Source organism: Taudactylus pleione, unplaced genomic scaffold, assembly GCF_031769625.1.
Source record: "Taudactylus pleione unplaced genomic scaffold, aTauple2 ptg000244l, whole genome shotgun sequence".
Lineage (NCBI taxonomy): Eukaryota > Metazoa > Chordata > Amphibia > Anura > Myobatrachidae > Taudactylus > Taudactylus pleione.
This window is the reverse complement of record NW_028284646.1, coordinates 8,624,175-8,902,626: the sequence shown is the minus strand read 5'-3', so window position 1 is coordinate 8,902,626 and position 278,452 is coordinate 8,624,175. Positions and strand designations below refer to the sequence as shown.

The window sequence follows — 278,452 nt, the reverse complement described above, 5'->3', positions numbered from 1 at the left end:
CCACACGTTGGATGGCAGGTGACGCATTTACTGACGGGTAAACACATGTACATCCCACATACACCGTCAATGCATTTCTCATGGATGATTCACATCACAATGGATTCATGAAACTGAAGATTATCTGGTATTTAATGTGTTTGCAAACAGTTTGTTTATATGCTCTGAAATGTCACTTTTTGTCCAGACACGGGCTGATTCTGAGTTGGACAGATCTGAGTACGGGCGCAGATGGCGAGCATTTACATACAGCTCATGCACAGATCTCTTTGCATATGTCCAAGTCAGATGCAACTTGGCCGGGTTCTGTCTTTCTGTGAAGTGTCTTTCATTGCTGGAACTGGGTGGTGACAATGCAATCGCATGAAACTGCCCTGACTTGTGACAGTGTCGTGGGCATGTGTCTAAAGCTCAATGCGATTTTGAGTCATACATACGAGGAAGGTAAGCCTGTTTATGGCAGATCTCTTGCACCTGGAATGGGGCAAGTGTAGAGACTATTGATGGTTGTGGCGGTTGTCGTAGAATCAGTGGGCAGCACAGGCTTCCTGCTTCCTGGTGCACAACCCCTCACATTAGCATAAAGCAGTAAATCTGGCTTCCGTGCCTGCCCGCAAATACAGCCACTTATTCAGTCCCACAATGAACAAAGTCCCACCAACTTTTTGAAGTGTAGGGGTCTGGTTCTTCCATGCAGCCATCCATATGTTGCACTATTATAATAACCACATGCAAGAGGATTTTGGCAGTCATATTTTAACAACTTCTTAATTTCCAGTGATCATATACTGGAATATCAATTAAGTAAAGGAGAATATAAAGAAAAGTGTAGAGCTTAATATTTCGTAATAGACCAATTGATTGTCAAACAAATAATCTGAAACGTAATTGAAAATGTTTCCTACTTACACATTTGCAAAGACTATGTGCACACGGGCACTTTTCAGGTGGCTATCATCCTTTGTGGGTTACATAACTTATTTAGCGTGTTTGGAAATAAAATGGTAGGGAGGTTTGATGGTGGGTAAGAGAACTGGGCCAGTGGGAAAGATGTCATTAAAAATACTTTTGTGTTTCAATAGGCTATGTAATGGGTCTGGTAAATCAGGGCAATGGGAGTCCAGATAAAGTGGTGATTGTAATTAAACTACACGGTGCTGGTGCTGAGTTGAATGTATGCTGGTTTGTGGAGCATATCTTGCATGATTCTGCACTGCGTCTGCTCCAGAACTGAGCGCACACTTATACATGTGATACAGAGACATACCATTTTCAAAAGCATCTCCGCTTACAGATTCATATGGGTATGGTAGTTGGCTCTCCTTGAATATTTTTTATACATAGGTGTAAATATGCCTGTTTTAAGGCCTATCTCTTGCACCTAGTATATAGCAAGTGCACACTGATGATGACAACGACTAGTAGCAAACCAGGGAGTAAATGTAATGGGCTGCGGCTCTGAGACATTGGCGTGTCCTGTGTAAGACTGTCCAATGTTTTAAAGTAGCAGTCCTTTAATAGGCAAAATCAACATGGTTTTGCTTATTAAAAGGCTGCTACTTTAAAACATCGGGCAGTTTTACACAGGACTCTCCAATGTCTCAGAGCCGCAGATATTACATTTACCCTCAGGTGTACACAAAAGGGGCAGTCACACTTAACACAGCAAATACTGTATACTCATTTTGTCTGTGCAAACATTTTGGGACCAGCATACGCCCAATAGGGGTGTAGATATATTTCATGGGTTACAAGCAGAGAAATTAGTATGCATTTGTTGGTAAGTTTTTTTAAATTTTTTTTTTTTTTAGATGGAAAATACTTCATTTGCAAATATTCATCAAACATATGATGAAAAATACATTAAAATATCCATTTAACATGAGGGTTATGATGAACCTAAAGTAGTGGGATTGGGTGAATTTGATCACGTTGTGGTCCTATGTTGTGGAAGCATTATACTAAATGTACATAAACAATATATACAAGTATTACTGTACTGAACTACTTATAACAAATATTTTGCACGTTTACTGTAACTCAGTTGACTCATAAGCTATCGTTTAGCTACATTCTATACTCAATGAGCCACTCACATAAACCTAGCCTCCCTGCGCTCCTGGACTTACTGTGTATAATATATAAATATATCAATGTCTACAAATTTAAACTGCATTCCTGTCCTCGGGCTGGCTGGCAACTTTTAGCCTGGGGGGCAAATGCATGCAGGCGGCCCTGGCAGAGGGGTAGCGTGTAGCCAGGGTGCCCGAAGAACATGCGTGCTATGGCGCCCCTCCCCTCAAGTGTTCCAGGAAGTAGGCGGGTCCATATGGGATTAATGTAAAGTTAAAATAAAGATTAGGAACAGTCCTGTCGTGCCCATATGCAGTGCCCCCCTGTGCCCCAGGAGAGGATCCCCTTATGCAGGCCTCCAGTAGTGATCCCCCTATGCAGTGCCCCTTATACAGTGCCCCCAGTAGTGGTCCCCCCTGTGCAGTGCCCCTTGTGCCCCCAGTAGTAAGTACTTATATAATGCCCCTATTAGTGGTACCCCCTATGCAGTGCTCCTTATATAGTGCCCCCAGTAGCAGTCCGCACCCCATGCAGTGCCCCCAATAGTGGTAACCCTTATGCAGTGCCCCTTAAATAGTGGCCCCAGTTGTAGTCTCCCCCCTAATCAGTACCCCCAGTATTACCCTTTTTATAGAGCCCCCAGCAGTGGTCCCTCCCCCCTATGTAGTGCCCCTAGTAGTAGTCCCCTCCCCCCTATGCAGTGCCCCTAGTAGTTGTCCTCTCCCCTTGTAGTGCCCCTAGTAGTAGTAGTCCCCACTTGTAATAGTAGTGCCCCCAGTAGTAGTCCCCCCAGTTGTCCTCCCCTTGAAGTGCCCCCAGTTATAATCCCCAGTAGTGGTCCCCCCTTGTAGTGCCCCCAGTAGTGATCTCCCCCTTGTAGTACTCCCAGTAGTGGTCTCCCTCTTGTAGTGCCCCCAGTAGTAGTAGTCCCTCCCTCTTGTAGTGCCCCCAGTCCAGTAGTGGTTCCCCCTTTGTACTGCCACCAGTAGTCCCCCCCCCCTTGTAGTGCCCCAAGTAGTAGCAGTCCCCCCCCCCTTGTATTGCCCCCATTAGTAATAGTCCCCCCTTGCAGTGCCTCCAGTAGTGGTGCCCCCAGTAGTGGTCTCCCCCTTGTAGTGCCAGCCTCCCCCCCAGTAGACACGTAGTAAAAAAAAAAAAAAAACACCTGAATCCCCGCTCCTCCGTCTGTCCTTCCCGGGCATTATGGGAGAGACGTCATATGATGTCATGACGTCTCTCCCATTGCCCACTGCGGGAGCCGGAAGATGGAGCGGCTCCTGCAGTGGGCGCAGCAGCAGCTAATGAGAGTCTGACAGACTCTCATTGGCTGCTGCTTACAACAAACACACAGCTGCCGGAGCCAGTGGCTGTGTGTTTGTCACTTGTGTAGCGCTGGCCGAACTCCGTACGGTCAGCACTACACACGTGGTGCAGTATGTGTCACAGTGACACAGACTGCCCGCGGCCCGCATGGCGCTGCGGCCCGGGGGGCACATGGCACCCTGCCCCCCGGCCCAGCCCGCCACTGGCTGCCCTCCAATTTTTTTCATGGGTGCTTTTTCTGCCCATGTGTGACAATAGAATTTAGACATTTGCTGGAGATTCTGGCCCTGATTCAGCAGAAGACAGAATTGCAAAGCCGCACACAAGTGGCTTTTCAACTCCGTCCTACTAAAAAAGCAAATGCAGCAGGAGGTGTCTGACACCTACTTGCTGCATCTGCGATCTCAGGGCCTGATGCATTAAGCATCGGTATTGCAGCTCCGTAATCGCATACACGTCTGCTGCAAAAATTTGTTAATGAATGCAATCACAATGGCATCGCACTGCCAGCATAGAGATGCCCCCTGTCTCCCACTACCGCTGTCTGACATCCGTAAAACCTTGCAAACCTCCACAAACATCGGTAACATCTAGTACCATTGGCCCCTCACGCAGAATTACAGCAGCCCAGAAATTGTTAACCTCGTTGTACGCAGTGAGTACTCAAGCTACGTTTGCAATCGTCATGACTAATTTATGCACTCCCGCAACAACGTTCAAACGAACAGACACCACTGCGTTTCTCCAACCACCCCCCCATCACCACCCCCAAAGCTCACTACCGCTACCATCAGTCGCAATGGCTGCACCTTTGGTCAGGCTGCGGTAGCTGAAGCTTTGGACGCAGATTCCGACCTTGCCACTCCCAGAAAACGTGGGGGTGACACCTATAGATTCTGCCAATAGATTATGGACCCAGGCTCCTAGGCCACCAGCATGTGAAGAATAACAATACCAAGAATTTTACTGTAGCGACATGGAAAAGGATTTGAGTGCATACAGATAAGTTGTTTATTCATACTAAAGGTGAAAATGTACAGTGCCAGTGAAGAATTACAATACCAAAAACTTGGCTGCAGCGACACGGAATAAGCATTTTTGAGTGAGTACTGAAATGTCCTTTATTCATAGGGTGAAAATATACAGTGCCAGGTCTAGTATGGGCTTTGCAAAGTTAACAGGTTCAGAGAACTATGCTACATTGAAGTTTGCCATGCAGATGTAGGTTACAGTGGGAAAATGTGTAAGGTCACTAGCAATCCTGGGGATAACCCCAACCCAGATAATGTGGATACGGCCTTGCCATGGGGATCAAAGATCTACTGTAGCTGTAGAGCATCACGTGTATTCCATCATTCATGGAAAGGTGATGGCGCACAAAATGTGAAGAGTGTTGTAGACATCTTACAAAGACAAAGGCTTAATGAAAAGAATCAACCTGAGGTGCAGTCTCTAAGGCACTAGGTTGATTCAGCTTAGGACAATTGCAAAGCCGTACGCAGGCAGCTTAGTAATTCCGCCCTTGCAATTACATTAATGCAGCAGGAGACGTCAAACCTCCTGCATGTATTACTTATCAGATAATTGCGATTCCATAGGCGGCTGAGTGACCCATGGGGTCACGCAAGCCAACCTCCGCAGATACAATAAAGAGGCCAGGAAATCCCTGTCAGCTGACAGAGATCCTGGCCTTTTCCGCCCCCCCAACGGCGGCGACACAAACTGAAGCCATCACCGCCCCCTCCCCACCCACATGCGCAGTATGGTCGTGGCACCTGCGCAGATTCCCGACCATTGGGAATCTGCTTTCAGCAGTGCACTGCTGAATAAGGCCCTTAGTGCGTCCAAGTAGACGAGTTTGCAATGGTGATGTTGTAAAACCTTATGCCAGAGTATGATTTCCTAGTAATAGTGTAGTCATGTACTATCAAGCTATCAACAGTGATTGTACGGGATAAGCTACTGCAGTTTCAAGAGCGCAAACCTGTTGAGACCAATGCTGAGAATTCTATTTTACTGTCATGGGGCACAAAATACAAAAAACCCAAGTACAAGAGCTTAAAATGTAAATGGGACATAAGACCTCAGAATGCAGAGCACATGATCCAAGTGGTATTTCATCCTGCAAGTGTGATAGAAAGAATGAGTCAGCGTTAAATGTAACTGACAGTCACTGAAAAGATTGCTGGTACTTAGACTCAGGCACTTTAGCTGTAATGAGAAATGCTTCAAGTCACTAAAGTCAAGCGATCCTATAAATGTCAGGGGAATAGGTGATAAAGTCGTAAATGCCATGAAACACGGGACAATTACTATGCAATTGAGAATTAAAGGAGAAATAGTTGTCAGACATAGGAGATGTACTATTTGTGCCAGATCTAGGAACCAATCTGATTGCCATTAGTGTACTTGAGAAGAAGGTCCAATTTGTGGAGGGACAGTGTATTGTGTACAATAAAAGAGAAACTGTAATTGCAACAGCAACCCAATGCCAACAACTGTACATTCTAGACACTGAGGAGTGTGAGATGATGTCTTCTGATTCCAACCAGTCTATAAAACTATGGCATAGGAGGTGCTTGGTAGTTTTTTTTATTATTATTCTGTTACTGTTCTGTGAAATAATGAGTGGAGGGAAGCAGAAAGGGTTGAAGTTTGATAAATAGGATGTGGGGAACAGTTGCTTAGTATTACAGGAGAGGACGATTATCACCTGTTGCGCTACATGTAATGTCATATCAAACCTGTAGGAGAATTAAAAGTACAGGTTGAGTCTCCCATATCCAAAATGCTTGGGACCAGGGGTATTTTGGATATCGGAATATTCCGTATTTTGGAATATTTGCATACCTTAATAAAATATCTTGGGAATGGGACCCAAATCTAAACACAGAATGCATTTATGTTCTATATACACCTTATACACACCTGCAGGTCATTTTATACAATATTTTTAATAATTTTGTGCATCAAAAAAAGTTTGTGTACATACATGAAATTCATTTATGTTTCATATACACTCTGTACACACAGCCTGAAGGTTTTTTTTATACTGTATTTTAATAATTTTGTGCTTTAAACAAAGTTTGTGTACATTGAACCATCAGAAAGCAAAGTTTTCACTTTCTCAGTCATGCTAAAAATATTCCGTATTTCGGAATATTTGGATATGGGAGACTCAACCTGTAATACTATTGTGTCTGGAGGCCTCTTTTGTGAATGTGGCATCCTTGAATCAAATAATTTAATTATGTAATTGACATAGGGCCTGATCCATGTTTGTATGCAATGCTGATGTTCACGCAACTGCGATTATCGGCCAACTGCACATATGCCGCGATCGAACTGCGCACGCATCAAGGTACCTATGCAATTTCACTCACAGTGAGGATGTAAATGCAAAGTGATTGACAGAAAGAAGCATTTGGAGGTGTCAACGGGGAGCGGTTGGCAAAACACAGGTGCGTCATGGCCATTTTCAAGGTGTCTATCTGCCGTCAGCTGTGATCGTGTATGTAGTTTAAACATGGCGTTAAACATTCTTCGTTCTTGTGTATTGCCTGCGTATGTGTTGCGAATTAGCTTGTAATGGCTCTGGTGGACGTCTATTTTCTTTTCTGGACAGCAACTTCACTTGCTAAGATTACCTGTTCCAATGCGTAAAAAAAACGCAATTGCATACAAACATGAATTAGGCCCATAGTACAGTGCACTGCTGGGTTAATGCTGATAATTAACAATGTTAGGATACCTCCAGTTTTCAGCAGGATAGCACAAATTTGCAGGCCATGTAAGGGCCACAGAGTTTATACAGAAGTGCATAATCCAAAATAACCTTTTTGTTTTGGTTATTCATTTCACTAATGTCAATGAGGTTGTTGGATGTGTTTGTACTATGATGGTGATATAAGCAGGGGCGCCGAGAGCTGCCACGGGTCCGGGTACTGAGAAAACATGACCAAATCCAGAGTGACCGTCAGCCACCCTTAGGGACATTGTTCCCCTTAAGCAGCTGACCCGTTCCCAAGCCGGGTCCCTCCAACAAGACCAGACCCGGGGGGAAATTAGTACCCACCCCTGGATATGAGGAATGTTAAGCTGATTAAGACAAGGAAGGTAATGCATTAAAAATGAAAGGCAACAGTAAGCACATCCCCTGAGCACCAGTGAATGCCCACTCTAGTGGTGCTCTGGGGCAAAAGATGTTTGTCTAGATAGAACTGGGGCCCCTTCAAAATGTTTCTATAAGGCCCATAAAGTACTAGTTACGCGCCTCTGTGGTTTCTAACAAATCCATCCTGAAAACATGAAATTATTTTTCTAAAAACCCTATGATTGGTAGAGACTTTCAGTAGGTCCACAAGTGCAAAATCAGTTTTTGTGCTGCAGCGCCAATGAATAAAAGTAGCATTTTCCATCTTCTAGTTATAGAACATAGTTAAATGTATAAATGTGACCTGATTTTGCATCATTTGAATTAAGAATGAGCGAATTTGTGCTATTTGCATGTAAAAGCATTACATATTTTTGAGATATATTTAGTGAACCAACTTTTAAAGTCTACTCTTTTACTTTAAATTGACTGCTAATATATATGTGCATACTTATTGATGGGAGGCACTACGGTGGTCCTAAAAACTGTCTCTTTAATTGGTATTTCTGCATATATTGAAGACTATAAATATAATATGCAGCAGTGGTTCCCAAACTGTGTGCCGTGGCACCCTGGGGTGCCTCAGGATGGCGGTCCAGCACCAAATCAAATTATTGATGGTCAATGTAATGTAAATCTGTGGACAAACAGAAGCGCAAACCTGTCCACCACCACATAACTGACCCTAAGGATGACAGGTAGCACAATTTACTTCACTATACTACTTCACTACATTTTTTTTCTGAATTTCTCAATAACAAGCGTTTGGCTTAGGGTTGCCATGAAAACAATGCTGATTCTCTAGGGCACCGTGATTCAAAAAAGTTTGGGAACCACTGGTATACAGTAAATATTCTATTTGCCCACAGGGTGGCAGTATACTATAAAGAAAATAAATCAGTGATGTTTACAGAAAAGTTTTAATGGACATATGTGATTATTTTTATTTTTTTACATTTATTTTTGAATGAACAAAAGCAAATGCGAAAAACAAAAACATAATCTACTGCCATCTATTTAATTATATTATTGAAGTAGGAGTGAATACAGAAATTCTTGCCTTTTAAGGAAAAAATTCTTGAAAGAATCTGAACTTCCTTTAACCTGCTTGAATAAGAAATGTGACATTGCTGTTATAGTAGGGAACATGACACTTTATTACAAAATACACATACCACTACATCTTACGCTGAATTTAAACACAGTGCCAAGTTTAAGTTTTACTACTGAAGAATAATTCAGACCATCCTTTTATCCTGGCAGGCCGTAACTAGACATTTTGGTGCCCTGTGCCAGAGAGAGCATTGGCGCCCCCCCCCATTTTTTAAATAGGGACAGAAGATGGTGCACCTGAAAAAGGGCCATGGCTTCATGGGGAGGGGCCAGGGAAGGTCACACTACCCTTGTTACAGCCCTGTATCCTGGTGCTGCAATGTTATTATTATGATTTATTTATATGGCGCCACAAGTGTTCCGCAGCGCCTTGCAAAGTACATAAACAAATTTGTTGACCAGTGACTTACAGAACAATACAATACAGGACTAGGACATGGATAATATACATTGCTACATTAGCGACCATAACACCCAGATAAGCAACAGAGCATAAGCAACCAAGTGTTAGGTGCCCTAGTGGTGAGTAAGAAGTAGATGAAACTAAAGTAGGGAGAACCACAAGAGGGTAGAGGACCCTGCTCGTAAGAGCTTACATTCTAAAGGGGAGCAGCAGACAAACAGGTTTGACACAGATAGGGTAGACTGGGAGGAAGGAGCATGTAGCAGGGAGTTAGAATGATAGCTGGAAGGCTTTGATGAAGTAGTGGGTCTTGAGAGCCCGTTTGAAGGATTGAAGAGGTGGAGAGTCTGATGGGGAGTGGGAGAGAGTTCCAAAGGTGGGGAGCAGTGCAGGCAAAATCTTGGAGGCGGGAGTGGGAGGAACTAATTAGTTGGCATGAATGGCAGCGTGCATTAGTTGAATGAAGAGAGCGGACAGGAGAGTGAGGGGAGATGAGATCAGAGATGTAAATGGGAGAAGATTGGGTGAGGGCTTTGTAAGCGAGCATGAGAACCTTAAATTGGGTTCTGAAAGGGCAGGGGAGCCAGGGAAAGGTAGATTTGAGTATCATCAGCATACAGATGATAATGGAGGTTAAAAGAGCTGATGGAGGAAAGGTAGATTTGAGTATGATCAGCATACAGATGATAATGGAGGTCAAAAGAGCTGGTGAGTTCACCTAGAGAGGAAATATAGAGTGAGAATAGGAGAGGTCCAAGAACAGAACCTTGGGGAACACCTACTGTAAGAGGCTGAAGGGGGGGGAAGAGGAGTCATGAGAGGAAACCGAGCAAGATCGGTCAGAGAGATAGGAGGATGACAGCCAGGAGGGAGTGGTGTCGTGTTGACCAAGGGTGAGAAGGATATACAGCAGGAGAGGATGGTCCACAGTGTCGAAAGCAGCAGAGAGATCAAGGAGAATGAGCAGAGAGTAGTTTGGATTTGGCAGCAAGGAGGTTGTTGCTGACTTTCATGAGGGCAGTTTCAATGGAGTGGAAAGAACGGAAGCCAGACTGAAAAGGGTCAAGGAGGGAGTGGGTGGAAAGAAAAGCGGTAAGGCAGTTGTAGACAATCCGCTCAAGGAGTTTAGAGGCAAAAGGGAGGAGAGATGGGTCTGTAGTTAGAGAGAAGGTTAGGATCAAGGGTAGGTTTTTTTTAGAATGGGGAGGCATGCTTGAATGCAGAAGGAACAGTGCCTGATGAGAGGGAGAGGTTAATGAGGTGAGCAAGATAGCTGACGTATGGAATCAATTTTAGATGTAAATAGGTAGCAAAATCAAGAGCAGAGAGCAAGGAGGGGAGACGAGGAGAGGGTGGGCGAAGGAGAGAGTTGAAAGTGGTGAAGAGACGCTGGGGATTAGAAGACTGAGAGGAGATGAGGTTCTTGAAATATGACTGTTTAGAGAGGGAAAGAGCAGCACTATAGGATGAGAGCATACATTTGAAATGGAGAAAATCTACCTTAGAGCGTGATCTTCTCCACTGTCACTCGGCGGTTCGTGAACATTTTTGCAGGTATCTGGTGCATTTGGAATGCCACGGTTGAGGAGTAGATCTGCGAGTGTGAGTAGTGATCGCTGGAGCAACAGAGTCCAGAGCAGAAGTAAGGGAGGCATTGTATAGGGAAGTGGCTTGTTCAGGGCAGGAGAGAGAGTGAATAGGGGAGAGAAGCGAGTCAAGCAGGGAAGAAAAGGAAACTGTGTCGATAGCCTCAATGTTATGCTTCGTGATGGTGGCTTTTGGAGGTAGAGGAGTGGAAGAAGAGAGAGACAGGTTAAAAGAGAAGGTGATGGTCAGAAAGGGGGAATGGGGAATTAGAGTAGGCAGAAATATCACAACTGTGAGTGAAAACCAGATCAAGAAAATGTCCACTCACATGGGAGGGTGAGGAGGTCCATTGGGAGAGGCCAAATAAAGATGTGAGGGTGAGGAGTTTGGAGGCAGAGGATTCTGTGGGAATATCAATTGGAATATTGAAGTCACCTAGGATAATGGAGGGATGGTCTGAGGAGAGAAAATCAGGGAGCCAGGAAGCAAATTTGTCAAGGAACTTGGAGAGAGGGCCAGGGGGACGGTAAATGACAGCTACTCAGAGGTGTACTGGGTGGAAGAAGCGTATGGACTTCAAATGTAGAGAATGTAATGGATGGTTCAGGGGGTATGGGTTGGTTTGAGTAACCGGGGGATAGAAGGACCCCAATACCACCACCATGGCGACCCCCAGGTCGTGGTGTTGGAAAAGATGAGACCCCCAGAGGAGAGAGCTGCAGGAGAAGTGGTGTCAGAGGGTAAAATCCAGGTTTCAGTAATGGCTAGGAGATTCAGGGAGTTGGAAATGAAAAGGTAATGAGTGGGGACCAGTTTATTAAAGACTGACCTGGCATTCCAGAAGGCACAGGATAGAGGGACAAAGTTTGTTGGAGAGATTTGAATGAGATTATCAGGGTTGCTGTAGCGTGGAGGTGAGAATAATTTGGGGGACCGAGATGAATAGAGTGTAGCGATGGTGCGGACTCCAGTGTTAGAAGGGAAGCCAGTAGAAGATGGGCAGGTAGGGAGATTAATGATATGTGGATGGAGGTGGTGTGAAGTGATAGGGAGAGGGGGGTGGGAGGAGGGATTAGCAGTGAGGTAGTAGGGCCCCGGTGGAGTATAAGAATAAAAGTGGAGTAATGGGAGAAGATGGGGAGGAAAGTAAACAGAGGAGATGAGATAAGGGGAGGAGGAAGTGGAGGAGACAAGGGGGAAAGGATAAAGGTGGAAGCAAGGGGCAGAGCAAAAGATTAGGTAGACACTGAGTGAAGGGGGAAGTTGAAGAAAACATGGTCATGGTAAGGTTGAGGTAAATAGGGGAAGAAAAAGTTGAAAGTAAGAAAGAAGAAAGAATGTAAGAGAGAGTGTAGATTTCCAGAAATGCAAGTAAGAGTACAGTGTGGGAAAAGTCTGTACAACAAAAGTTTATTATTGAGTATAATAAAGTGGAGATTTGGTATGAGCAGAAATTTGAATAAAAAAATAGACAGTGGTAGGAACTAGATCAGGCCTGGCCTACCTGTGGCTCTCCAGCTATTGTGAACTAAAAGTCCCAGCATGCCCAGCACTTTTTTTTTACCATTCCCTAGGTTTTAAACCTGTGTCAGGGCATGCTGGGACTTGTAGTTTCATAACATCTGGAGAGCCACAGGTTGGCCATTCCTGAGCTAGATGATATAAGATTTAGAAAAAGAGCTAAGGTAAAAGCACATTATTATAGAGGTAAACTGACATTAACACAGATACAGTATGCATTAAGATTATATGTGAAGCACAGAGCCAGCACAAATAGTAGCAAGGGAGGCACCAGGTTTATGTAGCCACCAAACAGGGAGTTCAGTAATGAAAGTCCTGGTTATGTAGTCCACATCTTGTAGTTGTTACAAGTCACAGTCACGACTTGTCCCCATCCGGAAAATTACCTGTGCATGACGCGGTTCTTCCAGTCTCCTCAGGTGCTAGATGCTCGGCACGCCTCCGGAGGTCACGTACTGTCCATAGTACAATCTGATTGGATGATCCTCCTATATGTACATGCCGGACCTTTGCCGCCTCGCCGACTATAGCATTCCCGTGGGTTCTCTTGGCTTAGCGGCATGAGCAATATCCTGGCGAATCTGCTGGAAGGATCTCCCTCTCCTCGGTTTTGTCTCCCAGCTGCCTCCGGTTCTTGTGGCCTCTCCTATGGCTCTCTAGCCGCACCATCAACTCCCGTGCTATGCTCCGGCTTCCTTATCCCACCTACGGCTTCCTAGCTGCACTGGCAGTAACGGCCCTCCGAGCTGAGTCAGCATTCTCGGCAGGTCAGTGGACGTTAATTTGTACACAAACCTTTACACAAACTTGTACTCAAACCTATGTATTGTCCGTCAAGACTGGTTGCTAATTTATACACAAACTTATACCCAAACCTACGTATTGTCCGTCAGGACTTCTGACGCTAATTTGTACACAAACTTGTACACTAACTTGTAAGTTAACTTGTACTCTAATCTAGGTTCTATTTATCAGGACATTGTACCTTGTTCAGTGCTCAAGCCACAACATCGGCTCTCCAAGCTAAATCAATTGTCAAACTCTTCAGTACGGACTCCTAACCACAACATCGGCTCTCAAAGCCAAATCAGTTGTCAAACTCTTCTGCATCGGCTCCAAGCCGCACCATCGGCTCTCAAAGCCAACTCAAATATTTTCCTCTCCTCAGCACGGGCTCCAAGCCACAACAATGGCCCTCAAAGCCAAATCAATTATTAAACTCTTCAGTACGGGCCTCAAGCCGGTTTTTCTACTCTTATAACCGTACCACATTTACTACCAGCAGAATCTTGTCGCATCGATAGTGTGCCACCTCCTGTTCTGGATCTATACTCATATCTACTATCCATGATTTAGTCTCCATTCCTACTGTTGCTCTCACCATTGTATCCTTTTGCTCCTCCAGGTGAATTGCTACTACCTCGAGCTGTAAGTCCAGGCGACGGCCTAAGTACCGGGGAACGTATCCCAGTTCTAAGGGAACAACGGGCGGTTGTTATTGGCGGAAAATCTCATTAGCCTGGTTCTAGACTTTTTACGTGGAGTAGGCATTGGATATCATAACAGTAGTATGGAGAGTGTGAACTCACAATTGTTGATCCCACTTTGTCCAATTAATGTTTGGGTTATTGTTTGATTGGTGGTTTTCCTTCTGTTTCACTTCTATTTAATGCTGATATAACGCCAATCGATTTTAAAATGTAATTGGCACTTTTAAATAAGGCACTTATGAGATGGGGCACTCCATCCAAGGCCTTCAGTCTAATAAGGTTCTAATGTGCTGCTGAGTAAACAGGCTGCACCACAACTACAGGTCACTAGTAAAGTTTTAATCAGGCTGTTATTTTATTTTTTTTCCTTTCAGTGTCTAAAATGTTTGTACTCCGTATTAATCTATTTTGGATTGGTGTAATGTCATACGTGTAGAGAATGTACATTTTATGTTTGCATTGATAACTAATTTCATGTCATAAATATTGTCAGAAACTGGCTATGATAAGTAATGCAAATAATGAGGGTGCTGTGTAGCATCATTCATCGAATGCTATATGCATCATAGGTAACTGTATTGCTGGGATTTTGTTTAGGTGTTAATCTTTTAATCCTGGATGTAGCAGAATATATTTCAATCAGGAAAAGTGCATTCTTTTCAAAACTATACAACTATATCTATACTAATATTACGAGAATGTTGTGTCTGTCTGTTTGTTCTTGTTTTCATGAAAATAATTTTGTAGTGGAAACTCCTAGGAATAACCTGCACTTTGTTTCATCTTGATCAACTTAAAGCTGAGTAATAACAAAAACAAAATGTATTGACCTCATCGATGGAAAAGATAGGTGTGGCACTATGCGCTCAGCCAGTAAGAGGAGGAGGAGAGGTGCTTTGGGCAGGATGCAGTCAGGAAGCCGACGGTCGAAATGCCGACTGCCGGCTTCCTGACTGTTCAATCCCAACAAGGGACTAATGATAGGCTTCGAAATCCCGACGCCTATCATTATCCCTACGCTGGGAGCCTGATGATCGGCATAGTGAACGAAGGTAAGAGGGGGGACGGTTAGCTTGGGGGCTCCCAGGGAGGACTTAGGGCTAGGCACCCCCCAGGAGGGTTAGGCTAGGGGAAGGGGGGGTTAGGCACCCTCGGTGGGAGGTTAGGGTTAGGCACCCCCCCGGGATGGTTAAGTTTAGGTAGTGGGGGGGGGAGGTTAGGCACACCCTAAAGGTTGGTTAGGGGGGGGAAGGTTAAAGACAGAGCCGTAGCTAAACATTTTGGTGCCCTGTGCCAGTAAGCGCATTGGTGCACCCCCTACTTTAAATAGGGAGAGACAAAAAAATGGGGCGTGGCCTCACAGGCAAGTGTTGTGACCACACAATAGTACCCCCAATTCACATTACACCAACCAGGAGTCCCCCTAAAAAATTACGTCACATAGTAATGCTCCTTACACATAATGTCGCACAGTACCCCTTACACATTAAGGCACACAGTAATGCCATTACATGGTGCAGGGAGGGCAGTTACAGGATGTGGGGGTGCAGTTGCAGGCGGGTGCACTTATAGCATGCAAGGGTACAGTTGCATGGGTGTGCAGTGGTGTCACTTGCATAGGTGACAGTTACACAGTGTAAGTGTGGGAGGTACAGCGTGTAGTGGGGTGAATTTACAGGTTGCAGGGGTGTCACTTGCATGAGGGTAATTACAGGGTGCAGAGGTGGCAGTTGCAGGGTTGTGGATACAGTGTGCAGTAGGGATAATTGCAGGGTATGGGGGCTTCAGTTGCAGGGGGGGTCAGTTACACTTCACAGGTGGTGTACTTACAGGGTGCAGAGGTAAAAGGTTCATGTTCAAGGGCTGGAAGGAACCACAGGGGGGCATTTATTTATAACTATTCATTCCTAACTCTCACAGTTACCACCCCCCCCCATTTCCGCTCCTCCTCTACCTCCTGTTTCTCTAAAAGACTGGAGACCAGGAGAGAGGGGGGTTACTTACTGTTGCCGGTATTCTGCTGCTGCAGAGGGAGCTAACAGTATCTGCGCGGCTGCGCGTTCAGTAGGAGGAGAACAGAGTAGAGACGGCCATCTGGGACTGGGAGCACTGTGCAGCGATGTGGTGAGGAACTTTGTCAGTACTAGTGGCCTGCAGCATGGTTGTCAGCTCTGAGCTCCTGAACTCGCGAGAGGAGACTGTTCTCGCGTGAGTTCAGGAGCTCAGAGCTGAACAGACCTCCACGCTGGGAACTGCTGACAAGCGCTGGGCTGGTGGGCTGCCAGTACCTGTAATACACCAATGGTGCAGTGAGTGACATGCGACTGGGGGCGGGGCCACATACATCATTCGGCCCACAGTCCAGCCGGCCAGTCACATGTGAAAGAACCGGCGGCTGGTTCCACCCCCGAAGCATCTGCGCTCTGCCTGCGCACCGGCCGCACCACCCTAGCTACGGCTATGGTTAGGGATAGTTAGTTACTTACCTTGTTGGGATCTTCACTGCTGCCGGTCTTCCGGCGTCGGTATTTGCACCACCGGACATAGCCCTGGTGGTCATTCATACCAATCCTGTTTGGGCCTGCATTGACTTGAATAGGATAGACTACATAGCAGTCTGTGCACAGGGCACGCAGTGACATTGGTGCGAGTGGTGGGAAAAGGCGCTGCTGCCACCAGTCTGCATAACGCTGCTGGTCACATAGGCCACTCCCGTGACAGAGCCCCTATGCAAAGCAATATAAAGAACACCTCAAATAAAAATAAATTGTTGGCAGAAGAGATTTCATCGTGGGTGAAGCCGCGGGCAACAGCTAGTTAATTTATAATTCTTCTCTATTGGTATGAGGCTGCTGGACACTGCCTGTTTCCAGTATATATAGCCACAGCAGGTTATCACATTAATATTATTCCTATTTTCATCTGTTATGCATTTTATGTAGCATTGTACATTAAGGAATACTAAGTTACCTAGTCTCCAGAACGTCCAGTAAATTCCCAAAATTTTGGGAAATTGGATCTCCTTTCTGGCACTGTCCCATAAGGAGGGCCATCACTGTCATAATCATCAATGGTGTTAAACCACCAGGTGAAAAACCATTAATGGTTTAACCATCGATGGCCACTGGATACTTACCCATAATGTGGGATTGGCTGACACCCATAATAGAGGTGCAGTGTCTATCGTGTTGGTGATTTTCACCAGAGACTCCTGGAGTTTGGGCTTCACTGCGCCCAACAAGCAGGTCATGACCCTCTGCCTGGTTTCCAAGTACGGAGCTGGTAGACACTGAATCAGTAATAGATGCCTGAGAGCGTGCGGAGGCATAGTTGAATGTATAATATGACCTGATCTTTGCATAATTTGACTTAAGAATCAGCTGATTTGTGTTATTTACATGTAAAAGCATTACATATTTTTGAGATGTATTTAGTGAACCAGCTTTTTAATGTTGACTCTTTATGAACTGCTAGAGATTATCCACAACTGGCAGGATTACTAGCACATTACTTCCTCCTCTGCCCCCTCTGCTATTGCACATGTGCTGGTGGGGAGAGGGGGCACCTCCATCTATTTCACCTCTGGGCACCTGGTATGAACTTTCACCCCTGACCCTAGCCATCCTGAAATCCTGAAAATGATAAATTGTCTACCCCATGCATGCATGCATCACAGAATGCCTCTGGTGAAGACTATCGCCAGTGGTGACCATTGTTAGCTTCGGTAGCTGCTTAGTGAATATTTAAGAAGAACAGCGGAAGTACCTATACCCTTATCTTCCCTCCAATGCTATGAACATCTCAGGATGTAGAATGAAGAAAAATGCTTTATTCTTCAAATAAAGCTATTTTTCTTATTTCATGAATACTAAAATAAATACTTTTTCTTTCTTTAAGCTTTTTTTTAAGCTTGTATTTTATTTTTTCAATTAATGGCCTTCATTTTTTTTTTATCGATGAGTAGCTAATGAAAATAGGAATGCTATACATTTAAATATACATTTATTATTATTCAACTCTTAATGTAAAGCATGCTCTACACATAACACACGCAAAAACTCTCTCTACACTCACACATACCACTGACCATAGGCCAACATTACTGTGTGACTGGATCCACAAAGAAGCACTGCAATCTGGCAGGACCAATATGTAGCTTGTCCTTGTGTATCAAATGCCTCTTCCCCTATGGCAGGGGTTTGGGGAACCTCCGGCCCGCGGGCCGTATACGGCCCGCAAGGTGATATCATCCGGCCCAGCTGGCTGTCAGCGGCAGCAGCAGAATCAGCATAGTGTCAGCGGCGGCAGGTAGCGCAGCGGGAGAGAGGGGATGTCAGGATTGTCATCGGCGGCAGGTAGCGCAGTGGGGGAGAGGGGATGTCAGGATTGTCATTGGTGGCTGGTAGCCAATGACAGCCCTGACACACCCCTTCCCCCCGCTGCGCTATCAGCGGCGGCAGGTAGTGCAGCGGTGGAGAGGGCATGTCAGGATTGTCATCGGCAGCTGGTAGCCAATGACAGCACTCACACACCCCTTCCCCCCGCTGCGCTATCAGCGGTGGCAGATAGCACAGCGGGGGGAGGGTGTGTGTCAGGGCTGTCATCAGCTGTCAGCGGCGGGAGGTAGCGCAGCGGTGGAGGGTGTCAGGGCTGTCATCGGGCGGATTAGTGCAGGGGCTCTCTCCCTATCAGCGGTGGCAGGTAGCACAGGGGGGGGATCAGGGTGTCAGGGCTGTCATTGAGTGGCATGCAGGGCTCTTTCCCCATCAGCGGCAACAGGCAGGCAGCGCACAAGGGGGGGGGAAATCAGGGCTGTCATATGGCTGCCATTGAGCTGGTTAGCGCAGGGTCTCACCCTAACAGTGCGGGCAAGCAGGCAGTGATGGCACAGCCGGCAGTGGTGGTACAGCAGGGGGTGTGTACAGTCAGTGCTGTCATCAGGCTGGTTACTACTGAGAGGACCCCAGGGCTACCTTATCAATCTGCCTGTCACACATCCATAGGGACTGCCCCTCCAGACTCTGCCTGGCAACATACCAAAGACAAGCAGCTGTAAAGCCATCGCATTAAGGGTGAGTTAATAACATTTTTAACCAAATATAGGAGGCACATTTTTAAGTTAATCATTTTGTATGGCCCCCGAATGATTTTCTAAAAATCCAAATGGCCCTTGGCAGAAAAAAGGTTCCCCACCCCTGCCCTATGGATTATAAGCTTGCAAGCAAGGTCCTCTTACCTCTTTGTCTGTTTGTTATTACCCAGTCTTATTTCATTACTGTTTTGTTCCCAATTTAAAAGCGCAATGGAATATGCTGGTGCTATATAACTAAATGTTAATAAAATGTAAATATTAGTCTGTACCACAATTGCCTACCCTCCCGGAATGGTTGCCAGGCTTTCGAAAAAATCATGTGGCATTCCCAGCTGCCCTTAAGAGTGGGCAAGTCTCTCAGCACCAGCCGCACACTGCCCACAGCCACCCACTTACCGAGTGGACGGTCCGCTGAATCACGCCATTGTGGCTCCGTCCCCCACTTCACAATGCCAGTAATCTCGGCATTGTGTAGCAGGAGGCGTGCCACAATGACTCAATAACATCATCACACTCGCCCACTTTCCCATGATACGTGCCTATGCTGAGAATACCTGGCTGCTCCCTTCCGGTAGGGTCTACTAGTCAGGGCCGTAACTAGGGTAGTGCGGCCGGTGCCATCGCACAGGGCACCACAGGTCAGGGGGCGCTGTTTGGGCCTGTCAAATTTGTTTATTATCATTCTTGCTTGTAGCTTCCTCTTATTTCATCGCCAGCATCTCCTGGCCTCTCCTATCTCTTCCCTGGCCCTTCCCCATGAAGCCATGGCCCTTTTTTGGGTGCATTATGTCCCTTTGAAAAATGAGGGGGGCACCAATGCTCTTTCTGGCACAGGGCACCAAAAAGTCTAGTTACAGCTCTGCTACTAGTAAGTCAGCAAGTATGGTCTGGGAACTGCTGCACACACTGCTAGAATTTCCCTAAATTCACTATAAGACAATCCAAGGGCATAAAATCCATGCCTGAAGTGGACTTCAATAGCCTCTTAGAACTGGATGCTTAGGAGCCTATTGAATCTGGATGGAATGTGCCAGTCAGGAATTGAGGCATTAGCTGCACTCCCCAGTGGCATTTCACAGTGAATCCTCTAGTTTTTAGAATGTAAATACAGCACAAAAATAAGAACTCCAATCTATTTCCTTTTAATTTTTTTCTTATGCTCTTTTTAATGGGCTACATTTGCCCCGTAGGAAAAAAAAAAAATACACCCTAGCCCCCTCACAGACGACTAACCTAACCTGTTAGTAGCAGAAGCCATGGGCAGCACAGGTCTGGTGTTTGGCAGGGTGAGAGAGTCTTTGGACACAGGTCTGGTGGATGACAGGATGAGTATGCAGAATATAGTGTGGTAGTCGACAGGGTGAGTGGGCGGGGACAGGTATGGTAGGCGACAGTGTGAGTGTGCGGGGACAGGTCTGGCAGACGACAGGGTGACTCTGTAGGGACAGGTCTGGTAGGTGACAGGGTGAGTGTACAGGGACAGGACTGGCAGGTGACAGGGTGAGTGTGCTGGGACAGGTCTAGTAGGTGATGGTGAGTGTGTGGGGAAAGGTATGTTAGGCGACAGGGTGAGTGTGCGGGAACATGTATGGTAGGTGACAAGGTGAGTGTGCGGGGACAGGTATGATAGGCGACAGGGTGAGTGTGCAGGGACAGCTTTGGTAGGTGACAGGGTAAGTGTGCGGGGACAGGACTGGTAGGTGACAGGATGAGTGTGCGGGGATAGGACTGGTAGGTGACAAGGTAAGTGTGTGGTAAGTGTCTACAGCCCCAGCAGCCTCCCTTTTGTGTCTGCAGCAAGCCCAAGCAGTCCCCATTCTATGTCCCCAGCCAGCCCCTCTTCTGTGTCCAGAGCAAGCACCCCTTCTGTCCCCAGCTCCAGCAGCCCCCTTCTATGTCCCCAGTTAGCCCCAGCAACTCCATTCTGTGTCCAGAGCCAGCCCCAGCAGCCCCCTTCTATATCATCAGCCAGCCCCCATTTTGTCCCCAGCTCCAGCAACCCCCCTTCTGTGTGTCTCATCCCCAGCAGTCCCCCTTCTGTGGCCCCAGCAGTCCCCCTTCTGTGTCCCCAGCCAGCCTCAGCAGCCCCCATTGAGTCCCCATATTCAGCAGCCCCTTTCTGTGTCCCCAGCAGCTATGTCCCCAGCCAGACCCAGCCCCAGAAACCCCCCTTCTATGTCACCAGCCAGCCCCAGCACACCCTTCTGTGTCTAGAGCCAGCCTGAGCAGCCCCCTTCTATGTCACCAGCCAGTCCCAGAAGCCCCCCTTCTGTGTCCAGAGGCTGCCCCCTTCTATGTCCCCAACCAGCCCCCCTTGTGTCCCCAGCAACCCCCCTCTTCTGAGTCCAGAGTCAGCCCCAGCAGCACCCTTTGTGTCGCCAGCCAGCCCCCCATCTATGTCCCCAGTCAGCCCCAGCAGCCCCCTTCTGTCTCCAGCTTCAGCAGCCCCCCTTCTGTGTCCAGAGCCAGCCCCAGCAGCCCCCTTCTATGTCACCAGCCAGCCCCCCTTCTGTCCCCAGCTCCAGCAGCCCCCCTTCTGTGTCTCTCTTCCCCATCAGCCCCCCTTCTGTGTCCCCAGCCAGCCCCAGCAGTCCCCTTCTGTGTTCCCAACCAGCCCCAGCATCCCCCTTCTGTGTACCCAGCCAGCCCCAGCAGCCCCGATTATGTGTCCCCATATTCAGAAGTCCCCTTCTGTGTCTCCATCCTAAGCAGCCCCTTTCTGTGTCCCCAGCAGCTCTGTTCTATGTCCCCAACCAGATCCAGCAGCCCCCTTCTTTATCCAGAGCCAGCCCCAGAAACCCCCATTCAATGTCACCAGCCAGTCCCAGCAGCCCCCTTCTGTGTCTAGAGCCAGCCCCAGCAGCCCCCTTCTATGTCACACCAGCCAGTCCCAGAAGCCCCCTTCTGTTTCCAGAGGCTGCCCCCTTCTATGTCCCCAACCAGCCCCCCTTGTGTCCCCAGCAACTCCCCCTTCTATGTCCCCAGTCAGCCCCAGCAGTCCCCCTTGTGTCCCCAGCCCCAGCAGCCCCCTTCTGAGTCCAGAGTCAGCCCCAGCAGCCCCCTTCTATGTCCCCAGCCCCCCATCTTCTGTGTCCCCAGTCAGCCCCTGCACTATTACGTGCTGCTCAACAAGAAATTATTAGACCTGCTGCCCCTTCTTGATCCAGTAATATCTGGACCCCCACAGTTTATAATACCAGCGGAAGGCACTTTACCCTTTTCAGACATACAACCCGGGAAATTTCCTGCTCAGACCCGGGATTTTCTCCTGTGCAAAATCCCGGGTATTTGGTCAAAGACCCCCCTTTCACACTACAGCTTCTACCTGGGAAATTCCCGGGTAGACCCCTTTCAGCCATAAGCTGGGTTTTTCAGTTTTAAGGTTTTACACAGCACCTGCCTCTCCTCTGCCCTCTGCCACCCCTCGCCTGTCTCCTCTCCTCCTTATATCGCGGGTATGTCCGGTGTCTATGCAGTCCCCTCTCCGGCTGCCATTGATGATATCGTCATGCAGCAGGCAGCCGGCCAATCACATTAGAGCCGCCATTACCTATTTTCCCTGCTGGTCCAGGGGGAGTGCTGGTGGCCCTGGTCAATTGCAGGGTTGGCTACCCGGGAACGTGTTCCCGGGTAGGTACCTTTCAGACATACCTGAGATCCCTAAAGTTTGGCCAAGGTAGGCCAAAATCCCGGGAATCTCAGTAGGTCTGAAAGGGGTATGAGGAAGTTTATTGCAGTGAGAGAAAAAACTCTTTTCAAACATGGGAGAACATACAAATTCCAGAAAAAAAAGGGCCTCCTTCTGAATTTAACTTATTTTCTAAGTGCTGTGAGGCAGCAAAGATAACCACTTTGCCACCATGTTAGACAAAGACCTACATAAAAGGTAGTTTACAACCTAGTGCTGCCCCTGTCGTTTAGGAGATTTTCTTTTTTTTTTTTTACTTTTATTGCAGCTGCACAGCCGCCACCAGAATGAGGCTGCTGCTGAGTGTCAGCCCTCCCCAGACTGTGCAGCTAACCAGCTACTGATGACGTGCACGTCAACCGGCGCCATGCAGTAAAGTTTCTGGGTTTTTTTCTCTCAAAGACCCGGCACGCATGACATCATGACATCACGCGTGCCGCTGAAGAGAGGAGAGGACCCAGAGGAGCCGCATGAGCAGCAGCCAACAAGGTAAGTTTGAGGCTGGCTGGGGAAACAGGACGTGGGCTGCCGAGGACACAGAAGATGGGCTGCTGGGGCCCAGAAGATGGGCTTCTGGGCATAACCCAAATTTCATGGAAAAAAAAAATGCCTACTCTTTAAAAGTCTCATGACATGATCAGTGCATTACACCACTGCAGTTATCCAGGAAGGCTGATGATTACATTAATGGAGGTGGTCCCACTGGACAAGAATTCTGTTCCTGCAGAAATGTTGTTGCAGGAACTCTGGGCCTGACTCAGATATGTACATTCATCTGATGATGAACGCATTTCTCCGATGGTTAGGTTCCTGAGCAGGGCCCGTTCTACGCATGTGCAGAACAGGTCCTGCAATCTCTCCTGCAGACACTTAGGGGGTGGAGTGGGGGCGTGTCACACCATTTTCCGGGAGGGACAAGGCCAGGGTCTGCGTGATCGGCACCCGGTCAGGCTGCGGGAAGCTTCAGCTCTTGCATCCTAATCAAATGAGTAACCATCGCGACCATTGGTGCTCGCAAATGCAGCAAGGAGGTGTTCGGAATTGCAAAGCAGCTTGTGTGCGGTTCTGCCAATCCGTCTATCTCTGAATCAGGCCCTCTGTTTCCACACAAAAGAGTGCATCTCTATGTGAAAAATGCATTATGTAATTCTGTATTAAAAACATCTCTGCAATATTAACACCTCAAACACAAAGGGCAGGATGCATGACGCATCACACTCGCGATGCATTCCGCCGGTCATCGCATGCATGTCGGTGTTGGTAACACCGGTATGCATAACGATCCCCGCAAAGAACCGCTCTGTCGGTATGAGCGGCCCTTTCTGAAGGAGGGACTTCAGGGTCTATGACCCAGAAGCCCTTCCGGCGTCCTTCTGTGCATGCGCAAAAGGACGCACATGCCGTTGGGGGGTGCTGGGAGGGATCTGATTGGATCCCTCTATCAGCACTCTGCGGAGAGAAGCCCATAGGCTTCGCACTCCTGGGCTTGGTGCATATGAGAAATGCTGTCAAACCCACATTTTTCCCCTTGATGCATCCCACCCAAAAAGTGCTTTGTTAATGACGGGATGTGCAGGCTCGGTTTTACTCGGTTCTTATCGCCACTTTACCGCAAATTCGGATTGATTTTATTGGCTATCCAAAACACATGATAGGTGATAGCCAATAAAAAGATCCGAGTAAATCCGAGTAAAACCGAATCCGCTCACCCCTTATATGTCTTTGTATTATACATTTTGTTTTTATAGCATTAGGACCTAGATTTGTTATAGCAAGGGACAACTACTGACAGAGAAACTAAACATCAAAGTATGAGAAAGGGTAATAAAATGGCCATAACTGAATACCAGGTATTTTGGTTATACCTCAACAAATGAATTGGGAACAACCTATTTTGTCAGTGATTTTTTTTTGTTGAGTTTACATTGTTTTTATTGTACATTAAAACTGAGCAAAAAGGTTCAACAGTTATTTCTTTCTTTCTGCCAACTGCTGTTTCCCTAGGCTACCACGTCCTAGTTTTCCCAGTTCAGTCCATATTTTCTTCATAAAATATTTACTTGATATTTTTTTTCTTCCTTCTCATTCTAACACAGAGGGGCATATTTACTAAAGTGTGGGTTTTTAGAAATGGAGATGTTGCCCATAGCAATCAATCAGATTCTAGCTATTATCTTCTAGAAGGTGCTAGATAAATAAGTACAATCTGATTGGTTGCTATATGCAACACCTCCACTTCTAAAATCCTGCACTTCAGTAAATATAGCTCAGTGAGTTAAATTAAATGCATTTACCCGTTTTACCTTATTTGGGACATAAAAAGAAGTGTTTTGGTATGGGGTGTCCTCCAAAATGGTAGGAACCCTATTTTGCCCTGGATGCAAACACAGGTGATACAATGCATATTTCAGCTACTGGTAAAGATGACTTTCCTTAAATAGCTATTTTTCTCTTCAGTACAGTATACATAACTGGACAAGCAGCTATGTGCAAAGTATACTCGTGTACAGTAGCTCATTTCACAACTGTATCTTCAGCCTGTTCCCACACAGCACAACTGGAGCTGAGCATGTCACAGCAAGAGCGGCGTTAACATAAACTATGACGGAAGCCTGGGGCAGAATACTAATGTTCTAGAGCTGCTATAATACATCTAGACAATAGACAATGGCACATACCGATGGAAAAGTTATGTCATATTTTATAGTTATCTGTATAATGTCACTGCTTCTTTCAGCAATGCAATAACTACATTTAAAATAGAGGCATATTCTGCCTATGCTGTCACTGCAAAGTTAACCCATTTCTACATGAACCCTCAAAGCAAGAACCTAGCAATCTTTGGAAAAGTAATAGAATTCAAATATATAAAATATATGTACACCTCTGAAAAAGCCTTCAATTCACACTGCGCTTCAAAAAGGGGACAAGTTTGGTTTTTGTTATGCTACAACAAGAGGAGACTTCTAGAGGGGTTCCAGGAACCTGTAATGCCCAATTTATTTTATTACATAGCACCTGCCCCTTGAAGCAAGCCATAGGATTTATGCTTAATTCAGGTAATGTCTGTATCTTGTCAACAACTGAACATAGTTAGAGGTAATGTCTGTATCATCCACAGGGGTCAATACATTTTACTGCACAAGATAAGGCCGCCAAAGACAGATACCTATACTACCGTCCTAGAGAAGCATTGTGTCTTCTTGAATAAAAGGATTTGCCCTACACTGTTGTTTTTGCCTTCATTTTCCATAACATTCCCACATACACATTCACCCTACCACATTGACTTACCTCACACACCGCGCTACTTATCCCCTGCAATACACACCACTATACCATTCACCTACAATAACATCTGCAATTAAACACCACTCAACACACAATCCTTACAACACATACCACATCCCCCCCGTATCCATAGCCACCCTCCTCCACCAGCCCAGCACTTATACCTCCAGGAGGACACATACCACCTATCTATTTCTGTCAGAGATGTCACATTGTAAAGACTGAAATATTTGTAGGGTGAGGACAAAACCCATTGCATTACACTGTGCGATAATAGTGCCTACTGCATTTATTTTGTTTTTCTCCAGTGTCTTCGCTTTTAAATGGAGCATGCAGGCTCCACTGTCTCAAGACTCAAAGGTAAGTATCACTGCCTGAACTATTCTACCTGACCCGCAACAGAGCATTGCAGTGAATTTCATACTATACAGGGAGCAACAGTGACCACTATATAATGCAAAGAGCATTGTTGTGACCACCATATAATAGAGAAAGCACCAATAACTGCCGTATAATACAGAGAGCAACAAGGCCCACCATATTATACAGAGAACATCACAGTGACCGCTACATAATGCAGAGAGTATCACAGTGACTCCCATATAATACAGAGAACATCACAGTGCCATATAATACAGAGAGCATCAGGGACAGCAATATAATACAGAAAGCATCAAAGACGCTGTATAATACAGAGAACATCAGGCACTGCCATATAATACAGAAAGCATCAGAGATTGCCATATAATACAGAGAACATCAGGGACAGCCATACAATACAGAGAGCATCAAGGATGCCATATAATAAAAGGAGCGCCATATAATACAAATAGGATCAAGGTCTGCCGTATAATATAGTGTTAATTCTAGGCTGGGCAGGGCAACTCTCAGTCAAAGGCAGGAATGCATGCGCACTGCACCAAAAAAAGGGGTGTGGTCACTAGAAAAGCTTCAAGGACATGCCCCCTTTTCATCACTGTATGGGGGCGCCCAGCACTAACGGAGATGCTGTGCTGCCCCCAAGGTCTCCCTGCAGTCTGAATAGATGCCAGTGATTGTTTCACCAGTACTTTTCTCCCCCACGAGATAATGCGGCCCATGGGTGGGGATGTCTGTTTCAGCAGGGCACCGCCATAAGAGCATAACCACTGCAATTTCAAATCGGGCAGGGCGCGGCACCTCGCTGAAACAGCCTAGCAGAAACACTATAATACATAAAGCATCAGAGACCACCATATAATAAAGACTGTATCATGTACCCCTGTATACTACAGAGAGCAACAGGGACTGGCATATAATACAGAGAGAATCAATGACCACCATACAATACAGAGAGCATTGCAGTGACCGCCATAAAATACAGAGAGCATCAGTGACCACCATATAATAGAGAAAGCACCAAGTACCACAAGCCCTTCCTGCTCCTCAGAAAATACACAGGTAAACATTGCGCAGAACCTTCAATAGGGGTAATTACCAGGGGCGGATTGGGCCACCGGGACAGCGGGAAAGGTCCCGCTGGGCCAGTCCAATGCACCTCTCTGCCGGGCCGGCTGACATGCCCTGCCAGGCCGGCTAACATTGGCTGACGGCACAGGCCAATTCCCATGTATGCCTGGGCCGGCTGCATCGCTTCCTGGATTTACGCTCCTATGAGGCTAGCAGGCATTTCAGAGTGCGGCCCATTAGCCAGGAGCAGCAGTGTCAGTGTATGGAGCTTGTGCTTGTGCTCCTACCAGGGAACCACAGCGGCCGGGGGCAGAGTGCGGCACTGTTAGCAGGGCCAGGTGAAGCCAAGGGGTGGTCCGTTTGTGACAAGAAGACCACCCCTTAGAAGTTCGGGGCCGTGCAGCAGGCAATGCCGATGTCGGGCAGGAGGACACAGGAGCGGGCCACCCACAGTTACCACAGTCATAGCGATGGATATAGCCGGAGGTGTGGTGCCTCCTTATCTTTCTCAGCTCCCCTTCCCAGCGGTCGAGAAACTGTACCACCTGTCTCCACAGTCCACACACTGTGATCCTGGACCCTGCGGGGGCTGCACTAGGACAGAATGGCCTGGCGCTCTTCATTTAAAGGTAAGAAGTCTGGGGATCCTATACGTAACTAGAACATTGATTGCATATCCAGCAGTGATGAGACTACAAGTCCCAGCACACTATCAACTGAATGTGCTGGGACTTGTAGTGCTATCAAACCACGCCTACTTTATGAGCAAGCCACGCTGTGTCCCTACACTCAGCCTCCCTGTAACTCCCCCATCAGTGTCCCTGCTTTCACAATCCCTGCGCCGGGGACTGCAATAGTTTAAAAAAATAAAAAGAAGCCCAGGCAACGTTGGATTATGTATTTGTATGTTTAAATGAACATGTGTTTGTGTGTGTATGTGTGTCTCTCTCTCTCTCCTTCTCCCCCCCCTTCCCTACGCCCAGACTCCAGCCATTAGGGCTGCTTCCATAAATTTCCCGTAGTGGTTCTCCATCCCAATCTGCCCCTGGTAATTACTAATAAATGGTGATATAATTAAAACACCATGAAAGTCACTGTATAAAAGTCCAAAAAATAGATGTTATTGTATCAATATGTTCAAATTAGATAATTCTATGCTTCTGAATCCTCTTCTTAAAAGTACACTGGTCTGCCCAAAATGTCACTTGCTGATTTCTTCATACACACTGTAGTGCCTCTTTGTTCCTCAACAACAAAAAAGGTAGACAAAGGAGGGCCACAATAGTGTAATACAATTTTATTCTCTGACAATATGTTAAAATATATTGAGGCAGCGTACCAGACTCTAAGGTGTATAATAACACCATCAAGCGTATTGGATAACAACAACAGGGTACCTCCTGGGCTCAAGAGGACCCTCTCTGCTTTCTGGTCTGGAACAGCTGCTCCTCAAGACAATCATCTGGGTGATTATCTTGAGGAGCAGCTGTTCCAGACCAGAAATAAAATTGTATTACACTGTTGTGTAAGCATATAATTATCTAATTTGAAGTCATATTGATACAGTAACATCTATTTTTTGGACTTTTATACAGTGACTTTCATGGTGGTTTTAATTATATCACCATTTATTAGTAATTACCCCTATTGAAGGTTCTGCACAAGGTTTACCTGTGTATTTTCTGTCGTAACCTGGGTGTACTGTGGGTGAACAACTTTTTAGCCTGTTGAAGCATCTCCTTCTCATACATGAAGCGCTCGGATTATTAATATCTTTTTTTACCTTCCTGCTCCTCAGTCAGTTTTCACCAATCTTCAGCAGGACTGTTTTTTTCTCTTCTATTAAAGAAACTTACTTTCCTTAGTTATGGTGTTGTTTTAAAACACAATGTAAGCAGTGGCGTAACTAGGGCAGGGTGAGCGGGGTTCGCGCCCAAGGGCGCCGTTGGACCGGCGGCGCGGGGGAGTGCCGCCGGCCACTGTACCGCCCGCCCTAGTTAGCCGGTGTAGCGCCGACCGCAATGAGTGCGGTCAGCGCTACACATTTTTTTTTGCTAGGCTTCCAGCGCCGGTCCTGTGCTGCACGCCTGAGCCCGTTCCCTCCCCCTGAGCGCTTGCCCAATAGCACTAGGAGGCGGGCTCAGGCTGTGCATAACACACGCATCGCCGCCAGCGCTGGCGGCAATGCGTGTGTTAAACAGCAGCCAATGAGAGTCAGATAGACTCTCATTGACTGCTGCAGCACCCATTGCAAGAGCCGGACTTCCGTCCGGCTCCTGCAGTGGGTAATGGGACTGACGTCATGACGTCTGTCCCAAAATGCTGAGCGCGCCAGCCCGGGCGGACTGGCGGGCGGGAGCGGCATCGCGGACAGGAGCAGCGTGGAATCAGGTAAGTATATTTTTATATATATTTATTTATTTTTTTACTTATCTGCACAACGGGGGAGGGGGTGGCTACTACGGGGGGGACCTCTTCTGGGGGAGGTGTGGCTACTACTGGGGGCGCCATTGGGAGGACCTCTACTGGGGGGGGCTACTCTACTGGGGACTACTACTTGGGGGGGGAACTACCACTGGGGGCATTCTAAAAGGGGCCTATTACTAGAGGCACTGCACTCGGGGGACCACTACTGGGGGCAATAATAGGAAGGGCCACTACAGGGACCACTGGATGGGGGGGTCACTACTGGGAGCCTGCATCAGGGGGACCACTACTGGGGGCACTGCATGGGAGGGGGGGGACTACTGCTGGGGGCACTATATAAGGGGCTTACTGCTAGGGGCACTGCGGGGACCACTACAGGGGGCACTAGATAGGGGGGATCGCTACAGGGTGCCTGCATAAGGGGACCACTACTGGGAAAACTGCATGGGGGGACTACTGCTGGGGGCACTATATAAAAGGGCACTGCATGGGGGGACTACTACTGGGGGCACCATATAAAGGGCACCGCATAAGGGGATACCGCTACTGGGCGCACTGCATTGTGGGGACTGCTACTGGGGGCACTGCATAAGGGGGAACACTACGTGGGGCACTGCATTTGTGGGGGGGTACTGAGTAAGGGGAACTAATTGGGGGCTGTATAAGAGGGACCACTACTGGGGATACTGTATAAGGGGCACTACTATGGGCCTGCATGAGAGGGACCACAACTGCATACTGGGGGTACTGTATAAGGGGTACTACTGGGGTTAAGGTGCATATGGATAGGAATGTTCAGTTTGAAAATAAATGGGTGTGTCATGTTGACACACCCCATTTTTAAGTGACCACGCCCGTTTTTTTGCCACATCGGGGGGGGGGCTCCCTTTTCAAATTTGCCCTGGGCTCTAAATACCCTAGTTACACCACTGAATGTAAGTATTGTGGCTGTGGCACCAGGGCTGGTCTGTCCCCCTCCTTGTGGCTTTCATGTTCATCTTGCTGTTCCTCCTGTGTGTGGTGTGCGATGATTCCCCCAACCTAATTCATGCATTTGCATGTCATCCATTGTGTCCTTGCCTACCACTGTCAGTATGCCAGTGCCTACACATTTCACTGGCCGTTCACCACCAGTGTTCGTAGTTCACTTCACATCATGGCTGGACAGCGAGTGGCTGGCTGCCAGCAAGTGCAGCAAGCAGTGGTTATGCCTTCCCCCACACACAGTAGACCATGACAGATCTATAAGTCTGAGAGGCCCATGATGGATCTCCCCAGCTGGCTATTCCAACTCTTCACATCCTACCCAGTTCCGGGAGTTGGATCATGGATCTGGCTCCCCTGCTGGACAGTGCCCTGTCTGCCCCACCATAGCTGCGACCCATCCTGTCATCCCAGTGCATATTTGGTTACGTTGAATATGAGTTGAGAGCTTAAGGTAACCAAAATATCAGGTGGACTCCATTAATGATCATTTTTCCCAGCTCCTGCAAACCAGCTTTGGGATGCTAGTCTGAGTGTATTTACAAAATGTTGGCTCAGAGTGTCTGCAGGATTGGCTAACATTAAATTATTAATCTAATTCAATTATTAGAGCTGGAACTAATGGAATAATCCCAGTCCCTAGTATTCATAGGTCACACAGACACAGCAAAAACAGAAGCTAGAACAGTATCTTTATTACAAAATGATATACAGTTCAATGTTATACAGTAACACAGAACCACATTTCAATAAAGGCCAGGCCAGTACCCAATCTTTGAAACCAATGACGAACACAACTTTTAATAAATCTAGCCTTTAAAATTTAACAAAGAACAAAACTCAGTTGAGCCCACTAAATATATATATATTTTTTATTCATATACTGTTTTTTTTCCAGCTGCACTAACTATGTTGCTAATTGTCATGATTTACTATATGTATGACCCGTTACTCTCATACCCTACCTTGGATATATGCATGCTTTCTTTTTACTAAATTGTTAGTGCACTGTATTGTTCTATAATTTGCCACTTTCCATATGCATATACCGCTGCAAAAAGCTGGAAAATTTATTGGTGAAATCTTGTTGGATTCAGGCTGTAATTTATTTCCTACAAAATATCATGTTCACATCTTTGCTTATTAACCTGGCTTGGTAGTTAGTCACAATGTTTCATATGATTGCATAGATAAGACATTAAGAACCTGCATTTCATCTAGATTTTTAATATTCAATGTCCCTGTTTATCTTGGCTTGTGTATGTTGTGTTGTGCTGTGGGTCTTGATTACACAGATGCCAATGCATCTTAAACAGCCAAGCTCTCAGTCATTTTGTAGCTTGTCATCAGGCCCGCCAAGAGCCGTGGCAGGCCCCGGTAATAGGGGGCGTGGCCTAATAGGGGAGGTGTGGCCACGCCCCCTTGCCGAGAGGAACAAAAAAAAAAGATTTGCAGCGCCGCGAAGCGACGCTGCGCGCTGGGGAGGGGGGACGCTCTGAGCCCCCTCAGCCCAGCGCAAAGCCAGGGGCAGCGCGATCAGTGTGATCGCTCCCCCGCACAGGCATAGGAGACTGCTGTGGCTGCTGCTCAGCAGCCACAAGCAGTCTCCAAATGCAGCTCAGCACACGCTGTGTGCTGGGCTGCTGTGAGGGGGGGGGCGGCGCCGGACCCGGGCCCCCTGCCGGGCCCCTCAGGAAGCCCGGGTAATCTGTACCTGCTCCCCCCCCTCTCGGCGCCCCTGCTTGTCCTTGTTAGGCTTGGTAGCCTTGTTGTATTGGTAGTCCATGACACTGTGGAGAGTCTCAGGAGTTTTCGGTCATTGCTGGCGGTCCGTGAATGGAAAACCAGGGGCAAGGGGTAGGTGGGAGACTGCTTCCTGCGGCCTGACGCAGTGACTTATGTAATATTTTTCATGGGATTGGTGCTTCAAGTTTTATAAAGAGCTCAAATAGGATAGTGATTATTACCCATTACGCATGCTTGTGCACGGTGATCACACTGCAATCATGTATGCACATAGGAATCCATCACAGAGTGAGTGACAGGCTGTCAGAGTTTGGGGGTGGTGACAGGGGAGTGGTCGGAGAACCGGAGGCGTTCCTGTCCATTTGAATGCCATTTCCTGGGCATGGATAAATTAGCCACTGCAATGGCATACGCAGCTTGTGTACTTACTGCGTGTGATGAGACTTGCAGTTTCTGTGTATGCTCAGACCTGCTGTAAGTGTGCATAATGGACCGATGTGTTTCGATGTTACTGATGTTTATGCAGACGTACAAGGGTGGATGGATATCACAAAGCAGCAGTGGGTGCCTTTATACTGGCTGAGCTATGGCCGGTATTAGCATATTTTCACAGCTGAGTCGCATGCAATTACACAGATGTCAGGGCCGGATTAAGGGGGATGGCGACAGGGGCGGTCGTCCCGGGGCCCCCACACACAGAGGTTCCCCCACCACTAGAGCACGGCACTCTGACAGTGACAGAACAATTTCCAATGCTATCGTGGCTGAAGTGGGGGAGGAGCCAATACGGCAAGCCCCGCCCCATATGACCCGCGAATCGCGGGATTTCGGCATGAGGGGGCAGAGCCTACTTAAGGGAACAGCAGATGCATAAAATGTAAGTGTATATGTACTGTTTTATTGTTTATATTATACATGTGTATGTACTGTATGTGTATATATGTGTGTGTTTATGTGTATATATGTGTTTATGTGTATATATGTGTGTGTATATATGTATATGTACAGTATGTGTATATGTGTTATTGTGTATTCTGTATGTGTCAATTTGTATATATGTGTATATATGTTAGTGTGAATGTATGTGTTTATGTATGTGTACACTGTATATGTGTGTGTTAGTGTGTATGTTATATATAATATATACGTATGCTACATATTTATTATATATGTGTGTGTGCGTGTTTAACAGACAAGTGTATGTATGTGTATATATACTATAGTACCTGATATAGTGGTAAATCATTAATAGAATTGCCCCTTTGGCTACTGTTTGTGTATTATATTTATTAAACTTTCCTTTGTTTCTGTTTGATGTGCAGTTCAAAAGAGACCTGTATTTGCGGCTATTTGTTACTGATGGTGAAACCAAATAATGCTGCCCATCCACTAGGCGATTATGTCTAGAGATGGAGCAATAACGACAGCCGTTATCACTCCATTGCTTGGTAATTGCCCACAAATCGGGCAGTAAAAGGTTAAAAACGACCAGCGATGCGTGTGCCCGCTGGTCGTTTTTAACATCAATCATCGCCCGAACATGACGGTCTGAACGTTCAGTGTATGCAGTTCACCCCGTGGGAGATGACGGCGTTGTAATCGTGCCGTCGTCCCCCGCATCGTTAAATGGATGGGCACCTTAACCCTCCCATCCTTCACTGTAATAGATCTCCCTGCACCTTGAGGAAGACAAGTTATTCTTACAATATATTGAATACAGAGAACCATGGGCCTGATCCTGAGTTGCATGCAAGTCCGTCTGTGGAAGGATCTCAAGATTTATACAAACTGCACGTGTCAGAGTCTGAATATGCTACTTAGAGCAATTACCATTGATTCAGAATCGTACTAATCTCACTAATACTAATCGTCCCGGGGCCCCCACACACAGAGGTTCCCCCACCACTAGAGCACGGCACTCTGACAGTGACAGAACAATTTCCAATGCTATCGTGGCTGAAGTGGGGGAGGAGCCAATACGGCAAGCCCCGCCCCCATATGACACGCGAATCGCGGGATTTCGGCATGAGGGGGCAGAGCCTACTTAAGGGAACAGCAGATGCATAAAATGTAAGTGTATATGTACTGTTTTATTGTTTATATTATACATGTGTATGTACTGTATGTGTATATATGTGTGTGTTTATGTGTATATATGTGTACTGTTTTATTGTTTATGTATGTGTATATATGTGTGTGTTTATGTGTATATATGTGTTTATGTGTATATATGTGTGTGTATATATGTATATGTACAGTATGTGTATATGTGTTATTGTGTATTCTGAATGTGTATATATGTGTATGTATGTGTTAATGTGTATATATGTTAGTGTGAATGTATGCATTTATGTATGTGTACACTGTATATGTGTGTGTTAGTGTGTATGTTATATATAATATATACGTATGCTACATATTTATTATATATGTGTGTGTGCGTGTTTAACAGACAAGTGTATGTATGTGTATATATACTATAGTACCTGATATAGTGGTAAATCATTAATAGAATTGCCCCTTTGGCTACTGTTTGTGTATTATATTTATTAAACTTTCCTTTGTTTCTGTTTGATGTGCAGTTCAAAATAGACCTGTATTTGCGGCTATTTGTTACTGATGGTGAAACCAAATAATGCTGCCCATCCACTAGGCGATTATACCTAGAGATGGAGCAATAACGACAGCCGTTATCACTCCATTGCTTGGTAATTGCCCACAAATCGGGCAGTAAAAGGTTAAAAACGACCAGCGATGCGTGTGCCCGCTGGTCGTTTTTAACATCAATCATCGCCCGAACATGACGGTCTGAACGTTCAGTGTATGCAGTTCACCCCGTGGGAGATGACGGCGTTGTAATCGTGCCGTCGTCCCCCGCATCGTTAAATGGATGGGCACCTTAATCCTCCCATCCTTCACTGTAATAGATCTCCCTGCACCTTGAGGAAGACAAGTTATTCTTACAATATATTGAATACAGAGAACCATGGGCCTGATCCTGAGTTGCATGCAAGTCCGTCTGTGGAAGGATCTCAAGATTTATACAAACTGCACGTGTCAGAATCTGAATATGCTACTTAGAGCAATTACCATTGATTCAGAATCGTACTAATCTCACTTGTATCGCAACTTGAGGCTGAGTAGGTGTAACTTGGCGTCAACTGGACATTTGGCAGGTAGAATAAGTTTGCCTTGGGTGTGTATTACCTCTTTCCCACCAAAAACCTGGGTCCAACCTGGGTTTTCAGACATGGTTCCAACTCAGGTCAGACACCATTTTACACAGCACCATCGATCTGGGTTATTCTCAGGTCAGCCCCGTTCACACTGAATCTGGATCTGCCCTGCTAAACTTGTGAGGTCATAAAAAGTGGTAGGTGACTGCTCCACAACCACCAATCAGCTCATTTTAGGCATGACCCAGGATGGATAACCCGTATTATGCCGTTTACACTGCACCATTACCCCGGTCCATCCTGGGTCAGACCCTGGTAGCTACCTGGGTTGGATTGCCGGGTCACATGACCCGGGATATTTTCCAGGGACCCTTTTACACTGAACTGCGACCTGGGTAGACCTAGCAAAAACTCAGGTTTTTGCTCTGGTGTAAAAGGGTATAATTGGAATTGCAAGCTATTCGGAAGGTCAGTGTATGCAGAGAATTGTCTGATTTCAGCCATTTATTTTGCACCAAGCATAGGGCTGCTACTAATGAATGGTGATTGTGTCTACTTTCACACGCGGATGGATGAGGGTGGTGCAGTTGCATAGATACGGACGACACGAAAAGTTGCTTTACGTGTAACTGTGAATTTAGTCCCTACTGTATATGTGAATTATTTGTTTGGATCATGTTGCTCAAGAAAGTGATTTATGCATGCTAACCTGCCACACTGTAAATATACACTGTATGTTACTTGATATTAGACAGAACCTCACCTTCTTTATTATGATTGTTTAAATTAATGGTGAACTTTAACTGGAATTTGTGATCGTTCCAATTTATTAATTGTAGCGGTTATAAGAAAATAAAAAGTATAGTGGTCGCTCACATCAGCTTAAGATATTGCACAGGTGCTTGTAAAGGGCGGGGTATACTCTTAACCACAGAAAAAAAGGATATTCCCTCCAGCACACTGTAACAATATCAGCAGAAATACTTGAATCCTACATGACAATAGAAATTCAGAGGTACAGTATTAGTTGCATACATTTGCAAATATATGATACCGGCATCCCTAACATTCAGGGCTTCACGTCTGAGGCGCAGAGCACCCCAAAAGAATCCAGCCAAGGACCATCCCCAGGGCATCACACGAAAAAGGGGAAAAGGTGATAGTGAAGTGCAAAGTATAGATGTGTAAAGATAATCAATAAGTGTTAATATAATAAGAATTAAAATTACACAAAATAATAAACAAATAGAAAGGTGATGAAAAAGTATCTATGTGAATTAAGTGGTGATGCCCTGAAATAGGCCCAGCCAGAGCAATTCCGGGTGCCCCACGCCCAAACGTTCACCCCAAAATAATTAATGCTACCTAATAGTAGCACCCACTCTGGGTCATATAATTACAAATTAATGTGCTGCATAATAACAGCACATATATAAATATATAAGCCGAGAGCTGACTCACCTAGGAGGTACCCTGGCTGGGCCTTTTTCAGGGCTTCACCACTTAATTTTAATTCTTTCTTATTATATTAACACTTATTGATTATCTTTACACATCTATACTTTACACTTCACTATCACCTTTCTTGCCTTTTTTGTGTGATGCCCTGGGGATGGTCCTTGGCTGGAGTCTTTTGGGGTGCCATGCGCCTCAGACATGAACCCCTGAATGTTAGGGAGGCCGGTATAGAGGAGCCTTGATGCTGGCCCGGCGCTTAAACATATATTTGCAAATTTATGCAACTAATACCTCTGAATTTCTATTATCATGTAGGATTCAAGTATTTCTGCTGATATTGTTGCAGTGTGCTGGAGGGAATATCTTTTTTTTCAGCGGTTAGAAGTAGTCTGTATGAGCAGAGTAAATTTCTTATAAAGGGCCTGATTCACTACAGAACGCAACTGCGAATGCAATAGCGATACGCATGCAGTACAACTGTGATAGTATGCTAATTCATTACGATTGGAATGCCACATGCAGCACTAGGACGCCCACCTTACCTTACACATCCGGAATGTTTAGCAAGACTGCAAAACCATCGGAACAATTGAGTACCATCGCAGCCTCACGCACACTTGCACAAGCTCTGACTTTACTCAGAAATTGCTAACCTACGCGCACACTATCAGGCCTCAGGCTGGGTAGGGCATTGCAGTGGATAATTTATGCACGCCCCTGCAACGGCATTGAAACGCACTGGCATGCCTGCATTCGGCCGACCACCCCCCCGTTTCCACCCACAAACGGCATCTTCCTGTTAATCACTCTGCAAGGGCTCTTCGTAGTCACTGCAATCGCAGTCCCGATCACATTGGCTAGTTCGCGCATGCGCACTGCGATGCATACACATGTGCAGTACTCAACAATCGGCCTATTGCTTGCGTATTAGCAACTGCGTTCCTTGCTGATTCAGGCCCAAAGATCAGAATATATGATGGTTATGTTCTTTGGTATATAAATGATTCTAATAATTGTTTTTAAGCCATTACTTTATTAGATGATTATTTTGTACAAAGACGTCTGCTGAGTTTTCACTTTTATGATTTTAATAATAAATTGTTATTATTGTTAAGTTATGGATATAGTGCACACATATTATGCAGCGCTTTAACAGAGAATATGTAGTCAATCACATTAATCCCTGTCCCAGTGGAATTTACAATTTATTCCCTACCACATGTACACACATACACTAGATTTAATATTTTTTGTCAGAAGACAATTAGCTTACAAGAATTCTTTTGACTGTGAGAAGAAACACACACAAACACCTGGATAATAAGTGGCCATTCACGCCTCAGTCCAACACTGAACCCATACTTCCCTTACTGGGTTTGCTCTAAGGGCTCGATTCAGACCTGCACGCTAGATGCGTATGCAAATTCGGCTATGTGACAGCAAGGCAGGCGATCGCACGGCAAGGCATAAGCACGTACTCTATGTCTTGGCGTGCGATCGCTCTGTGTATGCAGACGCCCAGCAGTCTGTCTTAAGACACCCACTTGCCCACGTCATCTACAGGATGTATTTGGTACCATCAGAAGCGAATGCAGCGGTTGTGGTTGACCATACCCTACCGCAAGCACTGCGAGCACTTCAGTGTAAAATTCAGCCAGGTGATGTATACTATGACGCTGCATATTAATTATGCACGCCTCTAAAATGGCGTTGAGACGCTCAGGCACGCCTGCGTTCGCACCTCCACTCCCCTGTTTTCATAGACCAACCCCTGTCACCACCCACAAATGGCTTCTCCTGTCACTCACTCAGCTGGGCAGTCTATGTGCAGTGAGCGAACGCTTCCCGATTGCTCGGACTGGTACGCGCACTGCGACGCGTACGCATACGCACAAAGCAAAAATGCCGGCAAACGCTTCTTAGCGAGCGGGTCTGAATTGGGCCCTACGATCTCTACATGTTGCTTCGCATTAACAATAACAATAGGTACACACTCGGCCAAACATGGGAAAGCGTCTACCTTGAGTAAAAGAGCCTTCCAGAATGAACCCATTACATGAGCTTACAGCTGATCTACGCTTCCTGTTTGGGAGAAAGAGGGGGATGCAAAAGTTTGATGCAATATCAACTTTATAAGATTAAGTGGTTCTCAAACGCAGTTCTTCGGACCCCAAACAGTTCACGTTTTTCAGATTACCTGTTGATCTTTAAAGTGTTAGTAATACACCTGTGCCGAGCTAGTTGGTTTAGGAAATGTGAACTGTGAGAGGTCCTGAAGATCAGGGCTGAGAAACACTGAGATAGAATATGAGATACAAGCTGTCACGGCACCGTGCCCCAGCCTGCGCTCAGATATGCCAACCTGATGCAGGTGGGCGGTTGTGACGTGGGTTTTATTCGAGCTGCCACCACGAAGAGTATTAGAATAGCGACCTTGCGATCGCCAGACACTTAAATCACACTTAACTGTTCACAATTATTCTGCAAGTGTAGCATGGGCCTCTCCAGGCACGTTAATTCATAGAGCACAAAGGTACGCTAATACATTTTTAGGATTTATTGAGAAAATATCTCCAGAGTAAGTTACAAGGAAAAAACAGATAAATAAACAAGACATACAGATATAAATGCACAGATTCATTTCAAATGAAAGAAAAGGATAAAAAGTCAGAATCCTAAATTCTCTTAAGGGGGGCATCCACTACACGATTTTAGCAGGCGATTGAACGATAACGACGTCGTTATCGTTCGATCGTTTAAAAATTGTTTATAAATCGTGCAGTGTTTGGTCGCTAACGATCAACGATGCGTGCTCCCGCTGGTCGTTTGATCGTCTCGTCAGTCAACTAAACATGCAGATCAATTTCACTTGATCTATTGAAGATAATTTGCAAATCGTTCAGACTGAAAGATAAAATTTCAAGGGAAAAAAATCAAGGGAAAATCGTTTAGAGATTGGACAGGGAGTAGATCGTCTAGTGGATGTGCCCCTTTACTCTGAAGATTTAGGCGATCTGTGTGGAGGGAGACCACAGGACACAGAAGATGGGAAGCACTCCTAGCACAAAGCTACTCCCTTGTAGAGTGAACCCAGAGTAGTGGGGGTTGCTGGTTCTTATAGTTCCACGACTCCTCTCTCCCCTGCAGCCCCCACCCTCTCCGGCTCAAAAGGACTTAAGTGTCATTTATCTCCATGACTTAAAAAGGGGTATTTTTATTGCAGGAATAGCTAATAAACTACAATGATACAACGACACTCTAGCAGCATGTTTGTAGGGCTTGAACAGGGCCCCCCTACGGTAAAAAGCAAACACTCTTTCCATGAAGCTTTTGACTTCAAAGGACTACCTGGCCCTCATGGTTCAATGAGTAGCTGATACAAAGTAGACATCGTTTTGAACTACCAATTTATATCAAACAGAAATACCGGAAATATATACATTTTAGGGGAATTATAATAATACACATTATGATCATAGCCAGATTGTTGCTCATAGTACCATGAGCACTTACCCAGAGTACACAGAATGCATCTAGTTATAGCATGTGACTTTGAGGAATCACCGAAACCCATGGCGAAGGTCACAAAGCTAAATAAACATTGCTGCATATGTAGTCATAATATCCACAAAAATAGTGCCAACTTATGGTGCATACACACGGCCAGATTTTTCATCAGATTTGAACGATAACGATTTAAAAAATCGTTCAATCGTTCAAGTCTGATGAAAAAATCGTTCATGTATACTACATGAACGATTTTCGTTTGAACGGTGCGCATTCACGTTTGTCACAGAACGATATCTGAGATCTGACATGTTTGCAGTCAGATTTGTCAGATATCGTTCTCTTTCTTCAGAAATCGTTCACTGTTTCTGGTTTTGAACGATGTGAACGATTTGGACGATTTTTTTACTGGTGACCACTCCCCAGCCACTCCCCGAGGTTCCATTTTGTGATCAGAGCGAGCAGAGCTAGCAGTGCAAGCCGGTGGTGCAGCTGAAGACGCCCAAGACACTCAAAATAAGGTAAGTGTTTTTTTTTTTAATAGCAGCATTTCAAAGCAGTGGGGGCAGCCAGCATGGGGGTCGCCAGCATGGGGGTTTAAAGGATTCCAGCGGGGCATCAGCAGCAGGGGCAGTGCAGGGGGGGGGGTGGAAGGACGGCCTGGAATGGAGCACACACGCGGGGCCCTTTTTTTTTTATATTATCTGCAGGCCCATCAGCAGTGGGGGCAGTGCAAAGGGGGGGCTGGAATGGAGCACACACGTGGGGACCTTTTTTTTTAGATTATCTGCAGGCCCATCAGCAGTGGGGGCAGTGGGGGGGGGGAGGGGGGCAGGAATGGAGCACACACGCAGGGACCTTTTTTTTTAGATTATCTGCAGGCCCATCAGCAGTGGGGGCAGTGCGGGGGGGGGGAGGGGGGGCTGGAATGGAGCACACACGCGGGGACCTTTTTTTTTAGATTATCTGCAGGCCCATCAGCAGTGGGGGCAGTGCGAAGGGGGGGAGGGGGGGCTGGATGGAGCACACACGCGGGGACCTTTTTTTTTAGATTATCTGCAGGGCATCAGCGTTGCCACTGCTGCAAAACCTGGCATGTTGTTATTTTATCATCTCCGATGTTATGGGAAAACCTGGCATGTCATATAGGAGCTGCCATGCTGCTGCAAAACCTGGCATGTTATTTTATCATCTGCGACGTTATGGGAAAACCTGGCATGTCATATATCACCTACCATGCTGCTGCAAAACCTAGCATGTTGGTTATGTGACAGAAGCCCTCACAGGTATCACGGGTACAGACACAACACGGAGCTAGCGCATAAATGGATCTCAGTGACATAGGATATAGTATTTTTGATGGTCCATTTTTTTTATTTTATTTTAAAGGTTTTTTTTTTTAATGTTATGATAATTAATATACCTGTTTTTTTGAATGTCTCTTTGAATCTTTGTATTTCAGACATGCCTGGTACCAGGGAATACTGGACAGGATTTCTGGAAATCTACCAAGCCAATGAGTGTCTGTGGAATTTGCAAATGAAAGAATACTCAGATCGGGGCTTGAAACACAAGGGCTATGTGAAACTGCAGGAGTATTGCAAGGCCCTGAACAAAAATGTAACCATTGACTGGGTAAAGCAGAAGATCAATAATTTCCGAACAACCTTTATGCGGGAGCACACAAAATATGAGAATGCCAAACGTTCGGGAGCTGGGGCAGATGAGGTGAAGTAACCAACATTATGCTATTACGACATTCTGTCCTTCGTCCTGACGAAAGAGGCGGAGACCCAGTCAGTTAGCTCACTGGAGGCGGCCGTGGAGGTGACTACTCCTATTGAAGTAGCGGAGACTGAGGATTCTGTAAGTTCATGGACTATATAGTTTTTTAAAATATTGTAGAACCTGTTAAATATAGTTTTCCAATGCAATGTAGTGATGTTGGTGTTTTTTTTTTTTTCTTTTACAAATTATCTAGATTTTTTTTTTTTTTTATAATAATTTGAAATTAATTCATATTTTCTTTCCTAGCTTCGTCCTACAGAGGAAGTGGATCCTGAGCCTCCAACCAGTGAGCTAACGGAACTTGAGGCAAGTATTGTGGAGGCGCCAGCCACAACACCGCAGCCACAGCCAGCGGCGAAGAGGCGGAGGTTGGCAGCCAAGGGGGCGCAAGCCTCAAGTTCCAGACCTGATCGGGCTGAAAGATTTTTAACACGTGCTGAGGAGGTTCTTCAGACAAATTCGGATGACTTAGTTTTCAGCATCAACATGGGCAATGAGTTGAGGAACATGAAGCCCCGAACCCAATTTCTTTGCCGGTGGCTTATATATGGGCTTATTCAACGTGGTATGATAGATGAGGTGGATGAAACCACGAGGATAAGCCCATACATACCCCAGCAAAGTATTCCCACGGAAATAAGTACCAGTCACCTCCTTACGCCGATTCCCCCAAATCCTCCTCCACAAATGTCTCCCCGTTCTGCGTCGGGATCCCCTCCGTCACCGTCAAACCTTCCTGGGCCGTCCTCAATTGGCCTTCACTCTGCTGTTGGGAGTGCATTGGCCACTCTTGCCCATGACGATTTTGTTGATGCCTAATTTTTGTAGCCACGTTTTTTTATGGCATGTTTGTTAATTTTTTTTCAGTCCGATTTCTCCTTCTCTTTCGTCTGAATGTTGGACACTTGCTCATAATACCATAATGTTGGACTCTCTTCACCTTATCGTTGCCCTTCCTTTGGAATGTTTGGCATTCCATATTTTGTGTTGACTTCCGCTGACATTGTTCGGAATATTTTTTGATCTTCTGCTTTACCCAGTTTGGGTTGCATTTGTTTTTTGGCCCATGCAATACTTCTGCAGCAGCTGATGAAGCCTTGTAGCCCCGATCTGAGTATTCTTTATTTTCAAGGCACTCATTGGCTTGGCACTACCCAGAATATCCTGTCCAGTATTCATGGGCGATATATTTTTTTTGTATATTAAAAATAAAAAATTATATTTCATTTAAACTTCAAAATTTGTCTGTCTTTATTTAAAAAGTTATGTGAATTAAATATTATTAAGCAAAACAATTTATGTCTTTAGTATTTGCAATGTATAACTATTGATTTAAATCATTGACTAGACAGTGTGCCCGTTTTAGACCCCCTTGCACGCGCAGAAGACCTACAAGTGGGTCGATGTTCCATCATCCTGGACGTTTGCTAAAGCTGTAGGTGGTCACCCACAAGTTAACGAGCCGACAGGAGTATGGTTTTAATAAACAAATTTTCCACCTAGATTCCGACCATTTGTAAATGATTAAAAACAATGTTTTGGGACATATTTTACAAAATACCCAAATTGTCCCTGGGGTGGTGGCTTGGTGAAAAAGGGCGCAAGATATTTTAATAATTGAGTATAATTGCAGTCGGGGGAAAATCCACACTTCTTTAAAATTTTATTTTACAGTGAAATCACAGGTGCCACATAGCTGCTACAATTTGTAGTTCCACAAGAGCATAATGACAGGCATGCTGGCACTTGTAGTTCAACTGTAAGATTGCAAAAAATAAGATCATTTCACCAACACATTACACCCATACACAAGGGAAATGGATAGGGAGACGAGCACCAGGCTTCAGCGTAAGGCGGGGGTGCTGGTGAGGGGGGTAAACTTCTTTGCGGGTTTCCCCACTCCCCCAAAATTCCTGGCTTACCCTAAGTGATTTAGGGTGGTAATGCTTTGGACCTAGAGGCCAGGAGTTTGGGTCTCTGAAGCTTTGGCGGTACTCATGTACAAGAACAAAGTAAGTAAAGATACAACTTAAAAAAGACAACACAGAAAAACATAACAAAGAAGGGTTCCATTTATTTTTCCGTGTAAATACAAATTGTCTGGCAGGTAATGTTTTAAAACATTTTATGCACGGTCTGTCTGCCAGGGAACGGCACCTTCACCATTAAAATAAGAGACGTATCGGTCCCTGATTTGCTTGGCCCCTCCTGTGACACCTTGGGGAAGCAAGGGAGGATTGACTGAGGACCAGTTTGCAAGTGCCGGTTCAGTGGAAACTCCTGTTGTCAAACTGGGTTGTCCTTGTGTTTTACACAGCAAAAGGTTATGTAAGACACATGCTGACATAACCACCCAATTTATCTTATCCACACGCAGATTTATAGCCGTGTGGAAAACTCAAAAACGATTACTCAAAATGCCAAAGGCGTTCTCCACTGTTCTTCTGGCTCTGGATAGACGATAGTTGAAAATGCGCCTTTCTGGTGTCAATGTTCTTTGGGCAAATGGCTTAAGGACATGTTTGTGCAACGCAAATGCCTCATCACCCACAAATACAAATGATAACCCATGTGAACAATCATTAGCAGTAGGAAGTTGTAACATGTTCTTCTCCATCCTTTCATAAAATGTCGTTTTTTTAAATGATCCACCATCGGAGGCTCGACCATTCTTTCCTACATCAATGAACATAAATTCATATTTGGCAGAAACTATTGCCATTAGGACGATACTGAAGTAGCCCTTGTAATTAAAGTACGAGGAGCCAGTATTGCTGGGTTGGGTAATCCGGATGTGCTTGCCATCAATGGCACCACCGCAATTTGGAAAATCCCATCTCCTTTCAAATTCCCCAGCAATGTTCTGCCAATCACCAACTGTAGCAGGGAACTGAAATTAAAAACATAAAATATGTTTCAGCAGATTTAATTAAATTGATGAACAAAAAATACCAGTATTTACAAGGGTCAATTTACTACCCAGAGTTTTCAGAGACAGAATGAAATAACAAAAAAAGGTGACAGGCAATTGGGTTGTTTGTGAAAAGGCAATGTGAAACTGTTGAAAAGGTATCCTTACATAACATCAAATTTGGAGGGGTATTCAATATGAAACGTTAACCTCGCCAGCGAGGTTTTTGACCCCGCACATCGGAGGTTTTGACAGTGAAAAAGTATCGCGGGCGCTCCTGCTTATCCCCATATTCAATTTGAAATAGTCAAAAACGTGACCCGCCAATACTTGCATCTTAGAAAATAAAAATTTTTTTTAAAGCAATTATTTGTAGGACCCCTCTAAAGATGTCCAGACCTCGGGGATCACTATGGGTACCCCCATTTTTGCCTGCAGAAGAAAGTCTGGCTTTTCAATAGCTTTGAAAGGTGTTTTTTCCTGCCGCGGCTATTATAAACACCGTCTTCATTCCTAAGTTAAAAATGGGGGTACCCATAGTGATCCCCCATGTGTACACATAATTAGGGGGTTCCTAGAATATTTCCGGGAACTTATCTTTTTTGTTAACCTGTAAAAAAAAAATCTTAAAAAAATGAAAAAAAAAAAAAACATAAGGTCCCCCCCCAAAAGCCAAACCAGCCCCAGGCTTGCCAGCCAGTGGTGGTTTCTAAAAATACGGTGAACAAAATGTGTAGGGTTCCACCGTATTTTAGAAACCAACACCAGGCTGCAGGGACTAGTGCAGGTTTTAAATATAGGGGGCAAAAACGACGTGGGCTACCCCCTATATTTAAGACCAGCACCAAACCCAACTGACCGGGGTGCAATGCCACAGCCCGGAGACCCAATCACCGGGGCTCCAGGTCCACAGCATTACACCCCAAGTCGGTCAGCGCAAGCCGGTGATCTCGGGGGAGTGGGGGACCCCCCAAAAAAAGGGTCCTCCCTCTCCCGAGCACCACAGGCTTACCCTGAAGCCTGGGGCTCATCCCCATACCCCTGGAGCGGTGGGTATGGGGGTAATAGGGAAGCCAAATAATGTCAGACTATTGTACTTTACAGTGGAACTACAAGTACCAGCATGCCTGCCATTTTGCACTTGTGGAACTACAAGTGCCAGCAGACATGCGGCACCTGTAATTTCACTGTAAAATAAATAGTTAAAAAAAGATAAAACGCACACACCGTGTCCAGTATAAGTTTATTACACACACCTACCCATTCACACATATACTCACCTATATCCTGGCGCTGGTCTCCGCAGTAATCCACGTACTTGGCAAAACAAAAAACGCATACCCGAGGCACAAACGAGCTATGAATATGTGTGTTCCCACGCATACTCATAACTCCCTAATGCCAGCTGACGGCACATCGACGGAGCTTGCAGTCCTGAGAGCCAATCAGCGGCCGCGCTGACTGTAGCGCGGCCGCTGATAGGCTCCGGCTACTGAGAGTTCCCACGTGGGCGACTCACACTACGTGGGAACTGTCAGTTGCCGGAGCCAATCAGCGGGCGCTCTACAGTCAGCGCGGCCGCTGATTGGCTGACGGGACTGCAATGCCCCGTGAAGTGCCGATGGCAGGCATTCGGGAGCTAGCTGTATGTGTGGCAACACACATATAGATAGCTCTGTTGCGTGGATCGCCTAAATGGTTATTTTTTATTTTTTAAATACCATGGATTACTGCGGAGACCAGCGCTGGATGTAGGTGAGTATAACATTTTTCTTGCAGAGCCATGTTTTTGGGAAATCCTACTGGAGAAGAGGACAGAACATCTGGTATAGGTGAGTATATGTGTGAATGGGTAGGTGTGTGTAATAAACTTATACTGGACACGGTGTGTGTGTTTTGTCTTTTTTTAACTATTTATTTTACAGTGAAATTACAGGTGCCGCATGTCTGCTGGCACTTGTAGTTCCACAAGTGCAAAATGGCAGGCATGCTTGCACTTGTAGTTCCACTGTAAAGTACAATAGTTGACATTATTTGGCCCCCCTATTACCCCCATACCCACCGCTCCAGGGGTATGGGGATGAGCCCCAGGCTTCAGCGTAAGCCTGTGGTGCTCGGGAGAGGGGGGACCCTTTTTTAGGGGGGTCCCCCACTCCCCCGAGATCACCGGCTTGCACTGACCGACTTGGGGTGTAATGCTTTGGACCTGGAGCCCCGGTGATTGGGTCTCCGGGCTGTGGCATTGCACCCCGGTCGGTTGGGTCTGGTGCTGGTCTTAAATATAGGGGGTACCCCACGTCGTTTTTGCCCCCTATATTTAAAACCTGCACTAGTCCCTGCAGCCTGGTGTTGGTTTCTAAAATACGGTGGAACCCTACACATTTTGTTCCCCGTATTTTTAGAAACCACCACTGGCTGGCAAGCCTGGGGCTGGTTTGGCTTTTGGGGGGGGACCTTATGTTTTTTTTTTTTACAGGTTAACAAAAAAGAAAAGTTCCCGGAAATATTCTAGGGACCCCCCTAATGATGTGTACACATGGGGGATCACTATGGGTACCCCCATTTTTAAATGCTGAAGTCAGGGTTTCTAATAGCCGCAGCAAGTGAATAAATGCCACTTTGAAGAAAGTGGTGCAGAAGAGCATTTAGATTTTTTTGGGGGGGAAAAATAACTATGCCCAGCAAATTTGGGGTACTTCAAAATGGGGTTCAGCATATTTTAAAGTTGCTAAAGAGACTTGAAAAAAAAACGTGAAAAATCCACTTGCGCGAGGAGATGCAATGAAATAAACACCTGGGGCATACTTGGGGACCCCCCCAGAGTCTAGTTCGCTTGTTTTTAACTTTGTTCCCCAACATTTTTTTTTTGGGCCCCAAAATCAAAGTGTTTTTTTTTGGGGTGTCCCATTTATTTATTTATTTTTATTTACACAGATCGTTTCAAGGGGTCATTCTGAAGGATGCAGGCTATTTTTTTTAAGCCTGCACCCCTAAACCCCAATTCTGCTTTTTTTTTAACTGCTAAAGAAAAAAAAAGTTTCCCCCCATTTTACATTGACTTTTCACTGGCCAAATAAAGTTTAATTAAATGTAATTCAATGATATTGAATACGGGGATAATGAAAATCGGCATACATATAACGTCATTGACCTTATTTTTGAGCCGAATCCGACCTTTTCCCTACAAATTTATTACCCCAGTCAGTTGGTTTTAAATGATAAAAAAAACAGTATGTCATTACATGCAAATAAAAATAATAAATTTCAAATACCTTTAAGTACTGGGGCTGGAGGGCTTGGTATATGGCCTTGCACGTCTACGGTATGATGACGCCCAACGCCTGAGGTGAAATGAGGGAACCAAATTTCAGGTCAGCCAAGAATCTTCCGGTAGCCAAATATCGTAACGTAACCACCAGCCTCTCCTCAGCCGATATGGCCCTCCTCATATTCGTATCCTGACGCTGAATAACAGTAGTTACAAGCTGCAGCAACTCCTGAAAGACGACGTCGTCCATCCGCAAGAAATTCCGGTAGTCATCCGGATTATTCTCACGGATTTCCATGAGCAAAGGCATATGGGACATGGTATCCCTCCGCAAAAGCCACTCCTTTGTCCAGCAAGAGCGAGGCCTCCTCCTCCTCATGGCCCTCTCCCTCTCAGACAAAATTGCGACTCCTGCGTAGGCCACCATCATTCGCTGACGAATGGGATCCATATCACTATAGCACAATAAACACACTTTGTAAAAGGCAAGCCAAAAACAAAGCGGAGCAAATTAGCTATGCAACGACGTTTAGCTGGTATAAACCGAACCAAACTAGCCACAGAGCAAGAAATGCAAAGCTTTAAAATGGCCCCCAGCTTTTTATTCCCTCATGCTAGTCACACCCAACATTTCCCTGTCAATCATTAATTTGGACCAATCTTTCTCATTTGAATTTCCACCCTTTTTTTTCTGTCAGATTTGTCCAATATTGTTTAAATCGTCCATCGTTAATAAAAATCGTTCAAATCGTTGAGTAAATAGTTTCAAAAATCGTTCAAATCTTTGATATCGTTTTAAAAAAAAAATAGTTTAAATCGTTCGAACGATATCGTTCAAAATAAAATCTGATCGTGTGTATGCACCATTAACCAAAAAATACGGAGTCATTGTTCAACAGTAGTAAGGAGATGATATTGTAATAGAAGCTAATGCACAAGAGGGAAGAGGGACTTGCTCGAAAGAGTTTACAATCTAAAGTGCAGACAGACAGGAGTGAGACAGAGGGGAGAGACAGTGAACGAGGAGTATGGAGCAGTGAATTAGGATGAGAGCTGGAAGGCTTTATATAAGGTAATATATGGTGACCGTGCCATCCTGCCTCGTCCCCCAGCATTTAAAGAAGAAAATCTGTTGTGCACAATTGATTTTTCCTCCACCTCTTGAGCTCTGCCAATGATATAGTGATCTCTGACTGCTGACATCCCTGCCGATTTTGCGTCCCAGAATGCTGGAGTACATGTGCAGCTTACAAAAGTGTGGAAAGGGGAACTTCACAGGGGGTAATATGAGATGAGAGATTTATGGACACTGGAAGTTGGTGGGGGTGGGAGGGGGCAACACTACAATGGACACCTATGGACAAGGACGAGAGGGGCAGTGTAATGCTACTGTTAGGCTATATGGACACTGGGGTGGTAAGGGGCAATGCCACTGGGTTGACCTATTGTCACAAGGGGAAGGGGGGCAGAGGAGTAATGCTACATTAGTGCAGGAGTTAAAGTGGACAGGAACAGGGCGGAACTGGGTTCTGTTACATCTAATGGTAGGCTGAACTAGTTCTACTTCTGCCATGTCCCTGCACAGAAGTCCCACAGATAGAGAACCATTCTTTCTGGCAGCGGCCACCTCCCCCTCCTCAGTTTCTGGCTCCATGTTCCTCCTCCTCCGCCCGCGGCCCGCCCCTCCTGTCACTCACTTTGTGGGCCTGTGCACCGGTGGCTCCTTTTGCATATGTGACATCTGCCATCACTGCTGCTGCATAGTGCACTGAGGAGCCACGAAGAGGAGCAGGGGTCAGGGCAGGCACGAACGTGAGCTGCTGCTAGAGGGACACAGGAAGGGGGGGGGGGAATAGGTTAATGGTGGGAAGGAGACACAGGGGCCAGGGAGCTCCTGCTAGAGGAACACGGGGGGGGGGCGGGGATAAGCTGCTGGTGGGAGAGGAGACAAAGGGGCTTGAAGCTTCTGCTAGAGGGATGACGGGTGGGGATAAGCTGCTGGTGGGAGAAGAGACGGGGCAAGGAGCTGCTGCTAGAGGGACTCGGGTGGGGGAGTGTTATAAGCTGCTGGTGGGAGGAGACACAGGGGCAGGGAGCTGCTGGTGGGGACACAGGGGCAGGGAGCTGCTGGTGGGGACACAGGGGCAGGGAGCTGCTGGTGGGGACACAAGGGCAGGGAGCTGATGGTGAGGGACGCAGGGGCAGGGAGCTGCTGGAAGAACACAAGGGGGTAAGTTGGAGAGATACTGGGGGATGGTGTTGGAGTGAAGACACGGGAATGGTGCTAGTGTGATGCAGGGAGGGCTGATGCTTGTGAAACACGCTGAATAGACAGTGGAAGGATGTCATTGGAGAGAAGCAAGGAGGATGAAGATGGTGAGATGCAGGGGGGTTGAAGCTTGTTAGACACAAGGGGGATGAAGCTGGTGAGATGCAGGGGGGATGGCACTGATGAGTAGTAAGGGGGGTGGCACCATAGAGATGCAGAGGGATGATGTTGGAGAGACGTAGAAGGATGTTGTCTCTCAGGATATTTGTTCAGGGAAGTTCACAATTTGCCTTACCCCTGTATATTACTATGTATTATCTTGTATGAAAATTAAATATTATTCCTACCCATACAGGTGGCTACTATACCACGTGTTCCCCTGTATGCATACTGAAAACTGGCTCAAGACATTGTCTAAGGAGGCTCAATTTCTTCAGAGGTTCCTCATTGCAGAGAAACCAGGATATAGATAAGAAAAGACTCAAGCGAAGGCGATACATAGGGGTTGCAAAAAAACATGGGGCACCCAAGTGAATTAGACTTGTTTGTGGGGACCCCATAAAAAACTCAGAGGCACGGCAGAAAAATAATTAAGAGTTACACTGATGATATAAAACATTTTTTTCCTTTTTAAGTGACCTAGCATTGTAGACTCAGCTATTGGCAGGAGTGCTAAAAAAAAAGCATGTAAAATGTTTTTACCACTGTCAACGCCTTCAAAGAATCTGGGGCAGGGGCGGATTGGGATGGAAAACCAGCCCGGGAAATTTATGGAAGCAGCCCTAATTGGGGCGTGGTCTGATTCTGAGTTGGACGCAGTTGCGGTCTTCCTTGTGTCTTTTGCTGCAGTTCCATCTGTGACTTAATGCTAATGCAACTACAGTGCCCCGCCCTGGTGTACGTCCTTTGCGGTACTGATCGCATTTGTTAGTGCATATGCGATCAGTACCAATGCGGTGTCTGGCAGGATGTACTCTGCAAGGTTAGTATAGCCCGCCCATTGGGGAAATTCAATTCTTATGTGCGGAATCAAAGCTAATGGGCACCTATTAGCTGTGGGAGACATATTTCTTCTCACAGCCTCCTGAGGTAACGAGAAAAATACGTGAAAAGTCCGTGGTTTGGGTGCCCAAATGGCAGGGCTGGTGGGGTACGTGGAGGTGGTGGGGTGTGCTGGAATAATAACCGATGGTCTTACTCACCAGTTGCATTGGTCTGACTGAGAGAGTAATACTGGTTGGGTGGAGTGTGATCTGGAAGCATGATGCGCCTGGGAGCAGTGTGGAAGCCAGTGACAGTAGAGATGAGGAGGGAGGGGGGAGCCAGGGCCGGTGCTAGGGTGTCCGGCACCCCCCTGCAAACTATAAATTTGCACCCTCCTATAAATGCGTCAGGAAGTGAATGATGCTTGGGAGAGGCAGTGGGTGACAGTCAATAGGTGACAGGCAGCGGGTGACGCTGGGGAGAGACAATGGGTGACACTGGTGAGGGAATAGAGGGTGACAGCGAGGGAAACATGGAGAGGGAGTGGGTGATGAGAAGCAAAGAGGCAGAGGGTGACGGGGAGAGGGCGATGTGAAGAGGCAGTTGGTGATGGGCAGAGAGTGACAGCAGAGGCAGGAGGGAGAAGCAGTGGGTGACAAGCTGAGGGTGACAGGAAAGGAAGGGTAATGGATAGAGGCAGTGGGAAGAGAGGCTGGCGCAAACAAAAGATGGGCAGAAAGGCTGGTGCAGGCAAAGGGAAGAGAGGCTGGCAGAAAGGATGGGTATAAAGGTTGGCACAGAGAGGAAATAGTCAGAATGCTTGCATAGGCAAGAAAAGGGTTGAGAGGCTGACATAGGCAAGAACAGATAGAGGAGAATGATACCACTTAGACACCTTATGTGTCTCCACACACCACTTCATGTGCAGAAACCGCACATTCCTCCACAAGTCACTCAGACCACCACATGCAATTGTGACCTCCCCCTCTTACAACAAATACCACACTGACCCTCCCCACATATCACACGAATACCCTATTAATGTCCCCAATCACTGTTTTTCCTAAAAAAAACCCTCTGACCTCCTAAGAGCTCTCTGTGGATCTAGTAGGTACTGGGTCAGGGTGGCAGCTGCTTTATCCACTGTCAGGTGGTGCACTCTGACTCCTGCTCCAACCTCTCCTTTCTGACGGGTCTGCGCAGCATGGGTGCTGCACACTAGACTAGCCTGCACACAAAAGCCCATTATGTTTATGGTAAAGGGAATGATGGAGTCAGGGTCGGTCTGAGCCACAACACCCCTCAGTACAGCCCCCTCATCACAGCACCTCACAGTACAGCCCCCTCATCACAGCACCTCACAGTACAGCCCCCTCATCACAGCACCTCACAGTACAGCCCCCTCATCACAGCACCTCACAGTACAGCCCCCTCCTCACAGCACCTCACAGTACAGCCCCCTCATCACAGCACCTCACAGTACAGCCCAATTATCACAGCCGCTCTCATAACATAGCCCCCCTCAGCCTCATCGCAGCACCTCACATCACAGCCCCCTCATCACAGCACCTCACAGTACAACCCAATCGTCACAGCATCTCACAGAACAGCCCCCTCATCACAGCACCTCACAGTACAGCCCCCTCATCACAGCATCTCACAGAACAGCCCCCTCATCACAGCACCTCACAGTACAGCCCAATCATCACAACACCTCACAGTACAGCCCAATTATCACAGCCGCTCTCATAACATAGCCCCCCTCAGCCTCCTCATCGCAGCACCTCACATCACAGCCCCCCTCATCACAGCTCCTCACATCACAGCCCCCCTCAGCACAGCCCCTCACACCACAGTCCTCCTCACTCCACAGCCCTCTTCAGCACAGCCCCATCACACCAAAGCCCCCCTCAGGACAGCCCCTGACATCATAGCCCCCCTCAGCACAGCCCTCCTCACATCATAGCCCTTCTCACATCATAGCCCTGCTCACATCATAGCACCCCTCACAGCCCTCCTCACATTATAGCCCCCTCAAATTATAGCCCCGCTCAGCACAGCCCTCCTCATATTGTAGTCCCCTCACAGCACTCCACACATCTTAGTCCCCTCAGCACAGTCCTCATCACATCAGAGCCCCCTAAGCACAGTCCTCCTCACATCTTAGCCCCCAGCACAGTCCTCCTCACATCATAGCACCCCTCAGCACAACCCTCCTCACATCATAGCACCCCTCAGCACAGCCCTGCTCACATCATAGCCCTGCTCACATCATAGCACCCCTCACAGCCCCCCTCACATTATAGCCCCGCTCAGCACAGCCCTCCTCATATTATAGTCCCCTCACAGCACTCCACACATCTTAGTCCCCTCAGCACAGTCCTCATCACATCAGAGCCCCCTAAGCACAGTCCTCCTCACATCTTAGCCAGCCACAACCCTCCTCACATCATAGTCTCCTTGACAGCCCTCCTCACATCATTGCCCCCCTTACAGCCCCCTCATATCATAGTCCCTTCACATCATAGCCCCCCTTACAGCCCTCCTAACATCATAGTCCCCCTTACAGCTCCCTCATATCACAGACCCCTCACATCATAGCCCCCTCATATCCTCCAACAGCATAGCCCCCCTCATAGCCCTCCTCAAAAAAAACCCTCACACCACAGCCCCTCATCACCCACCAGTAGCTAACGTACCTGTAGGGTCCTGCCCAGCGGGGATTGACAGCGGCAGCGAGTACTGGCGATGACAGCGCAGCCGCGTATCTGGAGAACGGGCGGGCCAGCAATATATGTGCTGTGACCTGCCTGCCTCTGAGGAGAGGGGAGAGAGGAGAGGGAAGGAGACGGGCTAGGGGAGAGAGCGGAGGTAAGGAGATGGGAGGAGGGACCCGGCCAGTGGGAGGCCAGCTGGCAATAGCAACACTAAAGTCAGCTGCAGCAGGCAGTCTGGTGCCTCCCTGCAATGCAGAGTTGCAGGCTTTGCTTAGTGTGTTGGACCGGCCCTGGGGGGAGCCCCAGCAACTAATAGACCCTGGCAACAGGAAGAAGCTACAGGTTTCAGCCAAAGCATCAGCAATGCTGGGTTTGGCCGGCACAGCAGAGCTCCACGTGTCCGTATTGCCAGGGGCGGGTGGGTGGACACTGGACAGCACAACAGGGCTCCAGAGCAACAGCATTGCTGGGACCAGGTATCACATTGTGCTGTCTGTAATACAGACAGTATATTACTCACAGTGCCACTGCCGGTGCCAGTCGAGGCCGCTCGCTTCCCTGACTCCTGCGGTCGCTGCTCTGCCCCATTCCCGGCTCGGTTACAGGCTCAGCTAAATACCCGGCGATGACAGCGCAGCGGGGACTTTCCCGCCCAGCGGGGACTTTCCCGCTGTCCCGGTGGCCCAATCCGCCTCCGCACATTCACTTTACAGTTGCCTATACACAACAGTGTGTGTGAGTGAAGAACAATTTTCACAGGTGTTCTAACCTTTCGGAGTAGTTCCGCCTAGCATTGGGGGGGGTAAGTGGCGGTATGCAATCGGGAAGCTGGCTGCCTTAATACCGGCAGCCGGCTTCCCGACTGTCATATCCCGGCGAGGGATGAAATGCCGGGCGTCTAGATTTAGACGCCTGACATTTCCCCGACGCCGGTAGACAGGCGCCCGGCATCCCGATCGAAGGGATGCCGGGCGCCGCGAGCGGACAGCCGCGGGGGGGGAGGGTTAGGATTAGGGCACACGGGAGGGACTTAGGGCTAGACACCCCCCCGGGAGGGTTAGGCTAGGGGGAGGGAGGGTTAGGCACCCCCGGGGTGGACTTAGGGTTAGGCACCCCCCCCCCGGGGGACTTAGGTTTAGGCAACGGGGAAGGGGGGGGGTTAGACACTTAGAGGGGGGATTAGGGTTAGGCACTTGGGGGGAGGTTAGGGTTAGGCACCCCTACGGAGGGTTAGGTTATGGTATTTCATACCGATTCCTAGGCGGCAGAAGAGATGAGTTCCACCACCTCTCCAGCACTTTAAGCCCTGCATTAGTCACATCCCCATGGTAGTGCTAGAGATCCCTTGGGTGTAACCCCCCCCCCTAAAATAATTTTAAAATAGACGTTATTGACCTAATTGAATGATAATCCGCCCGGTCTGGGGTCGAGATGCATGTAAGTATACTTACTGTATCTCTACCCCTCCCTCTAGCCTAAACCAATCCCCCCCGCAGCCTAACCCCAATACTTACCATCGGAATGCTAGTGGTCAGGATGCTAGCGCCGTCAGTTCCATTTGGAGGCGGAACGACTTCCATCTCATCCAGTCCACCTTACCCGGCCAGTCGCCCCGCGCCGCAGGGAGGCTCCATTTGCCTGGCGCCCACTGAGATTTTGTTACCAGCGGGCGCCTGGCTCCTTCCCCACAGCAGCAGCTGGAGGCTGCAGTTCAATACTGAGTTCCAGCTCAGGCAGTGGACATATTGGGAGAGATGTCATGATGTATCTCCCATAGTTCCGAGGAGCGGTCGGACCGTACATCAGCGGATGCAGAAGTGGGGCTTAAGGTGAGTATTGTGTTTGCATTTTTAATTGTATTTTTTTTGTGTAAGGGGTACTACTACTGGGTGCACTACTACTGGGGGCATTACTAATGGGGGCACTACTACTAATGGGGGCATTACTGCTGGGTGCACTACTAATGGGGGCGTTACTACTGGGTGCACTACTAATGGGGGCATTACTACTGGGGCGCTACTGCTGGGGGCACTACTACTGGGGGCATTAATAGTGGGGGCCCTGCATAAGGGACACCACTGTGGGCACTACTATGGGCATTGTATAAGGCGCACTACTACTGTGGGCATTGTGTATTAGGGGCACTACTACTGTGGGCAGTGTATAAGGGACACTAATGTGGGCATTGTGTAAGAGGGGCACTACTGTGTGTCATAACATGAATAAGGGACACTACTATGTGGTGTAATGTGAATCGGGCACTACGTGCAGTGTAATGTGAATAAGATTGTGCTACAGTGTGGTGTCATTTGAATTGGGGACACTATTATGTGACCATGCCCCTTTTTTGTGGCGCGCATTGTCCCTTTATTGAAGAAGCGCCGAGGAGTGGGGGGGGGGGAAGAGTTCCACCACGACTCTTGGACCACTTTAAGCACTGGTGTCAGGACTCTGACACTGGCATCCCGACAGTTGGGATTATAACTACATCCCAGTCTCCCCTCGACAATTTCTGATGATGTTTTTGAAAAGAAGTTGAGTGGTTAATACAGAAGTGGGTTTTGGGCACTCGTTTGAAGCTTTCTGAGCATTGCAAATAAATGATCATCACAATGCAAGAGGTCTATTATTGGTAAAACAATAAAGCAAACTGGACTGATGATTCATCTCCCTCTCCTCGCCCTCTCCCTCCCGGGGGTGCTCAGTTGCTGGGACTGGGGACGGAGACAGCTGCTGGGGAAGAAACCATAGGTCACGTGACGGCGGAGGAATGCCGCTGCTGCTGCTGCTGCTGCTGCTGCTGTGCTGGGATAATGTGCAGTACAGTGTGACTGTGGGGGGAGAGAGGGGTGGGACAATCCCCAGCAGACTGATCTTTATTGCAGCCAATGGGCACCTAAGGCTGCGGACAATCAGCCAATCAACGCTGTCTGTAGACCGCCCCGGCTCTGTTCATCCCTGTTTGAAAAAAAAAAAAATGAAAAAATGTCCCCAGGAGGAGGATTGAGGGGAAGATAAGTTGTTGGACGATTGTTGCTGTTGCTGCCCTCCCAGTGATAGAAGAGTGAGTGTGAGTGGGGCTTCAGACGCGGGTGGAAGGATAGTGCTCAGAATGGTGAGTAACTGCTCTGAAGGAGGTGATAATATATATACGGAGCTCAGTGACGTGTCTGCAATGTCTCCAGTATTCCTGTATTTACTTATTACTACTTCTGGAGACGAGAAAGATCTATGGGAAGTGTACTTTATATATTTATATAATTATTATTATTATTATACTGCAAGTCCAGTCTTCCAACTTATGTTTATTTACTTAGGATGTGCTTTTTGTGTTTGTTACTTATGTATATGTTTTAGAGGTGAATCCAGGAGGACCGTGTAGCCACTGGGATGTCATACAGTACTGCATATATGTGTAGCCGCTGGGATGTCATACAGTACTGCATATATGTGTAGCCACTGGGATGTCATACAGTACAGTATATATGTGTAGCCGCTGGGATGTCATACAGTACTGCATATATGTGTAGCCGCTGGGATGTCATACAGTACAGTATATATGTGTAGCCGCTGGGATGTCATACAGTACTGCATATATGTGTAGCCGCTGGGATGTCATACAGTACAGTATATATGTGTAGCCGCTGGGATGTCATACAGTACTGCATATATGTGTAGCCACTGGGATGTCATACAGTACTGCATATATGTGTAGCCGCTGGGATGTCATACAGTACAGTATGTATGTGTAGCCGCTGGGATCTCATACAGTACAGTATGTCAGTGATAACTAGTATGTACATACAATAGTAGTAGTTTGTTTGCTGACAGATCTGTCACTGACTTCCTCCTGACCCCACTCCAGAATCTGCTGCATATTAGTTCTCACATCCCTGGCCTGCATGGTCTTCTCTCAGCTGTTTCTCAGGAATGAACTGATTCGGGTCTCTGTTATAGGAATGGCTCATTGTAATCAGTTTAGCTAAAGCTGTGGCAGCAGATTGCTACAATGAATTGTGCCTGTGTAGATGTGCAGCAACCAGCCAGCATCTTGCTTTGGCACCTGCTATTTGCATGGTAGCTCCATTTAATATGCCATGTCGTGCACAGCCACATTGCACACGTATGTTTATTATAGCCATTTGGCAGTGTTAATGTCTTTGTAGTGAAAGTTCTAATGTCCTTTTTGATATGTTTAGATTGGAATGCTTTAATTGTTGAATGGGCTAATGCTGTGATTGGCCACTGATTGGAGAGAAAAAGGCATTGTGTGACTGGCACAAAGGTTTTCTTTCCATTATAAGTTTATTGCATTTGTAATGTTAGTGTGTACCCTGAGAAGTACTGTGTGAATGATTTTGCTGTACAGTATATTGAGTCAGCCAGACTTTTATTCTGAGTGCTGAAACAGTATTGCTGGTAATTATGTGTGGACATCTTCCAAGTGCACTAACAGGCCCCAGTGATACCGGAAGCCAATGGCCACTTTTTCCAGATTGACCACCCACATGATTGGCCAAATCGGACTGAGCTCTTGGGAATCCTGTGTGGCTCCTCCTTAATTCAGCATGCAGCCCGACTTGTCTCTGGAAATGTGTATCTTTCAGTGCTGTGTATTGTACATGACAAGGGTACTAATAGTCCTTCGTATTAACAGACACTGGACCTGATTCAGACCTGCTCGCTAGGATGCGTTCGCTCGTAGCTGGCCGATGTTCGCATTCTGCGCATGCGTATGCATCCCAGTGCGAGAGATCGGGATGCGTTCGCTCACTGCGCATAGACAACCCAGCAGAGTCATTAAAAACGGGGGGAGTGGAGGTGCGAACGCAGGCGTGCCTGAGCGTCTCAACACCGTTTCAGAGGCGTGCATAATTAAGAGACAGCGTCATTGTACATGTCACCTGACTGGATTTTACACTAAAGTGCTTGAAGTGATTACAGTAGGGCATGGTCTGCCTCAAGTGCTGCGATCGCCTCCGATGGTACTTGATGTACCAATGGTTGCATACACTTCCTGGAGATGACGTGCGCAAGTGGGCGTCTTACGACAGGCTAGTGGGAGTCTGCATACACAAAGTGATCGCATGGCCAAGACATAGTGGACGTGCTAATGCCTTGTCGTGCAATCGCCTGCCTTGCTGTGGGTTGGCCGGATTTGCATACGCTAGGTGCGAGCGTGCGCATCTAGCGAGCGTGTCTGAATCGAGCCCTCTGTTTTTTACAAGAAAGTTTCAAAGCTTTTGGACATCATTGTAGATAACAACTTACTCAGTTATTCCTAACGTGGTAAAAGAGTTTGCTTTGGGTTTATCATCTTTGAGAAAAAAAAGAATATTAAATACTCAAAAATGTTATACTGGAAATGAATGGAAGGATGTTTTACAATTCATATTATACAGCCTAGATATTCCAAATTAGCAAATTTGGGGCCTGATTTAGAGATTTACACAATGCCAATATTTACTTAAATCAAGCGATTGTTAGCCATTTTGCATGTGCGAAAGCCACAATATTGCCTGACCTTTGTTGATCGGCAAATAACAAGCCAATATAGCCAAATTTGTTTGGACACCCAATGGCTAGTAGTCTTGGTGGATTAGTGTTTAGGGCTTTTAAAAACTGTTAATTACCTTCATTTGCTGTGATATAAGACATATTATAGACTCTGAAAGGCCTTTCCTCTTAATGTGTAATATTTTTTCACTTTTTGATGACCAGCACTCAGTAATGACTTGGTAGACCAGCGACGGATTGATAGCTGTCTCTGGGCCTGATACAGAGTTATATGCTCAAGCAAACACATCTGTGAATTTTGCCATTTAGCAATTGCTAAAATATGCTAATGCATCAGCCGGCAATTCTTGAGATGCCCAACGGATCCCTCGCTGTTGCCTGTACACAAACCCAGCATTGGACACAGATCCAGAAAACATCAACTCCTCAAGTAAGTCTATCATCAATCAGGATTGCCGTGGTAACTGAGACACTGGAGCTTTGTTCTCTGCGTATGCGATCGCAGATGCTATCTAGTACACACCCAGGAAACAGCCATGACACGTCCGCGTTTTGGCAGGGACTCCCCGTAACCACCCACAAAATGGCCCCTTCCTGTCAATCAATTGCGGGTGAATCCTCACAGCAAGCTCAATCGCAATTAATTCGCCACGCATGCGCTATGTGACTGTGAAACATGCAGACCACAATAATCGCTCAACTGCGTGAACATCGGAATAGCTGTCAACTTTGAATCAGGTCCAATGTTGGCATAGCTGGACTAACAGTTTAATATTTTTATATATAAAGTGGAAATGCAATATACAATTTTACCCTGATTTTCCACTGCAACTTTGTGATAAAATAGGGTCAGAAATTTGAAACGATGATGTGGTCCAGGGGTTCTCAAACTATTATGCTCCAGGACCCTATCTGACAAAATATATTAGAGTATCACAGCAAGTTATTGCAGAATTGCTTTGGGGTGGCAGGGAAAGACAGAGAGTGACTGGGCAGACGTTGGGGGACTGGGTAGGCAGTGGCAGGCAGAGGATTACATTGGGAGGCAGTGGGTAACAGAGAAGAAGTGGGTGACTGGAGGAGACTGGAAGATTGAGGAGACAGTAGGTACTGGGGAGGCAGTTGGTTACAGGGGGAGGCGCAGTGAGTGATGGGGAGGCAGAGGGCGATAAGGGGGAGGCAGTGGGTGGCATAGAGAGGCAGTGGGAGCCTGGTCAGGCAGTGGATGATGGGGAGGTAGTGGGTGACAGAGGGTGATGGAAGACAGGGGTAGGAAGAGGATGACTAGGGGAAGGCAATGGGTGACTGGGAGAGACAGTGGGTGTTTAAGTGTTGTGTGTTTCCCCTCCACATCCCTCGGAACTCTCAGCCAGTGATCTGAACAGTCAGAAGTAACAGACAGATCAACTTATTTCAGACTTCTCTGACTACTGGCTGAGCGATCCGAGAAGTCATCACCCTGGCCCCATGTGAGTTGCGACCCCACGCTGAGATGAGTTTGCGAACCGCTGATGTAGTCTATGTCGGAGGCCACATCTCTTTTCAACAATATTAAAGTTAATTAAATACTCCTTAAAGGAAAATAAGAAGAGCAAAGGCTCAACATTACTTATTTATTGTGCCAACCATCATGAAAATTATTTCTACCAGAATGCAGGACTGTACTTGGCATCTATTAATTGAAAAGACTCCTCTTTTCTGAGTAGGAAAACATTAGCTGTACATGACTACAGTATATTATAAGTGCTATTAGAAACTCAGCAATGATTGGAATTAATAACATATTTGTAGCTTTTTACAGCAATAACCTAAATTCTTCCTGCAGATCCTGCTTGTTTTAGTATACAGTTCTTGTTGATGTTCGGTCGCGCACATCTCCGAGAATTACGGCAACACAAAAGCGCTAATTTTCCCATACACCGCTATGGGTTGAGAAAATTGGCAACCTTGTTGTTCCAACTGTCCCCACAGCCTTCCAACAGCACTTCACAGAAATCACCGACAATTTAGTCCCTCACCCCAATGAGTCTTCTCTGCAGACTGTGCAAAAGAATTGCGGGATTAGGATAATAGGGGCCAACAATTCTAATGAAAGCATGTCAGTGTCAGATTTATGGTATACACTACTTTCTTTCCACTCATTAATGACAAATTATGTCATTTTGATCTATTTTTAACATTCCTTCATATTACCAGCAATTCAGTTCGGTTTCTAAATTGGATCTTTACTAAATCGGATTATTTTTATATTTACTCTAAAGCATAAATATTTGGGTGTCACAAATAAGGGAGCCATGGGTCTATATTTACTAAAAAGCGCCGATTCTCAGTGGATATGAGGGCTGGATTTTGAAGGGCTATAGTAATACATGCAAAACAAGTCCGATTTTGCTTGTATTGCTATTGCTCTTTTAAACCCAGCCCTCAAATGCTTTGAGAATCGGCAGCTCTGAAAGACTGATCATTAATTCTAGCCAGGTCTATGGGCCTGAATCATAGATGCATGCTTTTGTACAGCCGCTGCAACCGTGTACGCAGCAGCTATGCAATAATTTGTAAATAGACGACTCCTGCTGGCTTATGTGATCCTCTGAAGACGCAGTATTAAAATCGCTCTGCGTAAACATTGGTCATCTAAGTAACCCTCAGGTTACTTAGGATGGCCAGTAGCCAGTGAAGTTGCGTACAAGGATGAAGCTTCACTGGCTTCAACACGCCCAGAAAACAGGGCTGACACGCCCTAATTTTTTTGGGATGCTGTCGGACACCGCCCCCAAACATCCACAGCCTGTCAAGCAGGATAAATTCTGCGCATGTACAAATCTCCGAACATTGGCATTGTACTTAAACTACAGGCTTAGTAGTTGTACACACACATACTGTACTATAATGATTTAAAATTTTATTACACATTCTTGTACAGCCCTGATTCCATGACGAAAACGCTGTACTATAGTGTACCGAATCACAGGTTCCGTCAGCCAATTATCGGGCGGTGATACAGAAAACGCATTGTATATCGGACGCATGCGCAGTGTAGTTTAGGAAAAGCGACACCTTTTGGACAAAAAGTTGTATTACATGCTATGACTTTTTCCAGCGCCACGGTATGTTTCATTGCGATTAATAATGAAAAGCGTGACTCAAGGCGTACTGTGTGGCGCGAGATTCAGGGCGCGCTGCTTGGCGTATTGAGCAACAAACTAGCTGGGCCCATCTGTGTAACAACATCTCTAATGTTGAGTACCACTGTGCAATGGATTTACCCGCAAAAGCTTATAGACCTAAGGAGATGAAACAAAAGGCACATGTTTGTATAAATTACCAGTCCCACTTATACCTACAGGGATGTACTTTATGAAGTGTTCAGTGGTTCCATACGTACCAGTCACTCGGCTAGTTTTCCACACTAGGACACAATTAATGTGCAGTGAGGTTTAGAAGAGTGGATAAGGTATTACAAGAGGGCAGCCTACATGATTGTGGATGGCTTTTTAAGTAAGCTGTAAAATGATCCAATAATACTGAAAATGTCTAATAATAATAATAATAATAATGGAATGTAATAGGCTTCCATACAGAGAAGTTTTTTAGGGGGGAATGCATAAAATTTGAAAGGGTAAAATAAAACAGCACAAGTTTGCTCATTCCAGAGTATGGATGCAGCATGGGAGAAGTACTAGAGGTGGCAGTGGGAAGTGGTGAAAAGTTTGTATGGTTGGAGTTGGTCAATTGGTTGATCAGAGTGTATGAATGGGAAGATATTTAAGATGAGTGAACATGACACAATGTTATGCAAATCTAGTTCTGTGATTGAAGAATAACTATTGGAATGTTTCAGTGATATTATGAGCTTTATAAGTGAGAACTAAGATTTTGGACAAAATGTAATAGGGTGCAAATGTTTGTGCAAGTTTAGTGCGAGTTTGTTTGGAAATTCGCAGTATGTAATAGCCTGTGAGTTGGAAGGTGCAGTTGATCTAAAATGCGAGTTAATGAGAATTTTATGATATTGTCACCGCGGTAAAACTTGCAAATTGTAATTCGAGTTTCATTAGAAGGTGTGAGTTAGTCACTGTAACAGCAGTGTGTTTTACAGAAGCCTGCACAGATCAGTGAGATCCGTGCAGGCTTCTGTGTGTTAAAAGGGAATGAAAGCATTAAGAAAAAAAAAAATTATGTGAGGCCCTCACCCCCCCAAGAAGCATAACCAGCATTGGACTCTGTGAGAATATGGATGACAAAATAAGTAGGGGTCTCCCTCATTATCCACAACCAGTACCGAGCTCTAACCAACCCCATATTAATCAGCAGAGCCTGGGTTTTACTTAGGGACCCCCCACAATAAAGGCTTTCCCTTCCGCCAAACAGGCCCCAGGCCCAGGCTGATAATCTGGGGCTATTCTCCGCACCCCTGGTTGATGGTTCGGAGTCAATTATGTAAAAAATAGATATAATATAGAGGTCCCAGCAAGCCTGCCCTGCTTGCATGCACGTACCTGTAGTCCACTTGTAAAATAAATATTAAAGTAAAGACAATATAAACATAATATAATATTTTAACACACACACACACACATGCCCCCCCCCCCCCCATACTGGTTGTGTTTTTTTTGGGGGGGGGGGGCTTCACATCATTTTTTTTTAAACACTTTTATTCCATTTTAACACACAGAAATCAACATGGATCTCTCTGATCTGTGCAGGCTTTTGCTAAACACGCTTCTGTTGAGACTAAACTCGACAGCCTGAAGCAGGTCTATTATTTTACAAATCTTTTGTTATTATTTTACTAGTTATGTGCGTGTTTACAACTTACACCCTATTACATGTGACAAGTTGTGTTTTTTTAGCCAGAAAACATCTGGGTATGAGTTTGGACCATGCAAGAAGTGAAAATGTGAGTTTAGTGTGAGTTTGCATGTTCTAACAGCCTATTACATATGCGAGTTTGCAACTCGTTCCTTTTTTGCAAGAAATAAATCAGTCTGGCATTTGCCTGCATTAAAGGTGTCAGTGTGGTTGATGATTGACCACTGTGCACAGACTTGCAGGAACGTAGACTGGAGGTAGTGCGTGTATTAGGGATTTAGTTAATTTATTAATGGGATATGCGCCTGATTTATAGTTGTATGCTGTTAGCTTCGCTGCTGCTCCGAAAGACGCCCAAAGATGGTAACGTATGCTAATGCCAATAGTAGTGTTTTCTGGAAATAGACGCTTCTGCCGGCTTCTGTGATCTGCTGCATCTGAGGACACCGCATCAAATCAGCATCGGGCAGCCATCGGAGTAAACCTAAGCTCAACTGCTAGATTCACTAGAGGTGTGATAGGTCATGGTTAGGGTGGTGTGCTACTGTTCGGTGCCATGCTAGCTTAGTGGAAGCACTGCGGGCCAGCCAACATAGTGGTATTACTGAATCCCTAAGGTGAGGCTGAAACACATGGTACCACCTGTATAAGGGGTCGGATCAAAGCAGGATAAGAGGTAAGGGGACCTGGCGCCTCCAAGTCGGTTGCATGATTCAATTGCGGTAAGGGCTGGTGTCCTGCAGTGCTATCTATGACACCAAAATAGTAGTAGTAACAGTTAAATCCAAATTTAAACTGCAAATTTTAATTTGCCATATACAAGTCTCTGTCTGCTTATTTCGGTTCATTTGGTTATTGGGACAGGGAAAAGGGAAAAAGGTGTAAGGGGAGAGCAAGGGCATCAGATGCTTAGAGGTATACTGAAGGATGCCAGTGGTCAAAACCCAGATGCCTGCATCCCGATCGTGAAGAATCCCGACAGGGGCCGGTGAGTACTCTAACTCTCCCCTAGTGGTGCCTAACCTTAAATTCCCCCCCCCTGGTGGTGCCTAACCCTAACTACCCCTTCCCGTAACCTAGACCTAACCCTCCCGGTGGGGTGCCTAACCCTAATCTCTAACCCCCCCCAGCCCCCCCCTACCCCTCAGTGGTGCCTGACCGTAACCCCCCTCCCTGTAGCCTAGCCCTCCCTGGGGGGGGCCTAACCCTAATCTCCCCCCCGGGGTGCCTAAACTTAACCTGCCACCCACCCGTGGCTAACACCTAACAGCGCCCGCTTACCTTCGTTCGGGATGACTCCTTCGGGATAAAGATTGGCGTAAGGATTTCGGCGCCTATCTTTAGTCCTGTGTCGGGATTCCGACAGCCGGCATTCCGGCCGCAGGTAATGTGACTGAATACCGTTTAAAGAAACGGAGCGATGCATACTTGCAAGAGCTTATAAACCATAAAGCTGGGCCCTATTTGATTGTAGAAAATTAAAGAAAAGAAGGGACGAAGGTGGAACAAGGAAAAAGATATGGGTGAAAGATGGAAGCAGGGCCTCCCCCTCCCCACAGAGTGGGTGCCTATTTAAGCAAGGGGCAGGCCAGAAAAAGCCATAGTGAAATTTGTACTTAAAGCTAGGGTACAGAACTTTGTGAAGAATAGAGGGCCAACCATGCAGCCAAAGAAGTGTATTAGGCATGTTTACCTACTGTCCCGGATCATCCGGGAGACTCCCGAATATCAGGTGGCTATCCCAGATGCCAATCATTCGGGAAGTGAGCTGTCCGGGCTTCTTGATGATATGTTTGAAAGAGGGGCATATGTAAACATATGCAGAAGGTCTGCGCTTAAAACTTACTCTCTGTATGTGCTGAACCGCTGTGTTTAGTTCAAAAGGGGACAAAGAGAGTGAAAACATATGTGTGTGCGTGCCCAGTAATGCTGGATGAAATGCAAAAAAGGAATAAATTATACTGCGCTCAGCTGATATGTATACCGTTTAAGACCAGATAAACTAATTACAAATGGTGTGAGTATTGGCTGATGAAGAATACACCTGGGGGGGAAGGGAAAGGTGGTCTACAAATGGGATCTAAATGGTAGATATAATAAAATATGACATAAAAAATATATAGTAAAATATAACAAACAGAAAACCTTGTACCAAATGATAATTGTCAATGGTAACCATGTATGAATTGTATCAAAACATAAACATAAGTAAAGGTAAAGAAAATATTTATTGGTATGTAAAAAATGCTAAACTATAGAACAACTGGAAAACCTGCACATGTGTGCTCAAACCTTGATGGACTGAAAACATGCACATGCACTAATTTGATCAGTGTGAATGATCAGAGCTTGTGTGAGCTAGTGTGTAGAATAATAGTAACAGGTTGATGGGGATGGGTGAGATCCAATGTTAGGTGGAAGGGAGCTTGGTTCAAAAACTATGATCTGTATTGTCCAAGGGCCAGAATAGATGTTGTGAATAAGTCTCAGTGCAGAGGATAAAGTCTTGATGAAAAAATAGTTAATGTCGGTGGCGTCCCACTAACGTTAATGTGCTGGAATGATGCGCTATGTAGAGATGCCCGAGAGTTTCTTCTTGGGGCTAGGATTGGGTGAACCCGATGCAGCGGAGGTATGCTCCTGACAGAGCCTGTCACTGGCAGCCGCAGTGCCGGTCGTGTGCCTGAGTGAACAGGCAAACACCGGCAGCGCGTGCTGATGCGAGCGCTACTGTCTGACAGGAGGAGATGTCACGGCAAACACCGCTCTGCTGGAGCTGTCTGCTGTGTGTCTCCTCCTGAGAGGGGGGAACTTGCCTCTCACTTCGCGGGCACCATTCCTGCCCCTGCCGGCTGTTGTTCTGCGTGATGACCGGTCGGTGCTTAGGTGCTCCCTGTGACGTCGCTGGATGTGTTACACGGCCGTGTGGAAATAGATGGTTCCTCTGCCCGCGTGTGAAAGGGGGGTATTCCAGGATGAAGTATGCAGGCGGTCGTGATTCTTGCTACAACCAAGAACCACGAACATGTGCATGGTTTTCCAGTTGTTCTGTGGTTTAGCATTTTTTACATACCAATAAATATTTTCTTTACCTTTACTTCTGTTTATGTTTTACATGGTTACCATTGACAATTATCATTTGGTACAAGGTTTTCTGTTTGTTATATTTTACTATATATTTTTTATGTCATATTTTATTATATCTACCACTTAGATCCCATTTGTAGACCCCCTTTCCCTCCCCCCCAGGTGTATCCTTCATCAGCCAAAACTCACACCATTTGTAATTAGTTTATCTGGTCTTAAACAGTACACATATCAGCTGAGCGCAGTATAATTTATTCCTTTGTTGCATTTCATCCAGCATCACTGGGCACACACACACATATTTTTTCACTCTCTTAATCCCCTTTTGAACTAAACACAGCGGTTCAGCACATACAGAGAGTAAGTTTTAAGCGCAGATCTTCTGCATATGTTTACATATGCCCCTCTTTCAAACATTGTACTAGAGCAGTGTTGGCTAACCTTGACACTCCAGCTGTTATGGAACTACATAACCCAGCATGCACTGCTACAGTTTTGCTATTAGGGCATGCTAAAACTGTGGCAGGGCATGCTGGGATATATAGTTCCACAACAGCTGGAGTGTCAAGGTTAGCCAACATTGTACTAGAAGAATAAGGGATTTTCTTCAGTTAGGTCTTGCTGCTAACCACCAGAACCCCTATCTTATACCCCTTTTACACCAAAGTCCCCGGGTCTGACCCAGGATTTGGAACACGTTTCCAACCCGGATCAGACCCGGGACAACCCCCTTTTACACTGCGGCGCTGACCCCGGCTATGTCCGAGTCGGTACCATTCACACCTGACCCGGCTGTCCGGAGAAGGTGACCAGCGCTTTTTCCCCTCCCTCCCACTCCGCGACCTACTTACCTTATCCTGCAGTGGTCCGGAGGCAGGGAGAGCAGGTGGGGTGCGCTGCTTCGTGCCGCTGCTTGGAGATGATGTAATCTCCAAGCACCACTGAAACCGGCCAATCAGGCGGCATGCGGCGCAGCCCGGGTCATCATGAGCCGGGCCACGCTGTTTACATTGCAGGGTGACACGGGAACAACACGTGCTCAACCCTGCAATCAAGCAGGGTTGGATCCCCGGGTCACTGGACCCGGGTTGATTCATTTACACCGACTAAAATCCCGGGGTTATGCGCGTTCACGTGCATCAACCTGGGATATTTCAGTCGGTGTAAAAGGGGTATAAGTGAGCGCCTGTGACACCATTTTTCTATTAAAATTCTTGATAATATGACTTCCACTGAATCGCATCATTGTTGTTCTGCCCCTTCTTTAGAATCCTGGGAATCGCTGCTTTGTGTAGTGAGAGGCTGGGCCAAAATGATGCGCTCATAGTGCCACCCCCAACCCAGCCCACTTGGTTGCCTCGTGCACCGCCTTCCCTTCAAACATCCTGCCAGGATAATGGCAAGTATGGTATTAGATCATCTATCACTGGTTTATATAGACATAATTTATCAGGTAAATAAAACAAAACAAACTCATGACCTATTAGTACAAAGACTTGCTACTATTTAGCATTTGAATAAGATTCTCTATGTAAGCATTTGAACTAAAATTGGATTTGTTAGACACAGGTCACTTAGCAGTGGAATGTAAGTAAAGATTTTGTTTGCTTGTTGTGTGCCAGATTTTCATGTGCTGGCCAATATTACCTGCTGCTGAGTCGGAAGACCCATATGAAATGATTTCTGTTTACTAAAGTTTGTAGTATTGCTCTTTAATTTGCTTCACCAGTAATGGTTATTTCCTTCTATCAGTGTCACTATTGTAAATATTACAAAATATCTATTTGTAAATAAAAATAAATAAAGTAAGAGTATTTCTAACCAAAACAAAAACTGGTTTGTTTTTCATTAACTGTGAACCTGATTCAGCTTTGGGAATAAAGTAAGAAAGAGCAGGTAACTGCATCTTGGTAAAAGCATGCTGCACTGCAGGTGGGACAAATGTAAAATGTGTAGAGAGATTTAGATTTGGGAGAGGTGTGCCCAAACTGGAATCTAAAGCTACGTACACACTGGAGCGATGTCTGGATGATATGCCATTTTGTAACGACATATCGCCTACATCGCTCAGTGTGTACCCATGTTTGCACACTCCCGTGATCGCTAGTAACAGTCACCAGGTTTGATGTGCTGCACATCAAACCTAGCAATATGGCTAGCGACCAATGCATTGTTAATGAATGACGTAACAGTGATCTTTACGTTGTTCATTAAAGTGTGGACGCACAATCACTGGTGACCCACATTCATTCCGATGTCGGAACGAATGCCCAACACTCCAGGGTGTACCTAGCTTTAATTGCAGTGTAAAAATAAAGCTGTCCAGCATTTGTGGGCTACATGCAGAAGCAGCCAGTATTTATTTTTAGTTATTTATTTTCAAATTGTTAAAATGTACCCTTTTTAACTACTTGTGGACACCAGGACTAGGTAAGCCTGAAATAAATGAAAGATTAAAGTAAGCATTTGTTATTTGTTGGCAGTAGGGCTTTGGCTATGATGATTAAATCCCGCGCACAGACTACTAGTCTTTAGAGACCCAGCTATTGGCTCCAGGGTGTCCTCGACTTCTGACTTTATTGTTACATTTTGGGCTTATTATGAACCCCTTTATACAGCGATCCTTGATGACCCCTCATTAAACCATCAAGTTTTGACTGAGGTCAATTTACACAAAATGTCGTCTTCTCAGCGGGACTTTCTGAATATAGATCTCTCTGAGATGGAGGTCTCTCAGGTGATTTCTTCCTTCCTTCCTTGGTGAATATTATAAAATAGTGACTCCCAATAACACAACCTTTCTCACTTGCTTGTGTCAGTCACTCCATATGCTCCTTTTTCCATTCCCCTGATTTAATGAGGCTGACGCTATATTTATCCCTTAACTCTGGAAAGGTCCCAGAGCTTGTGTCCGCTATTAGGCCCATAACACTTTTGAATCAAGACTTTAAAATCCTGGCTAAGGTGATTGCCAACCACCTCCAATCTATTCTTCTGTAGATGCTCACCCTGCATCAACTGGTTTTTACACATCCCCGGTTCTCTGTCAAGGGTGGCTAGACAGCTTTAGCTGCAATTGTGGATTTGTCCCAACTGTCCTGTGTTGAACCTGATATGCTCTTAAGTTTAGATGTGGAAAAGGCATTTGCATTGGTGTCCTGGACGCAAATTTGTTAAATTCAGGCTTTTGGACCTATTTTTTTCACCAGTTTCAGAGTATATTTACACAGCTACAGTTACATCTACCTCACTGGTTATTAAAAGTCTCTATAGTCCTTCTGTAACAATGTCCCATGGGACTAGTCAAGGGCTTTCCTTTGCCGCCACTTCTTTTTAACTTGCCGCTAGATCCCCTTATTAGAATACTGCAGGCTTGGGATGTATTCAAGGGTATAGATGTGGGGGTCAACTTATCGCCTTCGCTGTTGACCTCTTATATATTTATTATTTGTGATCCACAGCATTCCTTGCCAGCTATCCTGGATAAAACTGAAGAGTTTAGGAGGGTCTCTGTTTTTTGCATTAATTGTCACAAATCTGTAGCTATGATATCGGGTCGTGTAAAAATCCCATTTTGAGCTCTAGACCTTAACTTGTCTTGGGCTACCGGGTTCCTCATGTATTTGGACATCCAAAGAGATTAGTGCGCTCTATGACCTTAACATGAGATGTCTTATTAAGCATACCTTGGCAGAGCTGTCTGGTTGGCAACACCTCCTGCTATCATACATGGGTCGTGCATACCTATTTAGGTTTATTATGGGCCTGATTCAGAGTTGGGAATAGAGTAAGAAATATCAAGTAACTGTGTACCTGGACAAACCATGTTGCAATACAAGGGGTGGCAATACAGACATTTTTTTTGCATGTGGGGTAAATACTGGCTGCCTCTGTATTTAGCCCACAAATGCTGGACAGCTTTATATTTACACTACAATTTAGATATCAGTTAGACACACCCCTCCCAAATCAATATCTCTCAGCACATTTTACGTCTGCCCCACCTGTAGTGCGACATGGTTTTGACCAAGATGCACAGTTACTTGCTCTTTCTTACTCTATTCCCAACTCTGAATCAGGCCCAATGTTTCCAAAGCTTTTATACCCTCTGCAAATGTTGCCCATTCTTTTGTATTGACGGGACGCTCAATTCATTATTGGGGTATGACAGAAGTTTATTTTGCTTAATACGTTCCCTGGGATAAGTCTCCTTTAAATTATAGCAGTCCTCTCGCAATAGGGGCATTCATTTTCCTGACCTTAGATTGTATAATTATGCAGGGACCTTCCACTCACTGGAAGAGTCACACCCTGCACCCATATAATTAGTATACTTACCTCTCTGTAGTCCCACGTTGGCAGGTGCTGCAGACTTTAATCACCAGGAAAGTGGCGTAGCGGCCATGTGCACAGTAATGATGTCCTCAGGAATCAGGCTGGGGCACCATGTTCCTGAAGACCTGCACATGTGCAATAGACTGACACAAATTGGTTAAATTAGATTTTTCTAAACTACCATTTTTTTAGTGTTTGGAATCAAATTGTGATTTCCTCCAATACATTACCAGATTTTCGTTCCAACTAGTCAGATTGATAGGATAATTTTATAGTGTGTACCTAGCTTTAGGAAGTCTTAAAATGGCCATACACTTTAAGATTATCCGTCCAACCATCCAACTAGTTGGCTGGTTGGAACAATAATTTGGTAATGTATGGGAGCAAATGACAATTGACCATTTGCTCCCAAATGCTGGAAAATGGACTGAAAACGGACAAAAACAGTTGTTCGTACTAATTGTTTAAATCAAAATGATTTAACCAATTTTTGTTCCAACTAACTAGTTGGATGGCTGCACAGATAAACTGAAGGTTTTTGGCCAGCTTTTCTTATCCCATAATGCAGTCGCAACCTAATGGGGCCCATACATAGGTAGTCAATTGGGGGCAATAGATTATTGTGTAAACAAATCGTCAATGTATGGGGTTCACCGATTCCAGATTCTGACCAAAAGGCAATCGGAATTGGTAAATCAGGTTGTCCAACATGTTTGATTACACTGACCTATAGGGGCTTTAGATTGCTAGTGTATGGAGCCAACCAGTCATTTTTGCAGACCGTTACTAGTAAAATGATAATCCTTTCACGATTGACAGGTCTGTTCTTTAGTAAAAAGAAATCTGCAAATCACTGAAAAATATCAGGAAACATTAAGAAAATAAAAGGGGGAATTCAAAGGAACGCAATGTTGTTTAGCTCCGGGAATGAGTTTCTGGAGCTATTCAATTTTCTGTGCTGTAAACCCGCAACCAGGGGATTTCTGCTCGCACCCTGCTGAGGTGCGAGCAGAAATCGGTCTGAACTAGTGCCGAAATGCTAGTTGTGGGATAACCAAGTGTGCAATCAGCATTGCACACAGCACTTAATCCGGAAAGTTCTGTTTAAACTAAACTCATTAGTTGCGGTAAACGGCAACTTCCGACTTAAGTGCCGCCCGCGATGTGGACAATGGAATAGCTCTGGATACTCATTCCAGGAGCTACACAACAATCGCTTTCAATTTAATTCCCCACATAGACAGCCATTATTCCTTATTGAACAAAAATAGTTGTAACAAATTGCTATCCATAATGTGAATACATAATGGTTTCATACATAAAACACATAAATAGAAGAACTACGCTTCTAGGGGTATATTTACTTAAGTTTTTAGAAGGTTTTTGGTAGTAGAGTTGTTGCCCATAGCAACCAATCAGATTCTAGCTTTTATCTTCTAGAAGGTGCTGTATAAATGATAAGTAGAATCCGATTGGTTGCTATGGGAAAAACCTACACTTCTAAAAACCTGCTATTTAGGAAATAGGTCCCTTATATTGTTTCAAGTAATCTAACACCTGGGGAAAGACTAAAAGGTTGGGATAATTTATCAGCAGGCTGATCCTCAGAAAGTGGCAATTCATAAATCATTCCACAACTATTTAAGCCTCTTCCCCCTCTGTGACATGACTGAAACTAGTGTGCTGGTATGCTAAACTGTTTTACAACTGACTTATTGCTCTAGTATCCAAAACAGTTTAAGTAATGGGTTGTCAAAATACAACATAACTCCTTTCTGGAACATATCAGGATATGCATTGCTTCCACTGGACATGCTATAATTGTATGCATATAAACACATATACATAGGAAACCTCATAGTTGAGACATATCATTCCTTTATAATTTGTCTTGTTATCGAGTATTTTCACAAACCTATTGCTCTAGGGGCCTATGTATCAAAGTTTGATGAGAGATAGAATTGTGAGAGAGAAATTACCAACCAATCAGCTTCTACCTTAAATTTTATAGGCTGTGTTTGAAAAATGACAGTTAGGAGCTGATTGGTTTATACTTTTTCTCTCACAATTGTATCTCTCATCAAGTTTTGATACATAGGCCCCTGAATGGATTGATCAAAATATTGTAGCAAGTGGTTAGGGTGTTTGGAACTCTTAACTGAGTAATAAAAAGGGTTACTTGCTCTCCTGTAATAACTGGACATTTCTTAGTATTAATCTGGGTAAGGTGACAAAGTATATAACATTAATATTATTTTCATACCTATCCTGATTAGGCTATAATCATTACATTAATTTTCTGCGATCTATCCCTAATTTCCATGTACAGTTGCAGGTTTTAAATATCTATTCCTGCATATGTACCTATTTTATATTAACCAAATGCAAGGGAAAATAATTTAGTTACTAAGATGTTGTGCATAATGATTAATCATCACATTGCAGCACAAACTCACAAAGATAAAATTCCACCCTTTGTAAGTAGCTAATAAACAAAGAAGTAATTTATGACAGCCATTGGGTCAGTGTACAATGGACAGTGACAGTATTCTTTAGGTTTATTATCTGTCCATAAGACCTTTTTCCTATTACACATTTGAAATGGAAGGGGAACAAACATCCCCCACATGTACTACAAAAAAGTTTAATTGAACAAAATATACATACTTCGCTTTGTGAAAGAAATCTGTCTTGGCAAAGGCAATAAAAAAATATTTAATAACCATCATATATATGTAACATGAGCATTTACTATGGTTTGTCTATTTTAATATGAATATTTGACCGAAGGAAGTTCAGACATACGTACATGAAAGAAGACAGACTGTAGTTATTCTACATGCAAGTACAGTGTGTGCTATCGGTACTTGTTCTTTCTAATTAGGTAATGGAAACAAAATGATTTTTTTTCTTCTCTTGGCCTTTTTGGACAAGTAAAAACTATGCAAATCTTATGAGATGTGCAGCACTTTATACTTTGTATGACTAGGACTGGACTGGGTGAGGTTCCCTAAGGAAAGGGTGTAAAAACTTCCACTTTCCACATTACATCCCTAAGTTGGAGAGTTCTTGTTCATAGCTTGTTCAGGCAGAATGTAGCAGGTTTGTATCTGTTCTTCCTGTCATTTTTATACAAAAATCTTTTTAAATGACATTTGGTGTTCAAAAAGTTTTGTATTCGTTTCTTTGAATGCATGTTAAAAACAGAAAGGAAATGGTGTAGATTTGTTTATTGCTTGACCTAAAACCACAGCGAGAGAAACTACTAAAATGTCTGTCTTTCTTCATACACCTTTCTCTTGGTTGCTAATGTAACCCCCACTGTTGTTTGTTCTGAGGATTGTGGCAGCGAAAGGGTGTTTTATATCCATGAGAGCATGTTTGTATATATGATCCCACACTCAGATTGCTCCAAACAGAGCATGCTTCTTTACTGGAGAACAGCATATAACATCATAACCTTATGAACAGAACAGATATATAGAACTAGGAAGAAAGAAGTATGACACTACTGTTAGAGAATGCACACACTCCAGAACTGCTTTGGGTAAATCATCAGTCACATTTTCTGGGTTACATTAGCTCAGGAGGTTTATTTAAAGGGGGTACTGGCAAGGCCATGTCTTCCATGCTAAGAATAAGAAGGTTAGGGATTATGTTGGATTCAACCGCACACAGGACTTCATCATTTGATTCATGAAGTTGTCACAATTCTCCTCCCAAGTGAACTTTGTACATCATTGGTCCATTTTTGTAGCTCACCTTGCCTGCTTGCCATTTACCTACTCTAAATCATGAACAAGTACATCTTGACCAAAAGCAAAATCTTGAGTGGGTCATTGATAGGTCTGACAGAACTGTTTATACCATACCTCTTTCCTCATATCTGGCTTCATTAAAGTCCCACCGAAAACTCTTTTTCCACAAGTGCCATCATGGTAGGGCTGGCTTGCTGAGACTTGTAGTCTGCCTGTAACAAAAAATATTCTCTATTATTTAACCATTAACCCTACACGCACCGCCACCAGGGGTGCGGGGAATAGCCCATAGCTGGTTATTCCACGGGTGTGGACTTTCTGAGGAATTACAGCCCGTGGGGCTTATGTAATAGGTTGGTTTTGCCTTAAAGTGATTGCTGCTTTAAAAAATACGGGAAGACTTGTAGGAATTTCCACAGTGGCTGCAGCTCGCAACTTATAACATAAGCCCCTGGTTTGATCAGTTTTGGACTGGTAGATGTTATGGTAGGGGGATACCACACTGTATGTCTCCCTGTATAGCATTATTCCCCCTCCCCCCCCCCCCCCCAGCTGGTTTGGCCATGTCCAGGTTTTTGGAAATTTGGGGGAACTCCACTTAGTTTTTCCCTAGATTTTTCAATACCAGCCCAGGCTTAGAATTGTGGGACTGGTTGCAGATGTAAGGGCGGTATCCTACGCATGTTTTTTTATTTTAACTATTTCTATGCTTTTATCCCTAATGAAGCCTGCACAGATCATAGTGATCTGTGCAGTGCATCCCCCAAACTTGCCTGCCTCAGCGCAGATCTGTTGTTTGGGCGGGTTTGCCTTTGTTTTACAGTCAGGGTTTGGGCGGTTTTAAAACCAACTATTAGGCAATTGAGCCTTAATGATGTGACATGTACCTCACCCTTCCAACCAACAAGTAATACTCAATAATGTAGATACTGATTGTTTAGGTGGGGGTGCTACCAAAGACACATATCACATATACCTCATGGAAGGGAATGGGGAAGAAGGAGAAAGAAGTCTTTTATTTGGTGCACTCAGGAAACAAGAAAAACTCAATTTATTTGAAACGTAACTTTTATTGGAATGTTTGTCTAAAATAGTTCACATATTAAATAAAAAAATATATATTACATACAAGAAAAAAGTGAAATAAAAACAAGGTAGACACAGTAGTGGTGTGGGTATATGTGACCCTGGGCGCTCCCTGAATGTAAGCAGGCCTGGTGGGTAATGAGTTTTTCTAGTAGGAAAACTGAAGTATATGGCAATAAAATGGGTTTTACCTACGTATGAAAACATGAAACATTTAGCATACAAACTCATGAATGGGGGGGTACCCAAGGGTTATGGGTTTGGTGCAAAAATTCTTGGGGTTGGGAATGGTGGGCAAACGCCCCAACACAACGAGTAGATTCAGTCAGATTTACCAACATGTGGATTGAAGCTGGATGGGTGAGTGGGATGGACGAGGGGAATGTCCAGAGTATTCTTGGGGTTGGTGATGGTATAAAAAATAACCCACAGGATGGGTATATATATTCAATTATTCCAGTTAAAAGATAAAACTGGATACATGAAGTACTTTAGTAAAGTCGTACCGGAGGAGGAGTGAGGAGCCAGCGGGTGTTGGTTTGCAGGAATTCCGGGTGGCCCTGCAATGGCTCCACTAGTTTGTACCCAAATCGTCCGGGGATCTTTGTTTGTTGTCCTTCTGGTCCAGGAGATGACACAGGTGTAGATAGCCAACGTGTTTCGAGACTTGTAGTCTCTTCCTCAAGGCTGCTCTTGAGGAAGAGACTACAAGTCTCAAAACGCGTTGGCTATCTACACCTGGATAAATGTCATATTTGTTTCAAGATAGACACAGTGGGCCTGATTCAGACCCGGTCGCAAGCGCTGAGAGCTCGCAACCGGGTTGATGTTTGCCCACTGGGCATTCACACGACGGAGCCGGCTCCGTCGTGCGCATGCGCTAGACACGGCTAGCGATGGGTGCTCCGTCACTCCGGGTCTCGCACCAAAGGGGGCGAGCTGTCGATGGTGATTGACCCCGTTTGGTAGGCATGGCCGGGGGGTGGCTTCACAAACGGAAGTGTTCACAAGCAAACGCCTGCCGTTTGTGGGCGGCCCCACTGACATCACCAGTGATGTCAGTGGGAGAGCTTCCGGCTCTATTAGAGCCACGAGACCCTACCACAAGGGTATCGTCGCAATCCCATTGGTCGCGATGGTCTTTACCATTGCGACCATCAACCTGGCCGCTCGCTATAGCTGCGGGTGGACACCCACAGCAATGCGAGCGGCCGGGAGGCCGCTCAAAAAAACAAGCGAAAAAAAACCGCCCTGATTCAGAGCGAGCGCTCTTTCAGAGCATCCGTCTCTGAATCAGGCCCAGTGTTCAGAAAAATAAAGATTGTGTTTTAAAAACGGGTTAGCTGATTTGTTTTTATTTGTGTCTTATTTAATATCTTGAAATGTCTTCATGCACTTTAATGTTCTGACAGATTAAGTGTATCCAAATATTTGGAATATTTATAATAATAGTCACTTATTGGTGTTTGGGTTTACCGAATATATTCAATTTTATACCCCCATAGATTGTGCTATAGCAATATTCTTGTTGAGTTGAAATAGATATTCCACTTACATTGTTGCACACGTCTACTGATTGTTTAATTCCCTCTACAGTAGTAGTAGTAGTAGTAGCATTGATTTTCAAGGATAGTTGGTAGATTTCACTACAGAAGGTATAATGAATGGGTGTGGATTAACAGAGAGACAGCAAAAAGGACACTCTAACCCTAAACCTTTTTAGCCCTAAGTGCCTAACCCTAACCCTCCGGTAAGTGGCTAAGCGTAAACAACAGAAAAAATAATGTGTCGAACCATTTCTGTGTCATACTATTGACCCTGTCAGCCATTTGTCCCCGTCGACCTTCTTACATGTCGACATTTAGTGTGTCGACCTTTTGTCCCAGTCGACCTATTGACTGTCTAACATCTGGTGTCTATCTAGACTAGGGATGAGCAGTTCGGATTCTGTGGAATCTGAACCGCTCTGAACAGCGGGGATCCGAGTCCACCCGAGCTGCGGCTCAGGTGTTCTCGCCTGACTCTGATCACACATTTCGAGGGAGAACGTCATCCTTCCGACGTCGGATTCTCGCGAGAGTTGTTTTCTACATAAGGCGCCACGACCAGGACTCGGCGCCATTTCACTTGCACCTGCGCACTGCTCTGCTGAGACTCACTGGCTGTGCTGTTAAAGTGACTGTATAGGGGGTACTGATTGCACGCTGATGTATGCTGCGCTATACTCTGCTGATTAAGTGGCTGTTTCCAGAGACTCACAATGGCTGTGCTGGTAAAGTGACTGTGTATAGGGGGCACATTGCACGCTGATGTATGCTGCACTATACTCTGCTGATTAAAGTGGCTGTGTCCAGACTCACAAGTGGCTGTGTGTACAAAAAAAAAGTAAAAAAAATTTAATAAATGTAAAAAAATCCTGTTTATTTGGGAAGCCAGACAGATGGACAGATAGCGGCAGCCCGACAGCGCTGGAAATCCCGATCGTCCTCAGGTAAGTATATACTAGCCTAACCTAACCCCCCCCTATCCCTAACCCTAACCCTCCTTAGGGGTGCCTAACCCTAAACTCCCCCCCAAGTGCCTAACCCTAATCCCCCCTGTAAGTGCCTAAGCCTAACCCCCCCTTCTCCGCTGCCTAAACCTAAGTCCCCCGGTGGGGTGCCTAACCCTAAGTCCCCCCCGTGGGTGCCTATCCTTAACCCTCCCGGGAGGGTGCCCAACCCTAAGTCCCCCCCGGGTGCCCTAAACCTAACCCTACCCGCGGCTGTCTGCTCGCGGCGCCCAGCATCCCTTCGGTCGGGAAGCCAGGCGCCTGTCTCCCAGCGTCGGGAAAATATAGACGCCTGGCATTTAACCCACGCCGGGATAAAGCAGTCGGGAAGCCGGCTGTCGGGATCATGTCAGCCGGTTTCCCGATTGCATCCCGTTTATTTGTTCTGTACCCCACTGTGTACTGTATAAAAGTACTTTGACTCTGCAGGCCATACCCACCACGCACTGTGACTCCTTGGGCCGCAGCCCACAAGCACTGTGACTCTTTGGGCCTTAGCCCTCTGTGTTTCCATAACACACTAGTACTGTGACTCCGCAGTGAGTGGCAATGTTTCATAGATGTGCTTTAAACTGTCTGTGCTGCTGCTGTGTCGCTTAGTAACCAGCCAGCACACTGCAGCCTTTGGCCAATAATGGTGAAAACAATATTGTGAGCTGTGAGGTGGTCTAGATTGACTGTAAATGACTAGAAATGACTGTTATTGAGGTTAATAATACTCTAGGAACAAAAAAAAAAGCCCAAATTATGTGTCCGGAACCCATAATATATCCCTTTTGGAATAGGGAATTAGTATTAAGGCAGTGCTATGAATTCTACCAATTATTTTAGCATCTGGAAATATAGCATTTGAATTACTACTGAGAATTTAGGTAATTGTAATAATCCAAATAGTGTTACAAGGGTCTAGCATTTGGTGTGCTGCCCAAGAAAGATTTTTCGTTATCACTTGTAGCATACAGAAAACCACGTGGGTATGTTGGTATCATTGCACTTCATTTATTTGATTAACAAACTTTTTTCTTTCTACCCACCATAGTTTAGTTCACAAATCTTCAAATATTGTTATATAATTGGTATTAGGTGTGCTTCACAAAAATGGTTTATTATTAACACCCTGAGTATACAAGGAGTTACGTGTGTATACTGGTATTGCAGTATTTTATATATTTAGTTAGCAGTTTCTATTCTCCTCACAATAGTTTATTTCATGTGTCTTAATATGTTATCATCGGGATAATTAACAGAATTTACTGCAACAATATAATAAAACCTTTAAAAAGGAGTATCCATGGTTTGTTTCAGTCCAGCTAGTTTTTAGTAAAATATAATTCCCTTGAAGGAAATTATGGTTAGAGGGTGTTTACAATGTTACAAAATTTGTATCTATATTGCAACAAGTGGTTTGTTATTGCTATTGACATCATACACTTATCAGTATGTATGTCCCAGCCTAAACGCATATATTGTACTCAATCTGCAATCCCAGCCTAACTGCATATAATGTACTCAATCTGTTATCCCAGCCTAACTGCATATAATGTACTCAATCTGTAATCCCAGCCTAACTGCATATAATGTACTCAATCTGTAATCCCAGTCTAACTGCATATAATGTACTCAATCTGTTATCCCAGCCTAACTGCATATAATGTACTCAATCTGTAATCCCAGCCTAACTGCATATAATGTACTCAATCTGTAATCCCAGCCTAACTGCATATAATGTACTCAATCTGTAATCCCGGCCTAACCGCATATAATGTACTCAATCTGTTATCCCAGCCTAACAGCCTATAATGTACTCAATCTGTTATCCCAGCCTAACAGCATTTAATGTACTCAATCTGTTATCCCAGCCTAACAGCATTTAATGTACTCAATCTGTATTCGCAGCCTAACCGCATATAATGTACTCAATCTGTAATCCCAGCCTAACATCATATAATGTACTCAATCTGTAATCTGGGCTGTCCTCCCACAGAAGTTATATCAATCTGTGGTTTATTAGCTCTTCTTCTTAGTAAAAGCACTTATATACGGGAACCACATTCCACTGCTATGCCTGTATAATTATATCGTGAGAGTGTATCCCATTTAGTCATGCAGATAAACATCTAAAATATTACTTTAATTATATATAGATGGTGAATATGTTGGATGCACGAGGAAGGTTTCTTAGACTTTTTGTGACGTTTCTTTATACTGTAAGTGCCTGCCATTATTGGGTGAATGTTTTGAACTCTTGTTTGCTTTATTAGGTTTTCCTGACTGATGCTGAAATGTGTGGGTTGTTTTATGTAATTATTTATTTATTTTTCAAGATCACTAATACCCTTTTCAGATCGCTATTGGCGGGTTGCACGTGGGATTTGTACACTCGACGAACCCGGTTGCGACCCGTCTGAGACCCCTTTCAGACTGGCGGCTCAACCCAGGAATAATGCCGGGTAGATGACGCCACCGCCATTGCTGCTGAGCCGGCATTTGGAGATGATCTAATCTCTAAGTGCTGACTCTCCCTATGCAGTGAACGGGACCCGGGTCACCTCGACCCAGGTTACCCATTCACACCACACCGCGAGCCGTGTTGAACTCGTGTTCAACCCTGCTCGTTACCCAGGTAGAAATGCCGGGTCGCTCAATCCAGGTTATTTCAACTGGGCCCTTTCACACTGCGCAGTAACCCAGGTTGCTGCGCGTTCATGTGCCGTGTTATTTTATGGCAGTGTGAAAGGGGTATTAAATCACTACTTAAATGTATGCGCAACCATAACCATTTGTAAAATGTGTCATACAACAGAATTCTACTTAAATACTGCTGAGGTCTGTTGTGTTGTATGTGGACGCTGTAAGACAGATTAATGCGTCTTTACATGCCACCATCAGTTGCAAAAAATCTAAAATTTCACCAGCCTGTGACAGGTGCAGGTTCTCCATCTGACCGTGGCCTCCTATGCTTGCAGCTGTGCACCTGTGAATGCAGCCGCTTGCATTGACACTTCCGTAATACGACCATAGAACTGCCTATTTTTGTGTGCACTATTAACCTCCTCCTTGTTACTGCCCAAGAACTCCCATCACTCAGCTTCGTGAACATTGACTTTGTGTGCGGGTCTAAATTGGGTCCTATGTGTTCACTTTAAGGTGATATATTTTTTATTTAATCTACTGCAAATTCCATATTCTATGCTCTCTGGACTCCTATATGATACATTTACTTCACGGAGAGACCCAGAGCCCGACTCTTGAGTTGGATGCAAAATGAACACAATGCTGATATTCACGTAGCTGAGTGACTATTTGAAATGCGCATGAAAAATACTGAAAATCCAAAGGCGCATGTGTTGCCCTGAGTGTACACACAAACATGCTATTGCAATCGGCTCAGATGGTATCAGAAATTGAGCAGCAAAGTGATGGGCGGTGAGTGGGAGGCATGTCAGTGTCAGTGCTTTGCTTCTGCAGAAACCATGTTCAGATGGAATAATTGCATCTGCCTGGCTGGTGGAAGTGACGATGGTGCACTGATGGTGGCATGTCAAGAGTCACTGGAGGTGTAACGGCGTGCAGAAGCACTGAAAGTGGACATCTCAGCGCTTGCACAATCAGGCGTATGTGGGTACCCAAGGGGAAGGCCAAAACTATAATTTGCATATTATCTCTCCCGCTACTCCACCAACAGCCACAAGAGCGGACATAGCAGTGTTCGACTATAATGGAAGTAAGAAGCTTTTGTCTGCTGCCTATTGAGGTTCTGTTTGGGAGATGGAGATCATATTCTGCCATATACAGTATGTGAGAAGAATGTGTTATGACGATTTTCAGACTATCTTTCCTATTCAGTACTTACCCTCCCTATATGGATGGAGTAGGTTTTATTAGCTGAATTGGTGCAATATGGCAATAATCTAGCCCCCTCCATTGTGTTTCGTTGTGTTCTGTTCTTGTGGGACACTTGAACATAATAGAAGATCATCTAACTTCATTCTTCAGTGGGAGAAATTGCATCTCTCAACCATCTGTTTAGCATATTCCCTTTCTCCAAGCTTTTTACAGCCTGTTTTTTTATCTATGGAGATGTTGAGGGTGTAATTTTAGACAACATCTGTTTTCTCATTCCATTCAGTTGTTTTTTTTAAAGTGTTTGAGGGAAAAATATATACTTTGAGGTTTAAGTAGACGTGTAAAACTGGCATAAACATGTACCTAGATGCATAAAAAATCAGCTGTCTCCCCACTTGTTACTTATCTTCATGATCAATTCTATTTGTATTATACAGTAAACCGCCAAAATTATGAAAAGGAAGTCCAAAATTGTATTTATTTCCTAAACATATATTGTTTGACTATTTTCATACAGTCATTGCTTAAGTACTGTTTGTTCCATAGTTTTTGTACCAGTTTCAAACTGGTGGAGATTGCATCTCATGCGATATTTTGTAAATGGACCTATTGTGCACTTTCCTGTTGCACCTCGGGAGAGATTAATATTGCTAGATGCACTTTCCAAATGTATGAGGTTCAAACACAGATAAATGTCCATGTTTAATAATTCATTTAAGCTTTAAGTAAGGCTAAAGCAAGTTGTATTTTGGGAATTGGTATGAAAGGCTGCCGGTTCGATTCCCGGCAGCGCCTGGCCGACAACAGCAGAGTTCCCGGCAGCAGAAGCCCGACAGCGCTGGAAATCCTGATCGTGGATAGGTAAGTACTAACTAACCTAACCCCCTAACCCTCCTTAGGGGTGTCTAACCCTAACCTCCACCCCAAGTGCCTAACCCTGATCCCCCCCCCCCCTTTTCCGCTTCCTAAACCTGTCCCCCGGGAGGGTGCCTAATCCTGAGTCCCCCCCGGAGGTGCCTAACCCTAACCCCCCCTCCCCCTAGCCTAATTCCTAACTCCTAACTCTCCCGGGGGGGTGCCTAACCCTAAGTCCCCCCCCGGGTGCCCTAAACCTAACCCCCCCCTGTGGCTGTCCGCTCGCGGCGCCCGGCATCCCGATTGAAGGGCGCCTGTCTCCCGGTGTCAGGGAAATGTCAGGCGTCTACATCTAGACGCCCGGCATTTCATCCCTCGTCGGGATATGTCAGTTGGGAAGCGGCAGCCGGCTTCCCGATTGTATACCGTATTTTGGCTGTATAGTGATAGGAAATGTGACTTTTACTCTTTTGCATCAGAATCCACCTCTCCACTGTTGAAAATGATGTGTGTGCAGGTTGTTGATATTGCAGTTATTTATTCACACACCACAGGGCCGGTGCAAGGTTTCTAGGCAAACTAGGCAAAGCTACACAATATGCTCATGTTCCCCCAATACCTTCCGCCCAACCACTCAAATACAAACTTGACTTTTTAAAATATTGGTATATTGATTTTTAGAGTTATTATGTTCATTATAAAAAAACACTAAAACAATACAGCAAAAACATTAACTTTGTGACCATCATACAATACTAAGAGAATTTTTTGTCCTCCATACAATAGATACTGAGAGCAGTTTTGTGACTACCGTACAATACCAAGAGCATTTAGTGACTGACAAATAACAGATACTGAGAGCATATTTGTGACTGCTATACATTACCAAGAGCATTTTTGTCACCGCCAAACAATAGATACTGAGAAAATTTTGGTGGCGGCCATGCAATACCAAGAGTATTTTTATCACAGACATACAATAGATACTGAGAACATTTTTGTGACGGCCATGCAATACCAAGAGCATTTTAGTGACCACTATACAATTAATACTGACAGCATTTTGAGACCGCCAATAAAAACGTTAAACCATTCACCTTATCCTTACTACATCAACCCCTTTACCCTCATAATAAAACCCTTATACTTATCAACTTTTATAAACGGTGACAATCCCATCCCCCACACAAGCCCCTCTCCCCCCAGCTCCACTTACCTGTTGCTGATCTTCTCACCACTGTCAAACTGCACACTGTTGTTGTCTCTTGCAGCCTCAGGAAGCAGGTCCCGTTCTGCTGGTGAGGAGCTAGAACCACTGGGGAGGAGGTGGGAGAAGACTCCTGCACAACTGACTGGGCTCCCTATTTTGTGGTGGGGGGTGCAAGGCACCACCTTCCCTGCCTGCATTAAGATGCCCCTGCAGTCATGATGGACAGTGGGGGTGGGTGAAGGTTTAAATGGATGGCAAGCTCATTTATTGCAGGAAAGGTAGGGTGGCATGGTCCGTGCGCCCACGCAACACTGGACTCATTGCAGCACATGACTCATCAGTCATGTGACTGTTAGTGACGTGAGCAGCCTGCCCTGGATCAGGAAGTGGCAAAGTGCAGGCAAGTGTAGCAGCGGCTGGTAAGATACGTGGCCACCGCCAGTGTTCTATAGATGAAGGATGTTTTTTAGAGACATCCTTCATTTATGTTGTTGGCAGACTCAGTGGCGCCCCCACAGGACCCGGCACCCTAGGCAGCTGCCTAATGGTAGCACTGGCCCTGACACACCAGTGGATGACTCAAACTATGAACAGCCCAGTTACTTAACTAGTTCTGTTGGTTTATTGAAGTACAGTAGGAACAGCTGCACTCACTGTTACATGCACAATGGTGATGGAACGGAGCTTGAGCAAAGCAAGGTTCTATACAGATCACCAGCAGGTGAGTGTATGCTGCTTGCAGGTAGCGGTGCAGAATGCTGGATTAGCTTTATATGTATGTCTCCCACCATTTGACTCTTACACAGCAAAACAAGGATTGCCCTGCACATGTTCAGTAGTGGCCATCTTGGAACAGCGCATGAAGCCTCCCTGGAGGAACAGGAAGATCAGAGTCTGCGCAATATCCTTTTCTAGGGGCTGAGTTGCATGCAAAGTGGCTGTAGTTGCGGGTAGCCACAGAACCCTGATATACTAATGTGTGAACCCGTTGGACTAATATAGGGATTCATGTGTCTGCAGGTGGAAGGTTGTACTGCACATTGATTTTATGCCAGCTGCCGCAACCATCGTTATTGTTGTCAGTACTTGCACCAGTCCCATGCTAGGTGCAAGAGATCTGTCAGAAATAGGTTTCCCTTCCCCAAATGCACCCCTCAAATGTGCACTGAGCTTTAGATACACACCCATGACACTACCACAAGACAGGGCAGTTCAATGTGCTTGCATTGTTGCTCCCCAGTTCACACCCCGTAACACCCCAATTTCAAATAAAGACAGATCTGGCCGAGTTCTGTACAACTTAGAATTTGGTATGCACAGTGGTCCGTCCAAATCAGAATTCGCCCCCTAGCTTGCAGGCGCATCTCCTGAGAATAGGAAGAATTTGTATCCACTAGGGCAACCAAACATGTTTGAACTTTACCAGCTTCCAATTGAAAACATATTGCAATTATGGTTTTGAACAATGGAGTAATTATAATTGTTGTTTTATACATACTTGCCGACAATCTGGACGCCCCCGTTCGGGATAGGTGGGCGGCAATATACAATGCTGATAACATAATTGGCGTGGTTACGATGACTTGATTCAGTACAAATCTCGTCATTGGCTGCCCAGCGCATCCAATTTACTTGGGGAAGTGGGAGCCACTGGGCAGACTGGCACACTGCAGGGCACTTGTATGCTTGTCTGGGCCTGGGAGCAGCACCCAGTTTTTGTTACCATGCCGGCTATTTCGGTAGGGCAGGCAAGTATGGTTTTATATCCGCTTATGGTCTGATAAATACTTCAACACTTTAAATGACCACTTAACGTAAAATATGACTTTTATATAAATTCAGAACTACAACACCTGACTTGGATTTCCCAGCATGTTAGGTGCATCTAAACACTAATGCTTGGAGTTTTATTGGTTAAGATGGTCACTTTTTCCAAAATAGTGATGGTTATAAAAGACAGCATTGCCCAACCTAACTGCTCTGTCTGTGGCCAGATATACATGGGGCTTTTAGTGTTTGATCAACTTGTATTTTAGGTGTAGTTATAAATGGAGATCAAATGATGATTTATTCATTTAAATCTCTAATTCAAAAGTTAATAAACTGCAAATGGTACATGATTAAGATACTTATAATGACCCCGCAAAGTGAGCATAGAGCCCCTTCCCCTCAGCCCTGGGCTCTGTACTGTATGGTGATATGCCGTACTCTGAGATGCAGTGACTCAGAACTATGATGGCCCCATCTTGAAGTTCCACTGCAACTGCAAACATGATCCACCAATCTCTAAAGTTTCAGTATCTCAGTCCAGTATAACAGTGTTTCCCAACTCCAGTCTTTTGGAGCCCCTAACAGTGCATATTTTCCAGATCTCTTTGTGGGTGCACAGGTGTATTCTTTACTTGCTGACACATGTAGGGTTTTTTTATTTCACTTGTGAAACTTAGGAGATCTGTAAAACATGCACTGTTAGGAGTCCCCAATGCCTGGAGTTGGGAACACTGCAGTATAAAAAATAGAATGGCAACAAGTTAGTACTTTAGTATGTTTTACCCTCTTCTCGGTGCCATGGTCATTGTACTGCTCTCCCATGTGAATAGCTAACAAGTGCTGCTTGTATACCATATGAAAATACAGTATAATATGCTATATGACAATTTATATTAAAGGTGGCAACTTTTAAAATTGTTTGGGAGTGCTCATGCACACATCCATATGACTGAAAAATTCTGTGCATTGATATGGACAGTGGCAGTACCCACAGTGCTGGCTCCCATGGCTGTCATCAATATTAACACCTGCTTATTTAGCCATAGTATAATCCATAGGGGCAATATATCAATTAAATTACTACTTTCAATCCTGCCAACCTTTCAATATGTAGTGTTTTTTTCTTTTTTTTTTTTTTTAAACAAATTATATTTTAGATTAAGTATACTCATCACTTACTATATGTTCATGATAATGCAGTCTGTAACTTTTCTTTGATATAATGTCACCAAGTGATGAAGTGCCTCATTCCTCAGTGTTGTTACTAGTTACTTCCTAGAAAAGTTGTGTACACTTTTGCAGAAAATTAACCCATCCCTTACTGTGAATATTAAAGGCCACACAATTCCACACTGACAAGAAGCTCTGTGTTGAGTCATTTCATGTTCATCCTGCACTGATTTTATTTTCAATATCCTAAATGTTCTACTGATATAGTATTTCCTTTGCTATCTATATTGTATCTAGAATGAATGGAAAGTTTTAAAATGATTGGTTACTGGTGATGTTGATGTGAGTATTTGTTATCTATCAGAATAGTACCTAAAAAACACAGGATATGCCAGTCCAGGGGTCCTGCAATTTTCCACATTACTGTGGTTAGTGACAGCTGTCAGATTTTCCATATGCACCAGAGAGCATTGTGCCAGGTCCAACTTTGCCGCTAATGTAAATGTAGTTTCTCCACAGCTTTACAGAATAAGCGAATTCTCATATTTACGCAAACCAGGCACTTTGCACATGGAAATCTGGAACGTACGTTGATGTTGTACATAAGTCATTAACAGGATCACTCCTAAACTGTTCCTTTTCTTCATGATCTTATCAGTGACACCTAACCACAAAAATATATTATATAATTTTGCCTTATACTCGGCAGAACTCTGGGAAATTCTAAAGTCTCCTGCATATTTCAGGAGGGTAGGCAGGTATGCATACATTATATATCCATGTATCATATCTCCAAATATTTACATTCGTTAAATGTGGATAAAATAAACCCTGTGCAAATGCATCCAAACCCCACCAAAAAACTCACATTTTTTGCTATACTCTTTTTGAGGATGGCACACTGAGGCGGGTAAGGGAGGTGTGCTTTATGATACTTGTTAAGATGGCTTATCTTACATTGTATATTAGATAGATAGAAGTCCCATATGCTCTGTGTTTCCCCAGGGGAGGGAGGGAAGTCTACTGGACAAAGTATGCAGTAAGAAGGTAGAATGTAAAAAAAAGTCAGTCTCATGGGCGTGTTATGGGAGTGTGGCAGGCGTGACCATGAAAGCGGCTGCGTTCCCAAATGCACAGCTGCAGATGCCATGTTCAGACAAAGAAACTGCACCTGCCTTAGTGTTGATCGTGCACCAATGGTGGCAACAAAAGGAACCGGCTTTACAATGTGCAGAGACGCTGGAAGTGGGCGTCTCAGTGCTTGGACATTTAAGGCACATATCCACTACACGATAAAAATGAACGATTACAACATCATTATCGTTCAATCGTTTATTAATTGCGCAGTGAATTTGCCGGCAACGACCAGCGATGCGCACTCTTGCTGGTCGTTTTTGGCATCTGTCATCGCCTGAACATGCAGGCCAACCTGCTGATATCGACAGGTTGTGCATGTTCGGGGATGAGTGAGGGTGCCTGCAGTGAACGACATATCGTTCAGTGTGGGCACATTATCCACTGCATAATACATAACCCCCAACTGTCCCGCATTCAGCGGGACAGTCCAGTTTTTCTGGGACTGTCCTGCTGTCCCACCCGCAGACTGCAGTGTCCCTCGGTGGGGGAGAAAGTTGGGGAGAGCACAGAAGGTGAAAAGATGCTGTGTGCATGCGCACAGCATCTGTTCACCATTGTAGGGAGAGCCTGGGGGCTGCTCATCATCTCAGAGAGTGCTGGGCACTCCCCCTATAGTGACGAAAATGAGGGTTACCGCAAGGCTCCGCCCTGTATTCACAAGTGCCCGCCCCTTCCCATGAAGCCACACACTCCTTTTCGGGCACCCGCCTCCGGCGCCCGAAGTGTCCCTATTCTTGGTGCACAGAAGTTAGGTGGTACGACAATATAAGGAACGATTACGATGTTGTAATCGTATAGTCGTTCTACACCCGTGTAGTGGATATGCACCTTCAGACAAAGGCTACACCAGGGGAGGGCTGACTCTAGCATTTGCATAGCTGCCGCGACTCTGGCAACAGACACAAAAGTGGAAGCAACAGCATCCAGCTCTGAATCAGGCACTCTGTGAACAAGTCTTTGATGGTTGTCATGACAACTCTCTTAATGTCAGTTTTACAACAAAAAGTAACTTTTTTTTGTACATGAAAAAGATTTTATGGAATTATATTTATTACATTCTCTTGAAATCCTACACTTAAAAATGCTCATTAACATAATGATTGTGTCTTCATGCAGGATGGCATTTTGTGCTGAAAGACTAAAAGCGCAGGGAGAATGGGAAGTCTGGAAAATCTGGATCTAGAGGAGTTCCCTCCCCCACCACCTGAAGGTAAATCTACATCAAACACTTACAGATACATTTTTTCGGATGCAAAAAACCGGGGGAAGGGGGGTGGTTTACGCCGGGTTGTCTTTCGACAATTTTTTTTCTTGGTACCCAATAACACCTCGTTCTTTTTCCCGTCTAAAACTTTCCGTTATTCTCATGATAAAACATAGGATCCGTGAAAAGTCGCAAGCCTATGTATTTTCACTGCCAAAAGGGCTTCTTATCACGGATTTGGTTTCGCCTGCCTGAGGTAGGCGGAACAAAATCCCCAATAAGTGCCGGCATCGTGGCTAATTGGATAGCCCCGGGCAAGGTAAATAGCCGCACTTATTTACCATTGCTAGTATGATATCGGTCAATGTGTTTAGTAATAAATGATATCATCAAGTCTTGTCACATGGTGGGCTTCAAAATTTGTACTACGTTTCTGTACATAGAGGAGAAATGTAAAAAAATGGTCGTAGGGTTAATAAATATTTGTTAAAGAAATATTGATCTCACCGGTGCACTACAGGTCCCAGCTAGTCCTGTCATGTCCAATTTATATGTTTTAAAGGGGTAAATAAAGGCTGTATGGAGGGAGTCTTTTTTTTATTTATTTTTTTAAATAAAATAATTTTAGACACAGTGTGTACAGATGCACTGCAGGACCAAGAAGGCGCTGTCTGCATGCACATGCTGGTACTTGTGGTTTTCATTTAAATTGCGTATGACAGGGCTAGTTAGGACCTGTAGTGTGTCAGAACGAACAATATTTATTCTCTTTAACCAATATTTATTATTCAAACACCAACTTCCCAATGTGTGTGGGGAATAGCCCTATCGCTATAAGCACATTCTTCCAAGGGAGGGAAGGCTGCATTATTTGTGCTGGCCTCACTTCCCTAGGGATCCAGTCCCATGCTGACTGGCCTAGGACTGGTTTAACCACTGCCAGGCTTACAGGCCCAGTGCTGGTTAGTAAATTGGGAGGGGGTGCCCACACTTTTCTTGTTTTCCATGTTTTAATTTTTTAGCAAAATCATCCAGACAAGGCTGCGCAGATCTTAAGTACCCATACAGCACTTCAAGACTACGCCGAGTTTAGAATATAATTACTTTTAGTAAATGTAAAGGTTTTGATCATTGATCCGCTGCGCTTTCCACCTACCTACCACTTGGTAAACTTTGCCCAAGATGTTTATTAAAAATGAAAATCCTGGTGGCTTTTTGGCACCACTACATTGTATGCTAAATACTATGTACTAGAGTAGTACTTATTAATGTTTTTATTCAGCTTATGTACCAACCTGACTTGTAAGAAGTATTTACTCTTTATTTGCAGAATTGTGCTTTAAGTCTGATTATTACTGAACAGAACATTTAGCTCTGCCTGGTGGTTCATTGTTCACAAGTGATGTTTTTTATTCTAGCAGAAGGGAAATTGCTGGAGCAGGGTGATATGAGGGGGCAGTGTGGTGGAGAGGGCTGAAAACAGAATGTGAATTGTTCCCATCAAAGATCCCTTGTCACTGGTGCTTGACACACTTTGAGGCCTTCATGAAAAGGGAAGATTATTTAAAATGGCAGACTGCACAACTCATATATGACAAATACTCATCAATTGTTTGCTACAATAGTAGTTAGATTGAGAAAATGCACATGCTTTTTTCCATTCCACTCTTTAAACGTGTGCTCTCACAATTCACCCATTGTCCCTCTCTAAACAGGCATAGCATTATGGAATTAATATTATTATATAAAATACATGTTATTCAGTGATTTCATTGGTTTTTGTTACATAGGACTAAAACATTTTGCTCAGTTAAGAGTAAGTAAAGTTACTATTAGACATTTTGTGCATGTATGTGCATGTGTCTCTGTGCATCTGTGTGTGTGTATGTGTGTATATATATATATATATATATATATATATACTGTTACTGTATACATGCAGTATGCGTAATAAATAAGTGAATTCCAGCAAATTTATCCTCTGCCCCTCACATTCTTTTTGATAAAAGTGCCCACCCCTCTGTACGGACCCGCAAATTCTCTGTATAATTTCCCCATCCAGCCCTCCTTCCTAGCAAGTGGGCGGGAGCAGGAACTCCAGAGGTTCGGGGCACTACCCGAAAAATCGGGAGCCTCCCGCAACTTCCGGCAGAGTATACAAGTATATAATTTTATCTAATGCACTTTTAAACGCAATCTTAGTACTTTTTTATGTTAAGTGTATATATTTCATTTTGGGGACACTGCTGTTTAGCATATTCTGAATTGTTCATTACTGTGTGAATTTGGGGAAAAGATGTGTGGAATATCATCAATTGGGAGCATTACTGTGTGTCATATGAATTTGGGGTAAAGGTGTGTTACATTATCATTAATGGGCATTACTGTGGGGGCGATTCAATTGTTTTGTGGGCGGCGATAATGGGCGCCCAGTGTTGCAATTCAATTGTTCTGGGCGCCCATTAATTATCGCAGTCTTCATGCCCAATTAGACAGGGTTTAGGCATGTAAAATAGCTAAACCCATGTAATGTGCTGGTTAGGGGACCCTAACCACAGGTTTATCGCACATTTTGATCACACCCTCCTGAGGGTGCGAGCAGAAATCGTACTCGAAAGGAGCAACAATTGAATTGCGCAAGCCCAAAAAATAGCCATCTAAAAAACAATTGAATTGCCCTCTTTGTGTCATGTGAATTGGGGGAATTTCTGCATGTCATATTATGAATTGGGAACATTAGAGTATGTCATATGATTTGGTGTATGTCATATGATATGTGTGATCATTACACAATGGTTCCAGCACTCCAATGCACTGCAGAAAACTTGCTAGGGTGCCGCCCTAAAACGGATACAATGAGTGACACTTATTTTTATATAATCTTTAGGCTTACCATACTATCCCTTTAGACTGGGGCACTTATATATTACATAGGTTCTTTGGCTAATTAAAAACAGGTGAATAATTTATTGTCATTGATATTAGTTCATTTGTACAGAACCCAATATCTTAGCCTAGACCTTGTTAGCAGCTCATACTCCCGCATTTGGGGTAAAGATATAACATATATATCTTCAACAGATAATTTGCTTACACAATACGACTCCACCCTGAGATTTTTACGTTGCTCCTGCTTACAGGATGTCGATATTAAGACTATCAATAGAGTCTACATATCACAAGCTCGCAGGAGCTTTATGGTAGCGGAGGAGTCGGGTAACTGTCTTAAATGTACACAACCCCATGCAACTTTTTTTTCACAACCTGTGGTTATGCCAAAAAACACGCAAATTTTGGGGGAAAGTATTAGTTTTTATTAATAACATTTTCAATTTAAAACTTAGAAGAGATTTTGTGTGCCAATTTTATGGAATGGGATCTTGGTCTATATAAGAAAGCTATTATTCCTCTACTGACCATTATAGTAACTATTGCTAAGATAGTTATACTATGTAATTGGACTACTTCTACTCCTCTGTTTTTGGGTTCAGTGAAATCATTGAAGCTTACTACTCTCTATAATGATAGGCAAGCTGTTTTTCCGGCATTAGAGACTGGTAGTAGTTTTCCTACTATAGAAAATGGGGTGCTTACATTGATTGGCTCGACTCCTCCACTCAGTCAAAATTATTACAGGTGTTTGAAACCACTTCATGGCACTTATACAGAAATGTGACGTGAAGGATAGTACACGCTTTGCTATGTTCTGGTGTGTTTCTACGTCTGGCAAGGTCTGGTTCTAACTACGCTCCGACTTAATCAATTCAGGATTATTCTCAATCATTGTAACAGTTCTACCTCAGGTTATTGCATGATTGTTTACCCTCCAATTTCCCTTGTCCCCCCATCCCCCCTTCTTTTTTCTATACTATTCCTATTGTATTTAAAATGTATTCTAATTTACAGTAATGTGGGTTTTATTTCTCATGATGTTATTCATGAATGTCTCGGTTTAAAGGGATAGTATGGTAAGCCTACATATCATAGCACTCCTCCACATGCAATTACATGCACAGGTGCTCCTATGCTGCACCAAACTTACAGAAACCCCAAGACAGGCATCAGCACTCTGGGAGCTTGTAAAGATAAAGTCAGCATTCACGAGCTGTGTTCCGACATTTCATATTTTAATTTTGAATTAGGGAACAATATAGTACAAAAAACACTTACCTTAAATACACCATGATGAATATATATACATACATACAGCGGGTAAGATAAGTATTTGGGATCGGTATGATTTACCACCGGCCGCATGGCCGGCAGTTCAAATCCCGACAGCAGAAGCCCAGCAGTGAAGATCCCGACAGATAAGTTTTTTCCTATTTATGAACCTAACCTCCCTCCCCCCTAACCCTCCCTTAGGGGTGCCTAACCCTAACCTCCCCCCAAGTGCCTAACTCCCCTCTAAGTGCCTAACCCTAACCCCCCTTTCCCCGCAGCCTAACCCTAAGCCTCCGGGGGGGTGTGCCTAACCCTAACCTCCCCACGGGGAAGCCTAACCCTACCCCCCTGCCCCTTCCCCTAGCCTAACCCTAACCTCCTGGGGGCGTGCCTAACCCTAAGTCCCCCCTGGGAGCCCCGAACCTAATTCCCCCCCCCCCACCGCAGCTTTCCACGCGCGGCGCCCGGCTTACCTTCGATCAGTAAGCCGGGTATCAGGCTCCCGGTGTAGGTCTAATGGCAGGTGTCGGGATTTCGATGCCGGTCATTAGACACTTGCCGGGATTAGATAGTCGGGATGCCGACAGTCGGCATTTAGACCGTCGGCATCCCGACAGCAACAACCCATGTAATCCACACATACAAAGAAATCAAACATAGATGTCCATAAAATGAGTTATGTGTAATAATGTGAAATGACACAGGGAAAAAGTATTGAACACGCTTACTGAAATTTATTTAATACTTCGTACAAAAGCCTTTTTTGGTAGTGACAACTTCAAGACGCCTCCTGTATGGAGAAACTTGTCGCATGCATTGCATAGGTGTGATTTTGGCCAATTCTTCCACACAAACAGTCTTTAAATCTTGAAAGTTCCGTGGGCCTCTTCTATGATCTCTGATCTTTAGTTCTTTCCATAGATTTTAAATTGGATTCAAGTCAGGTGATTGGCTGGGCCATTTTAGCAGCTTTATTTTCTTTCTCTGAAACCAATTGAGAGTGTCCTTGGCTGTGTGTTTGGGATCATTGTCTTGCTGAAATGTCCACCCTCATTTCATCTTCAGCATCCTGGTAGATGGCAGCAGATTTTTATCAAGAATGTCTCGGTACATTTTTCCATTCATCCTTCCTTCAATAACATGAAGTATGCCAGTACCGTATGCTGAAAAACAGCCCCACACCATGATGTTCCCACCTCCAAACTTCACTTTTGGTATGGTGTTTTTGGGGTGATGTGCAGTGCCATTTCTCCTCCAAACATGGTGTGTATTATGGCATCCAAAGAGCTCAATTTTGGTCTCATCTGACCAGACTATATTCTTCCAATATTTCACAGGCTTGTCCAAATGTTGTGCAGCAAACTTTAAACGAGCTTCAACATGCTTTTTCTCCAACAATGGAGTCTTGGGTGGTGAGCGTGCATACAGGCCATGGCGGTTGAGTACTTATTGTTTTCTTTGAAACAATTGTACCTGATAATTCCAGGTCTTTCTGAAGCTCTCCACAAGTGGTCCTTGGCTCTTGGACAACTCTACTGATAATTCTTTTCACTCCTCTGTCAGAAATCTTGCAAGGAGCACCTGGTTGTGGCCAGTTTATGGTGAAATTATTGCGAAGGCCTTGAGAGAACTGTTTGCTTTTAACCATCATGAGATATTTCTTGTGTAACACCTTTTTATAGGCCATCAGGTGAGACTGAACCAGCTTATTTTAGTTTGCACTAACAAGGGGCAGGATTGCTTTCTAATTATTATGCTCTCATCCTATAGTGCTGCTCTCTCCCTCTCTAAACAGTCATATTTCAAGATCCTCATCTCCTCTCAGTCCTCTAATCCCCAGCGTCTCTTCACCACTTTCAACTCCCTCCTTCACCCACCCCCTCCTCGTCTCCCCTCCTTGCTCTGTGCCCTTCACTTTGCTACCTACTTTACATCTAAAATTGATTCCATACGTCAGGACATCATATCCAACCAGTCCCCCAGCTCTCCACCTCCTCCTTTCCCAGATCACCCCTCCCAATCAACTTTACCAACTCTAGCATCCTTCTACCCTGTATCTGGAGAGGAAGTCATGGCCCTTATCCGATCCTCCCCCCCCTTCCACCTCCCCCCTTGATCCTATCCCCTCCCGCCTACTCCGCTTCCTCTCTCTTTCTGCCTGCTCCCAACTTGCCCACCTCATTAACCTCTCCCTCTCATCAGGCACTGTTCCTTCTGCATTCAAGCATGCCCTTGTCTCCCCCATTATTAAAAAAACCTACCCTTGATCCTAACCTTCTTTCTAACTACCGACCCATCTCTCTCCTACCTTTTGCCTCCAAACTCCTTGAGCGGATTGTCTACAAACGCCTTACCACTTTTCTTTCCTCCCACTCCCTCCTTGATCCTTTTCAGTCCGGCTTCCGTTCTCTCCACTCCACTGAAACTGCCCTCACAAAAGTCAGCAACCACCTCCTTGCTGCCAAATCCAAGGGCCACTACTCTCTTCTCATTCTCCTTGATCTCTCTGCTGTTTTTGACACTGTGGACCACCCTCTCCTGCTGCATATCCTTCACTCCCTTGGTCTACATGACACTGCCCTCTCCTGGCTGTCATCCTACCTCTCTGACCGATCTTTCTCAGTTTCCTCTCATGACTCTTCTTCCCCCCCACAGCCTCTTACAGTAGGTGTTCCTCAAGGTTCTGTTCTTGGACCTATTCTGTTCTCCCTCTATACTTCCTCTCTAGGCGAACTCTTCAGCTATTTTGACCTCCATTATCATCTCTATGCTGATGATACTCAAATCTATATTTCCTCCCCTGATCTGTCCCCCTCTCTTCTGACTCATATCTCCAACTGTCTCTCTGCCATCTCTTCCTGGATGTCCCAGCGATTTCTTAAACTTAATATGTCTAAGACAGAGCTGATCGTCTTCCCACCCTCCCACATAACCTCACTTCCCACTATTTCTTTATCAATTGATGGTATAACTATCTCATCTAGCCCCAAAGTGCGCTGTCTTGGAGTCATCCTGGACTCATCCCTCTCCTTCATACCACATATCCAGAACCTTTCACAGTCCTGTCGTTTCCATCTCAAAAATATTTCTAAGATCAGACCCTATCTCACCCATGATGCTACAAAAACCCTCATACACTCACTGGTCATCTCCAGATTGGACTACTGTAACCTCCTCCTATCTGGCCTCCCCAAATCCCATCTCTCTCCTCTCCAGTCTGTCCTCAATGCTGCTGCACGGCTTATTTTCCTCTCCAAACGCTCTACATCTGCCTCCCCTCTCCTACAAGCCCTCCTCTGACTTCCCTTCCCTTTTAGAACCCAATTTAAGGTTCTCACGCTCACTTACAAAGCCCTCACCCAATCTTCCCTCATATACATCTCTGTTCTGATCTCCCTTCACTCTCCTCTCCGCTCTCTTCGTTCAACTAACTTTCATGCAAGCTGATTACTTACTCCCACTCCCGCCTCCAAGATCACTGCTCCCCACCTCTGGAACTCTCTCCCACTCCCCATCAGACTCTCCACCTCTTTGCAATCCTTCAAACGGGCTCTCAAGACCCATTATTTCATCAAAGCCTTCCAGCTGTCATTCTAACTCCCTGATACATACATCTTCCTCCCCATCTGTGTCACCCCTGTTTGTCTTCCCCTCCCCTTTTAGAATGTAAGCTCTTATGAGCAGGGCCCTCTAACCTCTTGTACTTCTCCCTACTTTAGTTTCATCTACTTCTTACTCACTACTAGGGTACCTAACACTTGGCTGCTTATGCTCTGTTGCTTATCTGGGTGTTATGATCACTAATGTAGCAATATGTATTATCCATGTCCTGGTCCTGTATTGTATTGTTCTGTAAGTCGCTTGTCTACAACTTGTCTAGGCGCTGCGGAACATTTGTGGCGCCATATAAATAAATGATAATAATAATAATAATAATAATTACTAATAGATTTCAGCTGGTGTCTTGGCTTTCCATACCTTTTTGCACCTCCCTTTCTTCATGCGTTCAATACTTTTTCCCTGTGACACTTCACATTATTACACATAACTTATTTTATGGACATCTATGGTTTGATTTCATTTGGTGAAAATGTCATTTACAATAGCCCCATTACAAATATATTTACTGAGAAAAATGTTGATGTTTTCAATACTTTTTTTTTACTTGCTGCATGTGTGTGTTATATATATATATATATTATGAGGCCTTTCATTGTCTTTTTTTAAGCTCAATTCTTTATATTTATAAAATGATGTAGCTGTGTATCCCTGAGCTTAGTTATGTATGTACAACATTTGTAATGTATTTACTCACTAAATATCATTCATTCCTCTGCAGCATGTCACCATAATAATAGGGAGGTGCTTCTCTAACAAAGTAGCAGATAGAGGTTTACTGACAGGTTTTCAGACTTGCTCTGCAGAAATGGCCTAAATTGAGTAGTGTTCAATTAGCCCATATACAGTGGTCAAAAGTTTTACATGACTAGCTTGTTCAGCATATTTGTGGCATGAGGCAACCTTTACTGTATTTAGCTTTGAAATTTTGTGTAATATTATGTATTGTTGTGTAGAGAATTTAGTCAGCTACTAAAAACTGGATCAGTTGTTTTTATATATTAAGCGGTTAAAAAGTTACAGCCAGAAAACTGCAATGAAATAAACACAGTTATGTTAATTGTTTTCCTCGGGCCGTGATATCCATCAACCAATCTGGTGCCAACGTCAGTTGACCAATCAGAATCAGATTGGCTGTAACTAGTGTACTGTTTCCAGGATTCTTGCCAAATTCTTGCCAAATTTAAGAAGACAGGATCTGCCAATGATCTTCCAAGATTTGCTCTCCAATGGTCAGCAAAAGTAAATTGGAGATTTTGACTTGTCAACATGAACGGTGAGTGCGTTGAAGACTTCAATGGAGGCGCCAACTGGCCTGGGCAAAGGAACATCGATCCTGGACCATTGAACAGTGGCAGAAAGTAAATTTTAGTGATGCAAGTCTCTTATTTCTTTACGGCAATCAAGCAAGTCAATATGTATGATGATTTCTGCACAAAGAATTAGTCCTGAGTGACTGTGAAGCATCCAAAAAAAGTCATGGTCTGGGGATGCATGGCAGCTGCTGTTGTTGGGCGTCTTTAAATCGTGGAAAAAATAATGAATGTGGCGCAGCAAAACATAGCTCAATGCTCTAGACAAGAATGCTTCCCTCTGCAAAAGGAATATTTCCAGATGAAGATTTTCTCTCTCAAGATAACAATGCACCATGCCATAGAGCAAAAGTTATGAACAATTGGTTTGCGTCGCATCAGATTGCTGATTTGGCCTCGGCTGTCCCCTGATCTTGACTCATTTGAAAATTTGTTGCACATGGTTGGGTGCAAAATCTCAAAGAAGAATCCCACAACAAAATGGGTGCTAACTGAAGCTCTTATTGCATCCTGGATTCAAATGATCTCTTTGGCTCTTCTACAGAACCTGGTTTCGTCAATGCCTAAGCACTATGCACCTGTGCTCAAGCCTCAAGCCTAAAGGCTGGCCCATCGAATACTAATCACTGTTGATATATCGAATCACCCTTCTTCTAATATATATATGCTGCGAAAATGAATTGTTAAGACCAAAACAGGTATATCAGGGAATAAATGTTTCATTGAAAACTAGCTTATGGCTTTTTGTATTATTCTCACTTTTTAGTCAAAAATCAAGATACCTATAAATTGTCATCACTATTATCTGCACTTGCATGTCCCTTCCTTAGAGTAGGCAGTCTGACTGCATAAGATCACATCTGAAAACCCTGTAATTCTTTTTCCATGCCCATAGGATGCTTCTTCCCCATTGCCACCAAGTATTGCCTATGTAGCCACATGTGAGAAGAGACTGAGATGCGGGCAGCACTGTATTGCTGGTAATTGCACTATTGCATATGCAGAACGCGATACACGAGCCGCGAGCTAATACTCTTGGGATCTTTCCACATTTGGAATTGTGTGCAACTCTGATTCAGGCCCAATGTTTATTACACAGATTGCATTAAAACATAAGGTTAGACTTAGAGTTGCATGTAAAGATGCCGTGTTTGTGTATGAATAATGAGGAGTCTGTAAACTGGAATTTCCTTGCTGCGTACATCTTAAGATATGTGCAACATTAAATCTTATTCATAAATGCGTCCCAAGCAAATATACTGCAGTCATCATCATCAACTTCAAAGGTTAACACCCGGTTTCTTAATTTATGTCCCGTAGCAAACTTATGTCGAGATGCGTGTAACTCAAAATAAGTCCATCTCCAAGGGGAGTGTTATCTATCTCCTATACACCCTTCTTACACTGCTCTTGCATGCGATCACTCCTGATCTGTCTCTTCAGCAGGGACCACTAGTGCAAGATTCATGCAATGCGTTGTTTTTTAGTTAAACTGTGGTAGATTTGCAAGTTCACGTGGTCTGTATTTTACTAATGCAAAATGTGTTTTTGGTTTGCACTGTAAGGTGGTGGTCAAGAGTGCGTACTAATTTCTGCAGAATTCTCAATGCTTTGAAAGTTTAAATCCTACTTTAACATTTACATGAATGATAACTGTATTCAATGACTAGTGAGTCTCAATATTTTGTTATTACATCACAGTTTTTGAAAATGAGTTAACGTTTCATGCGCTTGCTGATGATGAGGAGGAGGAGGAGGATGAAGGTGAAAAATTTGATTTTGATAGTGGTGATGATGTTCCAGAAGCTGACAGACAACCACTTCACGTGGCTGGTGGTGATCTCATTGACCTAGGATTACCGGATCCTCCGGGTGAGTTCTATTCTCTTATCTAGTGCAAAGTGTAATTAATTTTCTGAGTAGCAGGCACGTAATAATCTTAGTAAATTCTCTAGATCAATAATAATCTGATTTCCATCCATATTGTTCTTTTTTTTTGTTTTGTTTTGTTTTATTTTTCCTATCAGACAAATGAGATAGTATCTCATGAACAGGCCCTTTTTATTATTATTATGCAGTACATGTCTGTATTAACAGCAATAATGAAAACCACAAAAAGTCAAAAATTGTATAAAATAAACAAGTAGACTTCAAGGGCCTGATACATGGGAGGATGCAGAAGAAGCTGCATCTAGTGACTGTTTCCCATCTATGACTTTATACAAATGCAGCTACATAGTCCTTCCCTGGAGTACATCCACATCTGAATGTGCAATGACTGAGACGCCCACTACTGGCTGAAAACTGATTGCTGCGTGTTTAGATGCACCATCAGTCGCACCAGTGAAACTTGCACCAGCCCTATGACAGGTGCAGTTTCCCCGTCCCAGTATGGCCTCTTATGCCAGCAGTTGAGTGTCTGTGTGTACAATCACATTCATTCTGCAGACCAGCAATTGCAGTGTAATGGGAGTGTCTCCTTGTTGTGAGCTATGTTGAACAGCTTCTCAAAACAATATGAACTGTGTGTGCATAGCAGAACACTTTCTGCTTTTTATACCACATTGTAGAACACGGTTGTCCCTGGTAAAGGCATGGGTAGAGATTGATTATGGATATGTAGTATACGTATAATAGCGTTCCCGCTAGGCTGTTTTAGCGGGGCGCTGCGCCCTGCCCTATTTCTGAAGGGCAAAAAGCACCCTGCCCTCCGGTGTGGCCCCCCAACAAAACAGTCTGCAGGCGCCGTCCCCACCTGCGGGTCACATATCCCGCGGGTGTGGAAAACTGCAGTGCAGTGGTCACCGCCGGTGAATGGATGCCGAGTGCATGCGCTCAGCATCCATTCAGACTGATGACAGCACTTGGGGGCAGTCCGGCATGTCCGTAAGTGCTGGGCATGCCCCCAAGAGTGACAAAAAGGGGGTGGGTATTAAATACACACCCTTTTTTCCTTGGCCATGCCCCTTTCCAGGCGCACGCAGATGTGTCCTTTCTCTAGGTCCGGCGCTGGACCTAGACTGAACACTATAAAATTAGATTAGTCTTTATAGTTTTACATTGAACTTCTGCAACTCAATAAAAATAGAAAATGATCAGATGAGTAAGGGTCATATAAAAACAGCTTCACAGCTACAATTTGTGATTGGAGAGAGTATGGACATTCATGTTTACTGTATTGTGTATATAGTTTTAGTTTTCTATAATTCTCCCCTTTTAAATGTGATTTTTTTGTTACTGTAGTATTTGATCAGTTAGTAGAAGATGCCTATGAAGAATCATCTCAAGATCTGACCACTCCGAATGATCTGAGTACAGCGCCAAAAAAAGTTAACCCCTATTCTGTGATTGACATTGGACAATTTCAAGATGGGGATTCCTCTGCATCTCAGGAGCCTCAGTCTGTGGGTGACAATACAAGTCCCTGGGTGCCAAGTGGTTATGATGTTCCTGTACCATGCGGGTATGCGGTTCCCTCTAATTTACCCTTGCTAGTACCAGCATACTCCACTCCAGTTATAATTCGCCACATTTCTGTTGATGAACAAGGTAATTTTAATTTTCAGTTTGTGCACATAATGTTTTCAAATTAGTATATCATAACTTTAATTTTGCATTGATTGCTCTGTGCTGTATTACTCACTGTGGGACATATACATAAAGTATGTTAGTTAGGATATTATAGCCATTAAGATCCTACTGCATATTGAGTTATTTCAAGAAGCATCTGAATTAAAAGGAATGTTTGAGTTGAAGGGGGCAGGGTCCCTCCAAGCCACTGATGATTTCCCCCACTTGGGCTGGCACTGTGATACTGATGCAGACTCCTTCAGTGATACACACATTTTGACTTTACAGTTCCTTGTATATAGCACCCATGTGCTTGTTCACTATCACTGTATGTGGACAGTCAAGAAAGAATATCCGTAACTGAGTGTCCTACGGGAGGGATCATTTACTGTGCCATCATGGTTAGCTACCTACCATAATAGCTTATTATTGTAAACATTCTGCCTTGCCACTGGCTACTTCTGCTTGCACCCCAGGCTAACAGTTGCCAGCTATACCCAGTGTACTCGATGTGGCAGTAACCCTTCTACAAAGTTCTATATGAAAGATTAAGCTTTGGCTATACCCTTGGTCAGCTTTATTGTTTTTCATTTGTAAATGTACAGTATGGTGTAAATAATTTAGTACTGTATGGTGTAAATGATTTACAATATAAAGGTATTTATGCCAATCTATTTTTAGCATACCGAGTTTTGCTATAAGCATGGTCAGTTATTATTACAAAACGTGTTCTTTAGCCAGGAACCAAATAATGTAGGGTGAATCAGCCAGTGAATGAACATATTTAAATTTAAAGTATTAAAATAAGCATTCATTTTCTAAACTAATCATGACAAGTCTAATTTTATGCTTTGAAGCCTTGTGTTAGATGAATTTTAATTGGATCCTGAAGTCCTATGACTAGGTTGCAAATTAGTTTTCTATTTCTGGTTTGAACAAGCCTGATCTGTTTTGTTCTCAAAATACTAAGGTAATGTATTGCCTAATATGTACTAAAAACTTTATAAAATAGCAATGTGCAATGTTTATACCTCAATGAATATGGAAAAAAGCTTCAAAAGGGTTAGAATTGAATACCCTGTGGTGAAACACTACATGGATAGCCTTGGATAAGGTAAGAGGGGGGTGTTACCATGATTATTTTTTTTTTTCTTCAGTAAATGAACAAATTGTTCAATTATTGGGTTTTTACAGATTATTGTTGTTTATTCCATAAAATGAAGGTAAATTTAGATTAATTTGTACAAAATTGAGAAAACATAACTAAATAACATAGGGGAGATTCAGTTGTTTTTTTGTGTGCCCGTTGTAGCTATTTAGTTGTTTCTGCTGATGGGCGTGAATGCATGATTTCTACTCGTAGCCTCCTGAGGTATACACCCAAACTCGTTTTAGATGGGTTTAACCGCTTTACAAGGCTAAATCCAGTCTATTTAGGAGCGACATGCGTGAATAACTGAAACAATTGAATATTGCCCCATCAGTTTAGACGGGCAATTGAGCGCACAAAAACAATTGAATTTCCCCCTGAGAAGATAATATAGATGGAGACCAACACGTGGACAAAAGTTGATATATTATCGATTATGTTACTGTAGAATATGGGGGAGAGTTTTATCCAGGAAAAGATAGATAAATTCCATAACCAAGTTGAAGTAAGCATGTTGCGTCTAACTTCTTGGAAATGGCCTGAGAAAGAGGACTGAATATGGTACAACAGTAATATGGTGAAGGAAAAAATAATTGCTCCAAGTATAACTGGTTCAAGAGGATATGGAGTATGCAGTGTTCCAGAAATACTTAAGGCAAAAAAGATGCCTAATAGTATTAAAACACAGGATTAACCTTTTCTTCAGTTATTATTAATCTACTTGAGGTATCTTGTACTTCGATTTCACATACCATCGAAGTAAGTTGACCTGTTGCCTTTGTTTTATTAAAGAGAGTTACATTGTTCATTCGCTGGTCTTGCATGTTCATTCGCTGGCTTTGTGCGTTCTATCACTGGTAATTTCTGCACCTCTCCTGGACGATTCACCCTATGTGAACTAATCTTTGTCAGCCATAATTCAATCTTTAAATGAATAACATCTTTATTTGCATGTAGGGTAACTTTACCACTGTTTACAAGTTGAGTATTTTATTGCCAAAATATATTGAAGATGAAATTGGGATGTGTATAAGATTAATATTAGTGTGAATAATTATAATTGAACAGTTATCACTCTCTTAGTTTCCGCAGAGAGGATTGTGGGGAGTCACCCCATAGTGCAACGTGACCTATGTATTTGTACATGAGCCATTAAGTTCTAAACCACCTTCTTATAGTAGCATCAACAAAGACTGCCTTATGGCGTAAATGAATACAGCTATGATGAGATGAACAATGATGTGGACCAGCATTAGTACTGCATTGCTGCTTGGCCACCAAGAAATTAACTTGTGTGCTCTTTGTTTTCCAGGAGTTCAGGAGGTAGTGCCAAATCCTCACTTACAATATGTAACTGACAACCATCATACAAGGTATGTAAGTTGTATGATAATATGTTTATTAAATGGTAGCGCCTGTCAAAACTTAAAATCGTTTATTAGGTACATGTCACTATATAAAAATTGGAAGGGGAGGGACATAGACAACTGCTAGTTGTGTGAGAAACATTAAACTGTGGGAGTATAGAGCACAGTTATCTTTGTCCAGTGTTGGTAAAGTAGACCCATTCTCGTGTAGTATATTAAGTCGACATGTCAAATGTCGCCAAACATAATGTCGATACTGATATAAACAATTCCAGGATGTTGATTGACATTGTGAATGCCGATACTTGGCAAATCGACAATGCAATTTTTTTATTCACTTTGAATGTAAGCCTAACCCTAATCGCAGCCTAACCCTAATCTAACCCCAATACCATTTGAAGCCTAACCCTAATCTAAACCTAAACCTTATTGAAGCCTAACCGTAATCTAACCCTAAACCTAATTGAAGCTTAACCCTAATCTAACCCTAAACCTAATTGAAGCCTAACCCTAATTGCATCCAAACACCTACCTAAACCTATTTGCAGCCTAACATTGACCATAATCTAACTATAACATCAGATGTCAACATTCTGGCTAACAACCCTTTCATATCCTTTTAATGATGGAAATAAATTAAGTAACTTAAGTTTTTTTTTTTAAATGGAACTAAACCCCAAAATACATTTTTAGATTCTGTATAAGATAATAAACTGTATTGTCTTGTCTTTCTTTGGATGTCAGAAGAACTATAATTAAACAGAAATAAAGTTGTTCCTCACAGACCATGTTTATGTAAAAGCACTGACTATGATCAATGGGATGTGGTCAATATCCCGACTGCGGGGATTCTGGCGCTCAGAATGCCGGCGCTAGAATCCTAACACTTGTCAGAATCCCGGCGCAGGCATCCTGACCGCCAGAATCCCGAAGGTAAGTAACAGGGTTAGGCGGAGGGTTAGCGTTACAGGATAAGCAAGAGGGGGAGGGTTAGGGTAAGGCACTAGGGGAAAGGGGTTAGGTTTAGTGTGTGGGTAGGGGGAAGGTTAGGCACTAGGCGGAAAGTTAGGGTCGGACACCGGGGAGGGAGGGTTAGGATAAGGAGAGAGGGGAGGATTAGAATACTGACCGAAAAGTGTCTATATTCTAATCCTGATGGGATGCCTGTGTCGGGATTCTGACCGTCGGGATCCCGAGCATCGGCATGCCGAACCAATCCCTGATCAATATATTGTACTGTTGGTGTAATGAGAGAGTCATTTTTGTTATACATATTTGTATGCCACAAATGCAAACAAAGAAAGATAAGAACATTTCCATAATTTTGCCATTTTCCTTGCCTTTACAATGCACAGCACAATACAACCCACGTTTTAATAGCTACCAATCAACTGAAGCTAGTAGGATAAAAATTATACATGTCTGTATACAATACAACTTTCTTATATACATAGATGTCACTTGCATAGAGCTTTAAATTAAGTGATTTCTTTTCAATTTAGTTCCACTTTTAATGTATGTCATTGTTGTAATACCATGGCTAAGTTAGTTCCATTTCCATGCATACACTTTGGAATAAAACATATATTGGACATGTTTGTACTGTTTTAAAAATGTTAAAACATGTATAACTGTTGGGTACCACAATATCTTAACCGACCTGCCGCGGTCTCTTCTCATTGGCTACACGTTAAGTATATGTGTATTCTGTCTGAAAAATGACTGGGCCAGCAGGACTGAGGAGAGTACTGCAGTAATGGGTAGTGATATGCTTCAGTCAGTATGTACAGATAACAGTTTGATCAAATTTAAAAAAAAAAAGTCTAGGTGGCTTGTAAAGGTTGTTGGATAAGCAATATTATTGACCATATGTTTTTTATGTTTCTAGGTATGATCACAAATACTGTACTCTTTTTCTGGCTTGTAGTGAATCTGAGAATGGTTAATTTTGCTTTATTAAATTAGCCTTCCACTGAGTAGAAATGTAAAGTATATGTAGCTTCACTTTCAGTAAAAGAGATGAGGCATTTGTGCACCTTTTCTTGGAGTGTGAAAATACATGATTTGAACAAAATGTATTTGTAACAAACACAGAATTAGAAAATATTAATTTGTGAACACTATACAGTTATGTGACACTGATGCATTGTTACTTGTTTTGTATAGTGATGATTTTCTGGTAATGAAAGAAGAGGATGTGTTGGCCAAATGGGTTTCAGATCCTGCAAATACTGAATGGATGGAGAGTAAATATCTTGGTTTTATTTGTTTATGTTGTTAATTTCTCACCTTCACCCCCATGTAATATATATTCAGTAGAAGACATCCCATTTACCACCAACACCACTGGGCCTGACTGGGGTGCAGTTGTGTCTTTGTACCAGTAGAAGGCGTGTAATGGGGGAGAAAATGATGCTTTGATCAAATATCATCAGGCACCACAGCAGTTTGGCAGGATTGAGGCTGCTTTTGCAATTGTTATTATTACTTTCTTGTCCATCACCCCTATCATTCTTATTCCACCTGATCTGTCTCTCATTCTTTTTTAGTGTCTGCTCAGATCAACTTAATGGTCTTTCACACGTGCATGAAGAAATTTAGACTACAAAAAGATAAAATGTTCCCCCAGTACACTGCAAAAGACCAGCAATAAGATTTGAATACTACATGATAATAGAAATCTAGAGATCGGATTGTTGCATATATTTGCAAAGATATGTTTAAGCCATCCGGGCCGCGTCAAGGCGTGCCATCCCTTAGAGTATCTTTATTCATTCATGGTTTCATTTAATACTCTTTAAGAAAAATATCTAAATCTGTTCCATAGGATTTTCCTATTTTTGCCTTAATCTATTTTTTTTCAGACCCTGAAGAAGTTATTTATGATGATGTTCCAAGAGAAAATTCAGATTCAGCTACAGGTATATGTTATTTCCTATGTTGGAAGGAAGGGAGGTTTATTAGTGCACAGTTAGACCATTTGACATCTGCGCAGGAACTCAAGAAACATCACAATAATGTATGGGTTAGCTGGCTCAGGGACAATTGGTGAATGAGAACACGTTGGCAGTGGCTGAGAACTAAGGGCCCGATTCAGACCCGGACGCTAAGCCACAGATGCACGCTATGGGCGATTGTCGCCCATCTGCGCATGCGTATGGATCGCAGTGCGCAAACCAGTCATTGCGATCGGGAATTGTGCGCTCTTAGCACAAAGACTGAGCGCTACTTTGAGTGACAGCGCCGTTTGTTGGTGGTAACGGGAAGGTGCTTGTGAACGGGGGAGTGGGGCTGCGAACGTAGACGTGTCTGGGCGTCAAAACAGAGTGTTATGGGTGTGCATAATTAGCATGGAAGCGTCATTGTACAAGTCACTTGGTTGTATTTCAGCCTGCAGTGATCGCAGTGCTTGCGGCGGGGTCGGGTCTACCTCAAGCGCTGCGTGCAGCTCCGATGGCTCTCGATGGTTCTGATTAATCATACACTTCCTGGAGATGACGTGTGCTAAGAATGAAAAGTGGGCGTCTTTATACCGGTGTGCGCACACTCTGCCGTCACTCTCTAAGACATAGAGGTCTCCTTACACCAGAGAGTGCGATTGTGGAATTAGAATACCCAGCCTCTTTTGGCAGCGAGAGAGCGCAGCTTAGCGTCCGGGTCTGAATCGACCCCTAAGTTAGACTATCATGCTATAAGTTAATTATGTATAGTCTTTAATGAGCATATTAGCCTGATTCAGAGGTGGACACAGTGCCAATATCCACTTAGTTGAGAGATTTCGTGCAACTGCGCATGCTCAAAAATCCCTAAAAACCGGTATGGCGCAGGTGTTACACAGATTCCATGCACAAAGGCTCTGTTGTGATAAAGACACACGGTATCAGGAATATTGTGGAACAGTCAGGACGTTCCTGGGTGGTGATTGGGAGGTGACTATTAATGCTGATAAAAATGGGCATGTTATGGGAATGTCGCTGACTTGCCAGTGAAAGTGGCTGCGTACACAGATGCACAGTCACACACTTAGAAGGCCATAGTCAGGCAGAGCAACTTCAATGGTGATATCTAAAACGGTATTACTGAGCTGAAAGTGTAAGTCTCACTCCTGGTACGTTTGGCTGCTCGGATGTACACAAGGGAAGGACTTTGTAGCTGCTCTTACATAAAGTCACAGACAGGCGGACGCCTATAGATGCGGCCACTTCTGTGTCTACTTCTGAATCAGGCCCTATGTACACCTTTGCAACTACTGAAGACTTATAACAATAAGTTACTATTTGATTTTTTGGGGATAACCTTTTTCTTTGCAAGGATTGTAAACATAGTTTTTTTGATTTAGTAGCTAATTTCTAAAAATAAACTTATAAAATGTCACAATTATGCAAACACAATCTTTTATCTGCTTTACCTTATCAAATTCTGCACACATAGCAGTTCTCATCTTCTTAGTGATAACAAACAAGTTTTCCCCATATACACTGTAGCACTGATGCGGGCAGCTGGTCTATGCTGTACTTGAAGTAACCTTGCTTGTCAGGGGAAGGAAAGGCACAGTCTGCAGGATTTTATATGCTTCTGCTCCCAACATTGTCATGAGTCAGGTCCTTAGATATATGTTTTCAAAATGATTAAATGTAGCCAAAATATGTGTTAATCTGACAGAGCATATTTTATTCTTTTGTAAATATTGATGTGTACTCAGTGCTTCACTACCACTTCTTCCCATTAGGATAATCACTTTTAGCTTTATGTCTTTGCCATCAGCATGGTTTATTAGCGCTTTACAACATACTGCAGGCTAAAGAAGTTGTTACTGTATACACCCTATGTTCATTATCTGCTGTTCTACTTATGTAATCTATCTTCATGTTTAAACGTGTGATGGCTGCATCATTCCGTCCCAGATACACACTGACGCAATGTTTTGTTGTAGATCCTGAGGAAATGATATATGACGATGTGGAAAACGGTGAAGATGGTGGAAACAGCTCTCTGGATTATGGCTGGAGTTCTAGTGAGTTTGAAAGTTATGAAGAGCACAGTGATTCGGAGTTAAAACATGGAGTGCCAATCTCCTTCCTCCGAGGGAACAACAAGAGGCATGTAAGTCTATTAAACTAGATAGTTGTTTCCCAATTCCTATCACTGCACAAATATTTTTTATCTTTGATTTTAACCTCATTAACTGTCTAATTTTTGTTGTTGTAATTTTTATGAATAGTGCTTTATGTATTTAACTATGCAATAACAGTAGAAATTAATTAATATAGTCTGTGCTAATTATTTTTCCTTTACATCCACACAGATGTGGATACACTTACAGGGGAGCCGAAATATGGGGAAAGGGTACTATTTACTCGGGCCCAGGTCTGTCAGAGGGGCCCAGCGGAGGCCTGAGCCAACTGCTGCAGTGCATGGCGCGGCTTCATGGTGCCAGCGCATATTGTTTACATTAATAGTTTTTGGAGGGAACGTGACCATGCCTCCTGGGTTTGGCCACGCCCCCTCAGTGCCCGGGCACATGCATATATTTTAACGGGCATGCACACATACAGACCAGTAGCATTTCTATGATTACATGGGAAAACAATGTTTGTTTAGTAGGCACTAAAATATTAATTGGGCCAATTTTGGAAACATTTATACAAGTGGTGTGACAATTAAACCATAATGATCAGACCTTAAGCAGCTCCCTGTCTGTCCACATAAAGGCAATGTAGGAGATATATCAAACCTTTGATTGAGATAAAGTGGAGAAATTGCCCATAGCAACCTATCAGCTTCTAACTGTCATTTTATAGACTCTACTATATAAATTAATGCTAGAAGCTGATTGGTTGCTATGGGAAACGTCTCCACTTTGTCTCTCTCAAAGGTTTGATACATCTCCCCTATTGTCTTTCAGTAACCCAAATAGAAATGCAGCAGATCAGTAAATATTGTCATTTTTAGAAGGGAAGAAACAAAATCTGCTCAGTGTTCTCCCCAGGCTGTTTTTGGCGGGTGCACCACTCTGCAAGAAACCGCCTACCACCTGGCACTTTGGGAGCCTGCAAGTGGGGACAGTATCTGGGAGCTGTATAGAAAGGACCAGATCCTACAAACTTTTCAGCTTTTTCATAATCAGACAACTGGGCTCCTAACAAGAAGAGGAAAATGAATATATAAAATGTTATTTAAAGTTTAAATCATCATAAGGTCAGGGTTTAAAATATTTTTTTATTGCGAAGGCCCTCACCCGGCTACTTCTTGATGCCACCCGGCTGGAAAAAATTTCTGGGGAGAGCACTGCTGCTTATCCAATACTTTATAAATCTTTTAAATAAATCTGGAAGAGCCAGGCCCCATATAATCATCTGGTTGTGAGTTGGATAATCGTGTCCATAATGTCTTCCTTAGTTATATTCACATAACTAAGCGTCTAAGTAGGGATATAGATTTTCGGAATTAGGATGCCTCTTATGTTGTATATGCTGTAAAATACCCAGGGGTACACCCTCCATTTTGGACAGCAATAGCAGCAGTATACTCTTTATCTTGCCAGATTCCAAAATAGAGCTTTTTTCAGTAAAGGATATTTTCCTTGGTAAGATCAGTATGTCTTAGAAACCAGGCAGAAGGAGTTTGATGTTGAACCAAGTAAATCCAGTTTCAGGGATCTATTTACTTGGATAACGGCAACTCCCAATTATGGCTGCTGGTGGTTAGAGTGCAAGTACGACCATATGGGCTTGTGTTCAAATTCACTTGACCTCTGGAGAAACTAAAATAGGCTACATGATAATGGTGCCCAACACTAGATCCCTTAAGAGCCAAACTTTACACTGATAAATTAGGTTTAAAAAATGACTAAAATATATGGATTATATTTATAAATATAAATATATATTAATGTTTTACCGATACATTAAACCCATTGACACTTGAGCGTTTAAGCTTTCCTATGTCAATGATATGTTACCTAAGGAAAGTACTAAACATTGTGGGAATGATGAAGGCACTGGTACCATGTAACTCATACATTATTCACCCCACAGGATTACAAATATGACACCAATTTAACTTCTAACCGCTCCACATCTTCACTTAATTGAAGAGGCATTAATACAAAACAAGCACCCACACTCATATCATATTAACCTGATAAGGAAAGTATGAGATGGAACTTAAAGATGGAAAGCAAGCACTTTTTGATTTAGTGGTCTATACTATAATATATATTGAGGCAATTCCAAGTACCTGACCCCCAATTACATGCAGGTCTAGTAAAAGGAGTGGTTGGAGGGAGAACACATAACTAGCCACCAAACACATACCACACAAACAAGGGCTGTGACAGGTACATTATTCAGGGAGAAAGTCTGAACCCTCAGCCTAGTCTGAAAAAAAAATGCATAGGTTAAATCTTTTTCTGTCTGCCCTAATTACAGTTAAATACCACATTCTCATAAGAGCCTCCTTATGGTGGACCATTGCCAATATTTAGTCCCGTCACTCTAGATGAGTAGGCCAAGAATAAATGGGTAGGAAGTGACTTCTGCTAAGGACAGCCTAGTGGAGATTAGATCTGCCCTTTAGACCTCTAAACAGCTGGAAAATTTCTGCGAGTGCAGCAGAGGAGATCCCAGTGCCTACACACGGAAGTATTGCAGGGGAGCAGGGTGAGGAATGTTGAGATAACCCTGCATATACAGCATCTATAATATATATATATATATATATATATATATATATATATATATATATTTTATACAGTAGTATAGAAGATTCACCCCAAAGAAAACAAATGGCGAACTGTTCACTTCAATTAAATATATATATATAAAAAAAGTCCAATATATAATAAGCTCGTAATCCAATTTGCAGTATTATAAATTCTTAGAAGAGATGGATCCTACGGCCGACTTGTCCACTTTATGGATACTAAAAACTTCAGTGTGGCTTTTCTCCCATACAATTGGATTTTCTTAATATGAAGAAGAGCTCCTTATCTTCTTACCCTGTGTGTGCTATCTCCCCTATATAGGGGCGTTATACATATTAGGTGTATTCTTGGTGCAAGGGTTTATTTTTAGATATTTATGTCCTTAAGAAGATAAGGAGTTTTTAATGTAAACATAACTAAGGAAGAAAATCCAATTGTATGGGAGAAAAGCCACACTGAAGTTTTTAGTATCCATAAAGTGGACAAGTCGGCCGTAGGATCCATCTCTTATAAGAATTTATAATACTGCAAATTGGATTACGAGCTTATTATATATTGGACTTTTTTTATATATATATGTAATTGAAGTGAACACTTCGCTATTTGTTTTCTTTGGGACGCATCTTCTATACTACTGTATAAAATATTGTGTTCTAGTCCCTACTGACAGGGAGGTTGTTTTAGAAGGTTTGCAGCCATTTATTATATACTAACAAAAGCTGAGCGCAGGTTAAGGGCATTTCTTTGTGTATATGTATATGTGTGTATATATATGTGTATATATATATGTGTATATATATGTATGTATGTGTATATATATATATATATATATATATATATATATATATGTGTGTGTTTGTGCCATGGTGTCTGGAGTTCCTCATACACGACACTGTTATTTGTAATATTCATGAAGAGAACAAGGCTGTGATAATAGCTCAAGGTACAATTAGAATTCACTTTTAGATTGTGTTAATGTTTAATTGACCTTTCTTCAGTATTTCTGCTGTATGTTATCTTATTGTGTGCTTATCTCTGCCATACTGAATTTAATTACAAGCTCATTCTTCTCATTATAATGACTACTAGCCAGTTATGCTATTGTAATGATTTTCAAGCATAAGAGTTGTAAATCTACTAGTCACTGGCGAATTGATAGGTACCATGCTCATTACTGTTGGTTCATCCCTCGATACTCGATATGGCATCATCCAATGTGTACAGGAGAGGGTCCACCACAAAGCGGGTCATCTTCACATTAACATAATTATTGGCTTTAATTGTTTTTTTTCTATATAATGTATACTTATAATAAAGTTGTAATGGATGTGTCTGTGCATAGAATGTTTTTTTTTGGGAAATGTACTCCATGGGACTGTGTATGAACTATGGAGACAAACATTTTTTCTTTTGGATATTTTGTCTGTTCGTTCCGGCATCCCGCAAAAACTACGGGATGAATTTGGATTGCACAATATTGATTAGCTTAGTCACCCAGAAAGAAACTAAGGTATGTATGATCTCAATATGACATCAGGGAGAGCCGCAATAAAGGAAAAACCAGGTGCTTGACTCTCGGCGCGTTCAGTGTGCAGGCTCCTCAAGCCAAAAATTACTTCTATAAATATAATATTTTGGGACAAATATTTTTTTTAGGGACTGTTTATGAACTATGGAGACAACATTTTTTTTTAGCAGAATTTGTACAGGCTCCTCAAGTCCAGAATGACTGTATGTATATAAATATACATACAATATACATAAATTGCACACCCCGAGCACAAACAGTTATATATGTATGCATATAGAAATATATGTATCTAACTATATATTAAGCACTAACCAGGCAGCTTATCTTGACTCATGAAATTGCAGTATACATGTCAATCCAGTAGATGGTGCACCAAGATAAATACTACATATCATAGAGTCGCTGCTCATGTTACTTGCAATCTTTCAATGTTACTGTAGGTTAAGTAGCAACAGATTTGGGATCTACAAGATAAGTTTTGTTTGAGATGGGCAGCTTTACATGACTCACAAGTAAGAACCCCCAAGCATCTTTTTGTGTTAATCCCTGAAGTAAAATCTGCAAATATTGTTTACAAAGACATTTTGTGATCAATGTCTACAATATAAAATATACATCACAATATTAGATGCCACTGTACAATTCGTTCCGCTGAACAATAACAGACATCCACACGAGCAAAGTTGTGGGCAAAGTTTGTCATAAATAAACTAAAGTTACTGCTATAATTACATTTTGTGACCTTTCTGAGGCACAGGGAGAGTTCTTATTACAAAACTGCCAGAATATGACTAAATCTCTCTCTTTACCTGTCATGACTTTTGACCCAACATTTCTTATGGTGGCCCTGTATAGCACAGCAGAATTTCCCACGAGGCTTCAGTAGAGGAAATAATAATCGGTGTATGTCCTGCAGGGTGACATCATTCTTTCCAATCCAGAGTTGCTTCCTCTGCATTACTTGCCATGATACCCTGTTCACCATGATACTCAGTTCACCATTCAACAAGGACTAAGGCTACTATGATACAATTGAAATGCAAATTGCATCATCAAGCCCCCAGACTGACCACTTCCCAGGAGACCCTATCACGATTTGGTAGTCTCCCGTACATTTCAAGAGGGAGTAGGCAATTATGTGTAAAATATCAAATATCCTTGTCATTTTACAGCGGGAGATCCACCTCCAACCACATTACAATATATCCTTTTACTAACTTTTTTTCCATTTTTCTTTTAAAAATACTGCGCAACGGTTTAACCTAATTCAAGTAGAAGTAGTGAAATGTGTCTCATTTAAAATATAGGATAGCATCAAATGCCAATACTTCCATTGGCCATTGTGCAATCTATCACAGACCACTCCAGTGATGGATAATAAAAAGATATATGATATTGAGCGGGTTACATATATCATTTCAGTATAATGATGTAATGCACAAAAGACATTAGTATATATGGGTACATTCATGCTGCTATATTTTAACAACCTATGTCTAGTGATGCCAACATTTTATTATACAGTAGGCACTCATAATTTACTTGGAATGCTTATGTGTTATAGTGATAATATTGCCCAAATTGTGGCCTTAGTCTATCGTATAGAACGCTACAGTGATGTACATTATTCTTCACATTTTTACTTAAGGACTCATTACGGATTTTTTTTTTTCATTTTTACAAAGTCTATAATGTCAGTTTTTTTAGTAGAACTAAAATCACCTGTTAGCACAACTGTTACTACTAGGTACTTTTTTATTCATAAAGATTATACTATATTTTTTTATGTAGCTTTCTCAGGACCTAACACGTTTAAAACAACACTACGAGAGAAAGATGAAAGATTTGGTGACAAACAAAGTGGGAGGAGTAGAGATCCAACAGTTAAAACAAAAACATGAACTGAAGGTGATGTAGCATGAATATTTGGTTACTATACAGAGCACGATCTCTCCACCTATAGAACGTATGTTATATTCCTTTATGCTGACACATGCTGTGCTATTGGATTTAGATGCAGAGGCTGATGAAGGCTGCAAAAGAAGGCACAAAAGATGGACTTGAAAAAACAAAGGCTGCTGTAAAGAAGGGGCGTTCCTACATCAGAACAAAGTCATTTGTTCTGCATGGTACAGTCAATTGATTCTTTTAATAAAATACACTTTTTTTAGAGTGTTAAGGGTATGTATATATATATGTAATATATTCTAGCAGTGCCTACCCGTCGTTGCCGAGTGATTATTAATTTTATTCAGTGATACAGAGTGATTATTAATTTTATTCAGTGATACTGAAACGACAATTAAAGTATTATGTGGATGGGGACTCTCTCACCTGGTTGTCGGAGAGATCAGTCAGGCTGCCTGCTTAGAGCCGTGCAGGCAGTGTGGTGGTCACCCCTTCCCTTGTGGTGGTCACCCCTTCCCTTTCCGTCAGTCCTCTCCTGCACCGAGGTCCTCCGGAGCCTGTTGGTCACAAGCTCCGTCCCCCAAGATTACACGAGGAGCTGCTGCTGGATGAAGCCCAGTAAGTTATCTCTGCAACGGCTTCCTGATGAGGAGAAAGGATTGGTGTGTCTGTGTGTGTATAGCTTACGTTACTCAGAGGATCTCAAGGAACATTTCAGTAAAAACCTGAGCAAAAGCGGTTCAGTAGTTCGCAAGTTTATCGCAAACCAAGAAAATGAACAGTTTTATTTATATATATATCTATATATATATATATATATATATATATATATACACACACACAGAAATGGTGGGCATGTGGCCCGAAACGACGTAGGATTAAAATCCACCATACTTCTCTCCAGATGCTGAGTGCCGCCATTACTGTGATTATCAATACATTGGAGCTTGCTCGCTCCTAGAAGGGCACCAGCGCACCATTGAGTGCCGGGAAGCAGTGAGAAGTGTGTGTGTATTTGTATGTGTGTGTATGTATATATATATATATATATATATATATATATATCACACACAAATATGTATGTCCAACTCTACCCACAAGTCCCTCTTCCACGCCTCCTCAATGGGAGGCATTTTGTTTTATCAGGATAAATTGTCAAAAGACTACACAACTGATAGTTTATATAAATATTTAAACATTAATATAATCTGAATTTTACACACCTATTTGTACAAATCAAAATGCAGTGCTAGGTACAAATCAAAATGCAGTGACGGTCGATCCCTCCCCATTAGAGCCGAGCATTGATGCTATATATAGGATGTTGGAGAATAAATTTAATGCAGCATATCCTTATTTACGTTTCTTACTGTTTCTTGTACGGTGCATCTGGCCTCTCTATTTGTTCTATGTTGTAGTATTAAGTCTCAGCTAGGTAGCACATCCCATTAGAAAGAGCTAGGGTGTGCAGTCCAGGCCCCCTTCCCCTAAAATATTTAATACATCAGCTCTTCGTTAATTATAAACAGCATGTAATATATGAGTTGAGATTTAAAACCACATACAGCATGTTTTTTTGTACAAGGAATACAGTAATGACGGAATTATAATTAATATTTTTGTTTCAACATCCTTTTCATATTCTAGATCGTAAGTCTGCCTGCCTTGAGGATGAAGAATTGAATTTATTCATAGATGTAGACTGCATGCATACAGAGGCTATCATGTCTCCTATGCCAGAAGGGTTAACTCAACAACAGGTAATCTCTTTCGGGAGTGTATGTAGTTATCTAAAAATAATACAAATTTTTGTGAAGAGTCTGCCATCTGGTGGCCATTTTGTAAACACACACACCACAAGCAGGATCGCCAGCTGTTTTTTTATTGCCAATTTTATGTATTTTTTTTGTCTTATAACTGTATTACAATAACATTAACCCTGTAAAGTCTGACATATCAAATAACATATATAACAAATATGATACAGTTGGCATTATTAGGTTAAAAATATCAAAGACCAGCATTATAGTATTCTGTGTGCTGAGATCATCCAACCTCTTTTTCTTTCCTTTCTTTTAGTACTGACAGATAATAAAATGTAATTCATTTTTGTAGAGTGTCGATACATTAGGTATACCTGGTTATATCTTTTTTTATTTATTATTATTTCCCTCCTTTGTTTTGTTACCTCCAACTTAACAGTTATTTCTTGGTTACCTGTGTCTGTAAAGCATCACTCATCCCTCTTACATTCATGTCTTTTATCCCTGACTCGTTTTCTCACTATGCGGTACTGCTAATAATAAGTACTGCCGCGGTTATTATCGGTCCTACACGCAGGGTATATTTTCAATTTTGATGAAAATATCTCGCTATGTACCAAGGGGAACTCGCAGGGATAGCAAGTTATATCCCCAGCAAATTGTGGAAGTCTTTCACTGAAGTGAAAGACTTCTCCTGGGGAAACTGACACTGCGCATGTGCACAGTGTCGGCTTCCGGGACCGGCCAGGGGCTGCGAGAGAGAGATCAAAAGATCTCTCTCCTGCACCTGGAGCCCCCATAGCGACTACCGTGGCTCTTTTTGGAGTTCAGTACATAGGGGTCAGATTGAAGTCCCCATTGATAATAATGGGGACTGCAATCTGCAGCGCTAATTAGCACTTTGCTGGAGATTTCTGTGAAATCTCCTGTATTGTGCTTTTAGTAAGTAGGTATACTACATAAAATTATTCAGAAACTGCAGCTTCTGCATAACTTTATGTAAAAAACAGCTTACTATATAGGCCCCTATATGCCTAACAAAGCCAGTCTAAGAATGTAGGAGACGCTGTTATTTACGCCTTTGCCTGCGACAAAGGCAACTCAGCACATCAAAACTGGTTAGAGTCTGAATTATTGACACAAAGAATTATTGTTTGTTTTTTTAACTTCTTTTTACAAGGTAAAACGTTATCAATAAAACAAAGAATCAGTATAATATGCTACTTGACCTGAGGTGTTCAACTCTTTGCATATAACTGTATGCATGTGTGTATATGTATATAAAAAATATATAATATTTTTATTTTTTACTGTATTTGTTGCTGTGCATCATGCTAGAGTGGGATTTACCATGCTAACAATATTCTCTAGCATACAGAATGTCTGATTACATGTTTCCATCCCTAGACTATAACTGAATATTACATCTAATTTGGGCAGCACAGACGGTGTAATGGTTAGAATTACTGCCTCACAGTACTGAGGTCATGGGTTCGATTCTCACCCTTGCATTACCTGTGCGGAGTTTGTATATTCTCCCTGTGCTTGCGTGGGTTTCTCCCACACTCCAAAAATATACTGGTAGGTTAAATTGGCTCCCAAAACAAATTAACCCTAGTGTGTGTATATGTGTGTGTGCATGTGATAGGGAATATAGAGTTAAGCTCCAATGGGGCAGGGACTGATGTGAATGACCAAATATTCTCTGTAAAGCGCTGCAGAATATGTGTGCGCTATATAAATAACTGGTAATAAATAAATAATAAAATCTAATTTAGTGGCGCACTACATTATTTATTACTCTATAACTAAATATTTCCTGAGCCCTGTGTCAGCCTTTCCATGCTCTCTTCATGTTCTTTAATATCAGAGATTCCACTTCTTTTGTGGCTCCCATTCCATAACTCCCCCTGGTCTGCTGGCTGTGTCATCTATTGCTTTGTAATGCTATCTCAAGCTGAATGCAGAATGTATATTGGTGGGAGGTGGTGATAATGTTATAGCTCATTTCATCCCAGAAAACTCTGCATTCCGGCCGGCTCCCCCTACACTCTTATGCAATAGAAATCCGCAATATTATTATAAAGCCCTTTTTGTATGTTTTTCCTTTGAGAAGTGATTTTTTTATTTTTGTCTTGGATGACTGATTACTGAGTTATTCTGACAATATTGACATGGAGAATTTGTGACTACTGTATATTAGTAGGTTGTAGACAACTAAGGAAATGTAAACATTTATCCTGCAAATACAGATCTTGTAAAGATGATGCTGTACGTAATTGATGATACATTAGGGGTCCTAGCGAGATGGAGGAACCCCTCCCTCCCCCCTTCCCACATACACATCCTATGCTGCCTGTAATCCTACAAGCAGACAGGTTGGTGGAAATACTCTGTGTCACGAATCATGGTCTTAACTGCCCATACAGGGTTAAACATTCTTTCATTGCTGTGTCTAAAACCTCCAAAAGACTATCGTACCGCTCACCTGGCTGCTCACCTGGCCAGCCTGACCAATTACCTGTTACCACTCCCTAAACATTTCCAGGCCTAGGAAAGATTGCCTGAACAACTGTGGGCCTGATTCAGAGCCGGACGCTATTTGCGCTCGCTCGTTCAGAAAAAGGGGCCGGCTATTTAAATTGCGCGCTCGCTCTTTGTGGTCTGTTGACGCCTCTATGTCTGAGCGAGCGAACGAAATATGCGCTCGCTATTTTGTAAAGACGCCCCCTGGCCGCTCGCATCCTACGTCATCTCCGCTATTTATTTGATTAATCGAGTACATCGAAAGGCATCTGCACTGCTCGCAGTGCTTGTGGTAGGATTTTCCTACCGCAATCATGCGAACAGTTCAGGGTAAGAAACAACCAAGTGACGTGGTCGATGACGCTGCTTTGTTAATTATGCACACCCTTAAAATGCCCGTTTGACCTTTTGGCACGCCTGCGTTCGGATCACCACTCCCCGCTTTCAAGCACCTTCCCCTGTTACCACCCACAAACGCCTCATCCTGTCACTGAAATTAGCAGGCACTCGCTATTTTGCGAGCGCTCGATTTCCGACCGCAATGACTGGTTGGCGCATGCGCATTACGACCCATATGCATGTGCAGATGTGCGAACATCGCTCGGAGCGAACGAGCGGCCGCTTACAAGCGGCTCTGAATCAGGCCCTGTGTTCCTTCCTGAGGACCATTCCAGGCTCAGTGTCTCCTGTGTGTCTAGAACTTTCTCCTGTGGATACTCAGATCAGGGCTGGATTAACAATGGGGTGGGTGGAGCTACAGCTCCAGGCCACCCCATGAAAATAGGCCCACAAGACCTACTGCAGTACAGGCTGCGCTGACAGGAAAAAAATAAGTTTTTCCTGTCACCACGACAGCGTTCCGACTCCCAGTCCATTCTGCTGCCAGAATCATCATCTCCCATTCCAGCCCCGAAGCCCCACATACCATCGGGCCTGTTCGTAGCTCCGCCCCCGGATAGTCTGAACCTCTGCCCCAAGGCTGGCTGGTAGTCTATTCTAAGGTGCACAAAGCTCCGCCCACGAATAGTGTTAAGCCCCGCCTCCTTATGCTGTATACTTCGGGATGCCCAAGCTCTGCCTGCTCCTTTGTCTTATAAAGCCCCGCCCATTGACCCCTTACCCCTCCTTGGCAAATGAGCTGGGACACTGCAGCCAGACACTAGCAGTCAGAAAACTCATGAAAGTATACATAACCAGAGGTGGGTGTAATGTCTGTGTGTGTATATCTATCGATCTATCTATCTCATATCGATCGATCTATCTATCTATCTCATATCTATCTATCTCATATCTATTTATCTCTCATATCTATCTATCTCATATCTATTTATCTCTCATATCTATCTATCTCTCACATCTATCTATCTCATATCTAACTATCTCATCTCCCTCTCCCTCCCTCTCTCCCTCCCTCCCTCCCTCCCTCATCACTGAAAATGTTCAACCTGACAATATTGTCAGCTTGGACAGGAGGTTGGTCGATGAACGGCAACTACAAACGGGAGCGCGCATTGGTAGTTGCCGTCCATCGTTTTGGGGCTGAAACTGGTCGATTTTTTGGACGACTGAATGCTAACGAAATCGTTATCGTTCCGAGACCCAAAAAATCGACACGTGTGTACGCACCTTAACACTTAATGAAAGACAGAGAATAGCGTTCATACCATTTCACACAGAAACGAACTTTTTCTTGTAATTGCTCCACTATAGCCACACCCATGACACAGGCACCACCCCTGTGCAGACCACACCCACACCGCACAGGTCATGCCCCCACATCACTAGTTACACCACTGCAGCGACTGTCACACCCCCTGCAGCGGCACGCAATAGGCCCTTCCTAAATTCCAGCTCCAGGCCCATGTGGACATTATTCTGGCACTGGATACTCTCCTTGCTGAAACTCAACCATTATCCACTTCTACCATTGCTGTTTGTCTCTCGTTGCTGCCGCTTCCATGCTGCATACAATTAACCACCAGGACTGTTTACCATCGCTACTGTATACCATCTCATCGCTGCGGCTTTCAATGCTGTACACAGACCCCTTGCTGTTGTCTGCATTCCATCTACCGCTGTGTATCATATCTCAGCGCTATGGCTTCCACGCAACACACAGGGCCTGATTCAGAGCCGGACGCTCTGACCAGAGCGCTCGCTCTGAATCAGGGCACTCCTATCTAAACTTGGAGCGGCCTCCTGGTCGCTCGCATAGCTGTGGGTGACTACCCACAGCATATGCGAGCGGCCAAAAAGATGGTGATGTCAGTGGGGCCGGACCCAGACGGTAGGCGTTCCTATGGGAACACCTCCGTCTGGCAGCCACGCCCCCGGCACGCCCACCAAAGGGGGCGTGTTGTCAATCAACATCGACAGCACGCCCCCTTTGGTGCGAGACCCGGAGCGACAGCTTGGCTGTCGCTATCCAGGACTCACGCATGCGCACGACGGAGCTCCCTCCGTTGTGCGCATGCGCATTTGGGTACCATCGACCCGCTCGCGAGCGTCCTGCGCTTGCGAGCGGGTCTGAATGAGACCCACAGTTCGCTTGCTGTTGTCTGCATTCAATCTACCGCTGTGTATCACCTCTCAGCGCAGCGACTCCCACACTGCACACAGAAAATAGAAAATGTGCATATTTTAATTCTTAAATAGTTAATAGGGTAATTATATATATATATATATAAGTCCTCCAGGGACCCTATTAACTATTTAAGAATTAAAATATGCACATTTTCTATTTTCAATTCTGTTATGAATAAGATTAGCACTTTTGCATTACAGGTATATAAAATGATCCATAGCAAAATCTTGAAAATAATTAATCAAAAATACCTTGATTTTGCACAACAAATAGATTATAACCTTATATCAAGATACTTACCTACAGGTGGGATTGAGAGGAATATCTCAGCCTTACCTGATTGGTGGTCAGTGTTTTAATACACTCGGGTAACGGATGGGTTACTAGCTTAGGGAAAGAACAAGAATGCGAAACGCGCATCAGTTGCATTAAAGGAGCGTCCTTGCCTTCTGCAGTGTTTCACTGATCAAGATCCCCTTTGCGGCTTACTTAATACAACGGCTAAATTGCCGCTATCTTGCCCATATAGCTACACACCAGTTCAGTGGTTATGTCACCGCTGTTCCATCATAATAGCATTGCCAGTCACTATACAGCTATTACAGCGAAAAAGTCGCCACTGCTCAGTTATTGCAACGGCGCAGCAGATTACTTGCAACTACTTTGTGTGAATTTCAACTATATTGATTAACGCATAAATGTGTTACATACCGGTAGACCGCACCAATAACAATTTAAACTGTTTTATGATAATCAATATAAATGTAACACATTTTACCACTTATAGCAAATTTAATACATACAATACATACAAGCTGACCCTAGTGTACTTAACTTTTTTCTGACTTTCGCCTCCGCGAAAAAGTTCCGCCTACCCGACTTTTCACCTACATCGTGTGTTTTGGATGCGAAAACTTATTGTGTGCATCCCCGCTATTCGCCCTATTCAGTTACTAACCAGGCGAAAACGGCAAGCGGCGAATGTAAAACAGGTGAAAAATACTGGCAGAATATCAGTCTGAACCCCCCAAAAAGATGCACTAACATTGGGGATCAATGTAGAGGTGTTCCAATAGCCCTTATAAAACTATTTGGGGTACTGAAGTTGTTTAAAATCCTTGTTATTAGCATCATTGTAAAAGTGGTGAAGAATAGCATTTAGCAGTTTTTTTTGGTGAAAAAAATGGTCCAGTCAAGTTTGGAGTACTTCAAAATGGGTGCTAGTATCTTTTAAAATCTCTAAAGTGAAGTTTAAAAAAAACGTGAAAAACGCACCTGTTGCATGCACTTGCAATCCTAAAAACGGTATGCAGTGGGGATGCCGACGGTCTAAAACCCGACCGTCTGCATCCCGACTGTCTAATCCCGGCAAGGGTCTAATGACAGCGCCGAAATCCTGACGCCTGTCGTTTTACCTACGCCGGGAGCCCGGCATCCCAATCGAAGGTAAGCCGGGCGCGGACAGGGTTAGGTTTGGTGCTCCCAGGGGGGACCTAGGGTTAGGCTAGGGGAAGGGGGGGTTAGGGTTAGGCACCCCCGGGGTGGAGGTTAGGGTTAGGCACCTCCCTGGGAGACTTAGGTTTAGGCAGCGGGGAAGGGGGGTTAGGTTTATGCACTTGGGGGGGGGCGTTAGGGTTAGGGGGGGTTAGGTTACTTTGTATGCACCTTAGCTGCTGTCGGGATCTTCACTTCTGCCGGGCTTCCGCTGTCGGGATTTGAACCACTGTGCCATGCGGCCGGCGGTAAATCATACCGATCTTCCTAAAAACACCTGACCCATCCTTGCAGACCCCTTAGAAGGCTATTTCGCTAGTTTTTATGCTTGTCCCCCCACTTTTTACTTTTTCACCCCCCAAAATGAAAGTACTTTTTTGGAGTGTTAAGCTTTTTCCCTGGATTTTCTGGCACAGTTGTCCTTTGGGGGCTGTCTCAAGGGTTCTGAGTGGTTCCCCATATTTGCACCCCAAAATAAAAATGTTGCACTTTTTTTCTCCTTCTATTCTTAGGCGAATCTTTTTAGCCTATTACATTGCATTGACTTTCCGCGTAGGCGAAACAGTCTGGAATTGAATTTGGAGATAAGTTCCGGCCACGCAAAGAGCCCCGATCGGCGATACATTTCAGTGGAAAATGGCTCTTCTCTTCTAATTGAATACATCCCCAAGTCTGTTACTTACAAATGGAATATATGTATTGTGAATTAAATCTGCAAGTTTAATTATATTGCTAAATGTCAACACAGTTTATACTATTAGCTATATTATAATTAATATGTGGTGAGGATCATAATCATTTAATTGGAGTTAAATTGCTAAACCTCACCACATTGTTCTTGCTGATTTTGGGAACTTACACTATAAAACAAATGCTATGGTAAGACTAATGCAAGTTTAATCTTACTGCCAACTCTTATCATACCAATACATACAGTTATACCCTAATATATACAGTGCGAATCAGAAATATGCCATCATGTGTTTCTGACCTTAAGATCCCACTATATCAAAATTCCTATATGGCATGCCTATGTCTAATGATGTAATTTTGGTCTAATTCTCTACACATTGTATACTGTATTCTCACTTGTGTAAGAGCTACAATGGTAAATGAATACATTAAAATAATAGTGGTGATAGATTTAATAAATATTTTTTTTTAGCAGACTAAGGGCCGTATTCAATTAGGTGCGAAAAGCCGTTTTCGGCGATACAGTATCGCGAGTGATGTCATTTCGCCATGCTAAAAGTTTGCTCCATATTCAGTTCCTGAGAGTTTTCGCTGGTGCGGAAACTCAATGCAATGGAACCGGCACCCTTGGGACAGTCCCCTAAAGGTAAGCTGCGTCAAAAAAAGTTTAAAAAACACTTTATATCACTCAAAAAAAATACTTTCATTTTGGGAGCGAAAAAGTCCAAAGTTGGGGGACAAATTTAAAAACTAGCTAAATATACTCCAGGGAGGTCCCCAAGTATGGGGCAGGTGTTTTTAAGTTTGCAGGTGGTTGCGGCAGGTGGATTTTCTTCGTTTTTTAAAACTTCACTCTAGCAACTTTAAAATGCTTACACCCATTTTCGTGTACCCCAAATTTGCTGGGACTACTTATTTTCTGCAAAAAAACCTTCTAAATGCTATTCTTCACCACTTCTGCTAAGATGCTAATTAGCAGCTACTGAGAGCATTTAAGTACCCCAAATACCTTCAGCAGGCCAATTCGGGGGCTTCTACAGTGATCCCCAATGTCAGTGCATATTTTGGGGGTGTCAGGCTGATTTCCCCAAATCTGACGGCACTTTTCGCCTGTTTGCGTTTCGCCGGGTCCCGTTTTCGCCGATTTCTAATTGAATACGGGAATAAGAGGGGATGAGCACGAAAAGTATGGTACTTTTCGCAAACCTAACTGAATATGCCCCATAGGGCGACTTTTCGCCGACATCGCTGGTTTTCAATGCGAAAAAGTATCGCGCTCTATGTGAAACAACTGATGAATATTCTGTGTATGTGAAAAGTATATTTGTTAAGTCCAGTATTTCTGTGTGCCAACCACACTTGCTGTTAATATCACATGTGTAAGCCTGTATAACTATATGATATCAAGGACCTAATACAGCTGTTCAGTACCAAATGTCAATTGGACAGCCATGGAGATCTGCTAATAGTGATACTGTCTTTATAGGTGGTGAGAAGATACATTCTTGGCGCAATAGTGGAAAGTGAAAAAAACTATGTGGACTCATTGAAGCGAATTCTTGAGGTACTATCAGAATTTATAATGAACATTTCTTGAAATAGGTCATGTGTCAGACTGAATGGGTAGATAATACTGTAACTGCAGGAATGTAATCTCCGTATAACAGTTTATGAAACGAGACACCAACCACTATCTTGTCAGAATTATAGGTATAGCTGTGATGTGTATGCTGAGTGAAAGCTAATACATCATAGCTATTTAAAAAAAAAAAATATATATATATATATATATATATATATATATATATATATATATATATATAGAAAGGTAATAAACGAAGCGGAATATGGGAGACTCCACCTGTATATATTTGAACCTATTCAAGGCTGTAGTTATTGCACATGCATGCACACTGCATCCAAACAGTGCTGGGGAGAGTCTGGGAGCAGCTCGGTGAGCACTGGGCACACCCCCGAGTGTTGGAAACAGGGGTGTGATGTGTGGCCACAGCCATTGCAATGAGGCTGAATCCCTTTTTTGGGTGGTGCACACAGAGTCCCTCTTCCCACTTCCCACTTCCAATATGTTGGGAGGTTTGTTTTATAGAAAGTACTTGATTTATGCTAGCTAGAGGCTGATCAGTTGCTGTGGCAACTACTCCACTACCAATCGGGCAGATTCTGCATTTTGCCAATGATTTTGTTCAGAAATCGAAAAATCCAAAATGTTGGAAATCCCCGATTCGCTGCTTTCGACCCAAACATTATCAGAGTCAGATAATAGAGGATTTCCAACATGTTTGCATTTTGCTGATAATCAGCAAATAGGGGAATGGGGCAATTGATGCCCCTTAAGATGTAGTGCAAACAATGCTGACAAGTAGACACCGCAGCTGTGCACTGACAAAGTGAGTCTCTCAGACACCGTCAGCTGAGAAAGATACTGATTGGGTATAGCTGAAACATAGAGTAGTTTGGCATTTAGCGCTGCACTGTAGGGCATCATTATAAACATGCCCTAGAGCAGTGGTGTCCAACTCGTGGCCATCCAGCTGCAGTGGAACTACACATACCAGCATACACTGCCACAGCTTTGTTATTAGGGCTTTCTAAAACTGTGGCAGGGCATGCTGGAATATTTAGTCCCACAGCAGCTGGATGGCCACGAGTTTGACACCCCTGCCATTGGGCAACACAACTAATAAATACTATGTTTCTTACATAGAAAATGTACAAACAGGCATAAGGGCAGTCATGTATGGCTTATTAGATGATCTGCTCCTCAGCTAAATATTTACCTAGACAGAATAATTGGCCAAATGCTTTCCATTGATGTCCTGAGTGATATAAAATCATCTTACTGGTGGTGGTTATGTTGTATCTGACTCACCATAGACTTTCAGAACTACTGATTTCCCAATGTATTATTTTCCAAAAAGATATTTTAGCTCTTTGGTTTCCTTGTGTGAAGCTGCATGGACATCCGAGTCTGTAACCACAAAAAAAGTATTTAAACTTTGCGCTACTACATTAATGAACAATTCAAACAAGTGACTAGAAGTAAATTAGAAGATTGGGATGCATTTAGAGTAGAAAAGAAACAAATGCCAGTTGGAATAATAACAGATTGGTTTCTTCTTCCTGATAATACAATTCTAATGCCGACACTGTCCGCAAATCCTCAAGGAGATTTCTATTCTGCTAACAGACCTAGTAAATGTATTCTGTGCCAGAACTGTTTCAGTACATGTTTCACCTTTATTTAGTGTATCCCTAAAGACTCATACTTGATAAAACTGTTACTTGTAATAATTTTTATTATCAGCAAAGCACTGGGGAGCGTGTACTAAACAGGAGTACACATAGAACATTTTGTAAAGAAAAATAAATCTCATCTCTTGATATTGATATTGTTTGGGTAATTTAAAACACAAAAAATAATAGTTTTTATAATTTCCATATTGTCCTTTTGCACATTTTCATACTCTAAAACAAGAGCAGATTTTTCAGTGTGTTCTCTTATTGCAGCAATACGAGAAGTCGATGTGTGACATGGAGCCAAAGCTCTTAAGTGAAAGAAAGCTGAAAATAGTCTTTTATCGAATAAAAGAAATTCTCCAATGCCACTCGCTGTTCCAGATTGCTCTTGCCAGCCGGGTGTCTGAGTGGGACTCAACAGAAATGATCGGAGATGTATTTGTAGCATCAGTAAGTGGAATTGACATTTCTTATTTCTTTCTTTTTATGAAAACAAATTTATGTTTTTATCTAATCCGTTTTTATTGGGTATAAAGGACAAATATACAGAGCTGAGTAAACAGGTGAACAGAGAATATTACATACGTAGACAATGCATACATTGTGAGTGACTAACCCAACTGAACACACAGGAAATACAGACAATATTGGAGAGCACGTTCACCACCAATAATGTCCAGGATCATTTTCTAAGTATTTACAGCACTATGACCTAACGACCGCTACAAACTTTCTGGAAACATTACTGAACTCAGTGGCAAACGCAGGATTTTTAGAGGGGGGTTACCAAATGCTTGCTTTTAGAGTGACTGTGGCCAGTCCATGGAGAGGTCATAGGCCCTCATTCAGAGCCGTACGCTCTGAGCAGAGCGCACGCTCTGAATGAGGGCCGCCCTCCATGAAAATGGAGCGTCCTCCTGGACGCTCGTATAGCTGTGGGTCACCACCCACAGCCTATACGAGTGTGCATTTTGATGGCCGCGATGGTCGTGACCATCGCGACCATCGAAACTGCGAGCCGGAGCCTGCGGTTGAGGTTTTCAACCACAAGCTCCGGAGTGATTTTGGCTCTATCAGAGCCAAAATCACTCCCACTGACATCACTAGTGATGTCAGTGGGCCGGCTTCTGACGGGAGGCGTTCCCATGGGAACGCCCCTGTCAGGGAGGCACGCCCACCAAAGGGGACGTGCTGTCAATCACCATCGACAGCACGCCCCCTTTGATCAGACACAACGAGCGAAGGACTTTCCTTCGCTCGTCGCGTCTGGCACATGCGCACGACGTAGCTCCCTCCATCGTGCGCATGCTCAGTGCATAACATCGACCCACTTGCGAGCGGACAGCAGCTCGCGAGTGGGTCTGAATCAGGCCCATAATTCGCACTTAACCAGCTTTAATATACGTCATACAAAGTATATTTTGTGACCTAATTCCAGCATATACAGGGCGAGTGATCACAGTAAGCCATTAGATGTGGCAGTAGGGCCATCCTGCCTGAGCTGAATGTTTTTATTTTACATGTGGGCACCATTCCAGATCATTGCTTCAATTCCGGGAGTCTGGAGGAGCAGCAGAAGAACCTGGCACTGCCATGGACATATATGTACATATTGGCCTTGTAATGCACTGGATAGTGTATTAATACCATCTAATAATCATGTGCCCTATTTATGGTCTGTAGCATTGCACCCCTAACAGTGCATGTTTTCCAGATCTCCTAGTTGGTGCATAGGTGTATTTACTACTGGCTGACTCAAGTTAAAAGATCCACGAGTGGTGCTAATTATATAATTTGCGATACTAAGAAGAACATGCAGCACTAGCTAAATTCTATTATATTACCATTTCTATTGTGGTCATGGTGTGGGCTGGGGAGGGGGGTTTCCAGGCATCCGCAACCCCCCCCCCTGCATTTGCCTATGGAACTCCGTTCTGTAGGTGTAAGTAGTGAAAGGACATGGGACTGGAGAGATATAGTAAAGGTATCCCATGAGTGCAACTCCACACTACAGTTACAGGTAATAGCCTAGATTATAATACTGGATGGGTACGGGTGGTATTGGAAACCAAAATTAGCAAGCTGGTAGGTGAATATAAGAATATACTCAAAACTGCCTCAACATGAAAGTTTAAAAAAAAAAAAAGTAGACAAAACCTCATATAGGTGCCAATAAGTGTCCAATAAGCAGTTGTACAGGTAGAGTATTATGAGCTACTGCTGAAGGCTCCAGGAATCACACCCCACCAAAGTGTTGCACTAGCAGGACACTCTATTATGTAAGCATATTCTTCAAGGTGTACAACCTCTGCACCTAGATTTCCACCAAACAACATAATTGTGGGGAGGAAGATGTTTGTTGTAGGAGTTTGGCAAAAGTGTGGGAATACTGAGCAAATACAGAGCAGTTTGAAAATGAGATTTGATTTTTTGGTTGTAGATTGCTGATATTAATTGGGTGGAAAATTGCATTTTTTTAGTTGCAATCCATGCTAAGTGGAAGAGCACATGGCCGTCTTCACTGTACTAGATGCTCAATGAAAAATAAATCTTCAAACACACAAAGGTGCGACGTGTATTTTAAACTAGGGGTGTGCACCGGCCACTTTTCGTGTTTTTGTTTTGGATCTGGATCTTTCTTTGTGTTTTGGATCTGGATTGGTTTTGCCAAAACCACCCTTCGTGTTTTGGGTTCTGGGTTTTGTGTTTTGGATCTGTATTTTTTTTTAAAAAAAGCATAAAAACAGCTTAAATCACAGAATTTGTGGGTTTTTCTGCTCCTATGCAATTATTAACCTCAATAACCTTCATTTCCACTCATTTCCAGTCTATTCTGAACAACTCACACCTCTCAAAATTGTTTTTATGGCCAAAAGATTGCACCGAGGTAGCTGGATGACTATGCTAAGCGACACGAGCGGGCGGCACAAACACGTGGCCCATCTAGGAGTGACACTGCAGTGGCAGACAGGATGGCAGTTTGAAAAACTAGGCCCCAAACAGTACATACTGCAAAGAAAAAAAAGAGGTGCAAGATGGAATTGTCCTTGGGCCCTCCCACCCACCCTTATGTTGTATAAATAGGACATGCACACTTTAACAAACCAATCATTTCAGCGCCAGGGTCTGCCACATGACTGTGGCTGAAATGATTGGTTCGTTTGGGCCCCCACAAAACAAGCTGGCAATTAATGTGTCCCTGCACAAACTGGCTCTACGGAGGCAAGATGTCGTCCTCATCCTCCTCATCCACGGATTCCTTGGATAAAACAGGAAAAAGGGATTTAGGTGTCCCTGAACTGCTTACGGTCTTAGCCAAAGTTTCTCAACTTGACAGTAACTTTTTATGCAGGTGCCGTATAAGGGAGGATGTTCCTAGGTGGTTAACGTCCCTACCCCTACTTATTTCACCTTTACATATGGTACATATGGCAAGACAGTTGTTGTCCGGATTTGGATAGAAATATTGCCAGACCAAAGAGGTGGAATGTTTGGTCTTCTGCCCAGGCATGACCGTGATGGGCTTTTTCATCCCACAGACAACAACTGTCTCCCCCGGAGCCTGATTTAAACAAACCACATCACCATCAGAATCCTCCTCGCCAACTTCCTCCTCAGTGCCAGCTACACCAGTATCCTCATCCTGTTGTACTTCAACAGTGACATCTTCAATTTGCATATCAGCAAGTGGACTGTGGGTGCTCCTTTCAGCACTTGCTGGGGGCGTGCAAATGGTGGAAAGAGCCACCTCTTCCCGTCCAGTGCTGGGAAGGTCAGGCATCGTGATATCTTCTTGGAACGCACAGTTCTTCGCTGTGCTTTTGCCAGCTTAACTCGTTTGATTTTTTTAGCGGGAGGAGGGCTTCCATCGTCATGTGAAGCTGAACCACTAGTCATGAACATAGGGAAAGACCTTAGCCGTTCCTCCGTGTCGTAAATGGCATATTGGCAAGTTTACGTTTCTCTTCAGATAATTTAAATGTTTTTTTCAAGGTCATTTTCCTGAACTTTGTCATTTGGGATTGTATGTGCCCTCTACTATGACATTGGGCATCTGCCTTGGCAGACGACGTTGATGGCATGTTATCGTCTATGTCATGACTAGTGGCAGCAGCTTCAACACTAGGAGGAAGTGGTTCTTGATATTTCCCTATTTTATTTTTATCGGGGAAAGTTTGGTCCTCCATTTATGTTATATTGATATATACGTGCGGCTAAGGCGCACACAAACACAGAAAATATTTTTTTATTTTTGCTGGAGACTAGTGCACTTTGTGGGTTACACCACCCTTTAAGAAATGAGCCAGCCGGCTCTTTACTTATGGGACACAGGCGCACGCTTGGCGCTGCTCCTTTGTTGATGCACGTGCAGCCACAGTGCACACAATTCACAAACACAGAAAATATTTTTTTATTTTGTTTGGAGTGTACTTTGGGGGTTACAGCACCCTTTAACGGTCAAGCCAGCCGGCCCTTTACTTATGACACAGGCGCACGCTTGGCACTACTTTGTTGATGCACGTGCGGCTACTGCGCACACAATTCACAAACACAGAAAAAATATTTTTTTTTTTAGCACTTGGGGGGAGCACCCCTGACGGACAGAGCACCCCCTGGACAACACTACAGCATCCCTTTAGGACTGGGACACTGCACAGGACTTTGGAGTGGACACAGCCCCTATGGAGAACTGACTGCACAACACAGTCCAGCCAGCCCCTATGGACTTTGAAGTAGTGGACACAGCCCCTATGGACAACAGCAGCACAGCACAACACAGCCAGCCCCTATGGACTTTGAAGTAGTGGACACAGCCCCTATGGACAACAGCAGCACAGCGCAGCACAACACTACTCTGCACTACACTACACTACACTACACAGCCCAGCCAGCCCTAACTCCCACCCTCCCTCTTCAATGTCCACAGCCGAGTGAGAAAATGGCGCCGACGCGGCTACCTTATATAGGATCCAAAACCTGCGAGACCCGGAAGGCGGGATGATGACGTTTTGCCTCGATTTCAGATCCGAGTCAGGCGGGAAAAGTCGAGCCTGACTCTGATCGGCCTCGGATCGGGGGGCTCGGGGGGGTTCGGATTTCAGAAATCCGCACCCGCTCACCCCTAATGTGTATGTAATCCATTGGAGCGGCACTCAGGTCAAAAATACAGTCCCAAAGTCCCCCCTCTGAGTAATTTAACATTAAATGAGGATAAACCAGGTAGCAATTTGGTGAGAAATGTAACATTTCTATTTAATGAAAGGGCGGTTCTAAAGTTGTAGGAAGTAGTACTCTGATGTGACGTTTACATTTGTGCATCTCCAGATTGTTTTATGCCCCACACACATAGGAGCTTTATAGTTTGTTGCTTTGTCCCCAGAGAGTAGAGTGTTGGGCAAATCACATACAGTATGTGCACTGGTGCAAAACCAAACTCTTTTACAGTACATATTTTAAATTATTATATATAAATTTGAGTAGAACTATATAAATTGTAATTTATAATATAGGAATAAGAAGCCCATATGTGTTGGTGAATAATTATAGTAAAATTTAAAAATAAACTTATTTGACTATGAAGCATCTGAGCTGCACATTTAGAAATAACAGGAATGGTCGCATAGTAACTAAATGACATTCTGCCAGCTCTATCAGGATGGGATTTGAGCTTATGTTCAAATGATTTTCTTGCATGTGTGTTGTAAAATGTGGAGCCTACAGAAAAACAGCTTCTCTCGCTGTATACCTCACAAGCGTGGAGCACTTTGCTGCAGGCAGCGAGGAGCTCCAAGATTCTCTAGTCAGAGCTTTGCCAATTTCATCAGTTGTATATATATTATTCAGCACTTCAAGGAAAAATGCTCTAGTCCAAATCCTAAATGAAAACCATTTAGGTTGTATAATATCTGGATTACTGCACTAAAATGTTATCTGCTTTTTTGTGTATACAGTGCGTATGCAGGCATCCTGTGTACAAACATTGTGCAGCTCACACTTTGTTTAAGCCAGCATTTATTCGTATACAGCATAAATACTGACCAATGCATTTAGTTTTAGAAAAATTTATTATTTTTTCATTATTAATAATAAATTGGTAATCAATCAAAAGGATGTTTTGTTTGTTTTTGTCCCATCTGCATGTGCCACTTTAGTAGAAGGACAGTTGTGTGATGGATAATATTTGAAGGCATCCTGGATATAGAAGTTTTTTATGTACAGGCTTGAAATATTTCACATCCACTGTGGTCAACTAATAATCCGCCCCTGCCATTGGCCCCCGTCTGCCGTTCAGCTTGTGCTTGTCCCTGACAGCAGTGCTGCTGACTCGGGCGGGTGGCGGCCATCTTGCGGCATCTGGCAGGTAATGAATGACCTTTAAAAGTCTCAGATTGGTAACTATTGGTTGTCACATTTGTTCTTGGAAACGGACTGGAGTCTTTGGTTGGAATGGGATGTGGGGCGAGCAGCTGAAAGCTGAGAGGCCTTAAATAGTTCCTGCTCATGGATTAGGACATAAATATCAAGTGTATGGAGTGCACTTGTGTGTTACTGGTAGAGAAGATGTGTCTGCTGACAACTGAAGGCACTGGTGGGACAGTCAGAGTCTTGATGGGAACCAGATGATAGGTGCTTAGGTACACAGGTGCAGCTAGACTGGATAGGATGAGCTTCGGTACGTCAACCAGGCTTAGAACCAGTAGGACACTGGATCACGTGGAACCCGGAGTAGCTCTGGACCGGATTGCTGGAACACCAGAATGGGATGGATTGCTGGAACACCGGAATGGGACCGGATTGCTGGAACACCGGAATGGAACCAGAGTACTGGAGCCAGTAGTGCAGTAAGGTGGAAAATTCACTTGGAGTCTCTGGGAAGAGATTAGAAATCTGCAGGAGCTCACTGAATTAGCATACAGCAAGGCTGTGGACAATATTGCACTGGCAAGTCCTGGGAGAATTTTTATATACCCCTGGCTTGTCAGGGATTGGCTGCAGGCGTCAGGTGACAGCATACTGGTCTCTTGTTGGTGGAAGGAGTGTCACCTGATCAGACTGTCAAGGCGGCAGACAGCAGGGATGCCAAATGTGGAAGCCAGGGAGACCGCAGAGGGTGAGGAGATGTCGCAGTCAGAGAGACCCCAGGCGTGTTGAACACCTCAGCACCGCCCACCCGGCGATGGCACTGTCCAAACCAGGATAAGACTTCCATCACCCCTTACGCTGCCATACCCCATCTGCAACGCCATCTTGAAGGCAACCTACCGGTAGGTAAGTTGCATGCATGCAACACCGTGCGGGACGCCGCCACAGCAGCACACACGCCCTCTTTCATCACACCATCCTACTGACGGCTACCAAGACTGTAGACCAAAGGTCAAGCAGGGAAGAACCGCACAGTAAGGAGCCCCCTGAAAAGGGTCCACCCACCTTCCCCCCCGAGCACCCCACGACCTCCACATTCCAAAATCACCCCCACTAACCACAGACACACTGTATGAGCTCAGTTCACAAACCATTGTCTGATGGAAAAACAAGTCCAAGTCAAGGAGGCCCCACCTCGCAACTTACAGGACTTAAAGGATCTGCTGGTAACGTCTTGGTGCCAGATTCAGATGTGCTCTCATACATCTAGCCTTAGTACACCATGCAACGCGAGATGTCTGGCGTGAGTGAGCCGCTAGCTACTGTGTCACTCTGCTTGCGCAAAGCTTCTTTCTCACCCGAAAATGCGTCTTAGTCACAGACTAAACTGAGTCTGAAATGTATACGAAGTGTTTTGATGCAGCTGCCGTGGCTTTTTTCCATGCCAAGTTCAATTGAGCTTCAATTACAGACTCAGTTGCACGCAGATATGCAAGTGTTGCATATTACAATAATCAGTGCAGTCTCCTGGTACGCCTTATTTGTATCACATTGCAACTAAGGTGCATTATCAGGCATCTCGCGCCACCTGGTGCATTGAGACTACAGTAGATGTATGATGACACAGCTGTATATATAGAAATAGGTGCACTCATTAAACTGGTGTCGTTTTTTATTATACTATCCTAGAGGGGATGCGGTTAAGTTCCCGACAACCGGGATGCCGTTTGCTGGAACCCCGGCACTGGAATCCCGATCGCCGACAGAACACCGACAACTCATGTGAATCCCGACATGACTGTGGATGCCAACTCCGGGATCCCGGTAGATGGCATCCCGATTGTAAGGAAACTGGGTAAAAGTAACTATCAACCGTTTTAGATTTAGGCACCCCAGGGGGACAGGGTTAGGCTGCGGGAGGGGAGAGGTTAGGGTTATGCTCTAGGGTTAGGTTCAGGCACCACTAAGGAACAAGGGTTAGGGTTAGGCTCTAAGGGGGGGAGGGTTAGGTATAGGCACTTACCAGGAGGGTTAGGATATGGGGTAGGGAAGGTTATTAGCATGAGGGTGCAGAAAAGGGGGTTAGGGAGTAATAGGACAGGGGAACAGTACTCACTGTCCCCGTCGGGATTTGAACCATAGGGATGCCGCTGTCTGTGTACTGACAGCCGGCATCCCGTCCATTCCTCCTAGGGTGCTGTCAGTGTTTTTACCTTTATATACTGTATAATGTAAATAATCAGGGTTCCACAGCTGACTGTCCCCATATAGCTACTATGTTGCTCCTGTACAATGCAGGGCATTTTAGTCCTCCGTAACTGTAAGCCACATTCTAGGGCTTGAAAATGTAATTCTTTTTAGAGGGGAGGGACACTCTGATGCGCACCTCGTGTCTTACTGGCTAGTACAGAGTAAAGGGCACAGCTGCATTATAATGGGGAAGCTGGGAAGTGTACATATACCAGAGCCTTGGCCTCTCTGGGTGACCAGGAGTGCTGGAAAGCACAACCACTCCTATATATACATAATAGCACTGCTGTATGTATTTTACCTTTGAACAAATATACACTGTAAGCTAGTGTAAGCTTTTTAGACAGGGCTCACTTACCTCTGTTATTACTGTATCTCTGGCAAATGACTATGCTGACAGCAGCTAAATAAATGTTGAAAATGATCATTTTATTCCAGTATATTTTATATTTATAGCTAAATGGACCAAAACTATAGATCATATCTTGCTTAGTAATCAATATACTGTACATATGCATGACCACATGATATTTTACTTTTGCAGTTTTCAAAATCCATGGTACTTGATGCATACAGTGAATATGTAAACAATTTCAGCACTGCTGTTGGAGTACTCAGGAGATCTTGTGCCACTAAACCAGCATTTCTGGAATTTTTAAAAGTAAGTGCTTTTTTCTTTTTTTACTGCAAATTCCCCTATGCCATGCAATACATTTATTACGTAACTATAAATGACAGTTGGGAATATTACATACATAGATAGAACATGTCCTCCTTTGTTTTTTCCTTATTACAGATTACCATGACTATGTGTCACTATGTTTGTGAGTGTTAGGTTACAAAGGTACACCCTTTGTATTCATTTTGTAAAGTATGTGTCGAGACGTGGTGCAATGATCAGTTGTAGCATGTAGAGAAGTACTGTACTAACTTAAAGATAATCTAACCTCCTAAATTTATGGTTAATACACATAAAGCCTGAATTGATTTTTTTTATATATATTGTGATATCTTGTGGGTAATTAGCTCGGTAGATTGGTGTCAGCGGTGCAGTGATTAGGTGCAGAATTAGAGTCCACACACGGCATTCCAGTAAAATAAATGAAAATGGTGCTTTTACTTCCAGAATGGAAATCCGGAAACAGATATAGAAAATAATATACAACCTAGCCCCTATTTAGGGCGTTTTACTCACTTCTTGAACCCTCTCTATCGTGGTGCAGCTAGTCTGCCAAGACAGTCTCTGTCTGCTTCTCTGCAGGTCTATCGCCAGCTCCAGCCTGGCTTGACTTGGCTGCCAAAGCTACACAAACAGTCAGTCTTGGGGGCCTTCCCTGTATCCTACAGATATAGGCCCTGGCTTCCTCAGCCTGCAGCTTCACTGCTTTGTCTGAGAGTTTGGGGTTCCCCCTGCCTCCTGCAGGTACAGACCCAGGCCTCCTGGCCCCCCACAATGGCCTGCTAAGCTTCACTGGGCTCTCTGGCTGCCACAGTCCCACATACACTGTCTCCAACAGCAGCCTGACTGGTCTGCCTCCACATCAGCCCACACCTGAGCTCTCTCCACCAGGCAGCCATTAAACATCTTCCCACAATGCTTGTGTACTCTGTGTGGGCGGATCTCTCCTGCCACACACACAATCTGCTGCTAACCAGCACCATCTCTGGTGATACTGCCACAATATATATATGTGTGTATAATATATAAATATATATATATATATATATATATATATATATAAATATAACAGAGTCCGGCACTCTCCGAAATGTATACGAATTGCCCTGGTGCCACAACAAACGAAGGGTTAAACGTGCAGAAAAAAGTGAAGGGCACTCAGCGGGACTTCGGCAGTTTGTAAGAATAAACCAGACGGAGCCGGTATTGCTGTCAATGTTTCAGCAACTTAATGCTTTTATCAAGACATAAAAGCGTTAAGTTGCTGAAACGTTGACAGCTATACCAGCTCCGTCTGGTTTATTCTTACAAGCTGCTGAAGTGTGCTTGTGCTTCTCAATCCAGCTGCTACAACTTTTGTAGCAGCTGGATTGAGAAGCACAAGCACATGCATAGTTTTCATGTTTTTATGAACCAACTACTAGAGGGTCAACCGTAAATCACGAATATAGGCATATGTATTCCAATTCTGAGGTTCTACAACATCTGATTCAGATAAACCATACAACAAATTTTTGGTATCACATTGAATACAAGTGTGTAATTGGAGATTTACCCCTGAGGAAGTCTCATAAAGAGACGAAACGCGTCGGGTTTTAAATGAAAGGTGGACACTACATCTAAACAATTTTTCCGATTGGAAGGTGATTAATTATCCTTCTTTAAAGACTGATGGGTGTCCAATATTATTAACATGTGAGAAATGTTCATTTATTGTGTTGTTGGTTTTTTAATAAAGAAAGAATATGATCATTTTAGAAATTTAATTATTTCTTAATTTGTTTATTAATACTGGCCTTGGGCCAATTGTCTGGGTGTTTTTGGTACGAGGGTATCGTTTTATAGAACCTCAAGGAGGATTTGAAGCAAACTCATTTTCTGGACTAACTGACTTGAATCGAAAATCAAATAGGAACAGACAGTGAAATTGTCTCCTTAAAGAAAATAGAAGATACACATTTTAAAAGTTGTGTTCCAATAAGAAGCGCCCCATTAGTAATTTGTTTGTGTGTGTATATATTAGGGATGTGCAGGCTCGGATAGGTTCGAGTTTGCACGTGGAGTTCGGATTTTTCCCTCCAAAAAAACGGAACTCAGAACGAGGCAAAACGTCATCTTACATGGACGAACATCATCATTCCTGGTCTTTTGTCCAGGAATGATGATGTTCGTCCATGTAAGATGACGTTTTGCCTCGTTCTGAGTTCCGTTTTTTTGGAGGGAAAAATCCGAACTCCACGTGCAAACTCGAACCTATCCGAGCCTGCACATCCCTAGTATATATATATATTAGTGTTCACTCTAGCTCCGGCGACAGGCAGGGCGCTTGAGCTAGAGAGGGCAACTTTGTGCGCGCACCCGAAAAGGGGGCGTGGCCATGAATAGGGGGCGTGTCTATAAGACGCGTCCCCTTTTCGTCAGACTTGGGGGCGTGCCCGGCACTTACGGACACGCCGGGCAGCCCCCAAGTGCTGCAAACAGTGAGATGCGCCCGGCATCTATTCTCTGGCGGTGACCGGGTCACCGCACATTTCTCCACCCGCGGGACACTGCGTCCCGCGGGTGAAGACGGCACCCGTAGGCTGTGAGGGCAGGGCGCTTTTTGTCCTCCTTCTGGAGGGCAGGGCGGCGCCCCGCTAAAACAGCCTAGCGGGAACGCTATATATATATATATATATATTAGGGATGTGCAGGCTCGGATAGGTTCGAGTTTGCACGTGGAGTTCGGATTTTTCCCTCCAAAAAAACGGAACTCAGAACGAGGCAAAACGTCATCTTACATGGACGAACATCATCATTCCTGGACAAAAGACCAGGAATGATGATGTTCGTCCATGTAAGATGACGTTTTGCCTCGTTCTGAGTTCCGTTTTTTTGGAGGGAAAAATCCGAACTCCACGTGCAAACTCGAACCTATCCGAGCCTGCACATCCCTAATATATATATATATATATATATATATATATATATATATATATATATATATATAGTACACACAGGCGGCACTCCGTACTCCAATAATGACAATACAGGAGGTGTGATGAATCTCACCAACGTTTCAGAGCCTTTATTACAGCCCCTTCATCAAGGTACAATCCATTGTACCTTGATGAAGGGGCTGTAATAAAGGCTCCGAAACGTTGGTGAGATCCATCACACCAGTATTGTCATTATTGGAGTACGGAGTGCCGCCTGTGTGGACCATACATTAGAGGTCATCTGTGGCTGACCTTTTCTGGAGGGACCCGCTGCATTACTTCTTTCTTATGGGAGCGCCACCCTTGAGGATATATATATATATATATATATAGTGCTCCAATACAGCGGATGTGCCTTTTTCTCTCACCGAGTTCCGTTGCACTTCATCTGTGTCTTTGTACTTGTTTAAAACTAAGTCCTGTGATTTTTAAAGTCGCAGCCCATCGTCTGTAGTACTCTGAGTGGTGTTTCGCTGTGACTGTGATGTGATTAACATGCAAAATATATTGTAAAAGTCAGTACACGACATGTCTCGTAAAGTCATGCTGGGCGTCTCGTGCCGTATTGAGTATAGATGCTAGGAGGACACATCTGTACGTGTATTACTGTATTCAGATTTGGGAGTTTATATAAAGGGGAATATATTCTAATTTGAAATGTTTTTCTTTCCATTTCTTCTTCACAAAATTATTGCAGATGTAGGTCTGTATTGCTGAGTCATAGCTTTTGAGTTAGTCACCTCTCAGATATGAGATTTATGACTAAAAATATATATTAAGCTTACTTACAGTCCAAAATGCTGATATTCACAGCAGCCAGCTAGCAATTACTTTGGGATGATCTATTCCATTTGGGTATTGAGAGCAAACCAACCAACACAAAGATAAATCTTATAGTGACAAAATAAATTGAGTATTGTAACTACTGCTTCAGTGATTTTGCAGTCCCAAATTTAAAATATACAATGAAAAAAAAAGTATATGTAGTGCTAGTAAAAACTCTAATGCTACAGCCAGTTATCAAAAAGTCAAATATAATTATGATTGACTAAGACCTAGGGGCCTGTTCATCAAACGATAAATGGCCCGCTAACCAGGCGGAAACGCTAGTTTCTGCATATTTAGGTTACCGGGCTATTCATCATCAGTGGTCCGGTAGGACCACCTGATATTCAGCAAACTCCGATAGTGAAAGTTTTTGGAGTTTGCTTCCAAGATCAAGCGCCATCTTCAGACGCTGCTTGTTCTCAGAACCCCGCTCCTTCCTTTGGGAAGGACTTCCAGGGGGAATGCTAAGAGGTAACCCTCCACCGCCTCCTCACTACCTCCCCGGCGGCTTTGTGCATGCGTGACTTCGTGTCACGCATGCGTAGCCGGGCCGACAGAGAAGAGGTAAGTAACGCAGCTACTTCTGTAGCTGCGATACTAACCAAGGGGACACCTGCTTTTAAGAGCAGCTGTCCCCTCACTGAAGCAATGATGAATTGCTCCGGTGTCAAGTTTCCCCCGTGGCGAGTTGGATACTTCACCCACGCAGCGAGACCATTACTTAATCATCCCCCGGGAGGGTTAGGCTAGGGAAAGGGGGCATTAAGGTTAGGCCCCTCTGGGGGGAGGTTAGGGCTAGGCTAGGGGAAGGGGGCGTTGGGGTTAGGCACTTCCGGGGGGAGGTTAGGGTTAGGCTAGGGGAAGGGGGCGTTAGGGTTAGACACCTCCAGGGGAAGGTTAGGGTTAGGCACGCCCACGGGAGGGTTAGGTTTAAGCAGCGGGGAAGGGAGGGTTAGGTTTAGGCACTTAGAGGGGTTAGGATTAGGCACTAGGAAGGGAGGTTAGGATTAGGAACCACTAAAGGAGGGTTAGAGGGGGGCTAGGTTAGCTAGTTATTACCTTTAGCGCAGGCGGGATCTTCACTGGTGCCAGGCTTGCGTCGTCGGGATTTACTATGTCCGGCGGTATTTCATACCGATCCCGTACCTATTATGGTGTAATAAATCTGTAAGTGTTTACATACTATACCATGAAGATGCTTTGTATTTCATCACTCCCACAGTATGTTAAAAGTCTGAATGGTCTAAAAGAACTTTCTCAAGAATTGTTCATGTTAGCATTCAGTCTTGAGAGATTCAATGAAAGGCATCTATCCTTCTTCTTTCCCCATGAGTGATATTTCTTTGGACACCTTTTCCAACACTACCAGTTGGTGCAGGGTGAATACACTAGGAGGTTTGTTTGATTTTACGGATTTACACTGATTGCATTATTTATTTATTTTCATATACGTATATTGGGAGTTATACAGATGAATCTAATGAAGTGACACAGGTTTGACTTTTACATCTTTATTTGGAAATTTCTGGAATATTTTGGAGCGCTTGGAGTATATATCTTCTTGTATTGTTTGATATGTGTGTTTAAAGTTTCTAGTGGCTCTCAAAGGTATATTTTAAGCTTCCTCTGGGTTGCGCCACGAAAACATTTAATTGTTTATTTTACGTTTGGTGACTTGGAGGTGGCTATGAAGACGCATAATGATATGCCATCTAATAGGTGTGTTATGGGAGCATTGCACGGGTGTGGCAGGATTGGTTGCTGAATCAGGCGCATAATTGCGTACTCTGACAGAGATTCTGCACTGATCATCGGTCTGGTGCAAGTCCTAGTGGTGTTTCCAATGGTTGCAAATGCTGCAGCACAAAGTAGGTGTCCCAGCTCTTGTGCTTTGAGACTTAAGTCACAAGGAAATTGAATATTATTGCTTTGTATTAAGTGACCAAATATCTTAAAAAACATTTATACAGGGATATTTTAAGGCACAAATACATATTAATTCCTCATAAATTATCCAAACTTAAAAATTAAGTATTTAGACTACCTTATGTATTTTGGAGAATTGAGTTTATGAATACCTTGACAATATGTGGATACATTATCAGCATATTGCCATAAAGACTACTGTAATGGTGATTTACCATGAACGTTTAGTGTTATATACTATGATTCATAAAACAAGATGGATTTAAGTTAGTATCCATATAAACAATAGAATACCTCCATAAGAAGTATACTAGGCTTTTGAGATCCCTATAGAATCTAGCACATTATAGAACTAATCTAAATTACAGAAAATATACAAAATACACAATAGGGGCTCACAGTCAATGAGTAATCTTACATTTTTTTAATCTTTGTTTATATGTAAAAAATATCTCCCTGACTTTTTATAATTACGTTTTATGTATTGTTTAAATTTTAAAGGAACTAATAAAAATGATATATATATATTTTTTTTACAAGTGCACCAGATACAGACACCCCTTCCTCTTCTATATTATATTCAGTGTTTTTGTGACTGTGATAAAAACCCCTTGTAAGACATCAATTATTAGAAATATTATAAAGGGTTTGCTATTAGTTCCGAATGGTTGTAACCAGTGTGAATGGTCCCTCATCTCTGTGTTGTCTACATTAGGCTAACAATTTCTATTTAACATAAAAGGTAGTTATCAACTTTATGAGCATATGTTTTTACAAGAGAAGATAACTGAGAAATCCTATATAAAAGGTTTGGGCAAGCTGGGACCTCCCAGAAGTTGGCAGACGTGTAGAACATAATGGGATCTGTAGTTCAGCGATAGGTGGAGAGCTACAGATTGTCTACTCCTGCTGTGATTATTCTCATATTACATCTGATTGTCCTTTTCATGCCTCATTATTATACAGGAGTTACACAGAAGTGTCCTCACTCGTCATTGCTGCAGTCGCACCAAACTGCCCCTCTCAGCGTGCCTGGTCCCATGAGACTCTACTAGCACCGGGCATCTTTTTTGCATCTCTTTTGCCGAAAAGGCATCTATGTTGTAATGCAATGCGACTAGGATGCACCAGGAGACTCTGCTGATTAATTTGATATGTGACACTTGTATATCTGTTAGCCGGTGAGTCTCTGAATCAGCATGCCAAGTGCTACCATGCAGCTCTTTTCCACTCTGCCTCAGTCACACACAGATATACAAGGGTCACATGTCAAATTAATCAGCACAGTCTGCAGGTGCATCCTAGTCCTATCTCATTGTGACTTACAGTAGATGCATTTTCGGTGAGTTGCACAGGACCCGGCGGCTCACTAACGCTAGGCATATTGCGCTGCATGGCTTATTGAGTCTAGATGAGCAAGGACCCTTCTGTAAATAGAGAAGTCTGTAGTTTTTTAGTTCACATAACGAGATGCTCCTTCTTATTCATATTTGTCTTTATAGCAAGGTTGCATGTGTTCTCTTGCAATATTAAGAGCTTGGAGCACTATGTTTACTTTTCTTTTTCATTATTAATTCTTTTAGCATGTTCTAGAATTGTTGCTACCGTTAAAAGCATTTTGGTATATTACAAAAGTAGAGTACGTGCGTATTTATCACACAAGTCAATAAACCTACTCTATTCTATAGTCATTTAGGTTATATGGTGTAACCACGTGTACTTTCTTGAATCCGAATGGTCCATTGAGTTATATAGCAAACACTTGGGTTGATACATCAGGCAGTGAAAAGAGTGGATAAATGGACCAGGAGAGAAGTTGCCCATAACAATTACTCAGCTTGGAAGTAGGATTTATCACGTACATGCTATAAAATGATAGGTAGAAGCTGACTTGTTGCTATGGGCAACATCTCGACTAATCCACTTCACTCTTTTCACTGCTTTATACATCTCCCTCACTGTACTTTACCTAAAGCTCATATCAACTATATTATGTTTTATCCTTTTGTTATAGCAGAGCCAGGATTCCAGTCCTGATCGTATTACTCTATATGGTTTGATGATGAAGCCAATCCAACGCTTCCCACAGTTTATCCTTTTGTTACAGGTGAGGCATGTTTAAAATGTTTTCATTACTTTGTGGTACAGTGATTCATATAACAAATAGAACTAAACGTATCTCAGTACAGCATCTAAGGAAAAACAATAGACAGCAATGGCAGGCAGCTTTGTTTTAGTGGTCTTCTAGATAAATAGCTACATTCAATACATAATATTTTAATTTCAGCAACTCTCACAATTACTAAGGGTATAATGAAAGCTGATGCAGAAATATATTAAATACATTTTAACAATCCTAGGACAACATGTAAGATGACAATTTATAATGGTCTAATTGTGATAATTCTTCATATACAAAGCAGGTATGATAGTTAATGGAAATGCCTAACCCAAAGGAATGGTGGAAATATTTAAAATAGTGTGTTTAGGAGACCAGGCTCATCCTATGGTGATTATAGTGTTTTACTATAGACCCTATGCCTTCCTATTTATGCTGCAAAGCACATTTTACAGTGTCTTCACAAGCTGAATGATGGCAGACACCTTCCATTGCTTTATTTTCACTAAATGTTTATGGAAGTACTAGAACTCAGGGCAGTAGTTTATCACCATTCATGACTCCACTAAAGACTTGATGTTTGCTATACTCATTATTCTATCTCCTGTGAATTCTAGGACTGATGTTGAAATTAGTAGATCTTTGTATGTAATATATTTCTTTTCTACTTCAGGGTCCATAGGGTATCCACAGGATACCTTGGGGTATAGGTGATGACGTCAGTCTTCAGGCACCACAGAGTTAAAGTTTTCAGCCTCCCAGGATGCATCTGGGTCCCTCTCCTATACCCCGCCCCCGGGCCAAGGCATCTCAGTTTCGTCGGTGCCTGGCCGGAGTCGGAGGCACTGTGCAGAGGGGGGCTATGAAGAGCCCCTGAAGTTTCTTTTAAAGGCAGCGCTGGCTGCACATCTGGGAGTACAGCATGGACAGTCAGTACTGACGTCCATGCCGTCTCCCCTACACCCCGCCGGTACCAGAACGCCGGTACTGATCCGGGGATGCTGGTAGACTTCTGGGGTCACGGCTAGCGGTGTCCCCAGATGTTTTGGACCATGGCCGGATCCAAGGGGATGCAGGTAAGCAGCGGGGTCCCGCGGTGGGTCCCTGCTCGTCACATGGTCCTGAGTCCCCAGGCAGGGGGCTCCCTGGGGACTGGCTGCAGCGTGGAGCCAGGCGACCAACCTGCGCTTCCACTACCCCCTGGGACAGCGGGCCGCTGCTGAGCGGCATGCGCTGCGGCGTCCCAGGGGTTAAATGCATGCCAGGGGAGCGCGCTTTCCCTGTCTCACAGCCGGCGCCTCCCCTGCTGCACACAGCCTCTCTGCTCTGCCTGATTGGCCACAGTGTGTCAGCTGTCCTCCCCAGGCCGGCCTCCTTCATCTTCTGCTCCTCGGTGGCCATCTTTAAAGCATGGTGAACACTGCTGGAAGCCTGTGAGCGGTGGCATTGCGGTCTGGGTCCCCCAGCATACCTCTCCTCTGTTTGTCACAGGTCAGTGTATGCAGCGCTGAGTCCTACCAGCCTGAGGGTCTGAGTAGTTGAGAATCAGCGCTAATAGTGCAGGGATTTGTTTCTTCTGCATTGTATGTGACTGAACTGCTAGCCTGCTGTCTGTACTTTCACTTTCTACTGTCAGCTTTATTACTGTCCCTGATCTTGCTCTGCTCAAAGCCCTTGCGGTGCGCGGTGTGCAGGGTGTTATTCACACTATACCAATACGTATAGGTGTGAGTGTCACATACTTACCATCATGTCTGAGACTGATTTTCCTCTCCAGCTCATGTGTACTAAATGTAAGGTACCAATAGCGGAGGGAGAGGGTAACGCGGAGGGGTTATGCCCCCAGTGCCTGGCACTGTCACGGCCGATTATGGTCACGGTCCCGGTACAGGAACCTCCCTGGGCTTGTTTCGCTAAGGCGCTTACAACCCTTGTGGGCCAGCTAGCTCCGCCACCTGCGTTTACCCAGACGGGTTTGTCCCAGCAGTCAGTGGTGTCGTCACCCATGCGGGAGTTCCCGAGACAATTGATGGTACCCCACAGTCTCCCTGTCCCTTCCCAGGTTTCTCCGGAGCCTGCGTGGGTTAATACTCTTAACTACATCGGTTCAGCATTTGTCCGATGTTTTACAGGGGGAGTCTGTGTTGCGGCCTCATAACGGCCGGTGGCGTCTTTATCTGCTGCTTATGGGGATGACGATGAGACGTCAGATCATGGGGAGATTCTGGATCTATCTGACCAAGAACCTCTCCGTACCAAAGAGCCGGACGCTAAGTCCAAGGTGTATATCCCTGGTCTTATTCGAGCGGTCCGCTCGGCTTTAGTTATTGAGGATATTGATCCTTTGGTGGCCACATTCATATATACCTTGTTAAGGATATTAAGGGTGAGGCTACGGTGTTCCCTCTTTCTGATCAATTAGTGGATCATTTAGAGGAGGCGTGGAAAAATCCAGGTAAACGGTTCAGCCCCAGAGACGCTTAGCCGTGGCTTATCCGTTTGCGGTCAATTATTTTTCTAAGCGGGAATCCCCTACGCAAGTGGATTCACATGTCACACGCCTAGTCAAAAGTGCCACATTGCCTATGCCTTCGATGTCATCCTTGAAGGATGTCACTGACCGCAAGGTGGAGATCTGCCTCAAAGCCGTTTATTCCCTTGCAGGGAAGCATCCAGACCGGCTCTGGCCGTGTGTTCAGTAGCCAGAGCTATGGAGCGCTGGGCGGATAATTTGGAGGCGTCTTTGGACTCTGACTGTTCGGCTGAACAGACCGAGTTGGTGGGCAATCTCCGAGACTCGGCCACTTACATTAATGAAGCGGCCTTAGATATTTGTATGCTCACCTCTAGGATCTCCTCTGCAGCCGTGGCTGCTCGTCGCACCTTATGGTTGCGTTCTTGGAAAGCGGACGCGGATTCCAAAAAGGGATTAGAAGGTCTGGACAGGTACTATTTGGTCCAGATCTGGACAAAATTGTAGTTACGTTGGCAGCAGCAAAATCTGCATGTCTTCTGTCTGCTAAGATTCTTTCTAGTGCTGGTGGGTCGTCCTTTTGGCCTCACAGGGCCCAAGGTAGGCCTAAAGTACAGTCCTGTCCACGGCAGGCTGGGGCCAAGAAATTGTCCAAGCCCAAGAATCAGGTCTGGAGTACCAGATGTCCGGCTCCTAGGTCAGATAACAAACCTGCGGCCTGACGGTCCAGGCCTCCTTTTGGGGGACCCCAAAGTGGGGGGCGTCTGCTTCAGTTCGCCCGGTGCTGGTCGCAGTGCATGTTCCAATTTCCCAGAGGGGCCTGGGTTTCTATTCCGTTCTATTTTTGGTGCAGAAACCCAATGGGTCTTACCGTTCAATACTAAACCTAAAGGCCCTCAGCAAGTCCTTGAGGGTGCCTCTGTTTCGGATGGAGACCCTGCGGTCCATTATTCTGGGGACTACATGGTGTCATTGGACATCCAGGACGCTTACCTGCATGTCCCTATTTTTTTGCGCCATAAGCAGTTCCTCAGATTGGCAATCTGCAACGAACATTTCCAGTTCCGGGCACTGCCTTTTGGCCTGGTGACTGCTAAACGGGTATTCACCAAGGTCATGGCGGTCATGGCGGCTCTCCTGCGGACGCAGGGAGTCCGACTGTTGCCTTATCTGGACGACCTCCTGTTGATAGCGGGGTCTCCAGAGTTTCTTTTACACCATCTGGATCTGACGATTGCGGTACTGCAACGTCACGGCTGGTTGACAAACTGGCAGAGGTCCACTCTCACCCCGTCTCAGAGGATCCTGCACCTCGGGGCCTTATTGGACTCCAGGCAGCAGTGGATCTTTGTGACGGAGGAAAAGATCCTTGCTTTGTAGTTGAGGGTGCGCAGTTGTCTGCAGTGTCGTCGAGTGTCGACACACTTGGCAAAGAGATTATTGGGCTCAATGGTGTCGGTATTCGACATGGTGGAGTACGCCCAATTTCACTCCAAACCTCTGCTGCTATTGATCCGGTCCAGATGGAATGGATTGCCTCAGTGTCTCAAGTCCCAGACGATGGGGCTCACTCCGGATGTTCGCCTGTCTCTAACCTGGTGTTTGCAGACGCCCGTTCTGGGTGGCGAACTGGGTCCTGTTAACAACGGACGCCAGTCTCCGGTGCTGGGGAGCTGTCACGGGTCCACACTTGTTTCAGGGCAGGTGGACTCGGGCGGTAGCGGAGCTTCCAATAAACATTCTGGAGCTCCATGCGGTGTCAAGAGCTCTCCAGCGGGCACAGCCGGTTCTCCAGGGTCACCCTGTGCAGGTCCCGTCGGACAACGCCACCACGGTGGCCTATTTAAACCAGCAAGGAGGAACCGGGAGAGTGGTCTTTATACCAGGACGTCTTTCGGAGTCTGGTGGACAAGTGGGGTCTTCCAGAGATAGACCTCATGGCGTCCCGGCACAACAACAAGTTGCCGGTGTACGGGTCTCGAACATGAGACGAAAAGGCGTCTCTGGTGTATGCCCTGTCCGTCTAGTAGATGTTCCAGTTTGCCTACCTTTTCCCTCCGTTTTCCCTTCTTCCGCGGGTATTACGGAAATTCAAATCAAGAAGGAGGTACGCTACTGTTGATAGCTTCCGAGTGGCCCAGACGGCACTGGTTCTCCGACCTCCAGAGTCTGTCAGTAGACGTTCCTCTGAGGTTACCATTACGACCGAATCTGCTGTCATAGGGTCCTTGTCTTCACCCGGACCTGACTCGGTGTGGCTGTTGAAACGGTCATGCTAAGGTCCAGAGGGTTTTTCTAGCTCCGTGGTGCAAACCATACTAAGAGCTTGTAAACCTTCCTCGGCAAGAATCTACCATCGTGTGTGGCATACTTTCTTCCGGTGATGTAGACCTAGAGGTTATTCCCTTAGGGAGTTCCGCCTGTCTAGGGTGTTGGCTTTCCTACAGGCTGGACTGGATCATGGGCTTCGCCTGGCTTCTCTGAAAGTGCAGGTGTCTGCCCTGTCAGTCTGGTTTCATCGTAGGATTGCTGCGCTCTCTGATGTGCACACCTTTATGCGAGGTGTTCTTCGCATTCAGCCACCTTTTGTTCCACCTGTGGCGCCTTGGAATTGGGCTGTGGTCCTGAGAGTTCTCTAGGGACCGCCGTTTGAACCACTGGACTCAGTGGACTTTAAATGGCTTACAGCTGAAACCATATTCCTTCTGGCCATTGCCTCGGCCAGACGGATGTCGGATTTAGGGGTTCTCTCTTGTAGACCCCCTTTTCTGAATTTTCATAGGAATAGGGCGGTGCTTCGCACTCGTCCGGGATTCCTTCCCGAAGTGGTATCCAGTTTTCACATCAATGAAGAAATTGTTGTGCCGGCTTTCAATTCACCTGGACTTTCAGTGGGTGACGCCACTTGGGATGTTGTGCGGGCATTGAGAATTTATGTTGATCGCACTTCTTCTTTTAGGAAGTCGGACGCCTTGTTTGTCCTCTATGGCTTCCGTAAAAAGGGTTGGCCTGCTTCAAAGTAGACTTTGGCAGGCTGGATTCGTATGGCAATTTCAGAAGCTTATCTTCATGAAGGTCTTCCAGTTCCCTCCTTGGTGAGGGCTCATTCCACTAGGTCTGTGGGTCCTTCGTTTGCAGCTAGACGTGGTGCCTCTGCAGTTCAGATCTGCAAGGCTGCTACGTAGTCTTCTGTCAATACGTTTGTGAGGTATTACGCTTTTGACATCTTTGCCTCTCAGGATGCTTCCTTCGGGCGGCGGATTCTCCTCTCAGCACAGGAGCGTCCCCACCCTTAAAGGATACTGCTTTGGGACATCCCCAAGGTATCCTGTGGATACCCTATGGACCCTGAAGTAGAAAATATGAGATATGGTAAGAACTTACCCTTGTTATCTCTATTTCTACGAAGTCCATAGGGTTCCACAGGACTCCCGCCCTGTCGCACCTGTACTGCAGATGAGCTTTATTCTGGTCACCGTTTTTTCCGTCTCCCTATGGTGAGAATGTGATTCTTGTGAGTGTCCAGATTTTTTTTCTTCTCTCTCTTTCTTCTCCTCCTCCGGCCTATGGCTTGTGACGTAACTGAGATGCCTTGGCCCGGGGGCGGGGTATAGGAGAGGGACCCAGATGCATCCTGGGAGGCTGAAAACTTTAACTCTGTGGTGCCTGAAGACTGACGTCATCACCTATACCCCAAGGTATCCTGTGGAACCCTATGGACTTCGTAGAAATAGAGATAACAAGGGTAAGTTCTTACCATATCTCATATTATCTAGAACCCACTTAGCTATTGCTGCACTGACATGACTAATGGTTACAGTTTAAACAGGATCACATTTTAGTTGTCAGATATATACCTTTGGTCTGTATTTACCGCTGCTTTCAAAGGATACTCACCTAGGTGCACTCACCAGTATCTCAGTATCATGATCATCAGAACACTAGCCCTGTTTCAGACCTGGTTCCAAGCACTGAGCGCTCGCAACCGGGTTGATGGTGGCCCACAGCACATACGCACAACGGAGCCGGCTCCGTTGTGTGCATGCGCGAGACCCGGCTAGCGACGGGCAATCCGTCGCTCCGGGTCTCGCACCAAAGGGGGCGAGCTGTCGATGTTGAGTGACAGCTCGCCCCCTTTGGTGGGCGGGCTGGGGGGGTGGCTGGCTAAACGGAGCCGTTCCCATGAGAACGCCTGCCGTTTGGGGGCGGCCCCACTGACATCATGAGTGATGTCATTGGACAGCTTCCGGCTCTGTTAGAGCCGAAAGCTCTCTGGGGCTTGCGATGAACGAGACCCTACCACAAGGGTCTCGTCTCAAGCCCGATGGTCGCGATGGTCTTTACCATCGCGACCATCATCATGGCCGCTCGCTATAGCTGTGGGTGGTCACCCATATCTAAGCAAGCGGCCAAGAGGCCGCTCCAAAAAAAAAAAAAGCCCGGCCCTGATTCAGAGCGAGCGCTCTGCATCAGGCCCACTGTCACCACTGCACTGTTAGCATTTGAAGTCAGTACTGTAAATATTATGTGGACCCAAATATGTACAAGGCTATCAGGGGTATTCAATATGGGAGCGATAACATAGTTTTTGAGTTAATATCGCAATTATGACGTCATTATCGCAGGTTTTACTTTTACACCCTATTCAATTTCAAAGGCTTATCGCAGTTTTGACATGTCTTTGATAAAAAACGGTGATAACTTTTCACCATTGAATAGGTGTCGAAAAAAAGTGCAGAATTGGGGTTTAGGGGTGCAAGCTTAAAAAAAATAGCCTGCACCCCATGGAATGACATTTAAAAAAGAACTGTGTCAAAAAAAGTACAAAAAAAAATAGGGACACCCCAAAAAATTAATCGAAAAATTGGGGTGCAAAAAAAAAAAATGGGAAAAAATTGTTAAACAATAGGGAAATAGGTTCAGGGCTATTCTGCAAGTATGCGGCAGATGTTTTCTAGAATAGAATTATAGCGGCAGGTGCACAAATGCAGAATTTTTACAAAATTAATTTAGGGACACCAAAATATGCTAGTACCCATTTTCATGTACCCCAAATTTGATGGGACCACTTAAAAAAAACGAAAAAAAATAACCTAAGTGCTCTTCTGCATCGCTTCTTCAATGTCGGGAAAAAAACACCTGCTGCGGCTATTTAAATCCCCAACTTTCAATTAAAGGCTAAAACGGGGGTACCCATAGTGTTTCCCCCCATGTTTTTACAACTTTAGGGGGGTCTTATAATTATTTTAAGGAAAAATTCGTAACTTTACGCAAATCCAACTTCGGAGTTTCCCGTTTTCATTAATTTTATATTGAATACGGGGATAAGCGGGAGCGCGCACCAGACTTTAACGCAGAAAAAAACTCCGATATGAAACGTTAACTTCGACAGTGAAGTTAACGTTTCATATTGAATACCCCTCTATGTCTATTAAGTACTGAGTGTAGAATAGATGTTTGGTCACTCCATGTTTACTTAACTTAATTAAAGGGGATAGGGGGGAAAAAGACACTTTATTGGACTTCATGGGAATTACTAATTAGAGACAACTGTGGCAATTGACCCTGTTTCCCTCTAACAACCTTGCTTGCCTGACTGTATTCTACTAGTTCATGTATAAGTATATATTAGGCGTGTTTAGCTTTACTATGAGAAATTTACTTCTCAACAGACGTATGTAAACATTGTTATTTTCAGAAGCTGATTGTGACCTCTTACATTATAATGATCAGGTCTTGCATTGCTTTCCTGAGATTCTGGCTTATATTTTGCAGGATATGTTGAAAAACACAGTGAAGGGTCATCCTGATCGGCTGCCTTTGCAGATGGCTCTTACAGAGCTGGAAACGCTAGCAGACAAACTCAATGAGAGGAAGCGGGATGCAGACCAGCGCTGTGAAATTAAGCAAATCGCCAAAGCAATGAATGAAAGATATCTGAACAAGGTTAGTCAGAAGTTATAGGAGAATAGTGAACAAATAAGATCAGAAATAGTCATGTTAAACCACTTTTTTAGCAGTGACCATTTTCTGTGTTTGCTATAGTGCCCATATCATCCTTTTTTATAACCTGCTTTGTTAGAGGCAATAAAGTATTTTTAATTCGTAAAATTGATCTTGCAGATATATATGAACATGGCGCAGTGCTGTCATGCGATTTAAAGAGTGGCGAGGCGTAGGCAATGTTGCAACAGCCAGTGTTCTATTGAAGCAGAAAATTAGGGCTGGAGATGGGCTTGTAGGGGGCTGTATCAAAATTGTTACATTTCAACTCCCCTTAAAGATAATACATTTTTTTTTCTAATTTAAATAATTATGCACAACTTACTGGGATAACTCCTAATTCTTATAAATAGGGCATCTGCTCTAAATTAAAAAAAATGAAAAACCCAGCCATTACTGACATATTGAGGTGGAAACCGAGGGGGTACTGCTCCAGGTTGTGTATCTTGCCCATACTTGCCTACTTTTGAAAAAGTATTTCAGAGAGATTGGGAAAGCAACATCTATGCGCACGCTGCTGAAGAGGGCGTGTACGGCTCTGTCTAAAAAGTTATCCTAAAATTAACTAACATCCAACTGTACATTAAAAATATGCTTTAGTTTACTATTTTCTAGCATCTTAAATGACCCCCTATAACTTTTTCCCCTCCGTCAGGTTCATCCCACATCCCCTGTAATGCAGCATGCATCCCTAAACACAACCACCTGGAATAAAATGCACACGTCCTGTAATGTAACACGCAAGGCTATTGAATCAGCACACTTTCTTGGATTCAAATCAAAACATCTTTGGCACACAGTCACTCATGTAATCGTCATTGTGCTGGAGAGTGGTGGCCATTTTTTTGTAGCACATATCCTCCTTATTTTTCTGCCCAGTGTGTCCTCCTTTGTGGGTGGAGCGTGGTCACTGTGTTTCGCCTATCCAGCCCAGCTTCAGGGAGATTGCTAGATTGTCCAGGGATCAGGGAGATAACCGCTACTTCAGGGCCTCTCACTGACATTTCGGGATGGTTGGCAAGCATACATTCTTTCCTGATAATAGTATGTGCAATTCTTGGAAAAGGGGGACACCCATACCTAGATTTACTTGATTTATGAGGAGGGGCCTATTTGTTTGTGGAGGCCTGGGGCTGTAGTCCCACCCGCCACATTTTTAATCTAGCCCTGCATATTTTATATGGGTGGTCAAGGGCAGGTGAAGATGGAGAATGATTACAGTCGCCATCACTAGCTTGTGATTGGCTTTTTGTGAATGCACTGCTAATTGATGATTTCTTTATTGCTCAGACTGAAAATTTGCCTTTCAGTGCATGTTTAAGCAAATATTTATTAAGAAAAAAATTCATACACGAGATTGCGAGTTTTTTCTGATGTATTAGACAAGTATTTAAAGTTGTTGTGACAGCTGAAAGAGAATCTGAATTTGGCTATATATATTGTGTAAAGTTTAAATGGGGCTCTCCTGCTGACCTTCACATAACTTGCAATAGTTTCAGCTTTGTATATACACCGATCAGCCATAACATTAAAACTGCTTGTCTAATATTTTGTTGGTCCCCCTCATGCCACAAGACCTCTGAAAGTGTCCTTTGGTGTCTGGCAGAGCCGTAACTAAGGGTGTGCGAGTGGTGCCGTTACACAGAGCTATAGGGGAGGGACCGTCACTGCCCCACGGCCTTTGCTTCTGACTAGCTGGGTGCCTGGTAGGACACCCTACAACTACTATTGCCGCGCAGAGTGTCCTTTGTATGCTCGGGGCAGTGCTGCACTAGCCGGTGATGGCATCGCCACTCCCTCTATATGATGACATTAGGTCATGCCTCCACCGGGTGCTCTTGGGCCCTGTTACGCTGCTGGTATCTGGCCCTAAGATGTTAGCAGCAGACCTTAGGTGTGTAGTTAGGAGGTGGGACCTCCATGGCTCTGACTTGTTCTTCAAACACATCCCACAGATGCTTGATCGAATTGAGATCTGGGGAGTAAGGCAGGGCATTAGAGAGCGAGGCAGAACAAGGGTACTGGTGGGGTGTGGCCTCTTACAAAAAAATCTGAAAAGGCGTTGCATGCTGCACAGGGGGACGCCGTGCACCCTCAGCCAGGGGCAGAAACATGTGGGACACGATCAGTGCTATCTCTCTTCCCCCGGTACATCATGCAGGTAAAGAAGACTGCTGCTGCTCAGTGGCAGCAGCCTCCCTGGACCCTCCGCAGCCCAGCACCCGGAAGCATGTTCTGGGCTGGGGAGAGAGGCTCCTGCTGTTGACGGGTAAGTAGGGGGAAGAACAGCAGATCCAGGCCTCTCCTCCAAACCCAGGCCTGAATCAACACCTTGAAGTCACTCAAACCATTCCTGAGTGTGGCTGGACACATTATGTACTTTGTCTGCAACAATGTTTAGGCAGATGGTGTGTGTCAAAGTAACATTCACATGAATGCCAGATTCCCAGCAGAACATTCCCCAGAGCATCACACTGCTTCCCCCGGCTTGCTTTCCTCCCATAGTGCATCCTGCTACCATCTCTACCCAGGTACACCATGCACATGTACCTGGCCGTCCACATGATGTAAAAGAAAACGTGTTTCATCAGATCAGGCCACCTTCTCACATTGCTCCATGGTCCAATTTGATGCTCACATATCAATTGTAGGCGCTTCCGGCGGTGGCCAGGGGTCAGCATGGGCAATCTGACCAGTTTACAGATATGCAGCTCCATACGCAGCAAGCTGTGATGCACTGCCACCTTTCTATCAAAGCCAGCAATAACTTTTTCAGCAAATTGTGCTACAGTAGCTCTTCTTTGGGATCAGAGGAGATGGGCTAGGCTTTGCTCCCCATGCGCCTCAATGAGCCTTTGGCACCCATGACCTTGTCGCCAGTACCCCGGTTGTCCTGCTTTGGACCTCTTTTGGTAGGTAGTAACCACTGCATATCAGGAACACACCACAGGACCTGTCATTTTGGAGATGCTCTGACACAGTTGTCTAGCCATCACAATTTGGCCCTTGTCAGAGTCGCTCAGATCCTTACGCTTGCCCATTTTTCCTGTTTCCAGCACATCAACTTCAAGAACTGACTGCTCACTTGCTGCCTAATATATCCGTCCCCATGATAGGTCCCATTGTAACAATATAATCAATATTATTCACCTGTCAGTGGTTTTAATGTTCTGGCTGATCAGTGTACATGCAATTGCACCTTTTTTTAATTCAAATTACTCCATCTATTTGGGGAAGTAATAGTGGTCAGCGTAGTATCAGTCTCATTGGGGGCAACATATGAGCCAGATGTTGTTAAGGGGAGTGTGAACAGAGGACCTCATTCAGAGCCGCTCGCAAAATGCTCAGAGTGCTCGCTCTGAATGAGGGCGGCCGCTTCTGTGTAATGAGCCGGCCTCCTGGCCGCTCGCTAAGCTGTGGGTGACCACCCACAGCTTTAGCGAGCGACCAGGTTGATGGTCGCGATGGTCAAGACCATTGCGACCATCGCGGCTTGCGACGAGACCCTTGTGGTAGGGTCTAGTCTGCCGCAAGCCCCAGTGAGCTTTCGGCTCTAATAGAGCCGGAAGCTCACCACTGAAATCACGAGTGTATCATTGTATCATTGATGTAACCACAAGATTAACCTCTATTAACCTCTACAGAGAATTAACATTTTGCAACTTTATTTCTGAATGTTATTACCTTACGCATTCTTTCACTAATTGATAATAACTGCCATTTATATACATTTTGCTGCATAGCTCCTCAGTAATGGCAGCAGATATCTTATCCGATCAGATGACATGATAGAAACGGTTTACAATGAGAGAGGTGACATAGTAAAGACCAAGCAGCGGCGTCTCTTCATGTTGAATGATGTCCTGATGTGTGCCACAGCTAATTCAAGGTGGGTACTGCGTATATGGGGTCATTTATATAAAAAACGTCAGGATGATCTCTTAACAGTACCAGAAAAGTAACACTGGAAAAATACATTATAGTTTGTAAACAATAGGGTTAATTATTTGGAATTCTCTCACAAATTGCAATTTGTCCCTCACCTACACATATTACTCAGATGGACTAAAAATTAGCATCAGCTACACTTCTGTTTAGAATAGTGGCTATATTTTAGACAGAAGAGTGCTGGTATATTTCCTTTGTGATCGTTGAATTCTATCAATCATGATATCACTCTATCAATCATGATGTCATTATTGCCCTGAATTCAGATGTTTCTTAATTTCTATTAATACGAGTACATAAAAATATTTATGCTAGACATTTTGTCTTTGTTTAACCCTGTTCTATTATTAGAATTTCTATTATTTCAAATCATATTGCTTAGGTGAGAAGCAGGCGGCCTGTATATCTCTAGCTCTTGTCTGTTGCCAACGCATACTGAGAGCTGTTACTGGCCAGCAGATGGCAGCAGACGGTACTTCTAGCGTCCAGCCTAATCAGTGAACAGTAGAATGTAGTCTTACCAGGGTGAATCCAGTCTCATTCTTTTATAAAGTGATGAAAAAACTGAGAGCAAAGCAAATGTATCTGCATCCGTTTTATATTGTATTATTGAAGAACAATGCAGATTTTTTTTTTCCCCACAAGTGGATTTTTATGTTCTCTATTATTTTTTAAGTGTTCCAGCAAAAGCAGTGATTGTTTGCTAGTAACAGTTGGCAATGAGTCATAATAACTAATGAAAACTAATCATAGGCGAAAAAATTTGACAATTTTACATTCAAATATAACTTTATATATACCGTTATTGGGTTGGATTTGTTTTGTTAACATTCATAATGTTGACAGGAAAATATCGACATGGTCTTAATTTCGACATGCTTAGCGTGTCGACATTGACCATGTCAACATTCATCATGTCGACACTAATGAAATGCCGACATGATTAGAATGTCAACAAAACAGTCCCCTACCCTCCCTTCGGCAGCCTAACCTGAACTCTGTCCTCCCGTAGCCTAACCCTAATGATGGCATTATGCAGAATGTAGACCTATCAGATGTGGATCTTGTGCACCTGACATGACTGTCAACACTGTGATTGTGACTGCATCCCGTTATTGTTTGTTTTTATTCACTGTTGGTGCTTCATTACGAAGTGACACCATTGCAATATTGTGTATTACTGAACCTTGTTTATGAGACATCACTGGTAAATTGTATCTATACTTTAGATCATCTAATGAAGGCAGCAGTATGGTTACAGAAAGCCAGAAGTACTTACTGAAATGGAGTGTGCCTCTGGGGCATGTTGAGGTTATTGAATATGGAGAAAGTGAGGAGCAAGGGAATCCGTCTCGGTTTTCTGCTTTACATGTAGCTGAGAAGGTGGTTTGTGCCACACCAAGTAAGTGTACATAGTCCCTCACCAAGTAAGTGTACATAGTCCCTCCCCAAGTAAGTGTAAGTGTACATAGTCCCTCACCAAGTAAGTGTACATAGTCCCTCACCAAGTAAGTGTACATAGTGCCTCACCAAGTAAGTGTACATAGTGCCTCACCAAGTAAGTGTACATAGTGCCTCACCAAGTAAGTGTACATAGTGCCTCACCAAGTAAGTGTACATAGTGCCTCACCAAGTAAGTGTACATAAGTGCCTCACCAAGTAAGTGTACATAGTCCCTCACCAAGTAAGTGTACATAGTGCCTCACCAAGTAAGTGTACATAGTGCCTCACCAAGTAAGTGTACATAGTCCCTCACGAAGTACGTGTACTTTGTCCCTCACCAAGTACGTGTACTTTGTCCCTCACCAAGTACGTGTACATAGTCCCTCACCAATTAAGTGTACATAGTCCCTCACCAATTAAGTGTACATAGTCCCTCATCAATTAAGTGTACATAGGGCCTGATTCAGAGCCGGACGCTCTGACCAGAGCGCTCGCTCTGAATCAGTGCCCTCCTACATAAACTTGGAGCGGCCTCTTGGACGCTCGCATAGCTGTGGGTTACCACCCACAGCTTATGCGAGCGTCCATGATGATGGTCGCGATGGTCAAGACCATCGCGACCATCGGGCTTGCGACGAGACCCTGGGGTAGGGTCTCGCTGCCGCAAGCCCTGGAGTGATTTTGGCTCTATCAGAGCCAAAATCACTCCCACTGACATCACTAGTGATGTCAGTGGGGCAGGACCCAGACTGTAGGCGTTCCCAAGGGAACGCCTCCGTCTGGCAGCCACTCCCCCGGCACGCCCACCAAAGGGGGCGTGCTGTCAATCAACATCGACAGCTCGCCCCCTTTGGTGCGAGACCTGGAGTGACGGCTTCCCCATCGCTCCCCGGGTCTCGCGCATGCGCATGATGGAGCTCCCTCCGTCGTGCACATGCGCTCTAGGGCACCATCGACCCGCTTGCGAGCGTCAGCGCTCGCGAGCGGGTCTGAGTCAGGCCCATAGTCGGGTCGATGGTGCCCTAGAGCGCATGTGCACGACTTACACCAAGTAAGTGTAAATAGTCCCTCACCAAGTAAGTGTAAATAGTCCCTCACCAAGTAAGTGTACATAGTCCCTCACCAAGTAAGTGTACATAGTGCCTCACCAAGTAAGTGTACATAGTGCCTCACCAAGTAAGTGTACATAGTGCCTCACCAAGTAAGTGTACATAGTGCCTCACCAAGTAAGTGTACATAGTGCCTCACCAAGTAAGTGTACATAGTGCCTCACCAAGTAAGTGTACATAGTGCCTCACCAAGTAAGTGTACATAGTCCCTCACCAAGTAAGTGTACATAGTGCCTCACCAAGTAAGTGTACATAGTGCCTCACCAAGTAAGTGTACATAGTGCCTCACCAAGTAAGTGTACATAGTGCCTCACCAAGTAAGTGTACATAGTGCCTCACCAAGTAAGTGTACATAGTGCCTCACCAAGTAAGTGTACATAGTCCCTCACCAAGTAAGTGTACATAGTGCCTCCACTAGAGAAATATGACATGTTTTTCACCCAGTTTATTTTCATTTTTGAGATGTAATTGTTTTATAATATTACTTCTGTGAAGTTCCACTTGAGCAGTAGATGTCTCATTGATAAGACCTAGAACTGACGACTAAGAATATCACTCATGCAGGCACTACCTGGCTTACACAGAGTGGATTAGAGATGGCTCCACATTATATTAGGAAGTTGTTATACAGATGTGTCCTCATACACCTAGGGGTATATTTACTAAAGTACAGGTTTATAGAAGTGGAAGTTTTGTCCATAGCAACCAATCACATGCTACTTATCATTTTTCTCCATCTCCACTTCTATAAACCTGCACTTTAGTAAATATAATGCCCCATGCAGTGTGAGATGCCTGGCGTGAGTGAACTACCAGGTGCTGTGCAACTCTGCTTGCACCAAGCATCTTTTTTGCATCTTTATTGCCCAAAACTGAGTTTTAGGATTATATTTACTAAAGTGTGGGTTTTTAGAAGTGGAGATGTTGCCCATAGCAACCAATCAGATTCTAGCTATTATCTTCTAGAAGGTGCTAGATAAATGTTAAGTACAATCTAATTGATTGCTATGGGCAATGCAGTGCGACTAAGACACACCAGGAGACTGCACTGGTTAATTTGATATGCAACACTTGTATATCTGTGTGCGACTGACTCTGTAGACAAATTACAACAGAACTTCACATGGCAAAAAGCCGCGGCTGCTGCATCGCAGCACTTTATACAGAATCAGACTTTGGGCCTGATTCAGCAGTGATAGCAAATGCAACTACGTACGCAGATTGAGCAATTTGTTAACCATTACACTTGCATATAAGCTGCAATCACACTGTGATTACGGATGCACAGAGGAGTCCATGGCAGAGTGTGTGATTGGGGCGGGGGGGAGGGAGTGGTCAGAAAAACACAGACGTGCCTATCCGTTTGAACGCCGATGCTTGGGCATGCATAAATGAGCCACTGTGATTGCATACGCAGCTTGAGAGCTCACTGCGTGCGTACAGACTTTCAGTGTCTGCGGCAGGTCAGACCTGGTGTAAATGCTGCATGAGTGGTCGATGTGTGTCGGTGGTACCCATGTTTAAACAGAAGAGAAACAGTGGATGGATGTGAGAAAGCAGCAGTGGGCGTCTTTATGTCGGCTGTGCTTTTGCAAGCATTAGCATATTTTCGCAGCTGCGTTCCATGCGAACTCGCAGCTTTGATCGCAGTAGAGATCCCTGCTGAATCAGGCCCTTAGTTCAGATAAATTGTGTGAAATTCTGAATCAGGCCCATGCTGTCTGGCATGGCAATTGTGACATATTTTAGGGGAAACCATTGACTTGTGATTGTAGAGCTCTCTAAATTCCCCTTTAACTAGTCAGCCCTTCATCTCTCAAAACTGTACTTTTTATTGCTCTAGAAAGATGCCAGTCTATCACAATACTAGTTTCATGATATAAAGCTGCTAGCACTCCCCAAACAACATTTAAAATAATTTGGATAAACTTCTGGAGACTGCTAATTCTAGGTCTTTATATAGAACAAATTGTATTTTGGTGGTAACATTTTCTTTAGAAGCCCCTTAATTGCACCACCCAGTCTTGCTTGACTCCTACTTGAGTAGATAAATAAGTGTTAAATGCAGATGAACCAGCCGTAGAATGTTGAAAAAATAGCAAAACAAATCAACGTACTCATAGCTTTGATTCCATCTGAATAATGTTGTGCTGGTCGTGTTCCTCTCCACATCTATAGAGTCAACACAGTTTTCCTTATCCTGTCATTTTCATCTTGTCACTATAAGCAACATGATTAAAGCATCTGATCTAGCCTGATTGCCCTGCTGTCAGACTGAGAAGGTTGTTCACACAATGAGAGCATTCTTGTCAATTCATTATACACACTATTACTAAGCCAGAATCTTCTGAATACCAATTAGCTTTCAGAGTGCACTCTGCATTTTTACATCCTTCCAGGATTTCCTTCCGCTCTGTGGCTCTGGAAGGTTTGTGGCCTGTTTTGTTTGTAACCATCCTGGCTAAATTCAGAAACATGGGTGGCTTTACCGCAGTCCTTATAAACCATTATCATTATTATTAGGAATTTTGTTACCGGCTTCCTTTAACTGTACAGTCTGTTATTTTGTTTAAACTTGTTTGTTCAGAATGTGCTTTTTAATAATTTCACTGAAATTAAGTTGTTGCATTGATAAACAACTGTCTTTGTTTTTGTAACATCACCCATAAAATAATGGTGCATACACACGGTCAGATTTTGTAGGACGATATAAACGATAACGATATCTTTTATCGTTATATCGTTAATATTGTCCATTTTTTGGCCCCTTCCAACCCCCAAACGAAGGTTGATGCGCAGGCACGGATGATCGATATCTATATCGACCATCGCCCGTGCATGCAGGCCAACCTGGTCGATATCGGTCAGGTTAGCCTGTTACTATAGGGAGCCGCGATCGTTGATCACGGGTCGTTATAGTCGTTTGGGGGTTGGTGCATGTGCTGGATGTTCGATATCGAACATACAGGACGATCAGACAACGATATATTTATCGTTGTTTGATCTGTCTGATCGCTCCATGTGTACCCTCCATAATAGTACATTCTAGTATAGAATACATCTAGTATACTTTTAAACAAAGGATGCTACTATTTTCAAAACTTTAAAGATTCTTTAACTCCATGAACTATATCTCTAAATACTACATACCAATATGTATTACCAATATTATTACTGTGAAATCTGCTTATCTGAATCTATTTGGAGGACACTGTGATAAAATCAATTTGGGATTGCGTAAAATCAATATGTATTACCAATATGATTACCGTAAAAACTGTTTCTCTGAATCCATATGGGGGACACTGCGATCCCTCCCCAATTTCTCTAGTACAGTGGTGTCAAACTCAGGCCATCCAGCTGTAGTGGAACTACACATCCCAGCATACACTGCCACAGTTTTGCTATTAGGGCATGCTAAAACTGTGGCAGGTCATGCTGGGATATGTAGTCCACAGCAGTTGGATGGCCACGAGTTTGATACCCCTGATCTAGTATTTTAGGTTTGGTTGTTTGTTCTTTTCACAATTTGGATCCACTTAGATCCCTCCCAGTGTCCCCTGCAGCGCGCGCGTCAACTGGCGCATTTGCAAAAGGACTCCCAGGTCATAAAGCTGGAAGTCCTATCATTGCAAAGGACAGCTATTTTTTGGAAGAGCAGTCCTTTGTGATTTTAATCGCAATTCTAAGTGTATATTAACACTGCTATGCACCCGATAAGTCGTGGGTTGTAGTGCATCCAAAATGTGATTGCGCAGTGCAATCCGCCCCAAGTGAGTCATTTCAACTCGACTCAATAAAAAGGCTTAAATGGCAACTACTGCCATGCAAAGCATTGAGTTTCTGGTTCTTTTTGGTAGACACACTCTTTAGTCAGTTGAGCTGCAATTACTCACTTGGAAAGTTACTATCTGTAAGCCATTTTATCAGCTAGGAGGATGTCGGAGCTGACAGCTTTGTCTTGTAACCTCCTTATATGATATTCCACAAAGATAGGTTCTACACACCAAACCCTCCTGGTCAACCCAAGCGTATAGTTCTTCTTTGTCAGGAATATGTATTTTTAGATTTTTCGGCAGATCAGTCTGAGGTTGTCCACTCATAATCTCTTGGATGTAATGAGAGACACAATCCCACATCCACACAGGACTGTAAGAAAGACAGAAGATGTGTCAACCAAAAAGAACCAGGAACTCCATTCTTTGTACACCATACAATCTACGCCTTCCACATACAGTGGTAATCTAGAACAAATAGTTTTACAAGTCTACATACTAGTCTGAATGACCTGCTCTCACAATCCTTTTGCTCCCAAGATCATGTTGCCAACAGCCCTGCTGTCAAATCTAGACAGGTCAAGTCCTCATGAAAGAAAGGGCCTTGACTTACCAGGTCATATAATACACTAAATTATACATGTAACTAATTTTTGTAGCATCTACAGCTTTCACTTTCAATTTTCTCTTTTGAATGGGCCAAACAATTACAGTATACTTAAGTTGTTACTTACACCCATTTCCCACTGCCAGCAATATACCTGGTTATTACACGTAAGCACGCAGCAACCCGGGATATGCTCCATGTCAAAGGGCCCAGTTGAAATAACCCTGGTCTCCAAGCGCTGACCCGGCACTTGATGGTGGTGACGTCATGGACCCGGCAATAGGCCGGGTCGGGCCGCCAGTCTGAAAGGGGTCTCAGCCGGGTCGCACCTGGCATGGACTCGTGTACAGAATCCCAGGTGCGACCCTGCAATGTGGGGTAAAAGGGGAATTCGCTGATACTTAACTAATTTAATGGTCGCTTGTTTTAAATGCTACAAACAATCTGTATGAAAAAGTTATTTTTGGGCTATGGTTGATGTCTTCCTCTGTTTTTGTCTGGCTAACAGAAACCGCTGTGTCTGAAATTTTGCTGACTGACATTGTTACAGTATGTATATAGAGTATGTCTTACACCAGTGTTTCACAGATATGTTGTTGTTTTTTTGCATACCCCTAAGAGGTCATGTTTTCAGTATTCCTTTCTGTGTGAAGAGGTAGGATAATTGCTGCCACAGCCAAACAGGGCTGTGCAGTTGGAAACCATTTTCACGTGGAAGTAGAAATGTACCAACCCAAACGCCAGCTTCAAAACAAAAATGTGTAATATTATATAAATATCAGCGATTGCCTTAACACATGTACACTCTTGTTGGTAGAGGAACAGAGGAGAGGCTAATGATGGTCCTGATTTAGAGTTGGTGCAAATTGCACTTTTTGAACAAATCATGTAGCACTGCAAGCAAGGTGTGCAAATGCACTTATTGTTGTTGTAGCTTGCAGTGAAAATACTGCATGATGTTACATGCTACAAGCACATATCGGTCAGCTCTATTTGTACACTGCATTTTACACTTAGGCTAGTCTGCGCCTCCATAACAAATTTACATTATATTGTGCCTTTTTATGCTCAAGCATTCTAAGTTGCCTGATGATTTATATGATGTTGGTGACAGTGTCTTGTGCTACAATTTTACTACAGTAAATTGTTACTTTCTGTCTAATATACATTGATATACAGTACATTTGCCATTCATGAAGGGGTCAGACAGTAGTAAAATAGTCGGAGTCGAAGATTTGGTGTACTAACTCCACAGCCCTGCAGCTACAGTAAGTGACTAAGCTATCTCTGCATGATTAAGGAAATCCTGAAAACATGAACTGTTGGGCGAACACTTGTACAGCATGGATTGAACTGGTGACCTATAGGGAAATCACACTGTCAATGTGTAAATTTGTCATAGTAATTTAATACCCCAAAGGAAATCATTCAGATTTGTCTGTCCTGCTTATTTCTTATTTTCAGCTAAGTATATTTTGGCTTCTACTTGGCACATTATTTTACTTGGATACAACATTATTAGAAATATTAACAATTTAAGCCACAAAAGGCCATCTAGCTAATTCAGTTTTGACACTGGTTGTGCCAAGAGGTCCCTCTATCTTGTAGTATTTGAATTGTACTGCTCTGTATTTTACTTAAAATTGCTCTTCTACAATTTTTTTAATGGCGTTTACTTTGCATTACTACTGTTTTTATGTATTTTGCCTTAATCCCTCTCGATTACTGCGATCCGTTGACGAAGGACTATTAACAGTACCTAGAATCTCACGGAATTCGTCTGGGCCTCAAGCTTTCAGTTTTGTGGCACCAACCTTTTGGAACTCACTTCCCCGCACAGTTCGAGAGGCCTCCACTCTAGAATCCTTCAAAAGTAGACTCAAGACTTACCTATTCACCCAAGCATTTCACTAATGTTCCTTGTTTAAGCTTATTTTGTACTGTAAATGTAAAGCACTTTGAGTCCTTTAGGAGAAAAGCGCTATTTAAATAAAATTATTATTATTATTAATCAAAATGTTCAGAAAGTTTTACTAATTATAATAAATATATGAGAAGAGGTCAATGATATTGTAACATTTTGTAATTATTGTTATAGCTTCCTAAACACCCTAAACAATGTAATGCATTTTGTAATTATTGTTATAGCCTCCTAAACACCCTAAACAAAATGTGTGTGTTGTTATGTGTTACTATAGATAAATTATACATGGGACCTGGGCAGCTTTACCACGACTTACAAAATCTGCTTCATGATTTGGATGTTGTCAGCCAAATTGCACAATTAATTTCACATCTGAAAGGAAACTATCAGGTAAGCCCTTATTTCCTGATTTGCATTATATTTTTAAGTACCGTCTGGTTATATAGAATTAATAGTTGTAACTAAATGCATCCTTGGTGTACATGAAGAGCATGAATGAAGGTATGAGCTTAATAGCTGCAAAATATCAAATTACATAATTCTGCTTGTCTGCTTTTAAGTGGGATACATTTGTTTACCCTTGGAGTCTCTCAGACATTCCGGGAGAGTAGGTCAGTGTTGTCCGGTGCTCCACACACAGGCTGGTCATGCAGGGGTTAAAGTGACTATGCCTTTCCCACATGCTGTAAAACCACGTACTGTAGATGCCATTAGCATTTCAGCTAGAAATGGCCTAGTTAATTGTGAATTACCTTTTCCTTTATCTTTCCCAACCTTCGGTGGCAGGAAGAGGCACTTTTCATTTTACTATTGAATGTGTCTATTCTCTTTTATGTACAATGCTGCCAGAGATAGAAAGGAAATCAGAGGGAGGAGAGAAATATAAATGAATTGGAACCTCATACATAGGTTTTATGCTCTTACACGTGACCATGTTCACTTACAAATACAGTTTTAATGTAATAAGTTCAACCAACAATGAAGTGAGATTTTCCATTCAGAGTAAATTATGCCCATATGTCGAATATTTGTAGAGAAATACTATAAAAGGACACATTTCACAATAAGCTATATGAAACTGTACACTTGTATGCATGCCAGCAAATGTCCATTCACCTTCTCCATACATTAAGGATGTCCATCTTGTTTACTGATGACACATAGCAGGACTGCATTCAGTATGTCAGTTTTATAGGCATAGGAATAGGGTACATTGCATTTTGGATTGAGTGGGGACACTTTTGAGTTCACATCTGCCTGCAGTGATCTGATAGGCAGCTCTCTACCCCTCGTTTAGAATCTGAATCACACAGTTGCCCAGGATTGGTCTTCAGGCTTACAAAAGCTGATCTTGAAGAAAGAGAATGAAATCCGAGCCGCAGACCGCTGCAGAATTCAGCTCCAGCTTCCTGGCAAGCATGACAAGTCAGTGGTATTTTTTTCCCAGATAATTTTCCACCCATGGTATTCATATAGAAGATCACTTTAGAGTAGCTGTTAATGTTTCCACTATGTATATTCTTTTATCCTCTTTTCTAAATATGTTCCAGATCAGGACGGATGGCTTTCTTTACTGCAGTGTTTAATACATTTAGTCCTACTGCAAAGCAGTCATGGATCAGTAACTTACAGATGGCTAAACTTGCTCTTGGTAAGTCTTATAGCTCCATGTGTTCAATATAAATACAGTGAATGTGGGATAAAAAACACATTTTACAAGGCTTTATGCACATATTTTAATGAACATTTTGTCTTACTCTAAGTCAGGGAACTTCAATGATAAAGTTAGCTACCAGCAACTTGTAAAACAAGGTAAAAACACACCTTATTTGTGTTACCATACAAATAAAATTTATTCTTTCTAAAAATAAGGTTTCATTTCTTTTTTCACTTTGTAATAGAAATGAAAATACATTGCGAATGACATAATTTGCCACTCAAATGTGTCCTTAATCCTTTTGTATTGAATGGTCATTAAAGTGGAGTGGTGCACATGTGTTTTTCTTCAATGTCCAGCATATTAGTTGTCATACATGTCATCTACTATTATATTGTGATCACACATAGACTATTTTTTTTTCTTCAGTTGCCCTAGTAGTTTAACTAGATGTCTGTTTTGGTCCTGGGTGCACTTTTTATCTCATATGTACCCACTTACCTGCCAGTTCTTGCGGGAAAGCCATAAGCATTATGGAAAAAACAGTTCTGTAGTGTAAATACATGCAAATGATTCTGCTGATAGAGGTATGCATTTGCGAAATTAAAAATACTGATCAAATACAGAAACGAGGATTTTTGGTACTTACCGTTGAATCCTTTTCTCTGAGTCAGGCTGGGGGACACTGGACCATGGGGTTGTAGGTGTCTAGTTGGCACTAATGACTAAAATCTATAACTCCCTCTCCCTCTGCAACCCCTGACTTCAGTACAACTTCAAAAGTGCCTAGTAAGAAGAAGCAATATTCAGTGACACTGTCATAACGAAAAATAATGAAACTGACGTTCAGTTAGGACCGAAATCATATCTCAGACTCAAAACGACTGAGCGCGAGGGAGGGAACGCAGTGTCCCCCAGCCTGACTCAGAGAAAAGGATTCAACGGTAAGTACCAAAAATCCTCTTTTCTCTTTCGTCTGGGCTGGGGGGACACTGGACGATGGGACTTTCAAAAGCCGCCCCCAGGGGAGGGAATGCTCAGGTTGCCTGACTGGAGAACTGTACGTCCAAAATGGGCTTCACCGGAGGCAAAAATATGAAACCTGTAGAGCCGCGCAAACGTTTGGACAGAGGGCCAGGTAGCTTGTTCAGCCTAGGCCCCGTGACGCGCCGCACAGGAGGCCGCCACAGCACGAGTGGAATGAGCCGACACCTTGGCTGGTGCCGGGCACCCCGCATCTGAATAAGCCTTTGAGATCACTGAGCGGAGCCATCTTGCAATAGTCTGCTTCGTGGCTGGCCAGCCATGTTTGTGGGCGTCGCAGAGGACCAAATAGAGAGTCCGTGCGACGTAAGTCCAAAGTTCTGTCTAAGTAAATCCGCAGGGCCCAGAAGACATCCAACAGTGACAGATCGTCCTGGTCCCTTGAAGACTGTGAAGGTGAGAAAACGGGAAAAACTATTTCCTGGTTCAAGTGAAAAGATGAAACCACTTTCGGTTGAAAAGAAGGAACCGTTCTGAGAACCGCCTTGTCATCATGGAAAACAAGAAAAGGTGGTTTGCAAGACAAGGCCCCCAACTCAGAGACCCGCCGAGCTGAGGCAATGGCCATAAGAAAAAACAATATCCACGTGAATAATCGTAGGTTCACAGATTCCAATGGCTTAAGCGGAGCCTGCTTAAGAACCGATAGAACCAGGGGCAAATCCCATGGTGCTACAGGCAGCTGAAATGGAGGCTGCACTCGCAAAACCCCCTGTAAAAAAGTCTGCACCTCTGGAAGGAGAGCCAGACGTTGCTGAAAATAAATTGACAGAGCTGAAACCTGCACCTTCAAATATTGAAGCCGCAAGCCGGCTTCCAACCACCCTGAAGGAAAGTCAGCAGTCTTGGAAGGCGGAACTGGGCAGTACATAATATAAGTTTTCCAAACCCTGTGGTAATTCTGGTGCAGAAACCTGAAATGGAGCATGGTACCGATGACTGAAGGGAAAACCCTTTAGCCTTTAAGAGCTCGGTCTCAACAACAAGGCTGTTAAGCCAGCTGAGGCAGGTCCTCATGACAGAATGGCCCCTGCAGAAGAAGATCTGGTCGCAGCGGAAGATGCCAACCTGGACCTGTGGCTAGTTTAAGAACTGTGGCGAACCGCGACCGGCGTGGCCAGTTTGGAGCCACTAGGATGACCGACACCTGTTGCTCCCTGACTCGACGGAGCACTCTTGGTAACATGGGAGGAAATATGTAGGCCAGACGGAAGTTCCAGGGAACTGTCATGGCATCTACTGCGAATGCCAAAGGATCTCTGGACGTCTCTCAAAATCGAGGGACCTTGCAATTGTGGTGAGACGTCATCAGGCCCACCTCTGGCAGCCCCCAAATCCTCCCCTGTTAGGATAGTGGTCCTGCTGAGGTAGTCTGCCTCCCAATTCTCTGAATTTGGAAGCACCGCTGAAATTGCTGGGACAAACGTCTCTGCCCAAGTGAGAATGAAACTTGCCTCTGCCATGGCAAACACGCTTCTGCTTCTGCCCTGGTGGTTTACATACACCACCGCCGTGGCGTTATCTGATTGGATCCTCACTGGCCGGCCTGGGCCCCACACAGGGCCAGATATATGGCCCGGAGCTCCAGCACATTTATTGAAAACCCTATCTCTGATGCCGACCAGGTCCCCTGGAGACAGAGGTTCTCTGTCACCGCTCCCCAACCGCTGAGACTTGCATCTGTGGTGACAATGATCCAGTTGGGAGTAACCAGGGACCGACCCTGGAGAAGGTGATCTGTAGTCAACCACCAGTGAAGTGACTGACGAGTGCTGTCTGACAGAACCAGCAATTGAGAGGAGAGGTCATCCGAGCAGCCCGTCCAATTCCGGTGAATCTCCCACTGGAGGATCCGTCAATGGAAGCGGCCATACTGGATGGTCTCGTAGGTAGAGACCATTGTACCAAGTAACTTCATGCCTAGCCAGACGGATGGGCGAGGGGCAGACAGCACCTTCCTGACTAAGTCCTGAAGGGCCCGGGCTTTGGGCTTGGGCAAGAAAACTCTTTGCAGTGCTGTATCGAAGATCACCCCCAGAAACAACAGACGTTGGCACGGCATGAGGTGACTCTTCTCGATATTCAGTATCCACTCGGAATGCAGCAGACTTGCCATCGCTGCCATGATCCTTGTGAAGATCCATGGATCTGTAGCCAGTCCGAAAGGCAGAGCCTGGAACTGTTAATGAGCTCTCCCAGCTGTGAACCTGAGTAGAGAATGATGCCCCACCCAAATCGGTATGTGGAGATATGCGTCTCTGATGTCGAGAAACGCCAAAAACTCGTTTGCCGACATACCCTGGATCACCGACCGGAGTGATTTCATACGGAACCGATCCACCCATAGGCTGGCATTCAAGGCTCGTAGGTTTAAAACTGGCCGACAAGTGCCATTGAGCTTTCGAACCAGGAACCGGTTGGAGTAAAAATCCCGTTCTTGTTGAGACTGTGGAACTGAAGCTATAACCCCCTCGGAACAGAGGGAACCGATAGCCTGGTTTAAGGCCAGTCTCTTCTCCGGCTCCTTGGGCAATGCTGTGGTGAAGAAACGCTGCGGCGGTGGCCCCCTTAGCTTGACCATATAACCTTGGCAGACAACGCCCCTTACCCAGGCATCCGCTCCCAAAGCTACCCACCGGTCTCGGAAAAGGAGGAGACGGCCCCCCACCTTCCCCGAGACCGGAAGAGCCGAGATCCTGTCAGTTACTCGGCTTCTCTGGTGCCCTAGCAGCCTGGTGCCTGAATGTAGCGGAGAATCTGCCCCGTGGGGCAGAACCCCTACTGGGGAAAGAGCGTCCTCGAGCCGTTTGACCCCTAACCGGACCCCTCCCCTCGAAAGGAAGAACGGAAGACAGGGAACCGTGAACCCTTTTGCCTCTATGGCACCACAGGCAGGAAGGCGCTCTCTCCGCCTGTCACCTGGGATATGATAGTATCAAGCTCCGAGCCGAACAGGATGCCCCACCAAAAGGGAGAGATTCTAAAGCGCGTTTAGATTCAGTGTCCACCTCCCAGGCGCAAAGCCAGAGTGCTCTGCACGCTGCAACAGCCGTAGCTGAGACTCTAGAGGAAATCTGCGCTCCATCTTGTGCAGCTTCACAGACATAGTCTACTGCCGCACGAATCTGTTCCGCCAGTTCCAGCAACTCCTCTCTGGATGAGTCACCGGAAAGGCCTGCCACTAATTTGTCAGCCCACTTCTCCCATGGCTCTAGAGACCCATGCAGATGCCAACAATGGGCGAATAACAACCCCGGCGCCCATAAATATACTCCTAAGGCATCCCTCTAATTTTTTATCCAGTGGATCCTTAAAGGAGGCCGCCCCTTGGACCGGCAGAGCCGTGTGCTTGGCTAAACGAGCCACGGCCGCATCCAGTCTCGGAGGCAACTCCCACTTGGTGACCTGCTCCTGTGTAAAAGGATAAAGGGCTGCAAACTTACGAGAAGTAGCATACTTTTTGTCCGGGGTCTTCCAGGAATCTTCAACAAGATCCGAGAGATCCTGAGAAGCCGGAAAACAAACGACCCTCTTACGCCTCCGCTTGAATGGCACCTCCGCCGCTGCTGAGGCGTCAAGGTCTAGGCAGTCAAAAGACTGTCGTACTGCCTTAATCCGGTCCTCCACGCCCTGACTTGACGTGGACTCTGAACCTTCCTCTTCGGGCAGACCCTCCTCTATCGGGAGTTCCCCCTCCTCCTCTTCTTCCTCCTCGGGATCTTCCTCTAACAGGCCCCTGGATGGAAGAGGATGCTTGTGCGCAATCTAGGATCCTCAAAGAAGCGTTCCATAAAGGAGGAAACCTTCTCAACCCTGCCGCTGAGCGCTCCATGGTATGGATCCACAGAGGATCAGGGCCCTGGTAACTGACCACTGCTACTGCGGGCGGTGATGGCAAAGTAGGGGCTGGCGCTACTTGAGTCAGTTCCTCTCTCTGGGGTTCCTCCGTAACCGGAGTGGCTCCCCTTCTGGCTGCACACACGTGGGCTCCTGACAGTCCACACACAATGCCCCTGCATCCAGCTGTCCACATGGTAATTTAACCTAACACTGGGCACATGCAAAATATATAGCCCTAGTGGGGGTATGGCCCTTTGTGGACTTTTTGTCCGTCATTTCAGCTCCCCCCCTGCTTGCGCTACTCTACCGCTGCAGGCAGCTCAGGGAAAATAATAAATAAATATATATGCTAAGAAAGGCAGCGGAGCCCTAGCAAAAACGTGCCTTCCTTCCACAGGCACTAAAACTACACTGAAGTCAGGGATTGCAGAGGGGGGGGGGGGGGTCTTTGGGGTTATAGATTTCAGTCATTAGTGCCAACTCCACACCTTCCCACCTACAACCCCATGGTCCAGTGTCCCCCAGCCCAGATGAAAGAGAAGCCTTTTCTAGGTGCTATAGCTAAGTAAACTAGATCCAACTCTGCATGGTAGGAGTGGTGTCACAATGACAGTGCACACCCTTGAACCTCTTACCTGCACTTTTATGAACATATCAACAGGTATGTGTTGTTGTTTTTTTATTTTAAACAAACATTTTGTTTGTTTTACCTTCCTGTGAAATGTGAGCTAACCGATTGCTATAATATCAGGATATAATATACTTGGCCATACTAACATATAGTGTAAAAGATGTAATGCAGGTGTTGGTGCTGGTGGCGGTTACTTCACACGTTAGATCTAACCAGTTCTTAGATTTATTGAATCAGGAAGAACAACATGTAGCATAAGACACAGGGATGTCACAGGTGTATAAACGGTATAAAGAATAAAATATATATATATTTTCAACATAGTAGATTAATACTGAAGACCTCAAACTATGAAAGAACACTTCTGGAATTATGTTGTAAACAAAAAAAGTGTTAAACAAATCAAAATATGTTTTATATTTTAGATTCCTCAAAGTAGCCCCCTTTTTGCTTGGATTACAGCCGTGGCCAAAAGTTTTGAGAATGACACGAGTATTGGTTTTCACAAAGTTTGCTGCTTCAGTGTTTTTAGACCTTTTTGTCAGATGTTACTATGGTATACTGAAGTAAAATTACAAGCATTTCATAAGTGTCAAAGGCTTTTATTGACAATTACATTAAGTTTAAGCAAAGAGTCAATCTTCTTTTTCAAGACCTCTGCAATTCACCCTGGCATGCTGTTAATCAAATTCTGGGCCACATACTGACTGATGGCCGCCCATTCTTGCCTAATCAATGCTTGGAGTTTGTCAGAATTTGTGGGTTTTTGTTTGTCCACCCGCCTCTTGAGGATTGACCACAAGTTCTCAAAGGGATTAAGGCCTAGGGAGTTTCCTGGCCATGGACTCAAAATTTCGATGTTTTGTTCCCAGAGCCACTTAGTTATCACTTTTGCCTTATGGCAAAGTGCTCCATCATGCTGAAAAAGGCATTGTTCTTCACCAAACTGTTCTTGGATGGTTGGAAGAAGTTGTTCTTGGAGGATGTTTTGGTACTATTCTTTATTCATGGCTGTACTCTTAGGCAAAATTGTAAATGAGAGACCACTCCATTGGCTGAGAAGCATCCCCACACAGCCTGTCTGACTGAGCTCCAGCAGGTCCTAGGTTTCCGCCGAGTCAGCTTACCTTGCAGGGCTCTGGATAGGACAGCACAACTTCCAACCATGGTCACATAAAAAAGAACTACAAATGTGAGAGGCTTTATCAGTGAGGTTCCATTTTTTTGTAAATGAATAAGTATAACAAACTTGCCAACTTTGCTGCCCCCCTGCTCCGGGAGGGGGAAGCCGGGTAGACACAGAGGGGGCGTGGAGGGTCAAAAGGTGGGCTGTGCAGGGGGCGTGGTGGCACGATTGTGTCGTCATGGCCCCGTCCACCCCTGCTATACAGTGTAGAGTAAATAGATGAAGTGATCACATCATCTGTACCCAGCGAGACGAGCCCCCTGCCGACGGGCCGACATATCGGGCGCTCCGTACAAACTGGGCGATCCGGTGCCCGGTCCCCGCTGTAAATCGCTGCATGTGATCATCAGCCGCATTGCTTGATTTGACTGCATGTACAAAAGATGCAGCTGTTGACCCCACGGGAGCACGCACTACACGATGTAGTGCATACACACTGCATGATATTTACGATTTTTCATTACGATGCATCAGAATCGGCCAAATCGTTAACAATATCATGTGTACCCAGCTTAACAGTGACTACAACACTTAAAGTGTTATTCATTTATGGTGTTTTTTATCCTGCAGGAGAGGAGAACCAGCTTGGTTGGTTCTGTCTAGAAGATGAGGGAAACCAGATCAAAAAGGAAAAGCATCCATTGCTTGTTAAGCACCTTCCAGTTATTATGTCAAAACAACAGGAATTTAAGGTGAATCATACTTTGAGAGCAGTCATTATAGTTATAACTTTTTTATTTTTCAAGGTCAAGTTTAGCACAGCCTACATCCTCTCTGTATGACCTTTTTCATCTTTACATTTTATCCATCAATAACTCTATGTTGACTTGGCATTCATAGGATTCAGGCTGCAGGCACCCATCTGGTCTTGTCAGTAAATCTGTAATGTACAAGCAGCAATGTCGCACTGATTCAGATGCCAGTACACATATTTTTAATGCCAGGCAACAACGTGTGACCTTATTTATAGCACTATCTTACCTTCCACATGATTGATGCCTCTGCAGGTTAATGATATCTCTTGTATGTGATTTAAGTATACAGTTATAGCCCCAGGTATGGACATAATGTTCTGTGACCCAATTAGCATTTCCATGATTTATTTTCAGATTGAATGTGCCGTCTATAATCCTGAACCCTACCTAAGTAGTGAAAATGATCCAGATACACTTTCCATGCATCATGGATTTCTATGGGTAAGTGAAACCTCTTAAATGTTCAGATATATTACTCTAGGGCTAAATACACTTTTTTTATTATATATATATATATATATATATATATATATATATATATATATATATATATATATATATATATATATATGGGATGTGCAGGCTCGGTTCTACTCGGTTCCGTTCGGATTTTTTTACCGAATCTTATTGGGTATCAGCTGTCATGAGTTTTGAATAGCCAATAAGATTCGGTAAAAAAAAACGAACGGAACCGAGTAGAACCGAGCCTGCTCATCCCATATATATATATATAATTATATATATATATATATATAATATGCCATCATTTTAAATTATAATTAAATTACCTAATACCTAGAATAAGTATTGATCCAAATTAAAGCTGTACAGGTAAAAAAACCTGAAAGGACATTGCTACAGCCAGAGCAGCATTTGTGGAGCAGCAGAATTCTACACAGGTCAAGCAATGAGCAGTGTAGTTATTGACAATTTTTTGCAGAGACCCCTCTGCATCCCTGTACCGTCCCCCAGTGTCTACCGTGCTCTGATCACTGCTGATCAGGCAGCATGGCAGGCCCCCCCCCAACCAGTGGCTAATGAGAGGTGCAGCCGCTGGAGAAATGTAAATTAACCACCTATCAGCCCCCCAGTGTATACCTGGTGGCTGCTCAGAGGAATAGCCGCTGGGGAATTCATGGTCGTGATGTTTTGAACATCGATGTTCCGATACATTGATGACCAATACAATAATAATCAGTGTTAATGTTATGTGTTTCAAAAAAAAATTATATTTTTTTCTTATAAAATTGTTTTGGATACGTTTTAAATAGATGCTCTTGAGCCAATTCAGTCATAAAAAAACTGGCAATTTGAGTGGTTTTTGCAAAAAATAAAATCGACAGTTAAGTGGTTAATGTGCGCTGGGTAGACCATTCCAGATGCACTGATGCACAACCATGTAATTTTTAACTACAACTTGCCTAAAAACTTTGCCTTTATTTTTGAGTAATTTTTTTATTTATTTTGGCATCTAGTTTAAAGCAAAAGCAAAACCCCGTTCCAAATATTAACTGTATTTGTGGGCCAAGTTCTGTAATCTGGGGCCCCCCACTGCATTTCAACTGTGTCCCCAATAGGCTTGAATTTACCATTAAAGCACTTCCCTATCCGTTCCATCTACTACAGTACATGCCTTTTTCTAACAAGGCAGCAGTGTTGTCAATACCCAACTCCCAAATGGGAGGGGCAATAACAGCACTGACGCTTTAAAAGAATCCTGTCTTAGTAAGAGAAAGGAGGACAGCACTGGTCCATTAGAGCCCTTGAGAGACCTGCCGAGATAGACTACTTGTCCACTGGATATCTCTTAAAAGGAACTATTTTAGCATCTTATTAAACTTGGCCCACAAATTAATTTAGCATTGTATAATCTGGCATGATATAAACAGATATGTTAATAAATTTACATCCTCGCAGTGATCTTCAAATAATATGTGCTTTTATCTACAATATTAATTTTCAAATACAGCATTGTAAACGGTTTGGTGAAGCAGTTTTCCATTGCATTCCTAAACTCCTGAGTCCATTCCTGCTGCACGTTGGGTAAAAAAAGAACATAGCTGTGTACCAACACTCTTTTGAAGGCACAAAGGGTCCTTTTCTGATGATGCATGAAGAAGGATCAAATTATAATTATCCTGTGAAAACCATGCATTGGCTCTTTGTTGTCTGTTTTGTTTAGATTGGCAGCTGCACTAATCAAATGGGTCAGATTGCTGTTGTCTCACTTCACAACCGTAGCCCGAAGGTGATAGAGTGTTTTAATGTTGAATCACGCATCCTCTGCATGGTCTATGTCCCAGAGGAACAAAAACACAAACAATTAAGTGATGTCCTAGATTCTGACTGTGGTTCTCCTCGAGCACCAGATGTGCCCACAATTTGCCTGGGAATGGAAGAAGGAAGGTAAACCTTATTCAATTTGATTTGTCTGGTTTATGTCAGATAGACTTTTAGAGATTAACTGGGAAACTGTATTCAGTCGTATCTGAGTTTCAAAGACTTATAGAAATAACTTATAGAGAGATACATTTTTAGGATTTGTCTAAAATATAGATTTGATGCTAATTGAAGAAAATGTAACAACTTCAACTTTGTAATTTTGTAACTTTTCTGGTTGTCTAGATACGTTATTTATTAAGTTGTCTATAGCCTGACAACCTCAAGATACTTTAATCTACTAATAAATACTTATATAACTAGAAATAACGAGACCAGACACAGAAGATTGGAATTTAACTAAGGTCACAACTTTTATTTAATTTAACTAATTTTTTTATTAATTTTAATTAGAAAAGGAAGGTTGCCAAAGAAAGCATTGCTAATCCCAGCTCTAGCCCAAACATTCCTATCAAATGGGAGGCAGCTGTACGCCCCCACGACGCAAACCGAGCCGCGGAGGCCTAAACTCCCCCCCTCTATTAGCTTAGCACTACTGGGGCCCAACCTTAATGGAGAAGCCCAGGTCCCCCCATTGGGCAGAGACAGCTCGCCCTGCGAAAGGGAAGGTGCCCCCACAGCTACCACTTGCGTCCACTACTGGCACTGCTTTCCCGCCTTGCTGAAGCTTGTTTTAATTACCAATTTATTATTTGACAGAAGACACCATCCATTCTGAGCAAACAACAATACAACGAAATACAGCAAAATAAATTGGGTTGGGTGGACGGGGAATTCTGAAGCAAAGACGAAGTACTTGCCTTTGACCTGCCCCTATATGTCTTCTGAAAACCCACCCTACCTTAACTCTGATAGGTTAACCCATAGCTCCACTAACCTGTCAATCAAACCACTGTAATATAAAAAACCAGCCATAAACTACTGTCGCCTCCAAGCCTGTACACTTATCTAGCTTTAGTCTTATACAGCCTTCAGCTACCTTAATGTCTATGTGTATATAATACTACCAGGCCAGATGTCTGCTACCTTAAAACTTGGTATATAAAATATAGTATTATGAGTGTCCAAAAACTATACTCTAAATAAAAATCTTTTTATTTTCTTCTATATGCAACTATTTATTGATATGTTTTTTAAAGGTTTTAAATTATATTGTGTGTGTCTGCATGCATAGGTCAGCCTGCATTTCATTTTTCATTTTTCCCCTCCTGAGGACACTATAACTAAAATCCTTTTCCCCAGAAAAGTACAAATGTCCACAGCTGACAACGGTCCCAGTTGTTGTAGGACAGTACCAATTGTATCATCACAAAGGTGTGTGGCCCATTGAAAAGGGGTGAATTACCACACTAAAACATTCTAACATTTTATATTCAATTGGTACTATAAATACTATGGCGTATAGGTATTTTCAATATCCCACAAAAAAAAATATCAAGCTCTCGGTAGATGGTTCCTTAGATTGCCAGTCATGTATAGAAGTGTGCCAATGGGAAACCAGGACACACATAGAATCATTTTATATAGCTGTCAACAATAGATAATATACTGTTGTGTAGCAGGTTATACAGGGGAATGAGCTACATTGCAAATGAGTTATATCATTGTGCCCTCTATAGCACAAGATTAGTATTGACCCTAAATGGATTTATAGAAAAGGATTTATCCAAATATCTATTGATGGCTTCTCTATACAATCTGTATTTATCAAAGAAGACACAGTTCTTAATAGCAATGAGAAACATGTAATATATGTAGTATAAAATCCTGTATAGAGTTTTTGCTACAGCTTTACAGTTTGCTTTCCGTATTTCCCTAGCATATGTGTGTACAAAAGTAGCCAAGGCTCAAAAAAGGTCCGTCTACAGCACTTTTTCACTCCAGAAAAATCCACCGTCATGAGCCTTGCCAGCATTGCCAACAGTTTGTATGCTGGTCTTGTGAATGGGGTTCTCGCAATCTACACAAAGATGGGAGGTAACTGGGAAGCCTTTGAAATAATTCTATGAAATAGTAATTTACTGCTTTAGTTTAGCAAAGGTTATGTCATAGGCAATGATGCTATCATAGTCATAAGCTAGCAACAGCAACCAGGTCAGTGTGTCCATAGATTATTCTAATGAAATGCATTGTAATGAATATTTGAGGTAATGGGATATGGATCAGTAAAGGTTTAGATGTATGTGGTGAACCCAGAGTGTGTTTATATAATATAAGAAAATTATGTTCTGTTTATTTGTAAAGTAGATTTTTTTTTTTAATGTAACGATCTTTATAAATCTTACATTTTGCCTATTTTAATTTAATGATGGACACTACAGTGAAAACTAAATCATAAAGGCTGTGCTTTTGTTTAATCATTGTAGCTATCCCGTATATTGTTTTTATCATATTGGTGGGGGTGATGGGCTAGGGTTTGCACTTAATAAGACTAGTTTGAAATAAGTAAAATAAATAATAATAAATATTTGTTCCTGATTTTAATGTCTGTTAATCAGCCTGTACATGTAGTGTTGCAGGGGAGATGTATCAAGCATTGGAGAGAGATAAAGTGGATAATTTACCTAAAGCAACCAATCATCTTTTGTCATTTGAAATACTGTGCTACATAGATGATTAAGCTGATTGTTTGCTTTGGGCAACTTTCCACTTTATCTCTCTCCAAGGCTTGATACATCTCCCCCTGGGTGATATAGTTGTGTCCACAGATGTTACTAATGGTCTCCACATGTTGAGGTTGTTTATTTCAGTATTTTCCTGGCAAGCCAATTACTAGGGTATATACAGGTGGACTCCTTTATCATGTTTAATAAAAGTACATTTTAGAACATTTTTTTTTTAGCATTTAACTCTCTTGTATTTCTTGGAGTTTTGATCTACAAATCACAACTTTAGAAACTACTGTGAAGAGTACAACACATTTCACACATTGTACTTACAGTATTCTATTATGATGGTTTATGTCATCATTTGCATTATTATAGTGTCATGACATCACCTTCCTCATCCAGATTGTGTTGTTGGCATTGTGCCAAGCAGTGCATTGATGTTGGTTGCCTGGCAGTCTTTTCCAAAGCTCTGATCTATTTCCTAGGATGAGCTTATCTGGCTAGAAGGCATATAAAGCAGATTACTAGGAACTATAACACTTACTATTAAAAGACTGTGCTATAATAACAATTGTTTTGGTACAAGGCTCCACGATGACACAATTTTTGTGAAAGCAGCACTGCACTTTTACCATAGTGTATAGTGTTAGGTCACCGATTGGTTCTTTTAACACTAAAGGTTACTCTAAGATTTACTGTTTAGTGCCTCATGTATTATGGCAATGCCATATTATCAAGGTGTAAAAACATAGCCCAAAATCTCTCTAAAAAGTTAAGTTACATTGACCTTGTCTTGTTTATCGCAGTTCTGCTCTGTAGGTATAGTGCTGAAACACCTTCCATGTACCAAGGTGATAGATTGTGTGTTTGCTGCATTTGTTTCAGTAGTTGGTGAAAGCAATTTTAGCTCTGTAGGTGTCACTATGGGTGGATGGTGCAGTGTTGGCTCTGTAGGTGTCACTATGGGTGGATGGTGCAGTGTTGGCTCTGTAGGTGTCACTTTGGGTGGATGGTGCAGTGTTAGCTCTGTAGGTGTCACTATGGGTGGATGGTGCAGTGTTAGCTCTGTAGGTGTCACTATGGGTGGATGGTGCAGTGTTAGCTCTGTAGGTGTCACTATGGGTGGATGGTGCAGTGTTAGCTCTGTAGGTGTCACTATGGGTGGATGGTGCAGTGTTAGCTCTGTAGTTGTCACTATGGGTGGATGGTGCAGTGTTAGCTCTGTAGGTGTCACTATGGGTGGATGGTGCAGTGTTAGCTCTGTAGGTGTCACTATGGGTGGATGGTGCAGTGTTAGCTCTGTAGGTGTCACTATGGGTGGATGGTGCAGTGTTAGCTCTGTAGGTGTCACTATGGGTGGATGGTGCAGTGTTAGCTCTGTAGGTGTCACTATGGGTGGATGGTGCAGTGTTAGCTCTGTAGGTGTCACTATGGGTGGATGGTGCAGTGTTAGCTGTGTAGGTGTCACTATGGGTGGATGGTGCAGTGTTAGCTCTGTAGGTGTCACTATGGGTGGATGGTGCAGTGTTAGCTCTGTAGGTGTCACTATGGGTGGATGGTGCAGTGTTAGCTCTGTAGGTGTCACTATGGGTGGATGGTGCAGTGTTAGCTCTGTAGGTGTCACTATGGGTGGATGGTGCAGTGTTAGCTCTGTAGGTGTCACTATGGGTGGATGGTGCAGTGTTAGCTCTGTAGGTGTCACTATGGGTTGATGGTGCAGTGTGGTTTACTCATCTAATTGACATTTACCAATTTTTCTGTTGCCAACTGAGCCTTATTAAGGTATTAGATAACTGAAACTAGAAGGATCAAAATAAGCTGTCTTTATTTATAATGTCATATTTCTATATAATCATATATTGTACAGTTGAGACCAAGCACCCTCTGCTATAATATTTTACACTGGGAGGAATTAACAGGTATTGAACCACTGTAGGTGTTCTAGCTGGAAATATGAATGTGTTATTCCCTCCCATGCAACATCACCCTACACAATACACTAAGGCATGCAGCATTCCAGAGTGCAGACTTTATTGTGTAATTGCAGCTGATTTTGAGGCCCGCTGCTGTCTCATTGTGCTGTATATTTAATATAAACGCATACCTGATACACAACACATCCCAGCATGTTTGTGTGGATGAAACCCAGATTAAATGTAAGAGACCTGTTGTTATTATTTAAGGAGCTCAACTTTGCTCCAAAATAAAGTATAAAAGATACACGAATTGGTCAGAGTATAGAAAACTGATATACTGTACATACTGTATGTGTAGTGAACATGACATTTGATTCAATATAAAACTAACAGATCTAAGTATCATCATTAATCAAAACTGATATATATATATATATATATATATATATATATATTTAAATTAGGGATGTGCAGGCTCGGTTCTATTCGGTTCCGTTCGGATTTTTTTACCGAATCTTATTGGGTATCAGCTGTCATGAGTTTTGGATAGCCAATAAGATTCGGTAAAAAATAACGAACGGAACCGAGTAGAACCGAGCCTGCACATCCCTAATTTAAATAGAGAACTACATACTGCTTCAATATATAAATATCTGTAAAGACATAGATTTTCTGTCTATAATCAATGGCAGTGAAATTATATATTCTGGCAATAAGGTTGCCAGAACAAACGTATTTGTCACCTTACATCTAAATATCTTATCACAGAGTAATATAAATGAATGTGAATAGTAGATGTCATTACTTTCTTTTATATACTATTTTTATCTTTTTTTATGCGTCCTCTCATCCAGGACATTAGAGAGAATCTTGAATTTCTTGGCTGTGAATACTTTGGCTGCTTTTAATGTACAGTATAATAATGCACAAGAGAGATGTTTACTGTTAATTGCTTAGACACATGGCTCCAATGCTAACCAGACTGACGACTGGTTCCACGTAGTCTATTCCAGTAGTATAATGACAATGTAATGTGCAGTCACAAGCCATCTAATTCTGATCATCTAAATCTGTCCCTTGTCCTATGTGAGCAACCATATAAACCTCTCCGCTACACAGTCCACACATTACTTTACAGATGTTCTCTTTTTACATCATACAGCCCACCAAGACCCTCTGCAATCTGACTAGACCAAAATGCAATATGTAGCACTTAACCTTATGTATCAGGGTCTATTTCCCTATAGGGCACACTTACCTCTTTGTATGTCTGTTATTACCCAGTCCTGTTTAATTAGCGTTCTATTACTGTTTTATACCCAATTATAAAGTGCAATGGAATGTACTATCCCTGTATAAGTAAAAGTTAATAAAATAAATAAATTCTGGTTTACTGTGTGCAGAGTATACATGGTGGATTTAACAGTCAATCATTAATGCAAAACCAAATGGGGAAATATATCTATGTTTGTTATTGTGCTACAGCCATTTGAAATGTAAGACTAGCATCCATTACAGGACAGGCAGTCTCGAGGGGAGGTGTTTTCTTCCCCTGAGACTGCTAGTCCAAGCTGCGATTTAGCAGAGACCGGCTTCCACTGCCTTTTAGACAGCCGTACACGGCTTCTAGGGACTGCAGCTGATGCAGTCCCTAGAGGCTGGCGTTATGCACATGTGCTGCACCATTGCCGCTTCTGTGTATGTGCCGGTCCCGGCAATTGCCAGATCTATTGTGCAGGCGCCGGGACCTGGCTGGCAGGACCAGCAGCCCCCCTCATGCAAGAGGGTAGGAGCCGCTACTGGTAATAAGCATATATAGCAGTCATTGAAAAGTCCAGAATTATTCAAGGTGCAAATATTGAGGCAATGGATATTTGCCTGGACTTAGATGTAGATGTAAGATATATTGGTGTATAATACTAGATGTCTATATGTTTTCTTTGCATACTTAGATGGCTCCTGGCACACAGATTCTCCAACGCTGATAAAATTAGGGGTTTTACCTGTTAGAAGTTTGTTAGTGATGGAAGGAACTATTTGGGCTGCCTCTGGAGGTCAAATATTCATCATTGGAAAAGAAACTTACAACATAGAGGTAAATGTCCTTATGTTAAATGTAAACTTAGCAACATGGATGTATACATTACATATGTATTCTGTCCATACATTTGTAAATACCTTATTGAGCCGCAGCATGATAAGTTCATGTTAACATCTGGAAGAACAGAATTAGACCTACATAACTGGTTGTACTCATGTAGACCTCATCTTGAGGAAAATTGCCCATAGCTGTTGTAGGACATAGGAATACTACATGCAAGGGCTTGATAGTGACATTTATAGACAATCATTGCCCTGATTAGACATACCTAGCTTAAAGAGACCTGTCACACAGAACCAAAACCTGGATATTAATAAACGGTCTGATCCAGAGTGCCATGTTTGGAAATAAATGCCGATCTCCACCTGTATTCAGCATCTATGTTACTGCACCAGCCACATCCATCTGCTGGTGAAGGTAACTGTCACAAATGTGCACCAGCCCTATCATTGGTGCAGAGATCCTTTTGAAGTTTGACAGATCTCTCTGTACACTCACCTCTGAATAGCCCACATTTCTGTCTACATGCCCACAACACACCCATGGGACACTTTTTCTATGTGCCACTGCCAACACCCAGTTGCGGCCTGGTGACACTCATCCGCAAGTGGAGACATGACTGATATATGTATGACTCTGAATCACACATAATTTGCTCTAAATTGCACAGGCAGAGCTCAAGGCATGCGTAATTTGCTAAACCTTGTGAAATCTGTACGCAGGCAGTACCATGTTCAATTCTGAAGTAGGCCCAAAGTATGTAAGACCGTAACGTTTCTACTTTTTGAATAAAATCTTGTGGTTTCTGATCTGCAGAAGGCAGTGTTTTAAATCTGAAAATACTGGGTGGATAACATATATATATATATATATATATATATATATATATAATATATATTTATATATATATATATATATATATATATATATATATATCTCTATCATCTCCAGAAGTTACCTGCTGCTGTCGTTATTGCGCTGAAAATATTTCTGTTGTGCTGAAGTTTTAAAGCTTGATTGATTAACTACCTTACCGAGAATCCCCTGCTGAAATGCAATCACAGTAGGTTCAAAATAAGAAGCTCTCCAAGTTTGAGTCTGTGTACCTGCCAAGATCTTGTGAGATTAGCAGTGCGTTTCTCTGTACCAGCAGTGTCAGTCATTAGGGTACTCTGGTTAATAGCTTCAATCAACTCTGATTTTTGCATGGAAACCAGCTTAGATAGTAAACGGTGAGGTGTGGGGAATGTAATATGGCAAATATAGATATACTTAGAAAATAAAAGTGATATAGTATATTTATTTTGTTAAAACATGAATCCTATCATGAAAAATATATTCACCATAGAGATACAAACTCCACTGTTTAATGGCTCATCCAATTGCATCCATATAGAGCACCTTGCGATATTTGTCAGACTGTTATGAAACTCGTAAAGCGTGGGCTTTGAGGACGGCATCCGTTACCAGGTGGCAGAGTACCCAGTGAACTTGACTAGCCTTGTGGTGAATCCCGGTGTCTGGAGCTGGTTGATTACCTTCCATTGCTAACAGGAACACAGGGATAAAGGTCATGAGAGTGCTGCTGCTGTGCCATTATAGATGCATTTTAAACGCTTGATAATTTCTACACTTTGTAAGTGCAACTTATTATTAAAAAAATACATGTGTCTAGTTTGATCTACACTATCTTTTGTATTTTTTTCTGGATCCCCCCACACCTATGTTGCTTTGATCAGCACATAAAGAGGGAAGATATAAAACTTTATCATAGATTCCACCAAAGATCGCAAGTTGCTCTATATGGATGCAATTGGATGATCCATTAAACAGTGGAGTTTGTATCTCTATGGTGAATATATTTTTCATGATATTATTCATTTCTTATTTGTGTGAACTTGTTTTTTTGGGAGAGCGCTAGAAGGTGTTATACATTAATACTGCTTTGTGAGAAGTTGGGTGCTGACTCTCCTGTATTATCACCACTTGCTGCACTTCTGATTCTATTGCGCACTGATTGTCAAAACCTTATTTCTAAAACATGAATCCTGATATGTTCTCTTTCAAGGAGTTGTTAGGTTTGCATAAGTGGAAAGTGTTGAACATTCATTTTTTTGCACCTAAATCAGACTGTGGTCTACAATAAAGAGAATGCATGCACCATTGACACATATAGAAAGTCACACTGGAGGGACACACAGTTTTGGTACCCAGGGCGAAGTTGTACTTTACCCCACCCTTGTTCTATCTCTGAAGTATAATCTGCTGCTATAACTCACCAAATCTTTTCGAGCAGCTATCGACTTCTATTTCCAAAACCATACCCAATGGTAAACATACAGCCATGTCTACACATGCTTATATAATGGAAGACGCATCATTCTCCTCCAGAACAGAGAACCAGTGTAAGGGCTCCTATCAAAACGATGCAGTAAGAATGTGATGCCATATATACCTTAATACAAATAAAGTTAATATTTATTACATAATTGTTTTTCTTATATTTGTTTCCTTCACTTAGGTGAGATGCCATCATTATTTTTATTACCAGTTATTTTTATAATGCACACACATTATGCAGCGGTTTTCAGAGAATATTTGGCCATTCACATTAGTCCTTGCCCCAGTACCCAGGGGATCGCACACAAGCACAGGGATTATATACAAACTCAACACAGTTAGGGTAGTGGTGGGTTTTGAAACCCAAGACCCAGTTCTGTGAGGCAGTAATGCCAACCGTTACATCATCCGTGCTGCCCATTCCAACCATGCTGTCCTATAAGGTTGTCACTGTATATTAGCCTTCTTTTGCAGTAGGAATCTGTTTCAAGACAGTTGAGTCTCAGGATAATATTCAATCCAGTAATTACAGTATTCGAACAAAAGCATAATAACAATTGTATTTATAACACACAAAAATGTATGTTATTTGCTTTACAGAGTTCAGGCAGGAGCAGGCCTGAACTCTGCTTAATGAGGAACACCTGCTGGTATTAGGTTCCCTACTTGTACTCTGTCCGATCAGACCATGCTTGTTAATGCTACATAAGTATGTAGCTCTTTTGTCTGTGATGTACCCCATCAGAGGGGTTCTCTATATGTCCGTACAGTTCTTATAGACACTAATGTGTGAATAGAATGCTTCACATTTTTCTCAAGGCAGAAATGGAATCAATCCCATAGAATCATGTTATCATGCCCACAAATCACTTCAGACTGTATAGAGATTATCAGCCAGGTGTTGGGAAGGGCAGAAGCCACAATTCATCAAAACAAAGGAGTAGAAAGATTGAAAAACAAAATGTGAAAATGTGTACTTATGTGAATGATGAGGCATTTTTTAATAGATCACAGTGATTTGTTATGCAACATTTTTGCTTTAAAACCAGATTAGCTGTACCATACTGTAAATGCTTCTTGTTCTTTATTATACACTGAAAGTCATTGTTTTTGCCTGGGATTCTTAGCACCAATTTGAAGCTCACCAAGAAGAGGGCATGGTGATTTCTCATATGGCAGTGGCTGGAGTTGGCATCTGGATTGCCTTTACGTCTGGCTCCACATTGCGTCTGTTTCATACCGAAACATTTGAACATCTTCAAGATATTAACATAGCAACTCCTGTACACAACATGCTATCAGGTAAGCTTATGTAATTAGACTTTAAGGCCTCCTATGTACAGTTGTTAATTTTAAATACATAACATGCATTGTTAAAGCCCTGTAAATCATACATCCCAACTGTCCCCAGTTTGGCTGACTGTTTCACAGACCTCAAAATGGGCAGAATTTAGATCCAATGGGGATGTTTCTAGTCAGATAGGGGCGGTGCTTGGCTGGATCAGATGTGGTGTTTATTTTTTCTGTACTGTTTTAGTCATTGTCTGGTAATCACCAGACAACAACTACTGAAGGGGTATATAGATTGAAATTGGGGAGTCCCCTGTTTCAAACAAGGGTGCCCCCAGTGTGTTCGGGCCAGCCTGGCATTAACAGAGCATATTGTGCCCCCCCCCCCCCAGCTTATGGTAAAGCTAGTGCAGGGTGACATTGTCTATCACCAGCCAGTAGCTGCTGAGGGGTCTGATCATTTGAAAGATGCTGTTGTACTGGCTTATTGCAGTGTGCTGGGGGAGGGCAATGTATGTGTCTTTTCTTGCTTTAATAGCAAAGTCACAAGATGCAAATACATGTATGTGATGAATGCAGTGCCGCACAATACGTTGATGGAATAAGTTACCCTCCTATGCTCCCTCTCCAGCACATGACTTAGGTTGCAGTGTGTTTCTAAAGGGGGGCATCCAGTACACGATTTTAGCAGGTGATTGAACGATAATGGCGTCGTTATCGTTCAATCGTTTAAAAATCGTTTATAAAGCGTGCAGTGTTTGGTCGTTAACGATCAACAATGCGCGGTCCCGCTCGTCGTTTGATCGTCTCATCAGTCGACCGAACATGTAGGTTTTTTTCACTTGATCTATTAAAGATAGTTTGCAAATTGTTTGCAAATCGTTCAGACTGAAAGATAAAATTTCAAGGGAAAAAATCAAGGGAAAATCCTTTAGAGATTGGACAGGGAGTAGATCGTCTAGTGGATGTGCCCCTTAAGGCTGGGTACATACCTAAAGATTATCTGTCCAACCAGCCAACTAGTTGATTGGTTGGAATGAAAATCTGGTAAGGTATGAAAGCAAATGACAATCAGCAATTTGCTCCCAAATGCCGGAAAATTGACAAAAACTGTTGTTTGAACAAATTGTTTAGATCAAACATTTAACAAACGTGTCTAACGACCATTTTCATCTGTTTTCTGGCATTTAGGAGCAAATTGCTGATCATCAGTTACTCACATACGTTACCAGATTTTCATTCCAACCAATCAACTAGTTGGCTGGTGGGACAGAAAATCTTTGGGTGTGTACCCAGCTTTAACTGTGTATATCTCCTCGCTCCCCCTGCATACATTCCTGTGCTGATTTTAGGCCCCTCCTGGCAGCTGCCAGGCCAGCCCCCCATGTACACCTTCTGGCTCCCCAGCTGTAATGACTCCACCCCAACTGCCACCCACTGGCTGCAACTGTCATTGCCTGACCATGCCCCATGGTGATTCTTTAATGACCAAGGGGTGGGGACTCTCTCCAAAGGGGCTGTTACATGTTGTAAAGACCTTAATTTTAGAAGAACTCCCAGCAATGCAGATGGTCAATCAGACATTTGCAGTCCGTAAAAATACAGAACTTGATTTTTGCACCAACTCAGAGATGACAGATATCTAACCTGGTTCTATACATGAAACAGAAACTTATGAAATCTTGCAAGACAAAGTGGAGAAGTTGTTCTTAGCATCCAGTCAGCTTCTGACTGTCATTTTTCTAGCACAGCCTGTAAAATAACAGGTGGGTACACACTAGACGATATCTTGAGCGATTTGGCCGATTCCGATGCATTGGAACAGCAAATCGTTCAAATCATGTAGTGTGTACCCTCTATCATGATGCCAATGAGCGCTTCCACAGGTCGTCGGTCGCATCCTCAGATCTTTTGTACATGCAGAAAGATCTGAGGATGTAGCTAGCGATGCCATGTTGTCGAATGTACGCACTTGCCGATGCGGCACCCCACCGGGTCCTGTCGTGCACAATGACGGTACACACTAGACATCGTCTAGTGTGTACCGCCCATTATAAGCTGATTGGTTTGGGCAACTACTCCACATTATCTCTCTCCAAAATGTGATAAACTCCCCCCAGAGTTCACTGTGTAATATAAAAATGAAAAAGAATGATAACACTGTAATTAATTTTTAAAGTATGTTTTTTAAGGGGACGTTGCCATGTCTCCTTCATTTAGGCCACACCCTCCGAATAGTACCCAGGTGCAGCTAAAATTTCCACGGCCCTGACTCTGGGGACTGTCAGCGCGGTCAGTTAGTGAGTGGATAAAGGTTCTCAGAACCTTGGGGGTAGTCTCTCGGGGAGTTAATCAGTCAGTCAGGGAATGAGAGGCAGCATGAAAATCTTAAATTTAAAGTACAAGTAGTAGTTTACTTATGTTAAATTTTAGTGTTTTCCTACGTTCTGAAGGAGTTTACTTATGCTAAGTCAGTATACCCCATGCTCTAGCTATTATCATGGTAACTCTTATTATCATAGATTTGTAAGGTGCCACTGTGCTCTGCAATGAGAGACAGAAGGTAAGACTACCTAAACCAGAGATATGCAAGGTAGACCAAATAAATGCAGATATGAAAACATAGGATAAGGAGGGCCCCTGCTCACAGGGGCTTATCTATATTGGTTGCAGGGTGTGCGGAACACAAGGGCCCCTGGGTCCAGGGGGGCCCGCACTACACACCCTGCACCCATACTTCCAAATACTTACTTCTCCGTTGTCCCACATCGGCTGGAGAGGCGCTACACCGAACTCCTGGAAAATGGCCGCAGTGGCCACTTTCCCAGCGTTCTGCACATACGCAGTAGGGAAGTCGCCGGGAAAATGGCTGCCGCGCCATTTTCCCAAGATACTGCGCGTGTGCAGTAGACTCCAGGCAGAGACTAGTGCCCAGAGTCTACTGAATGTGTCAGTACGCTGTGCACACCGGAGAAAGAGGAGGGGGCCCCAGATGGTGAGTGAGCACGGGACCCCCTCCTCTCTAAATACGCCCCTGCCTGCTTATGGGAGAGCTTACTTTCTAGCTAGAAGAGGGCACACCTGAAACAGTGAGAAAGATTGGGACAGTTGTGAGGGAACATTAATATAGGTGGGAACAGGAAAGCTACACTAAAGAGATGGATTTTAAGAGCACATTTAAACATTTGATGGCTGTGGGAAAGTCTGATTGGTGTAGTAGGGAATTCCATGCCTTGTAGGCTGGAGTGATTAGCAGAAGTAAGACTTAGGTCAGAGGTAAGTGGTAGAGAGAGAGTATTTTGTGATTACATTTTAGATGTATGATGGAGTTGTAGTGTCGAGGGCTTCGTTGGTGAATGTTAGTTTGAATTGGAATCTGGGGAACTCTGGTAGTCAAAATTACTAGCATAAGTCATAAGGAAGCACAAAACATTGAAATTATACTTACTGCAGGGGGTAAATTTACTAAGAATTGAGAATGGTCGAGTTTAGTGATTTGCATCGCCGAATCTCGGGTGGTTTCCTCTCAAATTCACTAAGAAGTGAGTTTAGCTGAAAGTGAGATGGACAATGGCAAAGCAGATTGAGATATCTCCCCCAAATTGCAAATGAAGATGAGATTACTCACCCAAGATTGCAGTGTTTTCTCTCTGCAAATCTCTCCCGAGCTAGCAGCCTGCACATATTAGTGAGATATGTGCAGGCTGCTTGTGTGTTAGACCTGTAAAAAACTGGTTAAATTCTTTTAAAAAAATTACGTGGGGTTCCCCCCCCCAAAAAAAAAAAGAATTACCAGCCCCGGACTTGTCAGCCTGTCCTGGTACCTAAAATTATGGGGAACAAAACAAGTAGGGTTCCACTGTAATTTAGGTACCAGCACCAGGCTGCAGGTCCAGTCCTGGTTTTAAATATAGGGGAAAAAAAATTGTGTAGGGGTCCCCCCTATATTTAAAACCAGCACCGGACTCAAAATGACCGGGGTGTAATGCCACAGCCAGGAGACCCTATTACCGGGTCTCCAAGGCCAAAGATTCTCGCCCCAAGCCGGTCTGGCAAAGATGGAGATCTCAGGGGAGGTGGGGACCACCTAAAAAGGGGTCCCCCCTCTCCTGAAACCACAGGCTTGGTCTGAAGCCAGGGGCTCTTCCCCACACCCCTGGTCTGTAGGTACGGGGGGTAATAAAGTGTTAAATTGAAGTAAACTCTTGTATTTTACAGTGGAATTACAGGTGCCAGCATGTCTGCCCTTTGGCATTTGTGGAACTACAAGTAACAGCAGGCGGCCGGCACCCGTACCACCACTGTAAAATAAATAGTTAAACAAAGACACAACACACACCTTAGATAGTACAGCTTTATTACACACATAGTCAGGTGCATAAATATTGGGACATTGACAGAATTTTCATATTTTGGCCTCTATTCACCACCACAATGGCTTTGAAATGAAATAAACAAGATGTGCTTTAACTGCAGACTTGCAGATTTAATTTGAGGGTAATTACATCCAAATCAGGTGAACGGTGTAGGAATTACAACGGTTTCTATATGTGCCTCCCACTTTTTAAGGGGCCAAAAGTAATGGGACAAACTAAACAATCCTAAATCTAACTTTCACTTTTTAATACTTTGTTGCAAATCCTTTGCAGGCAATAACAGCCTGAAGTCTGGAACGCATAGACATCACCAGACGCTGGGTTTCATCCCTGGTGATGCTCTGCCAGGCCTCTACTGCAAATGTATTCAGTTCCTGCTTGTTCTTGGCACATTTTCCCTTCAGTTTTGTCTTCATCAAGTGAAATGCATGCTCAATCGAATTCAGGTCAGGGGATTGACTTGGCCATTGCATAACATTCCAATTTTTAGCCTTAAAAAACTCCTTGGTTGCTTTTGCAGTATGCTTCGGGTCATTGTCCATCTGCACTGTGAAGCGCCATCCAATGAGTTCTGAAGCATTTGACTGAATATAAGGATATAATATTGCCCGAAACAGTTCAGAATTCATTCTGCTGCTTTTGTCAGCAGTCACATCATCAATAAATACAAGGGAACCAGTTCCATTGGCAGCCATACATGCTCACACCATGACACTACCACCACCATGCTTCACTGATGAGGTGGTATGTTTTGGATCATGAGCAGTTAATTTCCTTCTCCATACTCTTCTCTTCCCATCACTCTGGTACAAGTTGATCTTTGTCTCATCTGTCCATAGGATGTTGTTCCAGAACTGTAATGGCTTTTTTAGATGTTGTTTGGCAAACTCTAATCTGGTCTTCCTGTTTTTGAGGCTCACCAATGGTTTACATCTTGTGGTGATCCCTCTATATTCACTCTTGTGAAGTCTTCTCTTGATTGTTGACTTTGACACATATACACCTACCTCCTGGAGAGTGTTCTTGATTTGGCCAACTGTTGCGAAGGGGTTTTTCTTCACCAGGGAAATAATTCTTCTGTCATCCACCACAGTTGTTTTCCGTGGTCTTCCGGGTCTTTTGGTGTTGCTGAGCTCTCTGGAACATTCTTAAAAAGAAAGAACGCACCAGACAGTTGATTTGGCCACAGCTAATGTTTTTGCTATCTCTCTGATGGGTTTGTTTTGATTTTTCAGCCTAATGATGGCTTGCTTCACTGACAGTGACAGCTCTTTGGATCTCATACTGAGAGTGGACAGCAACTGATTCCAAATGCAAATGTCACACCTAGAATCAACTCCAGACCTTTTACCTGCTTAATTGATAATGAAATAACGAGGGAATAGCCCACACCTGTCCATGAAATAGCTTTTGAGTTGATAGTCCCATTACTTTTGGCCCCTAAAAAAGTGGGAGGCACATATAGAAACAGTTGTAATTCCTACACCGTTCACCTGATTTGGATGTAATTACCCTCAAATTAAATCTGAAAGTCTGCAGTTAAAGCACATCTTGTTTGTTTCATTTCAAAGCCATTGTGGTGGTGAATAGAGGCCAAAATATGAAAATTCTGTCAATGTCCCAATATTTATGCACCTGACTGTACATCAATCACACATACTTACCTGTAGCAGCTGGTCGGTCCACTTGTCCCAAGTAGAAATCCGTGTGCATGGCCCTGCAAAAAAGATCCTATACTCACCTACATCCTGGCGCTGCTCTCCGTAGCATCCAGGGTCTTGGCAAAACAATAAAACGACTTACCCGAACCAAGCCTAACAGATGTAAGTATATGCTGTTACATATACTTACACCTTGCGAAATGACAGATGACCAAAGTCAGCTGTAATTTCTCACGGGCCGCTAGACAATCAGCGCCCTCTTTACATGTAATGGCCGCTCATTGGCTGGGACCCACGTCAGCTGGCATTCGCGAAGTATTGGCATGTGAGGCAACACACATACCCATACTTGTCCGTTCGGCTTTGGGATTTCGTGCTTTTATTTTGCAAAGACCCCCCCCCGCCTCTGGATCCTACGGAGACCAGCGCAAGGATGGAGGTGAGTATAGGATCTTTGTTGCAGGTACTCCCATTGGATTCTACAGGGACAAGGGGACAGAAACATCTGGCTGGTGTACAGGTAAGTATGTATGAGTGAGGTATGTGTGTAATAAACTTGTACTACAGTATCTAAGGTGTGTGTATTGTCTTTATTTAACTATTTATTTTACAGTGGAGGTACGGGTGCCGGCCGCCTGCTTGGCACCTGTAGTTCCACTGTAAAAATACCATAGTTTACTTTGATTTTACACATTATTACCCCCGTACCCACAGCCCAGGAATGCGGCGAAGAGCCCCGGACTTCAGACCAAGCCTGGGGTTTTGGGAGATGCTTTGGCCCTGGAGACCCGGTAATAGGATCTCTTCGCTGTGGCATTACACCCTGGTCGTTTTGGGTCTGGTGTTAGTTTTAAATATAGGGGGACCCCTACGCAATTTTTTTGGTGCTGGTACCTAAATTATGGTGGAACCCTACTCATTTTGTTCCCAGTAATTTTAGGTACCAGGACAGGCTGACAAGTCCGGAGCTGGTTAGGCTTTTGGGGGCGGGGGGCCCTACGTCATTTTATTATTTTTTTAAAATTAACCCTAATTTAAATATTTACAGGCAGAAACATACACAAATCACACTGATCTGTGTATGTTTCTGGCAAACTCGCAGCTCTGGAGGTGAGTGTTTAAAACTTCAATTTGGTAAAGAGTTTGCTGTCATCTCACCCGAGCTTGTCATCCCGATTCTTGGTAAATTTGAGAGATGTATATTTTAGGTGAAAAGTACTTCTGATTTGCCCAATGGTGAGATGATTCCAGTTAGCTATCTCCCCCGAGTTTTACAAGTGAGAAGAGAGAAATCAATCTCTATCTCACTCGACTTTAACTTTAGTAAATTTACAAGATGAAAATCAACCCTAAAATCACCCGAGATTGACATCTCAACCAATCTAGAATCTTAGTAAACTTACCCCCAAGACTCAATCGCTTAGTTGCCATCAGCCAGGATTGTCTTCCCTGTCAAACTTGTGACATTTGATATAAAAATGATTAAAATAATACAAAGAAGATATTTATAACTTATAAACATCTTTGTTTATTATACACATTTTTATAGTTCTCACTCACCAGCTTTGTGGAGCTCCCTGGGACTGCAGGGAGATGAGAGATGAGGCAGCAACAGCTCAGCCTCGCTTCTGTATAGTCAGTCACTGTTTGCAGAACTGGGGGCGGGGCCACACTCATGCCTCTGAGTATGGGGGCGTGCCTTAAGCACTGATGGACTCCTTGGATGTGTCATGTGACCAGGAAGTGCACTGCAGTGTTTAGAGCAGTGATTCCCAACCTCGGTCCTCAAGGCACACTAACAGTTCTGGTTTTAGTGATATCCAAGGTTGAGCATAGATGGTTAAATCAAAATAACTGAGGTACTAATTAAGTCACCTGTGCTCAAGTATGGCTATCCTTAAAACCTAGACTATTAGTGTGCCTTGAGGACCGTGGTTGGGAACCCCTCGTTTAGAGATTGGAGCTCAGTCAGCAGCAGCAAGAGAATACACAGTGATGCAGGTAGAAGAATCAGTACTGAAGCTTAGAGTGAAGAGAGTTACAGTGAGTATGGGGTGAGACAGGCTCCCAGCACTCAGACCCATCTCCATGTGTGCCATCCTAGCTATTTATCTCATTGCTGTCACTGCCAACAGCCACTATCTAAAAGGATACGGCTATTGAAGATTTGTCCTTGGAAATTACAATCCTTATTTTTCAACGTTAACCAACATCGCCGCTAAAATAATTTTCTAGGCAAGTGTTCCGATAAACTCTTTATTCTCTGCGCTTCAGAACTTTATATGTATAGAGTAGGCGTTTTTAAGGGGGTCTATTCATTATTATGCCCTGATGACATTTCTTTATTGATGTTACAATTCAGTGTTGCTCCTGTTGCAGGATAGCTGTTCCAAAAATCAGCTGTCCTGCGATCCCTAAAATCCTCACTTTCCCCGCTAATAAATAGTGGCGAACAGCTACACTACCGGGCAGTGTTCTTGCACATGCACACAACGAGGGCCAGAGGAGTTGGAGGGATCTGAATGTATCCTTTTTCGCACTTTGGGGGGTAAATTTACTAAAGTGAGAAGTGGAGATGTTGCCCATAGCAACTAATCAGTTTCTAGCTATTATCTTCTAGGAGGTGCTAGTTACATGTTAAGTAGAACCTGATTGGTTGCTATGGGCAACATCTCCAGTTCTAAAAACTCTCACTTTAGTAAATATACCCCTTGATCTCCTTCCAATTAAGTAAAATGTAATATTGAACACCCAAACTGAGTAAACATGACTGAGAGTAATTGCACTTCCCCAAGGTCTAACGAGACCGTGTCACATGTGACAACAGCTAAAATGCAGATGGTGATGCAATTCCATATTAATTGTTTATTTTATTTGAAAGAGAACGAAGTAATTATAACTAAGTTTACAGGAATTGCAATACAGTAATGACAATTGAAGCCTACTTATTTAGAAAAGTATTACAATATTCTGAGGATAACAAAGCTGAACTGTATTTACCTATGTAGAGGTTATATTTATGCATTTTGTAGGATACAGAAAGATAAAACATTTCATGTTTTTAACTTAAAAAAAACAACCAACGTGTTGCTTTAGTCGATACAGCAGAAGTAGTAACAAACTCCAATGGAAATTAGGGAGGAAGTAGGAAACCTCACTCTAATATGTTTTCCACACATCTAATGATAAGCAATTGTACAGGTGTATGGAAGGACGAAAGGTTATCATCATATGCCACATGCACAATTGTTCCTCCTGATTATATGACTGTGGAAAAGAAAAATATTATGTAACCAAAGAGAATAAAATATATATTCCACTGTTGACAGCTGTAGGAATACACGCATATGCAGCACAATAGAGAACATAACATCCATTTTATTAACATTTCACAGCAATGGGACTCACTTGCAAGACATTATAGATTATTGATTCAATGTTTTTGTCCAGATTGTGTCTTTAACAAAACATGGACAACCGTTTGCGGGTGACAAGTCAAAACTGCCTGGAGCAGGACAATGTTTTTGAATATTTTTTAAATTGCCCAGTGGGACAGGCATATACAAGAAGTGTTAAAGGAAGTTTCACAATGTTTGGGTTCAAAACAAAACAAAAAGAAAGCTTGCTGCTATAAGCCTGCTACAGACACGGGCATGAGACAGGAACATGTTTAGAGCATGACACAAACGTCAGTACATCATTCTAACTGGTAGCACCATTAAGTATTTTACAGTAAAAGGCCAAAGCAAATTTCAAGCATGGAACCTCCCTCTATGTAAAAAAAACTATGCAGTTGGAATAATTCAAGTGAACATGTCCACGCACAACAGAAAATGACACAAAGAAAAGTGGTACTGTCTGGTTGTCCACATGTACTGCATAGCACAAGTCAGAATTGCCTGCAGAACATGCTCTAGGCAGCAGCCAGATATGAAAATCAGAATTAGAAAAGTAAAATGTATGTAAATGTAATAAAATAAATCATAAAAAATACATAAAGTTGTCTGCTAAAAATGCCCACATTTAAAATGAACCCCTTTACATAAAAGTGACTATCTTACCAAATGAATACTACTTTACATAATTAATATATTGATCTCCCCTCAGACCCAATAAAAATGTTGACATTTTGGCTTATAGCTAGTCACCTAATGCTTTACATCAATAAATGGCAAAAGAGCACAGGGCATAGGACATTTGCATGACATCTCCTGTTGCATTAACATAATGGCAAGGACGGAATTGCAAAGCTGCTTGCGTGCAGCTTTGAAATTCCATTCATTGCTGGATCACCCCCCCAAGACCTTTAATTTAGTATATGATGTGCCCTGCTCAGACAACGCCATCATAGAATGTGTCACTCATACAAGTTCTGCTATTAATATATAGATTATGTTTCCTGTTAGAGGTAAAAAGCTATTCATCTGGCTTAAAAACACGATCCTTACTGTGACTTTAGTTGTGCTTGGGTGGCTGCCTCTGTCACACATTATTGTCTGTCCCAGAAGCATCTTTGTCAACAGTAAAGAAATGTAGAGTATGCTCTGTAAATGGGCTGTGAAGCTGATGTAGGCTTTCCTTACTTAAACAAAGCTAGCCATTGTTCAGTTGCCAATTTGATTTCTCCTGAAACTTAGTTTCTGATCTGTGCTGATTTTTTTTTTTTCTAAATTCTACTGAAGTCCAACAGTTTTTACCTTCATTTCCCACTCTTCTGCTTATGCTACATTCTGTAGTGCTACAAGGGAATAACAGTTGGATTGCACAAACAACAACTAAATCAAAGGAAATTAACATTCTATAAAGTCACGGTTGTTGCTAGATCCAAGTTGGAGAATGGACCTCTGACGTCACAACCATGTGACCGCTACGGCAGTGCCGCACAGCTACCAGTGTTACTATCCACGTGGGCATAGAGGTGGAATATAAACCTGCGGCAAGCTAAGCGAGCCACCATACCCGAAGCATGGCAAGCCCGTAAGGGGACACTTTTGAACGTTGCCCCTCCCCTTTTGCCGTGGGTCACGTGGTGGTGACGTCAGAAGTGCTTTACAGCACCTCATTCTATACCTAACCATAAAGTCACCTCACTGCTACTGGGTGAATAAGTGTCTCCCTAGCACGGTGTCTCCCTGTGGTGCAGGCAGATATAGCAGTCATTTTGTGTGTCAATCTGTTATTTCTTTTTCCAATCTGTACAACTACCAAAAATGTGTTTTGTAAATTAAAATCATTGCTAAATGACAGTCGGTGGTTATGAATTTGTTAAAGGTATAAAAGTTGTTACAGTGTTTATGCAAATCCATATTTTTATTACTGTTTTTGAATTATGAAATTTGTAGATTTGATGGCGTAACCCAAGTGATTGGGAAATGGCGATGTAGAAATGTACAACACAATATGCACTTGGAGATTGTGAGAGAGTGATAAATAATTCTCCGCAATAACTAGAATTATTTCCCCATGTCTTCCATAATGGGATTTTGTGCATGGTTCTTCAATAATAGTGAATTTGATTATATTTTCTATTGTGATGTTACTGTGTGTGTTTAGTGTGACAATCTAAATTGAGTGGCCAAATTATTACAACCACCAGGCAATTGTATGCAAAGTAGCTATTCTACAGATAATGCTGACATAGGATGTCTGAAACTGTATAAGAACAGAAATGCAGAGGAACTGTATGTACAGACTAATGAAGTGTATCACTCATGAAATAATGGGTAAACAATGTGATCTGACAGACTTTGAACGTAGAATATATATAAAAATGAGAGGGTCAGTAATTTGCACTTAGAAGTTGTTCCTCATAGGTGTTTTTCGGACGAAATGATAGTTTTCTCATGATGTTATCCAAAACAGATATGTGTATATGAAATGAAATTAACAGTAAATCTCCAACAATGATGGTCAAGTATCAACTGTATAATGAGTTAAAGAATCTCTATGATAGCAATAGTCCTTTAATGTTCACCATTTAGACCCTCAGAAGGTGATTGAAGGGAAATGGCAACACCCTTATGTGTGTTATATATAGAGGCAGATGTAAGTCTGTCTACTTGTATGCTTACATAAGATAGAAGCATATAAAGGTATCTTTGTCCTCATCATAAATTTCTCTTTCCCATATGTGAGCATGCAGATGAGAACAGAGAGAGCTCACAATGTATGTATCAGACGTTAAAAAAGATTTTTATTACACAATTAAAATGTGGAAAAACATATCCATACCAGATGGAAACCAATCCTTCCACTGTATTCACATTGAGAATGGAACCCGGGTGTTCAGCATGGGGTAAGTGGAATAGATATGTGTGGTCAGGATATGTCACCCTAGTCACTCTATCAACGCTTTTCAGCGCTCATTGGCGCCTTTTTCAAGATAAGTGACTAAACGTGGAACGTGGAATGATTATTGTCACTCGCAGCAGTAGTGTGAGCATTAGCAAAATGCCTGCCCATGTAAATATTTGGAGTGGACCAGCAAACAAGAAACTGGGTGCTCAAGCAGAATGGAGAGTGGGCAGACTCGTTCAGTCCCACAGACAGACAACAGCGCATCAAATTATGGATAATCTGAATCAGGAACCAATTTAGATGGCCTCTGTAAACCGTACATTGCACATTGCATCCTATGGGCTACAGAAGCTGAAGGCCTCTCCGTAAACCAATGCTATCTGCTACAAACATGGTGAAATGACCCCAGTTTTCTCAGGAACACAAGAAGTGGACAGTAAATGATTGGAGATGGGTCATGTAGTCTGATGAATCATGTTTATAATTACAGCATAAAGATAGGCTGGGGATATGGGGACAACAGCACAAAAGCATGGACCCTTCTTGCATCGTCCCAATTTTTCAGGATGGCAGAGGCAACAGTATGGAGATGCAGTTTATCGCATTTGGGCTAACATTCCCTGCAAAACATACTGACAGTTAGTAGAATCCAGGCCTAGAAGAGTTCAAGCTGTATTAAGGGCAAAAGGAGGCCCAACAAAGTACTAACCCTTTGGTCATAATAATTTGGCCACTCATGTATATTACTGTTTGTAACAAGTTAAACATGCAAATGATGTGGGATTTGATTTAAAAATAATTTAAAAGGAAAGTAAGGGAAGAGGTTATTTTATGCGTATTTTTTATGATTTGGAGTAATGTTTTTAATCAATTTACATTAGGGGTAGATGCAAGTAAAAACAAATTTTTTAAAAAATAACTTTGCAGTATTGAGGTTTTGTTTGCTTTTCTTTGGTAACCAAATTGCCTGCAAAATTAAATAAATTACCTAAAAAATAAGTTGTGTCCCTTGCAACTGCACCGTGCAGCTAGTTTCTTTTATGTGGTAACCAAAAACCACAATTCACAGCAGACAATAAAAATTAAATTAATAAACAGAACAGACTTAGTCAAGGTATTGAAATGTTCTCCACCCAATCCTCTGTTGTCGTTCTGAGTATCAATATGTACAAATTCAGAATCCCTCCTCCAACCATCAGATGGCCTCAAAACAGAAGACATTTTTCATGTTCAGATAAATGTCAGCAGAAGTAGAAAATTTGCTTTATATCTCCCATCAAATGTATTTGTAGATCAGCCGGGTGTCATCTCAAGGTTCTGTACTATCCAATATACTGGGATATGTACCCTCCAGGGAAGATTAAAAACAGAAACCTCCCATTGTGTAATATAGTAACATTTCATCATAAATACCACAAACACATACAAAGGCTTAAGAACTGTGTAACGACTAAGGGGTCGATTCAGACCCGGATGCTAAGCTGCGCTGTCTCGGAGCCAAAATGGGCCGGGTATGCAAGTTACGCGATCGCACTGTCTGGTGTAACGATGCCCTGTATGTATTAGAGAGTGATGGCAGAGCGAACGCACGCCGGGCAAAAGACGCCCACTTTTCTTTCTTAGCACACATCATCTCCAGGAAGTGTATGATTAATCAGAACAATCGAGAGCCATCGGAGCTGCTCGCAGCCCTTGAGGTCGACCCTACCCCACCACAAGCACAGCGATCACTGCAGGCTGAAATACAACCAAGTGACGTGTACAATGACGCTTCTATGCTAATTATGCAAACCCATAAAACTCTGTTTGGACGCCCAGACAAGCCTGCGTTCGCAGCACGTCTCCCCCGTTCACAAGCACCTTCCCGTTACCACCCACAAACGGCACTATCTGTAACTCAAAGTAGCGTCCAGTCTGTGTACTACAAGCACACGATTCCTGGACGCAGTGACTGGTTGACGCATGCGTATTTTGCCACATGCGCAGACGGGCGACAATCGCCCATAGCGTGCGTCCGCGGCTTAGCGTCCGGATCTGAATCAGGCCCTAAGGCCTTAGAGAAGGTACTTAAAAGAGTGTAATTGGTGAGTCTCTGGCACAAACAACTTCCTCCAGTGCAGATGATAAAACTTCTCCAGGTCTCAGGTAAACGATGCGTTTCGCACCAAGGACCTCATTCAGAGCCGCTCGCAAAATGCGAGCGCTCACTCTGAATGAGGGCGGCCGCATCTAAAAAATGATCCGGCCTCCTGGCCGCTCGCTAGGCTGTGGGTTACCACCCACAGCCTTAACGAGCGGCCAGGATGATTGTCGCGATGGTCAAGACCATTGCGACCATCGGGGCTTGCGACGAGACCCTTGTGGTAGGGTCTCGTCTGCCGCAAGCCCCAGAGAGCTTTCGGCTCTAATAGAGCTGGAAGCTCTACCACTGACATCACTGGTGGTGTCAGTGGGGCCACCCACATACGGCAGGCATTCGCTTGGGAACGCCTCCATTTGTGAAGCCACCCCCCTGCTATGCCTACAAAACGGGTCGAGCTGTCGATCATCATCGACAGCCGCCCCTTTTGTAGTGAGCCACGGAGCGAGAGAATTTCTCTCTCGTTCCAGGGCTTGCGCACACGCAATGTGACCGTTGCGCGTGCGCACAGCCAAACATGGACCCGCTTGCGAGCGGGTTTGAATGAGACCCCAAGTCTTTATAAAGAATAGGTAATATGTCTTGTTAAAGCTGTACTCACAGTTAGCAGTGGGAGATAGTATCATTCACCATTACCTAAAATTTCTGCTGAGATTGATTTGAGCAGGAGAAACAATAACAAGCTGCTAGCTCCATTCTTATGGCTTTCTATTGATGTTTGCAACCAGTCATGACCCTTTATATAGACATCATAGACAACAAAGGCCCAACAAGATATCTGTATGAGTGGGGAATACGGTGATGGAAGCTATGGGTCCTGTAACTTTTTTTTTTTTGTTCGCCCTACCCAGGTGCTGTTTTGTTATATTTCATCAATATATGTTAGTTTTACAGGCTTTTATATAAACATTGGCCTGTCCTGCTGTTTTTATGCTATATCTATCTTTTTGTAATTCATATGTGAGTCAATTTGTCCGAGGGAAGAAAAGCAAACCCTTTGCCTAATAGTGTTAAATTGGAAATATTTGTAGGGGAAATGACTGTACTGCTATTCATGTGTTTCCTGTTATGCAAGTTATGTCATATTTTCATACAACGGTTTCCATATGTGTCCTATAATTAAGGTCCAAGGTTAATTGCTGATGCTTGGATTTCAAATGAAAAATATCCCAGGTGCTTGCAAACAGTACTTGAAAATTTACCAAGTAATGATGCAAGTATGTCCAATTGTCTTTCACAGAGCCAAGGCAGTTACTGTGTTTTGCTAAAACCTATAAATAGGTATTGCCTAGTCCCCATCCGTAGTCTGCAGGCTACTGTCAGTCCAGTGCACATTGCTTTGTTTTAATCAATAACTTTAACTACAGAGAGATAATATTAGGATTGAATAAAATAGCAGTATAACTATGTAGGAAAATATTATCACCCTATTGCAGTGGCGTCAATATACCTTGTGACCCACGGCGCTCGTCATCCATTACCGCTGCTTGGTGACATCATCCGAGGGGGTGACACCAAAATAGCAGAACAGCTCTGCTATTCTGGTGTCACGCCCTCAAATGGTGTCACCCAGTGCGCCCCACACCTTACTGCTGACTGCACTGAGACTTTGATATCCTCAAATTGTTGGGTATTGTTTTTATTCTCTGAAAAATGGACTTTGCAATTAGAAATGAGCAGTTCAGTTATTTTTGCCAAATTAGTTCAAGTTCGGGCTTCTCTTATTGGCTATCCAAATGCGCGAGAGCCGGATAGCCAATAAGATGCCATTTTTCAGATCCGAATGTAACCGAGTAGAACCGAACCACTTTTCTCTATTAGCAATAATCTATGGAATGCAAAAATAATTTGTTCAAGATAGAGATGGCCACTTAACAACAGCTGGTGGTAGATGCTAACTTCCCATAGAACTGAGCCCAGTGAGTATACTTGTGGGGAAATCAGTCACATAATCATGTATGATCACCTGGTAACATCCCATTTTTGGAAGCTTACCACTGAAGACTTTCCCTCATCAAACTCTTGTAGAGTTATTCCCTTTACATCTACTCCTCATCAAAGAAGGAAAGACTCAAACATCAGTGAGACGCATTTTCGTCAAAAAAAGATGCCCAACACTAGCAGAGTAGCATGGGACCTGGCGGTGTGGGCGCTGCATGGCATATTGAGGCTAGATGTAGGACACTTCTGTAGGTTAATTGGCTCCTGATAAAAAAACATCCCTAGTGTGTATGTATGTGAACATGTGGTAGAAATATGGTTTGTAAGCTCCACTGGAGCAGGAACTGATGTGAATGGCCAAATGTTCATTGTAAAGTATGCATGATATTAAAAAACTTAATAGTTTTTATACAATATTTTATAACTCTCCTTGACCATAAAGATCCCTCTTCCGGTAGTTTTATTTATTTAATTTTTAAAAAATGTCTTACTTGTAACGGACAATCTTTTCTTTATTATGCAGGACAGCAGCATGTGTCTGTGACTAGCTTGCTGGTTTGTCATGGTTTACTAATGGTTGGCACAAATATTGGTGTTATTGTAGCTTTCCCAGTTCCTCGTCTACAAGGAATTCCAAAAGTAACTGGTAAGTGTTGTGCGGAGTCTGTTTTTTTGTTTATTTTCTTTTTGAGAGGATCCTTATTTCCATGCTTATGCACTCTCCTATAGGCTCTGTTCATTCCTCCTTCTATAGAAATGTATTTTTACTGTATATTGAGTCCATTGCTTGGTGGTGTTTTCAATTTAGTAATGTACCAGTTACTGCGCATGGTTATGCTGTAGATTTTAGTAGTATAAATGAGAAGTATCTGACTTTATGTAAACATTAGATATTGATGAATTAGACAAATGAGGTATCAAGATGCCATCTTATGTTGACTTGTGTAATGGTATTGGCATCACAGTCATTGTAAAACGATGCGTTTATTGGGCACAGCTGTCACTCTATCCAGTCAGCGTTAGAAACTAACTTTGGGCTCCGTACCTGTTGTCAGTTAGCGGATAAGCAGAGATGGAGCAGTGTCAGCCGATTCCACAGATCTGCCAGCTGGGGATTTAAGATGTAATTTAAAAATCATTCTCTGGTGATGTTGTCCTTTAACACCAATCAAAATCTGCATATTTCTATTACTGCATCTTTGTAAATTTATTTACATCCTGGATGTCGTTAGCAGACATTTGACTGAATGTTGGGTGACTAGTTCACACATCTGTAAGACCCAGTGATCTATGCTGTGGGTGAAGTCATGAAACCTAGGCTCAGCATTTATCCTATGAGCTGCGAGCAGATAACCCTGCCAAGTTAATGGAATCTCTCACCAACTTCTCTATTTGTCTTACAACTCGGAACATCGGAAACCTGATGATCTCGCTAGTTTGACACTATGTCATTGTTTTGTTTTACTCTGTTTTTCTGCCCAGTCAAGCTGCTTTTATTTTCTCAATGAATTCTTCTTTTCATCTCTATCTTGTTTTTCTAAACTTTGCTTTTAATGACACTAACACAAATATTCATCTTAAAGGGTGAAAATCAAGATTTTGTTTTCTACGCCCACTAGCATGTATTCATTTGAACTTTTACTTTAAACCTAGATAACAAGACTAAGCTAGATGAAGCTTGTGAACGTTCTATTTGGAATAATAACATATATAGGGTATAGTGTAGAGACCTGGCATGGAATACAAACATTGCACACTTCTTGCAGCCAGCCCCTATTTCTGCACACATTAATGTAGTGCCAAAGGTCAAATTATAATAAGCACAAACTATTGTCACTTTCTTATCACTGTACTTATTACTAGGGTGATTCATCCAGTGAATGAACTGTCGTATTTAAAGGGATGGTGCATGTAGAAGATACAAAATAAAATACATTACAGGCTCCATCAGTATTATTATATATACTTTTAAAATTAATTGGTTTAAAGATTGAAGTAATATTTAGAATTTTACAACCAAAACACAAGAGATGCAGAAATGACCAGAGAATGAACACACAAAGCCAGCAAATGAACACACAGATGTCCAGTGAATGAAGAATATGACTTACATTAATAAAACCTAAGCTCCGTACACACAGAGAGATCAGACAACGGTCAGCTATCGTTGTCTGATCGCCCTTCGTGTGCTGGATGTTAGATATCGAACATCAAACACATGCACCAACCCCCAAACTACTATAATGACCCGCGATTGACGATCGCAGGACCCTATAGTAACCAGGCTAACCTGGTCGATATCGACTAGGTTGGCCTGCATGCTCGGGCGATGGTCGATATTGATCATCCGTGCCCGCGCATCGACCATTGTTTGGGGTTTGGAAGGGCCCAAAAACAGGACAATATGATCGATATCGTTATCGTTTATATCGACCAGCTAAATCTGACCGTGTGTATGAACCAATACAGTTGTCAATAGGTCTAATCTAAGATTGTATGCATTAAACCAGAAAATGATCATTCAGTGGCTTAGTCACCATACTACTACTACTGTATTATTTATATTTTTTCGAAATGTTTAATATTTTTGTACTTGTTCTACCAACTACATATGATATGTATGTAGTCACAGATAACCTATTGTACATGGGAGAACATACTCCCTACTGTAAATTGTATGGCTATTAAAAGTGACCATATAAATGCACAAAGCTCTATCTTTATCATATACAAGTTTTGCTTATGATCAGTAAACTGATGATATTAGAACACAAAGTTATAAAGTTATACAGTAATTTTGGGAGCTTACACAAATTGAAAAAAATCTTGTGAATTATAAACCTATTATTTTTGTACTTTTCAAGCTAATTTTCGCAAATATGAGGTTCAGCTACAGAATTACTGTAATAGCAAAATAGACCTGTGTATAAAATATATCTAAAAAAAGAATAAGGATGATAAAGTAGCAATGAATAACCCAACAAGTTCTTCCCTTTGGAACATTTGGGTGAATCATACAAGCCTTTGAAATTCATATCAATTTCCTCTCCAGGATAAATAGATATATTAAAATTTGTCCAGACATGAGCCAACAAGTGTCATTCCTGTGAATTATTGAGGAGTAACTAAATGGCCTGCACACCTATCAAGGAAAATCTGAACCTTCAAAGCATATTTCACGATCTGGGAACAAGTGTGCACATTTTAAATAATTGATTTTTAGGGAACCTACAGTAATAGCATATATGTTGCCTCTCTGAGTGCCTTCCCAGTGGGTAATGAATATACACCCTATGGATAAGATGGCAAATTGTCTTATGCTGCCCTGTCCCAAAATACAGAGTGAGTCTGATTCAGAGGTGGATGAGGGACTATCACAGACAGGGAGTTAGGGGGTTAAAACACAAAATAGATTTTATAATTCTGTCTCTCACCCGGTAAATGGCATTAACTTTCTTAGAATACTGAAATAATAATTGTGATGTTTTTAGTATTTATTAGAAAATGTTATTCATGGTTATGTGGTGAAATGAAAAATCAATTTCAATTAAGTAAACCTTATGCTACACTATAGGATACATTACTTAGAGTTATAAGAATGTGTGTTTTTTTGTGAGCATGGCATTTATGAAAGCAGAATGTAATCCTGAATTAACATTCTAGCATCTTCAGTGACCTTTCTTGGTTTTGGTTTTATTTTGCAGGACGAGGAATGGTATCTTACCATGCACACCACAGTGCTATCAAATTCCTCGTCATGGCAACCGCAGTGAACAGAAAACATAAGCGGACGCCGAGCAGATGTAGCCAGACTTCAAATGTGGAACTAAAACCTGAGGACACTTGTGGTGCCCATGTACAGCAAAATGAGGAAGCAATTTCTACTACTGCCAGCACCAATAATGACAGTGCTATATGGCTGGGGGGTTCCATGGGGTCCATTGCACAAAAAAGTGACCTATCTTCTTCTTCTTGCTCTCTCACACCATCTCATGGATCAAATCCTTATGAAGATTGCACTCTATATGATCTCCTAAGTGACCCCAGCATACCACCACAAAACAGTAAAAGTCAACGAGCCAGGAAGCTTAAAGTGGACTCTGTAATGGTGATCTCTGGTGGACAGGGTCACAAAAGAGTAAACAAGAAGCATAAACCACAACGACAGGAAGAGCCGGTTTCTTCTGCTATGGTTTGGCAGATCCCATTGTTACACATTTAATGACCCAGAAGACAAAACTAAATGTGTCCTTTAGATCATAATGCATTCCACCACATTGTTTTCCAAGTATTGTTATCTTATGTAAATCTCCTTTGTTAACACAAACAATACACCAGAGGTACTTGTAAAAAAAAATAAAAAAGTCTGCTTTAAAGGTGGCTACACACCTAAACAATATATTTGCAGATCGACTGATCTGCAGATATATCTGCAGTCTGTGCAGAACATATGTTCTGCATACAGACTGCCTGATTCGTTGTGACTGACGTCACAATTGGGCCGGCATTTACATGCATCTGCCCAGTTGAGCTGTCAATCACCGAGCAGCAAGTGTACGGGCGGTCCTCTGACAGACCTTACACACAGCACAATGCCCCAATATATATGCAGATATATCGGGCATCTGCTGTGCAGCACAGTTGACGCGATATGTATGTGAACGACGTCGTACACTGGCCGTTGCACACACTGGCCGATGCGTACACACAATATATCGGCCATTCAGTTGAACGGCCGATATGTCGGCCAGTGTGTACCCAGCATTAGTCATCCATTCAAAACAAAAGATGGAACTAAATGAAACCTGAACATCTTGACAAACTCCTTCATTCTTCGTAGTTAATGAGAATGTGCACTGCCACCCATCCAAAATACTAATTATCGTATAATGTTGAGTTTCTTATATAAATGTCTGCCTAACATAATTCCTAGCACCCAGTAGTGAGGTTCTTGCCTTTATAGGATGTAGCTTCTCCTTGCAGGGAAAGCGGAGGACATGAGTACGTTTGTACACTAATAATGAGACATCCTGGAATTTGATAAGCCATCTGTAAATTTTATTATAAATGAGGAAAACTCTACATAACCAAACAGGACTTGAGCAGAGAAAACTACTTTTTCTGAGAGAAAAATACAAGTTTTTATGTTTCATCCAATACGTATCATTATGAAATGTTTCATAGCATACATGGTCTTCTGTAATCATGACTTTGTGCATTTAAACCAATATGTTACCACAACAGTCTATGGGCCCAGTTTATGGAAGAGTGAATGTCACGATCACATGTAATATGTCTGGGCTAATGATGACTTTAAAATGATGTTCACTTTAACTGCAGTATAATAGTTTTACCGAAGTATTACCAAAAAAGAAAACAAAATATATAATTTCATTAAAGTCAAATGTGAAAGAAATTATGATGGAGGATTGCCTTTATATTGTTCTTCAGCAGTTTGTTTGTTATGAGTAAGATTTACAGTATATTCAAAGGTGGGGACATATAACGCCAAATGTGGGTGAGCGTTTAGTAAATGTGAGAGTTTAGCAGTAACCTATCACACTACTACACTGATTAAGTTGTTTTTTGAAAATGGGAAAACATCTGGATGAGTGTTTAAATCATGAGTTTTTTGAGTCTGAAGAACATACGAGTTTGCATGTTCTCGGAGTCAATTACATTGGCCGAGTTTAAAAAGAGTGAGAGTTTACTATAACATTTTCTAAACTCTCACCCTATTACATTTGGCCCATAGTTACAGAATTGTTACCCCAGCCCATTTTAAACAAAAGCTCTGTAAAAAACACAAAAATGGTATTTACCTGCAAACCAAATCATGTGTTTTATTTTCTGTCTACTGTGCATATCATCATTTGTGTTATAACTATAACTTATTGCACTTAGTTGTACTATTACCTACTTTTCTCATTTTTCCATTCACTTATATTTTTGCCAAACTCTCTTTTTTGTTTATGTGTTTGTTTCCCGAAAAGGCTTGGTATAGGGAACATTATGTTCTATTGGAACTTATTTTGACTGTCCTCATGAGTTAACAAATGAAAAATAAAGCATTTTACTGGTATATTAACCAAAAAGGATGATTGCCGGAAGCCACCATTGTCTGGTTGCAATAATTCACTGTAAACTTATATAAACCTATATAAGTTGTATACAACTTTTTTTTCTTTTTAAATATGTGTTTGACCATTGTGAGACACATTTGTATTACTTATTGCAAAGATATATGTTTATAAATTTTCAGAGTAACTTGCTTACTGTATATGTTTTCCTGAATATTTAATAAAACACATACACATTAATTTGAACACAACATAATTAGATGCTTGTGGATTGTCTGAAAAGTAGAATAATAGGATGCCTATAGTATCTCGTACACAGCCAGTTTCAGGTTTGTTCGCAGTACAGTGCATTACTGTGACTACGTCCTGCGCTCTTTTTGTGCCTTTATGTCACGATCCTAACTAATTATTCCAATTTTCTATTAGTTTCTCCTATGATTTACCTCTGCGGTGTTTGTTCCACCTGGTGCTGACGTCCACTCACGCTGTGACTGCACATCACTCCCGGACAATGTAGAGGTCCGTCTACACTGCACAATGCATCCAGCTAGCGATGAGGTTTGTCCACACTGTTCCTGCTCTGTGCTATCAGTGTGTTTACTCAGCATGCTAGCACTGAGGCTGCATGCCAGAGTTCCCTCCAAAACTCAGTATGGGTGTAGCCATGTTGGATTCAGTCACCTGACTCTCCACCACTCAGAGTGCTCCCAAACCAGATTAACGGAAAATCCAATCCCTATAAAAGTTACAGCTCTGTGTTGAGCTCCCAGGTACTCTGTATCTGAACGGTTCCAGTCCGTATCATTTCAGTTCCAAACCTTGTTATCAGGTCTCCAATTCCATCTAGTACTCCAGTCTGGTTTTACCACAGAGATTTGCTCATCTCTATTACCATCGGCCCCAGCTGATTAGGTCCCAGCCGATATCTCCAATTATCAGCCCCATCCAATATATTCAAACATCGGTCTCAAACCGATCCAGCACTTCAATTCATCATCATTGGTCTCAAACCGATCCAGTTCTTCAATTCATCAACATTGGTCTCAAACCGATCCAGTTCTTCAATTCATCAACATCGGTCTCAAACCGATCCAGTTCTTCAATTCATCAACATCAGTTCCAATCCAATTGTCTCCAAACATCGGCTCCAATCTGATCCTACCACTACAGTTCCAATTCAATTTCCAGTCTAATAAAGTTGTTCTCGCATTTGGGCTCATCACCTCCAGCAGTTCCACTGCCACCTGTCTTCCCTCAATGCATGAGGAAGTCCTGGCTCAAGCCACCCAGATTTAGGGGTCTATTTACTAAGCAGTGTTAGGAGACAGAGTGAAAAGTTATAAGAAAGTGATAAGGTGCCAGCCAATCAGCTCCCATCTGTCATTTTTCAAACACAGGCTGTGAGATGACAGTTGGGAGCTGATTGGCTGGCACCTTATCACTTTCTTATAACTTTTCACTCTGTCTCCTAACACTGCTTAGTAAATAGACCCCTAAATCACGCCTCCCTAGTCTCCTTTTCAGCCTCCCATGCCTGTTCCCATCAACCTTCAGGCGTGACAGTTTAATGGCACCTTTCAATACTTGCATCTGCCTAATTTTTATGAAAATACTTGCAACTTAGCTGTGCCTCCTTTCCCTCTCTTTTTGTAGTAAATACTGAACAAAAATAATTAGATGATCTGCTATTATCTTGTCTTCCTCAACCAGACTCTCACTCTCTCTATTTAGTCGTATTATTCATCCTTTTGTTTTCTCCTTTCACTTACATACTAATAAAAAATTGCCTTCTTAGCCGGCTCCTGTCTAACAAGATACACCTCTATGTCTTCATTATTCCGAGTCTGGTTATATTTCCTAAAGGCCATCTTTTTAGTTTTCACAATACTTGCTGCTTCCTTTTCCTTGTGCTTTTACTAACCCTTTTGATAAAAGGTCTGTTCCCTTTAGTATTGCACTTTTTAATTTCTTCCATCTTTCCTGCACTCCTTTCAATTTACTCCACTCATCCAAATAATCACCTACACATTTTCCCATGTCTACAAAGTCAGCCATCTAAAATCTAACAACTATTGTTTTTGTGTGACATTAGTTGGTCTCTGTCTTCATATTAAACCATACTGTTTGATGGTCACTTTATCCTAGGTTCTCACCCATTTTCATGTCAGCTATTCTGTCACCATTTGTAAGTCTTAAGAGTGGTCTATTTACTAAGCCTTGGATGGAGATAAAGTCCCAACCAATCAGCTCCTAACTGCCATGTCACAGGCTGTGTTTGAGAAATGACAGGAGCTGACTGGTTGGGACTTTATCTCCGTTCACTTTATCTCCATCCAAGGCTTAGTAAATAGACCCCCAAGTCTAATATTGGATCTTTACAAGTGGGCTTCCTCACCAATTGCTTGAGGGATGCTCCCTGCAATGAATTCAGAATGTCCATCCCAGTTTACATCAGGTAGATCTCCCATGATTAAGTACCTTTCCTTTTAATGCCATTTTAATGATGTATTTCAATAGGTTCCTGTCCAGTTCCTCTTCCTGACCTGGTGGTCTATAGATTACCCCAGTACAAAGAATAGCCTTCTCCCCGTTTCTATGGTTACCCAAAGGGCATCGTTTTTTTCTTTAATACTTTATATTGAAGTAGTATTTATGCTTTTTTCACATACATTGTTCCTCCTTCTCCAATTCTTCCCACTCTGTCCTTTCTAAATAAAATATATCCCGGTAAAGCTATGTCTCAATCATGATTTTCATTGTACAATGACTCTAATAGCCACAATATCCAGATAATCACTTGTCATTATTGCAATTACTGTAGTTGTGGAATTTTATTTCTAAGCTCATAGCATTGCACACATAGCTCTAAGACCGGATGTATTCAGGATCCCAGTGGTGACTATCCCCACAATCACAATACCGACAGCAGAATCCCAACGGGTCAAAATACCAATGAATCCTGATGGTAAGTATAAGAGTTAGCCACTGGGGGAGGGTTATGATTAGGCTGCTGAAGGGGGCAGTTAGGGTAAGGCTGTGGGAAGGGTGAGTTAGGGTATGGATTAGATTACTCACCAAAATCCGTTTGGATTTTGACCGTTTCCACTGCTGGTTTTGTGACTTCAGGATGGTTACTGCCAGGATGTTGTACTTAACCTCTCATAAGAGTTTTATTTGTGCATTTCCTATTCCTAGCTATGTTCATCTCTCTGCCTGTGATTAGTTGGTTTTGACCTGTATTGTCTACTGTTGCTGTGGATATACTTCCTGTTCCATTTCCATGCAGAAACAATCCCCCTTGGTTGTGGGAGCAGATTGCTTTATTCCTATTTAGTTCACAGCCCACCTCTTCTAGTTTAAATAGTTTCTAATGAAGCATCCAAACTGCTCACTAAGTATTCTGGTTCCCCTTGAAGATTGGTGCAGGCCATCACTATCTTGCCAGGTGACATGACTATGGTCTATTATTCCAAATCTCTCCTCATTACACCTTTTTAGCCACATTTCTGATGAAGGCTTATTCCAGCCTTGTCCACACTGTTGGTCACCTTTCATCACAGCTTTCCTGGTAGATTGTTGTCAAAAGCAATAATTGGTGATTTCTTTGATAGTGATTGCCCCACACCTTGGGCAAATTTATATTTTCCAGCGACCAACAAAAAAAATTTTTAAAATAAAAAGTGGTTTTCATTTCCAGCACAGGCACTGACTGGATAGAGCAACTGATCTGTGCAGACATTGTCAGTATTCTAATCCACCATGGTGCTGTTTGGACAGTCGTCAGCGGCAAAGAGCGATAGTTGTCTTGCTAACTTAGGTACATTCTCCCACACTCAGAGCACGGGGGCATGGTCCCCCTCTCTCAGCCCTCCTCCAGCCAAGCACAGTGCTGCAATGTGCAGTCCCGTGTATTTTCTGTATGCCGGGCAAGTGGGGGCGGGCTGGGTGACGAGTGGGGGCAGGACTGATGATGAGTAAGGGCAGTGGTGACAAGAGGGGGAGGGCCAGAAGAGTGTGGATGGGATCCCCGGTATTAAGTGCCCCAGACACCCCAAAGGCTTTATCTGGCCCTGCTCACACTATTGCACTCCATGTATGGGACCACCACAGTTTTGCTAGTTTAGTCTGAGGATGTTTAAAATAAATAGACAGTGGGGCTATATGAAGTAGATGTTAGTGCCATATATGTTGTACAACCTTTTCATTTGAATTCCTAATATTCCTCAGACTACTGGTGTGTATCTTGAGACATTTCCTACTCTTTTCAGTCCAACCAATCAACTAGTTGGATGGTTTGACAGAAAATCTTTACGTGTGTATGCACCTTAACTCCCACTGACGTGCGGTGAGGTCAATGGTTGGGGAGGCACACATGGAGATGGGTCTGAGTGCTGGGAGCCTGCCTCACACCCTAGTCACTGTAAATCTCCCCTCACTACACCAAGCTTCAGTGTCCATTGATTCTTCTACCTGCATCACTGTCTTCTCTTGCTGCTGACTGAGCTCCAATCACTTCAGTGCACTTCCTGGTCACATGACACATCCAAGGTGTCCAATGCTCAAGGCACACCCCCCATACTCAGAGGCATGCCTCTCTTAGCTCTCTTTCTGTGCAGCTTACAGCCTGTGGTGTGACCCCACCCTGTCTCATCTCCCTGCAGTCCCAGGGAGCTCCACAAAGCTGGTGAATGTTAACTATAAAAATAAATACAATAAACAAAGAAGATATTTATAAATTATAAATATTTCTTTGTATTATAATAATTTTTTTATCAAATATCTGGAGTATAACAGAGGAGGCTCTGCCTCCCCTGCCTACACTGACTGTACATCCCTGCTTACTCCTCCTTGTGTCAGCTGTGATAAAAGCAGCACACATTAAAAATTAAATTACAAATTTTATATGAAACGAACTGTTGCTAGCAGCTTCACCCACAATGAAATCGCTTCTCTAAACCTTTTTCTATTTTGAGGTGTTCTAGTTGTATTGCTTTGCATAGGGGCCCTGTCACGAGAGTGGCCCACATGACCAGGAGCGCTATACAGACTGGTGTCAGCAGCGCCTTCACCCACCACTCATACCAATATAACTGTGTGCCCTGTGCACAGACTGCTATGTAGCCTATCCTATTCAAGTGAACACAAGTTTTAAAGTACCTCTCCCCCCGTCCCTTACTGGCCACACGGATGGTGCCACACCCATCTCTTGCATTGATGTCAATAAATTTTGTTTTTGTTATTGATCAGCTTTAACTTGACGGATCGTTAGGAAACAAAGTGCAGGTTATTTCTAATAGTTTCCATTACAAAATGATGCATGAAAATAGGTTCAGTAGTATTTGTGCCAATATGGAACAAACAGACATACACAATGTTCTTAATATAATAGTATAGATTGCCATGGATAATGACCAAACATCTAAAAAAAAAATCCTAATGTATTGGCAAAATTAATAAAACTTTAAAGTATATCTGAAAATGACAGGTTAACTCGGTGAAATAACAGGATAATGGCTTTTGAAGTCAGACAGACTAATGCTTCATAATTCACTATTTATATAACCCAGTTACCACATCCTTAGCTTATTTACATAACCCACTCCTTTATGCAGGCTATCCATACAGACAAACTTTCATTGTAATAGTCCATAAGCCACTTCAGAAAAATATTTGAGATCCTTTATGTGCTGTACATGTTTAATATATTAAATGAGAGCTAAATATATGTAATGTACGGGAATGTCTCTGCATGATATCCATTCTGTTATGTTATTTATGGCCCAGACTCCTATCTTGTAAAGAGGAATGCAATGCAGCATTAATAAAAACGTGCAAAAATGTACATTGTTTTGATGTCCTCACCCTCTGTGTTGTGATAAACTATGAGCTTTTATTGTTTAACAATATTAATTGATTTAGGTCAGGTTTATCCCACTGGGAGCTGATGTCTTCACACCTATATTTCTTCATTAGCTGAATCTTTTTTTTTTTTTTTTTTTAAACATATACTTATGACACTACTCATTAAAATCCTGAACATCTATGTCATGTAACTACAGTGCTAATAGAAAATCATCATAGCCTGTCAAAATCCTTAGCTTAATTAAATAAAACTTTTTCCAGTTTTATTTACAAATTCATTAACTATTAACCTCAACCATTAAAGTGAAAATAACAGTTTCACAAAATCCTAACAAAACTTTAAAGATTAATTATAATTTAGTTACTGAAAAAACGATTTGACTAAGAGATCATACCTTTAGAATAACCCAGTGGTTCCCAAACTGTATGCCGTGGCACCCTGGGGTGCCTTCGGACACTTGCAGGGGTGCCTCAGGTTGGTGGTCCAGCACCAAATCAAATTATTTATGGTCAATGTAATGTAAATATGTGGACAAACATAACTGAACCTAAGGATGACCGGTAAGCACAATTTACTTCACTTTACTACTGCACTACATTTTTTTCTGAATAACAAAATTAGGGGCGGCGTGAAAACAATGCTGATGCTCTAGGGTGCCGTCATTCAAAAAAGTTTGGGAACCACTGGAATAACCTTTCTAAACTTGCTCTGGTACAACCAATGACTTCCAGACCACACAACAGACTAATTGGCCACCACCTGACATAATGTGTAGTGATTATAATTACTTTAGTATAAAACTGGCTGTACCACTACTAGTAGTACTTGTTAAAGCAAAGATTTCACTTTGGCCGGAAAGATGCTGTCAAATGACTCGGGGATAAAGTTGTGGAAAGTTGCAAGTTAGCAGAAGTATACAAAAAGATTTTAAAGATTGTTACTGTCTCTCTAATTACTGTTCAAAGCACAATTAAGACGTGTATAGTGTATGGCACCACCAAAACCTTGCCTAGATCTGACTGGGCTGACCATCTAAACTGGATGATAGACCCAGGCGGATGAGCAGGAAAGCTACTAGGACGCCAATGGCAACTTTAAAGAATTTACATATTTTTATGGCTGAGATTTGTCAATCTGTGCATGTGACAAATATCCTACAAGCTCTACACAAAGCTAGCCTGCATGGCAGGGAGGCAAGAAAGCAGTCTCTTCTGATAAAATGCCACAATCCGTTTGTGATTTGTAAAAAGAAAGTTGGAAGATTCTGATGTCGTGTCAAAAGCTTGTATGGTCAGATGAGACCAATGCAGATATTTTTGGACTGAACCCCAAGCACCATGTTTGGTGAAAACCAAACCCAGCACAGCACCCAAAAACACACCATGTCTACTGTGAATCATAGTAGTGGCAACACTATGTTGTGGAGTTTAGCAGGGACTGAGCAATCAATAAGGATTGGAGTGTAGATGGATGCTGCCAAATACACCCAAATTATGGAAGAAAACCTGTGGCACTCTGCTAGACATCTGAAGATGGGCAGATAGTTCACCAAGAAAACAATGCAGTGGCTTAAGGATAAGAAGGTGAATGTCCTTGAGTGGCCAAAGCCCTAACCTAAATGTGATAGAAAATCCATGGACAGACATGGAGAGCAGTCCATTACTACTCACCACATATTTTGACTGAGTTTCAACAATTCTGCAAGGAAGAATGGGCAAATATTCTCCTATCTAGGTGCTCAGAGCTGGTGGAGGCAAATGCAAACACACTGATGGCTGTAACTGCAGCAAAATGAGGCTCTACAAAGTATTAGATCAGGGCACTAGTCATTTTACAATCCTGTTATTCTAGTTTTTCTTTTTTATTAGTTTTCAGAACTGCTGCCTTTTTTTTCATTAGTTGAATGTTGTAAGTAGAAATGTGTAAATACAGCTGAAAAAACTTTTTTCCAGGGTGTAATATGACAAAAGGAAACAAAGTTGTCATTGTATGATGATTTTCTATAGGTACTGTGCACTGGGGTAGCACATAAATATATTGTGCTCTTACACTTTTTAGTGTACTTGTTACTAGTTGCATTTACGCTTCCACCCATTTGTACTATAAAACAATTACACGGGTAAGATTGTTGTATAGTAGGACATGAGCATAAGAAGTGCATGATTACACCAAATCTAGTCCTGTGAGCAGTGCTGGGCTAGATTCATTAGTAATCTTTCTAAACATACACTATGTAGACAAAAGTGATTGGACACTCCCGCACAAGCAAAATGGATACCATGCATAGCATTACACACAAGTTCCAAATGGTCACTAATGTGGTTTCTACAAGAACACTTTGTAGGGAGGCCCATGCACTTGCAGTTCTACAGAAACAATAGATGTTTTTATCAAGGCGGCAATGCCACCTGTTATGTTTCCAGGTCGACGCTGGACTGGTATACAGAAAATTTGGTAACCCGGATGAACTGGCTCAGAGTTCAGATCTTAATCTTAACCCCACTGAGAACCTCTGGAACGAATTGGGGCGACGCGTGCATTATAGGCCGACTCGACCTTCTTCAGTGTCACAGTTGGTCACTGTACTTAAGGCGGAATGGCAAAACATACCGCCTGCTGTTGTCTAGGAACTTGTGGACAGTTTGCCAAAAAGGGTGTCTGCAGTAATCACTGCACATGGTGGACCTACAAAGTACTGACGTCAATAAAATCTCGTTGCTCTATTTGCTCTCAGTGTCCAATCACTTGTGTCTACATAGTGTACATTGAATCCATAATATTATATTAATGTACTGTCTGTAAAGCAGGCCTGTTCATATAATAAAGCCCATTTTCTTGTTGCAGTATTCAATATCACTTTAGTAATAGATCTATAAATACATGAAGTTACACAACCGGCATCTAGAGTGTAGAGAAGATGGAAACCGATATTTATATGTATTTATGTTAAGGTATCTTAGGAAGCAGAATGCTGAGGGAACCACCCTGATGCCAAATCACTATTCATCTAAACAACTATAATGTGAACTACCAACAAATTACCAATACAGTACACTCTGGCTTTCGGTTCATCTGATCCATATATCCATTCTTTGACAGTGAAATCTTAATTTGCAGGAACCTAAATTAAAACTGATAAAAGAAGAATAGCGTCTATGCCATCATGAAATATTTATGTCTGAGGTTCAAGGAAAATGTGACAGTTAATTATGAATCATTACAAGTCTTAATGCAACAGGATAATGTGAGTCATATTCTTGAGTCTTATGCCAAGGAGATAAAATAACTCAGTTCATTCAGCTCCTCGGTAAGTCATTTAGTTATGTTTATACTTGTAGCTTCACTCTTGTCAGCAATAAAATCATGTTTAATTGAAATAGTTCAGGTAGGATGGGCACAAAGTTCATTGTCAGGAGCATGCAACCTTCAGGAAAAGGAGAACGCAACTGTAACATAAGCTGAATGTGATACACGCCTCTGTTCACCGTTTCCACTATGCCATGCCCCTCCTCATATCCCCGTGAATTACACAGCAAGGGAGTGATGTGAAACGCCCGGCCCCTCCTCCCATCAGCAACCTGCAAAACTGCAGTTTCTGCTTCAAAAGTATGTATGTACTGTATGTTAATGTGTACTTATGTGATATAGTATATTTAACACAGATATATTACATGTGCCACAACTCAGCCAGGAACTAATCGGGAGGGGTGATCGGTGCGATTGTGCACCATTGCACAATTTACCTGCTCACTACTGTTAGCACATCATGCAGGGGGAGAGAGGGGACTGCTGCTGCTCAGCGGCAGCAGCCTCCTTGGGCCCACAACAGAGAGACCGCTGCAATTAAGCAACTGACCCAGGCACCTCCGAACAAGCCCGGGGGTTAAAGAGTACCCCCTTCTCCTCTCGGTGCCCTGGCTCGCTGTGCAGTCCTTCTCTGCACTACAGCTGTAATTTAAAGGAAGAGGGGCCCCCTGAGAGAGGGGGAAGGGGGTTGTGCCCCTACTTCAAACCAGCTCTGGCCTGGATTCCATTGGCAGTTACTATTCAGTAGATGCTCTTTAGGGCAATGTCTGATGGATATTTTAGAAGAGTGTCATTTTCTGACCAGGGAATTGTGGCATTCTAAGGCAACGATGTGCTTAGCGTATATTAAAAGTGAATAAGGAACGGTATTTCCCTGTCACGGCATAAAGATTCTGTGAAGACCCCTGATTCAGTGATTTCAGAGCTATGGTATGATGTGAACAGCAGGGTGTCTTATATTATGTTGGCATTATTAATGGCAACGGTTAGAATGTCGACAAGGCGATTTTGCATATAAACCCAACTTTAAGCCTAAACGTAACCCTACTTGCAGCCTAACCTTAAAATCTTGTGTCGACATTCTGGCTGTTGACACATTCTGAAAATGTCAGCATAGTGACTACAGTACTTACCTGAACAACATACCCCACTCACTGTTATAATACACTGACTGATTGTTATCATCATGCTGCAGTTTCCTGGTCAGAAATGATCAGTTTGTACTAGTGTAGATCCTTCCCCAGTTATACTGATAAAGTAGATACAAGTGTTACTGTGTTTTTGATTATAATCATAAGTAAATTCTAAAAAAAAAAAACAGTAACTTTATTTATTCAAAACTAATGAAGTGTTTCTGGTTCCAGAGATGACAAATCTCTATATAAAGCTTACCTAGGGGTAAATTTACTAAAGTGAGCGTTTTTAGAAGTGGAGATGTTGCCCATAGCAACCAATCCGATTCTACTTAACATTTAACTAGCACCTTCTAGAATAGGGGTGGGGAACCTTTTTTGTGAGCGATTTTGATATGTATAACATTATATGCGGGCCTGGTACAGGCCACGCTCCCATCCGTGTGACATCACACGAGGGCGGGGTCACAATCGCCAGTGATTACAGCAATGCTGTAAGGGCAGCGGTGTGACCGTCTGAAGCGTCCTAAGGACTCTCCAGGCTGCACTGCTGCATAGATTCTGGCTGAAGGGTGCTATTCTAGGCACCCTGCTACCCAGATGAGGCTAGCAAAAAAAAGTTCTGAGGGCCAGACCAAATGATTCCGCTGGCCTTATACGGCCCCCGGGCATAAGGTTCCCCATCCTTGTTCTAGAAGATAATAGCTAGAATCTGATTGGTTGCTATGGGCAACATCACTTCTAAAAACTCTCACTTTAGTAAATTTACCCCCTAGTACCAGAATAAAAATGGGAATGTAAGTGTTTTGTATTTTAATGGGTGAATCAATGCTAAACAGTTGTCTACGCCAGTATGTACAGTATTTGTATGTACTGACTTAACTCCAATGATTCCAATTTTCCCATTATTACATTTTACAAATGATACAAGCCTGGGTAACAACAGCAGAATTCTTGTGATAATAGGTTTCAATATGAATTATCTTTTCACAGTGTTCTTAGATCCACAGCCATCATCAACAAGATTCGTCCTTTCATCAGGCTGACTGCAATGGAAATTAGATTCCCAGGGAAATGGCCAGGAACACTAGAGGCATACTTGGCCCAGATCCGATAAAACCTTAGCGCTTCATCACTGATTGGTTCTCTTGCTGTTGACTCTCAGTGCTGTGTCCTAGTTTTGCAGGAGCATGAAAATGTGGGGCCTCATCACGTCTTCCAGCTCTTTTATGACAAGACATAGAAAGATCTCTACTATATAAACAAAACAACTGATGTTGGTGTGTTTGTCATTCTGTGCAGGTCGTATTGAATAAATTATTACATGTTGTATAACCTTTGTGTGTTTACAGGGGTTATTGATATGTTTCCCCTTTCCTGTACCATCTAATACACTGTACGTGAGCACATCTGTATCTGTCTCTATCTATCTATCTATCTATCTATCTATCTATCTATCTATCTATCGTCTACACAGTGCTATATCCGTCTTTCATAAAATATAATAGTGACATCAAATAGTTGAACAATAAGCTTGTCTTTTATACTGTATATATTATATTGATTGGTGGTCCTCATTGAAGGGACCAAACAATACTCCTATTGTTCTGGATAGAACATAATCTATTTGTATTAAAGAAACACAAATGTAGTGTAGTCTATCTGTTACACCAGGGAGTGTAAAGAAGAATGCCATGTACATACTTTGGTATAAATTCTAAAATCTTATCTCAAATTGTGACCTGCAGGCAGTCACGGACTGCACTGACTATACAGTGGTGGCGGATTTTACTGGGGGGGCTGCAGCCCCTAGGCAAGAACCGCCATTGATTGTATCCCATAGTTCCGCCCCTGACTGCACCGCCTTACACAAGCAGAGGGGGAAGGTGGGGCTAAATGGCCTCCAGGCAACTACAGGATTTCATTTAAGACAGTTTGTAAATGCCGCAGCCTGACATTGACAGGGGGGGATGCATTGATACAAACTGTGGGCCTGATTCAGATTTGGGAATAGTAAGACAGAGCAAGTACAGTAACTGTGTACCTGGACAAACCATGTTGCAATGCAAGGGGTGCAAATAATTTTTTTTTTTGCATGCAGGGTAAATACTGGCTGCTTTTGCATGTAGCCCACAACTGCTTGACAGCTTTATATTTACACTGCTATTTAGATTTCAGTTTGGACACACCTGTCCCACATCTAAATCTCTGCACATTTTACATCTGCCCCAAAGGCGTGACTGGGTCTGGTGACACACGGTGCGCACTCCATAACCCCCTCGCACGGTGTAGCTGCTTGTGTCTAAAAAGGGGGCGTGACCTAGCAAATAGGGCATGGCCTCACTGGAAATGCTGGGCTGTCCTCGGAGGCTAGTGCTTGCTGCACTCAGGGCCACCATCAGGGTTGGAGCACCGCGCCTCGACTCCCAGGCCCGGAGAGATCAGAGACAGAGGGGGGCCCGGGGGCCCGCAGTGCTGCACCGGCAGCCATGGAGTACTGATATAACGCCTGTCAGTGCCTGCTACATTACAATTACAAATATGGTGCCGGCCACGAGCCAGCCGAAGCTCACGGACCGGCAGCCAATCAGGAGCGTCCGCTCCTGATTGGCTGCCGGTCCGCGAGCTTTTATTGGCTTGCGCCTGGCACCATATGTAAAATGCCGGTGCGTGCAGCAGCAGAGCACAGTTCTACCAGTCACAATGTCACTCTACATATATGATTCTGATATGCCGTCAGCGCACCACTGATCTGCCAACTGAAGAAGTGCAAACCAGGTACTACATAGTGCCTGACCTTGCCCTGTGCTCCCCCTCCTGTTCCAGCCAGCCCTCCCTACCCTGAGCCTTCCCAGCTAGTCCAGCCAGCCTTCCCTGTCCCTCTCCTAGTCTAGACAGCCATCCCTGCCATGCCCCAACCCCCAGTCCAGACAGCCCTCCCTGCCCTGTGCATCTCCCCCCTAGTCCAGCCAGCCAGCCATCCCCATCTGACCCACCCCCAGTCCAGCCAGCCCTCCCTACCCTGTCCCTCCTCTCTGACCCACCCCCAGTCCAGCCAGCCCTCCCTACCCTGTCCCTCCTCTCTGCCCTGATCCTCCCCCTAGTCCAGCCAGCCTTCCCTGTCCCTGCTAGTCCAGTCAAACTTCCCTGCCCTATCCAACCCCCCCCAGTCCAGCCAGCCCTCCCTACCCTGCCCCCCCCCTCAGCCCTGAGCCTACCCCCCCAGTCCAGCCAGCCTTCCCTGTCCCACCCCCAGTCCAGACAGCCCTCCCTGCCCTGTGCGTCTCCCGCCTAGTCCAGCCAGCCAGCCATCCCTGTCTGACCTGCCCCCTGTCCAGCCAGCCCTCCCTACCCTGTCCCCCCCTCACTGCCCTGATCCTCCCCCTAGACCAGCCAGCCTTCCCTGTCCCCTGCTAGTCCAGTCAAACTTCCCTGCCCTATCCAACCCCCCCAGTCCAGCCAGCCCTCCCTACCCTGTCCCCCCTCTCAGCCCTGAGCCTACCCCCCCAGTCCAGCCAGCCTTCCCTGTCCCTCTCCTAGTCTAGACAGCCTTCCCTGCCATGCCCCACCCCCCAGTCCAGACAGCCCTCCCTGCCCTGTGCATCTCCCCCCTAGTCCAGCCAGCCAGCCATCCCTGTCTGACCCGCCCCCAGTCCAGCCAGCCCTCCCTACCCTGTCCCCCCCTCTCTGCCCTGATCCTCCCCCTAGTCCAGCCAGCCTTCCCTGTCCCCTGCTAGTCCAGTCAAACTTCCCTGCCCTATCCAACCCCCCCAGTCCAGCCAGCCCTCCCTACCCTGTCCCCCCCTATCAGCCCTGAGCCTACCCCCCCAGTCCAGCCAGCCTTCCCTGTCCCTCTCCTAGTCTAGACAGCCTTCCCTGCCATGCCCCACCCCCCAGTCCAGACAGCCCTCCCTGCCCTGTGCATCTCCCCCCTAGTCCAGCCAGCCAGGCATCCCTGTCTGACCTGCCCCCAGTCCAGCCAGCCCTCCCTACCCTGTCTCCCCCCCTCTCTGCCCTGAGCCTCCCCCTAGTCCAGCCAGCCTTCCCTGTCCCCTGCTAGTCCAGTCAAACTTCCCTGCCCTATCCAACCCCCCCCAGTCCAGTCAGCCCTCCCTACCCTGTCCCCCCCTCTCAGCCCTGAGCCTACCCCCCCAGTCCAGCCAGCCTTCCCTGTCCCCTCTCCTAGTCTAGACAGCCTTCCCTGCCATGCCCCACCCCCCAGTCCAGACAGCCCTCCCTGCCCTGTGCATCTCCCCCCTAGTCCAGCCAGCCAGCCATCCCTGTCTGACCCGCCCCCAGTCCAGTCAGCCCTCCCTACCCTGTCCCCCCCCTCTCAGCCCTGAGCCTACCCCCCCAGTCCAGCCAGCCTTCCCTGTCCCTCTCCTAGTCTAGACAGCCTTCCCTGCCATGCCCCACCCTCCAGTCCAGACAGCCCTCCCTGCCCTGTGCATCTCCCCATTAGTCCAGCCAGCCAGGCATCCCTGTCTGACCTGCCCTCAGTCCAGCCAGCCCTCCCTACCCTGTCTACCCCCCGCTCTGTCCTGAGCCTCCCCCTAGTCTAGCCAGCCTTCCCTGTCCCCTACTAGTCCAGTCAAACTTCCCTGCCCTATCCCCCCCCCCCCCAGTCCTGTCAGCCTTCTCTGGCTTTTATATGGGTCTAGCTTTTTAAATTCATTTATGTGGTTACGACTTATTTATATATATATATAATTATATATAAATCTATCCCCTCCCCCCGGGGGGGGCCCTGTGTACTTTGTCAGTACCAGGCCCCACAATTTCTGATGGCAGTCCTGGCTGCACTGTCTGCTCCTCCTCTGTGACAGGGGCTGAGTGCTGCAGGTGAATGTTACACTACAGCACCCGGCTCCCCGGCTCCTGTCACTAAGGAGGAGCCAGCATTTTGGTGTCACCCCCCTCCGAGGGTGACACCCGGTCCGGCCCTTACCCCCATAGCGATGCCACTGATCTGCCCCACCTGCAGTGCAGCATGGTTTTAGCAAGATGCACAGTTACTTGCTCTTTCTTACTCTATTCCCAAATCTGAATCAGGCCCCGTGTGTACAGGATATTACAGAACAAAACTTTTCTTTGGGGGAAGTTTTTTACTTTGCAACAGGTGCAAATATAAACGTGCTGCATGTAGAGCAAATACTGCATGGTCCTACCATACACAAATTCAATATATGGATATAAATAAATAATATACCACAGCTCACCTGGATGTAGTTAATTGACCGGCGGCCGCGATGTCGCCGGTCAAAATCCTGACGGCTAATGCAAGACAGGAGATTTAAGATAGGTGTCGAAATACCAATGCCTATCTAAATCCCGACGCCGGAACACAGAAGGATGCTGGACCAAACGAGGTGAGTCCAGGGCGCCCTTAGTGTTAGCCGCAGGGGGGGGGGGGGTAAGCTTAATTGTAGGCACCCCAGGGGGGGTTAGGGTTAAGCTAGGGGAAGGGAGGGTTAGGCGACACTGGGGGGAGGCTAGGTTAGGGCGCGGGAAGGAGGGGTCAGGATTAGATTAGGCACCCCCGGGGGAATTTGGGGTTAGACACCACCCCGGGAGTTTTAGGGTTAGGTACCCCTAAAGGAGGGTTAGGATTAGGAGGGGGCAGGAGAGGGTAATAGTACTTACCTGCCCCAGTCGGGATCTTCATCCTGTCGAGCATCCATAGTCGGAATTTGTCGCCGGAATTTCAATACCATTCCCACCTTACCACACAACTGATATTTCTATTCTAAAAATGGTGAAATAAAAAAATCAGCTCAGTAATGAATATATACAAAATCCTTATAATACATAAAGAAAGTCATTGTAAGATGAGAACAATGTCCACATGCATGTCCACTGTTTATATAGAAAGCAAATCACGGATCACTCAGTGCTTATTTTAAATGGAATATATTTCTGGATCACTCCCAAGCTGAGGGGAATATTTCATAACTGATGTCCGCTTTCCATTGCTAACTGAAATTGTTTTTCTTCCCTCTTGTCTTTCAGAATGAATAGAAGGAAAATTAGATTTGTAAGGTTTATGTCCAGTCTTTTAATCAACTTTATAAAACCATACTAATATACAAAAATGAAACGTATGTTTGTACCTCAATTACGGCAAAGCCTTTGAATTGATTGACTTGACAAGTCGCATAAGAATAGTTTACAGGCCGGGTTAGAACACAGACTATGGGGCATATCCTAGCGGCTAATTGTCACGCTGGTGGGGGTTCAATTAGTGGGGATTCCACGAGCGCGAGTCCCCACTGACAGACTTTACCTCGCACCTCATGTAGGTGCTAGGTAAAATCTGCATGAGACCGCCCTATTCGGCCTCGCGCGAGAGGGTATAATACACTGATTCCACAGTTCTCATGGAATCAGTGTGTTCTCACGCAGGAAACCCGTTCTAATGACGCGGGGGGAAATAGCTATTTAATTTTGACTTTTGCCTGACAATTAGCCGCGTGTAAATTCCTGCGGCTAATTAGATATGCCCCTATGTGATTTCCCATATCTCCCACTCACATTCACATTTTCTAGGTACTGGCGTACTATCTCCAACAGCAAGGAACCCAACATGCAGAACATATAATAGTGGGATCTATAGTGCTGCCAGTTGCACGGGCATTCACACATCATCCAGAGTAGCTCACTTGGAATATAATGCACATTTAACTGTACACATACAATTAAAGACTTATACATAGCAAATATGTCATCCAGAGGAAAAAAAAAAAATAGTTGGCACAATCAAATTGATACAGTTAGTTTGAATCAGAGAGGTACTAAGGTCAAGTAAAAGTTTCAGAGACATACTAAGCTCAAATAAAAAAAAAATATAGAAACACACAGGTTTCAGGTAATGTGCTGCACAGCAGTAAGTAAGTCTGACATTGCTTACCACATAACATCGGAATGGAGTAGATGAACATAGTTAATCCACAATATGTGTAGCTTATATTATGTCAGTGTCTTCTGTCACAATGTGTAGAAGTATGCTACAATAACATGTCATGTTTACCGATTGCTGTTAATTATATATATTGGAAACATATAATATGATATGGCACAGGATTTAACAAATATCTTCAAATAGACATGTATGTAGACTACCAAATAATTGCTTGTAAAAGAGCGACAGTCTAATTTACATGCTTACATTTGGCGGTGCTCCCAGGAATAAGTAGAACTGCTCAAAAATATTTTAGCAAGAGCTAAACAGACAAGAAAATCCTTTTATGGGAGCACTCATTGATTAAATGTGTTTAGTAAAAAAATGTGTGAACATATAGTATAAATTAAAACGTACCTTTTATTATTGTTTCATCTAAAATTGTAGGGCATGTGGACTCTTAAACATAGTGAGTCCACCCAAATGTCAATTGGACCTTAGTTACTGGGAAAATGTAACAATTTATATACAATCATTTTAACAGATACACATTTTCTGTTATGTCTTAGTTGATTATCTGCGAAGTTTCATTCAGTGTTATATATAATATATGTTGATACTTGGTAGCAATGGTAACATGCGCTCGCTATTTTGTAAAGACGCCCCCTGGCCGCTCGCATCCTACGTCATCTCCGCTATTTATTAGATTAATCGAGTACATCGAAAGGCGTCTGAACTGCTCGCAGTGCTTGTGGTAGGATTTTCCTACCGCAATCATGCGAACAGTTCAGGCTAAGAGACAACCGATAACGCTGCTTTGTTAATTATGCACACCCTTAAAACGCCCGATTTGACCGTTTGGCACGCCTGCGTTCGGATCTCCACTCCCCGTTTTCAAGCACCTTCCCCTGTTACCACCCACAAACGCCTCATCCTAGCAGGCACTCGCAAATTAGCAGGCACTCGCTATTTTGCGAGCGCTCGATTTCCGACCGCACTGACTGGTTGGCGCATGCGCATTACGACTAGGGGTGAGCAGGTTCGGATTTCTGAAATCCGAACCCCCCCGAACCCCCCCAATCCGAGGCCGATCCGAGTCAGGCTCGACTTTTCCCGCCTGACTCGGATCTGAAATCGAGGCAAAACGTCATCATCCCGCCTTCCGGGTCTCGCGGGTTTTGGATCCTATATAAGGTACCCGTGTCGGCACCATTTTCTCACTCGGCTGTGGACAGTGAAGAGGGAGGGTGGGAGTTAGGGCTGGCTGGGCTGTGTAGTGTAGTGCAGAGTAGTGTTGTGCTGTGCTGTGCTGCGCTGCGCTGTGCTGCTGTTGTCCATAGGGGCTGTGTCCACTACTTCAAAGTCCATATTGGCTGGCTGGACTGTGTTGTGCAGTCAGGTGTCCACTCCAAAGTCCTGTGCAGTGTCCCAGTCCTAAAGGGGTGCTGTAGTGTTGTCCAGGGGTTGCTCTGTCCATCAGGGGTGCTCCCCCCAAGTGCTAAAAAAATACATATTTTTTCTGTGTTTGTGAATTGTGTGCGCAATAGCCGCACGTGCATCAACAAAGTAGTGCCAAGCGTGCGCCTGTGTCATAAGTAAAGGGCCAGCTGGCTTGACCGTTAAAGGGTGCTGTAACCCCCAAAGTACACTCCAAACCAAATAAAAAAATATTTTCTGTGTTTGTGAATTGTGTGCGCAGTAGCCGCACGTGCATCAACAAAGTAGTGCCAAGCGTGCGCCTGTGTCATAAGTAAAGGGCCGGCTGGCTTGACCGTTAAAGGGTGCTGTAACCCCCAAAGTACACTCCAAACCAAATAAAAAAATATTTTCTGTGTTTGTGAATTGTGTACGCAGTAGCCGCACGTGCATCAACAAAGTAGTGCCAAGCGTGCGCCTGTGTCATAAGTAAAGGGCCAGCTGGCTTGACCGTTAAAGGGTGCTGTAACCCCCAAAGTACACTCCAAACCAAATAAAAAAATATTTTCTGTGTTTGTGAATTGTGTGCGCAGTAGCCGCACGTGCATCAACAAAGTAGTGCCAAGCGTGCGCCTGTGTCATAAGTAAAGGGCCGGCTGGCTTGACCGTTAAAGGGTGCTGTAACCCCCAAAGTACACTCCAAACCAAATAAAAAAATATTTTCTGTGTTTGTGAATTGTGTACGCAGTAGCCGCACGTGCATCAACAAAGTAGTGCCAAGCGTGCGCCTGTGTCATAAGTAAAGGGCCGGCTGGCTTGTCCGTTAAAGGGTGCTGTAACCCCCAAAGTACACTCCAAACCAAATAAAAAAATATTTTCTGTGTTTGTGAATTGTGTGCGCAGTAGCCGCACGTGCATCAACAAAGTAGTGCCAAGCGTGCGCCTGTGTCATAAGTAAAGGGCCGGCTGGCTTGACCGTTAAAGGGTGCTGTAACCCCCAAAGTACACTCCAAACCAAATAAAAAAATATTTTCTGTGTTTGTGAATTGTGTGCGCAGTAGACGCACGTGCATCAACAAAGTAGTGCCAAGCGTGTGCCTGTGTCATAAGTAAAGGGCCGGCTGGCTTGACCGTTAAAGGGTGCTGTAACCCCCAAAGTACACTCCAAACCAAATAAAAAAATATTTTCTGTGTTTGTGAATTGTGTGCGCAGTAGCCGCACGTGCATCAACAACATCAACAAAGTAGTGCCAAGTGTGCGCCTGTGTCATAAGTAAAGGGCCGGCTGGCTTGACCGTTAAAGGGTGCTGTAACCCCCAAAGTACACTCCAAACCAAATAAAAAAATATTTTCTGTGTTTGTGAATTGTGTGCGCAGTAGCCGCACGTGCATCAACAAAGTAGTGCCAAGCGTGCGCCTGTGTCATAAGTAAAGGGCCGGCTGGCTTGACCGTTAAAGGGTGCTGTAACCCCCAAAGTACACTCCAAACCAAATAAAAAAATATTTTCTGTGTTTGTGAATTGTGTACGCAGTAGCCGCACGTGCATCAACAAAGTAGTGCCAAGCGTGCGCCTGTGTCATAAGTAAAGGGCCGGCTGGCTTGTCCGTTAAAGGGTGCTGTAACCCCCAAAGTACACTCCAAACCAAATAAAAAAATATTTTCTGTGTTTGTGAATTGTGTGCGCAGTAGCCGCACGTGCATCAACAAAGTAGTGCCAAGCGTGCGCCTGTGTCATAAGTAAAGGGCCGGCTGGCTTGACCGTTAAAGGGTGCTGTAACCCCCAAAGTACACTCCAAACCAAATAAAAAAATATTTTCTGTGTTTGTGAATTGTGTACGCAGTAGCCGCACGTGCATCAACAAAGTAGTGCCAAGCGTGCGCCTGTGTCATAAGTAAAGGGCCGGCTGGCTTGTCCGTTAAAGGGTGCTGTAACCCCCAAAGTACACTCCAAACCAAATAAAAAAATATTTTCTGTGTTTGTGAATTGTGTGCGCAGTAGCCGCACGTGCATCAACAAAGTAGTGCCAAGCGTGCGCCTGTGTCATAAGTAAAGGGCCGGCTGGCTTGACCGTTAAAGGGTGCTGTAACCCCCAAAGTACACTCCAAACCAAATAAAAAAATATTTTCTGTGTTTGTGAATTGTGTGCGCAGTAGACGCACGTGCATCAACAAAGTAGTGCCAAGCGTGTGCCTGTGTCATAAGTAAAGGGCCGGCTGGCTTGACCGTTAAAGGGTGCTGTAACCCCCAAAGTACACTCCAAACCAAATAAAAAAATATTTTCTGTGTTTGTGAATTGTGTGCGCAGTAGCCGCACGTGCATCAACAACATCAACAAAGTAGTGCCAAGTGTGCGCCTGTGTCATAAGTAAAGGGCCGGCTGGCTTGACCGTTAAAGGGTGCTGTAACCCCCAAAGTACACTCCAAACCAAATAAAAAAATATTTTCTGTGTTTGTGAATTGTGTGCGCAGTAGCCGCACGTGCATCAACAAAGTAGTGCCAAGCGTGTGCCTGTGTCATAAGTAAAGGGCCGGCTGGCTTGACCGTTAAAGGGTGCTGTAACCCCCAAAGTACACTCCAAACCAAATAAAAAATTATTTTCTGTTTTTGTGAATTGTGTGCGCAGTAGCCGCACGTGCATCAACACAGTAGTGCCAAGCGTGCGCCTGTGTCATAAGTAAAGGGCTGGCTGGCTTGACCGTTAAAGGGTGCTGTAACCCCCAAAGTACACTCCAAACCAAATAAAAAAATATTTTCTGTGTTTGTGAATTGTGTGCGCAGTAGCCGCACGTGCATCAACAAAGTAGTGCCAAGCGTGCGCCTGTGTCATAAGTAAAGGGCCGGCTGGCTTGACCGTTAAAGGGTGCTGTAACCCCCAAAGTACACTCCAAACCAAATAACAAAATATTTTCTGTGTTTGTGTGCGCCTTAGCCGCACGTATATATCAAATCGATTTAACATAAATGGAGGACCAAACTTTCTCCGATTAAAATAAAATAGAGAAAGATCAAGAACCACTTCCTCCTAGTGCTGAAGCTGCTGCCACTAGTCATGACATAGACGATAACATGCCATCAACGTCGTCTGCCAAGGCCGATGCCCAATGTCATAGTAGAAGCCACATACAATCCCAAATGACAAAGTTCAGGAAAATGACCTTAAAAAAAACATTTAAATCATCTGAAGAGAAACGTAAACTTGCCAATATGCCATTTATGACACGGAGTGGCAAGGAACGGCTAAGGTCTTTCCCTATGTTCATGACTAGTGGTTCAGCTTCACATGACGATGGAAGCCCTCCTCCCACTAAAAAAATCAAACGAGTTAAGCTGGCAAAAGCACAGCGAAGAACTGTGCGTTCTAAGAAGATATCACAAATCCCCAAGGAGAGTCCAAGTGTGGTGGCGGTTGCGATGCCTGACCTTCCCAGCACTGGACGGGAAGAGGTGGCTCTTTCCACCATTTGCACGCCCCCTGCAAGTGCTGAAAGGAGCACCCACAGTCCACTTGCTGATATGCAAATTGAAGATGTCACTGTTGAAGTACAACAGGATGAGGATACTGGTGTAGCTGGCGCTGAGGAGGAAGTTGGCGAGGAGGATTCTGATGGTGATGTGGTTTGTTTAAATCAGGCTCCGGGGGAGACAGTTGTTGTCCGTGGGATGAAAAAGCCCATCACGGTCATGCCTGGGCAGAAGACCAAACATTCCACCTCTTTGGTCTGGCAATATTTCTATCCAAATCCGGACAACAACTGTCTTGCCATATGTACCATATGTAAAGGTGAAATAAGTAGGGGGAGGGACGTTAACCACCTAGGAACATCCTCCCTTATACGGCACCTGCAGCGTGTTCATAATAAGTTACTGTCAAGTTCAGAAACTTTGGCTAAGACCGTAAGCAGTCCAGGGACACCTAAATCCGTTGTCCTGTTGTATCCAAGCGCCTGCAAACCACACCGTCAACTCCCTCCTCGTCAATTTCATCCTTAGTCAGGATCGGAAGTAGTCCTGCAGGCCATGTCACTGGCATGACTGACTCTCCTATCCGGGATTCCTCCGGAGGATCCTGCATTGCTACGCCTCCTGCTGCCGCTGCTGCTGCTGCTGGGAGTCGTTCATCATCCCAGAGAGGAAGTAGGAACACCACTACTTTTACTAAACAATTGACCCTCCAACAGTCCTTAGCGAGGAGGTTGAAGTACGACAGCAGTCATCCTGAAGCAAAACGTATAACTGAGGCCTTGACTGCTATGTTGGTGTTAGACGTGCGTCCGGTATCCGCCATTAGTGCAGTGGGATTTAGACAATTGATGGAGGTAGTGTGTCCCCGGTTCCAAATCCCGTCTAGATTCCACTTCACTAGGCAGGCGATACCGAGACTGTACAGAAATGTCAGAAAAAGTGTCCTCAGCGTCCTGAAAAATGCCGTTGTACCCAATGTCCACTTAACCACGGACATGTGGACAAGTGGAACAGGGTAGACTAAGGACTATATGACTGTGACAGCCCACTGGGTAGATGTATCACCTTACGCAGCAACAGCAGCAGCGTCACCAGTAGCAGCATCTCAGAAACGCCAGCTCGTTCCAAGGCAGGCTACGCTGTGTATCACCGGTTTCAGTAAGAGGCACACCGCCGACAACCTCTTAGAGAAACTGAGGGAAATCATCGCCCAGTGGCTTACCCCACTTAGACTCTCCTGGGGATTTGTGATATCTGACAACGCCACCAATATTGTGCGGGCATTACATCTGGGCAAATTCCAGCACGTCCCATGTTTTGTTCACACAATAAATTTGGTGGTGCAGAATTTTCTGAAAAGCGACAGGGGCGTGCAGGAGACGCTTTGGGTGGCCCGAAAAATTTCTGGCCACTTTCACCATTCAGCGACTGCGTGCCGAAGACTGGAGCGCCAGCAAACACTCTTGAACCTGCCCCACCATCACCTGAAGCAAGAGGTTGTGACGCGGTGGAACTCAACCCTCTATATGCTTCAGAGGATGGAGGAGCAGCAAATGGCCATTCAAGCCTATACATCCACCTATGACATAGGCAAAGGAGGGGGTATGCACCTGACTCAAGCGCAGTGGAGAATGATTTCCGTGTTGTGCAAGGTTCTCCAGCCCTTCGAACTTGCCACACGTGAAGTCAGTTCAGACACTGCCAGCTTGAGTCAGGTCATTCCCCTCATCAGGCTTTTGCAGAAGCAGCTGGAGAAAGTGAAGGAGGAGCTAAGACGGAGCGATTCCAGTTGGTGGGACTTGTGGATGAAGCCCTTCAATTGCTGTGTCAGTATTCCAGGGTGGTCAATCTGTTGAAATCAGACCACTACATTTTGGCCACCTAGGTTTAAAGCCTATGTGGTGTCTCTCTTTCCAGCCGACACAAGCCTGCAGAGGTGCAAAGACCTGCTGGTGAACACACTGTCAGCTGAAGCGGAATGTGACACGTCAACAGCTCCTTCTTCATTTTCTCCCGCAACTGGGGCTGCCAGGAAAAAACTAAGCTATCCTAAGCAACCCGCTGGCGGTGATGCATGGCAGGCAGGACCAAGTTTGGACATCTGGTCCGGACTGAAGGACCTGGCAACAATTTCTGACATGTCTACTGTCACTACATATGATACTGTCACCATTGACAGAATGGTGGAGGATTACATCGGTGACAGCATCCAAGTAGGCATGTCAGACAGTCCGTACCTGTACTGGCAGGAAAAAGAGGCAATTTGGAGGCCCCTGTACAAACTGGCTCTATTTTACCTGAGTTGCCCCCCCTCCAGTGTGTACTCCGAAAGAGTGTTTAGTGCAGCCGGGAACCTTGTCAGCGAAAGGCGTAGGAGGTTGCTTCCACAAAATGTGGAGAAGATGATGTTCATCAAAATGAATTATCAACTCTTCCAGGGAGACCAGCCTCCAGAACGTACAGAGGGACCTGTGGTGGTGGATTCCAGTGAGGACGAGTTAATACTCTGTAAGGATGAGGATGTACACAACACTGAAGAGGGTGAGGAATCGGTGGATGAGGAGGATGAGGATGACATCTTGCCTCCGTAGAGCCAGTTTGTGCAGGGACAGATTAATTGCCAGCTTGTTTTGTGGGGGCCCAAACGAACCAATCATTTCAGCCACAGTCGTGTGGCAGACCCTGGCGCTGAAATGATTGCTTTGTTAAAGTGTGCATGTCCTGTTTATACAACATAATGGTGGGTGGGAGGGCCCAAGGACAATTCCATCTTGCACCTCTTTTTTTTCTTTGCATTATGTACAGTTTGGGGCCTAGTTTTTCAAACTGCCATCCTGTCTGCCACTGCAGTGTCACTCCTAGATGGGTCACGTGTTTGTGCCGCCCACTCGTGTCGCTTAGCATAGTCATCCAGCTACCTCGGTGCAACCTTTTGGACATAAAAACACTATTCTGAGGTGTGAGGTGTTCAGAATAGACTGGAAATTAGTGGAAATTAAGGTTATTGAGGTTAATAATAGCATAGGAGCAGAAAAACCAACACATTCTGTGATTTTAGCTGTTTTTATGCTTTTTAAAAAAAAAATACAGATCCAAAACACAAAACCCAGAACCCAAAATACGGAAGGGTGGTTTTGGCAAAACCAATCCAGATCCAAAACACGAAGAAAGATCCAGATCCAAAACCAAAACACAAAAAGGGTCGGTGCACACCCCTAATTACGACCCATACGCATGCGCAGTTGTGCGAACATCGCTCGGAGCGAACGAGCGGCCGCTTACGAGCGGCTCTGAATCAGGCCCTCAGTTCAACACAATCATAGCATATAATTCATAGCTCCTTAGTTCCTTAGATGGTAATACACTGCTCAAAAAAATACAGGGAACACTTAAGGTGCATACACACACAACGATTTAGTTAATAAACGATTTTAGTAAACGATTTTCTACCTTGAAAAAATGAACTAAAATCGTTTACTAAAGTTGTTCATTTACTATGCTCATTTAAATGTAATGAACGATTTTTTAGAACTACAAACGATTTTTGCATATTCCTTTACTGAAAATCATTGAGTTGACAAGTCTGACTGAACTACAAACTACAAACTACAAACGTGAACGCGCATGAACGAAAATCGTTCATCGTTTGACTCAGAAAGTGAACGATTTTTACAAACGATTATCGTTAAACTATATCGTTTAACGATAATCGTTCAAAAAATCGTTGAGTGTGTATGCACCTTTAAACAACACAATGTAACTCCAAGTCATTCACACTTCTGTGAAATCAAACTGTCCACTTAGGAAGCAACATTGATTGACAATCAATTTCACATGCTGTTGTGCAAATGGAATAGACAACAGGTGGAAATTATAGGCAATTAGCAAGACACCCCCAATAAAGAAGTGGTTCTGCATTTGGTGACCACAGACCACTTCTCAGTACCTATGATTTTTGGCTGATGTTTTGGTCACTTTTGAATGCTGGCGGTGCTTTCACTCTAGTGGTAGCATGAGACGGAGTCTACAACCCACACAAGTGGCTCAGGTAGTGCAACTCATCCAGGATGGCACATCAATGGGAGCTGTGGCAAGAAGGTTTGCTGTGTCTGTCAGCGTAGTGTCCAGAGCATGGAGGCGCTACCAAGAGACAGGCCAGTACATCAGGAGATGTGGAGGAGGCTGTAGGAGGGCAACAACCCAGCAGCAGGACCGCTACCTTCGCCTTTGTGCAAGGAGGAACAGGAGGAGCACTGCCAGAGCCCTGAAAAATGACCTCCAGCAGGCCACAAATGTGCATGTGTCTCCTCAAACAGTCAGAAACAGACTCCATGAGGGTGGTATGAGGGCCCGACGTCCACGGGTGGGGGTTGTGCTTACAGCCCAACACTGTGCAGGACGTTTGGCATTTGCCAGAGAACACCAAGATTGGCAAATTCGCCACTGGTGCCCTGTGCTCTTCACAGATGAAAGCAGGTTCACACTGAGCACATGTGACAGACGTGACAGAGTCTGGAGACGTCAAGGAGAACGTTCTGCTGCCTGCAACATCCTCCAGCATGACCAGTTTGGCAGTGGGTCAGTAATGGTGTGGGGTGGCATTTCTTTGGGGGGTTGCACAGCCCTCCATGTGCTCGCTAGAGGTAGCCTGACTGCCATTAGGTACCAAGATGAGATCCTCAGACCCCTTGTGAGACCATATGCTGGTGCGGTTGGCCCTGGGTTCCTCCTAATGCAAGACAATGCTAGACCTCATGTGGCTCGAGTGTGTGAGCAGTTCCTGCAAGACGAAGGCATTGATGTTATGGACTGGCCCGCCCATTCCACAGACCTGAATCCAATTGAGCACATCTGTGATGTCATGTCTCGCTCCATCCACCAATGCCACGTTGCACCACAGACTGTCCAGGAGTTGGCAGATGCTTTAGTCCAGGTCTGGGAGGAGATCCCTCAGGAGTCCATCCGCCTCATCAGGAGCATGCCCAGGCATTGTAGGGAGGTCATACAGGCACATGGAGGCCACACACACTACTGAGCCTCAGTTTGACTTGTTTTAAGGACATTACATCAAAGTTGGAGCAGCCTGTAGTGTGTTTTTCCACTTTAATTGTGAGTGTGGCTCCAAAACCAGACCTCCATGGGTTAATAAATTTGATTTCCAATCATAATTTTTCTGTGATTTTGGTGTCAGCACATTCAACTATTTAAAGAACAAAGTATTTAATATGAATATTTCATTCATTCAGATCTAGGATGTGTTATTTTAGTCTTCCCTTTATTTTTTTGAGCAGTGTATATAGACAATAGCAACCTTCAAGAAGAAAAGTTGCTGCCCTTTATCATAGTATCATAGCAAATCAGTATATACCAAATCTCCTATGCAAAATAGAGGCAATGTCTCATATGTACAAAGGAACGGGGGAAGAAATTAAGCTTATCGAGCGATTTCAGCATAAAAAGATAGATAGTAAGGTAGTGAATAGTACAGCACACAGATGTTCTGACACCTTCTGCTTTCCAGCGTCTTCCAGGGAGAGGACGCAGAATGAGAGAGGTCCCAGTAGCTGTGCTGATAGAAACAACAGTAACGTGAAGACAGTCAACTCACATGCCAGGAGTTAGATGATCCCTGATATCACAAAGGACATTGCAGAAACCAAATTCGCCATGTGAGGGCTGTCTGCACAGAATGAGATACCTGGGCAACACCAGGCAGTCAATCTCACATATTAATATAATATATTAATGGTAATTACAAATAATGGAAACTAGTAGAGTTGCAAAGTCTCTAAAGCACATTTATCCATATTTCCTAACTTAAGGCTACCATGAAAGCAATCTTAAGAGAACTTATATAACACAGCTGTGCGCAACCCACAGCCCATGTGCTGCATGAGGTCTGCAATGTTCTCTTTTGTGGCTAGAGGAAGCAGGACAGATAAAGGGGAAGCCTGAAAGAAATACTACCTGACTTCTCTGTATATGACCTGGCCCACATAGCACTGGGGACCTCATTCGGTCGAAGTGGCCGCACGATCGTACGCCACCGATGTTCGCTATACTGCGCATGCATAAAGTTCACAATGCGCGTGCGCAAACTAGCCGCTATGATCAGAAATTTCTCTCTCCTTGAACACAGCCAGGTCGGTAGTTTGAGTGACAGATGGAGGCGTTTGTGGGTGGTAACAGGGGCAGGTGCTTGAAAACGGGGGAGTGGAGATCCGAACGCAGGCGTGCCTAATTATGCGGACGGCGTTTTGTGGGAGTGCATACAGTTTATGGGAGTGCATAATTAACAAAGTAGCGTCATAGCACATGTGATATGGGAGGTTTTTACACTGACATGATCGTAGAGCTTAAGAGAGGGTATGGTCAACCTTAAGCTCTACGACCAGTTTCGATGGTTTCCAATGGTCTCGATTAATCCTTATATGCCCGGAGATGACGTGCAATGCGTAAGAGAAGCGGGCGTATTTTTTGTCTTCCGACCGCTTCCTCCCCTTGGTCGGCCAACTACCGATCCGAACTTAGGGACGCAACTTGCGAGGGAATCATTTGCATATACGGCCCCTTTTCGTGTACGACCGTGCGGCCGCTTCGACCGACTCTGAATGAGGTCCTGGGTCTCACTATGAATGAAGGTTTGGGGTTAGCGACAGAGAGATCAGATGGTCTGGCAGAGAGAATGAATGACTGAGTCAGACTGTCACGGTACTACTTTGGAGCTTAGTCTCGCTGATGAGACATGGTCAAAATCTCATCTTGTGAGATTAAGGGGGAGATGTATCAAGCAGTCTAAAAGAGTGGAGAAGTGGACCAGTGGACAAGTTGCCCATAGCAACCTATCAGCTTTGAGGTGGTATTTATCAAGTACTGTACGTTCTATAAAATGATAGGTAGATGTCGATTGGTTGCTATAGGCAACTACTCCACTGGTCCACTTCTCCACTTTTTTCACTGCTTGATACATCTGCCCCTAATTGCTGTCTTGGAGCCATCCCATGATCACCACATGACATGTAAGTAGATTGATTAAAACAGGCCAGACATGGAAGAGGGTGGAGGTGATAAATGACAGTAGATATGTGCTACAGGTGAAGGGTAAGAAATATGAGCGGTATTGTAAAATTGCAGAAGTTCTTCTTTTCCTGCCCGGTAGTGCTGCAGTGCTAAGATAGATCCTAAGATATTATTACAAACAGAAACTCAAATTTGCTTCAGAGTGACTCCTCATTCCCATGCAGCTGAGCCTGATGCCCGGAGGAGCTCCTTTCAGACAATGTTCTTTCAGTTCCACCAGAAACTGGGTAACTGTGTAGTGCACGCACAGGGGTGACACAAGGTGTGCGACAAGACGGAGAATAAACCTTTGAGGTGGGTGGAGCACCAGGAGTTCACGTTAGAGGAGCGTGTGTTGAACTCCTCCAATCAGGGCTCAGCACAGACTCTGACACATGGACGGACCCTCCTTGTGCCATGGTGCTGCTCCTGCTCTTCTGCCTAGTACACCCCCGGGCGCCCCCTGTGCAACTATATCGCCCTAGACAAGTGCCTAGGATGCCTATGCCCAGGACCAGCAAAGATAACTTAATTCTATGAAAGATTTGTTGGATTTCTTTATCTGTAAATGTAACAATAGTTGATGTCCAGTATTCAGCGTCAGCGCTAGCCCAGAGGGCACCCGTGATGGCAACCCCCTCCAGTTAGGAGTTTGTTGTGTCCTCACTGCTGCTGCTTCTTAGCTTGGGAGTTGCAGGCAGCATGCCCTGGTCCTGAGACTTCAGTGGGGTATTTCTCTGTGACAGCCAAGTCCCACAGACTCAGAATAACACTGACATAGATGAGCAGCTACCAGTAGCTTCACATGAACGAAACTGCTGGCTGCTTCTCCGTCATGTACAGTAAGTGGCCATTTCCTCCATTGTGGTTTACCGCAGGGACATTATACATACTGGATGTGACATTATATTAATATTTATATATCCCATACTAAATGCAGTGTCAATGCACAGTTTCCAACAGCTTACACCAGAAATAAAAAAAAGCTGAGTTCCACAAGCTAGCATTGGGTCAAATATTAGGACTAGGTCAGTGTATTTGAAATAATCAGGATCATACACTAAACGCAAAATGTATACAGAGCAGCGGGGCTCTACAGGTCGGCCTGCAGTGCAGTGCAAAATTCACGTAGGGGAGCCACACCAACTGCGAGTGAGTCCCGGTCGGCCATGTTTGGCAGCGTTTGGAAGGGCAGATGGTGTGGCTCCCCTCAGGGGTGTATCTACAATGGGTGCAGGGTGTGCGGGACACACGGGCCCCTGGGTCCAGGGGGGCCCCGCACCACCCATAGTATTACTTACCTCTCTGGGGTCCCACATCGGTGCGGGGGTCCAGCACTGTAAAGACGACTGGAAAATGGCCACCGCGGCCATTTTCCCGGTGACCTACGCATACTCTATAGACTCTGGGCACACTCTAGTGCCCAGAGTCTATTGCTCCTCATTTTGCTGCACAGAACCATATCCATTTACCTAGAAATTAGTACATGGCCTCAAATATAACTTTGAGGAATATTGGAACTTGTTTATAAATGTAATTAATTTTTTTCTCATCCCTAAATGGCTGGTAGGTCATCTTAATTATTTTTATGGAGGGAGACCAAAGGAAAACTAGGTCCCATGGGTTTATGGGTATGCAGTTGGGAAGCCGGTGGACTTAATCCTGACAGCCGGCTTCCCGACTGCTTTATCCCAGCGAGGGTTAAATGACAGGCGTAAATCTAGATGCCTGTCATTTTACCGACGTCGGGAGGCTGGCGCCCGGCATTCCGATTGAAGGGATGCCGGGTGCCGGGCGTGGACAGCCGCGTGGGGGGGAGTGTTAGGTTTAGGGCTCCCGGGGGGGGACTTGGGGTTAGGAATCCCCCCTGGGAGGTTAGGGTTAGGCTAGGGGGAGGGAGGGTTAGGTTTAGGCACTTAGAGGGGGGATTAGGGTTAGGTACTGGGTGGGGGGAGGTTAGGGTTAGGCACCCCAAAGGGAGGGTTAGGGTAAGGGGAGGGAATTAGGTTAGTTAGTGCTTACCTTTACACGATCAGGATTTCCATTGCTGCCGGCCTCCTGGTGTCGGGAAATCATACCGCTTGCGGTTTATGTAGTATATATTGTTTGCCATTGGGTTTTCAGGGTTCTTGCACCTTGTTGCAATTTCCTAATGGTACACCGCATGGTGGGCCTAATTCAGAGATATATATGTAAACCTGATGTTTACGTACATCTCTGATGGTTTTAGATCTGCGCAAAAGCAGAAGCCATCACTGCATATGTGCAGATTAGGGGTTGCGATCTTAGTCACAGTGTCACAAAACGCAGCATGATTGGCATGCTGCTGGCATTTGGGGGCTGGGACAGGCAGCATTATAAAAAATGGGGACGTGTTGGCCTTGTTTTCCCGATCATCCTGCGTAACCTGAGGGTTATTCAGATGACCGGTGTTCACACAGATGAACCAATGCTGTTTCCTCTGATGAGTCCTATTAATTGCAGGGGTTGGGTATGGGAGACCGGCAGGGCCATCTCTTCCATTGGGCTTGTTGGGCAGTTGCCCAAGGGCCCGAAGCTTGTAGAGGTCCGCCAACCCGCCCCCCTGTAGCCACGGCCAATTGGTAAATTTGTGATATAAGCCGGCCACTGGTGCACTGTATTCTGATCTAACCTCCCCCCCGGTGATGAGTACTCACCTCCCAGTTTCACTTCATCCGCCAGCTTCAGACCAGTCAGACAGAGGCTCTCTGCATGTGTGGGAGGTCTGATGGGCATGCAGGAGGGTTTAATTTTATTGACCATACACATTTTTTTCCCGTAAATGGGTGGGTAGGGGCCCCAGTGCATTGCTTTGCCCAGGGCCCACACTGCTGTTAGGACAATCCTGGAGACCGGCAGTCGGGATGCTGGCCGTCAAAAAATAGACAGCGGCATCTTTATGCTCAAGATCCTGACAGGGGCTTCATAAGTATGTTAACCCTCCCCCTTCACCTCCTAACCCTCCCATCCTGCATCCTAACCCTAACCCTCCCCTCCCCGCATCCTAACCCTAACCCCCCCCCTCCCATTAAACCTAACCCTCCCTGGACGCTAGCCCTCCCCGTTAGTGCCTAAACCAAAACCTCCCCCCTTAGTGCCTAACAATAACCCTACTCCCTTAGTACCTTACCCTAACCCTCCCCCAGTGGTGCCTAACCCTAACCCCCCCTGTCTGCAGTCTAACCCTCCCTCCCACAGCCTAACCCTAAGCCCCCGTGGTGCCTAAACCTAAATAGCTATAAGCTTACCTGGCCCGCTATTCCCGGCACCAAGATTTCCACAGCCGGCATCCCTGCACCGGCCAATTCACTACATCCCAATTGCAGCATCTACCCCTGTAGTTACACCCAAGGGACCAGCTGATCCCATGATTCTATACATAAACTGAGGTTGTTAAAAACTCAGAGACATACAATAGGAAGTACTGCAGAAACCTTAAACTGGGGAACATGTTTTGTAAAGACACTGTCCAAAATTGCTTATAATTCTCAAACAACAATTTAATATATATGTATTATAAAACAAGTAAATATTCACTTAGTACTGATTTTCTTGTAGCTGTGAAGATTATTACTTTAAAGAAGATTTGGGCAATGTACAGAATCAATATTTAATTAGATTTACATTGAAATTTGGCAGTCTAAGCTTGGCATCAGTTAAACTAACATGATACTTGAAAGCACTATTCAAGCCTTGGAGTATAAAATCCTTGTGTTAACTACTCATTTAATGTAACTTATTTTTACCATTCTTTCTATATCTAAGGAAATGCAAAGTATACCAATATGTATACTTTTTTTTATTGTGTCCAGAAAACATCTTAAATTCATAATCAAGATTGTAAAGGAATGCATGATGTCATAGCAATTGATTTGCATACTCTTTTACTATGAAAATTAAAGCATGTCTATTAGCACCACGCAAATATGGAATTTGAGCTTGTTTAGACAAGCGCTCATGCTGTGCTCCACTATAAATCTAATAATACTACAGGCCCAGGGATCAATGATCCAGGTGTCTGCTATTTACAGATACAGAAGAATAAACTGTGTTCCAGAACAAATTGCATACATCCCATCTGTCCTGAGTACAGTAGGTTGGAGCGTAACTAGGTATTTGAGGTCCCATAGCAAAAGTGTGTAAGAGTCCCTATGGACCACCCAGTGGTGAAAAATGTTCATAGCCCATATAACTTCAACAAGGAAAATGGGCCCCCCTCAGCTCTGGGCCCCATAGCAGTTGCACCTATGGTAATTACCAGGACCGGCCCCAGGCATAGGCATAACAGGCAAATGCCTAGGGGCACCTGGAATGCCTAAGGGCATCCCAACCCTAGGGTGGTAGATTTTTTTTTCTTTCAGCTGGCTCTGGCACTGATCACTATCTCAGCGATCCGAGCCAGCCAGCAGAAGAGGTGAGGAGGCTGCAGCAGGATGGCAGAGAGCTGTGACTCACACGGGCAGAGAGTGTTTTACTTTCACTTTCTGCTTAGCACTGTGAGCCACTACAAGATAAGCCATGCAACGCTGGTGGAGCTGCAAGACCCTGCCCTGCCCCAGCCATTTAGGATTATGGTAAGAGCTGGGTGAGAGGGGGGGGCAGATACAGATGGAAAGTAGGGGCTCAGGGGGCTGATGACAATGCTATGAGAGTGGGAGGCAGATACATATGGGGAATGGGGGCTCAAATGGACTGATTACACTGTTATGGGGAGGAGGTGGTTGCAGTTACATGGGGGTGTGAGAGCTTAGGGTTGATGACAGTGCTATTGGGGGGGAGGACACATGAGGCAGAGACGCATGGGGAGTGGCCAGGGCCGGTTCTACAATCACGCATGGTACGCAGCCGAGGAGGGAGCTCTGGCTGCGACCATGCTAATTTATTATGTAACACAGCAAGGCAGCCAGCAGCTGAGGTGGGCCTTGGGCAGACTGTCACTGTGACACAGCTGCACCGCACTTGTAATGGGCCCCTTGTACGGAGCAACGTGACGTCATGCCGCCATATGGCAGCGCAGCGTGCAAACAGTGCTGGGGCTGGACACCGCAGTGGGGGAGAGGGGGACAAGAGCCACCGTCCGTGTTTGGGGAAGGATCATTGGTGCTGGCGGCCATCTTCATGTTCCTCACGGGCCGGCCGTCACCATCGTTAATCAAGTCCCTCCTGGCCCTGGGATGGCTGGCCTGCTGATAAGTTGTTAACAAACAGTCAGTGTGTCAGTGACAGACTGACAGTGTGTTGCAGAAACAGATGTGTCTGAGTCTGACTTAGAGGCACTGGGCTTATAATGGTGTGGTTTAACTTTTATATATTACCCCTCTGTGACAATGTCTAACTGCTGTGCGTGAGACAATCTGTGACTGTTGTGTGAGAGAGAGAATGGGTGGCTGCTGTGTGCATATGAGAGGATGGGTGGCAGCTGTGTGCATATGAGAGGATGGGTGGCTGCTGTGTGCATATGAGAGGATGGGTGGCTGCTGTGTGCATATTAGAGGATGGGTGGCTGCTGTGTGCATATGAGAGGATGGGTGGCTGCTGTGTGCATATGAGAGGATAGGTGGCAGCTGTGTGCATATGAGAGGATGGGTGGCAGCTGTGTGCATATGAGAGGATGGGTGGCAGCTGTGTGCATATGAGAGGATGGGTGGCTGCTGTGTGCATATGAGAGGATGGGTGGCTGCTGTGTGCATATGAGAGGATGGGTGACTGCTGTGTGCATATGAGAGGATGGGTGGCTGCTGTGTGCATATGAGAGGATGGGTGGCTGCTGTGTGCATATGAGAGGATGGGTGGCTGCTGTGTGCATATGAGAGGATGGGTGGCTGCTGTGTGCATATGAGAGGATGGGTGGCTGCTGTGTGCATATGAGAGGATGGGTGGCTGCTGTGTGCATATGAGAGGATGGGTGGCTGCTGTGTGCATATGAGAGGATGGGTGGCTGCTGTGTGCATATGAGAGGATGAGTGGCTGCTGTGTGCATATGAGAGGATGGGTGGCTGCTGTGTGCATATGAGAGGATGGGTGGCTGCTGTGTGCGTGTGAGAGAGAATGGGTGGCTGCTGTGTGCGTGTGAAAGAGAATCATACTTGCCAACTCTCCCTCATTGTCAGGGAGACTCCCTGAAATAGTAGCAATCTCCCTGTCTCCCTGAAGAGTCTAGCAATCTCCCTCATTTCATCCTTACCCCCATTATGAAGCTGTTATATTAAAAAACAGAGATATATACATTCAAATGGGATCATTAGTGTAATTTCCTTGCATTGGTTATTATAAGGCACAATGATCCCTATGAATTTCTGTAAAGGATTAGTGTGTTTTCATCAAGAAACAGATCTTACTAACTGCTTTTGGGCTGGTTTACATTTGGATGTAAGTCAGGTTTAGGACACGCCTCTCAGATTTATCAGTACACGCCCACTGTAAGACGCGCTCATAGGTGCTGCTTTCACAAACCCCCTGAAATGCTTTTTCAAAAGTAGGCAAGTATGAAGAGAATAGGTGACTGCTGTATGCGTGTGAGAGAGAATGGGTGACTGATGTATGTGAGAGAGAGAATGGGTGACTGCTGCCTGTTTTAGAGAGAATGGGTAACTGCTGTGTGAGAGAGAATGGTTGACTGTTGTTGGTATGTGAGACAATTGATGATGTGTGTGTATGTGTGTGTGTGTGTGCGTGAGACAATGTAGGTATGTCCTATAATGGGACTCCCATTCACAGCTGCTCTGCATAGCAGCAGCAATGCATAGGTCCAGCGCATATCTGCCATGTTTGGGTAGCAATAAGCGTCCTTTCAGGGGAAGGGAATGGGGAGCAGTACAGTGTATTGGAAGGCTGGTCACGACCTATGATTAATGGCCACGTACCCAGGATGCTTCGTTCTAACACACAGTTGTCGTGCTTAGCCCTGTTGGGAGGTATGCAAATGGTTTGAAAATTGTGTATGGATCAAAAACATTTTTTACTCCACCCAAAGATAGGTTATTATGGGTTTACTGGTGTTATTACAGCACCACTTATTTATTTATTAATCATTTATTTCCTATGGCCCTGATTCAGAGATGGAGGCAATGGCGATTTTTACGCAGATCGAGCGATTGTTTCCTAATGCGCATGCGCTACTGCCGCACTGCGCATGCACAGCGATTGCATTGAAATTGCAAATGCACAGAGGAACCACTCGCAAAGTGTGTGACAGGTAGTCAGCCTTTTGGGGTGGTTAAAAAAACGCAGGCATGTCTGACGGTTTATACGCCATTTCATGGGCGTACATAAATGAGTCATTGTGTTCTCCTGCACAGTATAATAGCGCTCGCTGCATTTATTGCGGCTGGTCAGACTTGACTTACAAGCTGCGTGACTGTCTGCTGTGCGTTGATGGCACTGATTTTCAAGCTGTTGCTCGTCGTCATATGGATATGAGAAGGCAGCAGTGGGCGTCCTTATGTTCGGCTGTGCTTTGGAAGGCATTAGCATATTTAAGCAACTTTGATCCGTGAGAGTATGCAGTTGCGTTTGCATTACCGTGTGTCTCTGAATCAGGCTCGATGTATATTACTACCAGAAATGTAGCAATTAAGAAACTGCTAAACACAAACAATATCAGGAGAAGAACCTGTATTGCTCTTTTTTATCTCAGCACTACAAGTTTCATGCTATATGCTGATATTTTGTCAGGCACCCATACCACAACTAAATGTAAACTTACATGTATAGACATAAATTAAACATGAATAAAATAGATGTTTTCTTTTTATTTCGAATTGTTTGTACATTTAATTTAACAGCAGATGTTCACTTTAAAATGAGCTCTCGCTAAAATGTTTACAAATGAAAGGCCTGGTAAAATCAATATTAACTCTAAATGAGGAATGATTTAGCCCTGCCAATTATTAATCAGATGCTTAAATAAGAGCATGTAAAGTTATTGCAAAATGATTCTTGTAAAATAGTGTTTGTCATTGCTCTGTAGAGAGGGAAAAAAAGATGTGGAAGATATATTTAGGTTCATTATATATTTAAGACAGGATTATATGCTTTGGTTATAGCATGGGTCACAGTAGGGAGACCCTGCATATTGCACAATAAACTGCCCTATCATCCACATTATAGCCATCTAAGAACTAGAGTGATCAAAGTACAAATTAGTGGAGCTCTATTAAGATCAAAGCATAGTCTCATAGACCTACACTTATTATAGTACAGGTATGTTTCATGTCATTTAGATGAAAAAGCACTACTTACTGTTAGCTTCCCCTAAGGTTAAAAATGTATATATAAGTAATGTATGTATAATAAACATGTATTCAAGCCTATTGGGTCTATTCATGTTAATTATCGGCGTCCGGACCCAAATAATTATCATTCTAACTCGCAGCGGATGTCTCTGCGAGCGGCTTCACTGCTCCTTCCAGAGCAGTGAGAAAAGAGTGCATGTGTGACCTACATGTTACACATGCACACAAGAGCCCTGATGTCCGGGAGTGATATCTCTGGCTGGAATCGGTATGGAATTCCCGGCAGCGCCTGGCCGACCAAAGCAGAGTTCCCGGCAGCGGAAGCCCGACAGCGCTGGAAATCCCGATCATCGATAGGTAAGTATTGACTAACCTAACCCCCTAACCCTAACCCTCCTTAGGGGTGCCTAACCCTAACCTCCCCCCCAAGTGCCTAACGCTAATCCCCCCCTCTAAGTGTCTAACCCTAACCCCCCCCTTCCCCGCTGCCTAAACCTAAATCCCCCGGGGGGGTGCCTAACCCTAAGTCCCCCCCGGGGGTGCCTAACCCTAACCCTCCTTCCCCCTAGCCTAACCCTAACCCTCCCGGGGGGGTGCCTAACCCTAAGTCCCCCCCCGGGTGCCCTAAACCTAACCCTCCCCCTCGTGGCTGTCCGCTCGCGGAGCCCGGCATCCCTTTGAACGGAATGCCGGGCACCGGTCTCCCGGCGTCGGGGAAATGTCAGGCGTCTACATCTAAACACCCGGCATTTCATCCCTCACTGAGATATGACAGTCGGGAAGCCAGCTGCCGGTAATAAGGCAGCCGGCTTCCCGATTGTATACCCTCTGGCTTTATCTTCTTGATGAATGGCCCGATAACTTCATTTCTATAATTGCAGGTGAACATGTTCATTTTCACCTGCTTTTATAGAAATTAAGTGATGATGAATAGACCCCATGAGATATTATACAGCGAAATGCAGGCCAGTGGCAATCGCAGGATTTTGAAAGGGGGGTTTCCAAATCCTTGGTCACCGAACCAATAAAAAAACATCTAGCCACAAATAGATAGATAGATAGATAGATAGATAGATAGATAGATAGATAGATAGAAACAGCTTACACAGGATTTAGGACCACTACAGAAAAATATACCACTCAGCCCATGACGGGGTACATGCACACTGACTGACACAGACACACACAGACAGACAGACACACCTATATCACTAATAAACATGAATGCAGCAGGCAAATAAATTAGGGATGTGCATGCTCGGATTAGTTCGGATTTTCCTGCCAAATTCTGATTTTTCCCGCCAAAAATCGGGTCTCAGAAAGAGGCAAAACTTCATCTTTCATGGACAAACATCATCATTCCTGGACATTCTGAGATCCGATTTTTGGCGGGAAAAATTCAAACTTGGCTGGAAAATCCGAACTAATCTGAGCCTGCACAACCCTAAAATAAATGCAGCCAGCATGTAGTGCCCCCAGTGGTGGTCCCCCTATGCAGTGCCCCAGTAGTACCCATTATACAATGCCGCCAGTAGTGCCCCCCCTATGCAGTACCTCCAGTAGTACCCCTTATATAGTGCCCCCAGTAGTAATCATGACGTCTCTCCCATCACCCCCTGTGGGAGCAGGAAGGTGGAGCTCATGAGTGAGCACCATCCCAGGTCCGGCAGTGGGCGCAGCAGCCAATGAGAATCTGTCTGACTCTCATTGGCTGCCAAAACAAACACACTGCCGCCGGGTAGTACGGGTGTACTACCCGTCGCCGGCGTGCTTGTTACTGTGTAATGCGGACCGCTCTCATTGCAGTCCACACTACTCTTCCTGATCAGCGGGTAGGGGGGTCCCCTGCGTGCGTATATGCAGGTGTTCCTGTACATTTGAACGCCATTAAAGGGGCGTGCATAAATTATCCATTGCGATGACATACGCAGCTTGATCTTTCACTGCGTACAATGAGGTTAGCAATTTCTGAGTAAGATCAGACCTGTTGTAATTGTGCGTGAAGCTCTGATGGTACTCGATGTTACGGATGGTTTTCCAGACTTGCAATGTACAGTATTATGGATGTGAGTAAGGGGATGTGGGCGTCCTTATGTTAGGCTGTGACGGCATTCAATTGTAAACGTTAGCATATTTTCTCAGTGGATTTGCGTGCTTAATAGCAGCTGCGATCGAAATAGTGATCCGTTATGACTCATGATCCCTACTGAACATCAATGCATGTGTGTTGTAGCATGCACAATTAACATATATCAACTCAAATAAAATCTTGATTTGTATTATGTACTTTGGAATAAATGTTAAATAACCTTTGGCATTCAGTTAATGCATACCTCCCAGCATGACCCATTCCAGAAGGGACAAAATGCCCTGTTCCTGGATTTCCCTCTTAATTTATGATTGCCCTCACCTGTGTTGAACTAGTTAATTGATCAGAAAGGTGATTCATCACAGGTGATGGCAATCATAAACTAAGTGGGAAATCCAGGAACAGAGCATTTTGTCCCTCCTGGAATGGGTCATGCTTACCATCAGTTATAGGGGCTGATTCTCAGTTGCACGCACTGCTGTCACGTTGTGCATGTGTCCACAATCCCAGCGCACAGAGTGGCAGCTGTGAATAAGACGAATGGTCTCAGAAATTCTTGATAATGTATTGGGTGTTCCTAGGCAGTGACAAGGAGTTGGCTAAGCGGATGTGTGGAGATGGTCCATGTTAGGGGCGTGTTATGGGTGTGTCGCTGAAGTGGAAGTGGATGTGAACTCAAATGCACAATTGTTCACATTGGAGGCAATGTTCTGACAGAGAATCCAAGAATGGGGCTGGTGCACGTTTTAATGGTGCGAACGATGGTTGCGTCTAAAGATGTATCAAGCTGTATTTCAGCATCTAGAGATGCTCAAAGTGCGCATCTCAGTCGCATCTGCATAAAGACACAGATGTGAGACCGGCAAGTGATGCAGACACGGACACCACTACCTGTGATTCTGAATCAAACCCATAATAACTTGAACCTTGTCTCAGGTGACATTTTATAAGAGTTGGGAAATAACACTAATACCCCTTTTACACCAGAGCTAAAACCGGGTTATTGCAGGGTTAATCCAGGTAGCTACTTGGTGTAAAAGGGGACAGGGTTGGATTCTTGGGTCGAGTGACCCTGCAATCCAACCCAGGTAACTTGCAGGTTTAACACGGTAATGACCCGTGAAATCCTGCAGTGTAAACGGCGCAATCCGGGTCACTATGACCTGGAGCGTGCAGCATGGCTGGCTTCAATGGTGCTTGGAGATGACGTCGTTTCCAAACGTCCACTTCCACAATGATCTACAGTGATCCGGCTCCGATGTGAACGTCGCCGATTCGGGAATATCCTGGTCGGCGCTGGCTAAATTCCGGGTCTGATCGAGTTTGGAACCCTGTTTCAACCTCCGGGTCAGACACAGAATGTAGGTTAAAAGCGGCATTACTATACTAAGCAAGCTTCCCAATCCTACACTGACTCTGCTACTGTAACTCCTCTCAGCAGTGATTGTCCTATTGTCAGACACTGCGGGAGCATTGTGCAAGGGCCCTGTATGAATGTAGTGGTACTGTGTGGGAAAGTGATGCTTCAGCTCTCCTCACACTACTCTGAGAAAAATAAAACAAATATATGTTTCAATGGAAATGTTTAATCAGTTTTCTGTATTTTAGAGTACTGATTCACCATAAAGTAATTCAAAAAATAATATGTACAGGTAATAAAGATGTTGAAACATTTGAGGCACTACTGAATGTACAACTGGCTCAATGACAAATTGTACAGTGGTAATATTATGTATCTGTCTTGTGGATCTATGTACTAAGTCTTGGAGAGATAAAGTAGATGGAGATAAAGTACCAACCAAACAGTTCCTAACATTTTTCAAACAGAATGACAAGTGGCAGGAGCTGATTGGTTGTTACTTTATCTACATAAATTTTATGTATCTCAATGACTTAAAACATAGACCCCACAATCTGTTACTCCTCACACTTTCTTCCTCTTGTGGTATCTCCCAGTGAGCATCCCTTACCACCCATCACGATCGACACTGCCTTCCTGCTCTCTGACCACACAAACACATGTGTTTCTACCTCACCTTGTCTCATGCAACCTCACCTGTACCCAAATCCATAAACACATGGCAATACCTAAAAGGCCTTCACCCAATTCTCTTCTTAGCCTCACATAAACCAATCCTCTTTCCTATTTTACACTGTCTTCCTTAATGCTGCAGTATGATTCTACAACACAACACTCACCGTAGCCCTAGATGAGACACAGTCAGCCATCACATATCATCACTGGAGATCCAAACTCAAACCCTGACACTGTAAACAGACCTGACACCTACTATCGTGCTCCAAGCTCCAATGAAATCTCATTCCAATGCAAAATCAACTGTCAAACATTTTGGAGGAAGCGTGATGGTATATGGCACTTTTGCTGGAGTAACTTGCATCCTGAACCAAAAGGGCGAACACAGCAACAAAAATGTTTTTTTTATTTTTGTAAACTTTTCCAAAATATCCAAAAGCAGGAACCTGTGTGCAGTGTTTGACAAGAAAAGGCTGATCTTGAAATGAAAATGTTTATTTTTAATTTTTTTTGTCTCTATTTAAACGCTTCCTACAATATTAGGAGGAAGAATATGGTGGCCCAACATGACCTACCATTTTATAAGCTAGATGAAGGAACACTTTTTATTTAACAAAAGATATAGGAGCTATAGGCTTGATATGCCCCTCATATGTAGATAAGTGTACTGTTTCAGTCTGATGATCACCAGATAAAACTAATACAGAAAGCAACTGTACCTTCATGTGTGTGTGTGGGTCAGTGTTGGGGAGATAGGGCCCATTGTGCTCTTCCCCGATCTATGGTAAATATATTTTTTTCATAGCGCTGGGCAATGTTATCTGGCGTCATTATGGGGGTGACAGGGCATGTACTGCCTTTCTCCTCCATATATGGAAAACATATGTTTTCCATAGCCCAGGGTAAACTTGCCCGGTGGTTATACAGTAGGTGATCACCAGACAGACAATCAGTACTAAGGGCACCCAACATTTGAAAGAGGGTACCTCTCTCTTTCTAAAATATGTGCTCGTTAATAATTGGAAGCCAGGTTGTGGTATATCTTCTCCCATCCTTGGACTCCATGTTTTTTTCTGCAATGATCACCAGACATTACCTTCTATTGGGGCACCTAGTTTGAAAGAGGGGTCCTCATCTGGTGTTGTACTAATGCTAAAGTATTTTAACCATGTCGTTGTTATAGCTTTAAACATGATGTTTAGCAATTGTCATGTTAATCGTCGACAAACTACTACCCATTTATATTATCAAAAGTTTTTATCGGTGTCAGAGTTTATTTAAAAATGTTTATTTAGTTCTACAAGCACCAGCTTGGGTATGCTGGCATTTGTAGTTCTACATTACTTGTTCATACACTGGGACATTGCACACAAATGTTGCAGCTCTCATAAATGTACAGTAACTCTCAAACAGCATTTCCCTATAATATGGAAGATGGTATTCCCTCTTCACTTACTTCCGAGCATCTACTTGCACCAATCTCAGTGCTCATCAAATCAGTTAGTGTTAGCAATCATCAGGCTGTGGTTGTGAATGGCTTGGATGTGTGCTGCATGCAGGAACAGACAACATATTCTCTTCTCCCCACCCCCTATGACCTCACCAGCTTCCCTGCAGCTGCAGTTAGATAGGGGAGGATAGGAGGATAGCTTTCAGTGCCCAGCAGCAGCCACTGACTGGAAGAGAGAAGGAGGCTGGCACTAGCATCTCAATATCCTGCTCTCCCTTCACCCCACACTTCTACCCGTTTACTTTAACGTGTAGTGATAGTAGCACTACAGTGTACTTATAATGCAAGACTAAGAAACCCCAGAGACACCTATACAGTGACATAATGAAGGAGGTCAATGTATTTGCATGCCATCATGTGGTCAGCCCTGTGCATCCAATGTAACCCACATCAGTCTGCTTATTATCAGTCTCCCAGACAGCAGGGCTGCTGTATATAATCCTCCTGCTCGGGATCTGTGCTGCTGGTGCATTATTCTGCATTGTTCCTAGCAGCCCGAAGACAAAGACAGAGGTTGCGATTTGATGGTTTGGTGTAATCCCTGTGGAGGGGTGGGGAGCCTGTGTTCTGTACATCTCTGCTGCTGAGGTGGCTGATCAGGAGACGGATCTGCTCTATAAGGGGGATTATTCACCCAAATCGCATCTGCTGGATGGAAACCTATTGTACAAAGCACCAGGTTAGCAGCACAGTGCCCCCGGATCCCCAGCACACTGTCCGGAGCCTGACTGACACACAGGTAATTATAATGCTCCATCCTGACCCTGTCATTCATCACATGCATGTTCCCAGCGTGGTGTGTGCTGCTATTCATAGCTCATCCAATTACTGCACCCATTTGTTGCTCTCTTGCTGTGACCTGCGGTATGTTTGTACTGTATGTATTATAAGTAATATGTACATGAAATCAGCACCCTGTACACATGCACTGGTGAATTGGGTGTTTCTTTGTGCTTTGCATAACTTCAGAGCTTGTAGACACCACTATATTCCCCTGGTACTGATGGTATTAGTATAGTATACCCCTGCACTAACCAAGCAGTACATTGTTTATGAGAAGCCCCTATGCTCCTTTTCCCATCAGCTCCTAGTGATTCCTCGTCCTCGCCGTTCCCTGCAGCATCATATGAGCTCCTACAGTATATACAGTATAGTGCGGGTGATGTCTGCCCCAGCATATTGTCATCCACTAACTCAAAACTGGATACACAAACCTCAGGCATTCTGCGACTTCAACACAAAGGAGCTTACAGTGTCTGACAAGCTATACAGCACCATGACAGTGTAACCTACTGCAAATGAGTGTGATATAGGGGCCAATGTATCATTAAATATTTGTGACATATTCTAACTGCAAATATTAAGTATCCCCTGAAGGTTCCATCTCCGATATCTGCTGCAGTCCATCCATTTCCGGCAGCAGCAGGTTTCTATTGGCGTTGCGAAGCTGTAGGATTTAACAAGCCTTGGCCTCGCTCAGATAATGCCATCTGAAAATGGTGTTAGCCAATTGCAGCCCATTACCGGGAGAGGTACCTTCCCTGGCAATAGCCACCGCACATGCGTAGGAGTTTCGATAGAGGAGTGAAAAGACCCCTATCCAGGGCACTACCACTAGGCAAGCTTGGGCAGCTACCTAGCGGCGCCGGCCATTAGAGGGCGCTTCTGAGTCTGCCTAACTACGAAGGCTGCATGTGGTGCGGTTGCTATTGGGCCCAGCAGCTTAAGGGGCCAGCCGGCCCAGCGATTGCACCCCCTGCACCCTCCATTTGCCGGGCGCCTGCTGAGATTGTCGTCACTCCCATAGTTCCCAGGACCGGGCGCCGGGGACGGACAGCAGCAGGCACTGGAGCAGGGTTTAAGGTAAGTATTTTGTTTTTTTGTGTGTGTGCGCAGGAGGGGGGAGGCTTACTTTAGAGGGCACTACAGGGGCCTTACTACTGGGGGCATCATATGGGGGCACTATTGGGAGCACTATAATTGGTGGCACTACAGGGGGACCCTTACTACTGGGGGCACTTCAAGCGGCATTACTACTGGGGCACTGCAGGGAGCATTACTACTGGGGGCACTACAAGGGCATTACTACTGGGGGCACTACAAGGGCATTACTACTAGGTGCACTGCAGGGAGCATTACTACTGGGGGCACTACAAGGGCATTACTACTGGGGGCACTACAAGGGCATTACTACTAGGTGCACTGCAGGGAGCATTACTACTGGGGGCACTGCAGGGAGCATTACTACTGGGGGCACTGCAGGGAGCATTGCTACTGGGGGCACTGCAGGGAGCATTACTATTGGGGGCACTACAAGGGCATTACTACTGGGGGCACTGCAGGGAGCATTACTACTGGGGGCGCTGCAGGGAGCATTACAACTCGGGGCACTACAGGGGCCCTTACTACTGGGGGCACTGCAGGGGGAATCATCCCTTTAATTCGGGTCATGTGAATATTATTAGGACGCTGTGTATGTGCCTGTGAGCTGGGGGGAGGGTTTGGGGGAAAACAGGGCAGCAATGTGAACCTTTGCCTATGGCGCCCTGAAACCTTGCCCCTATCCCTGCCCCTAACCCTGTATGTGATATTTCATACACTGCATGGGCTTTATCACAAATTGTAATGCGATTTTGGGCACTGATATTGCACCCAGATTACATTGCACTATGTTATTATTGATAAATGGGCCCCATTATAAAAGCAAAATGCATAGGAACTCATGTAGTTGGTTTCAACAAACATATATAATATATCGTAGTTACAATGTTTTAGGCTAAGGCAGCCTTTTTTTTTAAGCATGGTATGTCTTTTATTATATGTATATATACCTACTGTAAATTATATAGATACTAGAAGTCACCTAGGCATTCTGTGAACATATTAATGCATTAGGCTGAGTGCTTCCAGTAAGGTCACAGTAAACAGAAATGACTTCTAATATCAGTAATAACTTATAGAAGCAGGTAATTTGTTCCATATCTGCACATTTTCCTAATAAATTCCGGAGTAACACATCAATGAATTGAAGAACTAATTCTTTATACAGATATTATTATTTACAAGAGTTTATATCCCCACTTGTGTGATATGTATATATGGGGTGTGCGCACAATCTAGAAAGAAGTAATTTACATTTGGACTGGTACAGATTCAAATATAGAGGGGGAGATTTATCAAACCTTGGAGAGAGATAACGTTGAGAGAGATAAAGTACCAACCAATCAGCTTCTAACTTTTATTTTACAGGCTGTGCTAGAAAAATGACAGAAGCTGATTGGTTGGTACTTTTTCTCTCTCTGTGGGATATATTTACTACAGCTTCTAAAACAGACAAGTGGTGGTGTTGCCAATAACAGCCAATCAGATTCTAGCTGTCATTTCTCTATTGCATTCTAAAAAGTGATAGAATCTGATTGGTTGCTATGGGCAATAACACCACTTGTATGTTCTAGAACCTTTACTAAATCTCCAAGCTTTGATAAATCTCCCCCTAAGTCATGCTTGCTGACATTCTGTCTGCCCCCTCCGGGAGGGAGCAGCCAGGTCGGCATAGCGCGAGGGACGGGGCTGGCATAGGGGGACACAGCCGGCATAGCGGGCACACAGAATGCGTGACTTCATTGTTGCAGGTAAACATGCAACAGCCCCCACAATACTTGTACCAGCGGCATGGCCACTTTCTGGTGATGTTTCAGGGGATAATGCGAAGGCACTGCAGAGAGCAAAGACTCTGGCACTGTACCAGAGTCTATGATCTCCTTTGCGCACACCCCATATTTCCAGGTACATCACTGGAGAGATAGCTGCACCTCTGGGAACATGTTACTGCCAGTACAGGTATGGGGAGGGGGCATTGCACAGTGAGCAATGCACTTACAAAAGACAACAAATACAATCACTTATCTGAAAAACACTGGATACTGTTTGGTGTTGTTCTATTCTCATCTTTGTCACCAGGGGACAATAGATGTGGCAGGCCCAGGTATCTGTATTTGGGTTCCTGTCAGGGTGTCGACATTCAACATGACAACAATCAAAATATCAACTCAATAATGCGTCCAACAGAATAATGTGTCTACATGTGTCAGGATGTTGAAATGTTCAAAATGTCGGCATTGCGAATGCTGACAGTCACAATGTTGACATATGCAATTAGGCTATTATTAGGGTAAATGGTTAGAGTTTGGCTGCAAGTTAGGTTAGGGTTAATGTTGACATCCTGAATGTCGACATTGAGACTACTCTATGTTGACGTTATAGTGTCGATGTAATAAATGTTGACATTCTGAATGTCAACATGTCATAAAAGACCCTCTAGATTCAGCTCCTGGAGGATACTGATGGCTTTCATCTTGGGAACTTTAAACATTACGTTTGGGGAGTTTAAACATTAAATTAAATTTAAAATATAATATACAACAATTCCATTCAAAATAGTATTCTTTAATACAATTATATGTACTATGTCATCAGTGTGCACCATGTTCTCCGAAGCACATCATGTCTGATGTAATCACGCGCATTGGGGGCATGGCGTAAGCTGATGATGTCTGCCCGGATCGAGGGGGAGTCGCTGGTTGGAGCACACATGGTGTTACTGCCTATTTAAGGCAAATCTTTACCTATACACAGACGGTGTAATGATTAGCATCACTGCCTCACATACCTGAGGTTGAGGGTTCAATTCCCACTATGGTCCTAACTCAGTGGAGTTTGTATATTCTCCCTGTGCTTGTGTGGGTTTCCTCCCCCATAGATATATAGATTGTAAGCTTCACTGGGTCAGGGACAGGTGTGAATGGCCAAATATTCTCCGTAAAGCGCTGCAGAATATATGTGTACTATATAAATAACTGGTAATAAATAGAAAAATGTTTGTTATTTGTATTTGTTCCTGAGGAAAGTGATTAATATACATGAAACGCCAGAATAATAACGTTGTGGACATGTTCTAATACTATGAAGTCCGGGAAGTGTTGTGTGATGTATTATGAAAAGTATTTATTTTCTGGGAGGGCACCCAGGCATAAGTGTAGAATTAGGAGGAGTGCCAGACAAAGAGATATAATGTATAATTCACAATTACAACATATATATGCCTGTACTAGGGCTAAATTTGAATATGTATCTTTGGGATGATCAGCAAACTTTGAAATTATGCAGGATAGTCATCTCCATTGTATCCATATGCATGTGCATATGGATACAATGGAGAATAGTGATTCCGTCATATATTTTAAGTTGCAATTCTGGTTTATATACTACATTATCTAACATACAACAGCTATTAGGCACATACAGAGCTGTAACAGGGCATAAATGCACCCATTGCCAACGCACACCCATAGCGACATCATAACGTCACGCGTAGGAGGTGGGGCCCGTAGCACCCGTAAATGCAGTGCTAACTGAAGCGTCCTCTCTGACGATTTATCATCGAATACTGATATTGTGGCCATAGTAGAGAAGGCACAACAGCGATTATATTTTGTGAGGAGATTGCGGGCAGCGAATCTATCTAAGAAAAATGTGGTGAATTTTTACTGTTGCATCATGCAGAGTGTGTTATCCTATTGTATTCCGGTGTGGTATGAGAAGAGAATCAAAGCAAACTGTAGGTTGTTAGAGCAGGTAAAACAACGGAAACATAATTGGTAATCAGTTGCTCTCTGTTGAAGAAATTTGTATTAATAATAGTTTACATAAAGGGAACAGCATCATAAAAGATTATCAGCATCCTAACCACAGTGTGTTTTCCCTTTTACCATCAAAAAGGTGCATCTAGAACTTCGCAATATAGAAATAGTTTATTTCCATTGAATATTGTTAGAATGAACCTGAATGGGGATTTTAACTAATATGTTGTTCCGGGCTGTAATGCGAATGTGGTTTGCCTGGTTTGTAATTTCATTGTTCTTTTACAATGACAATAAAAGTATTTCTGTTATCTTTATCTTATGTGGGTAATTTGACATTATAATGTTAATGTGTTTATAATAGATTTGTGTTTATACTCTTTATGGGGAAGCAAATAAGTTAAAAATTAAGACTAGCAAGATAGATGTCCTTTGAAAGTCGTAGCAAATAAATAGGAAACCAACTTCATAGAGCACGGAAGGTAAAGGTCACTCTCGTGTTGTGTTTATTGGGCCCAGCAATGCTAATCACTCCAGTTACTGCATTTTATTAGGGCCTGACTAAAGTAAGAGCAGGATTTAAGGCTAGGGGGTTTTCTAAGCACATTAACAAGGAATGTACATTTATAAGGTAGAAGCAGTAATTTCCACAGTAATGTGATGCCTCTTCAACTGACACAGGCTCTTCTAGCAATAGCTGTTATGCCACCAAACTGGGGGTGGGTTGCCATGGATACTGCAGAATGTTGAACAGATCCATTTAAAGTAGAGTATAAAGAATCTCAGGGGTGCTTAGTAAATACTAAATATTTACATTGAGCCACGCAACATGTTAACTTTCTTAACACATTACAAATAACCAGTGGTTTTGTTATTATGTTACTCCAGTTTACATTTATTTAGGAATAGGAGTGATGTGACAAACAGATACCGTAGTATTTCTTTCTACTAATCTCTTAAACTGGGTACACACTAGATGAAGGGTTCCCAACCACGGTACTCAAGGCACACTAACAGTCCAGGTTTTAAGGATAGCCATACTTGAGCACAGGTGACTTAATTAGTACCTCAGTTATTTTGATTTAACCATCTGTGCTCAATCATGGATATCACCAAAACCAGGATTGTTACTGTGCCTTGAGGACTAAGGTTGGGAACCACTGCACTAGATGATAAATTGGATGACTTGACATTTTAGATTAATTGGAATAATAAATCGTCCACATTGTCTAGGGTGTATGCTCTATCGCGCTCCTTTGCGTCATTCATCGTATCTTCAGATAGGCCTGCAGTGCATATTAATGAAAGACGGACCATCGTTCTCAAAACCCGGTCCTCAGGACCCCAACAGTTCACGTTTTCCAGGTCACCTAGTGTAGGTGCACACAGGTGTATTCATTACCCAGTGACACATTTTAAAAGTTCCACAGGAGGAGCTAATTATTTCACTTGTGATTCTGTGAGGAGACATGGAAAACAGGCACTGTTTGGGGTCCTGAGGACCGAGTTTGGGAACCTGTGGTTTAGTGTGTACTCATCTTTAATCAGAAATGAAAACCCTACCACTTTATAACACTGAAAAGGTTTACTTTACAATTAGATGTCATATATGTATATACCATTTATTGTATGTCTGTTGTGGAAATATCACACACAGACATTTTGGATGTTAGTTGGCCATAAAACTGTTTTATTGTTTGGCAACAAACTTTACTGTGAGCAACCTCCAATTCGTGTTTGTTGCAGTGAAGCCGCATTTCACAGTAACAGTATCTGACATCATCTTTATATTTCAGTTATATTTCTGTCTGCAAATCTCCACAATTGTTAGTCCTATATCAGTACATTTCTATCCATCTTCTGCTCCACAAGTTCAAATAAATCACTGATCCTAGAACCTAGAATAATGAATTCTATAATATCCCTCCGTTTGTGCTAAATGGTAAATCAGTTTTACTATGGTGGGTGCGTCAATTCAATGTACTTTAAGATTTCTTTGTGTGCAGCATCTTGTTTTTCCTTATGTACATTAACATTCCCTAACTGGTTACATGCCATATCCATGTAGCATGTAGCGAATATTACACTCATACTATCAATTTATATTCAGGGCCTGATGCAGAGGTCGATGCTGCTACGTCCCCTGGTGCTTCTTTAGCCGGAGTTGCGGCCGCGGTAATATGCAAATACTAGTATCAGCCTCCCCTGCTGTAGTAGCCTGCGTCTGAGTGTGCAAGCACCGAGACACGCTCATTTTCAGCATCTATGCACTCTGTAATACTGCTGGTATTTCTTGACATGACGCACCATCCGGTGCACTATGGACACTTGCACTAGCCCTATAGCAGGTACAGTAGACCTGAGTGGTTGCGGATCTGCGTCTGAGAACACAGTCGCTTTCACTGACTTGTCCGCTACAATCCCATAACACGCCTAAGAAAATGGTTTTTATTTGCATTCACTTCAGACCACCTCCCAGTCACCACCAAGGATCTCCCATCACTGCGCCACCCCATTACCATTACTGTCTCTCCCGATCGCTATAGAATCGTTGAGTGTACACTCTGTTTAACGCATGCATCATAGGGGTTATCAGAACTTTTTGCGCATGCGCAGTTGCAAATAATCGCTTGGCTACATGAACATCAGCATTGCATTTGAATTATGTGCAGATCTGAATCAGGCCCTTAATGCTCTGTTTTTGCTTCCAGATCCCATGCTGGTTACTAAAAGCTCTAAGGTTATTGTCATTTGGACATTTCTAGTGGCTCTAAGTCTTGAGATAAATCTGCACAAGGCAGATGTAGCTTCAAATACTATTCTTGACGTGATATATCTCCACAAATACTAGACCCATCAGGAATACATGTATGATCCTTTTTTTCAAAATTTCCTGATCGTTCCTTGCGGTAGAGCTGTGGAATGACAAACTTGTGGCAGCCAATTATAAAGGGAAGTAGTCAAATGGCGACATTTACAATATCGACATTCATAATGCCAAAATGTGTAACGACGATATGTAAACCACTGACATTCTGCATTGACTGGCAGAGGAGGGTTATGGTTAGGCTGCGAGAGGGGAGGTCATGGTTAGGCTACGTGAGAGGAGGTTAGGGTTATTCTATGGGAGGGGAGATTAGGGTTAGGCTTCGAGAGGGGAGGTCATGGTTAGGCTACGTGAGAGGAGGTTAGGGTTATTCTATGGGAGGGGAGATTAGGGTTAGGCTCCGAGAGGGGAGGTCATGGTTAGGCTACGTGAGAGGAGGTTAGGGTTATTCTATGGGAGGGGAGATTAGGGTTAGGCTCCGAGAGGGGAGGTCATGGTTAGGCTACATGCATGGAGGTTTGGGTTAGGCTATGGGAGGGGAGATTAGGGTTAGGCTGCGAGAGGGGAGGTCATAGTTAGGCTACATGAGGGGAGGTTAGGGTTATTCTATGGGAGGGGAGATTAGGGTTAGGCTCTGAGAGGGGAGGTCATGGTTAGGCTACATGCATGGAGGTTAGGGTTAGGCTATGGGAGGGGAGATTAGGGTACGGCTTCGAGAGGAGAGGTAGTGGTTAGGCTACGTGAGGGGAGGTTTGGGTTAGGTTATGGGAGGGGAGATTAGGGTATACGGCTTCGTGAGGAGAGGTAGTGGTTAGGCTATGTGAGGGGAGGTTAGGGTTAGGCTATGGGAGGGGATGCCCGCCTCCTCCCCGCTCCACCTAGCGCTGACCCCTACTAGTAACTGCGGGCTGGTCCCTTCTTTGGGACCAGCCTTGTGCCCTTCTGCCCTCCCACTTTATATATTCCTCCCCTCTTACCCCTCAGCTCCCCCTTCTTACTTTCTCTCTTCTCCCTTGGAACCAAATGTGCCCCCCATTCGCGGCACGTTTGGAAAAATTTCTAGAAGGGGTTTATAAATGCTTGATTTTAGATTGAATGTGGCCAGTTCATGAAGAGGGCATAATTAGCACTTAACTAACTTAAATCATACTTGCCAACTCTCCCTGATTGTCAGGGAGACTCCCTGAAATAGCAGCAAGCTCCCTGACTCCCTGAAGAGTCTAGCAATCTCCCTGATTGCATCTTACCTCCATTATGAAGCTGTTATATACTTGTAAAACATAAATAAATCAGAGATATATACATTCAATAGTATAATTAGTGCCATTTCCCTACATTGGTTATAAGGCACAATGATCCCTATGGCCACATGCATTTTCATATAAGGTTTCTTGTGGCCACTTATATGGAACCACTTGTAAAACACAATACCTGAGCAAACCCTGAAAAGTATCAGTGTTTTTTCATTAACATGTGAATCTTACTAACTGCTTTGGGGATCATTTACATTTCAATGTAAGTCAATTTTATGGCCCACCTCTCAGATGTAGCAGTACATGCCCACTTTACCGAAGCACTGTTGCTTTCACAATCTCCCTGAAATGCTTTTTCAAAAAAAGGGAAGTGTGGCTTTAATATGCGTCATACAAATGTGAATTGTGTCTGATAATTCCAACATATACAGGACCAGCGATCACAGTAGTATGCCATTAAATGCGGTAGTAAGGCCATCCTTCCTGAGCTGAATGTTTTTATTTCAGATGTGGACATTGGAGCAAGTCCGGGAGTCTGTGAGAGCAGCAGAAGAATCTAGCACTGCCCTGGACATATACAGTCAGGTCCATAAATATTGGGACATTGACAGAATTTTCAGATTTTGACCTCTATTCACCACCACAATGGTTTTGAAATGAAACAAACAAGATGTGCTTTAACTGCAGACTTTCAGATTTAATTTGAGGGTAATTACATCCAAATCGGCTGAACGGTGTAGGAATTATAACAGTTTCAATATGTGCCTCCCACTTTTTAAGGGGCCAAAAGTAATGGGACTATCAATTCAAAAGCTATTTCATGGACAGGTGTGGGCTATTCCCTCATTATTTCATTATCAATTAAGCAGGTAAAAGGTCTGGAGTTGATTCTAGGTGTGACATTTGCATTTGAAATCAGTTGCTGTCAACTCTCAATATGAGATCCAAAGAGCTGTCACTATCAGTGAAGCAAGCCATCATTAGGCTGAAAAATCAAAACAAACCCATCAGAGAGATAGCAAAAACATTAGGTGTGGCCAAATCAACTGTTTGGTACATTCTTAAAAAGAAAGAATGCACCAGAGAGCTCAGCAACACCAAAAGACCCGTAAGACCACTCAAAACAACTGTGGTGGATGACAAAATAATTATTTCCCTGGTGAAGAAAAATCCCTTCACAACAGTTGGCCAAATCAAGAACACTCTCCAAGAGGTAGATGTATATGTGTCAAAGTCAACAATCAAGAGAAGACTTCACAAGAGTGAATATAGAGGGTTCACCACAAGATGCAAACCATTGGTGAGCCACAAAAACAGGAAGACCAGATTAGAGTTTGACAAACAACATCTAAAAAATCCATTACAGTTCTGGAACAACATCCTATGGACAGATGAGACAAAGATCAACTTGTACCAGAGTGATGGGAAGAGAAGAGAAGGAAAAGAACTGCTCATGATCCAAAACATACCACGTCATCAGTGAAGCATGGTGGTGTTAGTGTCATGGTGTGGGCATGTATGGCTGCCAATGGAACTGGTTCCCTTGTATTTATTGATGATGTGACTGCTGACAAAAGCAGCAGAATGAATTCTGAACTGTTTCGGGCAATATTATATGCTCATATTCAGTCAAATGCTTCAGAACTCATTGGACGGCGCTTCACAGTGCAGATGGACAATGACCCGAAGCATACTGCAAAAGCAACCAAAGAGTTTTTTAAGGCTAAAAAGTGGAATGTTATGCAATGGCCAAGTCAATCCCCTGACCTGAAATCGATTGAGCATGCATTTCACTTGATGAAGACAAAACTGAAGGGAAAGAACAAGCAGGAACTGAAGACATTTGCAGTAGAGGCCTGGCAGAGCATCACCAGGGATGAAACCCAGCGTCTGGTGATGTCTATGCGTTCCAGACTTCAGGCTGTAATTGCCTGCAAAGGATTTGCAACAAAGTATTAAAAAGTGTAAGTTAGATTTAGGATTGTTTAGTTTGTCCCATTACTTTTGGCCCCTTAAAAAGTGGGAGGAAAATATAGAAACCATTGTAATTCCTACACCGTTCACCTGATTTGGATGTAATTACCCTCAAATTAAATCTGAAAGTCTGCAGTTAAATCACATCTTGTTTGTTTCATTTCAAAGCCACTGTGGTGGTGAATAGAGGCCAAAATATGAAAATTCTGTCAATGTCCCAATATTTATGGACCTGACTGTATGTACATATTGCATGTTTTCCAGATATCCTAGTTGGTGCACAGGTGTATTTATTACCAGGGCCGGTTTAAGTGTTGTGGGGGCCCTGCGGCAACTAAATTGTGGGGGCACCCACCAAGCCACACAGAGCCTACTCCCCCCACACCACCAACTACACAGAGCTTACCCTTACCCCCCTATGTGTGTGTTAAACACACACACATATATATGATAGATATATATATATATATATATAGCAAACATATATATTATATATATAACATTCTAACAGACACATATACAGTATACACACACATAAACACATATAAACACACTAACACATATACATACACAGTATACACACACTAACACATACATACACATATACCAGGGTTGCCGACATTCTGGCTGCCCCTTCCGGGAGGGAGCAGCCAGATCGGCATAGCAGAGGGCGTGGCCAGCACAATGGGGGCGGGTCTGATAGCTTACATGGCATTTGTGGGTGGAGCAGGGGCAATTGCATCTTTTGGCGCTCTCCCAGCCACCCCGACCCCCACACCTGACCCACATGTGTCCCAACAAGGAGATATGGCCTATATTCACTGTTAGGGTGCCGCAAAGACTGGAATCAGGAAATACTGCAGTCGAGTAAGCAGTGTATAATTAGGCTGTATAACAAACAAGGTACAGTAGGTGTTCCTTTTTGAGGGATGCCAGACAGTGCTGCTGTTTTGGTAAACTTGTCCACCAAAGCATTTCCTATGGAAACATCATCAATGAGTGCAGAGCTGTAACAAGGCACGATTGTGCCCTGTGCCGGCTCTGCACACTGAGCACGCAATGTCATGATGTCATGCAGAAGGGAGTGTGACTGGCTGCTTCGGTAAGTGCAGCGATTGGCTGAATATATTGTGCAGGGTGCCTGTCTATAGGGTGCCTGTCTGGAGCGTCCACGGGACGCTCCACGGGTGCTGCAGCAGCAATCTTAGCTAGCTAGGAGCAGGGGCCGGGGGAGGTGACGGTGTCGTCCACAGAGCCTCTGCTCTCTGTGTGACGGCACTGATTGCCCAAAACTAGTTATGGCCCTGAATCAGTGATGCGTGAACTGAAACTTCTATGATAACTATTTCAGAGGCTAACAATCATTGTACTTAGTAGTTGAACTACATAAGGATTATTCTCTATTTGTATGCATGTTGATGCAAGGTAACCTTTTTTTTTCTCTAACGCTGTCCATAAGCATTAAATCAAATCTGAGGGGGTAAATCAACCTCATACAGTAATTCTATCGCAGCTGCTATCATGTTAACAGCTGTGATAGCACTATTATGGTAATGCAGCAGGAGGCACCCGAAAGGAGCCTGTCCTTGCGATGTGCCTGTAGTGCTGTCGGGGCCACTGCTGACTGCACATGCACGGCCACCATTGCCGAGGAGGGTTCCGGGGCAACCCTCTCCCTGCTAATTATGTGAAGTGTATTCTATAGGCTACACCAGGCTAACACCATCTTCACATGGTGGGGGCCAATCTCCGGAATGCAGCATTGCATCCCCCATAGAAACCTATGGGGGCTGCGGCTGCCGGCAGGAATGGAGGGATCGCAGCAGGTATTGGAGATATCTACTGCGGTCCCTCTGCCATACATCTGGGGGAAACTTAATAATTGCTTTTACCCCCAGAAAACAGCAGTCTCTAGGACCTGCAGCGGCTCAGCAGGAGTCCTGTCCTCTAACATGCACTACTGCATTTGCGCACCCTATTGGCACATCTTTCCTCATTCCAGGTGACTGGACGTGCAAGAGCCCTACATACTTTAGTACTGCAAGTACCCAATACCACCACAGCTATTACTAAGGGGCATAGCGGCACTAATGCACCATTCTGCCACCCGGCGGCAATACAAAGCCCAGCAATACCCTTATTCTCCAGACTGTACAAGCATTGTTATTGTACCTGTTCATGCCTCTATGCCACTTTGTTGTTCTACCTGATAAAATAAACCTGAAACCTAGTTAAGCTGTACACCCAGAACCCAGTGTAGTCCCAGTGTACTGCCTGTAGTTATATACATATATTTACATCATACTATCTATCACGTTACGGACCCCGGTGTCCTTCCCTGGTCACTCTGCCAATAGGTCATGTGTCCAGGCTATACTCTACTAATAATTATATAGACCAGTGGCTTTCAACTTGTCTTCATCATCACTTACAGTAAAGTAACAGGTTGTTTAACAGGAATATACTGATGCAATGATGAATTAAAAAATGTCAACATGTTACATATTTCAAACAAGATTTAAGTATCCTTAAAAACTTTAACAAATCAGCTGCTTCTTAGAGTGACAGAGAACATTAAAATATTTTCATATCTATACACTAGCCAGGGGCATTTCTAGAGAGGAGGGGGCCCGTGTGCAGTCTCCAACATGGGCCCCCACCTCTCTGTCCGGCGGCCGGCAGCGCACTGAGCTGTGCGCGGCCAGTGCCGGAGTTATAGACTCTGGACACTAGAGTGCGCCCAGAGTCTATAGAGTATGCACAGATCCCCGGGAAAGTGGCCACGGCGGCCATTTTCCCTGTACTGCGCATGCGCAAACGACGGGAAAATGGCCGCGGCGGACATTTTCCAGTTGTTTTGAGAGCGCCGGATCCCCGCTCCGATGTAGGACTCCGGAGAGGTAAGTATGATATAGGTGCAGGGTGTGCGGTGCGGGGCCCCCCTGGACCCAGAGGCTCGTGTGCCCCGCACACCTGCACCCATTATAGATACACCCCTGACACTAGCCTTGATGGTTATAGCACAACGTTAATATCTATACACTAGCCTTGATGGTTACAGCACAACGTTAATATCTATACACTAGCCTTGATGGTTACAGCACAACATTAATATCTATACACTAGCCTTGATGGTTACAGCACAACGTTAATACTATTCCAACAGAGATTCAGCTCAGTGGGTTTAAGGCAGGGCTTGACAAATTTTTGTAAAATCTTGGACCCAGCTTAAAAGTTTAGGAGCCAGACCATTGTCCATGACCAAAAGTTATGAAAACTTGTGTAAACCACCACATGTACCCCTTCAATGTCCCTCAACCTCCCAACATGCCATCAGACTACCAGACATGCCCCTACAATGATCATCATAATATGCCACACAATATGACCCAAATCCATATTATATTATACCACACAGTTGTGCCCATATTAATTTTATGCCACACAGTAGGGCCCAGTTTCATATTATGCCACAGTAAGACTAAAATTCATATTATGCCACATGTGGGATGTTGAGTAATAGGATGGGACTTTTGTGGGTTTAGTGATATAAGTACATAGGGTGGGACATATGTGTATAGTATATGAATACTATAAGTACATAGGATGAGACATGTGATAAGAGTAATATAAATACATAGATTGAGGCATATGTGAGATGTTGAGTAATATAAGTACATAGGATGGAACATATGTGGAATAATGAGTGATATAAGTAGATGGGATGAGACATACAGTATGTGGGATGATGAGCATATCGCAGGGCAGGAGGTGGATGGAGCAGAAGAGGTGATAAATAATACATAGAGCATGTCAGTAGTGACACATGTCGCAGCATGCCTGGCCCTCCATCAATGACTATGGAGTGACAACCAGAGCCCATATTTATCAACTTTTCAGGACTCCTTTCCGGGAGCAGCCGGAGAGGATCTCCTGCTCTCAGCTTCAGGAGTGGGACTAGACTATAGCCGTCATTAGATCCCACCCCCTATACAGGAAAAGCCTGTGATTCACGGGTCCGTGCAGAGGGGGTGGGGCTAAATGACATAATTCACATAATTTAGCCCCGCCCCCTCCATACGTACCCACAAATTTCTCTGAAAATCTCCCCATACTGCCCACTTCACTAGGAAGTGGGCAGGATGTGGGAGATCTGCTACTCTTTTGGGGGTACGGGAGGTTACCTGACAAAACGGGAGCCTCCCGAGATTCCCGAAAGAGTAGGCAAGTATGCCAGAGCCCCACAAGAATCCCACTGCTCCCAGTGCCGTTACCTCTGCATGAACTACGCCCGGTCTCTATCTCTCCGTTTACACTTCCCGCTGCATGTTATGTTATGTTCTCATGTGACAGACATGCAACAAAACGCACAGTCCTCTAAGTACAGTGACAAATAGCTTTATTAGTAGTGTACCTGGCTCTAGTAAAGCTTAGTAGCCGGGTCTAAAATCTTGGTCACAATGGTGCCCTTGCGCCTGGGATTTGTAGAGCCCTGGCCTAAACGGCTTACAGTATTTATCATGCCCATTTTTCATAACATTATGCAGACACAGCATTGATTATAATCCAACTATCATCCGACTGACTCCAGAAACTGACTCTGTGAACGTAGGCAATGTAAGAGTCCAAGGAGGAGTTCTTCACAAATGTTCCCATATGCCAGGGATGTAACTCGCAGGGACAGTGGTTATCCTTACCACTGTCCCAGAGAGTTACACTTACTGTAGTACATAGCCCAGACGTTTTTGTAAAAAATAAAAAATCAGTCACTAGATGAACTGTTAATAATCATGGCAATGCCGCGATTATTAATACATTGACCTAAATCATGCTTTTTGGTGTCCTCCAAAAAAAAATAGCTCAGCGGATTACTTACACATACATTTGAGTATCTCAGTTTTACAGTAGAATCTGCAAAGATTGTACTTCCCAGTATAACTAGAAAACATATTAAGCATAGATAGCGCAGGTTGATCTCTATTATCCATTATGTAAGAAATCGCTGTAGTTGATTTTAGCTCAAACAAGTAAAATAATTTTTGTGCTTTAGTAATTACATTAAGACCATGCATGTATTACAAACTGCAGGTGTTTTTCTTCTGAACACTTCTCAAAAGTTTAACAAGCATTATATGAATAAACACAAAGGGGCACAACATATTTTGCTGGAAACAGTCGCTTTCGGGTGATACCTGCAAAAGTAAATATCTCCTGGATGTATCGGAGATATCTGCTGTAGAGCCCCTGTATCCAGTCATAGTAGTACCCCCAACAAGTTTCTATGAGGGCTGCTATATTATGAGATTTACCAAACTCCGGTATGGGAAGATGGTGTTAGCCGGAGTTAAAGTGGGCAGGAATGGGGTGGAAATGGGTTCCGTCACCTCTAATGGTAGGCTGAACTAGTTCCACCTCCACCACGTCCCTGCACAGAGGTTCCACGGACAGAGCCCCACTCTGTCTGGCGGCAGCCGCCTCCCCCTCCTCTGTTTCCGGCTCAATGTTCCTCCTCCTCCACCCGTGGCCCGCCCCTCCTGTCACTCATTTTATGGGCCTGCGCCCCGGCGACACCTTTTGCAGCATGCCGTCAACGTTGCTACATAGTGCCCTGAGGAGACAAGAAGAGGAGCAGGGGCCAGGGCAGGTACGAAGGTGAGCTGCTGCTAGAGGGACATGGGGGAGGGGGGGAATAGGCTGCTGGTGGGAGAGAAGACATGGGCAGGGAGCTGCTGCTAGAGGAACAAGGGGGGGGTTAAGCTGCTGGAGGGACAGGAGACATGGGCAGGGAGCTGCTGCTGGAGGAACAAGGGGGGGGGGATAAGCTGCTGGTGGGAGAGGAGACACAGGGACAGGGACCTGCTGGTGGGTATTATCTTGGGTGAAGATAAAACAATTATTCCTACCCAAACAGGTGGCTACTGTACCACGTGTTCTCCTATATGCATACTGAATACTGGCTCAAGACATTGCCTAAGGAGGCTCAATTCTTCAGAGGCCCCTCATTGCAGAGAAACCAGCATATAGGTAATAAAAAAAACATGGAGCACCCAAGTGACAAAGACTTATTTGTGGGGACCCAAAAAAAAAATTCAGAGGCACGGCAGAAAAATAATTAAGAGTTGTACTGATGATATAGAACTTTGTTTCTTTTTAAGTGACCTAACATTGTAGTCTGAGGTGATGGCAGGAGTGCTAAAAAAGCATCTAAATATTTTACTATGTCAAAGCCCCCAAAGATTCTGGGGGCCTAGGCGGCCCCCAGCCATTCACTTTGAAGTTTCCTATGCACAACAGAGTGTGTGTGTGTGCGTAAAGAACAGTTTTCACAGGTGTTCTGGCCTCTCAGAGTAACTCCGCCTAGCGTGGGGGGTGAGTAGGGGGCAGGAGAGATGAGTTCCACCCAGTGGCGTAACTAAGGGAGGCCGAGCAGGGCGTGTGCCCTGGGTGCCACCGGCTGTGGTCCAGGACACCGTGGTCAGTGTAGTGCTGACTGGACAGAGTTCGATCAGCACTACACAGTAAGTTACAAACACACAGCCGCGTGCCAACGGCTGTGTGTTAGTTTTAATTAGCAGCCAATGAGAGTCAAACGGGGGGGGACTACTGCTGGGGGGACTGCATTGGGGGGACCACTACTGGGAGCACTACTTGGGGGAGGGACTTCTACTGGGCACTGCATTGGGGGTGGACTACTGGGGAGGGAACTACCACTGGGGGCACTGCATTGGGGGCCACTACTGAGGGCAATACTGGGGAAGGGACTACTACTGGGGGAACTGCATCGGGGGACCACTACTAGGGGCAATACTAAGGGGGAATACTACTGGGGGCACTACATCGGGGGACCACCATTGGGGGGACCACTACTGGGGGCACTGAATCAGGGGAACACTACTGGGGGCACTGCATACTGCATAGGGGGGACTACTACTGGGGGCACTGCATTGGGGGGGCTACTACTGAGGGCACTATATAAGGGGCACTGCATAGGGGGAACCACTACTGGGGGCACTGCATAGGGGGGACTACTACTGGGGGTACAAGGGGCACTGCACAGGTGGGACCACTGCTGGGGGCACTGTATAAGGGGCACTACTGGGGGCCTGCATAAGGGGGACCGCTCCTGGGGCACTGCATAGGGGGGACCACTACTGGGGGCACTGAATAGGAGGACCACTACAGGGGACACTGTATAAGGGGCACTGCATAGGGGGGGTCACTACTGGGGGCACTGTACAAAGGGCACTACTTGGGGCCTGCATAAGGGGTACCACTACTGGGGGTACTGTATAAAGGGCACTACTGGGGGCCTGCATAAGAGGGACCACTACTAGGGGCACTGCATAGGGGGGACTGTATTAAGGTGCATATGGAATGGAAAAGACTGTTCCCAGAGTGATGAGAAAGGGTGTGTGATGTTGACCCTCCCCATTTTTCAGTGACCACGCCACTTGTGACCACGCCCATTTTACAGCGCACACACATGGGGGGGCTCCATTTTTCAATTTGCCCTGGGCTACAAATACCCTAGTTACACCACTGGTTCTACCACCTCTCCAGGACCTCTTTAAGCCTGGTGTTAGCCATTGTAGTCTTTGGGCTACATTTCACATAATTTTCCTGAGTGAGTAATGACAGTGCATGTGCAGTGGGTTGCCCAAATTCCCGCAACATAAAGTACAGTGCTAATGTTATCGCCTTACTTTACACATCGCAAGGACAGACTCCTACCAGAGCCCTTGTCTCTGGTTGCCTTTCATAATACAGCCCTGCAGTCATAGGCGTCTTTATAATGGGTGCAAGTTGTGCAGAGCACATGGGCCCCTGGGTCCAGGGGGCCCCACACCGCACACCCTGCACCCACAGGTAATCATACTTACCTCTCCGCCAATTCCCGAAGTGCTGCTCCGCAGCACCAGACTGGCACTGCAGAGCAGCAAACACTCACTGGGAGAATGTTGGCAGCCATTTTCCCAGTGATCTGCGCATGCGCAGAAAAGATGTCCCCGGGAAAGTAGGCGCGGGCGCTATTTTCCCGGAGGTCCGCGCATGCGCTATAGAAGTCAGAATCTACAGTGCTCAGTGCCACACTGAGCCGCCGACAGAGTGGAGGGGGCCCAAACAGAGGCTGCACACGGGCCCCCTCCTCTCTTAAAACGCCTCTGCATGCAGTACAGAATTTCTTATTGCGGTGAATAGCTTGATATTGATAGATGGGCCCCCAAGTGTGTTTAACTGCTGCAACTTTATGATGGGACTTGCAGAAACTATGGGTCAATAACTACTGCTATTGAGAAGTTATTACCGCTATTCGCAGTGATATGAGATGAAGATAATCAGTTTCTCACTATGATGCAGAGATTTGCTTTGAATATAATGAACACTCTAATCTCTGGTTACCAGTTTACTGCTTCATGTTGTGTATATGTAGGTAGGTTGGTATATAAACTGGTGTTGGGTAAACAGCTTATGTCACTAGTATAACTGCTTGTGTGCCTCAGGGGTGTACATTTTTTAATGTTATGATGTGGAAAATCTGCTCTAAATACAATATGAAATATATTTTGCCTAAATGGACTTACAGTAGGTTTGAAGACTAAGGGGCATATGTATCAAAGCTTGATGTGAGATAAAATTGTGAGATGTACATCACCAACCAATCAGCTTCTAACTTACATTTTTCAGGCTGTGTTTAAGAAATCATAGTTTGGAGCTGATTGGTTGGTGATATATATTTCACAATATTATCTCACATCAAGCTGTGATACATATGCCCCTAACTACGCATAGCTTCACATAACCTTCATGTACATTTATCTCTGTGTGCCCAGCATACTGAAAATATTTGAAATAATCAACACTGTAATTATGTTTCATTCTACAATGCAACAATAGGATTCTAGTAGTAGTCAACTGTGAAAATCGGGCGCTTAACAATGCTTCTTCTAAACATGATTATCATGACAGTTTATGACTTACTGAAATATATATACCCTAGCATTTACTCAGTTGGAACAGTTTAGAGTTAAGCTATAGATTATAGGGCACAGCCTGGCAATCTGCGTGCAGAGAATGACTGTTTCACACATGTAGAAACGTGTAATGTGATATACTGTATTTACTCGTAAGACTTTAGTTATGTAAACTGTAAGCAGTGCTTCATTTTCAGCATTAATCCCTAAGCTTATACTGTAAATAGCGGCTATGAAATAACATTTCATATAGTTATTCAGTGTCACTGACTTGTATTTATGAAAGCAGTGACCTTATCTCCTACAAATATGTAGGTTATTTTGGTTTAAGATTGGAAGAGAGAATGCTGATTTTATTTTACTGCAAAGAAAACAGATGCTTTCTATGACATATCTTGTTGACATCTTTAGGGCCATGTAATACATATGTTATATTATAGTTGGCTCTCTTAATTTTTTATTAATTTAGATTAACTGACATTGGGCCTGATTCAGACCCACTCGCGAGCGGCTGTCCGCTCGCAAGTGGGTCGATGTTCTGGACTGAGCATGCGCACGACGGAGGGAGCTCCGTCGTGCGCATGCGCCAGACGCGACGAGCGAAGGAAAGTCCTTCACTCGTTGTGTCTGATCAAAGGGGGCGTGCTGTCGATGTTGATTGACAGCACGCCCCCTTTGGTAGGCGTGCCGGGGGCGTGCCTCCCTGACGGGGGCGTTCCCACGGGAACGCCTCCCGTCAGAAGCCGGCCCCACTGACATCACTAGTGATGTCAGTGGGAGTGATTTTGGCTCTGATAGAGCCAAAATCACTCCGGAGCTTGCGGTTGAAAACCTCAACCGCAGGCTCCGGCTCGCAGTTTCTATGGTCGCGATGGTCACGACCATCGCGGCCATCAAACTGCATGCTCGTATAGCCTGTGGGTGGTGACCCACAGCTATACGAGCGTCCAGGAGGACGCTCCATTTTCATGGAGGCCGGCCCTCATTCAGAGCGTGCGCTCTGCTCAGAGCGTACGGCTCTGAATGAGGGCCATTGTTTGTAACCCATTATTTCACAAACACAATATAGTCTACAGCTCAGTGTAATGTCTCTTTTCTCATGTGTATATAAACTTGGCAGATGTAGGGTTGGATGCATTTTGCATCTGATATGCAGGCATAATGTTTGCCTGAAAAATGCCATATTTTGCTCAGCTTGCAGAGCAGGATGAATGTCACAATGTGTCCAGTTCCTCAAGTGCAGAGCAAGCGCCAGCTTTACGCCAGGAGAGAACAGTGATGATATATGCACCAGGTTGATTTTATGATAAAATAATAGTATATGCACTTGGTTCAGGCCAGGAAATGTAGGTTGACAGTGTTACTGTAGTAACAAATGCTAAAGTTTGTCTGTCTGTATCTGAGCTGTGGGCCTTATTCAGAGATGTACGGTAATGCCATTCCAACTACGTCTTTGTACGAAATATGCAAATGTCGCAGCTGCGGGGATTTGTATTGAGACCCCCACAGGTGGCATTGCAAATGCATGTGACTGCATACTAAGACGCTGCATCAGTTGCAGATCCTCAGGTGATTGGCTTTCTAAATAACCCTATGGCTACTCAGAATGGACACGTGTACTGAGACGCCTGAGCCATTTTAGTTGCATATAGGATCGCAGACGCAGGCTGTGAAATGCCCTGAAATGGTTGTGACACACCTGTGTTTTATCCCGCCACTCACCATTATGTCCTTCAAACGCTCCCTGACTGTCAATCACACTGCAAATAAAAAGTTGTTGCAAGCGACTATGGTAATGTACCTTGATGCGCGTGCTGTGTGACTTAGATGTATGCGCGGTCAAAGGCATAAATATCTGTATTGCGTACATCTCTGAACCAGACCTTCAGGGAAATAGCTATAGTAAGTGCAGGAGGTGTGGGTGCTATGGGGCCTGGCCAGGGCCGGTGCAAGGTGTCTGGGTGCCCTAGGCAACATTTCACCCACCACCCTGCTTATTCATACTATGCAACACATTAGGGACACCAATTTTATAATATGCCACATAGCAGAGCCCCAAAGTCATACTGTGCCTCATAACACTGTCCCCAATTCATAATGTCACACATCTGTTCCACAAATTCAGTATATGCCACACAGCTGTATCCCCAATTCATAATTATGCTACACATCAATGCCTCCAATACAGAATATGCCACAATTTTGTGCCCACAATACACAATGTACCACACATCTGTGCTCCAATATATGTCAGTACCTATTCCCCAACCCCTCCCACAAACACACACATTCACCTGCACTCATTAAACCGACACACACATACACTAACTCTGTCAGCACTCAATAAAACCGCCACCACACACACTAAACCTGACTAGGACTGAAAGAGACATTCTTTTTTTTGTGAACTCAGCGGCACCCTCCAGTGGCTGGCACCCCTAGGGTGACCGCCTAAAGCTGCCTAATGGTAGCTACCAGCGGACTGGCGCTCACTTCCTGAGCCCCGTGGGTGACTTTTTAATTCTAAGCAGTGTGCTGCTGTAGGGCAGCACACTGCTATCCTGGCCGGTTCCGTCTCTCCTCACTGATGCTGTGAGAAGGTGTCGCTGAAACCAGGAGTTATCGTATCAACAAAACCTCAGCACATACCACATATTTTGTAGTTGTC

General features: G+C 43.9%; 1 protein-coding gene and 1 pseudogene across 2 annotated transcripts; one reads left to right on the top strand and one right to left on the bottom strand.

Annotated features, from left to right (window-relative positions):
• Positions 1-57,413: 57,413 nt before the first annotated feature.
• On the top strand, positions 57,414-212,275 carry ARHGEF10 (Rho guanine nucleotide exchange factor 10). 2 transcript variants are annotated; one of them, XM_088479699.1, is made up of 29 exons: positions 57,414-57,533; positions 90,669-90,762; positions 101,553-101,723; positions 103,095-103,400; positions 105,884-105,944; positions 108,105-108,184; positions 108,803-108,859; positions 110,872-111,041; positions 116,966-117,082; positions 117,189-117,303; positions 118,730-118,842; positions 127,629-127,706; positions 129,671-129,850; positions 138,558-138,674; positions 146,442-146,531; positions 154,792-154,962; positions 158,763-158,908; positions 160,197-160,369; positions 168,101-168,216; positions 169,124-169,251; positions 169,377-169,477; positions 176,755-176,876; positions 177,294-177,380; positions 179,122-179,345; positions 181,159-181,316; positions 185,817-185,959; positions 189,433-189,607; positions 206,534-206,656; positions 209,715-212,275. In XM_088479699.1, exons 2-29 carry the CDS (start codon positions 90,708-90,710, stop codon positions 210,230-210,232), a joined length of 4,095 nt encoding a protein of 1,364 aa, XP_088335825.1. In that variant the 5' UTR covers positions 57,414-57,533; positions 90,669-90,707; the 3' UTR covers positions 210,233-212,275. The 2 variants fall into 2 exon arrangements, with proteins under 2 accessions (XP_088335825.1, XP_088335824.1); XM_088479698.1 differs by having other exon boundaries at positions 146,439-146,531.
• On the bottom strand, positions 173,443-176,462 carry LOC148516659 (uncharacterized; annotated as a pseudogene).
• Positions 212,276-278,452: the final 66,177 nt, after the last annotated feature.

Coding starts and splice junctions, on each gene's coding strand:
- ARHGEF10 (XM_088479698.1), top strand. CDS start 90,708: ATGGGAAGTCTGGAAAATCTGGATCTAGAGGAGTTCCCTCCCCCACCA. Junction 101,724..103,094: donor AGGATTACCGGATCCTCCGG/GTGAGTTCTATT, acceptor TTGTTACTGTAG/TATTTGATCAGTTAGTAGAA. Junction 103,401..105,883: donor CATTTCTGTTGATGAACAAG/GTAATTTTAATT, acceptor TTTGTTTTCCAG/GAGTTCAGGAGGTAGTGCCA.